Here is a 288,358-nt window from a genome sequence, read left to right as displayed (position 1 = left end):
GAACGTTCACAGTGATGTTTAGGGATTATCATAACTAAATTAAAAATAAATAGGTATTGACAGAATTTGCATTACCGCCTGTTGGATTATATCTGTGCACATTTTGTTCTTAAGTTTGGGGATGGTATAATTTCTATCCATGCTTGTTTGCTTTTATCTATTTACTTTTTCCTTCCCTCGCATTAGCATTTTCTTGGCATCTCTAGTTCAAGATTTTAATTTTTAAAAGCCATTCTGCAACAAGAGATTTATAGCTTTAAAGCTGCCCAAGAATGTTGTCTTGCAGGGTTTTATTTCACTAGTCAAATCCATACTGTTTTTCATGGAATAATTAGACAACAGAAAGAATAGAGTGCATGCAAATGTATAGATTTGCTGATGTGAATAGGCAGGACTTGAATGAGATTGCAGCCATCACAAGAAAGCATATATATCTGGAGCAGAAAGCAGTTTTAGTGCATATGGCATTAAGGATAGAGCCGCAAACTTCAAGTTAAGATGTGCTCACTGTCTGTGGATCTATAACACCCACAAAGGATTTGTATATTATTAAATATCAATTTCTGCAGAACAAAAGCAGATGTTTGATATCATGATGCTGTATTTTGAGCTTCTGGTTTGCTAATGTGAGAAGCAAGGCTATGGATTGGATATGCCTTGTGGAATTCATTTTATTAATCAATTTGCTGAAGAGGCAGAAGGAACGCTTATCAAATTTAGAGATGAACAACAGTGGGTGAGATAGAAATACGTTAGAAGACAAACACAATTCTAAATTATCTTGATAGGAATGAAGGAAATAATAAATGAACTTTAATGGAGACAAATAGAAAGGTTCTCCACATAGGAATAAGAAATTATACACATAGTTATAGATGAGATATATGTATTTGTTGATGAAATTTATACACTGGCTCAGTCTGGTCAGATGAAATGGTTGAGTTATCTGGTCTGATCACAACTTCTGTTCTTGGAATTGTATTTATCATAGTAATAGGTCCCACCAAAGTGGTACCTATTTATCTACTTGCATTTGCATGCTTTTGAACTATTAGGTTGGCAGCAGCTGAGTGAAGAGGGGAGCTCATCCTGTCACATGGAGCTCAGATTTCAAACCTGGGCTGTCAGCTTTCCAGCTGACATGCCCAGCATCTTAACTACTGAGCCATCAGGACATATTTATCATAAAAAATATGAACAAGTAGCTTCAGTCTAATACGGATGATGAAAGACAAACGTAATTTCCTCAACAGAAATACCATTGCCAAATCAATTATTTCTCAACAGTTCCTTCCAGATCTATAATCCTGTCATCTGCCCTATTCAGATTAGATATAGTTTTCAATCAGCATCAGATTTTCTTCATTGAAATTCACTTCAATTTCCCTGTCCACTGGGGGGACAAATATAGATGTGTCTCTATACCAAAGTTTAACAACAACAACAACAACAACAACAACAACAACAACAACAACAATAATAATAATAATAATAATAATAATAATAATAATAATAATAATAATAATAATAATAGTACATTGCTTCCAATATACTTTACACATTGTTGCTCTTTCATCGGTGAAGACTGGAGTTTTGCTTTCATTAGGATACAAAATGTCCACAGGGCATATGTGAATTCCCACCATAGAAATGTCCAATTTTCAGCCTCCACAGTATCTCATGTTTTCACCCAAATCCAAGTGAAGACTTCTTAAAAGATCTTCTTTCATAAGAAACATGAGCACACAAGGATATTTCAGAGCAATTGAATTATATATAATGGGAATAGCAGCACTTTACAACATCCTCCTTCATTTTCAACATTATAGTCGGTTCAGAGACAGAACCAAAAGAAATTAGGGGTTCTTGATATTTTCTGTGTTTAATTGTTTTCTTGCAGGCATTTCATTACCCAAATTAGGTAACATCATCAGTGCTTATAGGTAGCCATTGTGGTGCAGTGGTTAGAATACATTTGTCAGCCCCCCCCATCCATCTTGAATTGGATTTGGGGCTGCCACAAGGGAGGATGGGAAAGAGAGTGAAGTGAGAAGGGAGGATAGCCACAACCATATTCTTTCGCCAGAGCTCAAAGCCGAGTCGCTGGAGTTTGAAGGGGAGTGACTGGACTTGGCGGGAGTTCAGAATGGAGGTGGATTGGAGAGTGTGTCTTGAGGGCCATCAGCAATGGGGTTGCATGTGAGTTTAATAAAGCAGGAGGAAATGTGGTAGTTCAGATTTGGGTTTTCCCAAATGTGCCAATATGACTTCTCTAATAAATTCATACTTGGATAGACTTTGTCTCTGAGTGCTGAATTGGGATGGAGAGTTTGGTTGGAACACTGACAGCTGTATTGCAGACTTCTCATTGCCTTCTATACTTTTGAGGTCAGTAAAATGAGGACCCAGATTGTTGGAGGCAATATGATAACACTGTAAACTGCACAGAGAGTATTGTAAAGTACTATGAGTGATATATAAATCTAAATGCTATGAAGTAAGTAAGTAAGTTAGTTAGTTAGTTTGGGTAATGAAATGTCTAGAAGAAAACAACCAAGCTCAGAGAGCATAAAGGTTCATCCCTGAGCTACAAATAGTCTCCTTTATTGGTACCAAAAGAAATCTCAAGAACCCTAGTCAAGGTTCAAAAGAAAACTCTTGTGAAATCACCAAGTTGATTCCAGTATCATATTTCTAATATATACTTTTTGAATTTTTTTCTAACTTGTCTGTGTTTCTACATTGTTTCCACTAATCCACAAATCTTTAAGCATACCTTTTCTTTTTATATACATTAGACTGATTTAAAAAAAAAACCAGCAGAAGTCTTGAGTTTGGAATTTTATTTCAGAAGTTGGCTAAAAAAAATGTGAAATGAAATGCAGTATATTTGCATTAACATGCAAAGAAAATGAATTTCTTTTCCAGCCATAGTAAAATCACCTGCAACTTTGTTTGGTTCTGCTTCATCACAGATATGGAAGCAAGAGCAGCCAAGTCACAATAGGAAAAAAATACATGAAAGAAATATTTGGAAGGAAAGAGATTTCAAAGTTTGAAGTATTCTCTTGTCCGGCTCACAGCACATATTGGTAGATAATAAATGATAGGGCACTGTCGGCATTTTCTCTGTGCAGTAGGCAAAGATTTTTCATTTCATGCTTCATTCTCAGCCTTCTGCTGTGATTTTAGATCAGGGACCACTGTTTTTGCACACAAGGAAGAGCAAGAATATATATTTATTGCTGCTTAGCAACTTGGTCACAAATTCCCTTTCCAGTTTGCAATATTTCTAACAATTTTTCACTGCAGTGAAAAATAAAAAAAAAACCATTATGAAATTGTAGCAGACACCGTGATAAACACTTGCTTTAATATCATACAGAGTATTATTATATTTAGTTACACAGTCAGTCAGATATTCAGACTGGATTTGGCATTTTTATCCACCTATCAAGTCCTTTCCAAGGACCAGGGTTAGGCAGATGTTGTTGTTTGATGGTGTTAAAGATATTGTCATGGGATGTAAGCTGTTCCAAGTAAAGCTGCCTTTTGCTGTTGACTGATGGTAATTGTGTCAATGCTGATGGTGTTCAAGTGGTGCTGCAGATGTTTTGGGATTGCACCCAAGGCATCTGTTACTATTATTACAACAGAAGAATTTGATGCTTAATTATTGGCATAAAGTGGCCATTTTTCAAATTATATTTCAGATTTTTTTGTTGTTGCTTCACAGATTTGGACATATACATCAACACAACCAAATTGTTTTAAATCCCTGAAAAGCAAGTTTGGTATAAAGAATTGTGAGAGGGATCAATTTCAGGAGAAAAAAAACCCTCACAATATTTGTTCCTCAAATGATTGATTTAAATCCACAAATTTGAACTGGAGTAGTGTTTCTTGTTTTCTGAACTGAACAGGACATATCAGATTGTTCATAAAAGTTAGCTCCCTGTGAGTATACTGGGAATGTGTGAGAGAGATTAAGGAAAAGCAATTAAAAGAACATATATGGACATTATCACTTGAAGAGTTTTACCTGCAATTTCACCCAGTAGCTACTGAAGAGTATGACAAACTGTGATGACCATTTTTTCACAGCTAATGTTGTTCACATACATATTTCATTCAAAGGAAGGAAAAAGGCTTTTTAGTTGTGAAATTACTGGAGGACAGGCATTGTTAAAATAAATGTATGCAGTATTTGACAGAGAAGACTACTAGTTTATAGTAGTAAGTTTATCAGTGGGCAAGAGAAGGAATGGGAAGCTTCTAATTTTAGTTCTGAAACTTGGGCGGAACATGTAACTAATAGTGCTAAAGTGCTGAGGATATCATAAAGAGAGGAGGGTCCTGAAAAGATTTAGCAATCTGAGCTGATGAATCTGGATTTATCCGAAATCAATAAAATATTAAGAGTGCTGTATTTGGAGTAGCAATCTCATTCTTATTGCAAAATAAATAAATGAGGCAAATATGTGTTTGCATCTATAGGCAATATCTTATATACATTTTTAAACAATAAATAGAAGATTGATTTTAGTGAGACAGCTTAATGGCATGAATAATTTTCAAAAATTATATCAAGCAGTATGAAGACTGCATAGGCAAAGTGCAAATTTGGTTATTCTCTAGAAAACATGGACCTAACAAAGCTTTCCTCAACCCTGTTGTTCTATTGCCAAAAAGTTTGATGTCTATATTCCAGCAGGACATATGGTTTTTAGACATGATTTATCCTTAGTGCAACACTGAAGTATGTCTACAAATTCCTTTTAAAGTATTTGGTTTGCTAGTGAATAGAATACATAGGTATGATAATTGTATTCTTTATGACTCCCTTATCCATATTTTTAAATATTTTTATTTTTTAATCTAGTGTAAAAACAACAGATTGATGGCCATCAACAGACAACACCTACACGCCTCTCAAAAGAGACAATCAAAAACCAAAAACAAACAAACAAACCCCTCCTCAGTACCAATCAATCCCCACATGAGCAGAGATCAGCACTAAGATTAACATTTGATCAATAATCAAGAAGTATAGAATATCCCAATCAAAGAACTTCCAATGCAGGCAAGCAAGCTAACGGTAAACAATAGCCTAATCAGGGATGGGATCCGACCGGTATAACTACTGGTTCTGTCGGTTTGCACGACTCGCGCATGCGCGACTCACGCGAGTGCAATTTACAACCTGCTGAGCTGCCCGGACAGCTGAGCAGTGCTGCATGCAAGTGCACAGCAGTTGGAAAAGCCCCTTTTTCCTGCTTTTTCAACCACAGCTGTGTCACACAAAGCAGCTGCGGTTGAAAACATAGGAAATAAAGGTCAGGTAAGAGCCCGGGTGGGCCAAAATAGCAGCAGACATAGAACAGTTCTATGTATGCTCTCTGTCTGCTGCTCTTCAGAACTACCCGTTCTACAAAGGTGGACAGAACTGGTAGAAACCCACCCCTGAGCCTAATCAAAGAACCACCAAGAACACTCCCACCAACACTGACAGGGCAAGTCACTAAAAACAAGAATAAACCCCATTGCCTCTAGCACTGATGATATTACCTAGTTTGGTAATAAAACATCTGCAAGAAAACTACCAAGCTCAAAATCACCAAGGTCCCCAAAGTTCAAGTGATGCCTATTTTAATGTCACTATTAAAGTTTTTTTTTCTTTCAAAAAAATGTTTAACATGCATTTGACATTAATTGATGGCAACATACTAAGCTTGGTTTTCCCAATTACAAAGGTTTTGTTTCATTTCGCTGTCGTACAATGGGAATCCTAATCAAATAAAGTGGGTAATGTTCAGAGTAGATTATTAAAGTTCAGCAGCATCACATTGGCAACAAAAGTACATAATTGTCGGGACCATTGTTTTCTCAGTTGTAATATATGACTGTGAAAACTGGCCCATTAGAAAGGCTGAACAAAGAAAACATATTGATGACTTTGAAGTGCTGGAAAAGAAAATGCCTTGATCTTTAAATTGAACAAATCATTCATCACTAGAGTAATTAAAACCAGATTCCCCTTTAGAAGCCCTAAAAATATCTTTATATACAGTATGTTGGACTAGTAATGCAAAAAGCAAGTGTCGTGGGAGAAGAATTCATCATTATTAGATGTAGTGATGACCACCAGCCTGGATGACTCTGTTCACGTGTGCTAATTGCAGGTATTTAAACTCAGGTTCATCAATGAATAGGTTATTCATTAATATTAATAGAGGAGTAGAGTAGGGTAGGGTAGAGTAGAGTAGGGTTGAGAGGGACTTTGGAGGTCTTGTAGTCCAACCCCTTGTTCAAACAGGAGATCCTATATCATTTGAGATGTGGGTGAAATGACTCTACAGAGCCATTGACTCTATAGAGGGATAGTGAGGAATTTTAGTTTTGAAGATCTAGTTATTAGTTAATGTAAATCAAGCACTCATGTAACCATGAACTGGAATCAATAGAATGTGGCTTTTAAAAATTATGACCACAGCCTATCCCATTTCCAGATGGGCAGAAAGAATATGGATAAACAAATAATGTAAGTATTACATTATAGCCAAGTAATACAATTAAGCCAGGATTAGGAAAGACTTGCTCATGCCATCTTAAATAATCTTGATTGAAACTTGTTAAAATTACTGTATATATTCACAGATAACCTAAGATTTTTAGGTGCCAATGCACTGGAAAAAACTTGGCTTTGGCTTATCCATGGATGGACCAATCCATGACTATGTTGTTAATACTTTTTCAAAGTACCCATATATCTAGTAGATGCTTGTGGAACAAACCATCTGCTGATAAGTCAATTCTTGAATTTTGAACCAAAATATAAAAAATTGGCCAACTTGGATAAGCCAGTTATGAAAATTAAGATATGAAAATTCCTAGAGATGAAATTAGCAGTAGATTCTGAAATGATATTATGATTTTTTTTATCATCATGAATATTTGCCTTCACTGTAAAGATATCTAATTTCAGCATCTTTTACAGATTACAATTTTGACTTGTTAAACTCGAGAGACACTGCAGATTTATTAAAGGCAAAAGGGCAAACTCTAGTTGTGAAAAGCTGAATAGTTGGCTGGAAACAATTACTTCAACCATTCAAAATAAGGGGAGTCACCCAAATGTTGAAAATACAACAAACAAACATCAGTGCAGAATATTCACCTAACCTTAAAAGAAGAAAACATATAAGAAATTGAATCAAATACGGTTGAGAAAAAGTCCAGCAGTTATTGGAACTATATGCAATGTAGCAGGCTTGCAATTAGGGCTTTATAGATCAATTAAAGATGTACCCATTCAGCATGATGATCTTTTGGCAGTCTGATACATCTGATTTGACACACCAAATTAGTTTGATTCATTTAATTGGACTGAATAATTTTGCTTCTATTTCTAATTTAAAAAAATACTGGTTTTGTGGAAATCATAATGATTTCTTTATTTTTTATTGGTTTTTAAAACAAACATAAACAAACAAAACATAAAAACATCAAGCCATCTTCCATATATATACATACAGTGTGCCAGTTGGTTTACAAATTGTTTTGTGCTTCCATTTCGTAGTCTTCAATTACAATTACATTGTATATACTCTCATATTTTCAATCAAATATTAAATACATTAATATAATCATTAACCAATCATTTGACTATACTTTTATTCATTCATGTTTTATGAAATAATCATATTTTACTTAATTTGTTTTATGACAGTTCATATTATCATCCCAAATCTATCCTAAAATCATTTTGTAGATATAATAAGAAAAGAATACATCTTTATATATTCATTATTTTCTAAGAATCTACATATTTCATTACTATATTTTATTGTCTAACCATTGATAGAATAGATCCCAAATTTTATAAAATTGTTTATCCTCTTGTTCTCTAATTTCAAATGTCAATCTACTCATTTCAGCACATTCCAATATTTTCTTAATGATTTCTTCCTGTGATGGTGTTTTCTCATTTTTCCAGTTTTTAGCAAATACAATCCTAGCCGCTGTTAACACATTTACAATCAGGTATTTCAAGTCTTTACTACATATTTCAGGTAAAATTCCCAATAAAAACATCTCTGGTTTCAAATCTACATTCTTTTTTGTCATTTTTTCCAACCACGTGTGGATTTTAGTGCAATATTTTTTAGCATCCGCACATGTCCACCACATATGGTAATATGAGCCAGGTGTCTCATGACATTTCCAACATTTTTCGGATTTATTCTTGAACATTCTTGCTATTCTTGTGGGGGAAAATGCCACCTGTAAAACATCTTATACAAATTTTCTTTATATGCTGTTGACATTGTCATTTTATAATTTTGAGACCACAGTTTTTGCCATTTCTCTAGATCAATCCCATATCCAAAATTCTTCCTCCAAGCAATCATCGTTTCTTTAACTTGTTCTTCTTCTAGTTTAATTTCTAATAGATATCCATACAATTTTTTAATCACCTTTTCATCAGTACCTGTCAAAATCTTATCTAAGTCAGTCAGTTTATCATAGAAACCTTCTGTTTTAGAATCTTTATCATACCTTGAATGTATTTGCGCATATGAAATGAATTTTGAGCCAACTCAATTAATCAATACAGTACATTAAAACTGAACTGGATTTTTCAGCTGGACTTACTAATCAGATACATATGATTTTTCAAACTATTTTCATGGCTTATCAGATATAATTTGCACAAGCTTTTTGGAAACTTCTTAGAGATAAAAACAGAAAACAGAAAACCACACACAGAGACACATGAGTATTTATTTGGAAAATTTATTTTGTTGCCTACTTGCTCATGGTGATGCCAGGTAGCTTACAGGAAAGAAAAACACAATATAAAATAAATAATAAAAATAAAAATAACTCATACTCTTCCCATGGGCTCTATCCCCCTCTTGGACTCCCCAAGCCCATTGGCAGAACCATGTTTTCAGGGCTTTCTGAAAGCATGTCAGAGTGGAGGTCAGTCTAATTTCTGGAGGGTTGATGTTCCAGACAGAGGGAGCCACCACAGAGAAGGCCCTTCTTCTGTGCCCCTTGTGATATATCTCCTTAGGGGACAGGACCTGCAACATTCCCAGCCTCCCCACTCTAGTGGGTCAGGTGGATACGACTGGTAAGAGACAGTCCCACAGGTAACCTGGTCCCAAGCCATGAAGGGCTTTAAAGGTGACAACCAGCATCTTGAATTGCCCCTGGAAGCAAATTAGCAACCAATGCAGCTCCTGCAGAAGAGTGACATGTGCACACACCAAAGTCTGCACAAAACCATTCAGTCTGCTGCATTTTGCACCAACTGGAGCTTCCAGATGCTTTTCCAGGACATATAGAGCACACTGCAATAGTCGAGACTGGAGATGACTAGGGATGAGTGACTGTGAGTGGGGATTGTTGGCCCAGGAAAGGGCATAACTGGTGCACAACCCACAGTTGTGCAAAGGCCTTCCTGGCCATGACTGCGACCTTCAAGCAGGAGTTGCAAGTCCAGGAGAATCCCCAGATTATGCACTGGGGCAGTGTCATCACATCCAAGACCAAAGGTGGAAATTCTCCATGGACCAAAAAACCCCAAACCCAGAGTCACTTGGTCTTGCCAGGGTTCAATTTAAATCCATTGCTCCCCATCCAGCCCCTAACAGCCTCCAGGTATGCAAGAGGGAGGTCACGGAATCACTTAACTCATACACAGCTGAGACATACATCAGCATACTGATATCTCAGTCTATGGTGACGGATGATCTCATTCAATGTCTTCATGTAGATGTTAAATAAGAGCAGAGAGTACCTTGGGACTTCCGGTTTGAGCTTCTTTGGCGACAGACTGAAACCTTGTCTCTCCAAGGCTTCGATCCGTGCTCGCCGCTGGAGCGCCCCGAGCCAGCTGGTTTCGGGGCTAAGCCACCCTGTAGAGGTGGTGAAGAAGGAGGAGACTGCCTGCAGGGTTGAGGAGAGCCGCATCTCTCCTCCCCAGCTGGCCATTACTCCCTTTCCCGAAGGCAGTTGTAGCGGTGGTCAGAAATGGCCACCACAAAGAAGAACTCAACCGGAAAAGAATGTGCAGGAGGAAAATAAGAAGAGAAAGTTTTGGTTGACCGGGTCAAACAGCAAAAGCAACAAATAAGGTACCCTGGAATTTAAACTTAACAACATTGTTCCCAAAGAAGATTTTGAAGCTGCGAAGGAGAGAGAGAAGGGAAAGGATTAGGTTTTTTTCTTCCCTTCCTTTTACTGACAGCTAAGAGACTTAAGCAAGAAACTGAAAAAAAAAATCCACTTTGACATTAATAGGCATCTAAGCTGAAAATAAAAGTCAAAGGGATAAATAAAGATTTCTGGACATTTAAATGTTTTTAAAAGCTGGAAAGGAGAAAAAAAAGAATAGAAGGGCAGGATCTGGAAAAATGGAGGAGACTGCCTGGAATTAAGGAATGGAACTATAATTAAAAGGAACTTACAGTGAAATTTTAACAAGATTCCTCAAAGATACATTTTAATGGAAACTTGGTAACAAAATAATAGAACCCCAGGAAGAGAAAGTGGAAAAAAGAAGCAAGTAGAAACAGCCTTGGATTATTTGGATTACTTGGTGATTTTTGGTTTTTGCATCTAGATAACTAAAATTAATTGGGTGGTTTTTTAAAAGTTTTTAAAATGGTATCACTCTTAGAAAAACTGAAAACGGAACTTTAAAAATGGAAAAAAGACGCACAAGAAGGGAGAAGTTCTTTTGGCTTCGTGTTTCAATTCTTAGAAATGGAGATCTGGAACTATGAGAAGCAACAAGAAACGCTTGCAGAACAAGAAGATTGGGACAAAGAAGAAGCCATCTTTAATGATCAAATAATTTTAAGTGGGGGGAAAAAAGAAAGGGGGGAAAAGAGTGAGAGTGAAAGGTTTAAGATTAGAAAAAACAACCAAAAAGAAGAAGAACAATTTGAAAGTAAGTATAATATTAGAAAGCAACAGAAGAGGGGATTACAGATGAGAGAGTTAGAAGTAGAGAGACGAGGGGGTAAAAAGGGGAGGGAGAAGAAGAGGGGGAAGAAGGCAAGGAAAAGAAATTGTAAAAGACAGAAACAAGAAATGGAGAAACAGGGAAAAGATATAAGGATTATAACCATAAGTTTGTTTAGAGATAATGGGTGAAAATTTAATTGTAAAAGGGATTCTGCAAAGGTACATAAGATAGCTTTGTTATATTACAAATAGAAATAACTTTAGAAAATATGATGATGGATAAAATATTTATTGTAATGCAGTGGGATGTTTGTTAATAAATAAATGAATTAAAATGATTGAGAGAATTAAAAGGGAACATTTTTAATTATTATTAATGATTTATAAAAATATAAGTGAGAAATATGGGGGGAAAAAAGAATTAACTATGGAAAGTTTATAAGTGTTCCCAAGAAAGTATGATATTCAATTGAAAAGAAATGTTAAACATGTTAAGATTTTAATGCATATTAATGATAGAATTGAATTGGAATGGAATGTGTTGTATTTACACACACACACACACACACACACACACATATATATATAATTTTTTCTTTTTAAGAATATAGTGTCTATTTTAAGAATGTACCAAGCAGAATTTGATTGGAAGTTATGTATTATATTGAATGCTATAATCTCAAAGCTGTACATTGAAGCTTAAATAAGAGCTTGAATGGATAAAATTAAAGGATATAAAGGTGTCATACTCTAATTGGTAACTACAGGGAAAAAATTGTTTAATAAGAAAAGATAATGTGAAATTGTAACAGGACAGACAAAAGTATAAATATAATGATTTGAATTGAGATAATCCAAACAAAGTTGAGAAAATTAGAAGAGGGGAAAAACTATACAGAAAATATAAAATGGTAATAAGATATGGAACAGAATATAAAAATGAGCATGAAATTGAGTTTTGTGTCTGTATGAAGAAGTGATAACCTGGGACCATGCTATTTTCAAAAAAGATGTTTTAATTGTATTTTGTTTTTGTGAAAACCCAAATAAAATTTTCAAAAAAAAAAAAAAGAGCAGAGAGTACCGAGCCTTACAAGATCAGGCAAAGCAGTGGATGAGGGCTGGATCTATTAACACTGACTGAGTGTGGCCACAGAGGAAGGAAGTAATAGCACAAAGCTATCCACTCGCAACCCCCAAAGTCGCTCCAAAAGGAGACCATGGTCAATGGTACTGAAAACTGTTGAGAGGTCAGGTAGAGTAAGGATGGATGCATTACCAAATCCCACTCCTGTCAGAGATCATCAAAAAGTACAACCAATGCCATTTCTGTCCCATCTCTCTCTCTCTCTCTCTCTCTCTCTCTCTCTCTCTCTCTCTCTCTCCTCTCCCTCCCTCCCTCCCTCCCTCCCTCCCTCTCTCTCTCTCTCTCTCTCTCTCTCTCTCACACACACACACACACAGAATGGATGGATGAATGAATGAATGAATGAACGAACAAATGGAGTTGTAGATACATGATGAAATAAAATAACTGTGAAAAATAAATTTTCAATATTGTTTGAAATAAAATAAAATAACTAATTAAGCCTTCCAATCAATGAATGTTTTGTGTTTATGTGTGTTTGTATGTGTATGTATATGTTTGTGTGTCTGTATTTAACAATTTGAATTGCATACATGATAGAGTCTCTGACTGCCAAATATTGAATGTGTGCATTATAGTTCACACAGAGGAAGAAGAGACAGTGATGGCTTTTCTAGAAGAGCTCAAAACAAAATGGCCAATAAATATAAGCTGACACTCAACAATAACAATAGATAAAACAACAACGGTGGAGCTGTTTAGGTGAGCACTAAGGAGAAAACAATTATTGCTGATTGTTTTAGGCAATCAGCTATTGCATTGATATTCTATAAATGCAAGGAATCACACTCCTCCCCTCACACACACACATAATACACCAAGGGGGAAAAGAAGAACAGCAGCAACAAAGCATCCTTGGAGATAATGTCTTCAACCTTTCTGCTTGCAAATTGTTTATTGCTGTTCTGATTTCGGTCTCTTACCAAAATAACCTCCTGTACAGAACATTTGGGTTGAATGTTGTTTTTTAAATGTTACTTGCCTCTGAAAGCTAAGACAATTGATTAGAGACTATAAAATCACTAGTTAGAAATATTTGATTGATTATTATTTTAAAAGTAAACACTCAAGAAAGCAAGCTTAGTTTTTTTTAAACTGTATCATGTAATGTAATGTATCATGTAATTGTTTGCCTCGTGTCAGCATAGAGCTGTATGACTGAAAGAAAAATAGATCTTTTGTCAAGCTCAGATCAAACAAACTAGACATGAAGATAATCCTGACATTTTTAATTAAGAGAAAAAAGAAGGGACAATTTCCATTAGGACTATATAGCATGCAGGGGGTGAAATTTAACCCTGATGTAATTGGAAGAAAAATCCACATACTAACAAGGTATCTTTATCAAGAAATAAGCAAGCACTGATTTGTTTCAAATTTGTGTATGTCTTGTGCTGGTTGTTGTGGTCATGTTGTAGTCCAAGAATGACAGAACTTTGGCTGAACTGTGGAAAACAACAATTATGGGCTCTTGATGCACCTTGTCCATCATTGCTCTTTCTCAGAATTTAGCTTGGCTATAGAATAAAATGCTACTTTAATGTCTATAAAAGCGACATAAAAGAAGGTTGTGTTGAAGAAGGAATAGGCACACATATACACAGATTGCCTAATGGTAATTGTTATAAGGCAGTGATCTATGAAAATAATGGTTACACTCAGAAACAGTCTATGAAATGCTTGTGGCCTTCGGAGTTGCCGGTAGAACACCAGAAACAATTCAAATTGGTTATTTCATTTTCCAAGTCATTTAGACCTCCAAAAGGCAGCAAACAAAACCATTTCCTAAACTAAATCAATATTATGACTTGCAGTCCATTTATGTAGAATAAAATCAGTTAAACAATGCATTTCTTAAAAATGAAAAAGAAAATGTTAATGGCCAATGAGATAAAGAGCAGAAGCAAGGAAGGAGAGGAATTAGGCATACGTAGCAAAAAAGAAAGCAAGTATTTGTAACAATCACTTAAAGCAGAAGAATATAGTAATATTCTCTCTTCCATCTCTTGCCAGGTAGACTGGACTTAGAGAGAGAATGATTGGCACAAAGTTATTCTGTGAACTGCTGTGGATTGAGCTTCAGTTCCCGAGTCTTAATCCAACAGTGTTTCCATATTTGAGGAGCTGCCACAAAAATGATAGGGTCAACCTATTTTCCAAAGCATCAGAAAGCAAGACAGAAAACAATGGATGGAAACTAATCAAAGAAAGAAGCAGCCAAAATTTCCTAACAGTGAGAACAGTGAAACAACTTGTCTTCTGAATTGTGGTTGTTCTATCACTGGAGACTTTTAAAAGGAGACTGGACTGCCATTTGTCTGCAATGGTATAGAGTGTCCTGCTTGAGCAGGGGGTTGGACTAGAAGATCTCTAAAGTTCCTTTCAACTCTCTTATTCTGTTACTTTGCTAATACCTACACATGACATGACACTGGCTTTCTTTCAAAATCCAATTGACTTCAGAAAGAGTTGAATCTCTTCAAAGATTCTCAATGTTCTGTTGGTATCTGATATCTTACCTTTCAAGACGAGGGGCAAAAGGGATAGATCTCATTTGTTCAGATTTCATTTCTTTGCCTTTTCTCCCTGCGTCTGCCCCAGTGAAAATGAATACACACTGCATTGAAACAACATAATAACACAAGGTCTTATCAGTCATATGCAGAATTGGTCTCTACTATTTGTTTCACATTTCATATACATTCTATCTCCACTTACTAAAAAAAGAAAAAGGGAAACAAGAAAGCATTTCTTTACTTTTTATGTATCTTTGCCTACATTTTAACAATTTTATACACATGGTTCTTTGTGCAATTGCTTATATCCTTAAAGAAGCCGAAACCAAGTATGTGATGGATTATTGTCCAGATTCTCAGGAGGGAGGCATTCCAGAGAAGTAAGAAACAACTCAATTCAGATAGTTTGGGTGAGAAAGAGGGTGAAAAAAGTTCTTTCCTAATAGTTCTCAGCACATTTTCTTTATGCGAGTGGTACTTTGCTTTACTTTGGCAAGATTCTGTCTGTAGGACAATAAAGAAATCTGCTTGGAAGAATGTTTTCTTGGTTTCTGGAGCCTGACAAAATCCTTTTTTGTGTGTTTAAATGTTATGTTGACATTTAAAAGTTAACTAAAATTGCCCTGATAATTGTGGACAGATAATTAGTATTTATTTATTTATTTATTTATTTGTTTGTTTGTTTGTTTGTTTATTTATTTATTTATTTATTTATTTATTTATTTATTTATTTATTTATTTTGTCAAGCGATTATAAGATAACAGGTATAAGTATAAACATAGTTATGAATACACGAAATGAATACACATAAGAAAGATAAAAAGAAACAATAGGACAGGGAAGGTACATTGTTGTGCTTATGCACGCCCCCTACAGACCTCTTTAGGAAAAAGGTGAGGTCAATAGTAGACAGTCTACGGTTAAAGTTTTTGGGGTTTGGAAAAGAAACCACAGAGTCAGGTAGAGTATTCCAGACATTGACCACTCTGTTGCTGAAGTCATATTTCCTGCAATCAAGTTTGGTGCAGTTAACCTTGAGTTTGTATCTATTGTTTTCTCTTGTATTGTTATGGTTGAAGCTGAAGTATTCATTGACAGGTAAAACATTGCAATGAATAATTTTATGTACTATAATTAGATCAGACCGAAGGCGTCATAGTTCTAGGTTTTCTAGGTCTAGAATTTCAAGTCTGGTGGCATAAGGTATTCTGCAATGAGTAGAGGAGTGGAGAGCTCCTCTTGTGAAATATTTCTGGACTTTCTCCACTGTATTAATATCAGATATGTAATGCGGGTTCCAGACTGATGAGCTGTATTCAAGTATTGGTCTAACAAAAGTTTTGTATGCTCTAAGTTAGTAGTGTGATATTACCTGAGAAAAAGCTACGCAGGATTAGGTTAACAACTCTTTTTGGCTATGTAGTTACAATGGGTTCTCGCACTTAGATAATTAGAGATGAATACTCCAAGATCCTTTGCAGAGTTTGGATCATCAACAAGGACTTGATTATTCAGATTGTATTTTATTTTCTGATTTTTTTTGCCAATATGTAAGACAGAGCATTTATTTGTTGATATTAGAAGTTGCCATTTGTTTGACCATTCTGATACATAGTCGAGGTCTTTTTTGAAGGGTAGCAGTATTTTCTGTGGTGTTGAATAGCTTTACATCATCAGCGAAAAGAACGCAGTTGTTCTTAATATGATCACAGAGGTCCTTTATGTAGAGTTTGAAGAGAGATGGTCCTAGAACACTGCCTTGGGGGACCTCACTGTTGACAGGTACAGAATTTGATAGGACGCTCCCAATTTTGACCATTTGTTGTCTGTTTGACAGTTATAGTTATCCTAAATTGTGGAAAATTATGATGCTATTAAATTGCCAAATTTGGGGAAGCCTAGAGGTGAGACAAGGATCAGTCATGGCTCATATAGTTGTAGGAGATAACCAACCTGAGCCCAAGTTCTGAAAATACCTCTCTGGCTATCTCCAATGGAGGCACTAGTATATTCCAATGTTATGGATTTGAACAAAACAATAAAATATAAAGAATTAATAACAGACGAAGGTGACTTGAAAACACAGATACAATTAAAAACACAGGGAATTGAAATTGGGTGGTGGTCGTACGTTCAAATTCAAGCAAAACACAAAAAAGACAAGGAACAATTTGGATTTTATAATACAGATCAGGAATTAGAGAAAATTTTACAAGGAAGTGAAAAAAAGATGATTACCAAAAAGTACAATTATTTATTGAAATTTAAAATGGAAGAGGAAACAGTTAAGGAGAGCATGATAACATGGGCTAAAAATTGTGGCCACAATATTGAACTAGAAAAATGGGAATGAATTTGGTGAACTAACTATAAATTAATGTTATCAGTCTCATTTATAAAAATGTTTTATTGCTGGCACTCCCACCGGCAAGACTTGCTAGGATGTTCCTTAATATGTCACCCAAATGTTGGAAATGTAACTTTAGCCAGGGAACGTATTTTCACATGTGGTGGACATGTCCTCAAGCCCAAAAGTACTGCTCTAAGATACAGACATGGTTAGAAGAGATGACAAAACTAAAGATTAAATTCAACCCAGAGACCTTTCTACTTGGAATGATAGAACCGACATGGAGCAAAAAACACCATCATCTGATATCACATTTCATTATAGCAGCAAGGATAGTCTTTGCCCAAAACTGGAAATCAACAATGACACCCATGGACCTGGCAATAACTAATAAAATCCACCAATGTGCAGAAATGGTTAGACTAACCATGTTACTAAAAAAATAAGGAAGAGGGGGAGTTTTTTACAACTTGGAATATATGGTACAAATGGTTGTATAAAAAGGAAGTAAAGATGTCTAGTGAAACTGATTAAACAAAACAAAGAAAAATGGAAACAAGGATAAATGTATATATAGCTATGTATGTATGTAAAGTAATATAATTAATCAATTAAATAAATATTGTATTATAATTGTAATAATAACATAAAAAGTAAGGATCTAGGAAACAAGTTATAGATTTACTTATAACAAATGACTTTAATTGACACTAATAGAAATGTACACTGCCATGACATCATTGCAAAAATGTGAGAACATGTTTCTCATTTTTTAAAATATATTCTTTTTTTGTTTTGAAACTTTCAATAAATATATTAAAAAATATTGCCAAATTTGGGGAAGCCTAGAGGTGAGACAAGGATCAGTCATGGCTCATATAGTTGTTGGAGATGACCAACTTGAGCCCAAGGGAGGGATCAAATGCATCATAAGTTACGAGTCACTGCATACTTACAAGAGATCTAAGTCCAACCCTCCTAGAATGTCTCCTTAATTCCAATTCATTTCCTTTGACTGTTAGTTAGCCAGATTCTTGTAGATCACTTCATCTTGCAATAAATCTTTATTCTCATTTGAACTGGCTGAATCTCCTGATTTCCCCGGTGCTTGATATTAGTCCTTTTTACAAAAACAGTCTCTCCATTAATTTCTCTACCTACAAATAGGATGGAGAATTTCAAGAACTGACTTCCCCCAAACCCCCAAATAGTTGATTTTTACAGATGCAGGAAATGTTTTCCAAGAAATCATCTCTACTGTAGCTGGTTCCTGATGATGAAGATTCTCTGAAACACTTTTTGGGGAGGGAGTAGGAATGGGTGGAAATGTATGGGGAACCTCCTAAACTACAATATTTCCAGGAGGTCTTTCTTGTTAATGATATTATGGGGGAGGCACTTAATCTTCCCTGTCTTTTCACTACCTTCAACCATATGGCATGAAATGCAAATAGCAAAGGGGGTATCAATTCCTAATACTTATTCATCCTGTCACCCAGCGGAATTTAACTTTGGATGAATATAGCTGCCTTCCCTTTGCCCCTCCGCTTATATTGAGACATAATGCTTGCATAATGACACACCAATTATTGTAAGTATGTCCCAGTGAGCACAACGTTAGCTTCAAGGGGACATCCTGTTGCCTTTCTTTCAGCTCCCAAACATCCAAGGCTAATTAAAAGCCTGCCTGGCTGATTTATGAGATCAAAGAAGACAGCTTTCCCTACAGCAAGATTGCCAAGCAACAATGGCTCCAGTGTGCAATCCTTAGAATCAGAAACTGCAGCATTTTACAAAATGTTCTGCTAACTGCCTTCCCTTAAATAAGTGTCTTTCAAGAGACATAGACATATGAGCGCAACGCTCAGCTAGGAAGCAGTAGTTATCCAATCTTCGCCGCTCCCAAGAAGTTAAACAGACTGAGATGTCATCTGATTTATTAGAATATAACAGTACAATGGTACAATCTATGGACTAATGATATGCTAATAAAATAGTCAACACAATATATAAGGAGGGAGAAACTATACCCACCCTTGTACTTTATTATTTTACACAGAATGTAGGAAAAAGCTGTCACCAAGAAAATGCTTGTTTTTCTTTGTTTGTTTCGGTAATGTCAGGCATGAAGAATCAGAATTGCACATTAAGTTCCAGTTAAGTTGATTTATGCCTATACTCAAGAACCTAGTCAACCAATGGTCAGCACTAAATTGGTGCTAGATAAGAATTGGCGAAATTCAACAGGGGCTGGACTTAGATCATTTGTGAGAACATAAAGACGCAAAGCAGATTGCCCTCTTGACTTCATCCCCTGGTTCTGCCTGCTCTTCTCATACAGGTAATTTATTATTGCATTCATAATCTGGCTTTCCTCTAGATCAGAGGTCTCCAACCTTGGCAACTTTAAGACTTGTGGACTTCAATTCCCAGAATTCTCCAGCCAGCCTGGAGAATTCTGGGAATTGAAGTCCACAAGTCTTAAAGTTGCCAAGGTTGGAGACCTCTGCTCTAGATGCTTAAGACATGTTGATCTGCCTTTGTTTTATCTTTACAGAAATCTGGGAAAATAGGTTAAGTGGGAAGATAAATCTTCTGAATTATAATGAGTGTAATGTTATGCTTTCATTCTTAAATGCTTGGATGAAAAGTCTATGAAGCATAATGTCAGAAGGAATGTTAATGCAAGATATCATAAAATGCTTCACAAATTATTTCACTCTTTTAACAATGTATTTCAAGGCACTTATACTCATGAACCATTTAATATAGTTATTCAGAGAATTATTGAACTCACTTGGAGAACATTTACCAGTTATTTATTCAATTGATATTCCAACTCCTGACCCAGAAGACCCTGCAAATGGCTTACATAAGTAAAACATAGTTATTTTTTTAAAAAAATGATTATTAAGTAATTCTGCATTTTTCAAGTGTGGGTCACAATCTCCAGGAAGTCAGGACACAATAAAAGAAGGGTCAGCAGAAAGTGCATTCCTCATATTCTTTTCTTTGTAGACGAACCTGTTTGATACAAAAGTATATCAAACTTTGTAGAAGACACAGGAAGGCCCTTTCCCATGTTCTACATAAAATATATCCAAAGTAAAGGTAGAAGTAATTGATGGAAACTTATCAAGGAGCTATCTAACCTAGAACTAAGGAAAAATTTCCTGTCAGTGAGAACAATTAATCAGTGTAATGGCTTGCCTCCAGAAATTGTGAGTGCTTCAATGCTGGATATTTTTTAAGAAGAAATTGGACAATCATTTGTCTGAAATGCTATAGAGTCTCCCGTTGAGCAGGGGTTGAACTAGAAGATCTCCAAGGTCCCTTCCAACTTGTTTTTCTGTTATTTAAGAGAAAGGTTCCTGCTGATTTTAATGTCTGCACATTGTTGCTGAGTGGCCTAAATGTGCACAAGCAAGCAAACAAACAAGCAAGCATGCAAGCAAATAAATAAGCAAGCATGCGACAAGCATATTGGCATTCCACATCTTCTTTTAGTATAACATCAACAGCATTAATTATACACTAATGAGAAATAAATAGGAAGTGAAAGAACTGAAATAAACAACTCTAAGGAATTAAAAGAAAGAAAAACAAGAAAGTCCAATTGCCTCTTGAAAAAAGCACCTTTGGTACAACCATGCCCTAGATAACTGAGAATCTCCATAGACATTTATCTATGCACTTTGGAATGAACACCCTTCGAATGGTGTGGGAGTATGAATGGGTTTCTAGAAAAAAATGTAGACTACAGTAACTATTTGCACTTCAGTTTGAGATGCAGACAAAACAGACTCACCCCCAACAGCCTGTGCCAACAGTGAAGGGACACAGAGCAGAAAAACTTCCTTCAGAAAGCACAGCTCCACAACACAGTCCTCTCAGCAGTTCCAAGAAGGCTCCACACCCATTGTCAGTGACCCTAAGGGCATAGACAACCTCCAACAACCCTCTAAAAGACTGCAAATGACCAGCTGTTTGCAAGGAATACAAATCCTTCCATCCCCCACCATCCAATCAGAGCTTGGATGAGAAGTGAAACATCTTCAAAGAAAAATAAGGAAGTCCAGTTGCCTTCTGAAAAAAGCACCTTTGGGACAACCATGGCCTGGATAACTGAGACTCTTCATAGACAAGGAACTAAAAGCTTCTGCAAACCTCCCTTGTACAGCATGGTATAGAATGCAGCTGTTGTAAAAATGTCAAGAGTGAGGAAAATCTGGTGCACTTATATTTTAGAGCAGTGATCCCCAACCTTTTTGACGCCGCGGCCCGGTACTGGCATCAGCTGGGCGCCGCGACCCGGTACCGGCATCAGCTGGGCACCGCCATCTTTTTTTGATGAAAAAGTGCTTCCGGTGACCTCACGGAAGCACGTTTCATCAAAAAGATGGCGGCGCTACGCTTCGGTGAGCTTTTCTGGGTAGAAATGGCTTTCTACCCAGAAAGCTCACGAGCATACGCCATCATCTTTTGATGAAAACGTGCTTCGTGAGCTTTCTACCCGGAAAAGCTCACTGGAAGCACTTTTTCATGAAAAAGATGGCGGCGCCCAGCAAGCCGCGCCCGGTAGGAGTTGTTCCGCGGACCGGTACCGGTCCGCGGACCGGTGGTTGGGGACCCCTGTTTTAGAGTAACGAAATGAAAGAAAATCCAGATGCAAGAGAGAAAATTAAAGAGCATAATTTTGTGCAGGGATTCTTAAATTAAAGTTCCCCCTCATGAGCCATTATGGGTAGATTCTAGGGGGTCTGTGAATATGGATGGAGAAAGAATTACCATTTTATTTTGCCTGTTTTATATTGAATGCATTTTAATTCATTTTTCTAGGAAGCAGACTGTAGGTTTCACAAGACTCTCAAAGGAGTCTGTGGACAAAAAAGGTGAAGAATTCCTGCTTTAGTGATTCCCTTCTAGCCTCCTTGCCAGCACTTCTAATTAAACAACTGCTTTTTTTAAAAAATAATAATAATCCTTTTTTAAAGCACTGGTCAAAAGCAGGGTTATACATATACCAATCACCCAACTGAACGGTGTGTGTGTGTGTGTGTGTGTGTGTGTGTGCGTGTGTATTGAACACATTGTCACAGACAGACCGAGATGAAATAAGTAATACTTCTAGCAACACCTGCTCTTGAATACTGCATGGCACATTTCTTGCAACAAGGATTATCCTCCTCCCAGTATTTTTAGCTGCTGTGATAATACATCCACTCTACTGCTTGGCAGTGTAATTACAGCAATCAACATCTTGGTTCCAAGCCTCTGAAATAACAAAGCTGAAATGTTCCTCCTTTATGAAATGCTTCAGAGTTGTCTCCTAGAGGAGAGAAGCCAGGAACAGGGATTCAATGTTGGCACAAATCAAGCCTGCATGAGTGTCAGAAAAAGCACTTCGTGTTCGTTGGAGCTATCCCAATTTAAGAAAATAAATTAGGCCATTGAGGCCATCTACATCCAGCTCATTCTATGTCTGCTGCTTCTCTTCTCTATCCACTGTCATTCTTCACATTTAAAGAATGAGCTTCTGCTGCAATGCTATTTGTAGCTCAGGCAGAAGAGACTCCGCTACACTTTAGGTAAGCCTCCACATAGGCTGGTTGCTTAAGTGATCATTTGAAGTTGCAATTGACCTTCCCCTCTCCCCCAAAAGAGGTACTTATAACCCAAATTCAATGTTCTGACAGGCACTACCTCCTCAGTGACATGTTCACATTTTGGGACCTGAGACTGCATTCGGGAGGGTTTGACTAGATGACCTACAAGATCCCTTCCAACTCTGTTAATCTGTTATCTTATTTATGCATCCCATGGTCATATGATTGGGATGTACTATGTTTTTTGCTGGAAACTGTGTTATTTCTGGTTTACAGCAAAAAGTACCTTGGACGATTGCTTAATGCCTATGGCATTCACTTAATAACCATTGAATTCTCTTTATGACCACTGTATTTGCTTAATGCCTGCTACAAAAATGTTGTAAAATCAAGTTGGATATATGGATGCCTTGAGTTATAACTATCATGATATATGATGTAAATTCTGGACTCTATTATGTAAGTTGAGCACTACTTGGGTCAAAACTGAGATGAAAAAAAAACAATGAGAAGAGTTAGTCAAAGACAAGAGATATTCAAGTTAGGCCCTAGAATAGTCATTTCATCAGGCTGTTATTAAAAAGGAAAACAACCTAAAATAAGTTCAACTTCTTGAATGTGTGTGAGAATATGCAGTATCAGTATGTTTTTTTTAAAAAAGAAATTTATTCACATATTATCCTAAAAACAAATGGTGTATCATTTCAAACTAGTAGTAAGAATATCTATGGAGTATCATTCAGATCATGGTTGTCCCATTTTTCCCCCAAAGGCAACTGGTCTTGTTTTTCCTTGAGGACGTTTCATTTCACATCCAAGAAGCTTCTTCAGTTCTGACTGAATAGTGGAAGATGGAAGGATTTATATCCATAATTTATATAATTCGTAATGACAATCAAAAGCCTTTGGAACTGCATGGCATCATCCATATTGCAACTCTTACTTATAACATTGAAACAGCACTATGTAACCTAAAGCTATCTCTATCTATTAGCCCTGATGGATTATGTGCCTACTTCTTGAAAAAGCTTGCCACTGCCTTAGCTGAACCTCTATGCACAATCTATGAGGTATCCTTCAGAACCAACTCCTTGCCCGACCGATTAGTCATTAGCCACAGTCATATCTATCTTTAAAAAGGGAGACCCTAGTCTAGTAGAAAATTACAGGCCAATTTCACTGTGTTGCATCACCTGTAAAGTTATGGAATCAATTATAAACCAATCCATCACCCTCCACTTACAAACAAACAACCTACTTTCTAACGAACAGTTTGGTTTCAGAAAAAAATTGTCCTGTAATCTGCAACTCTTACACTGCAGAAACATTTGGACCACACCTTGACCATGTTAAAGCAATAGATGCAATTTACATAGACTTCTGTAAAGCCTTTGATTCAGTGGTGCACAACAAACTACTGTTGAAACTAAGTTCCTAGAGCATCTCCGGTTCCCTGCACAAGTGGATAGCTGCGTTCCTGTCAAACAGGCAACAAATAGTCAAAATAGGGAGGGCCCTATCTAATCTGGCACTAGTTAACAGCAGTGTCCCCCCAAGGCAGCTGTCAACTCTGTCAGCAAGCTGTTTTAGGACCCACACTCTTTCTGCTTTGATGAGCTATGTGATCATATTAAAAGCAACTATGTCCCCTTCGCTGATGACGTAATTTTTTTTAATACCACTGACAATGCTGCTGCCCTAAAAAGCGACCTTGACTATGTGTCAGAATGGATGCACCATTGGCAACTCCAAATCTCAACTAATAAATGCTCTGTCCTGCAGATTGGCAATAAAAATCAGAACAACAAATACAAGTTGGGTGGAAATGATCTCACTATGTCAAGGACTCAAATGATCTAAGCCTTAGAGCTCACTGTAATGGCATTGCCAAAAAGGCATTAAGAGTTGTTAACCTAATTTTGCGAAACTTCTCTGGTAACATTGGATTGTTAACTAAGGCATACAAAACCTTTGCCAGACCAATTTTTGAATACATCTCATTAGTCTGGAATCCACACTGTATATTGGACATTAACACGATTGAGCAGGTCCAGAGGTATTTCACAAGAAGAGTACTCCACTCCTCTACTCACAATAGAATCCTTTATGCCACCATTATTGAAATTTTGGGCTTGGACAATCTGGAATTGCTCTGCCTGTACTCTGGTCTAAGCATTGTACACAAAATTGTCTGCTACAATGTCAGTGACTGTCTGTCAGCTTCAAGATTCCTTTCCTTTCCTTCAAAGGTGTACTTCACCTTCTGGGTGAAATATTTGGCTTTGTGGGTGTGGGAAATGTGCTGGAGGTTTAGAGAATGAACTGCATAACTTGGGGGAAAACTGTATTGTTTATGCTTACTTGCTTGCTTACTGCGCAATCGCAACTCTTCATCAAAATAGGCCAAAGCCAATGGGCAGATGTCTGCATCACCACCTGAAGATGCCTCACATGACATTATACACAACTTCAATTGGATGGACAGTTTTAGCTATTGTGGGTGGGAACGTTGCCATCACTTTGTATATGTGTTTTTCGTGCGCAATTCCTCAGATTCAGAATTCTTTTGATGCTACCACTTGATTTCTAATAAAATATATCTTTTCTCTATATAATAGAGTTTAAGTGTTTCTTTCTTGGATTTTGAATGGAGCACCACCTGACATTCAACGACTTCTTCAGCTTCAACCACAATACACAGGCAAACAATCAATACAAACTCAAAGTAAACCACTTCAAACTCAATTGAAGAATATACAGCTTCAGCAACAGAGTGGTCAATGCCTGGATTGCTCTACCCAACTCCATTGTTACAGCCTCAAACTCTCACAGCTTCAACCTCAAAACTGTCTACCATGGACTTCACCCCATTCCTAAGAGGTCTGTAAAGGGGGTGTGCATAGGCACACCAGTGTGTCTACCATCCCTGTCTTACTGTCCCCATTTATCTGTATTCACTTCCTTTATTTGTATTTATGGTTATATTTATACCTGCTATCTTGTACATGTTTGACAACAAAGAAATAAAAATAAATAAACTTCCTGTCTTCTTTACAACAGTTACAAACAAGTTAATTATCCCTCCTCATACTTTAAGATTACATTATATAGTTTCCTTCTATCCCATATTCAACCCTTTTTCATCACCAAATCCAGAAACTGCCATTTTGTTTTATTTTTATTTTCAGTTAAAAAAAAAAGTCCATAAAAGTGTTCCAGCCTTTTGCAAAAGTATTTATTATTTCATCCATGATCAAACAGGTCAATTTTTGCAATTTCTGCCATCTTCATAATCCCTTCCTCCATGGTCCGCATTTTAATGTTTCTCCAACATTGGGCACATAATAGCCTTGAGGAATTGGCATTTCAGAGACATTTCATAATACACAAAATATCAAAACAGTATAAGTGATGATGATCAGCCAACAATGTCACTCTTCCTGTAATTTTTAGTTGATATTTGCAAATCCAATTATTTATGCTTCTCACTCCATGGTTCACTCATTATCTGCCCCAGTGGATCAATTATTGTTCTCCCCCACCATCTGTTAAGTCAGTTATCACTTCCCTGGATGGTGTAGCCTGGTTACATCCTTTGACAATAGAAAAGCTACAGCAAAATGGAGAGGCAGAAGGTGAGACTGTTTAGTAGTTAAACCTGAATGCATAAAAATTAAACCTGAATGCATAAAAATACATACTGCTGTTGGTTGATAGAATAAGCATATCTAATTTTTAAGGGTGGGGACTTTGTTATTCGATGTATCATAGCAGGACAGAAATATTTAATGCTATTCCAACATCTTACTACTTTTTTTGTTTATAATTTACAGGTAGTCCTTTTTTTAATTACCATTCAATGTTACAATAGCACTGGGAGAAAAACAGATTTTTGGAATGTTTTTCACATATACAACCTTTACAGCATCCCCATTGATCATGTGATCAAAATTCAGATGCTTGGTAACTGATTCATACTTATGACCATTGCTGTGTCCCAAGATCATGTGGTCACCTTTTGCAATCTTCTAACAAGCAAAGTCAATAGGGAAAGTCTCAGCCAGTCCTTGAGTATTGAAGTCTTGAAATGAATACAAATGCCAGATCCTGTTTTGGGAAATGATGGTTTATACAATATATCAGCAAATACTCTTATCTGGCAAGAAAGGTTCAAAGCCAGGCATTGAGACTGCTTACATCCCTTTTCCTTTTATTATCATTACTCTAGGCACACCCAACCACACCCATTCCTACACGCAGCTATAATCCTGGCCACGCCTAACCTATTATTCCTACTTGCTATTAATCCTTTGAAACGCCTATGTCCCTATCCTATTCCGACCCTTACTAACTGATCCCCACCTTGTGTCACCTTCACCCTCCACCCAAGCCATTCCTAGTTACCACCCACATGTGCCCCAACTGTCCCCGAAGTGATGCGCTGAACTGAGCCACCAAATGATCCAGCCCCGCAGCTGTCAAAGCAAATTACCAGCAGCCTATAGGGGCACATCACACTGCTGACATTGTTACAGCACGACTCTCAATGTTGGCTACTTTCAGTGCTGGGATCCATCGGCCGGCATGTAGGAGAAGGAGACAGTGCCAATGGTAGCTTAGGTGAGCTGGCGGGCCTCCGAGAATGCCGTGTCGTACTCGGAGCCTGACAGAAAGCCAAATTCACTTAACAATCAGGTTATTAACTTATCAACTGCAGCAATTCACTTAACAATCGAGGCAAGAAAGGTTGTAAAACAGGGGGAAAACTCACAACAAATGTCTCATTTAAGAACATAAATTTGGGGCTCAGTTATGGTTGTATGTTGAGGACTACCTGTATTGTGCTGCAAATAAATCAGACCTTCTATTTTTCTGCTTTAAACTCAGGATGCTAATGGATCTTTAAAAAAGCTTTTCTTGGTGGCCTTTTGTGGGTAGTATGATAAACAGTGTAAGGTTAGCTCTACACAAAATGTAGAGGTAATCCTTGACTTAACAACCATTCATTTAGTGATCGTTCAAAGTTACAATGGCAGTTTAAAAAGTGACTTACAACTCATCTTTATACTTATGGCATTTGGAGCATTCCCACAGTCATGTGATCAAAATTTGGGTGCCTGGCAACTGCCATGTATTTATGGTTGCAATATTTCCAGAATCATGTGATTGTCATTTGAAACTTTCCCAGCCAGCTTTCAAGAAGCAAATTCAAGCAGGAAAGCCAGATTTACTTAATAACTACATGATTCACTCAACAACTTCAATGATTCACTTAACAACCATGGTAAAAACAAGTTGCAAAATTGTGTATGATTCATTAAACAACTGCCTTGATTAGCAACAGAAATTCTGGTCTCAGTTGTAGTCATAAATCAAGGATTATTTGTACAGATGTACATGTGTTTTGGTGTTTCAGGAGACTTAATAAATCACTGATAGAACAGCTAAGGTAGCCCAAACCAGTGTAACCAAGGCAAAAGAGTAAAAAGTGATCCATCCCAAATAGGAAATGTTCATTCTAAAATAGAGAATACATTTCTGGCTATGTAGTGAATAATACTGAAAATAGTCATAAAATGGGGGGAATTGAATGAAAAGTCCTTTATATAAGAGAAAGTTGCATTCAAATATTTTAGAAAGAATGATTTATTCTTGCCACTGTTCATTTTTGGTCCCATCCAACTCTTATTTCAATTCCCCAGGCAGTTCTTGGCCTCCCAAGAGACTTTGGGTAACAGATGATTCCTACCTGAAATTGGAAATTATCTGTAGCTCACAAGAACAGGACGAGAAATATTGAAAAGCTGGTGGTCATTAAAACAAAACAAAAATCATTGAGATGAAAAAAATTCAGTTCAATTCATAAATACCCAATACTTGTTTAGTTTAGATTTGTTCAATAACTAAATCTGTGTATGATAGGAAAGTCTCTTTTTAAAAAAATCTAATAAATGACATTATAAAATTGGGTCTTTGTCAACTTTCAAATCTATGAGCTCACACACTTTAAATGTGCTTATTCCTGCAATTTGTTTTTGGCAGCTCAAGAAATCTTGCAACACTTGTTCATACACAAGCGGCCGGTGAAATAACCCTGTTGTCTTATTTTCTCCCTTCGCAATAACAAAAATGGCTTTCCACGTTAGGCATCAAATGGCCTGTAAAAGTGGAGCAGAAAATAAAGCAAACCTAATTCTATGGAGTGGCAAATTCAAGGGGCCGCTTCCTTGAAAAATATGTGCTTCCCTTCTCTTTCAAACTATCACTTAGACTCATCAAAGTTGCTATTTCTCCCCTGAAGTCCCATTTTTTTAAAAAGTCAAAACTATGGGAGTCAAAGAGGAAGCCAGGCATGATGGGTTTCAGCGGGACTTTTTCCCTTTCAATTTATATCTCCTCAGAAATAATGTGGCTTTTTTTTTTCAAAATGCTTGCACAGCCTTTTAAAAATCCCTTCCAGCTGTGAATCATAGAGATTACAGTCCGAGAAGGTCCTCTAAATATAAAGCAATGCAATTCCTTGCTATAGGATTGCTTGCTAGGAAATTTCATGCACAGTTGAACATTTATTTTGTAAAGATACAAGGGCATCTCAAGATTACATTTTTAAAAGGACTTAATATCCTAGCTCTCCTGAGATACAAGATCATAGGTAAAGTATCACAGGATTTTTATTTTTTGATACCAATATTTTCGATGTACAGTTTTATAAAAATTGTCCTGCTTTTGAAGTGCAATATCATTAATGAAGAGGGATAATTTTTAGAGGGACATAAAAATATTTTTCCTTGGAATATCTATTTGATCTGTAATGCTGCATAAAAAGAAAATTGTTCAAAGTGTTTCATATAATTTACATATAAAAATAGTACTGAAGATTTGGGGCCACCATGTTTTTGTTTTTTTGTTTTTGTTTTTTTAATTAAAGTTTTATTTGGGTTTTCACACACACAAAAAAACATAATACAAGTAAAACATCTTTTTTGAAAATAGCATGGTCCCGGGTTATACTTCTTTATACAGACACAAACTCAGTTTCATGCTCATTTTTGTGTTCTATTCCATATCTTATTACTATTTTGCATTTTCTATATAGTTTTCCCCCTCTTTTGATTTTCTCGATTTTAATTTGATTATCTCATCTCAATTCAAATCATTATATTTATACTTTTGTCTGTTCTGTTTCAATTTCATATTATCTTTTCTCATTAAACAAATTTTCTCCTGTAGTTACTAATTGGAGTATGACACCTTTATATCTTTTAATTTTATCCATTCAACTCTTATTGAAACTTCAATATATACCTTAAGGTTGTAACATTCAATATAATACATAATACATAACTTCCAATCGTATTCTGCTTGGTACATTCTTATAATACACACTATATTCTTTAAAAAAGGATTATAAATATATGTAATTAAAACCCTCATTCCATTCCAATTCAGTTCTATCATTAATATTCATTAAAGTCTTAACATCTTTAACATTTCTTTTCAATTAAATACCATACTTCCTTGAAGACACATATAATCTCCATAATTAATTTTTCCCTTATTTCTCTTCACATTTGTTTTATAAATCATTAAATATTCGTTTTATTACATTTATTTATTGACAAACATTCCATTAAATTATGATAACTATTTTATCAAACATTTTAATCAATACTATCTTATGTACCTTTGCAGAATCCCTTTTTCAATTAGATTTTCACCCATTATCTCTAAATAGGCCCTGTTTCTCTATATCTTGTTTCTGTCCTTTATAACTTCTTTTCCTTTCTATCTTCCCTCTTTTCTTCTTCCTCCCCTTTTTACCCCCTTGTCTCTCTACTTCTCATTCTCTCTTCTGCATTTCCCTCTTCTGTTGCTTTCTGATTTTATACTTATTTTTCAATCTATTCTTTTTTTGGGTTGTTTTTCCCAGTCTTAAACTTTCCATTCTCTTTCCCCCCTTTCCTTGTTTTCCCCACCTAAGATTACTTGTTCATTAAAGATGGCTTCTTCTTTGTCCCAATCTTCTTGTTCTACAGGCATTTCTTGTTGTTTCCCATCATCCCAAATCTCCATTTCTAAGAACTGAAATACGAAGCCAAAAGAACCTCTCCCTTCTTGTGCATCTTCTTTGTACTTTTTAAGTTCCATTTTCAGTTCTTTTAAGAGAGGAGCCATTTAAACACTTTTAAACAACTACCTGATTGATTTTAGTCATTCAAATGCAGTAACCAAGAATCCAGAGATCACCAAGTAATCCAAATACTCCCGAGCTATTTCTTCTTATTTCTTTTTTCACTTTCTCTTCCTGGGGTTTTACTATTTTGTTGCCATGTTTCAGTTAAAATGTATCTTTTAGAAGTCTTGTTGAGGTTTTACTGTGAGTTCTTTTTAATTCCAGGCAGTCTCCTCCCTTCCAGATCCTGCCCTTTTATTCTTTTTCTCTCCTTTCCTGTTTTCAAAAGCTTTTAAGTATCCAGAAATCTTTATTATCCCTTTGACTTTTTATTTTCAGCATTAAATGCCTATTAATATCAAAGTGGATTTTTTTCCAATTTCTTGCTTAAGTCTCTTAGCTGTCAGTATAGGAAAAGGAAAACAACCAAATCCTTTCCCTTTTCTCTCTTCTTCGCTGCTTAAAGATCTTCTTTGGGAACATTATTATTTTTTTATTGTTTAAATTCCAGGGTACCTTATTTGTTGCTTTTGCTGTTTGACCCGGTCAACCAAAACTTTCTCTTCTTATCTTCCTCCTGCACATTCTTCTTTGTGGTGGCCATTTCTTCTTTGTGGTGGCCATTTCTTCTTTGTGGTGGCCAGTATTTCTTTGTGGTGGCCATTTCTGACCACCGCTACAACCGCCTTCGGAAAGGGAGTAATGGCCAGCTGAGGAGAGATGTGGCTCTCCTCAACCCTGCTGGGAGTCTCCTCATTCTTCACCACCTCTACGGGGTGGCTTAGCCCCCAAACCAGCTGGCTCGGGGCGCTCCAGCGGTGAGCACAGATTGAAACCGTGCAGAGTTGCGGTTTCGGTCTGTCACTGAAGAAGCTCAAACTGGAAGTCTGGCCATCATGTTTTTGATGGTGTAAAGTGTTCCAAGCTTGATCACTTTAACCCTTCTCCATAATGGGAAATCATAGGTGTAGCACATCAAAGTTGAGTTGTAAGCCCTTAATTTCCATTTCACAGTTCTTTTTCTGGATTATTTAAAGCAATTAATACTATCTAATACATATTTTTTTCCTTTTCAGTTTCCATCATATGATGGAGCTGTTTGGAAAAATTTCATCCCAATAATATTAACCTGACACTTAAAACAGTCTCATAATCCTTAATCATTATGACTGCATAAAGCATCAGTTCAAATCTTCATCTTGACTGAATTTCTGAATTGGAACAAGTTTCCAGATCAAAGCCTTGAATCAAAGTAGATGATTCAATCACTTTGGACTATTCAAGCACTTTTTCACACATGTACCCAAAAATGTACTTGTCAGAGTGATGTATTGATGTTGAAATCAAATAAATTTCCAAATCAGAATATGGATTCAAATTGTATCAGTTTCAATCCTTTACTCCTTATACAAATTTGTATTATACATCCATACTTAAATACTGTGGCCTTTCAGCATCTTGTGGAATAAAATAGGGACATTTTGGCAATCTTTCTGTTGACATATCAAGAGTAATTACTGTATCAACAAATCCCATTCCATATGCTCTATTCTTCTATTTGGCAATAAATAAATACTTATAAGGTATTTGTTTTTGTGACAAGGAAAATTCTCCTTACTCTCACCAAGATATTAGCTACTTGTTAGTGTCTCCCAACAGGCATGCATATCCTACAACACATAGAAAAGTAGTTTTCTGGAAGAAGGAAGTGGGCCTGAGAACTATTAAATAAGGACCTGAGACTAGTAGAGCAGAGATACTGGTTAGAAAAGCAACTCTTCATGAGTGATTAAAAAAGAGAAAAGAAAAAAACCAGAAATTACAAAAACAAACAAACAAACAAACTCATAAATAACATTGCTCATAAAATGTTCCATGAAGAAAAATTAAGTGGCAAGTAATGGAAGATATAGTACTGTTAGAGGCACGACTGGGGGTAGCTGACAGATGCAAATAAACTATAATTGGCAATCCAGCAGAGCAAAAATTTTAAGAAGATCCAGACCAAAAAGAAGATGATTGGAGGAAGAACATATATTGGTTTCCCCAAAGATTTGTAATGGACAGCTCATTAAGAATGAGGAGAGCTGCAAGACCAGAATAAGGAAAAACCAGGAGGCCAGCAATAGAGCTATACTGATGGCACAATGGCTAAAGTGCAGAATTGCCAGCAAACTCTGCCCAGAGCCTGGAGTCAAGGCTGACTCAGCTGTCCATTCTTCCAAGGTTGCTAAAATAAGGACCCATTTGGGAGCGATATGCAAATAATGGTTATATTGTAAACTGCCCAGACACTATATAATAACTCATCAAGTTATTAGAGAAATCCTAGTAACACAATAGTTAAAGTGCATATTGAAGGCAAACTCTGATCACAGCCTGGAGTTTGATCCTGACAGGGCTCTACCCACAGCCTGGAGTCAAGGTTGATTCAGCCTTGCATCCTTCCGAGGTCGGTAAAATGAGAACCCAGATTGTTGGGGGCAATAGACTGACTCTGTAAATTGCCTAAGAGTTCTGTAAAGTGCTATGAGGCAGTATATAAGGTTAAATGCTATTGCTATATTTACATAAACTCAGATAAAAGTTAAGAGTAAGTTGGAGACTGAGGGACAAGAGATGGTCAAGAAATGGACAAATGTGAGACCTAACCTCAAGATGCTAGAAGAAAAAACTAGAAGAAGACAAGGTCAAGGAACATTTTCATTGCACTCAGAGGTAAGTGGGTTAATCTGCTATCTCAAGGCAAGAGATAGAAGAGATATTTAAAAGCAATGGATGTCTAAGAGCTAAGTGGTAAAACTATAAAAGAGTCAAAAAAAGAAGCTACAGAGATAATGATGGGGGAATGAAAACAGGAGGAGTACACTGCAGAAATTAATGTTCAGGCAGAGAAGGATATTGTTAAGTACAGAGCTAAGTTTCAAGGCAAGAAACTGAAGTCAAAAGGAAATAACTTAAAATAAGAAAGAAAGGAACAAACTTTAGAAATCTAGGATAAAATTAAAAGTGTCACAGAGTAATCTCCAAATTTAGCACTCAATATCCTGAATATTTTGTATACATTTGTGCAAAACATATATCATAAAATAAACTATAATAAAAGCCTAGATTTCTGCCTGGTTGTCATTATCTTTTATAAAAAGGAAGTGATGTTCTTTATTAAACAATGAGTAGACAGACAGACAGACAGACAGTGATAAGATAAATATACAATTATACAAGGAGTCAACAATCAAGTAAATCTCCCTTGCAGGGTACCCCAATTTGTTTGATGTATGGGTGTCAACTCATAAATCATTCCTATGCCTGTTCCTAAATTGACATTAGAAGGAGGGGGGAAAGGCCTGATGGAGCAATGCGTCAGGTGAAGGCCAGAAGCACATTCCATGCTTATCTAGTGGAGATTGTAGCCTAGGCTACTGGATCTTCTGCCCATGAAAATCTTTCATTGGAGACTGTGATTGATGACACTCAGCTGTGAATCTGATTTATGACACACCCAGGGGGATGGGGGGAAACAGGGTCATAGGTGATAGTAAATTATATGTCTCAGAGTTCGCTCCATATGGGTTAGTGCCAGACATGTTGCTCCTAATAAATCTTTTGAATTCTTTTGAAGCTTGGCTCAAGGTTCATGATTTAATTAGGGCAATCATTGGAACCCTGACACGGGGTTCTTAGCTCAACTGCCTTAATTAAGAACTGATCACAATATTTGCATTAGAGCCCAGGAAGAAATAAGCTAATCTGTAATTGGATTCCCAGTGGGCTGTCCTGTCCAATGGAGATGATAACTATCTAAGCCTAAATGGGGCATATAATTTGCAATAAAACAAAATATGAGCAATGTTTTCAATGGCTGGGGTACCTCATACACAGGTCCTCACATACTATGGCAAGGATGGAAGCACCTATCTTTGGCCATGAAATCCTACAACTGAAATCCAGGGATAAATTTCAGGCTTTCTCTATGTGTGGTGTATTTACCTTAGAGTTATTTTGGTATAAACCTTATTTATAATTCTTTTATTTCTCTTGCACTATAGACCTTCACCTAGAGAGAAAGGCAGGCAGGCAGGCATGGCAAGAGCAGAAGAACTGAACTTTATGGTAACCCTTCCTTTACAAAGCTCGTATAACCACACCCTCTAGAGATCAGTTCTTCTTGGTCCTATTAGCTGCACAACAATGATTCTGTCATTTCATTCATAATAAACTAAGACCTTTCCATAAATACTCAAAAATCAGGGAACTTTTTTGCATACAAAACCACCTAGAGAGGGCTGTAAAGCACCGTGAAGTGGTATGTAAGTCTAAGTGCTATTGCTATTCAGAGATAAGTACAAATTATCTGCTAAGAAAAAATACAATTTTACACACACACACACACACACACAAACATAAGAACTCTTCAGCAAAGCTTCTCTTCTTGTAATAAAATGAAAAGAAAGACTACAATAAAAATGTAGTATTTTCATTGTCCTTCTCTGTTTGATACACTGTATCCGATTATTGAGATTTCACAAATTTTGATTGACTTCAGATCTAATCAGCCTCATCATCTCTGACATGGGTTAAAGTCACTGTTCTTTCTTCTGGTGTTTTGCTGAATTTGGAGTCTCTCCAAAATGCAATGGGACATCACAAACAAAATATATACAGCAATGTGACCTTACAGCTGAAAATGTAAGGGAGGGAAAATTTGCATTAACAACAGCAACCCACCATGGAAATTAATAATATAGGTAATTATTCCTTTCCCATAATTTCAGCTGGGAAACTGAACATCCTAGACCAAGCCAAGTCCAAAAATTCTGGAGAATTCCCGGAAAACTGGCATTTATACAAATCAGCCATCAACAGGCACATAGAGATAAACAGCATGTACATACCATTCAAAAGAGACAATAAAAAGCCGAAATAAAGAGACCAAAGCAACTCCTCACCAGCAATCAATACCATGATGAGCAGAGATTAGCACCAAGATTAACTAACCCTAGACCAACAATCAAGAAGTTAACAATACCCCTAATCAAGAAACTACCCACTCAGACAAGTAAGCTAAACAGCAGCCTATACAAGAAAGCACCCAAGAATACTCCACCAACACTGACACGGCAAATCACTAGTGTATACAAGGAGAACAAATCTCACTTCCTACTAGCACTTATAATGTGACTTACTTTGGAAATGGAATGTGTGCAAGAAAACAACCAAGCTCATAGAACACCAACAAACCCAGAGCTTGTAAAGAACTTGAAATCCAGTTGTGAAATGCTACCGGTTCGGTCCGGTTTAGCTAAACTGATAGCAAAATATCCTACCTGCTGAACCGGTAGTAAAAAAAAGCTCTGACGATCAGCTGAGAGGAGAAAAAAGAGAAAAGCGGAGGATCGGCCCTCCCAACCACCTCTGCGGTTTTCTGTTCTTTATCCTCTCAGTTGATTGGTGCAGCAGTGCCTCAGCTGGTGTTTGCAAAGCTGCGAGTGCAAAGTGCGCAATCAAACCAGTAGGGAAACCCAGTGGGGTAGAGTCCCACCACTGTTGAAATCTTGTTTTTCGAGAATCCTACAGTCATTAGGGTATGATCTGGCCATGACAAGGGGGACACTAAAAGCCTCCCCAGTTCCATATCACATTACCATTGTTCTAACAGTAAATAGAATTACTGTCCCATGTTGGGCCCTAGTTAACCTGCAAAAGACTCATGGCTGTCATGGTATCCATGAACTCCCTTTTGAAGTCCCATAAGACTATAAATCTGGGGAACTCTATTGCCAATCCATTAAGTCAAGCTCAGGAAGAGCAATTCCTAGTACTCAGCCAGTAGGTCCCTAGAAGCCAACTTAATGACCATGGTTTCATATCCAGCAAGCTGAGGATCAGTGCTCCTGAAAGCCTTAAGAGACCCCCTGGATGACAATCCCAACACTTGGTCTGCTTTTGAGTCTTGATTCCTGCCATAGTCAAAATTCCAGCAAGCACATTTTTTCTTCCAGGAAGGCAAGATACAAATTTCCTAAACAAAGATTAGCAACAAAAGGAAATCAAATTTCCCATTCGATTCCCCCTCCCCCAGAAAGATCAAATAAATTGCTGCAAACTATTCAAGGACCAGTCATAAAATTAATTAAAGGCATCTTCAAATTAAACCAGAAAGCAGGTAGAACAGAAACAAGTGCATTCCAGGGATGAAGGCCACATAGGGCAGGGAAAATAGCTCTTCATTAGAAAGTCCAGTTATTGGAAAAGTTGAATTGGCAAGCCATGTTTAAAAAGATAACCACACACACACAAAAATAATCCTAAATCTGAATTCAATCTTGGAGACTTTCTTTTCTGAACTAATCTGCACAACAAAGACTTTTCTAATTTCCACAGGTCAGTCAAGGGAATGAAGAGTTTACTAAATCCCATTTTACTAGGACCAGTCCCTGGTACAGGCAGGAGCTCCATGTGTGTGTATGCAGAGGGACAGTACCTGCATTACATAAATTATTTATTTACTTTATGAGCTACGGTGGCACAGTGAAGTACTGCAGGCGACTTGGGTTGACTGCCATCTGCCTGCAAATTTGGCAGTTCAAATCTCACCAGGCTCAAGGTTGACTCAGCCTTCCATTGTTCCAAGGTGGGTAAAATAAGGACCCAAATTGTTGGGGGCAGTAGGCTGACTCTGTAAACTGCTTAGAGAGGCCTGTAAAGTCTAAGGGCTTAGAGAGGGATATTAGTCCAAGTGCTATTGCTATTGCTACTTCAAATCTGAGTAGTCAGCAGAAATTGACCCAACTAATTTATTTTTATTGTCCAGAGAATGGTTCATATATAAATTTCTCCAGTTGCCTTTGGAGAATTCCTTGGCTGTTCTCAGAAAACCATATCAGATTTGAGCTATGTGCTATTATACTTGCAACGCTTATCAGGGTAGTAGGATAAAGTCATACTGGCGAGCTCGAGAAACAACATTAGATGTAAGGAAGTTTTCAGATATATTAGATCTGGTAACAATTCAACCATCCTTCTTAAACCACTTTCATTCAGGCACATCTCACACTTTCCCTTCTCTGAAAGGAGATAAAAGAAGTTCTCCTAGATCTTTTAAAATGTTCAGGCTGCTTTTTCCTTAACAAATCAAAGCTGTAATGAAGCTTTTTCTTCCCCAGTTAGATACTTTATCATTATTATTTAAAAAAAAAACATGATAGGCTTTTATTTTTGAAAAGTTTCTCTAGAAAAAAACCTTACAATAATATATCTCAAAAGTGCATTTTCTCATATGTTTTTCATTGCCAGTGCTCAGAAATGTTCTTTTTTCCAACTTCCTTTGAAAAAAAAAAAAGCTCTACCTCCATTCAGAGCACTCTGAAAAAAAAATACATACTTGATCACTCATTAACTGAGTCCATGTATTTTATTGCAGTTCTTCATGGCACTGTGGCTTTAAAGGTTGTTTTAAAGATGTTGTCAATTTTAGCAGCTTTAGAGTCTTACTTTGGGATGATTATAATGAAACATGATCAACACATTTAAATAATAAGCAATCTTATTTTTATTTCTTACCTCTTTTAGAAAGAAGGAAAAACACTTTAGTATAGTTGCCATATCACTACAACACATCTTTGCTGTCCATTAGATTGGTAAATCACAACTTTGCGAATGACAATTGTGTCTGCTTCACACATGTATGTGCACCGCTCATAATCTTATCACAACTTTGGGGATGGAGCTGAAGGTGCAAATTACTTCCATTGACACAACCCTATATCGAGTTGCAGATGATAACAAGAGTTGTGAAAATGTGCACACATAATTCTGTTCTGCAAGGGACATTTGCATATGATAAAAATGGCAACAATTGAAATGGAAGACTTAAGATAACAGGTCTGTTTAAACAACATTTGGTTGTAATGAATGGAGTTTCTAGAGATAAAGAACACATATCTTTGAAGAATCATCTACTTGATCTTTCTGTGTGAACTCTGCATATATATTTCTTTGAGGAAGTTGTAGGAGAAAAAAAGGCAGAGCCTAGAGGTGGATAATCAGACTGGAGTCCTTAAGGTTCCATAGGTGGTCAAAGTCCAACCTCTCTTGAATTCTGTTAACCTTTATCTAGCACCAATTTAAAGTTGTCCACGAGTTGACTAGATCAGTGGCCCCCAACCTTTTTTGTGCCGTGGCCCGGTACCAGCATCACAAAATGATCCGCAGCCCGGTACCGGCATCAGCACACATGACAAGGCAAGGCAAGCCGAGCGACCGGCCAACCAGCCGTCCCCCGCTTCTCCCCACCACCTTCAACTCCTCCTTTGTATCTTTTTTGTGCTTTCTTAATCTCCTCCGCCATCGGGACAGCTCTTCGTTCGAAGCCACCCCCCACCTTCAATGAAACTAAGGTGCGAGGATTCCTTCAGGACCCAAACGCTGCTTTCCAACCGGAAAAGCTCACCCGGAAGCACTTTCTCATCAAAACAAGATGGCAGCGCCCAGCAAACCGGCGGCCCGGTAGAAAATGATCCACGGACCGGTACCGGTCCGGGGCCCGGTGGTTGGGGACCCCTGGACTAGATTGTTGTGTATAGGCCTGAGCAATAAATCAGCTTAACTGGAACTTAACATTTGATTCTTTGCCCTTGATAGTAATCTAGTCAACTCATGGTCAGCACTAAATTGGAACTAGATAAGTTCCAATACAAGAAGAATTGAACTCAAACCACTTGTGGGAACATAACGACTCTGGGCTGATTTTTCTCTTGACTTCACCCCTAAACTTTACCTGTTCTTCTCCTGCAGAAGTCCAATAATTCAGCTTATAAAAATATTGTTATATCCTGAGCAGGAAATAATTCCATTCCCATCTAAACTTCAACAGGAGACCATTTTATTCATTTGATTGTGTAGTAGCATCATGTAATTGAAGAACATGACTCCTCTTTAGCCCCTCTTGGCATTGCACTCCAGGTTATTTCATCCCATTAAGATTTTTTTTTAAATGGAGAGAATGAAAAGTTCCTACACAAAGGATTTACATGAAGAAATATAGAAATCATTCATTGGTTCTTAAAATATATTAACACACACAAAAAAATACCCTCTCTCCTGTTCAAATGTCAAATGAGTTGCAATGTGTTAAATGATGCCATATTGTCACACTATGTGGAGGACACTTACAAATCCCCTGAGATTTTTTCGTTGCTAGAACCATTTATACTTAATATTAATTTTATCTTCAAATTTGGTTGAATGAGGACTTAACCAGCAATTGCTGATGGTTGAAATGCTTACTGTAATTGAATATATGGAGCCTACTCTTCCTATATAAATTTTCTTTTACTATTGCACATTGAGATGAGAGTGAGTAGCAGATGTAACTATCTGGGGGTATCTCTACCCCCCCCACACACACACATTCTTTTTGTTCCCATTACTGTACTTTCACACTCTGTTATACAAGGCATCAATCAAAGTGCTAAATTACTGCTTGGGCCATTAACTATTTTCCACAAGTCATTGTTAATGCACAATATTGACCATCTTTAACTTTAGGAAGATCATTTAATGACAATAGCACTTAATATTTGCCTAATACTCTACATCTCTAATATGCATTATAAATGTTAACTAATGAATTATGAAATCAAGTTGTTCCCCCACTCCATCCCATCCTCACTTGAAGTGTAGTAGTAAAGTAGTAAAGAAATGAGGGCGGAGAAAAGCAATTCTGTCCTTTCATTGCATATGGTGCCCAAAATAAGTAAGCCAAACCAAACTGGGAAAACATTGCAAAATGCTTGGAAAGTGAGGAGGACAAAAGTGAGGAGGACAAAAGAAGACTACAATCCAATGGATTTTTTTTTTTAAATTCTGGAAATATTTTCCAGTGTGCATAGGATTTCAAAACATTGGATTTTGTTTCAGAGGATATTAAAACTATTCAGAGAAAATAATTATAGAATCATAGGTCTGGAAGGGGCTTTAGAGTCTGCTATTCCATTTCTGAGCCATGCCATCCTGAACAAATGGTTGTTCAATCTTTTCTTGAAAACCTCCAGTGATGGAGCACCCATAATTACTTTCCTTCCTTCCTTCCTTCCTTCCTTCCTTCCTTCCTTCCTTCCTTCCTTCCTTCCTTCCTTCCTTCCTTCCTTCCTTCCTCCCTTCCTCCCTTCCTTCCTTCATTTTTTTGCTTTCCCGAAGTAGAATTTAAAGGGTAGAGTGTGATGTTCATGAACCTACTTAACTTTTAGGTTGTGTTATTTCTGAATGTCCTCTCTTTTACTGTATAATCCTTCCTCCAGCTCCTTGGCTTCTCAAACCAAAATAAGACCCCAAAAGAAAGTCTCATGATGAAACTTCTCTAATGGTTTTTTTTTTTTTTTGGCCCTGTCAGCATTGGTGCTAATAGAAAACAGCCTAACCAAAGAACTCCATGACCACTCCCAAGAACTCTGACAGGGCAAGCCCCTAGAATATAAAGAGATTTCCTTTTTAGCACTCATGATGTTACCTAGTTTGGGTTATGAACTGTCTGTAAGAAAACAGCCAAGGTCAGGACCCTTCATATATGGAATGACAGCTCAACAGATTGTTCATTTATATAATTACAGGAAAGAATAGATATTTCAGAAGTAGATTCCCATAGTAGCTAAAGTTAGTTCCCTTCTTCCTCCTCAGATTGACAACAGAAAACAAAGAAGAAAGCTCAGAATAAAATTGATCTGCAAATGAGGGTTTGGTTTTTTTGCAGCTTCTCTACATTTTATTAAATTTTAATAAATTGACTCTTTTTAAAGTAATCAAAGCAAAGAAGACAAGTGTGAAGGTTTAACATGATTATTGTGTGTTGATTAAGCAATGGATGAAATCTACCCTGGATTTCTTTTTTTAAACTCATTGGGGCCACCAAGGCCCTATTAACTGTCTTTTCTGCTTTAATTATCAGATGGTGTTAGAAGTGTCAGTTTTGAAGGAGAAAATATTCATATCAATATGACTTACTTATCTATTGTAGGCTCTATTGAAACCCATCAAATTTAACTGGCCCCTTAAATTAACTGATGCAGGTATTCCTTGATGTAACAACAATAATAGAAATTGTCTAAAGTAATTTACCTAAACTAATGAGGTACATATATTTATCCAACTGCCTTTCGAGAGCCATGCAACTTGTTTTACTGTTCAATTTTATTGACAGAGCACTTAGATACATTCCCAATATTTGCTAAATCTTTGAGGAGAAATTTTGAGTTCCAACTGGACAAAAAATATTCAGGTATTATTGTTAAAAGCATTCTATATTTTGCTATTTTTTAGCTTGATTTTGACCTTAGAACTACAACTGTGCATCGATTAAAATCCTATCTATACAATTAATTAGGACTACACTCCATTAGCATGCATAGCATTCCACTTGAGTACATTATCTAGTACACATCTAACATGAGAAATAAGCAGTGGGGTGCCACAAGGTTCTGCCTTAGGCCCAGCACTCTTCAATATCTTCATAAACGACTCAGATGAGGGAATAGAAGGGGAACTTACCAAATTTGCAGATGACACTAAGCAGGCAGGAATAGCTAACACCTTAGAAAATAGGCTACAGATCCAGAGGGATCTTGACAGACTTGAACACTGGACCCTATTTAACAAAATTAAATTCAATGTAGAGAAAAGTAAAGTCCTACATTTAGGCAAGAAAAACCAAAAGTACCCATATAGACTGGGTGAAACCAGGCTTAATAGCAGTGTCTGTGAGAGGGATCTCAGAGTCTTAGTGGACAACCAGCTAAATAGGAGCCAGCAGTGTGCAGCGGCAGCCAAAAAAGCCAATGCAATCCTAAATTGCATTAACAGAGGGATACAGTTAAGATCAAGTGAGGTACTAATACCACTCTATAAAGCCTTAGTAAGACCACACCTAGAGTACTGCATCCGCTTTTGGTCACCACACTATAACAAAGATGTTGAGACTCTAGAAAAATTGCAGAGAAGAGCTTGCCTTCAGAAGTTGTGAGAGCTTCATCGCTGGAACCTTTCAAGAAGAGACTGGACTGCCATTTGTCAGTAATGGTGTAAGGTCTCCTGCTTGGGTGGGGGGTTGGACTAGATGACCTACAAGGTCCCTTCCAACTCTGATTATCTGTTATTTGTTATCTGAAGTAGCTTCCTTGCTTTCTCTGATTTAGATTTCCAGCTTTTGGTAACTTTTTTGGGCTGCTCACATTTCCTTGCCTGAAACAACTCAATGAGAGGGAGTTCCTTTCTGATTTAATTGAAGTGTGGGAAGTCAAGAAATATGTTGACCACTCAAGAGATTATTGTACAATGAAAGATTAGATGTGCACATAATCCCCTCAACCTGCCTTGTTACTAAACTCGGGAATGTTACTCTCAACTGTAACAATTTGCCCTTTTCTTCTCCTTTGGAAATAAATGAATGCTGCATAAATGTGGAACACAGCATTGTTAGGTGGTTTGAGAATTGGTGGCATTTTTTTCTCTGACATTCATTATCTCTGTCAAGAGAACCCTAAATCCTTCAGAAGCCCTTTTGCTTCAAAGTGTTCTACATTAGAAATGTTTCTTGTGTAAAAAGGATTGCAATTTTTTTCTACCTTAATTTCAGGATGATTGAGAATTAGAATGTCACTGACATTCTGTTATTGCACAAAAGAAATGTAAAAAGACAATTCTATTTCCTTCAATTGAATAAGAAGTGATTTAAAAACGCTGGATAATTTTTCTGCAAGGTAAAATGTCATGTTGACTGTGCTGGTTTTAAGCTTGCCCATAATTTTCTGTTGGATAATTCTCTTTCCCTCCCTCCCTCCCCCCCCCCTCCCTCCCCTCCCTCCCTCCCTGTCTTCTTGTGTGTGTGTGTGTGTGTGTGTGTGTGTGTGTGCAAGCACAGATGCATGTACAAACATACAAACAAGTTCCTTTCTCAACCTTCTCAGCCTTGGGTCCTCTAGCATTGGCCTGGGAGTCTGAGGGCTCTGTGCAGTATCTTAACTGTTCCTAGCACTGCATCTTCTGCACCAAGAGCTATGATATTGTTCCTGAGATCTGTTGGGGGCCCCTCTCCCAGTTTAGAAATCACAGTCCCAAGTGCTCCTACCACCACTGGGATCACTTTTGCCTCTACTTTCTACATTCTCTCCAGTTCCTCCTTCACACTCTGGTACTTTTCCAGTTTCTCATTTTTCTTTTGTTCCTGACGTTATTGTGGCTTGGCACCACTACATTTATCACTATTGCTGTCTTCTGGTCCTTGTCTATTATCACAATGTCTGGTTGATTGGCTAGTATTTGCCTGCCTGTCTAGATCTGGAAGTCCTACAGTATCTCAGCTCTGTTTCCAAACTTCTTTCTCTTTCCTGGTGTGATTCAATCTGTTTGAGAGCTCACCCCTATTTTCAAAACTCATTAGTCAAAGCTTCAACCAAAGGTATTGCTCTGACATCTTAAGTTTGTACTTAACTGCTGTGATTGTGCCAGATAAATGTTTGTGAATCCTCACAGTTTCGAAGATTGCTGTCATCATCTTGATGACATAAATGTAGGACTTTGATTGGTGCCTCTTGGAAACCTGTAGGGTAGATCTGAAGAAATAGGTTAAAATCACTCATTTGGCTTTTTTTGAGAATTGTTTCTTGGGGAAAAAAAAAATTAATGAAGGGAAGGAATTGTGGAACAACTGATGGTTATAGAAATTCTAAAAGCACCCAGTTAGCCATGTAATCAAAGACAATCATCTAATGTACCTCACTTGCTGCTTCTCTTATTTTCCATTCCCATTAACTTTTTTTCCTAGTTATCAAAACCTCCTCTTGGATGTGTCTTATTAAGTCATAGTTGGCAATCACAGAAAATTTTTACAGAGTGCAGTCCTTCTCTGTCAAATGCTATGGATTAAAGTGTGGAAACTCACTACATTTGAGCAATTAAATTAGAAGATGGTTCAATCACATAACCCCACTGCAGGAGATTCATAAAACAGCATGGATCTTTTATTTATTTAATTATGACACTTTAGTCCAGCTGCTTCTCTGGCCTTTTAACGGCTTCTATACGTCTTCTGGCTTTCAGGGAAAGTGGTTGGCTAAAATGGACTGGACTTATGTTGAGACAAAGCATGTTATCTTCAACATGTTACTTTGAGAATTGAGGGTGATGCTTCCAATGCTCAGAACAATGTTCTTTGTACAGGAATATTACATATGCATCTAACTCACAAAGATAGTGTCATATCTAGCTCATATCTTGGACTTGTTCAAAAACAAATATTCTTCAACCTCATTAAATGTTTTCCCTTATTTAAGTCATTGGTTGGCAGCAGAATGTTTAATGTTTTACCAAGGTCTTCAGCCTTCTAGTATTTCTTGTTCATGAACTTAATGGTTCTTATGGTCAGGAAACTTTTCCTTTTTTTTTCTTCTGAGTTTAGGTCTTCCTCTGTAAAGTTTATTCTCTGTAAAGAATAAACACTTCCCTGGGATATTACTCCATTTTAACTATTCTTATTAGGATTCAACCTCTAAGTTCCTCACTATCTTGGGTGTTCCATGGAATAGAGAACAGTACTTATTATCAAGTGCCATGGTGGCACAATGGTTAGAATGCAGTATAGCTGGTTAATTCTGCCAACTGCCAGAAATTTGATTCTGACTGGCTCAGAGTTGACTCAGCCTTTATCCTTTGGAGGTTGGTAAAGTGAGGACCCAGATTGTTGGGGATAATATGCTGACTCTGTAAACTGCTTAGAGAGGGCTGTAAAGCACTGTGAAGTGGCATATAAGTCTAAGTTGCTGTGATCAGCACAGCATTAATTAGTATTTCCCATCATCTTAATAGTGTACTTATTTTGATGCAGGCCAAAACTGCATTACCTCTTTTGGCAGATACAGCATAGTTCTGATTCATTTTAATCTGTCATCTACTAGCATGCCCAATTCTTGTCACTAGTATTAATGCCAAAATTTGTACCTGTGCACAGATTTTTCCTACCTGAGTGCAAAACCTTACATTTCTCACCATTGAACATACTATCAGGGCTCCAGTAGTTACCCCCCTTTAAATCATGAGTCTCTAGCCAGATTTTCAAAACTTATTAGGAGTAAACATGTCAGCGCTGCCTGGGTGTAACCAACTCTGAGATACATCATTCATTGTCACCCTTGACCCTGGTTTTCCCCCACCCCCTGAGTGTAACATAATTCATATTCTCCAATGGGCACATCTATAGCCAAGAGTCATCAATCATACTCTTCAGTTAGAATTTTGCGTGACAGAAACTTTGGTCACCTAGAAACTATCTTTGAAAATATTTATGGAATACAAGTTGCCCACTGCTCCCCCCTCCCTTTCTGTTGGCAACTCTAAAAAGACCTTATACATATTTTATGAGTTGTCACATACTTTTATTGGATAAAGCCAATGTTCAAGTCTATCAATTTTTACATTTTTATAAATTGTATAAGATGAGTGATAGAAGAGATGCTCATCAGATGTGCAGATGACACAAAGCTGGGGATGATTGTTAATACCTCAGAAGATCAGTTTAACCTTTTGAATGTTAAACTGATCTCCTGAGGTATCAACATCATCCCTAGCTTTGTGTCTTCTGCAAATCTGAATAGCATCTCTTCTATTTCTCATCTATACAATTTATAAAAATGATGAACACTGAGATTAGGACAAAACCTTCAGACAGCCTAGTAGATTTATCTCTCCTTGTGGACATCAATCTAATGAATGACCTTGTGTTAGGTACTATTGATCAGCCAACTGCAAATTCACCTGGTAGTGAGACTATTCATCCCACCTTATTCCATTTTATCAATCTTTATATCAAGTACCTTACTGAAATTTAGAGTCACAACATCCTTCATCTATTACTCTAGTCACTTTGTTCTCCACTCCCCCAGCAATAAAATGTATCTGATCTTATCTGATTTTTAATAAACCTGTGTTGATTTCTAGCAGTGTTCATGTATCTTTCTAAACATTTGCAAACCCATTGCTTGAAGTTTTTTAGATTTTTCAAAGGTATTGATGTCCTGCTGACTCACCTGTAGTTTCCTGGACCTACTTTTTTTCAGGATTTTTTAAAAAGACTGAAATAATATTAGCTCTTCTCCAGTCTTCCAGCACTTCTCCTATACTCCAGGACTTCTTAAATGCTACAGTCAATGGTTCTAACATTCAACTTTAGCACTTTCATATGTAATCCAATAACACCATTGAATTAAACTTAGTTTAGAGAACTACATGTTCTTTTGCCACTTCTGTCCCTATTTTGAACTGCATTTCTCATCTGCCCCCAAGCTGAAACTTCTAACTGGTTAGATCACTTTTTCCTTTTAAAAAAGGCAGATGGAAAATACCCTTTATTCTGTAATAGTTTTCTGATGTTTTAAAAAGCAATTTCTTCTGCAAAATATATGAGGAAACCTCTAAAAACTCTGCTCTATGTTAATTAAGGCTTTAAGTTTAATTAAAGGGTCACTTTAACTAAAGGATAAATCACTTAAAGAATCACTGTTTCCTACCCTTTTTAACATGAATCTTTCACTACATCCTGCTCCCATTTTTCTCTCCCCTTCTTATTACTGTAGGTGCTTTAAGGAAGGAATCTGCTTTACTGTACACCAAAGATGCCAAAAATAAAAGTTCTGTATTTGTCATACATGATTGTGTGTAAGTACATGTGTTCATACATATGCAGCGAATTCATAGGGTGTGTTCTGGAATTTCTCATATTTTCATGCCAAATACATTTTTCATCTATGCCTCAATCAACCAAAGATTTTGACTGGTCTCTGTGTGATTTCCTAATCACTGGAGATAATGCTTAGAATTCAACTTCAAGAAAATATTTTGTAATATCAAACAATCTTTCTTTTCTTTCTTCTCTCCCTCTCTTTAAAAAAGAAGGTGAAAGTTCCCTGAATAATGAATGAAATGACTGTTCTAAGCAGCCTATGCTGATAACACATGATAGAATTTACTAAGTTTTAAATGTAGGGTAAGGGAAAGAGAAGACAGACTAAGAACAATTGAATAATATATTTCCTTGCATTTTCTTTTTTCTTTGTATTTCAGATGCAGTTGTATATATCAAGGAGACTTCCTATTCCTCTCTACCTTATCGGCCAAACAATTTATCTGTTTCAGTTTCTGAAGCCCTAGTGTTGATCTAGCTTTCAGTCCCATCTGTGAGGTTTCACCTTTCAAAACCATCTCATCCATCGTATTCATTAAAATTTAGCTGTAAGTCCAAAGTAACAAGATCTTTCTTGATAATGTTTCACTGAATGATGAATGTTCTTGATGGTTGTTATTTTGCAATCCTGGGACTTTCAGAATATCTTGACAGTTTAAGCAACCAGTCAGTTGATTCAATGAAAGGTTTGAGTTCATTCGCCCTATCTTTCCCCCTCTCCCCATCCAATAGAGGCCACTATTTACATAATATTAAGTCTAAATTTATATTTGGAGATAAATTAAAAAGTCTCAGAAATCTCCACACCTCCTAAAAAAAAGGCAACTTTGGGAGAAACTCTTCTTTCTACTCTTACTGGGAGTGCAGAATGTCTTCTTCTAACATTGGGTGAACTTTAAAAAATACCTTTTAAAAGTGGCTTATATGGGACACTGGGACATTACAACATTACTGGAATTGATGAGAAAAAAATAGGGTTCATGGTTTAATAGAAGGGGCAAAGAACGGTGAAGGATGAGGCATAGATGAATCAATCTTCAACTTATTTCTGTCCATTTTTGGGCATAACTGAAACCACATATATCAAATGGTTTTACTGGTTCAGTGTAGTCTTCATACACTACTAGATCACCCTGAAGATTCTGACAATAAAGTAGTATTACAAGAAGCAACTCTGTGTTAGGGTAGCAGTAACCTTTAAAAGCTTCCCGAACATCACTTTGCCTGCCAAAAGCCCATGGAATTAGCATTTACCCACAGGTTAAGAAAAGAATTGGGCTGATTGTAGATTTTAGAGTCAGAGAGCAAAGTAATGATTTACTGTAGAAGCAGCTAAAAGTCTGCTAAGGAAAGGAATGACCTCTGTCCAGCCTTTCCACTTGTGACTGTTTTATAAAACCTCTGAGAGGTAGTTAATAATGATGATTTATATTGCTCTCAGATGTGAGCTTGGATGTACTGCAGAAAGTTAAAACTGATGAATCTTGCCACCAGTTCTCAAAACCTTTGAACATCATGCTGTAGGTGGCCAAACTGTCATGTCACAGATAGGCAAGATCAATTGAGGATTTTTCTCTAGCCTTCTAGTTACAAACTTAGTTTATAAGACAGTCCAGGGTAGTTGGGAGAATAAATAATGAACAGCTGCCAAGAAAAACAAAAATCCAGACTTTCAGATAATATACTATCTACAATGGAAGATTGGAGAAGTCCACTCAAGGTTTTCCTTTCCTTTCAAGAAAGAAGTGACCTGATTTGCTAAAAATAGGATATATGGCAGAACAAATATCAGTTTTGCTAATTCACAGTAAAATGATACATTCCTGCTGGAAAGGCTGCTTGAATCATTCACAACACCATATACAATAATCTTTTCTACTTCTTTAACAGTGCTTCCCTTGCAAAAGTCTAATGGGCAGTGATTGTAAAAAAAGATCACTATCCTTCACATGCTTCTATCAAAGCCCAAGGAAAATATGTACGAAAAAATTATAATACAGCAGAGCACCACCTATGTTGCCTCTATCTATCTATCTATCTATCTATCTATCTATCCATCCATCCATCTATCATCTATCTATCTATCTATCTATCTATCTATCTATCTATCTATCTATCTATCTATCTATCTATCTATCATGTCTATCTACTATCTCTATCTTCATCCATCCATCATCTATCTACCTAATTTATAAAGCTGCCCATTTTTGGACTTATCATAGTCTTATATATGTTCTGAGCTAGTTTATGTGATCAATTACTGAGACAATCTATAGTTTCATCCTTTATTATTCATAATCAATATATGGAATTGTCAGAAATATTTTCAGCTTTGGATGATGGTTTGGGTTTCCAGGACCTGAGTCACCATGATTGTTCTCTCTCTCTCTCTCTCTCTCTCTCTCTCTCTCTCTCTCTCTCTCTCTCTCTCTCTCTCTGTCATGTTCTAACATTCATATTTGATTTTGTTCTGCTTTTATTTTCATATTCAATTGGTCATGGAATAGTTTGCTTTTCCAGGTGTTCATCCAACTTTGAATCACTACATTGCTAGTATTAGAATTAGTATTTGTGAACTATTTGTGGATTTTTCCTTACAAAATTTTATAAGAAGATCCACTTTTATTATTTTTAAAATTCAGATATGTATTGTTCTACTTGCAGTTTAGTTGCAATAATAATTTTCCATTTGTATATTTGGTACGTATAACATGTGAATTCTATCTCTCTGATGAATTGCATACTGTATGTTCCTTCATTTCTTTTTTTTCTTTATATCAATTTTGTCCAATTAGCCTTGAGTTAATCAATTATCCCTGAAGTCCCTAATTAGAAGGATTGCTTCAGTGTTTATTGCTTTTACAATATTTCTATCTTTTAGTTTTACATTTTTGGATTCATTTGATATACAGTAATGTAAACTAGTAGGCCTTTTAAATTGGCCATAAAATATGTTAGAAGCTTCCATTAATTCTAAATATTTATGCACTTCTTCAAATGCCAGGTATCTAATAGCATTTCCATTTGTTAATTGTAGCATATCTTCTCATATATTTTGGCCTCTTTTAATTGCAACTTTAGCATATTTTTCCAAGCCAAATTTCTTTTCTAAGGTGCTGACAATGGATTTTGTTCAGAATTCTTCTGAGTGGAATCATTGTCTGCACAAAGAGAACTTGGGGGACCAAATATCCATAGAACTTGTCTGACTTTATTTTTACTTCTCTGTTCACCCTAAAGTTGGTTTTTGATGAGACTGTTGATATTTCCATGAATCTTCTTAAAATCTTATTCCAAAAACATGCAAGTGCTTTTAAAGCTAGCTCTGAGTGAGGCAAACAGTCTACACTGGCTATAAAGTTTTTTTTTTTTTTTTGATATTTTTATTTTGCTAGTAGCTTTGTTGTGCCATTCGAAGTTTTGCCAGTCCCTTTTGTTCTATTGGAAAAATTGCCTTTTCATTCAATTAAACATTTATTGTAGAGGTTTGCTGTAATTTGATTAGGAGAACCAGTCTGGTGTAGGGGTTAAGGCATCAGACTAGAAACAACTAATTGTAGTACCCCTTCAGCATAAAGTCAGCTGGATAACCTGGGGCCAGTCACACTCTCTCAGCTATAGGAAGCAGAAAATAACAAGCCACTTACAACACCTTGCCAAGAAAATGTTTGAAGACTTGAATAGGCAGTTGCCATTTTCTTATAGTAGTAGGAATATTCTTCTAGATGTCACCTACTCTTCATTTCTTGTATCTAAAAGGTTTCTGACTCTGGAGTGTGGGGTTCATCTCTGTTTCTTAGCTGAGAAAGTTAATATTGCCCAAAAACATTTCCATCGTTATGTGGCCAGCATGACTATACACCAAGGTGCACTGAATCCTGTTACCCTCCCACTCAAGTGGTTCCGATTTATCTACTCACATGTGCATGCTTTTGAATTGCTAGGTGGGCAGGAGCTGGGGCAAAAATGGGTGTTCACCCTGTTGTGCAGCACTCAGGTCTCAAATCCAGGTTGTCAGCTTTACAGCTGACAAGCTCAGCATCTTTAACAATTGAACCATTTCCCTTCCCCACTTCTTGTATCTATAGAAGATCATTTAGCTGTATTGCTAGGTTGAATTGAAAGCTCATCAAGTATTGAGCCAAAAGCTACATAGTTGATATTGTCTTGAGTTCTCCATCTTACAAGATTTCCAAACTAGCATATGAACCATTTCTTCTGTTATCCCCACAGCTATTTGTTTTCCATCAAATTCTTTTTCAGGTTTGTTGATCCATTATGCTTTTTCATTTTGTTCTTTACCATTCTCCCACACAGTTTTCCAAAATTCAATGTTTTATTTTGTTTAGTTCCAAATCAGGTTTGTAGGTACTTCATTTTCTTGGCCAGCTTTCAGACTTCTACTGTCATAATTACTGTCATATTTCTTTTGAAATTTCTGTAGTTATCTTGCCCCCCAGACTGTATTCTTTTATAATGCTAAACTCATTTTTTCTCATTCTTAGTACAACCTTATTTTAGATATTTTAGATTGATTACATCTGTCCATAATTGTTTTTGTCATTGCTGCTGCTGCTTTCTGGTCTTTGGTTTCAGTTTCTTTGTTCCAACATGTAATAAGAGTACAAAAGTTGATTTGTTTCTTTAATAAAGAACTGTTTTAATTACTTTGCTCATCTTATACAAAAGGAAAGCCCAAACTTTCCATTTGCTCTAATGATGCCAGTAGCATTCTTTTTTTTTATTTGCCTTTTAATTTTTTTCAGCCAATTCTATTTACCAAATATTTGACTGAATTGTTTGTATTGTCCAAGTACTCCATCATTCTATTGTTCTTATTATAATATTACATGAATTGGTATTAGTCATGTTTAAAACATCATTTTCTCCACAAATCACGTCATAAAATATTCAGAAAAACCATCATAGTATGTTGTCTCTGGGCAATTTAGCATCAGTTCTCTTTTTAAAGCTATTTTGATGTTCTAGGATGTATATCAACTTGACTTATCACACTCTGAACATGTTCTAAGGTGCGTAGATCAGCAAAAGTTTGATTCAGGAGTTAGCAAGCGCGGAATATTTTGAACAATAGCTGCTGAGCAAAGGACTTTCTACTTTACTACCCTCAGCATATCTAAAATTGTTTAGTATCATGGCTTATAGTACAATATAGACTATGTAGTATGCTAGATGAAATTAATAATTTTTCTTACTTACATGTGAAAATCAAATGTCCTAAATTATGATATTTGTAGTAAAATCATTTTAACAACCAGTTATCCTTTATTTCCAAAACAGTGGAAATTATTTGCTTAGGATACCTATCAGAAAGAGGGTTGGTGTACAATAAGTTGGTAAAATTGAACTGTGTATTAGAATGCCTCTGTATTCCAATTTGGAGAAATCTAAAGAACATACTTAATGGGTTTCATTCATTGAGAATAAATAATAATGAAGAAAGTGTGTGTTTGTTTTTCCCCACAGATCTTCTAAAACTCTTAATGGCTCAATGCCACTAGATGCTGAATACTTGATAACCAAAATCACACATATTTTTCCAGGAACTCCAGGACTTTGGGCAGTCCTTATTGAGCTGGATGGTGAGCAATTCAGTATCGGCTTCTCTAAATTACATCTAATCACACTGTTCACAAGAGGTATTCTTTCTGATCCTCGGATGAGACCTGTGCAGTATGGTTGAACCTTGATCTTATCTTTTATCTTTCTCAGAGCACATAAGCCCCACTACCATGTCAAGGTGATATATATATATATATATATCGATACCTAATATTACTGCCTTTTATTTTCCACACAGCAACAACCCTGTGAGATGGGCATTGGGAGAGAGAGAGAGAGAGGGAGAGGGAGAGGGAGATCATTTTGTCTGAACAGCAGTATAAGTCACCTGTGAATGAGAAGGAATAGAAAGAGAGAAATAAATAAACTATGAATATATACCTCTTATTAACTGTGTGGTGTAACATTGTGATAGCAACAGATGTCTTTGGACATGATCTAAGATGTAGGATATAAGTCATATTCTGACTTCTTTACAAAGTCTGTGTGTATTGCCTCGGGTTCTGTCATGGAAAAAAATAGGAAGGTGAAATAAAGTAAAAATGAAACACAGATTCTCCATAATGTTTCAAAACAGAACAGAACAGGAATAAGAGAGTTAGAAGCCACCTTGGAGGCCTTCCAGTCTAGCCTCCTGTACAAGCAGGACACCCCAGTACCATTCCAGATATTTATTTTATTCATTTTTATTTATTTATTTTATTTGGTTTGTCAATTGCTTACAAGATAATAGGTACAAGTAAACTCATAGTTATGAATACATGGATACGTGTAAGAAAAATAAAAAAGAAACAATAGGACAGGGGCGGTAGACATGTTGGTGCGCTTATGCACGCCCCCTACAGACCTCTTAGGAAAGGGGTGAGGTCAATAGTAGACAGTCTAAGGTTAAAGTTTTTGGGGTTTGGGGAAGAAACCACAGAGTCAGGTAGAGTATTCCAGACATTGACCACTCTGTTGCTGAAGTCGTATTTCCTGCAATCAAGATTGGTGCAATTAACCTTGAGTTTGTATCTATTGTTTGCTCTTGTATTGTTATAGTTGAAGCTGAAGTATTCATTGACAGGTAGGACATTGCAATGTATGATTTTATATACTATACTGAGATCAGACCTAAGGCAGCGTAGTTCTAGGTTTTCTAGGTCTAGAATTTCAAATCTGGTGGCATAAGGTATTCTGCAATGAGTAGAGGAGTGGAGAACTCTTCTTGTGAAATATTTCTGGACTTTCTCAATTCTGTTAATATCAGATACGTAATGTGGGTTCCAAACTGATGATCTGTATTTGAGTATTGGTCTAGCAAATATTTTGTATGCTCTAGTTAGTAGTGTAATATTACCAGAGAAAAAGCTATGTAAGATTAGGTTAACAACACTTAATGCCTTTTTGGCTATGTAGTTACAGTGGGCTCTAGCACTTAGATCATTAGAGATAAGTACTCTGTCAAGAATCTTGGACAGAGTTTGGATCATCAATAAGGTCTTGACTATTCAGCCTGTAGTTTATTTTTTGATTTTTTTGCCAATATTTATTTGTTGAGATTTGAAGTTGCCATTTGTTTGACCATTCTGTTACATAGTTGAGGTCTTTTTGAAGGGTAGCAGTATTGTCTGTGGTATTGAATAGCTTTACAGTGAAGAGAATGCAATTGCTCTTAATATGATCACAGAGGTCATTTATGTAGAGTATGAAGACAGTTGGCCCTAGAACACTGCCTTGGGGGACACCACTATTGACAGGTACAGAATTTGATAGGATGCTGCCAATTCTGACTATTTGTTGTCTGTTTGACAGGAATGCTTTTATCCAGTTATGCAGGTGTCCAGAGATACCATAAGGTTTTAGTTTTAGGAGTAGTTTGTCGTGTACCACTGAATCAAAGGCTTTACAGAAGTCTATGTAGGTTGCGTCTATTGCTTTGCCCTGATTGAGTTGTGTAATCCATATGTTTTTGCAGTGTAAGAGTTGCAGATTGCAGGATAGTTTTTTTCTGAAACCAAATTGTTTATTAGAGAGTAGGTTGTTTGTCTCTAAGTGGGGGATAATGGATTGGTTAATAATTGATTCCATGACTTGACAGGTGATGCAGCATAAAGAGATTGGTCTGTAATTTTCAACTAGGCTGGAGTCTCCCTTTTTGAAGATGGGGATGACTGTGGCTTGTGACCATAGTTTTGGCAAGGAACTGGTCGTGAAAGATTTTTCAAAGATTATGCTTTCAGGTTCTGCTATGGCAGTGGATAGCTTTTTTAAGAAGTAGGCACATATTCCGTCTGATCCAATAGATAGAGATGGTTTTAGATTGCATAGTGCTTTTTCAACATTGTCTTCTGTAAAATCGATATGTATTAGATCATTGTAGTTGTCTGTGGTTCGACTAGGAAATACTAGGCATGATCCATTGCTGTTTACAAATACTGAGCCAAAGAATGTGTTAAAGATGTTGGCTTTAATGGTGTCGTCATTGCAGTCTTTACCATTAGGTCCTTTCAGGGGTGGGATGGACCTTGAGTCTTTTACTTTGTTGTTTACAAAATTGTAGAAAGCGTGGGTGGAATTGGTGCATAGAAGGTTTTCCTCTTGTTTAATGTGATAATTGGTGCATTCAGTCTTTATCTGGTGGCATAAATTTTTGTATCAGCTTTTGAAGTTGGCAACGTGACCAGATTTGTTTTTCCTCCAAAGTGATCTCTTTTTGAATTGAAGCTTCCTTATTGTTATGGGTAATCTGTTTTTTCTGGTTTTTGGAGTTGTTATTGGTACATATAGTTTGAAGACTCTTTTGACTTCAAGTAAAAATATGTTGTAATGGTCTTCAACAGTATTGCATCCAGTGAATAGAGATTGCCAATCAAGGGATGAGAGATCATTGTCTATAAGATCATAGTTGCCTTTTTTGAAGTTATAATTGGGGATCGCGTCATTATGTTGATTTTTGTGTGGACGTATGTTGAGACAAAAGTCAATCATTCTGTGGTCACTGTTGGAAAAGGTTTTTTTAATTTGTATTCTGTAAATTGAATTGAAACTATTGCAGAAGATGAGATCGAGGTAATTGTTAAGTCTAGTATTGTTGGTTACTAGCTGTACCAGTCCCAGGTTTGTTACAGCATTGTAGAAGGTTGCATGTATGGGTTCAGTTTTACATTTGTTTAAGGTACAGTTAATGTGAGGTAGATTGAAGTCACCAAGAAAGATAAAAATGTGTGGGCAGGATGTTGCCCATGTTAGTGGTGAATTTAGCTTGTTTACATGTTTGATGTCATCATCAGGGTCTCTGTAACATAGTAAGAATCAAAATGTGATATTTAAGGATAGATCACAGATGATGGTCTCAGGAAGAGTAACTCTTGGGTAACTTGGATGTTTTTTAGATGTAAGGACTTTTTATAGAAGATAGCAACATCACCTCCTCTACGGATTTCACGATCTAATTGGTAAACATGATAGTCTTACTGTGCTAATGGAGTCAGACAGAGATGCATTGAGCCATGTTTCACAGACAAATATGATGTTGAATTTAGCCATATTTAGTAAGAGGAGAAATTCAGGTATTTTATTCACAAGGCTTCTTGAATTGAGTAGCTTGCATTTAAGGCCAGTTGTAGTTGGAATTGAGGTAGTTAGGGGGGTGCGTGCCTAGTTTTGAATGATGGTGGGTTGGATGAGGTAGGGATGGATGTGGAGTTGTGGGTTGTGTGATTTACTTTTGATGCAATCTGTGAGGTGGTCAATGTACAGATCCTTCTCTCCATTGTCTAGACGTCTTTTGAGTTCATTGCGGAGTTCACGGGAGCGGATTCTTTGCAGTATGGATAAGTCTGGTCTTGAGTGAAGTTTTTTGTGGTTGGGATTGGTTTTTGCAATGGCGTTTATTGTATGAATGAATATACGTTTGCTGGACTCATTTTTGCATACAACTCTACAAAATTTTGGGGCCACCGAGCTATTATTGTATTTGAACTCAGGGCCATCTCTGGTTATTTCAATGATATCTTCAGGAGAGATGTTTGTTGTATTTGAGTTGCTTATGATATTATGAACTTTGGTGATGTCATCTGATTCGTTGGTGTCTTCAAGACCAAATAAGATGGCATTTGGACATTTCTGATCACGTTCCATGATATCTCTGATGAGTAAGGGGATGTCATTTGTGGAATTATTTGATGGGATAGTAATTATTTGTGGTTGCGTTTGTGGTTATTTTTGATTGTAGTTGTGATTGTAGTTGATGTAGTAGTTGTGGTAGTGGTTGTTGGGTTGGGATTTGTTTTTGAGCTGATAGGTAGTGGTGTATTTTTTTTTCAAGAGAAATTAGGCTTCCTTGTATAATTGTTTCAAAATGTGTTGCTAAGTGTTTTTCTATTGAGTGCAGGAGTGATTCTATGCTATCAACTCTGTCAGGCAGGGTACTTGGTTTATTTAGCTTAGGAAAACATGATGGACATAGACAAGGGAATGTATCTGATGCTTTGAGGAGATCAGCTACATCTTTGTTTCAGTTTAAGCAGGCAAGATGGGCTTGATTGTCACATAGGCATTTGATGTTATTTTCGCTTTCATTGATGGTTTTAAGACATCTGAAGCATGTACAGGAGTCTGGGAGGTCGTTGGTAGAGATATTATTTCTTTGTTATTGTTTGGTAATGGAGGATTTGGAGTTTCTGGAGTTTCTGGCTGGCATGGTCAATGACAATAGTACACTAAACAATTACAATAGCTAATTAATGTGATAGGTAGACGGTTACTTAATGAATGTTGGTAATTAATAAATGTTAATTGATAAGTTAGAGAACAAATCAAAAGTAAGGTTACTTATTACTAAAAATCAATCAATCAACTTATTACTAAGAATCAATCAATCAATCAATAGACTAGATAATCAATGATACAGTATTAAATCTCTATCAATTCAATGGATCAGTAAATTAGTGGTCATTTAACAATTAATTATTATACTATTATGTGATAAATCAATTATTATAGACAAAGCATTATCTATAAATATTTGGACTTGAGGTATTGATATAGTGGAGGTAGTGAAGTATTGTTGTGTAAAGTTCCTTTGTTTTTCCTTAAAGCCACGGGGTTGTTGTTGTTGTTTTGTTAGTTTTGTTCTTGTTTTAAAGAGGAAGCATTGCTGTTTGATAGATTTGAATGGAGAAGATTTGAATGACCTCACCAATCATCTACTTTGGAGTTTGGAAAGGATGAGATTTGGGTGGGGGTTTAGTGGAGGTTGTCCAATCAGCTGAGTGGGAATTTAAATTCAGGCTGACTAATCAGCTGGGTGATTTATATGGAGACTATCAATTCTCCGTGAGTCTCCTTTGTTCTCCCCAATTAGCAACCGTTTAGAATTACATTCTCTTGCTTTCCTCTAGTCCCTACTCCCTTTCGGATGTTTTGGATTACCCTCTGTCAGTTTTGTCTCTTTCTCTGCAGTTCAGATACACACTCTACACCAGTCAATCTTCACTCCCAGAATCAGTCTCTCTGTAAGTGTCTGAATCAAACTCCCATCTAAACACAGCTCGTCCCAGCTCTTATCTGTATCCGCTCTCTGCTATACACTCTCCGCTCTCATTTATTCACAGCTCGTGTCGGCTCTTATCACTATCCGCTCTCCGCTATCTGCTCTTTGATCTTTGCATGCCCTATTCATTATCCACCAGTCCCAGTTCTTTCAGGTCTCACCCATTCGGAATGGCATCCTACGGAGTGGAGTCTTAGGCTCTCTGCTCGGGATGATGTCCTGGCTCACTCTCTCTGCTCACTCTCGGAATTGCTGGCAAGTTCTCAGTTCTCAGAACCTTCCAAAATTTTTCAGCAGTCCCAGTTGAGGTAGATCACGGCTCCATTGGCCCCAGACCCCAGACCCTGTCTCCAGTAATGCGGTTAGGCATTTGCCTCAATCACCATCTTAAAAGCCTCGAGTGATGGCAAACCCACAACTTTTGAAGGCAAGCCATTTCACTGGTTAATTTTCTCATGTTAGGAAAATTCTCCTTAGTTCTAAGTTGCTTCTCTCCTTGATTAGATTCCATCAATTGTTTCTTTTTTTTGCTTTCTGGTGCTTTGGAAAATAGATTGAACCCCTCATACTTGTGGCAGCCCTTCAAATACTGGAACATTGCTATCGTTGCTATCATGTCATCCCTCATCCTTCTAGACAACAGGTGAAACTAAAAAAATTAGAAAATCATGCAAAAGTTCATTTATTTCAGTAATGCAACTTAAAAGGTGAACCAAATATATGAGATAGACTCATTACATGTAAAGCAAGATAATTTAAGCCATGATGTGTCATAATTGAGATGATTATGGCTTACAGCTCATGAAAATCACAAATCCACAATCTCAGAAAATTAGAATATTGTGAAAAGGTTCAATATTCTAGGCTCAAAGTGTCCCAGTCTAATCAGCTAATTAAGCCATAACACCTGCAAAGGGTTCCTGAGCCTTTAAATGGTCTCTCAGTCTGGTTCAGTAGGAATCACAATCATGGGAAAGACTGCTGACCTGACAGTTGTGCAGAAAACCATCATTGACACCCTCCATAAGGAGGGAAAGCTTCAAAAGGTAATTACAAAAGAAGTTGGATGTTTCCAAAGTGCTGTATCAAAGCACATTAATAGAAAGTTGTGTGGAAGGGAAAAGTGTGGAAGAAAAAGGTGCACGAGCAGCGAGGATGACCGCAGCCTGGAGAGGATTGTCAGGAAAAGGCCATTCAAAAGTGTTGGGGACTTTCACAAGGAGTGGACTGAAGCTGGAGTCAGTGCATCAAGAGCCACCACACACAGACGGATCCTGGACGTGGGCTTCAAATGTCGTATTCCTCTTGTCAAGCCACTCTTGAACAACGAACAACATCAGAAGCATCTTACCTGGGCTAAAGAAAAACAGAGCTGGTCTGTTGCTCAGTGGTCCAAAGTCCTCTTTTCTGATGAGAGCAACTTTTGCATCTCATTTGGAAACCAAGGACCCAGAGTCTGGAGGAAGAATGGAAAGGCACACACAGCAAGATGCTTGAAGTACAATGTGAAGTTTCCACAGTCTGTGTTGATCTGGGGAGCCATGTCATCTGCTGGTGTTGGTCCACTGTGCTTCATTAAGTCCAGAGTCAATGCAGCCGTCTATCAGGAGATTTTGGAGCACTTCATGCTTCCTTCCACAGACGAGCTTTATGGAGATGCTGACTTCATTTGGCACCTGCCCACACTGCCAAAAGCACCAAAACCTGGTTCAATGACTGTGGGATTACTGTGCATGATTGGCCAGCAAACTCGCCTGACCTGAACCCCATAGAATCTATGGGGCATTGCCAAGAGAAAGATGAGAGACATGAGACCGAACAATGCAGAAGAGCTGAAGACATCTACTGAAGCATCCTGGTCTTCCATAACACCTCAGCAGTGCCACAGGCTGATAGCTTCCATGCCACACCGCACTGAGGCAGTAATTGCTACAAAAGGGGCCCAAACCAAGTACTGAGTACATATGCATGCTTATGCTTTTCAGAGATCTGATATTGTTCTATGTACAATCCTTGTTTTATTGATTGCATGTAATATTCTAATTTTCTGAGATTGTGGATTTGGGGTTTTCATAAGCTGTAAGCCATAATCATCACAATTATGATAAATCACGGCTTGAACTATCTTGCTTTGCATGTAGTGAGTCTATCTCATATATTAGTTTCACCTTTTAAGTTGCATTACTGAAATAAATGAACTTTTGCATGATATTCTAATTTTTCGAGTTTCACCTGTAGACTAGAAGGATATATCTATCTATATCTTCACCAGACTAGATATATCCAGTTCCTGCAATCTGAAATTTGGATTTCTTAAACACATTAGAAATACTCTGCATCTGTTTTCTGTTAACAACTAACACCAAAATGCTATAACATATTACAGTGAGTTTGAGTTACTATAATGCTTCTCCCTTCTATTCTCCCATTTGCCTCTTTTGTCATTTAGGAGTCCCAAACAGATCTTAAAGCATAAAAATGTCTTCCCTAAATCATTAAACTCAAGAGCACTCTTTAACTTTCAGATTCAGAGGTTAAGCTTTTCCTTATGCATTTACTGTACTTCTTATATCCCCTTTTGCATTGAAGAAGGCTTTGAAATTCTGAGTAATTTTTCTATGTCCAGTGAAATCTCTTATCTCCCCAAGAATGTGGAGTCTGTTCATTATCAACTAGCCTTATACAAGTTCTCAGAAGAAAATTCAGCTTCCCAAACTTTCTCAAGATTTCCTTTTTCTGCTCTGGAAGACAAAATATAAAACAGACCAGAGTTAATGAGCAGAAAAATATGCTTCCTCCTTGATTGAGCCACACAGTTACCAACCTTTCAAAATCAAAACGAACAAAATCTGCCACATAGGGACAAGAAGGAAACAAGTATGTATCTGAAACAAAGTCTTTTTTACTTCTTTCATCCCTAAAGGATCCAGCACCGAAAAATCTCCCAAGCCTTTATTTAAATTTCCACTTTTCCATACCTGTCTGTTCATCAAAGAAGTCCCATGTTGAATAGCTACTCCATCACATACCCGCACTCATTCACTGAACACAAGGCATCTGCTCTATGTATCTTTACCAGATTTCCAGAGGGGGGAGAGAAGGAGAAGGAAGGAAAGAGTATACTCTCCTTTTCTGATCATCTCTGTGTCCTGGAAAGGATGATCAAAGACACTGGGAGAAATAGAGAAGTTCAATTATGTATCAACCACTTACGATTGTTAGGCTAAAAGCTTCTCTCCAAGTGATTTTTCTATTCTTCATCATGTTACAGATTGTCATTCGTACTGATCCAAGTAGAAACAAGAACAGCTAAACCTAAAAGATATTTTTTGATGTCTTTAATGCTAATAACCTAAATTATTGAAATATTTTTAATAGAGATAGTGCTTGACTTACAACCATTCACTCCAAATTCATGGAGACCTAATTCTAAGTGGATTTGCACCCCCCATGACATTTTCCCACATATTGTCCCAGGAAATGTAGTATAATCTATAAAAAAAGGATGGCAGAATTGTAGTATAATCTATAAAAAAGGATTGCAGGATTGCTCAGATATGGACATTTCAACATCTCAAACTTTTCAATAGGGAGAAAGAAATAATGAAATATTGTCCTCGTGCACATCAAATTGATTTCCAGTCATCATGTGATACTTGCACAATTTAATTGCAAGTATAGGACAACTTTGGCACAATGGACCAGTTTTTGCAGACATACTGGCCTGTCTTCTTTAGACACAATCTGATTCATAACCACATGTTTTGGAATCAGTTATAAAGCATGTTTAAAAGAGATGGCATACGTTTCATTCAAGGGAGTGCAAGAAAGACAGCTACAAATCCAATTCAAAATGGAAAGACACTTTCCCTTTTTAATTTGACTGCCATTTGTGCATTTCCTCTTCTGAAATCATTCATCTATTGAGAAAAATCATTGGCATGGTATGCCTTTAAAAATTGATTTATCCCCAGTCCTTTTTTCCATGTTCATATATCCACGAAAAGCAAATATTTAATGTTTTCTCCCACCTTCATGTTGTTGAGATCAAGATCAGTGAGCAACCTTTTCATCATGTTCTGGGATGAAATGCAAATATTTGGCTGGTGTACATGGAAAACAGTGCAGTCTCAGTCTGCCAGTTCCTTGTTGAGACAGTTGGATGAAATCACCATCTGACTAGTCATTGGGCCTGTTTAGCTTGGAACATAGCAACTATTTGAGGAAGTGATCAAGATGTAGAAAATTGTGCATGTGAAAGTGGTAATAGCATAGCCCAGATAACACTTCCACTCAATTATTGTAACTGTTGAATTTTCATTTTGCACTGTGGGAGGTATCTTTGATCATGGCATGGCAACACTGTCTTCTATTTTCATGCTAATTAATTAGGGCAATTCTGCACTTTTAAAATAGTTGTTCACTTTTGATCTGATGAAAAAGGAGATGTTTCCAGACTTCCTTTGCAAGCAGAATGCTGGGGAAATTCACAAGAGAAGGCTATCAAGTTCTTTGCATTTATTAAGTTAGAAGGTAATGAAGGTGTATGTGGGAATATTCTCTTTCATTGTTCAATTACCTTTCCAATAGTTTGCAGCCACCCACACTTCCTATTAAATTCCAAGTCTTTTAAAGAGCCCCCTATAGGGCATTTTAAAGTTAAGAAATAAAAACAATGATACTAGTTGAATCCTATGCTCATCTGGCAAGAAAAAATAATTGAAAAGATCTCCAGGAGAAGTTGAAAAGAAATTCTCAAACATCCTAAGAAAAACAGAAGTGTCTTTCATATTCTGATTCATATTTAGCATAGAATGCAGTTAAAATGTGCAGTTTTGGATCCCTTTCCTCTTCTCACTCAATGTATTATTCTAAGACTGAATCTCAGCAACATATGGCTTACGATTTCCACCTGCCCTTAACTACAAGGACAAAGAGACAGCTCTTTTGGTATATTATAAAACCTTCCCTCCAAGACCCAGCAGAGGGGAAGACATTGCAGTGAGTAAGAGTCAAAGCTCTGCTGGTGTTTGGGAGAATAATATTGTACAGGTAATGAGTAAGAGCAACACTTTTTTATGGGCTCACTAAATATATGGTGGGGCTAAGATCATTATCTCCGATGTGTTATTTGAAAGATGGTTTGGCCTGAGCAAACCCCATTGGAATCAATTCACTGAAGAAATGTCCACAATGACATTGAAAATTAGTTGGAGATAGTAACTAATGTGTGCTATTTACACACAGATGTTAATTGGAATAATTCTGGCTTCAGTCTGAAGGGTTGAATTGGTAGCACAATGAAGAATCAAAAATATGATTTATGTAAATATGATATATAAATAATAATTAAAACAGGTTCCCTTGCAAGATTGATTATATAGTTTCTAATGGTTCCAGGTTCTTATATGCACACATTTGGAAGCCATAGAACAGCTGTGTTATTATTTTGTGTTCAGATACTTTTAGTCCACTAAGTATATAATACAATATACCATACTAGTAGTATAATTGTAATATATAATTGCCTCCTTTCCTGAGGTGGGGGGGGGGAGAATCTTAATATGGGAGTTTTACGTCTTCTGACCTTCTCTTTTAGGGACCAAATTTGGGGCTTCCCTGAACTGGTGGCATAAAAAAAAAAAATTGCAAGGCATTTGAAGCCCTAAATTTGTTCATTTCTATTTCTTCGCCTCCTATAATTATGTTTACAAGGCTTTTTTTATAAAGACCATAATGTTTAGTTTTTTTCACAATAAATAAATAAATTGTCTATGCAGTAGGATACAATTGATTTTAGGGCTGTCCTCAAGTAGAAATGATGACTGTATTATCTATGTATGATGGGTCTACTAGCCAGGGTTTCAAGGATGATGTTTTAATTTTATGAGTCTTACCACCATATTATTAGTATACTAGCAGGGTACCCATGCTTCACTACAAAACTATGTGATTGGGCAAGTTTTTGGGGAGGGAAATAAGAGAAAAAATATCCCTCTGCCTACCAGCATTCATCAGTATTCATCTGGCTAGCATCCTGTCAGTGTGTGAGAGAGTTCAGGGCTGTTTGGAAAGTGAAACAGTATTTGCTGTGTGAGCAAGAAGGAGACAACAAGGAGCCTGGGCGTGGCTTAGCTCAACTGTTCTGTACTAAAGCTGCTTGGTGCTGTGAAACTGAAACTGAAACTCCTCTCCTCTGCTTGTGTTTTGCATTTGGAACAGATTTCTTTTTAGGTGGGGAGGATGAAATAGAATTCCTTAGCATCAGAGCGTGTTAATAATAATATATGAAATGCTAATGCTCTGATGGTCATTTTGAAAAATCCTTTTTTAGCACCTAGAAACTAAGAGGAACATAGTGTCAAATTTCAAGTTTGTAGGCTTTACGGTTCTGGAGATTTTGTGATGATGAGGGAGTGGTATTTCGTTTTTATACATAGATAAATTAAATAATAAAATAACTAGAATACAACATTGCTTTATACCTTGTAAGTAGGCACTAAGTCAGAAAGATTTCCTTGGTTCCTTTAAGTATCAACTGGTGAAGATATATTTTCAATATATTCCTGCCTTTATCAATCATATCTATGTTTTGCACCCTAGGAATTAGACTCAAATCTTAGTATATCATCTTAATATGAATTGATCCGTATTATAACATTAGTTTTCAGTTGTACAAATTATAGCTTAGATACAATTAGCAATATTTTATGCACTGGAATTCGAGTAAAATATGATTTGTACTTTTGTTTTGCTTGTCTTTTTTCATTAGGAGCAAAGAGGCCGAATATAATGTGCTTCAAAGTCTCTTAAGTGGGAAAGCTGCTCTCGCACCTTACATCTGTGGCTATGTGGAATATAATTGGGCCCTAAAGGAATCACTTGTTTCCGCTGTTGACACAGGGACTGTGTGTGGATCTTGCCTCTTTTTCTCATATTGCCTTAGGGGAATATTTTTGGACAGAAGCTTTGAAGATTTTTACTTCAATAGGGGAATAATGGGAGAAGAGAGAACCAAGGCTACTTCCGCTTTGTTAAAGGGTCAAGCTAAAATGATTCCAAAATTCAATTCTTAGGAAATTTAAGAAAATATTCAACACTTCAGGGGAGAGGAAGAAGAAGAAAAATCCTGTAGTATTGTTTTGAAGAAGCAAATTGACTAGTTGTCTTTCATTGTTCATCCCAGATCATTATCTAAAACATTTCACTTTTAGAAAGTTTTAAACTGAATGGACTGGTTGACGTTTCTTAGTATGTAGCTGAGCACAAATGGAGTTGTACCAAGTAACTGCTTAAAAATAATGACTGTGGTGACTTTTGCAGCATCAGAAAAGGTGATGAATTATTTGTACATCTTGAGATGAAGGGGGATGAAATTCCCTCCTTTTATTCTTATTCTTATTCTTTGCTTTATTTTTTATTTTTTTCTCTTCATCTTTTTCTTTTCTTGTTTATATTTTTATTAGTTTGCATTTGCTCTTTTTAATGAAGGGGAGGAAGTCGTTTCTTTATAGATCTTTTTTCTTTACTATCTTTTGTTGCTTTTCTTTTTTTCTCTCTACTTTTTCTTTTTATTAGTTCGCATTTTTTTTTCTTGTGATGAAAGGGGGAAGTCATTTTTTATAGATCCTTTTTCTTTGCTATCTTTTTTCTTTTTCTTTTTTCTCTCCATTTTTCTTTTTATTTTATTAGTCTTTATTTTTTATCTTTGCAATTATAAACTGTAATACAAATTATTATCTGAAAAATAAATTCAACTTGCCTTCCCTTGGTCTCACAGTTGCTTGTTTTCCCTTGTCAGGAAAACTGCAACATTGCCTCTTTGAATTAAAAGGGAAAGGCTCTGAATTGGTTTAATATGAATGTACAATACAGAAATGAATTACTATTACCATCTTCTACATTGCCTTTTCAATTGGCTGATATAGTTTATAGTTCTCTGATGTTCTATTAGCCTCCTATTCAAATACTAACCAGATCCAGTAACTGTTGCTTATTTTATTTTTTAGTTTATTGGTTATCCAGGGTCTGAGTGGGGTTCCTTCATGAACTGAAGCTAATTGAATAATCTAATTTTAATTGCAGGATCTCTCCATTTACTATAAAGGTAATAAAGGAGAAGCATCCATCCAAGGTCTGGTTGGAAGCATCAAAAGAATAATAGCTAGAGAGAAAATGGATCTTAGACAACATGAATACAATAATGGGTTATGCTGCTTTATAATATTACATTCTCGGCTGACAAACAGCACATTGGGCCATTTATAAAACCTGTAACATCCTCTTGACTGTCAGTTGTCCTATTTTGCTCTCTTTGTAATTATGAAATACAAATCTATTCATTTCATCCAAGTGTGTGCCCACTAGCAAGGATTTCCTTTTATTTTGTTTTATAGCAGCACTAACAATAATTTTATATGATTTTAGTACTTGGCCGGATGATATATTTTCTTTTATATAAACCTCACAACCTCCAGCTTTATAACATACCATATATTTTATTTGTTGAATTGTTTTTCTATTGCCTTTGCATTTCTGTTTGTCACAGTCTGGCTGCTCATTGATTGTAATAACAAATAATCAAATATATTCAGACAGGTCGATAAATTGACTGAAATATATAATTATAATTCCTATGAAAATTTGGAAAATGTAGAACTGCAAAAAGCAAAGCAATATTAACTAAGGATTACCGCTATGAGGCTGGATTTGTGGTTTCCTTTTTCAAGGATTAACTTCATATCTAGATAGGAGAAAGGGAGAAGTGTGATGGAAGACTAAATTAGTTTTATTGAGGATTACCAGCTAAACAGAATTCCTGAGATTTTGCCCAAAATTGGACTTTGTTTTATGTGCAATACATGTTTGGTGCTCTGTACCTTTAGGGTGGAGAGATCACAATTATTGCCAATCAATTCAGACAACAAGAACATATTTTTGTCCTTTCCCCAAACAACAAAATCTAAATAAACAACAAAATAAGCAGCATGGGCTTAAATACAGACAAATATAGGACAAAAAGGAAAGAGAAAGAAATGGGGAGAGGGAGCTCAGTAATATTATAATGAATATAATTTAAACATTAAGGTTTCACCAATCCCTTTTTTCTTATCACTAATTGCTTAAATCTTTAATTAATTATCATCTTCTTTGAAATGCAACTATTGCCCTTTTTTATTACCATAAATTTTCCTTGCAGTTTTTACAAATAAATGTTTTGGGGAAAAAAAGTATTAGATTCAGATTTTGGTTTTTCCTTTAGGGCTGGAACTGGACAAAAAATCATATTTTGTAACCTACATAATGATATTGATTCTGAAATTTTATTTTTGATAAATAAGCATTATAATAATATGGTTGAAAACAGCCTCAGATATAAGATCTAGCAAGAGCATTAATTAATTAAGCCTATAATGTATGCAGGAAAGCAACCAATGGCAAGCCTTATGCCCACGGGAAGCATAGATTGACATAAAGCCATTTCTGCATGCACAAGGGGGGGTGCATTAAAAGTTCTACTATGCCTTCAGAACTCTCATTTCCTGCAGTTTGCTGAGGCAGTTGCCATTAACCATTTGAAACCCTCCTTGTGCATGCAGAAACAGCTATATGTCAATCCATGCCTCCTTGGGCATAAGGTTTGCCATTGGTTGCTTTCCTGCATAAGTTATAGGCTTAATTAATTAGTGCTCTTGCTAAATGAGCATTATGTTTAACTTTTTGATTGTTTGTGTTATGTACTTGTTTTGCATACTCGTAATACTGCATTCCTATTGGACAGACATTGCCACCTAGCGATTGGTAGATAACAACAGTTCTGATTGGCCGCCTAAGCGGCGGGAGTTTTAAATAAATGCCATTGGTTGCGAGCCGCGAGCAGCCGCTATAAAAAGGGCTGCCGCAGCTCGACTTTAGTTGAAGTTACTAACAGTTAATAAAGAGCTGAATTCAACTCCGGTCTCGAGTCTGCTTTGTTCTGGCAATAGAACACTGGCAACGAGGATGGGATCGAAGGAACAAAGACCATAAGCACATGGCAACGTAAGCCGAAAAATCGATGAGATGGCCGGCAACAACTCGCCACCCGCACCGTTCAACCCAGCTGAAGAAGACTGGGAATCATATATTGACAGGTTCCTGATTTTCCTGGAAAGCAACGAACTACAAGGAATCACTGACCAGAGGAAGAGAGCCGTATTCCCGACACATTGCGGTCCGACCATTTTTAAAATGGCAAAGGCATTGGCGAAACCGAACGATATCAAACAGATGGCATGGCCAGACCTGAACCAACTGCTAAGAAACCATTACACGCCTGTTGTGTCCAACCTCATTCGAAGACACGAATTTTATAAACGGGATCAATGAGAAGGCGAGAGTATTGGGGACTTCGTAGCAGCACTAAGGGACATTGGAGGGGCATGCGAGTTCCTCAACATGGATGAAGCCATGAGGGATCGCATAGTCCTCGGAATGAGAGACGCTACCCTGCAGAGCAAACTGCTTAATCGACCCAACATTACCATAAATGAAGCCATCGCTGAAGCGACCGCAGCTGAGGCAGCAAAAAAAATCTGCGGCGAAAATGAAGCAAATGAATACGGCCAACAGTCCAAGCCAGAGCAGGGAAAAGAAAGCGGAAGGTACCCAGAAACACACTACCGCAACCACCCACCATGAAGACATTGAGTCATCAACCGATTCTGAGGAAGAAGACGAAGAGGTAAACAGACTCCAGTCAGAGCGGAACCAGTGAGAAAGAAGAGGGAGAAAATCTGATTTTCAGTGTGCCGGATGCGGAGGAAATCACCTGCATTCTGAGTGCTGTTTTATGGACGCCATCTGCAGACACTGCGAAAAACGGGGGCACATTGCAAGGGTCTGCCAAAACAAAAAGAGCTATAGTCCAAAAAGACGAGGCAGCACCCCCCCCCCGCCCCCCAGAACTAAGGAGAAGCCAACCGGAAGTCGTTGGAGCCGGGAAAATAGAAGTCAGCGACTCAACGAGAAGGAAGAAACACATCAGACGATTATGATTGGAAACGCTAGAGCAACTGATGCTAAGAAGGTTCGAATAAATGTCAAGATAGAAGGAGAGCCATGCGAAATGGAAGTAGACTCCGGCTCATATCTGTCAATGGTATCATGGAACACAATAAAAAACTTGATACCATACATACGGCGGAAAGAACTCGAAGAGCAAAGCCTGATGTTAAAAGACTACCAAGGGAACAAGATTCCGGTAGTTGGATTGGGACATTTCAAGGTAAAATTCAAGAAACACACTGAAATTCTTCCATTGACCATCATTGACCGAGACCGCCCCAGCCTGCTTGGTTTAGAATGGTTCGCGCCTCTGGGAATCGAAGTGACAGGAATCAACAGCGTCACCGATACAGACTGGGAAAAAGACCTGATGGAGGAGTTCCGAGACATATTCGATGGGACGTTAGGCAAGTACTGTGGGACCCCTATCTCATTTAGCCTAAACCCGAACATAGCCCCCATCAGGCTAAAGGCCAGACGCGGAGTAGAGTTGATTCTAAAATAACTCTGGCTTCCTAGACTGAAGCCTCAAAACTAGAGTTATCAACAGATTAGCAACCTTCACCCATTCCAGTTTCAGATGCTACTGATCCAGGAAGGTTTAGCAACAACTAACTACAAAAACAAATTGAGCAATATATCAGGACTGAACATCACAAAAACTAACTATAGCATAATTTAGTTTATATACCATAGATTACTAAGTGTAATTCTGCCATCCCAAACCATTGTGTGTGTCTGTCTCTGTATCTCTTAGTTATAGTTAGGGTTGCAATGAAATAAGTTGCAAAATTCAGACCATCATTAAATGGCGGCAAAGAATACTTTGCTGCCATTTAGTGGTCACTCATTTTTTCACAACTAAGATTTGGAAAACATTCTCTCTCTCTCTCTCTCTCTCTCTCTCTCTCTCTCTCTCTCTCTCTCTCTCTCTCTCTCTCTCTCTCTCTCTCTCTCTCTCTCTCTTTATATATATATATATATATATATATATATATATATATATATATATATATATATATATATATAATATGTTTTCTGAGGTTCTCATGGGTATTTGTATGTGGATCTTTGGTTATTCGGGTTTTCTCCCGCGTAAGATTGGAAGTATCTAGGCAACGTTTCGATGAAGTCTCATTCATCATCTTCAGGCTTCTGTCTTCGGCTCTGTGCTTCTCAGAGTGATGTGAGCTTGCAGCTGCTTCTTCCTTTTAACTGCTAGTGGGGTGTGACTTGATTGGTTGGGGGCTTGGCTGTGTTCTGATTGGGTGGGGGTGTGTTCTCATTGGTTGGGGGTTTGGCTGTGTTCTGATTGGTTGGGGGGTTGGCCATGTTCTGATTGGCTGGAGGCGTGTTCTGTTCAGGTGAGGGCTTGGTTGTGCTCAGGTTGGTCTTAGTTACTGGGGGATTTGAGCTGGTGAGCTGTGATCTTGCTGTTTGGCTTCGAGTTCGTGGTCGTGCTGCATCTTCATGGTGGGGGTCAGTTCGCTTCATGTATGGCTCAGGGGGGGTTGAAGTGGGTAGTGATGCAGCTGCACCAGGGAGTATACGAAATCCCTTGCACCACCTGCCCCACCACATACATTGGACAAACTAACAGGAGAATAAATGCACGCGTTGAAGAACATAAGAACTCAATCAAAAAAGAAGAACCGACCTCTTCCCTGGTCCAACACCTCAAAGCCACAGGACATGAGATTGACTTTAAAAATACCAGAACTATCGCCAAAACCGAACACTTCAACAACAGAATAATCAGAGAAGCCATAGAGATAGAAAAACGCCCACACAGCATGAATAAAAGAGATGACACCTCCCGCTTACCAGCCATTTGGAAACCCGCCCTCATGAACAGACGAGTACCTAACATGATGAATGACACCAGACCCACACCCACGAGGGCCACACAAGATGCCACCACCACACTTCCACGTAAAAAGCAGACTCACACCCACACAGAAGATGAGACGCGACCACAGACCAGAAGCCGCACTGCAGCTGCATCACTACCCACTTCAACCCCCCCCTCTGAGCCATACATGAAGCGAACTGACCCCCACCATGAAGATGCAGCACGACCACGAACTCGAAGCCAAACAGCAAGATCACAGCTCACCAGCTCAAATCCCCCAGTAACTAAGACCAACCTGAGCACAACCAAGCCCCCACCTGAACAGAACACGCCTCCAGCCAATCAGAACATGGCCAACCCCCAACCAATCAGAACACAGCCAAACCCCCAACCAATGAGAACACACCCCACCCAATCAGAACACAGCCAAGCCCCCAACCAATCAAGTCACACCCCACTAGCAGTTAAAAGGAAGAAGCAGCTGCAAGCTCACATCACTCTGAGAAGCACAGAGCCGAAGACAGAAGCCTGAAGATGATGAATGAGACTTCATCGAAACGTTGCCTAGATACTTCCAATCTTACGCGGAGAAAACCCGAATAACCAAAGATCCATATATATATATATATATATATATATATATATATATATATATATATATATATATATATATATATATATATATTTATTTTCTTAAGTTTCAGTTTCGGGTACTTACATGTATGGTATTCAGCTTTGCTCGGTATTTTCCACGTCATTGTAGTTGTGCTTTTCAAGTTGTAGCAGCGTTCAGCAGAATCTCATCTGCCATCATCAGGCTTCTGTATTGTGTTCTTCTCACAGACGAACACAATACAGAAGCCTGATGATGGCAGATGAGATTCTGCCAAACGCTGCTACAACTTGAAAAGCACAACTACAATGACGTGGAAAATACCCAAAGCTGAATACTAGATAGATAGATAGATAGATAGATAGATAGATAGATAGATAGATAGATAGATAGATAGATAGATACATACCATACATACATACATACATACATACATACATACATACATACATACATACATACATACATACATACATACATACATACATATATATATATATATATATATATATATATATATATATATATATATATAGTCTTTTTAAAAAGTCCTGGTTAGAGATGTACTTTTCTAAAACCAAAGAAAGCCTAAGTATAGCTGGTTGAATTCTGTTTATAAGAAAATAAGAGAATGATATCTAAAAGGTTTTGACTCTTTTATATGTTAAGAAACAGTATACTTAAGGGGAACACGTAATATGCAGCTGAAAATGTTTCTTCAGTATTTATTTTAAGATAAATTGAATATTCACAGCATGCCTAGGATGTTGTCTATCACTGTGCCCATCTTTATTTTTATGCCGTTAAATTAACTTCTCTGACATTATTAACATGTCATGAGTATTCACTTCCAATTATTGCTGTTGTCATTATTTTCACTAATAAACCATTACTTGGGACAAACATTTACTTTGGAAAATTCATTTTGCTCTTTTTTTGTCATTCTGGAAGCAATAAATATAAGAGTTTGGGCAAGAAAAGGAAAAGTTGGACAGGGTGGGAGTGGGGAGGCGATGCACTGTAATAATTGAATGTTCCTTCCAGGCAGTTATATTTTCTATGCACTCGTGTTATCGTGTCTCGAGAATCTAAATGCAAAAATGACTTTCTGTCATTTGCCTTGGGTGTTTGCTGCAGCCCTGCGCATTCCCATAATTACAATTCTTCCCTTCCCTCCCCAACTAGCTACAGCACCAAAACAACTGACCATCTGGTCAACACTTTGGAAATAAAACAGACAAGGTTAGTGAATGTAGGTGCCAAGCCTGCTATCCACAAGATATATCCATGCATAGAACACAAACAAAGAGGCTATCTTAAGTTATTTAAGAAAGCATACTAATATCTGCAGCTGAATAATCAATATCCTAATCATTAGAAAACACATTTTATAATTCAGTGAATAACTTTATTCATCACAGAGGCTGAGTTTGTGTTGTATTGTTTTAACCATAATCAAAGTAGCATAAACAGTGAGGAGTAAGTGGGAATAGGATGTGCAAACAGAGGCCCACCTTTTAACATTTATTGGACAGCTCCTATTACAATGGTCCCACTAATTGTTATCCCAGATCTATTATTCAGATAAAAGGTCTCTTGTCCATGCTAGTCTAGCTTAAATATGCATATATTGAATCTGTGTGGCATTCCAAGTTTTTGGTTGTTGTGAAGGATTACTTTGGGGTTGTGGTGGGATTCAAAATTTTTACTACCGGTTCTGTGAGCATGCCTAGTAGGTGGGCATGGCTAGTAGGTGGGCATGGCTAGTAGGTGGACATGGCTAGGTGGCCATGAGACTGGCAAATCAAATACAAGTGGTCATTGCTTAATGGCCAGTTGCTTAGCAAGTATTCTAATTTACGACTGACCTCCCCAGAACTACTTGACCTGTTTTAGGAATTTTGACAGCATGCACAAACACACACACACACACACACACACTTATGACCAGTTACAACATCGCACACAGTCACGTGACTGAGATTTTCTATGTTTTTTGCCAGTTTCCAACAATTCCTTCTGGTTTCCAGTTAAAAATGCCCATTGGGGAAAATGGACTTGTTTAACAACCACAGTGTTCACTTAATGACCACAAGGTTCACTTAACGACCATGGTGTTTGCCTAACCCAGGGGTCTGCAACCTTAAAAACTCAAAGAGTCATTTTTTAATTTTTTTTAAGAAAGGTATCTCTCTCTCTTTGTCTCTTTCTTTCCCCCCACTCTCTATCTCATTTCTTTCTTTCTCTCTCCATCTTTGTTTTTCATCTCTTTCTCTCTCTCTCCTCTCTCTCTCTTCCTCTCTCTCATCTCCTCTCACTCATCTCTCTCTCATCTCTCTCATCTCTTTCTCTTTCTCCCTCTCTCTCTGTTTCTCATCTCTGTTTCTCTCTCTCATCTCTCTCCAGCTCAGCATGGGGAAAAGTCACACATGTCCCCATATTCCTTTGGCCGCGAGCAGCACCTTTAAATTTAGCATGCTTCACAGATGGGGGAGGCAGCATGCGCTCCTCCTTTTGTGAAGTGTGCTAAGTTAAAAGGTGCTGCACGAGACTGCTCATGGTGAGAGGAATATGGGGAGAGGCGCGACTTTTCTCTGCACCAAAATGGCTGCTGTCTCTCTCTCTCTCTCCTCCATGGTGAGAGCAGTGGCATCAGTGTCTCAGTATGGAGAAAAGTTGGCGGCAGCAGAAGTTCAAGGTGATTAGTCAGCTGGCTGGGTGGGAGGCAGCCACGGGAATACGGGACCGGCTGTAGGGTGAGGCCATAGCTGGCGGTCGACCACCCTTCCCAGACCAGCTTTCCCAAAGGGGAAGCATGGCAGGGGAGAAAGGCAAGCAGCGGGGGGAAAGGCAAGTAGCAGGGGGGGAAGGCAAGCATGGCAGGTCCATGTGCTGCATAGAAGGGAGTAGGGAAGGCAAGCAAGTGGGCCTGGCAACGGGGAAGGCAGCGGGGCCACAGGAACAGCAGGAACAGCAGGGAAGGCAGCGTGGAAGGCAGGGAAGTGCGCAGGGCCTCGGGTACCACAGGGGTGGCATAGCAGGATTTGGGCTTTGCTGCTAGCAGTCACTCACCTAGACAAATCAGGGCAGCTTAGCTGGGCCACGTGGGAGGCAGCTAGACTGGGATTCAGGCCTTGCTGCTTGCAGACTTACCCAGGCTGCCAGGCAGCTCAGGGCAGCTCAGCTGGGCCACGTGGAGAGTGCCGAATGGGATGCAGCTGAAGACAGGCAAGCTGACTGGACCTCAGAGACTGTGTAGTTGAGGCAAGCCAGGGGGCCAGGCAGAGAGCAGCAGCAGCTATGCCAGGTGAGCGGATGAGATGAGGAGTGACTGGGTAAGGTGGGCAAGGCCAGACAGAATTTTTACTACCGGTTCGCTTGAACCATCCCAAACCGGCTGAATCCCACCACTGCTTTGGGATAAGCAATCCAGTTTCCTTCAGATGCTTTAGGCCCAATTTCTTTGCCATTGCTACAATAGCTGATGTCAAGTCATCCGTATTCCATCTGGCTGTCTACTTCCTTAAATCACACCTGGAAGTTGCATCTGCATAATCAACCTACTGTCAAGGCCCCAAATAATAAATCTATGGCAAGCAATACTCCAAGGCAATTGAATTCCTCAAAGAATACTTTTATTGGAAATACCATATCTATAGTACCTCTTCCCCGCTCCATCATCCCATTCTAACTCGCCTCCTGCAAGCCTGCACAATCCTGGTCGCTTCAGAAGCTGCCGTGCGGCACTCTTCTGTGCCGCGTAAAGCAGCTGCACTTCAAATTCAGCGGATAAAGGTGAGTATGGGAGCCCAGGCGTGTGGGTGGGCCCAACAGCAGAGCGATGGGGAGAACCAGTTTGGTCTCTGCTGCTCATCACTGCTACCGGCTCGCCAGAACCGGGCCGAACTAATAGAATACCACCACTGTGGCAGACATTGAAAAACAATGTAAAAAGAAGAGAGAGAATAGCTATAGTGGAAACCTGAAAATCTTAATCCAACTTGCTGTAGCCTCTAAAAAGCCTTTAAAAGTTGTTAAAATATTTATAGGTATATGTGCTTTCTACTTCCAGAATAGTTGAAAATTGGGTGAAAGTTTCATATGTAATTCTTCAAAACGATCTCTCCAGGTCTTGCATTTTCCACATTTTTTCCTCTCTCCTTTAAATTGCTTTTCACATAGCAATCAAGCTTCAGTCGATCTGAGACTTTAGCAGAAAGGAATAGAGTCCCCTTTAAACTATGAATAAGAAAATATGGCTAAAGCTTAAACAGTATCATGATGGAATACTGTGCTGAGCACAGAGGCAAAGAAATCAACAAAATGTATTGTACAAAAACATGTTTGTCTTTCTTTCCATGCTGCGGTCCTTTTGTAGGTTTTTATTCATTTTCTTCCTTCCTCCATCAGAGTGCTTGACACTTACAGACAACAAGGAGATATTTCTTTCCACAGCAGGCTGGGTTTTTTTTCCTTACAAAATAATAATTAAAAAAAAAAACTCATAGCAACAGGATTTCCTAACATAGATTTTCTGCTTTCTGACCACTCACTGGATCAACTACTGTATAAATGTCCATGTTTGGGGTTTTCTTGGTTTAAGGTTTATGAGCTGTGATGGCACAATGGTTAGAATGTAATATTGCAGGATAATTCTGCTGACTGCCAGGAGTTCAATTCTGAGCAGCTCAAGATTGACTCAGATTTCCATCCTTCCAAGGTCAGTAAAACGAGGACCAAGATTTCTGAGGGCAAAATGCTGACTGTGTAAACTGCTTAGAAAGAGCTGGAAAGCACTATGAAGCATTATATAAGTCTAAGTGCTATTGATAGTAAGACTATATGTGTCAGGCACCAGAAAAATCAGGAGATCCAGACAGTTCAAATGAGTATAAAGGTTTATTGCAAGCTTAAGCTCTCTACAAGAATCTGAACAATTAATGGTCCAAGCAAAATGGTGGTAGATGGAATTTAAGGTGGGCTGGAGTTACATCTCTTGTGGGCATGAAGGGGCTCAAGACTGATGACATGTTTGACCCCTCCCTGAAGCTTAACCTGGTCATCTTCTACAATTTGTTGTGAATTATGTGAAGCTATTCTAGATCAAGTCAAGATCCTGGTGGTAACATTATTTGGTTTCAGGGAAAAATGATCTCAATTTCAGTTTTCCCAACTGCTTCAAAAGCCATAAAAATGAGATGAGTAGTGACTGGGAAAGTATGTTCCATAACTATCATGAACAAGGGTTCTATTTCTTCTTATTCAGCTTTGGCCATATGGATTGCAGTGACTTTTCTATATTTTAAGGTGAAATTTGGGGATACCAGGATTGAACCTGGAACTTTCTACGTGTAGTGCATGAGCTCTACAACTGGCCTAGAGTATTGTTTTAATTAATATGTGTCTCTATATTTTTTATACTTATGATTTTTGTCAAGTATCAAAACACTCTGGGATAAGCTTTCTATTGAAAATAAGAATGATTTTGTAAAAGTAAATGTAATAAAATAAATCAGAGCGTTGTAGAATTCCTGTCCATTGTCATCCTGCACTGAAGTTAGGTAAGTTTGCATGAAAGCAGATATACTAGATATACTTTTCTACTAGAAGACATACCTAAAAAAGATAAATTGGATGGGTGGTTGGTTGGATGGATGGATTAATAGATCAGTTGATTCATCTATAGATCATTGGATCTATGAACGGATGGACACATGGATTGATGAACATATAGACAGGCAGATTTTACTATGGAATTTATAAAAATACACATTTGAACAATTAATCAATAGAACAGCTTGCTCTGAGGAGTTGTACATGCTCCAACACTGGTGGTTATTAATAAGAAATTGGACAGCCATTTGTATGGAGTGATACAGGGTCTCCTGCTGGAGCAGGGGTTGGACTAGAAGACCTCTGAGATCCTTTCCAACTCTGTTATTCTGTATTCTGTTTCATTTATACAATTCAAATCAGATTTTCTGCTCAGAAGTAAGTCCACTGGATGCATTGTGACATATTCTCAGGTAAGAAGATTGCAGCCTCCATTAATAGAATGGAATGCCAGTAAAGGTGTGAGTGGTGTCCATTTCTATATCTATAGTGTTTTTCATATGACCCTCTTCTCTCAATATTGGTGGAGAATTCTCAGTTGAACATGTGAAGTGGAAGAATTCACTGGAATTAACCAAAAGTAATCCAATTTAGTGCGTGTCAAATGTTTCAGCTTTCAATTTCCAAACATTAAGGGTCCTCAAAAGTTATGACATGCCTTGGGAATTGTAAAGAATTATTTACAATTGGGAATTGTAAATAATTTAGATGTGCTTGGTAAATAGCAATAGCACTTAGATTTACTGTACATACTGCTTCACAAGGCTTTACAGCCCTCTCTTGCGGGTTACAGAGTCAGCATATTGCCCCTGACAATCTGGGTCCTCAAATTACTGACCTTGGAAGGATGGAAGGCTGAGTCAACCTTGAGTCTGTGTGACTCAAACTGCCGAACTCAACCTGCCGAACTGTCAGCAGAAGTGTCAGCATTCCAGAAAAAAATCAACTCCAGTTAAAAACTCTGAGACTGGCATTTTCTCAGTTTCCTTTTATTAGAGTAGTTCCAGGTTTTCCTCCAATAAGTAAAACATTACAAACCCACCCCCTGCATCCATCATTCCATCACATGCCCCAATCACCATCCATTCCAACTTGAGACATCCCCTCTACTACTCCTCAACCAGGTGCAGGAATAACATGACCTTGACTTTAAAGAAGAATGTTATTATGTCTAACCACATATGCTCCATGAAATCCCCCCTCCCATCTTCCCATGCTCAAGAATGTGGCAGTGTGGAAGTTTCTGATGTTAATGTGGCTTCCAAAGCTGAAAAGAAGTAGCCTGCAGTACTGCATTCTAACCACTCTGCCACCATGATAAATATCAGAACTTTTTAACATTTTGTTTCATTCCATGACTTAACTTATTCATATCTTTTTGCCTGAGCCAAAGGTAGTCTTTTTTTAAATTTCAGGATGAAAGTACATAGTTTAAATGTGGTAAAGAAATCTTTATGTTAATATAAGCAATAATTTTAACTTGCACAATAACTTTAATCAGGGAAAATATCCTATTCAACTGTTCCTTTTCCATTCCATGCAAAGTCAAAGTAATTTCATTGCAGTAAGTCTTGGTATTACATTTTCTATTGTGTCTTTAAAAGTGAATAAAGATTATTGTGGTTTATACATGGGAATGCTCACTGTAATAAATGTTTGGCACCTGCCTTTTGTATGTTTATATTGCTGCTTTTTGTGACCTTCTGAATACAAGTCTTTATCAGAATCGAAGATCAATCATATCCTAAGTAGTAAAAGAAGTGAAATAAAATAAATAAACTACATTCAAATTTACAGAACCAATCATTTTTATATCAGTTGCCATCCAATCTTCCTCAAGCTATACAGTATTTACTTACGGGCCTAGTGATGGAATCTGAAAGAAGCAGTTGGCATAATAATGCAGGGAAACAGCATAACAAAGGTAGCATATAGTCCTAATTCAGACAGCAATAAAATAGCATGCATTTGAATGCTTTGATGTCCCCAGAATCGCATGGATAGGTGCAATCTATCAGTAGAACTTTTATGTCTGTCCTGGACACTAACATAGCTCATGGTGTATGGCCTTAAAGACTTTCTATCTCAGCCTTGGGAAAGTTAATGCGTGTAAACAACTTGCACAAAGCTAAACTAAGATAGTTTAGGATGGAACAAAAGGAAAAAAAGTTTAATTTTTAGCCATAAAATAATATCTATATTAACTGTGAAAAAACTATAAGATATAAAGATAAAGCAGATCTTAGCATGTGTTTCTCCAGTGCCTATATCGCAGAGATATTTGTACTGTCCTATCTCACCATTACTGCACAAATACCCAAGGAGCACAGGACAATTCTGCACCTTCCTGCTGTTTTCCTTTTTCTTTTTGAAAATTTTATTTGGGTTTTCACACACACACAAAAAACACATAATTCAAATAAAACATCTTTTTTTTGAAAATACCATGGTCCCGGGTTACACTTCTTCATACAGACACAAACTCAATTTCATGATCACTTTTATGTTCTATTCCATATCTTATTACTGTTTTACATTTTCTACATAGTTTTTCTCCTCTCTTAATTTTCTCAATTTTATTTTAATTCTCTCATATCAATCATTCAAATCATTATATTTATACTTTTGTCTGTCCTGTTTCAATTTCATATTTTCTTTTCTCATTAAACAAATTTTCTCCTGTAGTTACTAATTGGAGTATGACACCTTTATATCTTTTAATTTTATCCATTCAACTCTTATTTAAGCTTCAATATATACCTTGAGGTTATAACATTCAATATAATACATAACTTCCAATCAAATTCTGCTTGGTACATTCTTAAAATACACACTATATTCTTAAAAAGTGATTATTAATATATGTAATTAAAACACTCATTCCATTCCAATTCAATTCTATCATTAATATTCATTAAAGTCTTAACATCTTTAACATTACTTTTCAATTAAATATCATACTTCCTTGGGAATACTTATAAGCTTTCCGTAATTAATTTTCCCTCCTATTTCTCTTCCCTTATATTTTATAAAACATTAAATAATTAAAATGTTCCCATCCTTTCCTAATTCAATTATCTCGTTCATTTTATTTCATTTATTTATTAACAAACATTTCACTAGATTACAATAACTATTTTATCCATCATTTTATTCATACATTGTTTCATATTTTCTAAAATTATTTCTATTTCTAATATAACAATACTATCTTATGTACCTTTGCAGAATCCCTTTTTCAATTAAATTTTCACCCATTATCTCTAAATAAGCCCTGTTTCTCCATATCTTGTTTCTGTCCTTTATAACTTCTTTTCCTTTCCTTCTTCCCTCTCTTCTTCTCCCTCCCCTTTTTACCCCCTTGTCTCTCTACTTCTAATTCTCTCTTCTGTATTCCTCTCTTCTGTTGCTTTCCAATATTATACTTATTTTTCAAGTTATTATTCCTTTTCTTGGTTGTTTTTTCAAATCTTAAACTTTTCATTCTCTTTCGCCCCTTTCCTTTTTTTTCCCCACATAAAATTACTTGTGCATTAAAGATGGCTTCTTCTTTGTCCCAGTCTTCTTGTTCTGCAGGCATTTCTTCTTGTTTCTCATAGTTCGAGATGTCCATTTCTAAGAATTGAAATACGAAGCAAAAAGAACCTCTCCCTTCTTGTGCATCTTCTTTGTACTTTTAAAGTTCCATTTTCAGTTCATCTAAAAGTAGTGCCATTTTAAAACACTTTTAAACAACCAACTGATTGATTTTAGTCATTCAAATGCAATAGCCAAAAATCCAGAGATCACCAAATAATCCAAATACTCCCAAGCTGTTTCTTCATGCTTCTTTTTTCCACTTTCTCTTCCTGGGGTTTTACTATTTTGTAGCCAAGTTTCTGTTAAAATGTATCTTTTAGAAGTCTTGTTGAGGTTTTACTGTAAATTCCTTTTAATTCCAGGCAGTCTCCTCCCTTTTTTCCAGATCCTGCCCTTTTATTCTTTTTCTCTCCTTTCCTGCTTTTAAAAGGTTTTAAGCATCCAGAAATCTTTATTATCCCTTTGACATTTTATTTTCAGCTTAAATGCCTATTGATGTTAAAGTGGATTTTTTTATCCAATTTCATATTTAGATCTCTTAACTGTCAGTATAGGGAAAAGGAGAGAAGAAAAAAAAAACAAATCCTTTCCCTTTTCTCTCTCCTTCACTGCTTCAAAATCTTCTTTGGGAACGATGTTACTTTTTTTTTTAGTTTAAATTCCAGGGTACCTTAATTGTTGCTTTTGCAGTTTAACCCAGTCAACCAAAACTTTCTCTTCTTATCTTCCTCCTGCACATTCTTTTCCGGTCAAGTTCTTCTTTGAGGTAGCAATTTCTGACCACCGCTGCAACTGCCTTCGGGAAAGGGAGTAATGGAGAAGGAGAGATGAGGCTCTCCTCAACCCTGCTGGCAGTCTCCCCCCTCTTCACCACCTCTACGGGGTGGCTTAGCCCCGAAACCAGCCAGCTTGGAGTGCTCCAGCAGCGAGCACGGATCGAAACCACGCACAATCGCGGTTTTGGTCTGTCCGCGAAGAGGCTCAAACCGGAAGTCCCCCTTCCTGCTGTTTTCAGATATCAAGCCTGCTACAACATGCAATGCTGCCAAGTTCTACTTATCAACACTTAAAAGCATCAGAAGATGTCCTGGATCATAAGCTAGAGTCCTATATATTAATATGGCTAAGAGGTACATATATGGATAGTCCAATGTCTTGAGAACCACATATATGACTAAATATGGCTTGAGAGCCACCTCTATGACTAGTATGATAATGGTCACAAATAAAAAATGTCAGAGCAAGCACACTTATTCTGATGTTACAGGCAATCTCAAATAAAGTGTAACTACTTTTCTTGCAGAGCTGATTTTCTGGTCTCGTCTGGTCTGGTCTCCTAGTGGGCTAAATATAAGTTGAAAACAAAGCTAAGCATTCTTCCTAAGCCACTTTCTTATTAGGTGACAAACTGAAGTCTCTTTTCTCTTTCTGTTCAGTGAAAAGCACAATGGTTGAAAAGAATACTATACTTGGCAGTTTCTTTTTAAAATTTTTGTATTGGTTTATCAAAATATAAAATACAAAGAAAAATGAAAATAATAGGAAAGTCAGGGAGGAAAAAGGGAATAGGATAAAGTCTAGGGGGAAGTGGGGAAGAAAGAAAAGCATTCACATTTCACTTTTATTAGCATAGGAGAATAAGACAATAACATAGAGCCTCAACTTCTTACTTTTACATGATAGCAATAGTAATTAGACTTACACACCACTTCACATACTTTACAGCCCTCTCTAAATGCTTTAGAGAGTCAGCCTATTGCCCCCAACAAGCTGGGCCCTGATTTTACCCACCTCGGAAGGATGAAAGGCTGAGTCAACCTTGAGCCAGTGAGAATCGAACTCCCAAACTGCTAGCAATTGGCAGTTGGCAGAATTAGCCTGCAATATTGCATTCGAACCCAGGGGTGGGATTCAATTTTTTTAACAACTGGTTCTGTGGGCGTGGCTTAATTTATGGGTGTGGTTTGCTGATCATGTGACTGTGTGGGCATGGCTTGCTGGGTGGGCATGGCTTGGTAGTCACGTTACTGGCTGGGCATGGCTTGTTTGTAAATATTCTAAATATTTATGTAAATATTGAATTTTTATTAAAAATGAGCAACTTTTACCCAAAATCAGGCAAAGCAGGCAGGCAGATTGAATTGCTCACAGAATCACAGATTCACTCACAGATCTATCTTTCTGCAATCTGCTGCCTGAGTCTGTCACGTAAAATTTGCTAGCAAGAAAACTCACAAAATTAACTCACAACATACCATGTATGTAAATGTTGAATTTTTTATTAAAAAAGAGAGCATCTTTTACCTAAAATCAGGCAAAGCAGGCAGGCAGGCAGATTGAGTTGCTTGCAGAATCGCAGATTCACTCACAGATCTACCTTTCTGGAATTTGCTGCCTGAGTGCAATGAAAAGTAGAAGCTTCAGTCCTGAGGAAGGTTCAACTCCGCTTTCAGGCCACTTCTCCCCCTACACCCCAAGCCCCTGAATACAACTCCTGACTGGGCCTCAGGGAAGGCTCCTGGGCGAAGGCAAAGCAGTACAACAGCAATTTAGATTAGCTAGAAAGCAAGAAATCCCAGGATTTCCTCTTCCGGTTTTAAGGGCTTCGGCGACAGACAGGAATCCGCAATCATGTGCAGTTTCTGCCTGGGTTCGCCGCTGGAGCACCCCGAGCCGGCTGGTTTTGGGGCTAAGCCACCCTGTAGAGGTGGTGAAGAAGGGGGAGACTGCCAGCAGGGTCGAGGAGAGCCGCATCTCTCCTCCTCAGCTGGCCAAACTCCCTTTCCTGAAGGCGGTAGGAGCGGTGGTCAGAAATGGCCACCTCAAAGAAGTACTCAACCGGAAAAGAATGTGCAGGAGGAAGATAAGAAGTGAAAGTTTTGGCTGACCGGGCCAAGTTGAAAAAGCAATAACTAAGGTACCCTGGAATTTAAATTTTACAAGAAATAACATCGCTCCCAAAGAAGAGTTGGAAGCAGTGAAAGAAAGTGAAAAGAGAAAGGTTTGGCTTTTTTTTCTTCTTCTCTCTCCTTCCTTATATTGACAATTAAGAAAAAGAAATTGGAAAAATCCGCTTTGGCATCAATGGGCAATTAAGCTGAAAATATAACTAAATGCCAAAGGGATAATAAAGATTTCTGGACATTAAAAACTTTCTTCTATAAGCAGGAAGGGAGAGAAAAAGATCTGGAAGAGGGAGGAAACTGCCTGGACTTTAAAAGAATCTAAAGTAAAATTTCAACAAGACTTCTAAAAGATACATTTTAACTGAAATGTTGCAACTAAATAGGAAGAGAAAGTGGGGGGGGAAAGAGCAAAAAGAAACAGTTTGTGTGTATTTGGGTTACTTGGTGACTTTTGGATATTTGGCTATTATATTTGAATGACTAAAATCAATCGGGTGGTTGTTTAAAAAGTTTCTACAATGGCATTACTCTTGGATGAATTGAAAATTGAACTTAAAAAGTACAAAGAAGATGCACAAGAAGGGAAGGGTTCCTTTGGCTTCGTTTTTCAATTTTTAGAGATGGAGATTTGGAACTATGAGAAACAACAAGAAAAGACTGCAAAACAAGAAGACTGGGACAAAGAAGAAGCCATCTTTAATGAACAAGTAACTCTATGTGGGGAAGAAAAAGGAAAGGGGGAGAAGAGGATGGAGAATTTAAGATTTAAAAAAACAACCAAAGAAAAGAAAAATAATTCAAAAAATAAGTATAATACTGGAAAGCAACAGAAAAGGGGAATACAGAAGAGGGAAGTAGAGGTAGAGAGACAAAGGGATAAAAAGGGGAGGGAGAAGAAGAGAGGGAAGAAGGAAAGGAAAAGAAGTTACAAAGGTCCGGAGCAAGATATAAAGAAACAGGACCTATTTAGAGATAATGGGTGAAAATCTAATTGAAAGGGGGATTCTGTAAAGGTACATGGGATTGTGTTGTTATATTTGAAATAGAAATAATTTTAGAAAATTGGAAACAACATATGATTAGAATGAGGGATAGAATGGTTAGTGTAACTTAGTGAAATGTTTGTGAACAAAGTAAAAGAAATAAAATAAATGAGAAAATTGAATTAGGAAGGAATGGGAACACTTTAATTAGTCAATGTTTTATAAAATATAAGTGAAGAGGGGGGGGAATTGATTATGGACAGTTTATAATTGTTCCCATAGAAGTATGATATTTAATTGAAAAGTAACGTGAAAAATCTTAAGACTTTAATGAATATTAATATTAATGATAGAATTGAATTGGAATAGAATGTTGTTTTAATTATATACATTTATATTTTTTTCTTTTTTTTAAGAATACTGTGTGTAGTTTAAGAATGTACCAAACAGAATCCGAATGGAAGCTATGTCTTATATTGAGTGTTATAATTTTAGGGGAAAGATATAAAGGCATCATACTCCAATCAGTAACTACAGGAGAAATTTTGTTTAATGAGAAAAGATAATAGACAATTGAAACAGGACAGACAAAAATACAATGATTTGAATTGAAATGAATTGAATTGAAATGAATTGAAATTAAAATAAAATTGAGAAAATTAAAAGAGGGGAGAAGCTATGCAGAAATTGTAAAATTGTAATAAGATATGGAATAGAATATAAAAATGAGCATGAACCTGAATTTGTGTCTGCATGAAGAAATGTAACCCGGGATTATGCTGCTTTCAAAAAAGATGTTTTAATTGTGTTTCTTTTTGTGAAAACTCAAATAAAATCTACAAAAAAAGAAAGAAAGAAAGAAATCCCAGGATTTCCTGCTTTTTAGCTAATCTAAATTGCACGGCACAGCTGATAGTCAGAACAGCTGATGGTTGGAGGAAAAAAGGAAAAATAGCAACTTACCAAAAATTAGGTGAAGGCACAATGCAGGCAAGTTGGATGGCATGCATGCCAGGTAAGGAGTGACTGGGGGAGGCAGGGCAGGGGCGGGGCCAGCCTGTGGCACAATTTGCCAGTTCTCCAAATTGTGCAGAATCGTAACAACCGGTTCTATAGAACTGGTCCATACCAGTATAATCCCACCCCTGTTTGAATCACTGCACCACAATGGCTCATAATAATATATACTAGTCATTTCTATCACAACAAACTTATCTAATGAGCAAAATGCAAAGTCAAAATTTCATTCCACCTGAAGCACAAAGTCCAGACGCGGTGACATACTTGGGAGTTTCAATGACACCATTTTGCTACTAAACTAACAGTGAGATCAATGGAACAGTTGAACAGCTTGCTTTCAGAACTTGTGAGCGCTCCATCACTGGAGGCTTTTAAGAAGAGATTGGAGAACAATTTGTCTGAAATGGTATGGGGCAGTGATGGCGAACCTATGGCACAGGTGGCACACAGAGCCATTTGTGCGGGTGTGCACCTCTCAGCTGATTTTTGGCCCGCTTGAGGCCGTTTTCGCCCTCCTGGGGGCTCAAGGGAAGCCTCGGGAAGCTGAAAACGGGCCCATTTCAGCACTTCCGGTATTTCCAGAAGGCCCATTTTTCAGCATTCCCGAGGCTGCAGAGGCTTCCCTTGAGCCTTCGGGAGGGCAAAAACAACCTCAAACGAGCCAAAAATCAGCTGGGAGGCGCATGCATGCGCAGTGCAGGTAAGGCAGCGTGGAGGGTTATTTCACATGGATGCACAGGGAGGGAGGGGAGCATTACATTGCAGGTGCCAGCATATGCGTGCACACGCTTTTGGCACACCACAACAAAAAGGTTCGCCATCACTGGTATAGGGTTTCCTGCTTGACCAGGTAGTTGTACTAGAAGACTTCCAAGGTCCATTCCAACTGCTATTCTGTTACATTTTGTTACTCCTATCATTACTTTGGAAGGGCATTTTGCTTGAGAAGATTGGCTTGGCTAATAGGAATACATTTTAATTTAATTTAATTTAGGCCAGTTTGAAACTGTTGTTGACAATCACCAACTATTATTTCAACAAATTGCTTCTTTCCTTTAATATTAATCACCACCATCGCATTTCTCACTCAAAGTTGTAAACAAATATTATGGTATGGAATCCTTTACTTTCCAGTTGGCCAATTACTTCGATGAAGGTAATGGGTAAGATGTTTTGCTTACCTGATTTAATGAATGTAAGTAAGAAAATAAAGAAGGAAATAATATTTATTCATGCTGTTGAACAGTGTAAAGTATCATTAAGTGATGAAATTTATAACAATTCCAGTAATCTAACCTAATTTTGAATTAGAAGCACATAATATAAAATCACAATTTTGCCACAACATTATGATTAAGATCATGGAATCAATAATATAAGACAGTGCTGTATAAAAGTGTATGATATAAATATTAATCTAAGATATTAATATATAAATCCTATAGAATATTAATTTTTAAAAATTATTTTAATTAATACAAAATCACTGAATTACTAAAAAAAATCTATCACTAACATTGTAATTAATATTAATTTTGAAACTATAGGAACTATAATTCAGTGTGGTATAAAATAGGGTGATATTCGACAGCACTATAATTAAATATCTCTTCATCTACAAAAATGACTTTTTAATTTTTGGTTCTCTATGTAGATCTCATTGGACATGTTGTACTCTCTACAATTCAGGAAATAATTTCCTTAAGGGTTAGCAAGACTATATTTTGCTATAGATCTAATGACAGAACAAACATTTCTCTGACTTTGGCTTTGAAGTGTAGCTTTCCTGACAATCCCCCATAAGTCAAAGTTCATGAGAAGATCTAAATTTAGAAGCTATGGTCATTGCTAAATAGTTGAAAAGGAGTGCAGTTGACTAGAAGACTAAGAGTGTATGTGTGATTCAAAGAAAGGTTTTTAAATGAAGCTGAATCAAGACAATGACTTAATCTTTTTCACTTCCATCAATTTATGTTTCTGCAATTGTTATTTCATCTCCTGAAGATCATAGAGAATAAGAATTGGAAAGGGACAGATTAACTATTCCATCCTTCACTTCTTCCCATCCTGCTTCTCTCATCTGAATCCCATATTTCCTTAACATGGTTCTCCTGCTCTGTGGTGACTTGGCTCATTGGAAATATTTTGAGGTCTCCCAGTGATTCCCAGATAAGCTTGTCTGATAAGCTGCATTGTTTTCATGTTTGTTTTTCAAAAAGCTTTACTCTGCCCCCTTCAGGTGCAGCCATTTCTGTTAGTTTCTGAACAGATACTCTAAACCAGAAATCCCTCTAATCAGGTTAAATACCTGCAAGCACAATGAATTTTAAATATAAAATTCTACCCCCACTTTACATCAGTTTTGTGATTCTGCATTCAACAATCCAGCTGATGGTGCAAACATATCCAGTGATTGATTTCTGTCATGTTTCTAATTCAATTCAGAAATCTCTCTCTCTCTCCCTCCCTCTCCCTCCCTCCCTCTTTCTCTCTCCCCACCTCTCTCTCCCTGTCTCTGTGTGTTCATTCCTCCTGGTCCTGTACATTGTTCCCCATATTAATTGCCAGCTAAAAGTGACAAACATTTGATCAACTTCAAAAGTTTTCAATGTATTCCAATTAGCAGATGGCTGTGACATGATAGTGTCGAAGTCAATCACACTCCCAACCACTGTGCTGCTTTTAAAGAACAGATTGGTTTTGTGGACCTGAGAAAATAAGTGGAAAGCTTTCATTAAAAGGAAAGGGGCAGATTCTGGAAGGATAATTAATTGTTTCAATCATTCAATCAATGTTGGTTTTGGGGGGGAATAGCAATGCACACCCCTTTAAATTAGCACAGAAATATAAGGATGTAAGGAAAGTATAATTCCAGATTATTGTTGGCTTTCCATTCCTTGTTAATTAATGTCATATGCCTCTTGAAATGTGAATAAGCAAGAGGAGAACTGTTCTTTTACACATTATGACAAGTTGTTAACTATTTTTTAAATGTGGTGAATGCTACTAGTTGACTGCTGCCAGTATATTAGAGTAGTGTATTAGAGTCACATTTTGATTTAGAATAGTGATGCTCATGCAGTTTGAATTTAATATGCTTATCACACAAATTTGCCATATTTACAATTAAAAGCAGGATGAACTTGAAGACTATAAACTACTTTTGCACCTGTGTAGGCAAGCATGCATCTGGCTAGGCAAGCAGCACCACTAGCCATTTTTAACAAGAGCTTATTAGCTTGTAGCTTTAACTTTTTGGAGAGAAAAACATTCTGATTGTAGCAATAATTGACTCTTGAGTGTTGTGCAAATAGGAATTTAAATTGCAAAAGTGAAAAGAATATCCTGGCTCTAGAGACATCATCTAGAATTGCAAATTCCAAGATTGGAATATAAACCCTGGGTGTTCAAAGTAATTGTATTTAATCTAATGCGGAACATAAAGGACTTCAGTTCTTCAGCTCAGTTCTTAATTCAAGACTGAAAATAATCCCTTCCCATAACCACCTCCACTTTTTTTATGTGAGCATAAATCAAGAACAGAAGAAATTGTTCTGTACCGTCTGTCACTTGAGTCAACTAACAGAATAAGAAGGGACTTTGGAGGTTCTCTACTCCAACCTGCTCCCTGTGTCAACTCTGAAACTGGCCTGACAGGCTATTTTGAGACTTCAGTGCTGACACACCAGAGAAGAGGCCTAGGGAGGGGGGAATAAAGATAGTTGTAGCCAAAACAAAATACTTTCTTGTGGGAACCAAGGACATTTCTGCAGATACTTGGAAGTAGGGGACTGGAGTCACCTAGCAACTGGACAGTATGCTGATTGGACCATGTGATTGATTGTTTTGAGAAAGTGATAAACTTTCACTTTTAATTAGCTGAAAATGATGGGAATATTCAGAGCCGGTTTTCACCAGCCTGTGCCAATATGACATATACAATAAACTTATTCTTTGAGGAAGAGTTTTGTTTGCTTTGGTATGTTACTTGGAAGTTTTGTTTGCTATGAGTATGTTACTTGGAACCCTAACACCTTTTACCATTTGGGACAAATGGCTATCCAGTCTCTTCTTGAAAATCTCTAGTGTTAGAGCACACACAACTTCTGCAGGTAAGCCTTTCCACTGATTAATTGTTCTCACTGTCAGGAAATATCTCCTTAGCTCTAGGTTGGATCTCTCCTTAATAAGCTTCCACCTGTTCCTTGATGTCTTGCCCTCAGGTGCTTTGAAGAGAGTAGGTCGACCCACACCCATGACAGCCCCTCAAATATTGGAAGACTCCTATCATGTCACCCATAGTCTGTCTCTTTGTTAGATAAGACATACCCATCAATAATACGATGCAAAAAAAAAAAAAAGCATTCCCTCCTTCAGCAACACCCATACTCTGAGAGACTTCATAAATTTTTTATCTTCCTCAGAAATGCCAATAAACTCAAATAGCCGCACATATCATTTCATATCATTTCACATAAAAACTGATCCTGAGAAATGTTAACCCACAAAACTAAACAATTATTTTTCAAATACCATAGACAATCAGAAATTTTTTTTCTAACCTATCTTCCCCTTTTCTTGCTTTTCTTTTAGATTTTCTGCTCTAGTATTATCTACCTGCTAACTGTTCCTGGATTTTCTATCATTCGTCAGAAGCCAAAGTCTCTGAGAACAATATTCAATATTCTATTACATATCAACTATGCATCAATTTCTTCATATCTAATTTAAGATATTATACTTGTATATTTCACATTTTTGCTATGTGTTATAGACATATTAATAAATTATCATTATGATGGATAGAGAAACATTGATACTTTGCTAACTGGTAATGATCAATTGATTTCAGTTTTTTTTTTTTTTTGATGCAAAGTACCAAAATGACAAAATGTATTGCACAAAATGAATTTGTTTCTATGATGGATAAAGTATCCATAGTAGGTTGTAGAATGTCTTTTTCAATCATTTTATGAGTTTAATAATAAAAATTGAATCTGGATTCCCCATTTTTTTTTAAATTTCAAGAGATGGGCATCATGCCACAATGATTAAATTAAACTGTTATAGGCATACATACTAGTTGACAGTTATAGGCATACATTCTAGTTGACAGTCAACTCCAGACTTAATGGAAGACCTGAAATTAGCATAATAATATGTCAAAGAGATATTGGCAGGTTGTAGTACATTGCTGATCAATATCACTTTTTTCTGGATTTATTACCCGCTGTGAAAAGATGGCATGACTGAAAACTAAGGAGCACATTCAGATACTACCAACTTGGAGGAATTACGTACATAGTGAGTACTCCAGAAAATGCCCCTAATGAAAGATCTACTTTTTCTTCCTCAACTTACAACAGTTAATTTAGTAACAGTTTCAACTTACAACAGCACTAAAAAAGTAACTTATGACTGTGATTCACACTTATGACCATTGCAGCATCCCCACAGTCACAAGATTAAAATTTGGACACTTTGCAACTGGGTCAAATTTATGATGGTTGTAGTGTCCCAGGGTCATTTGCTACCTTCTGACAAGCAAACTGGATGAGGGTGCCAGATTCACTTAACAACCATGTTACTAATTTAAGAACTGCAGAGATTAACTTAACAACTATGGCAAGAAAAGTCATAATTTAGGGCAAAACTCACTTAAAAACTGTCTCACCTAGCAACATAAATGTGTGGCTCATTTGTGGTTGCAAGCCTATAGGATGCAGGTCTTGACTGAAGGTAGCTAAAGTGAATAATATGATTATCAATTTAAATATCAACCACCAGGTTTTGGAAGGAACTTTCAGTTAAAACTATACACTTTGATATTTTTTCCTTATTATGTCTGAGGTGCTTGTGTTTTTCTGCCATGTTTCCTAGTCTTCCTACTTTCTATTTTTGTTTGTTTGTATGTACGTCTTATTGCCTCCTTCTTTCTCCAATGTTAATGAACTGTGAAAGCTGACATTTCCAATAAGGAAAAATCACATCTGAAACCAAATGTAACGAACTCATTCATTTACAAAATAAGAGCCTCTATAAGAGCAATGAAAAATAATTTTGCAAAGAATGGTGCGGGGGGGGGAATGGAGTAAATTAACTCTGACTGAATTAATATGCTTTAAATACTTTTATTGCCCAGAAAATTAAATAGGAAGTATCCTATTAGATATCTCAAGTAGAGGCTAGTAATATATATGCCGAGAAGAGCAAATGTTGCCAGAGATTTTTTTAGGGGGAATCTGACTGCCAACTGTTCCACTCAGTACACACAGCAAATAAAGTCTCCTGGGCCATTCTTTGTTTCTAAGAGTATAATTTATAGAGCAGATATGGATATGGAAGTAGTGAAGCCAATTCTAACGGTTTCACATGGAAACAGCATAGTTAAATGTTCCCTTCTTCCCCATGGCCCTTCCCATTGTCATTTTACTCATCACCATCCTCTTTTAATGACCCCATAATCCCTTGCGGGGTGGAGTCTGGGCATCTGAATGGAGCTGAGTGTTTACTGGCCGGATGCCCTTACTGTCGCCAATGTGGAATTTTATGCAGCAGATATATTCTCAGTGCACCCAGAGAGAGAAATATCTGCCTCTACCTAGCATCAAACTCACAGCCTCATGATTGTTAGGCAAGAGCTACACCTCTAGGCCACTGCATCACTCCCATTGTCACTTTACTCTGTCCAATCAATTACGTTCAGTTTATTTGGGGAACAGACTTTAGTGAACTTTCCTAGCCAGTGATCTTGCAATGCTGGTATGTCTCACTGTGGAGTTGGTGCTTTTGCATTCTATTACCTCCCTTCCTTGCATCCCAATCCATACCCTCCCCCATTGCTTCTTGTCTGGCTGTGAGCTGGGTATGCAAATCGAGCTATGACACTGACACAGCATGATATTCAAGTATGTATCTAATTTCCCATAGAAAACCTAAGACATTTTATTAAAGAGAAACTGAAGGGATAGCTTCAGTACGAAATGGAAGTAGAATAAGTTCTTGTCACCACCTTCTATAGGCATGGCATTTAACTAATATATTTATCTTCAACTAGATTTATTTATTTATTTAGGCGTGGAATATCATATGCGGACTAGCAATATATATAATCACCTAGATGTCTAGATGTTAATATATGTTAACATCTAGATTAGTAGAACCCAATAAAATATAAATGTTAAAGAGATCTATGTTCAAATACCAATGTCTAGATCATCTAACCATTGAAGGGCAACACTGTTTATATTAAAAAGAATCAGATACTGGACCGGTATAGGCCCTCAGCTTATAGCCAATCACAATGTGATCTATAGTTTGATGTAGGATCCTACAGTCACAGTGAAGGGAGGATGCTATGCCTCATTTAGATGGAGCATCCTGGCAGATGCTGTGTGAGGTGTAAATCCTATTCAGGATTGTCCACTGCTGACATAGTAGTTCAAAGCCTTTCACCTTTTTTGTGGGGTTATTTATATGTCTTCTTATGACTAGATGTTCAGTGAGCCATTTGGCTTTTCATTGGGGTTTGATGTTAAAGTTGTTGGGCAGATGTTGGGCAGGTGCCAGTGGGGGTTTTCTGGACTTGAATCTTGCTGCTGATAATTTTTTGGTATTCTCTCACTAGTGCATCTTGTCTTCATAAAGCTGGCTCAGATCAGGAAGCCAGCAAGTTAGAGTGGTTTTGATACATCTGCTTATATTTCTCATTTGTGTTGTTGAGCCTGTGCAAGTAGAATAAAATAGTTTTGACAAAGGAACCATGTTATCATAGAGTCTGCTTCCTACACTCAATGCTTTAGTCCCTCAAATAGAAAGATAAGCAGTGTGCAAGCCATATGGAACCCATTTGCAATTCACAGAGCAGCAAGACTGTATGTAGCAAAACAATCAATTCTATTTCCTTTAACTATTAATAAATTAGCTGAAATGAGCCAATATCAAAACAGAATGGAAAGGCAGGAAAGCAATTAAGCAGCTTTAAGCAAGAAGAGGTCAAAAGTACAGTGTCATCCTGCTGATGACCTCACAACCATCTTTAAATCTTCAGTCCTCAATGACCAAATGCAAATTTACAATTGTTTTTAAGCTTCAGGAAAAAAAACTCATCCTGGAGATGTTTCCATAGCAGTAATTTAAACTAACATTTTTTATTCTTCCATTTTTTTTTTATTCCCATGTAAGACAAAAGGTCACTTTGCAGAATGAATTTCTGTGATGACAACATATTTCCCTGCCCCAATTTACTATAACAAACCTTAGTCCTGATAATGGGAAATGCAAGATGTTGGTCAGTCTGTCTCTTGTAATGGCAGATGGAAAAACATAATTGTGCTTCAAATGCCTGTAAATGTATATCATATGATGATAATCATAATTTTCTTCTTCGGGACATTAAAAATATATCTTTCCGAGGAGGAAAGCACCAGGATTAAAGGGATGTAGGGCACCATCTCCCTGTTTAAAACTCAAGATAGGATAGACTGAAGAGAGAGGGATCTGACAGCCATCAATAGAATGACAAGTCTGAGCAATGATTAGAATTTTAACCTGAGAAAATCCTTCAACTGTGGAACTGAGAGATTTGGGATTAAATCATTATTGTCAAAGAAGGCCAAGATTAGTAGTCTACAATTAATTAGCACTCTATAAATTACTAAGAATTATCCTCTGAGATCTAAAAGAAGTCTACAGTAGTTAACCTAAACAGTAACCTTAAGGGTACCTGTTTACAACTAGTTTTAATTTACAAAATACAACTTAATTTAATTTTTTTAAATATCCTTCTCTCTTGCTGTAAATCTCTATAAATGTACTTTTTGTACTTTCCCTGTTTTTTCAGGTCACCTTACAACATAAAAATAGAGAAGGATTTTGTTTTGCTGGGGGTGGTGGTGGTGGCAAGAAAAAACAATATATTTGATTTTAGGTATTCGTTTCTTCACTTTTTAGGACCACCACTTGCCAAGTGACTCTAATCAGCTAACAGGGAATTGAAAATGTAACATTCTGGCCAATTGCCTGGGGAAAGAACCAGGTCTTTAGAGCCATCTCTATCTGAATATTCCTGAGAAATTGCTGTGTATTTATTTATTTAAAAGATTTATATGGCTGCTCCATCATAAGCAACCCTGGGTAGTTCACAATGACAAAACCAATACATAAAACAATAATAAATCAGTATAAATAGTGAAACAATAAAACAAATAGCCTGACCATAATTGTCCTCTTGGCAGGTCCCACAGCAAACAGTCCTGGCACATCAGTAAAGCCTTCCAAAAGTCTAGAATGGTGAGAGCCTACCAAATTGCCCCTGGGAAGGTGGTATTCCACAAGGCAGCCATGGAAAAGGCACATTTCTGAGTTCCCAGTAGATTGTGAGATTTCAGGGAGGGGACATGGAGTGTCCCCACTCCAGTGAGTTATTCAAATTAAGTTTTGATTCCTGGGAACAGAGGGAAGGAGTAATCCCACAACTGATTAGGTGCACCACACAGAATCATCCAAAACTGGGGTCACCTACCTTGCATGCCTATTGGGTTGTTGGTGACTAAGAGTAACAGGAATGACTTCTTCTAAACTGAGATTTTGCTTAGCCATAAAAGTTCTTGGTTTGGCCCTGTTTACACCCTGTTTACACCTGTTATACCTGTTGAACCTGTTGAACCTACTCTAATAGCACCTTGGAAAGTTGTCTACATGGATTATTCTGATTTTCTTTCTCACAATTAGCCTTAACTGCATCAGACAAATTCATATTTAAAAAAATTGGCAGTGGGATACCTCACCATCCAATTCTGGGTTTCCGTATTATGGAAGCTCCTATAATCTCCAATTACTCTAGATTCATGTATACATTCTCCAAAACAATTCAGTGGGCTGCAGGCACCCTTCCAAAGTTTGAGAATCTTTTGGGGAAAATAAGTATGCTAAACCCAATACTTATCAATTATTTAATATTGTACTATATCCATTTTATATTTCTACAATGTTATAGGCACCTACACATTAAATGAGGAGTTCTGTAGGATTTCCTCCCAGATAAATGAATACACTATCACAATTAACAATTTTGCATCTCATCATGAATATTGCATTGTGTCTCCCCAAAGAATGAAGAATGTTAAACAAATATGCTTCCTGATGCATTCAATTTCTGTGCACGCAGCTTTATGGATATTACACAATATAATGGCTGCAAAAATATCGGTGCGCTCCCTATATCCCATAGGTCATGGTGCCAACCTAGCGTAGCACAAGTAATTAGTGAATCACTCATTTTAATGAGCATATGATAGTTTCAAATGGCTTTGCTGTATTTATCACAGCCTGTTTATGTTATGGCATATAACTAGATATTTTTAACATTGATAATGAAACCCTCTCTTTCGCCAAACATTTATTTGGCTCAGTTTTAAACACTCATGGTATTTACAGTAATACTCCAGAACAAGCTTAGTCTATTTTAAGTGCTGGACTCAGAGAAACTCCTTCAGTTCTTTTGATTTGGTATGTGACTTTTAATCTTGTATATTTTACTAAAAGCTTTCCACTGGTGTTTATTGTAAAAGTAACAGGGGTGATCATGGATTTTCTTTAGCCTTCTTCTTCAGTCAGAATGACCCAATTCACATTTCCTGATTTAAAACACAAATGAGAAGCTTTATTCTGCTTTCCTGAGTTAACCCACTTTTTGAAATACGGCACTCAGTTAAAGCTGGGCACCACAATAAATTCAACATTATGATAGTGTAACTCTCCCCACCATGAATGACAGTTGTTAGTAGCCATTTATTTCAGACAACCTTATCTCACATAAAACCTGGAAATAAAATAAGATGAAAGATAAAATAAGGTAAATAAAACAAAATGGACTGAAAGATATATTGAACGGAGCCAGCATGGGTGAAACTTTTTCGTTCGGGTAATGTACTCTGAATACTGAAGCTGTTCAGTGAAAAGGACATAAAAGATACAGCCTGAAGGCAAATTATTGAGCAGTTGAACTTGCTACTATTAGGTTGAAAGGGAAAACAATGCATTCCTCTAGGTTTTACTTAATTCCACATTCATAAATCCATTCCTAAAGCCACATAATTCTGCAGATGTTTCCTTGATAGCTAAGAAATAGCCATAAGACTAAGAAATAGTCTTATGGCTATTTATTATGCAAAAGTAAAAGCAACCATAAGAAGTGATCATAACTGATAGGAAGCATCAGAAAATAAGAATGTCCATGGACTGTAAAGGATACAGATAATCAGAGTTGGAAGGGACCTTGTAGGTCATCTAGTCCAACCCCCCACCCAAACGGGAGACCCTACACCATTTCTGACAAATGGCAGTCCAATCTCTTCTTGAAAGTCTCAACTGATGGCACTCCCACAACTTCTAAGGGCAAGCTATTCGATTGGTTGATTGTTCTCATTGTCAGAAAGTTTCTCCTTGTTTCCAGGTTAAATCTCTCCTTGTTCAGTTTCCATCCATTATTCCTTGTCTGGCCTACATGAGCTTTAGGAATGTAAAGATAAACTGGATGAAGGCATGGATGTGTCTTTAAAGGAGGAGAAATGGTAACTCAGCCCTGGAAAATTGTAGGAAAGAAAATCAGAATAATCCTGCATTGATTCTGTTCAGTGTAATTGATTGTTTTATGAACTGGTCTACCCTGAAGATCTGACATCAATTTTAAGTCTATCAGAGTTTCTCTTTGTACCATTATATAAAAAAACAAAATCAAGATGAGGTTTTATTTTATTTTTATTTATTTTATTTATTTATTTTTGTCAATTGCTTACAAGATAATAGGTATAAGTAAAAACATAGTTATGAATACATATAAGAAAAAAATAAAAATAAAAGAAACAATAGGACAGGGATGGTAGGCATGTTGGTGCACTTATGCACGCCCCCTACAGACCTCTTAGGAAAGGGGTGAGGTCAATACTAGACAGTCTAAGGTTAAAGTTTTTTGGGGTTTTTGGGAAGAAACCACAGAGTCAGGTAGAGTATTCCAGACATTGACCACTCTGTTGCTGAAGTCATATTTCCTACAATGAAGTTTGGTGTGATTAACCTTGAGTTTGTATCTATTGTTTGCTCTTGTGTTGTTATGGTTGAAGCTGAAGTATTCATTGACAGGTAGGACGTTGCAATGTATGATTTTATATACTATACTTAGATCGAACCAAAGGCAGCGTAGTTCTAGGTTTTCTAGGTCTAGAATTTCAAGTCTGGCGGCATAAGATATTCTGCAACGAGTAGAGGAGTGGAGAACTCTTCTTGTGAAATATTTCTGGATTTTCTCCACTGTATTAATATCAGATACGTAATGTGGGTTCCAGACTGATGAGCTGTATTTGAGTATTGGTCTAGCAAATGTTTTGTATGCTCTAGTTAGTAGTGTAATATTACCAGAGAAAAAGCTACGTAACATTAGGTTATCAACTCTTAATGCCTTTTTGGCTATGTAGTTACAGTGGGCTCTAGCACTTAGGTCATTAGAGATGAGTACTCCAAGATCCTTTGCAGAGTTTGGATCATCAACAAGGACTTGAGTATTCAGATTGTATTTTATTTTCTGATTTTTTTTGCCAATATGTAGGACAGAGCATTTATTTGTTGAGATTTGAAGTTGCCATTTGTTTGACCATTCTGATACATATCGAGGTCTTTTTGAAGGGTAGCAGTATTGTCTGTGGTGTTGAATAGCTTTACATCATCAGCGAAGAGAACGCAGTTGCTCTTGATATGATATCTACCTATCTATCTACCTATCTATCTTAAAGGCTAACTTTTCTTCTTTTTCCTCACAGACAGTTTTTATGGATCTAGGATTTGAAATACGATTTCATACCTAGGTCTGACGAGTTTGATATGCTCTAAAGGAGATTCTGTCACCCTTTCTGGCTTAGGTCAGAGAATATAGCATAAAGCAGATTCAGAACATGGCAATAACTTAAAGGTTTGTATAAGTTCAGTTTCAGGATCAAGAAAGCCAATTCTGTCATTAGAATTAACATCACATTTTGGAACAGGGCCTGAAGTCTAATTACAGCATGGATACATGTCCTTTAGAAAAAGGCTTCTTTAAAAGTATCCCAACACCAGCTGAAAATTATTGTCAGATTGTCCTAAAGAAAATGAATTATGGGCAATATGAACATAGCTTGTTTGTCAGAACAATATGTTTATCGACATTTATGCAATACTGCTGTTCAAATCAGAATCCAACTAATAAGTTCATCATATCTGACCAATATCAGTTTTCCAATTCCAACTGCATCTTTCAGAATTGTAGTGCTTTGTAATATTATGGATAAATATTTGTCCCTGGATTGAAGAAGCGTAATGCCTGATTCTGTTTCCAAACTATAACTTCACCCTTCCTTTTTTTTTTTTTTTTTTTTTGGGCGGGGGGATCCTACAGCTTTGGGTTCTTTTTCTTCTCAGCCTTTATATCATAATGCATATTGATGAAATGACACCAAAATCATTGCTGATTCATTTGTGAAAACTTGCACATACTGGTAGAACACTGTACAATAAAGATGTGCTAATCTGGGATCCTTGAATATATGTACAAATAAACTGTAGATGTGGTATATTTATTTGTGAAAACAATCAAGAGGTTAATTATCACACTTGGCTTTAAACCATGAATTTCCTGGCTTCTTAGGGAGATTACTGGGTACATTTCATAAGATCACCCTGCTGGTTATTCAAAAGGTCAAAAGACACTTGTATTTTGCTTTGTAATTACAGACAGCATATTGAACAAAATTATTCCAGCATAATTTTAGTACATCTAATTTATTCCCCCTCCCCCCATTGCTATTAGCATGATTATTTCTAGTCTAGTCTGATTATTCATAACTATTAGTGATTACAAATAGCTTTGAAAAGTTTTCTCCCAAGGCCTAATTTATCTGTTCTTCTCTGTAAAGTTAACCAATGTTCCAGAGATGCATTCAACCATCCCAGGAAATTCCTTTAATGCCATTCTGATTGATTCAATTCCTTAACAAACATAGTGCAGGGAGTAAGATGGCTTCATCTATTGACCATGGCCTTCTAAGGCTGATAATGATTTGAGATGAGAATAACTCCATGCAAATTAGATGCAGGAAGAATTAGAAATTGCCTGGTTCTATTTTGGTCTGACAAGGAATATAACAGGAGTGTATTCTATTTATTTTATTTATTTATTTGATTTGTCAATCGTTTACAAAATAATAGGTGTAAGTAGAAACATGAATAAGAATACAGGAAATAGGTATGCATAAATACGGACAATAGGACAGGGATAGGCAGGATTGTGCACTTTTGCACACCTGTTAGAGACCTCTTAGGAACGGGGAGAGGTCAGTAGTGGAGAGTTTGAGGTGAAAGGAGTGGGGGTTAGAGGATGTAACAACAGAGTCAGGTAGTGCATTCCAGCATTGACCGCTCTGTTGCTGAAGTCATACTTTCTGCAATCAGGTTTGGAGAACTCTGGATCCCTTAATGTTCAACTTTTGTAGAATTTACTCTGTGACTAAATCTGAAACCATTTCCTTGTTCTTGACCACTGTCTTTTGTCTTTTATCTTATCTTATCTTATCTTATCTTGTCTATTTTTTTTATTTTATTTTTGATCACTGATGCCATTGCTGTCTCATCAAGTTGGATTTAGCAGATGCCTAGGCACATACAAGCATCCTTTTGCCTTAGGGAAAAATTAAACAGAAACTGAACTTATTCTTAAATTATTTATTTCCAGTGTTTTATCCATGGACATCCATGTCTTTGTTAATCAAAGGAATCAATATTTCATCATGTTTGGAAGCTCAAAAGTTCAAATTAGACCGATCTTCAGGAGACAAAACAATATTTTATTTTATTTTTATTTATTCAATTTATTAGCCCCCACATGGTAAATCTGGGCAGCTTAAAATATTAAAATTTATTAATTTGATTAACATTTAATATTAAAACTTAACTTTTTGAGGTGGAGAGATGAGAGGATTATGTATTTAAATAAATATATAGCTTTACTTGAAAAACTTCATTTTGTTTTAAGAAAGTTTAAAGACTTTTAAGAAGTTACATTTCCTAAATACTCTAGCGGCATAACTCCTCTTCCAACACTGCCCCAAACAATGTATAAACTAGTAACTCTGTAAAGTTCAAATTCACATGCTTTTTATCTGATGTTATCCTTACAATAATCCTGTGAGACAGGTGAAGCTGAGCTCTGTAAGTGAACTTTATAATTGAATAGGGATTTGATCCTTCTCTCTATTCCCGGTCCAGTATTAGCTCTCCATGCATGAACACAGAGAGAGGGGAGAGGGAGGGAGGGGAGGAGGGAGGGAGGGAGGGAGGGAGGAAGGGGAGGAGAGGGAGAGAGACTTTGAGAAAGAACAAATAAAATGTGAAATGTGAAATAGACTCTCTGGTCTAATTCTGAAACAAGATGTAAACTGCAAGAAATTTATTTTCCCAATCTGCCATATATTTTAGGAATTTAGGGTATAATAATTACCTAGGATGATGATGCCATCTGGGGGATGGTAGGGGACAGGAAGGCCTGGAGGAACAATGGGTCAGACATTACTTCACGACATACAACAACAACAACAGCAACAACAACAATTACCTAGGAAAAAGCTCAGAATGAGAGAGAACTGTTTGTTTCTATTCTCAGATGGGATATCAGCATGGAAATATTGGAAATGTTTCATGTACAAATCATCACCATACTATTATCCCTATAGCAGCATTGAGTCAGACAGCATATGAATTATGTTTCACAACAATGTGAACTCACAATTACCAATTCTTTCACTGGCGTTGCTCTTCATACTCATTGAGCTCTTCTGAATGAGAATTCATTTTTAATATATTGGAGGTTAACCCCAAGGGAGGAAAAAGCATTACCCCTATATCTTATGCATTATCCTCATCAATTTTGTAGGATCAATCATTCAGTTTTGATTTTCAGATCTTGATACATTGTGATCTTTTTCAATTCTTTATCTTCTATTCTACTATCTCCCTTACCCAACCTGGTGTATTATGAAACAAGACCTTATCAGTAAAAACTTCCATAATACTGGAAATTCCATAATATTTTAATTTACTCATTTTTGACTACTTTTCAACTTTATTTTCCTACCAATTTTTCATCACTGGCACTTGGTAATTTTTACAGAGATTCCAGTGAATCATTTAGATGACTGGATTATGTCATCATATATAATCAGTTTGTGTGATCTTTGCCATTGGTACTGGAGAATTTGCTGACTTGTTTTGTTATGGTTTTTAGAAAGAGGAGGACGAAGTACAGAGGTGGTATTCAGCTGGTTCGCTCTGGATTGGGCGAACTGGTAGCAAGAATTTGGCATGGGTCGCCGAGCCGGTAGCAACATCTGGCTGGCCACACCCCCACCCAGTCACTTGGTCTTCACTCACTCACTTGCCCCACCCTCATGATACTCACTCATCCCACCCACCCTGCCCGCCCACCTGCCACTCACCCCTCCCAGTTATTCCTCCCCTCCTGCATCCTCATGGCTTGCCATTCTAGCCTTCCCACGTGGTGCCTGCCCCCCAACTGAGCAGCCCTGATCTTCCTGCTCACAGGTAAGCCTGCAAGTCATGTTAGCCCCTCCCCCACCATTCCCAGATTTTTCCAGGCCTTCCCTACCATCCCTGGACTTTTCCAAGCCTTCCCTACCATTCCCCAGCTTGGCTGGCAGCTCCATCCCACATGGCACTTTCCCAGCTTTCCCTACCATGTGGCAGCTGAGGCTCAGCAAGGGCAGGTGGATGTCCCAGCTGGGGTTGCAAATGTGGTGCACAATTTTCAGCAGCCCTTGGCTGTGACATCCACCCACCCTGCCCTCCTGCCACTGCCACCTGCAAGAAAGCAAATGGCCACCAAAGATCTTTGGGAGGACATGCCACCCGCTTTCTTCCTTTTTCCACTGCATGCTGCTGACTGGAGCTTGCTGGATCATTCAGTTCATCCCAGACCAGGTGTGTGTGTGTGTGTGTGTGTGTGTATGTGTGTGTGTGTGTGTGTGAGAGAGAGAGAGAGAGAGAGAGAGAGAGAGAGAGAGAGAAATGAAAGAAAGAAAGAAAAAGAAATAGGAAGAGAATGGTGTGGGTGTGGGTGGGTGTGAGAGAGAGACAAGAAAGAAAGAAAGAAAGAAAGAAAGAAAGAAAGAAAGAAAGAAAGAAAGAAAGAAAGAAAGAAAGAAAGAAAGAAAGAAAGAAAGAAAGAAAGAAAAAAAGAAATAGGAAGGGAGAGAAAAAGAGATAAAACTCTGTACTATTATTTTTAATTGTTCCATTATTTATCATGTGTTAATATTTTACACTGTCCTTACACCTATTTTACTGCCTTTCTTTTGCCCAGGTATTTTTCAGGGTTTGCAATACATGCATTCAATGTCTAGTCCAGAGCATAAATATGTGTCTGTTTATTTTGTACATCAGGTTGCATAAATCCAGCTTAATATGCTTTTCCTGGTATGCGATATTTTGTATACATACAGAGAAACAAGCACTCTTGTGATATTTGACTTTTAGGCTTGCTGTTTAACATCAGCCATAATAATTACTGTTTTGAACAATATGCAGGTTGTATTACATGAATGGCTATTTAATATGTGAAATTATGAAATAAATTTGAGTAGAGGTCCTGGGAAAGTGTCAGAATAACAGAATGACACTTAGAGGGACCTTGGGGGAACCCTATACCATTTCAGAGAAATGGCTGTCCAGTTTTTTCTGAAAACTTCCAGTGATTGAGTGCTTTTCTAGAGAAAAGCAGGTCCACAGGTTAATTGTTCTCACTGTCAAGAAGTTTATCCTTAGTTTTAGGTTGCTTCTCTCTTTGTTCAGTTTCCATCCATTGCTTCTTGTTTACATCCTGCTTATTTGGAAAATACATTGCCCCTCTTTTCTTTGTGGCAGCCCCTTAAAAGCCTGTTGCTTATCACACTCTTGGGCAAAGCTTGTGAGCAATTTCCTCCTTCAGTGGTCCATGAAAGTACATCTATAGTACATAAATAATAAAGTCAAAAAAGCTGAACAACATTTTTACAGATGTATAGATACGTTGTGACAAGGAATGGCTGGAAGGGGAGGGGCCAGGCGAGGCACCCCTTGATGTGAGTGACATTGAGTTGGCCATGGCCACCCAATCACATGACCAAGCCACACCCACACAGTCACATGACCAAGCCACACCCACCAAATAAGCCACACCCACAGAACCAGTAGTAAAAAAAAAAATGAATTCAACCACTGAAGAAGTGGATGTTTATATATTACTTCATAAACAAAATAGAGAGAATTTGAGATTGGAAGAAACAGCCATATTTCTCCAACCATCAGGATCACCTGTATCTACATCCTACAGATATATTTTTTTAAAAGGTTGCCCTGGAATAAGAAGAATAGCAACAACAAAGTTGAAAAATTGAATTAATTAATTTGAAAGTAGGACAGAGCATAAGTTGCAGGTTTATCTAATGAGAAAATGTTATAAATATTTACATTTTCTTTGCCTGAAAATCCCAGAGTTTAGGAATTTTTAAAAATAAAAAAAATCAATTGCTGGAGGAGGAGGAGGACACAATAACAAAGTTGGAAAATTGAATAAAGTAATTTGCATATGGGACAAACCAAAAGTTAGTTACAGGTTTATCTAAAAAGAAGAATTGCTATATATAAATATTTATAGACTTAAAAACCCCGTACTCTGCAACTGCATTCACTGTGTGTGTATATATTATATATTTTTTTCTTGATGGGATCCTTGCATAAGAGCTGTGGTGGTGCAGTGGTTAGAATGCAGTACTGCAGACTACTTCTGCTGGCTGCTGACTGCCTTCAATTTGGCAGTTTGAATTTCACCAGGCTCAAGGTTGAGTTAGGCTTCCATTCTTCTGAGGTTGGTAAAATGAAGACCCAGATTGTTGGGGGCAATATGCTGACTCTGTAATCCACTTAGAGAGGGCTGTAAAGCACTGTGCAGTGGTATATAAGTCTAAGTGCTATTGCTATCATGCTGCTCTCTATAGTGGGAATGGCTATATACACAACACTGTCCTCTCCATGATGGAAGTAGGTTAGATATAGAACATATAGAAGTAGAAGACCATAGTCTTCTGACCTTCTGGAAGAACATCAAGACATTATCCCGCCAATTGACATGGGGGTTTAAAAGTGATATGCAAGCCTGGAGGTAGTTTATTTATTTATTTATTCAATTTCTATAGCAGCCAAACTTAACCAAATGACTCTAGGCAGTTGACAATTCTAAAATTCTAAAGTTATAATAATTTAAAAAATTAAGACAATAAATACATCCATCAAATAAATATGTATAAACAGGATCTGTTAATTAATCAACTAACAGTAAAATTAAGTAATGGGGTCCTTCATATATTCTGAGCCATAGGCTGGGTAAATAGCCACGTTTTTAAATGCCAACAGGTTTGGAGCAATTCTAATCTCTGAGGGGAGAATATTCAATTGTGGTATTCCTTCTTTGTGTATTTTGGGGAGGCCATAGAGCTTAGGGCATCTGGATGATTTTTCTCTGGGGATGAGTCTCTGCTGGATCTCTTCACTGATGGGAGATGCTTTTATTTTGGAATACCACTCAGACCCATAGTCAGCTCCATAGGCTCACCTCTACAGAATCTTGCCAAATTTCTCGCCAAACAATTCCAGCCCTACACAGAATCCATCACCTCACATGTACAAAACTCCTTCCACTTCATAGAAACAATAAAGAAACAAAACCTACAACCCAGTGACCTACTCGTGAGCTTTGATGTCATATCCCTCTTCACCCAAGTACCCATCAAAGAAGCCTTGACAGCCACCCAAAACAAATACAACCCCCCCAAACACATCCTAGATCTGACCAACCACTGCCTAACCAACACATACTTCATCCACAATGGACAAAGATGCAAACAGATAGAAGGAGCACCCAAGGGATCACCCCTCTCACCCGTCATCGCTAACCTATACATGGAACACTTTGAAACCAACGCTCTAGACAAATCCGAACACAAACCCAAACTCTGGCTCAGATATGTAGATGACACTTTCGTAATTTGGCCACATGGGAAAGAAAAACTGGACAACTTCCTCACACATCTTAACAACCTACTCCCCAAAATACAATTCACCGTGGAAACAGAAACCAACAACCAACTTCCCTTCCTGGACGTCCTAATTTACAACAAACCCAATGGCTCCCTAGGACACACCATCTACCAGAAAAAAAAAAACACCAACCACTACCTAAATGCACAATCCCATCACCACCCTGCACAGATCAACTCTGGAGCCAAGACCCTCATCTCCAGAACCAAATGCCCAGCCAACAAAGACCACCTGAGAACAGAATTACACACCCTCACAAACATATTAATTTCCAACGGATTCCAAAGAAACACTATCACCAATCTAATCCCCAACAAACCAAGACACAGAACAAGACAACGGTATCGCACTCCTCCCCTACATCAAAGGCACCACAGACAAAATCAGCAAAATTCTCCACAAACACAATATCAGGACAGCTTTCGGCACTGACCAAAAAATAGCCAACATCCTAAGAAACCCGAAAGACAAGATCCAGCTAGAAAATCAAGGAGTTTATGAAATACCATGCAACAATTGCCCAGCCACATACATTGGACAAACCAACAGGAGAATAAATGCACGCATCGCAGAACACAAAAAAGCAGTCAGAAGAGAAGAAAATACTTCCTCCCTCTTCCAGCACCTTAAAGCCACAGGACATGAAATTAATTTTGAAGGAACCAAATTAATATCCAACACTGAACACTCCAGCAAGAGAATAATCAGGGAAGCCATAGAGATAGAGAAACACCCCCATAACATGAATAGACGGGACGATACCTCCTGCCTACCAGACATCTGGAAGCTAGCCCTCACCAACAAATGAGTCCCAGCCACAAAAACCAACACCAGACCCAAAACAACATGGGACACCACCACCAATCCCCCTCATCAGATCCAGGCCCAAGCCCATCCTATAAACGAAGGACAACCACCATCCAGAACACAGACCACGGCTGCTTTGCCAGCTGTCGCACCCCCTGGCCCCAAAACTAAACAAACTGACACACGCCAAGAACGCAGACCCAGACCCCAAACTCAAAGCCAGACTAAAACCCAGAATGCTACATCACAGCCACCTGCTCAGGACATCACATCAGAAAACTCAGGAAATCTCAGGAAGATCCAGGATATCTCCACAACAAAACTCACAAGGCCATCACACAGCCCATTATACCAACATCAACTCCATCAACCAATCAAGAAGCAGCAGCGCAGCCAATCAGCCCAGCACACCAGCCCCCACCAATAGTATTTATAGAGAGACAGCAGCTCTGATCACACACTGCTTGCACTGGCACGAAGCCGAAAGCACCAGCCTGAGGATGGTGAGTGGGACCTCGCCGAAACGTCACCAAGATACTCTCAATCTTACATGGGAAAAGACCCAAACATACCTAGACCTACCTACCTACCTACCTACCTACCTACCTACCTACCTACCTACCTACCTACCTACCTACATACATACATATATATATACATATATATATATATATATATATATATATATATATATATATATATATATATATATATATATTTTCTTAAGTTTTCGCGGTACTTACATGTATGGTGTTCGGCTTGGTTCGGGTATTTTCCCACGTCATTGTAGTTCTTTTAAAGTTGTAGCAACGTTTCAGCAGAATCTCATCTGCCATCATCAGGCTTCTGTATTGTGTCCGTCTGTGAGTCAGACTTTTACAGTGGTTTCAGATTTGAATTTGGGGCAGCCTATTGCTGTGCCAGAATGGTTTTTCTTCATCCTGATTGGTTGGGAGTCTTGGTCTGTGTTTATTGGTCTCGGAGTTTGCTGTGTTCTGCTTGATTGGTGTCTCTAATATCTTCTGTCTGTTTTTGGCTCTTTTTGTATCTTGATTGGCTGGCAGCATTGTGTTGCTTTAATGGAGGTCTTTAGTGCAGCTTGGCTTCGGGTAAATGGACGGCTATCATTAGTTAGGAAGCTGGGTTTCATCTGGGTGCCTGGTTGGGATGTGTTTGAGCTGGAGGTATCAGGGGGATCTGTTTGTGCCCAGGTGTTTGCCTGGCTTGTGGTGTGGAGATTTTTGTTTGTGAGTGCAGGCTTCCAAATGATTGACAGCCTGGTGGAATCATCTCTTCTATTCATGCTTTCTGGTCTTTTTCAATCTCTATGGCTTCTCTGATGATTCTGTGATTAGGGTTTTCTATAGTGGCCAGGGTTTTGGTGCCATTGAAGTTGATGCTATGACCTGTGGCTTCCATGTGTTGGACTAGTGAGGAAGTGTGTTCCAGCTTTTTGACTGCATTTTTGTGTTCATCCAGGCGGGTGCTTATTCTTCTATTGGTCTGTCCAATGTATGTGGCCGGGCATGATGCACAGGGGACTTCGTATATGCCTTGGTTTTCCAGGTCAATTTTATCTTTGGGGTTGCTAAGGATGGCTGCTATTTTTCTGTCTGTTTTGAAGGCAGTCCTGATGTGATGTCTGTGTAGTACCTTACTAATTTTGTCTGTAGTACCTCTTATGTAGGGCATGTCACTGCCCTACATAAGAGTACTACAGACAAAATGTAAGGTACTACACAGACATCACATCAGGACTGCCTTCAAAACAGACAGAAAAATAGCAGCCATCCTTAGCAACCCCAAAGATAAAATTGACCTGGAAAACCAAGGCATATCGAAGTCCCCTGCATCATGCCCGACCACATACATTAGACAGACCAATAGAAGAATAAGCACCCGCCTGGATGAACACAAAAATGCAGTCAAAAAGCTGGAACACACTTCCTCACTAGTCCAACACATGGAAGCCACAGGTCATAGCATCAACTTCAATGGCACCAAAACCCTGGCCACTATAGAAAACCCTAATCACAGAATCATCAGAGAAGCCATAGAGATTGAAAAAGACCAGAAAGCATGAATAGAAGAGATGATTCCACCAGGCTGTCAATCATTTGGAAGCCTGCACTCACAAACAAAAAAATCTCCACACCACAAGCCAGGCAAACACCTGGGCACAAACAGATCCCCCTGATACCTCCAGCTCAAACACATCCCAACCAGGCACCCAGATGAAACCCAGCTTCCTAACTAATGATAGCCGTCCATTTACCCGAAGCCAAGCTGCACTAAAGACCTCCATTAAAGCAACACAATGCTGCCAGCCAATCAAGATACAAAAGAGCCAAAAACAGACAGAAGATATTAGAGACACCAATCAAGCAGAACACAGCAAACTCCGAGACCAATAAACACAGACCAAGACTCCCAACCAATCAGGATGAAGAAAAACATTCATTCTGGCACAGCAATAGGCTGCCCCAAATTCAAATCTGAAACCACTGTAAAGTCTGACTCACAGACGGACACAACAGAAGCCTGATGATGGCAGATGGATTCTGCTGAAACGTTGCTACACAAAGAACTACAATGACGTGAGGAAAATACCGAACCAAGCCAACACCATACATGTAAGTACCGAAACTTAAGAAAACATATATATATATATATATATATATATATATATATATATATATATATATATATATATATATATATATATATATATATATGGTGTTCGGCTTGGTTGGGTATTTTCCCACGTCATTGTAGTTCTTTTAAAGTTGTAGTAACGTTTCAGCAGAATCTCATCTGCCATCATCAGGCTTCTGTATTGTGTCCGTCTGTGGGTCAGACTTTTACAGTGGTTTCAGATTTAAATTTGGGGCAGCCTATTGCTGTGCCAGAATGGGGGCTCCTTCTATTTGTGATGGGATCACCACTGTCACCTGTCATTGCTAACCTGTTCATGGAAGAATTCGAATCCAGAGCCCTGGCCAATGCCATCCTCAAACCCAAACTATGGTTAAGATACATCGATGACACATTCGTGATTTGGCCCCATGGACAAGAAAACCTAAACAATTTCCTAACACACCTAAACAGCGCACACCCCAAAATCAAGTTCACCATGGAAACAGAAACAAACAAACAACTACCATTCCTAGATGTACTAATCTACAAAAAAAAACAGATGGCACACTAGGACACACCATATACCAGAAGAAAACACACACCAACCGCTACCTCAACGCCCAATCCCACCACCACCCAGCACAGATAAACTCCGTGGCTAAAACACTAATTACCAGAACCAAACGCCTGGCAGACAAGACACACATTAAGGCTGAACTATGCACCCTGACTAAAGTACTGACAGCCATTCCTAGATGTACTAATCTACAAAAAAAACAGATGGCACACTAGGACACACCATATACCAGAAGAAAACACACCAACCGCTACCTCAACGCCCAATCCCACCACCACCCAGCACAGATAAACTCCGTGGCTAAAACACTAATTACCAGAACCAAACGCCTGGCAGACAAGACACACATTAAGGCTGAACTATGCACCCTTTAAAGAACAACTACAATGGCGTGGGAAAATACCGAACAAAGCTGAATGCCATACATGTAAGTACCATGAAAACTTAAGAAAACATATATATATATATATATATATATATATATATATATATATATATATATATATATATATATATATATATATATATTTGTTTTCTTAAGTTTTGTGGTGACTCATGTATGGCATTCAGCTTTGTTCGATATTTCCCGTCATTGTAATTGTTCTTTAAAGATTGTACAACATTTCAGCAGAATCTCATCTGCCATCATCAGGCTTCTGTATAGTGTTCGTCTGTGAGTCAGACTTTTACAGTGGTTTCAGATTTAAATTTGGGGCAGCCTATTGCTGTGCCAGAATGGTTTTTTCTTCATCCTGATTGGTTGGGAGTCTTGGTCTGTGTTTATTGGTCTCGGAGTTTGCTGTGTTCTGCTTGATTGGTGTCTCTAATATCTTCTGTCTGTTTTTTGGCTCTTTTTGTATCTTGATTGGCTGGCAGCATTGTGTTGCTTTATTGGAGGCCTTTAGTGCAGCTTGGCTTCGGGTAAATGGACGGCTATCATTAGTTAGGAAGCTGGGTTTCATCTGGGTGCCTGGTTGGGGTGTGTTTGAGCTGGAGGTATCAGGGGGGATCTGTTTGTGCCCAGGTGTTTGCCTGGCTTGTGGTGTGGAGATTTTTTTGTTTGTGAGTGCAGGCTTCCAAATGATTGACAGCCTGGTGGAATCATCTCTTCTATTCATGCTTTCTGGCACAGCAATAGGCTGCCCCAAATTTAAATCTGAAACCACTGTAAAAGTCTGACTCACAGACGAACACTATACAGAAGCCTGATGATGGCAGATGAGATTCTGCTGAAACGTTGCTACAACTTTAAAAGAACAACTACAATGACGTGGGAAAATACCCGAACAAAGCCGAATGCCATACATACATACATACATACATACATACATACATACATACATACATACATACATACATACATATATATATATATATATATATATATATATATATATATATATATATATATTTCAGTATTAACATAATACTTCTTTTCATACTTGAACTATTGACCTATAAAGATGAAACATTTTTGTTTATGAATAGTAGCAAGAGCACTGTGAATTAATATCACTAATACAATAAATAACTGTCAAATATTATGTGTATCTATGGCATTTATGGTACTGTCACGAAAGTGATGTTGAAAGATATTGACATAATTTCTTCTACAGAAACTTTTGCTAATCTTTTTAATATTTTGTAATTTTTTTTAATATCTTGAATTTCAATAAAGAATTTTTTTTTAATGAAAAAAGAGAGTAAGTTGATAAATAATAGTATGTTGAGTTTATTCTAGGATTTAAATTTTAAATTTCATCATTGTTCAGTGAGAATATTAGGAATACAGGAAGTTTATGCCATCCCAGATAAGTGAATTATCCGTTTATGGAATAATTGATCCTGCAATTGTTCAAAACCAGTTCAGCCAGCTAGTTAGGTTATAGAAGAAATTGCCAATAGTTGCAGATATAGCATCTTCATAAATGGAATGGAAAGAATGTGAGAGAACAAAACTTTGAAGATAGGAGTATTGGAGACATTGTATTTGCCCATCTCTATTCTTGTTGGCTACTGCCTGAGCTTTTTTGCAATCTCTTTTTCTCATGGAAATGTAAGAAACCATAGGATTGCCTGTTCATTTCTTCAAACTGTAAAGCTAAGACCACACATACACACAGACACACACAGTGCTGCCAGAACTATTTACAACTTCCATTTACTTGGTTGTAGATAGTACACATATATCTCTCAGATTAAAAGAACCTTTGGAGTGATCAACAAAGATGGTAATTAGGCAAGCTTTTAGAAATGAGGGATGGGCTGCATTCTCTAATATTTTTTCTGATAAAGGAGATGGAAAAGAAGAAGAAAACCATGTTTGGCAATTGGAGTAATAAAATATAGATAACTCGACTATGCATGGAAATCTGGTGGCTGCTGCACAAATTTTACCGGCTGTGCTCCTTAGCCAGAAGAATAGAATAGAATAGAGTAGAGCAGAGCAGAGCAGAGCAGAACAGAATTCTTTATTGGCTAAGCGTGATTGGACACACAAAGAAGTTGTCTTTGGTGCATATGCTCTCAGTATACATAAGAAAAAATAAAATACATTCATCAAGAATCATAAGATACAACACTTAGTGATAGTCATAGGTTACTAATAAGCAATCAAATCATACTAGGATACAAATAAAACAATATAAATTGTAAAGATACAAGCAACATGGTTATAGTCATAAGTGGAAAGAGGTAGGTACTAGGAAGGATGAGTAGAATAATAGTAATACAGTCTTAGTAAATAATTTGACAGTATTGTGGAAATTAATTGTTTAGCAGAGTGATGGCATTCGGGGGAAAAACTGTCCTTGTGTCTAGTTGTTCTTGTGTGCCGTGCCCTATAGCATCATTTTGAGGGTAGAAGTTGAAACAATTTATGTCCAGGATGTGAAGGGTCTGTAGATATTTTCAACAGCCCTCTTTTTGATTCGTGTAGTATACAGGTCCTCAATGGAAGGCAGGTTGGTAGCAACTATTTTTTCTGCAGTTCTAATTATCTGTTGAAGTCAGTGTCTGTCTTGTTGGTTTGCAGAACCAAACCAGACAGTTATAGAGGTGCAGATGACAGACTCAACAATTCCTTCAGTTCCTGTAGAACTGAATCAGCAGCTCCTTGGGCAGTTTGAGCTTCCTGAGTTGGCGCAGTATCTTCTGACTAAATTAATGTCATACCTAGCACACCTAGTCTGACATGTTTTTATGGACTAATTGTGAAAGGAGTTTTTAAGATGGATCTTCACAGAATTGCTTTAGATCCGTGTTGGCGAACCTATGCCATGCGTGCTGGAAGTTGCATGCAGAGCCATTTCCCCCGGCACACGAGAAGTCTCCCGGAAGAGCCCCACTGCACATGTGCGTGCCCTGCCGCCCGACAGCTGATTGTCGGGTATCTGGTGAGCATGCGCAGGGGGCAGAGGGGGGGTGCGTGGGAGACGCGTGCACATGCACAGAGATATTTATTGATAATTTTAATCTCTTCCGTTTGACTCCATGCACAAATATACATGCTTTTCAGATGCTAGCCTCTATACAGTCTTTCTATTCTTTACTTTAAACATTGGAAACACAGTGCATTGTCAAGTCATTGATATACTGCAGATGGAGAAAAATACCATGTTGATGAAGTGATAGGCTTCATTGAAAGACTTGCATAGCAATAACTGACCTTGAACATTTATAAAAATAGTTTCCAAAAAGTAAAAATCATTTGGATTCATCTATTTGCCAAAGAAGTCATTAACTGGTGCACATTGCATAGAAAATTAAATGCTTTTGGTATTTTCCTTTTCTATTCAGGAGAAAGAAAAAAGTGCATTTAAAATGAATTAAATTACCAGTCACAGAAGTTAGTTACCTTTGAACCCTTAACCTGCTATTCCCATTAGAGTGAACAGCTGTTTATTAATTCTCCCAGTCTTCACACACACACACACACACACACACACACACACACACACTGAATTTGTGGTAATACAAGTAATTTTAGGGAATAAATGTGCTCCACTTCAATTCCACCATGGGTTATATTAAAAATAACTTTAGAGCTATGTTTCTGTGAATATTGTTCTGCCTGATGGCACAGACTCAGCGAAAGATTGCTAAAAAGCTGCATTGCACTGAGGACGACAAACACCCCCCCACCCCACCCCCACACACATATGTGCATGTATTGATATACATATACATATGCATATACATATACATATGTCAGATCCATGTATCTGTCATTTCTTCAGTGGAAGAAGAAAAGGGGGGGGGGAAGCTGATAAAGAAATCCTTTCTTGATGTAACCTGAATATATTTAACCTTATATTGAATTTGTATACCCACACATGATACAATGGAGGGAGAAAAGCCGGCCAGAACCTATCACCTCAGAGAGGCACAGCCAGGAGATGAGAAGATCATAAAAATTCCACAGTGAGATGTATCCAGGGAATCTCTGGAAAAACTTCATTCTAAAAAGGGGATGGGGGGAAATTAGGTATGTCCTGGGAAACTGTGAGAAAGATTGTTCCTACAGAAGGGGTGGGAGGGGAGTTAACATACTGGCTTTTGTTTCACTAAATACACATTGAGATAAACTCCCTTATGTATCCCTGTATGCCTGAGGGACCTCAGACGCTGCTTTGGACTCCTGCTTGAATTGTCTCATCTCAATAAAGGATTCCTTTTGATACATTTGGTTCTCAGAAGTTCATTCTTGCTAATTGAATGGGAAACAGTTCTGTAGCCTGACAACATATATAATTTATTTTATTTAGGAAATTTATATTGCCACCTATTCGCATATGGCGACTCAAGGCGGCTTACAAGAACATAAAAACCTCATATAAAAAACAATAAAACCAATAAAAGAGAGAATCATAGAATAAATTAATAACATATAATAAAATAATAAAAATAACCCTCCACCCCGGGGACATCACATGAGCAATTTAATGGGCTCCAACCCACTCTGTGTTGTCCAGGCCCACTGCATTCTGCATTCCGCAGGCAGAGTCAGGTCTTCAGCACCTTCTGGAAGAGTGGGGGCCATTCTAATCTCTGGCGGAATGATGTTGATACACACACACACACACACACACACACACCATCTACATCCATCCATCCATTCATCCACCTACCTACCTACTTACCTATCAAAAAAAGAAAATTCCCTTCTCACCCTTGTGGATGACATGTCTGTTCCTCAATCTTGAGTCTTCTAACAGAAGGCTGTTTGAGGGTTCTGTGCAGGTTCTTAGCTGTTCCTAACATCAAACTTTTCTGGATGAAGAGCTCTGACATTGTTCCTAGGGTCTGTTGGAGTCATTGTCACAGTTTAGGAGTCACATCCCTGAGTGGTCCTACCACCTTGGGATCACTTTGGCCTTTACTTTCCATATCCTTTCTAGTTCCAACTTCAGGCCCTCCAGTTTCTCATATTCTTTCTTGCTGATGTTGCTGTAACTTGGCACTGTTACAATTATCAACACTGCTCTCTTCTGTTCCTTGTCTGGTTAATAGGCCAATATTTGCCTATCTATCTGGATCTGGTTCTTAACTTTCTTGTTCTCCAAGGGTACCCCTTAAACCATGACTTATTTCCAGCAGATCTAGAAAGAACATCTTATATTTCTCAGCAACTGACTTGCCAATAGCATTCCATTGGGATTCATATTTCTGACATGTAATATAGTTCTCCAAATCCTAAGGTAGTGAATTTCTACTAGAAATCATATTGAATTTCCTACAATATAAAAAAAGACCCCACCTAGTCTCACTTTGCTCTTGGATAACAAGAGAAATCTAAAATGGCTGCTCCTAAGCTTGCACCTTTGGTTTCAGTTAAAGTGAGATTGGGAAATGAGTCACTAGAGATCAGTGATAAGGGGTCATGGATGGAAACTTTAATTCAGCTAAGAAGTCAAAAATCAGAAACTGGCCAGAAAAGAGAACTTGAGTTACTTAGATTTGAAGGGCAGAACTGAAGAAGCCAAAATTGGATAATGGATCAACAATGACATATCAACCACAAACTGGGATCCAAATCATGACTGAAGAACCTGTTATGATGAGTGAAATATAGGAAACAAATAAAAAAAAGTAAACCAATCTCAAAGATTAAATGAAAGAGAAATCTACAGAGTATAGAAACAGTTTTGTCATTTAAGCAAAGCACAGATGAAAGATGAAACTTTGTAATCCTTGTCTAGGGGGATCCAGAACTTGGTCTATGGGCATAGAATCAACCCATGACTTTAAGTTAATTCACTGTCTGGCTAGCTACTGCAACTTTCAGTTCAATAACTCAACACACACTGGGAAAACTGTACACAAGAAAAACAAAATGGATCCCTGAAATGTCTTCTTGTATCAAAGTAAATAATTCACGGAAAGTCAATTTAGAAAGGTTTTTTGAAGTACCCTCAATTTCCACACGTATCTTCTGATTTGATAAATCAATGTATTAGATTAAATGAGAGACCAATAAACCCTGCTTTCCAGTTTTAGATGCTAAATATATTAATTAGAAAGGATAATATTGACAGAGAAGCTGGTTACCATCTAAAAGACGCATCTCTCACAGAGATGTAGATTGGAATATCTGTCAGCTGTATTTGGGAACCTGGATATTTACCTTCAGAAAGTAGGTTTTCCATTAGATTGAATCAACTAAATAGAAGTAGTACCATGTCACTTCTAAGTCCCTGTAATATAGTTATATTCTAAATAAAATGTTATAAAAAGTTCATTGGAATGTTGGCTGATTTGATTCATTATATGCAGGTATGGGGGAAAGGGTTGTGGGTGTTCAGGTTCATCTCCACTCTCTTGTAGAATTTTCAAATTACAACCTGATACACTGTTGAAAATATTAATTAGGAGTCTTCAGCAACCATTAGTAGCTTGGATTACAGTACAAGGAATCATCACAGACAGGGATTGTAAATGTCTATGGAGATTCTCAGTCATCCAGGTCATGGTTGTCCCAAAGGTGTTTCATTTTTTTCATGAGGCAACTGAACTTTCCTTTTTTTTTTCCTTGAAGACGTTTTGCTTCTCATCCAAGAAGCTTCTTCAGTTCTTGGATGAGAAGCAAAAGTCTTCAAAGAAAAACAAAAGAACTGCCAATTGCCTGTTGAAAAAACACCTTTGGGACAGGGATTGTGGATTACGTAGTCACTAGCTATTCCTTTGGCCACCTTCATACTGTGCAAACTTTTTAGAGTAGGATTGCAAGAAGATAGGTAGCATTATCCTAATTTCACAAGACATTTGGAAAAAAACATCTCACCCCAAGTCATTTCAATATTGCCTTAACTAATGTGAAATCTTTGACAGTTATTCCTAGAATGGAGCAATGTGATTTTATAGAACCATAAACACTTCCTCATTATTATTTCTTGCTTATAGTGTGTAATTGGGAAGAGTTTTAGTATGCTGTTTGTACCTTGGAAATGCTAATTATTTCATAAGGCAATAAAATGCTCCATTTTGTAGTCCCTGTTCCAAGCTGTCAGGGAAAAGCATATGTAAAAGCTAATAAGACAACTATGTTTCATCTTAAGTTCAAGCCAAGAAAATAATTATCACCTTCCAATTAGACATGTCCAATATTTTTTTCTTTTCTTTTTTTAAATATGGTTTTCAGAGCTAATGAAACCTCCATTAAAACAATTGTCAAATGGGAGGAATATTAGTTCCTCTCGAATTCTGTGCTATATCCCTCACTGACAAAACTGAATTTCTTCTTTTCAAGATTTCTCTATTCTATCATTGAAGTAAAAGCACAAACAAGGCAGAAAACTCTATTTTTTATGAGCAAGTTATAAAATCAGTTGTAGTGGCATTCAAAACATTTCCTCTGGTACATCGTTATTTTGGTATTTGTCATCTGATGGCATCCAAGGAGGAGTGATAACCTGGATTTGTGAGCCTGCTAGTCTAAGAGTGGAAGAAAAAAAATCAGTGTTAGGGATAACATTGTTTACCCTAACTGGTTTGGGTAAAAATAATAAATATGGTATCATGGTTTGTTAGTTAAAGTGTGTGTAACTTTAACAGGAAGAATGTAATTAAGGGTGTGGTTGTAAAAGCACTATATTAGAAGTGAGGAATTGCAGCTCTCTCTCTGGCTTACTGATCCCTAATTACTGGATGGATTGATGACTGCGTTCTTGCTGAAACGGGAGAGAAGAAGTGTTGATTTTTCTCAACGGAGAGAAAATAAAGATTGGATTGATTTATTGTAAGTGAACTAACATTGGCTATTCAACACGGACTTTGCAAATAGAGTATCCCGACAAGACTTGACTGAAATTGGTATATGACTAATGGACCGTTATTTTGACTATGCTATAATTCTTAAATGGAATAAACTATATTTTTGATAGCACAAGCGTATCTGTATTTTTACTCCGTGTTAACTAAAAACTTATCTCACACATTTACCTGTCTTCCTATCTGACTTCGCTGCACGTTCTGTTTAGTTTGTTTTCCTTAACACCCGTTGGGAATCCAGGCTTAACAATCAGTTCAAATCCTCTCTCAATTAAACGAAACATTAACTGATTAACATTAGAATCAGTCCTGTGCACTTAATCAAGGCAGGCAAAAAAAAAATCTCCTTTTAATGAAACTTTAACTCTTTCGTTTAAGGCAGGGGTTCCCAACCTGGGGTGCTCGCACCCCCTGGGGGTGCGAGACGATATTCCAGGGGGTGTGAGAAAAGTCCAGGTAAATAATAGGATATTGGCTATATGTTGGCATTTTTATTTATTATGCAATGGATTAACTTTGTTTTCATTTTAGAGTTAAGTATCGTTATTTAGTGGCTGTCACATACATAACTGAAAAGATTCAATCCTACCATATATTTAATGCATTCAGTAGTTCCTAAAGTCTAAATTTCAGGGGGTGCGAGGTTCGAGTGAAATTTCTTTAGGGGTGAGGGGCGAAAAAAAGGTTGGGAACCATTGGTTTAAGGAGATATTAGTGAATATTGGTACAGTTTCATATATGCATGCATGTATGTTGTGTATAAAACTAACAGATAGGGGCAATAAGGTTCTCATCAATTTGTACCCATCTTGACTTGATTTGATGTCTATAATAATTTTTTTCAAAAATATAGAAACAAGCATCATATATGGACCAATAATTCTAGTTTGGAGATGTCTACAACAGGGATGCTCAAACTTTTCAGCTCATCAATCTCTTCATGAAGATTCAGATGGTTCATCAACCTCCCCCTCCCCCCAACATTTCTCATATGAAAATAATTCAATAAATGTTATTTTAATAGAGGGGGATCAGTTTTAATCACTTTGGGCAACCTTGAATTATGCATAACTGCCTGCCATTTTGTTTACATAAGATGATAAGCTTTTCAGAAATAAAGAGGATGAGAAGGACCCTCATTTGGGTCCACAATTATGACTGAATCCATAGGGCAATGGTGGCGAACCTATGGCACATGTGCCAGAGGTAGAAAGCAGAGCCCTCTCTGTGGGCACACACACCATCGCCCCAGCTGTGTTTTGAGTCTCTGCCACGCATGTGCGCATGCCTCCCACTGGCCAGCTGGTCTTCGGGCCTCTGCCGCGCATCCACGGGGTGTGCACACATGCATTGGGTGCATCCGTGCATGGGATGCGGGGCACATGCACAGGGCGCACATGCACCTTGCAGTTTGGGCATGCGCACATACATTTTCGGCACTCAGTGCCTAAAAGATTCGCCATCACTGCTGTAGAACCTAATCTAGACTTCTTAGAGTTCAGCCTCTTTTCACAAACACAGCATTTTCTAAATAGGTTGGGACTGAAAAGCCTAAAACCAATTAGAGATTTCGTGACAGACTCTCAACCAATCAGGATGAAGAAAAAACCATTCTGGCACAGCAATAGGCTGCCCCAAATTTAAATCTGAAACCACTGTAAAAGTCTAACTCACAGACGAACACTATACAAAAGCCTGATGATGGCAGATGAGATTCTGCTGAAACGTTGCTACAACTTTAAAAGCACCACTACTATGACGTGGGAAAATACCCGAACAAAGCTGAATGCCATACATGTAAGTACCATGAAAACTTAAGAATATATAGATAGATAGATAGATAGATAGATAGATAGATAGATAGATAGATAGATAGATATAGATATAGATATAGATATAGAGATAGAGATAGAGATAGAGATAGAGATAGAGATAGAGATAGAGATAGAGATAGAGATAGAGATAGAGATAGAGATATTAGATAGATAGATAGATAGATAGATAGATAGATAGATAGATAGATAGATAGATAGATAGATAGATAGATATAGATATAGATATAGATATAGATATAGATATAGATATAGATATAGATATAGATATAGATATAGATATAGATATAGATATAGATATTGATATTGATATTGAAAATATATATGCAGGTCTTGGCATGTTTGGGTCTTTTCCTGTGTAAGATTGAGAGCATCTTGGCAATGTCTCGACGAGGTCCCACTCGCCATCTTCAGGCTGGTGCTTTCAGCTTCGTGCTTCATGCTTTGTGCACAAGCACAAAGTCGAAAGCACCAGCCTGACGATGGCGAGTGGGACCTAATTGAAACGTTGCCAAGATGCTCTCAATCTTACACGGAAAAAGACCCAAACACGCCAAGACCTGCATACCTGTATCCCTGAAAATCCACACACACACACACACACACACACACACACACACACACACACACACACACACATACACATACATATACATATACATATACATATACATATACATATACATATATATATGGATCTTTGGTTATTCGGGTTTTCTCCCACGTAAAATTGGAGCCTCTATAGAGAGACGGCAGCTCCGATCACACACTGCTTCCACTGGCACGAAGCCGAAAACACCAGCCTGAGGATGGTGAGTGGGACCTCGCTGAAATGTCACCAAGATACTCTTAATCTTACACGGGAAAAGACCCGAACACACCTAGACCTACATATAGATAGATAGATAGATAGATAGATAGATAGATAGATAGATAGATAGATAGATAGATAGATAGATAGATAGATAGATAGTATTCAGCTTTGTTCGGGTATTTTCCCACGTCATTATAGTTGTGCTTTTAAAGTTGTAGCAACGTTTTGGCAGAATCTCATCTGCCATCCTCTATACACTATACCAGTGGTTCCCAACCTTTTTTTTGCCCCGCACCCCTAAAGAAATTTCACTCGAACCTCGCATCCCCTGAAATTTAGACTTTAGGAACTACTGAACGCGTTAAATATATGGTAGGATTGAATCTTTTCAGCTATGTATGTGACGGCCACTAAATAACGATACTTAACTCTAAAATGAAAACAAAGTTAATCCATTGCATAATAAATAAAAATGCCAACATATAGCCAATATCCTATTATTTACCTGGACTTTTCTCACACTCCCTGGAATATCGTCTCGCATCCGCAGGGGGTGCCGTACCCTAGGTTGGGAACCCCTGCACTATACAGAAGCCTGATGATGGCAGATGAGATTCTGCCCTAACGTTGCTACAACTTTACAGTGCTGGCTAGTACCATTTCACAATTTTACTACTTTAAAAAAATAATTGTGCTTAGCAGCAACCTGGTCAAGGCATCACAATACAACAGAATAAGGCAAGGGCAACATGACCTTTGTCTGTTAGCCTCAGAAATGAGTATAAACTGTTGATTGTGCAACCTGCCCATATCAAAGCGCTTGTCAGATTTGCTAACAATGCAAACAAAACGACAGTCAAAGATAAATAAACAGGAATCTGATGAACTAACAAGCAGCACTATTACTTCCCCTCACCAATATGTTACCCTCCAGTCAGCTTATTACACTTGCTTGTACACTCTGACATTGACAAAGTAAATGTCCTGCATTTGAAATGTTCACATTTATAACCATTTGCTTGCTTTGGGGTGGAGGGTGGAGGCATTCTGTATAGTAAGCTCCTTTGTCATCTGAGAACAGCATTCAGCCTTTACATATCCTTCAGCATTAAAGTAAAAATAAACAAACAAACAGATATGCAAGTGGAAAGAATGAGTTTTGACAGACAACCCATCTACAAATGTTTACAAGACGATCTTAAAGTGAACTTACAGTGCTAACTTATTTCCTCCTATTGATTTAAAAAATGGTACCTATTTTGTACTAGAAATTACCAGTTAAGGTTGAAAAATTTCATGGTGTGTTCAGAATGGGTCAAAATAGTGATTTTTTTGTAGATTTATTTCCTATTATTTATTTGCATATATATTTAGATCCCACCTTTATTATTTTTTATAAACAACTCAAGGTGATGGACATACCTAATACTCCTTTCCTCTAATTTCACCACAACAACTGTGTGAGGTGAGTTAGGCTGAGAGTATGTGACTGGCTCAAGGTCACCCAGCTGGCTTTCAGGCCTAAGGTGGCACTAGAACTCACATCTCCTGGTTTCTAAACTAGCACATTAACCACTAGACCAAGCTGTGGTGTTTTCCTCCACTTTGCCTTGTATCAGAAATATACACAAATTTCTTTTAGCTATCACTGTTGTTACTAAAGATGACTAGTTTTATTAAAAAAAATTTCTGAGATGAATGTGCAAATCGGAACATGGTTATCTGTTAGTTTTCTTACTTCCTCAAATGTTGCAGCTCATCTCATTTTTCCCGCAACCAAAGGGTTTTAAATATTTATATTTTAGATTAACATGTATACCAAACTGTGGTGCATATTAGTATGGTCTCTTTAAAAAAATCATAGTATTTTTTTCTTCTTTTCTTTTTTTTTATGCATAGAATAGCCCAAAGCATACATTCTGGCAGAGATAAATTACCCGAGGATGGGCTCTAGCATGAATCCAACAGCCTGGAAGACTAAACCTCTGGTTCTGCTTACTGACCAAAATTGGATCTTGCAACAATATCCTGGGACATGTATCTTTTCCTTCATTTTAAGCCTTATTGAAGGAGTACAACAAAATTATGAGAAACCCACTTCTTCCTTTACATACTGATCTTCCTCATCTATCAATTGGCAGGCTTAAATCCAGGAAGCCCTCTCTGGCATTCACTCAACAGCTAACAACTTTGACATCAACACACAGTTGAAAGCCAAATGGGCTGCAAAACACCCAGAAACAGGTCCTACACAATGACCCTATACAAAAGGTGCCAGGTTTTACCTTCCTTGCCAGCATTGGTCAACTCTGAACAGGATCCGTACCCAACATGGTGTCTGCCAGGACTCATTGTTTAAGTGGGGTCTTGTCTTTACCTCTCAGTGAGACTGTGGTGCTCCTCAACAAAATATCCACCACACTGTGTCCAAATGTCCATCAAAAGCTTACACCAGCCCAATGTCTGATTTTTTCAATATAGACCACCCTGTCCTTGAATAGCTGGGTGGACTGGACATTAACATTTGAACCACTATAAGTCCATGTATTTGCCATATACTAAATAAATACATGTGTGTCTGATCCTTTGTTCAGCACATCTTGATAATCAAGTTTCAGTGACTGTCAACATTTATTGCCATTCATGTATCTTCTAAGGAATTTCCCCAAGCTGGGTCTGGTTTTATCATCCATCAGTAGCTTGTACTCTCCTTTTTACTCTCTCTTCTTAGTTGGAAAAAAAATAACCTAAGGCTATAAAATAATTCTTTGCCAGGACACAAAGTAATAGTTGATTGCCATGGGAGCAAGCATTTTAGATAGAAGTTAGTAGGTGATCTTACTCATTAGGCAGTAGAGAAAAAATATAAATTATTTCGTGAACATCTGCAGTAAAGTTCTGTCCAGGCGGTATTTAATATGCATCAAAATTATATTGTATTTGATATATATGTGTATATCAACTCTAAATCTGTCTCAGCGAAAACCTTGCATACTTTTCTGGCAGTATATCATTTCATCAGCCTGGCTTAACTAGAGCTATTCCCCCCATCTCCAATTTTTATGGCATCCATAAAATCTGGGCAAGGGAACACTTTGATTTTCCTAGCAGTAATTTTTATTGCTTTTAAGCCCCCTTTTGAGTACTTGTCAGAGAGATACAACACTTTGTAAGTATATATTTTTCCAGCTTTGTATTACACTTTTATTTCAATTTATTTTGGATAGAATGTGTGATATATATCTAAATTATACCTGTGGTATTTCATAGATACATGTTACTGGTGTAATTATAATATATACCTATTTTATCTAACCTTGCCCTTTAGAGTTACTTTTGGAGCTACTTTTAAATAGGTTTTTCAAGGACAACTTGAACTGTAGCTTAAATGCTACTCACAGAATTGCATGGAAGGGAAGGGTAGGGAAGGGAAGGGATATGTGAATTGTGACCTGTGCTTTTATTTAAATACAGAATGCGGAATAAATAGGAAATCCTACACCATTCTGGGCAAATGGCTATCCATTTTTTTCTTTAAAACCTCCAGTGTTGGAGCACCGGCAACTTCGGGAGTTAAACCATGTCACTGATTAATTGTTCTGTCAGGAAATTTTTCCTTAGTTCCAGTTGCCCCAACTTTACCCCAAATTAAGTGATTACAGAATGGATCTCTCTTTGATAAGTTTCCATCTGTTACTTCTTGGCTTGCCCTCAGATGTTCTGGACAATAGGTTGTCCCCATCTTCCTTTATCCATAATTTCACAAATAGTTGCCATGATAAGGGACCCTAATAGTTGGAGATCTTTGTTGATCAGAACTTCTCTTTGTAGCATTGAATAATAATGTTGTTCATTCCAGTTGCAGTGCTATGACTGTCCATGTGTCATAGAATGGACATGATTCATATGCTATGTGGTTTAGTGTGCTGTTTATTGAGAGCTTGAAAAGAAGAAAGGGTAAATCACTAGTTTTGGGTGCTTACAGCGATAATGCAGGCAAAAGTTCAGTTTAGTTTTGCTAAAAGATTCCATACTGAAGTAATTTTAGCTGCTCAAGTGTGAAGTGAAAATATTTAATTTGGTGGTTATATTCCACACGTGGACAATGATGGTAAAGGTGGACCTCTGTCATCAAATGCAATTCACTTTCTGACAAATAAAGGAAGCCACAATCAGCTGTTCTAAACAGCATTTTTTTTTCATTTGAATATCAATAGTTTTCTGCTTCTACATTCTGGAAAAAAAGCATATTAATAGTGCCTTTTAGAAAGCCCTACAATCTTAAAACAATGGGAACACAAAACTCCTTACCAACTAATTAGATGGGATGAATGACATTGGAAAGGGTGTCAGGTTAAATCAACTTCCCTGATTGTGAGTTGAATTAGCATAGGTTTAATGCCACTGATTATTGTATGCAATTGTGAGATGGGTCGTTTAATGAATTTGGCATAGAAAAAGAGGATTTTCTTCCTCTGAAAGCATTGACTAAACCTTTCTAATCTGCATCGGTTAGCTCTCACATCCATCTAGTGTTTAGATTAATAAAAAGCCAAAGGATGAGGCTGTGATGGTGTTTACTAACTGAAATTCCTCCAGAATGGGGTCTGTGACAATACACTGCTGCCAACTCGCAAGTCACCACAGCCAACTCACCACAGCCAACTCGCCACAGCCATCTCGCCACAGCCAACTCGCCACAGCCAACTCACCACAGCCAACTCGCCACAGCCATCTCGCCACAGCCAACTCGCCACAGCCAACTCGCCACAGCCAACTCGCCACAGCCATCTCGCCACAGCCAACTCGCCACAGCCAACTCGCCACAGCCAACTCGCCACAGCCAACTCGCGACAGCCACCTCGCCACAGCCAACTCACCACAGCCAACTCGCCACAGCCAACTCATCACAGCCAACTCGTCACAGCCAACTCGCCACAGCCAACTCGCCACAGCCAACTCGCCACAGCCATCTCGCCACAGCCAACTCGCCACAGCCAACTCGCCACAGCCAACTCATCACAGCCAACTCATCACAACCAACTCATCACAGCCAACTCACCACAGCCAACTCGCCACAGCCAACTCATTGCAGCCAACTTGTCATGGGAAAACTTTCCACAGCCAAGTCACTGCAGGACAAGAGTTACACTGATACCAATGAAATGGTAAAATAGAATCATTAAAGAAAGGGTGCAAAAGGAGGGACAAAGTGAAATCTGAATAACAAAAAATAAATAATAATATTTTAAATAATTGAATTGAATTGGCCATGATGAGCTGGCTGTAGAGAGTTGGCATGATGAGAAGTTGGCTGTGGCAAGTTGTCCCATTCCATCCAGAATTATGATCTTTAGACATGTGTGACCAGAATCATTTTAAAAAGTATTGGCTGGACTCGAGAGCTAAATTTATATCCCCTTTTACTCAATGCAGGACACAAATGTCTCCCTTTTAACCAAAACAGTTGATTAATCTTCAATTTTAAAAATAATTAAAATAAATAAAAATCTTCCTTAGTTCAAACAGGATGGTGTGACTTCTAAGTTGAAAAGGGTTTGGATGAGCATAATTTAGCCTAAATACCCATTTTGACCACTAAATAATGATTCACTGCTAGTCCTCCAAAATGTAGTCATGAGTTATTTATTTATTTATTTATTTGTTGAACATGTACAAGATAGCAAGTATAGGTATGAACATGAAGGAAGGAAGTAAATATGGATAAATGGGGACAGGGACGGTATGCACACTGGTGTGCTTTACGGACCTCTTAGGAATGGGGTGAGGTCCATGGTAAACAATTTGAGGTTGAAACTGTGAGGATTTGAGGCTGTAACAACAGAGTCGGGTAGAGCATTCCAGGCATTGACCACTCTGTTGCTGAAATCATATTTTCTGCAATTGAGTTTGAAGCAGTTTACCTTGAGTTTGTATCGATTGTTTGCCAGTGTATTATTGTGGTTGAAGCTGAAGAAGTTGTTGATGGGCAAGATGTTGTAGCAGACAATTTTGTGTACTGTGCTTAGATTGGACCACAGGCAGCACAATTCCAGATTGTCCAAGCCCAAAATTTCAAGCCTGATGGCATAAGGGATTCTATGGTGAGTAAAGGAGTGGAGTACTCTTCTTCTGAAATACCTCTGGACTTGCTCAATCATGTTAATGTTTGATATACAGTGTGGGTTCCAGGCAGACAAACTGTATTCAAGAATTGGTCTGGCAAAGGTCTTGTATGCTCTTGTTAGTAATACAATGATACCAGAGAAGCAGCTCGGCAAAATTAGGTTAACAACTGTTAATGCCTTTTTGACAATGCTGTTACAGTGAGCTCTGAGGCTTAGATCATTTGAGTTGAGTACTCCTAGGTCCTTGACAGAGTGAGGGCCATCTGCAAGATCGTTTCCACCCAACTTGTTTTTGGTGTTCTGATTTTTATTGCCAATCTGTAGGACAGAGAATAGAATAGAATAGAATAGAATAGAATAGAATAGAATAGAATAGAATAGAATAGAATAGAATAGAATAGAATAGAATAGAATACTTTATTGGCCAAGTGTGATTGGACACATAAGGAATTTGTCTTGGTGTAAATACTCTCAGTATACATAAAGGAAAAGATACATTCATCAAGAGTCGAGAATCATAAGGTACAAGCATTTATTAGTTGAGATTTAGAGTTGCCAATTGTGTGATCATTCCGACACAAAGTCAAGGGGCAGCAGCATTGTCAGTGGTGTTAAATAATTTTACGTCATCAGTAAAGAGGATGCAGCTGCCTTTAATATGATCACATAGGTCATTGATGTAAAGCAGAAAGAGTGTGGGTCCTAAAACGCTTCCTTGGGGGACACCTTGGGGGTGCCGGATTTGATAGGGCCCTCCCTATTCTGATTATTTGTTGCCTGTTTGACAGGAATGCGGCTATCCACCTGTGCAGGAATCTGGAGATGCTGTAAGAACTTAGTTTCAACAGTAGTTTGTTGTGCACCACTGAATCAAAGGCTTTACAGAAGTCTATGTAAATTGTGTCTATTGCGTTACCCTGGTCAAGATGTGTGGTCCAAATGTTTCTGCAGTGTAAGAGTAGCAGATTAGAGGACAATTTATTTATTTATTTATTTGATTTATTTGATTTGTCAATTGCTTACAACAGCGGTTGCCAACTGGTGGGCCGCAGCCCACTGGTGGGCTGTGAGAAAATTTTGGTGGGCCACAGAGAAATCTCATCCCAAGAGCACCCCCCCAAAGCAATTAATCCAGGCTGCACCACCCATATGGCCCGCGGGAACCCTCCCCCCCACTCACTCCTTACCCAGTAAACTAGCCTGCTAAATTTCTATTTTTCCTTTTTCTGACCATCATCTGTTCTCTGTGCCGGGAGATTTAGATTAGCTAGGAAGCAGGAAATGGTTGGATTTTTTGCTTTCCAGCTGGTCTTTAGATCTTCGGCTCTGCTTTTAAGTACAGCCAAACCTCCCTTAGGATTGAAAGTTTGCTTTCAAGCAAATTCAGCGCAGACTCATGGCAAGCAAATTTGAGAGACTGAGCTAGCCAATGGCAGATAGATAGATCATTGAATGATTCTGTGAGCAACTCAATCTGCCTGCTTTGCCTTATTTTGGGTAAAAGTTCTTTTTTAAATAAAAAATTCAATATTTACATACATGGTGTGCTGTGAGTTAATTTTGCGAGTTTGCTTGCCAGCAAATTTTATGTGACAGACTGAGCTAGCCGATGGCAGATAGATAGATCTCTGAATGAATCTGTGATTCTGTGAGCAACTCAAACTGCCTGCCTACTTTGCCTGATTTTGGGTAAAAGTTGCTCTTTTTTAATAAAAAAAAATTCAATATTTATGTAAATATTCATAATATTTACATACAAGCCATACCCAGCCAGTCACATCACCACCAAGCCACACTCACAAATTAGGCCACACCCACAGAGCCAGTTAGTGTTCCCTGGGATCTAAAATTATGAGTATGGTGATCCCTGAGGTCCAAAAGGTTGGCGACCCCTGGCTTACAAGATAATAGGTATAAGTATAAACATAGTTATGAATGCATGAAATGGATACATATAAGAAAAATAAAAGAAACAATTGGACTGGGATGGTAGGCACATTGGTGCACTTATGCATGCCCCCTACAGACCTGTTAGGAAAGGGGTGAGGTCAATAGTAAACAGTCTAAGGTTAAAGTTTTTGAGGTTTGGGGAAGAAACCACAGAGTCAGGTAGAGTATTCCAGACATTCACCACTCTGTTGCTGAAGTTGTATTTCCTGTAATCAAGTTTGGTGTGGTTAACTGAGTTTGTATGTATTGTGTGCTCTTGTATTGTTATGGTTGAAGCTGAAGTATTTATTGACAGGTAAGTCATTGTAATGTATGATTTTATATACTATATTTAGATTGGACCGAAGGCAGTGTAGTTTTAGGTTTTATAGGTCTAGAATTTCAAGTCTGGTGGCATAAGGTATTCTGCAACGAGTAGAGGAATGGAGAACTCTTCTTGTGAAATATTTCTGGACTTTCTCAACTGTGTTAATATCAGATACGTAATGTGGGTTCCAGACTGATGAGCTGTATTCAAGTATTGGTCTAGCAAATATTTTATATGCTCTAGTTAGTAGTGTGATATTACCAGAGAAAAAGCTACGTAGGATTAGGTCAATGCCTTTTTGGTTATGTAGTTACAGTGGGCTCATAGTTAGAAAGCAGGTTGTTTGTCTCTAAATGGAGGGTGATGGATTGGTTTATAATGGATTCCATGACTTTACAGGTGATGCAACACAGTGAGATTGGGCTGTAATTTTCTACTAGACTAGGATCTCCCTTTTTAAAGATAGGTCTGACCATGGCTAATGACCATAGGTCAGGCAAGGAGCTGGTTCTGAAGGATACCTCAGAGATTGTGCATAGAGTTTCAGCTAGGGCAGTGGCAAGCTTTTTTTAAAAAGTAGGCACATAATCCATCAGGCCAATAGATGCAGATGGCTTTAGGTTATGTAGTGCCGTTTCAATGTAATCTACTGTAAAATGAATATGTAGTAAATCATTACAATTTGTTATGGTACGACTAGGAAAGATTGGGGGGCAGAGCCATTGCTGTCAACAAAGACTGATCTCAAGAACGCATTGAAGAGGTTGGCCTTAACAGTTTCATCTTTACATTCTTCCCCATTAGACCCTTTTAGCAGTGGCATAGTTTTCGAGTCTTTAAGTTTGGTGTTTACAAAATTATAGAAGGCTCGGGTGGACTTCAAGTTTAACAACTCTTCCTCCTGTTTGCAATAGTGATTGATCAATTCTGCCTTTATCTGGTGGCATAAGGCTTTGTAGTAGTTTTTAAAATTAGCTATGTAGCCAGTTTTGTCTTCTTGCCAAAGAGATTTTTTTGGGATTGTAACTTTTTTATAGTTATGGGTAATTTGGAAGGGGGTTGGCTTTAGGGGTTATTTCTGGTACATATAGGGTAATGGCTCTATTGACTTTGAGCAAAAAAGTGTTATAATGGTCTTTGGCTGTTATACAACCTGTGAACAGAAGGTGCCAATCAAGAGATGCGAGGTTGGCAGCTATGAGATCATAGTCGGCTTTTTAAAAATTATAATTTGGAGTCCCATCATTATGACCCTGTTTGCAAGGACACAAATTGAGATAAGAATCAATCATGCTGTGATCACTGTTAGAAAAAGGTTCTTTAACTTCTAGGCCATAATTTGAGTTTAAGCCATTGCAGAAGATGAGATCTAAGCAATTGTTGAGCCTAGTGTTGTTTGTTACCAACTGCTCCAGCCCCAGAGTCATAACAGCATTCTACAGGCTGCATGTATAGGTTCGGTTGTACATTCATTTAGGGTCCAATTAATAAGACGCAAATTGAGGTAATCAAGAATTATAGTTAAACTTTCAATGTTTCAGTGTTTTTCTCTTGCTTGGATAAAAAAAAATGTTATTTATATATACAGGTTAATTTTTCCTCTTAAGAAATGAAGTGGAGCTCCACAAACTATCCATGCAGATATTGTGATGGTATTTAAGCAAAGATGGGGATACCAGGTAAAATTCATGGTTAAACTCTCCTTCTATCAAGTAAATTGACGTTTTCACTCAACAATGGCTCTGTGTGATTGACCAAAAGCAAACACAAAGTCATCACACATTTGAAAGCTTATTTATTACCATTTTGATGTCCCCTTTAATTCTATTTAGCATTATATCAAGATTTAAAACTTGTACTTATTTTTTTTAAAAATGGTCAGAGTTCAGAAATATTTTTGTATGTGACTGCCAGAATGAAGGTATGCATTAATATAACTTATGTCTTTTAATGCATAAGGTTAATACTCTTGAAATGACTCTCCAGGGAAAAATGTAGCCATGGGAATATGCAGCCAGAAGGCGATGCTATTAATAGTGAGGGTAACAAATGATGACTTAATAATGACATGCAAATTAGAGGTGGTCTTAAAAATTATTTTGCTTTATTTACCCTGAAAATGTCCAATATCAAGATCAGCAAGATGTTGAAGTCATTCAAGTGAAACACAACACTTGAATTTGGGTGAGATGTCGATGGAGATTCTCAGTCATCCAGGTCATGGTTGTCTCAAAGGTGTTTTTTTAAAAGGCAATTTTTTTTTTGAAGAACCAATAAAGCTTCTTGGATGATAAGTGAAATATCTTCAAGGAAAAACAAAGCAAGTCCAGTTGCCTTTAAAAAACCAACTGAAACAATTTGGGTGAGAGTATATATACAGTTTCTCCTTTCCATTTCTCTTGTGCCATAATTTGTATTACGATTAAAAGTCCTAGGCAGGTTTTGGAATCAATCCAGGATGGCCTGTGATACTGCATCCTCACTTAAGAAGCTATTAAGATATTTGATGGTTGATAATGGCATCTCTAGTGAAACAACTAGACTTCCCATCTGCTCTCTATTATTATTATGACCATTGCCTTTGAGAAATAATGGTAAGGGATTAGATTACCTAGACTATTTCAGACAGATAAGGATGTACCTAGCAGGTATCAAAAGAAAACTATTGAACACTGCTCATAATCGAAAATGCATTTCCACAGAAGACAAGCACCACAAAATTTCTCAGACTAGTCTGAAGACCTTTAAAATAGGGCTGTTGGGGGGAAGTACCCAATTATTTTAAGTTGACAAGTCTGACCTTTCTCACTTTAAAAATGTCACTTCCTTTGCTCCTAATGTAGGCCATAAATGAAAACTATGTCTTAGAGTTGAGGTGAAAAGAAAGGAAAAAAAAAACATCTTTCTTAATCTATGCATTTTTCTATGTCTTCTCCAAAAACACATGCAGATTCCCAGAGGCAAAAAGGAATGGGAAAATACTGGAAAGATAGGGAAAATATTGTTGCAAATTTTGGGACTATGATAGAATATGACACTAAAACCAAGTATTTATTTAAACAACAAAGGAGAAGGGGCAATGTCTTTATTTCTTATCCATCTCCAACCTTAATAATCTCCAGAAGTTGGAAAACCATATTTTCTGCTAGACATTGCCACATTTGATTTAGTATATAGCTGATCCAAGATTTCTGGTAAGCACAAAGGATTGGGACCATGCATTAAGTTGCAGTTAAGAAGCTGAATTGCTAAAGCCTATAAACAAGGTGTCTAGTTAACTAAGATTCAGTACTAAATTAATACCAGGTAAGGATCAGTGAAGTTCAAGGGGGGGGGGGTTAGACTTAAATTGTTTGTGGGAATATAATGATTCTAAGCTGATGACTCACTTATCTTTGGCCCCAACTCTGTCTGCTCATCTACAATTGCAGATCACATTAGATGCTTTGGTAATTAGATAAGGAACTACATTATTCCTTTGGAGACTAGATTTAGTTTTATAGAGGGATACCAATTGACTGTTCTGATAATCAAAGATGTTTCTGGTGGAATGTAGTATGGATTCCCAGAAGGGAGGGAATGAGTTCAAGAGGAGTAGAAGACAACAAATTTTAGATAGTGTTGTTGGGAGGAAGAGGGTCAAGACAGTTTCTCCTTAGACATTGTCAAATGATATTTTTAAGGATGCAAGTAGCTTGTTTTAGTTTGGCAAGATTTCTGTCCATACACGAGGAACAATAAAGGAAAATTCTTAGAAGATACTTGATTGTTTTTGGAGCCTGACAATGCCTGACATTTAACATCATGCAGATATAGCTATGAAGATAGTTTTTGCCAAGGTTGATTCTCCCGTAATGTTCCTCTTAGGAAAAACAGAAGTGCTAGTTTCAGTAAATGTCATCTCTTCTTGAAGGGTTTAGATTTCTTAGACAGATGTTAAGGGGCATATGCCTTTCCCACTCTCTCCCTATTATCATAAAACAATATGATTTATCTGGCATTGTTCTTTTTCCACTTGTTTGAAAGCAGTATCAGTACATGTAGCAATAAATATTCTTTTCCCTTGTAAAAAAATGTGTCACTGTTTGCAGAGAAAGGTTTACTGCAAAAGACATGGAGGAGCCATGTCTTGAGAGCTCTCGCCTGTTTAAAAAATTGTTTCCTCCCTCCACAAGCTAATTTTTATAGCTATATTTCCCAACATTTCATTTAATTTTAGGCTTATTTTGTTTTTACATTGATTAAATTTGGGTAGAAATGATTCCAGAAATGAGAGTTTTTGCACTTTTGAGTTAACTTTGCAATTCGATTTACAATAATTGCACATAAATGGGACATAGAACCCATAAGTCCTACAAGCAATCAGACAATTAATCAGTGGCCTAGATGATTTTGAACTGCTACAGTGAGGCAGTGGAATAAAATATGAGTTAGAAAATTACCTGCTAAATTTGAACTAATGAAGATGGCCAAGAAAGAAAAAATAATCTTCCTTGAAGTTCTGGAGAAATGTTGGGTTGCAGTACCAAACCAGACAGTTATAGAGGTGCAGATGACAGACTCAATAATTCCTCTGTAGAACTGGATCAGCAGCTCCTTGGGCAGTTTGAGCTTTCTGAGTTGGCACAGAAAGAACATTCTTTGTTGTGCTTTTTTGATGATGTTTTTGATGTTAGGTGTCCATTTTAGGTCATGTGATATAGTAGAACTTAGAAATTTGAAGGTCTCCACTGTTGATACTGTGTTGTCTAGTATTGTAAGAGGTGGTCGTATGGGAGGGTTTCTTCTAAAGTCTACCACCATTTCTACCAATGTAATACCAATGTAGAGATGTTTCGAATTGAAATATGGATTTCCACTGGCCTATTTCTATATTATCTTCAACTGGAAGATCACTTTTTCTGACTGTGTGTCAAGGCAATGAATTAACAGTACAGAAACATCTGTACATATTAATGCTAAAGATAACCTTGGATTAGGTAATTCATCTAGTATATATAAAATACAATAAGGCAAATAGATTTAAGGTTAGGATATTTTTGGTATGTTTTCACCCAATTAAAATATTTTTTTACTGTTTCTTCTCCAAATGTCATTTACTCCAACAATATGAATGTCAGTTGGGAAAAAGTTTTGCATATAATGTCACTACGGGTCCTTAGATATCAAGTTAATGTCTTCTTGTATTAGTAGTAATCTTTACTACTTAATTAGCTTCACAGTTGCTTTTTAAACTCAAACTTTTTTTGTAAAGGTATATTTTTAACTGTTGAAAGGGAACTTTCCAATTAGAGAATATTCTGATAAAACAAAGACAGGCAAAGTATCACTAAATATGACATTGGACATTCTTGACCAGATCTTTCAGGACTATTAAACCAGCAAATGGAATCATGTTCCACTTCCTGTGGCATTTCTCCCAAAAGAAACTACACTAATATATACAATTTTATACTGGGAGGGGCAAAAACAGTGAAATATTTGTGTATGCTTCTACTGACCTTTTGCAGGTAGTATTGGGGACAATAACCACACTGAACAATTGTGGGTAGAAAATGTTATATCTATCAAAAGATCCTAAATTAAGCTGTTAACTCACAATGGCAGTGATCATTAAATAAAATAATAAGAAATCCAGTGTTACTTTAATATTTTCAATTGAAACTTTGGGCTGAAGTGTCTCGTGTTGAGCCAGCAAATGAATATTTTCTGTATAATTGCTAGTTTCAACAAGCACATTCCGTCTGTCTGTCTGTCTGTCTGTCTGTCTGTCTGTCTGTCTGTCTGCCTGCCTGCCTGCCTGCCTGTCTAATCAATCTCTATATCTATCTATCTATCTATCTATCTATCTATCTATCTATCTATCTATCTATCTATCTATCTATCTATCTATCGATCGATCGATCTATCTATCTATCTATCTATCTATCTATCTATCTATCTATCTATCTATCTATCTATCTATCTATATCTAATCTTCTATTATCTCCTGCTTTGAATAAAAACAAGCAAGGAAGAAAGCAATTCCATGAAAACCATTTGAAAGATTTGCCCTTTCCAAATATAAAGATGGACTATATTTAATAATTTTGTCCTTTAAACCACATATTGTTTGTAAATGCCACGATACAGCTGTTTATATATGACAGTAATAACCATAGTCACTCACAAGTGGAGACCTTGTATGTCATTCTGGAGCATGAAATGAATTTTTATCACTGCATTATAAGCCAATCAAAATAGGGCTTCATAATGGGAATGCTGACAGTTTATCATGTTGGGTTTAATTAAATGGGGCATTGACATAATTAAACATTTTGAGTTATTAATGCATCACTGTAGTAAACATTTAACCTCAGAAGAGTGGCAAAACCCTTATTAAAATGGGGCAGATGGGTACTGCTACACTTGATAAAAGTTTTTGCAACTAATTTAATTCAGGGTTGCCCCAAAGTTGCTTTTCAAGGTTCTACTTCAGAATGCAAAATAGGCAAGCCATAAGAACGATGAATTTTGTTCCAAAAATAATAATTCATTGAGCAACTTCAACTTCTGTTTAATTTTCTATAATGTTGGAGTCATTCTTTATATCAGCTATATGTATCTCATGACATTCCCTTTTTTGAGACTCTATTAAGTTTGAATTTGATAGCAACACTACACAAGGTGATTTGTGGGATGGAAGGTATCTTCCCTTTCTGTGCTTAATATCCTGCCTAAATGTGATTCCCCAGGGAAGAAGTAAACATGAAATTGCAGTGAAAGCAAGAGTTGAATTAGGAGAACTGATCAATAAGGCGCCAAACTCTATTGTCCAATTATTTGAAAGTTTTCTTTCTCTGTCTTTTTTTTAAAAAAAAAATCACCCTCAGTCTAGGAGAGAAGCAGGTAGAACTGGTGGGAGCAGAGTTAAGTGCATCATCAGCTTATAATCTTTACAGACATTACATTCCCACACATGGTCCAAGTCCAATCCCTCCTGAATTCCATTGACCCTTATCTATAGACTTCAATAAACCTTATGGTCCTGATTCTTTGTGTCTGACATTCGGGGAGTTTTATAATATTATTTTATAATTTTTCCAGAGCTTTTGGCAGCAAGGATGTTTTTCGTTTCTTCTTTCTCTTCATCTCTCAACTTCCTTGGATGCCTGAATTCATGATCAAATAAGTCTTAAGAAGTTTCTTCCTGTTATTTTATTATCTCATTGAAGAAGAGGAAGCCAGGGAAGTTGCAAAGCAATGGTGGGTATGAATGTGTAATGAAGAAGAGTGTGTTTACATTCATTTCATGCCAAAACTATAAATAAGTTGCACAAGAACCCCACTCTTGACAATTTCGCTGAGATTCCATTATATTAAACGATTTTATTTTTAAATGCAGAATAAATTTTCAGCATAGAAAATAATTGGCCTCTTCACTGTTATACTTGACCAAAATACCAACATTTCTCCAAAGAAGAATCATAAAATTAATTGGCATTGTTGTATTTATTTGAAAGCAGCTGATTCAGTTATTGGATCTACATTGATGATCGCATTTGTGATGGAAGTAATTTGAATTTAATCTCAGAGGCTTTACTACTATTGTCCTATTATTGGATGCATGTATGGGTATACACAAGAGAGTCCTGATTTCATCATCAGTGCTGCAGGGATACAATGGTTGCCAGAGTGCCTTTGAGGGCAAAGTTACTACAGTGGTGATCACTATCTTTAAATTTTTATGATACACAAACTGGATACCTAAGAGAAAACTCTTTCCATCTGATCTTGATCTTCATGCAAAAGAAGATGTGGTGGGCATGCTCAGTGTGACCCTAAGGTGCAGATGGCCCCGATTATCATGGCCTTCTGGAAACCTTTCTGGAAGATATTTGATGTCTGGTTGTAAAGCCTTAGACACCTGAGTATGTGCATGTGTGTGTTTCTGCACGTTTAGATTGTGTTTTTAAAATTGTGTTTTTAAAATGTGTTTTTATTCTTACTGCTATTTTTACATCTTGATGGAATGTTGAAAGGGAAATTTGTAGATTCCTGTCTCTCTGGGGGTTCAGGGAACAGAGACCAAAAGACTGGTTTTCTTGGTTCCAATACCTTCCACTTTGGAACAATTGATCTTGAAAGTAAGCTTGGCTATTTAATTTTTAGAACAATGTTAAAGAACTGTGCTTTCTCAGTATATTTGTGAGAACAACCCTGTGTAGATGTTCAACAGGATGAAGGGTAGTAGAATGAAGCAGTTGTTTTTATCTATTGTTTTATTTATTTAGTTTATGTTTGGAAGCCACCTAGAATTCATAGAGTGTCAAGATGGAAAGCCTTCAAGGCCAAGGCATTTCTTTTAGCCTAAGTCTTTGACTGCTGAAAGGAAATCATTTCTTCCTTGTGCCATGAAAAGTTACCTCTCTGAAAAGATGAAAAGTATCTCTACTTTTGAGAAAGTAAGTTTATAAAACATATGAAGAATGGTTGCAGGAACTGGGCTTGACTAGTCTAGTGAAGAGAAGGACCAGGGGACACATGATTGTAGTCTTCCAATATTTGAGGGGCTACCACAGAGGGGAAGGAGTCAAGCTATTCTCCAAGGCACCCAAAGGCCAGGCAAGGAATAATGGATGGAAATTGATCAAGAAGCCTGGAAATAAAGAGAAACTTTCTGACAGTGAGAACAATCAACCAATGGAACAGCTTGCCTTCAGAAGTTGTGGGAGCTTCATCACTGGAGGTTAAGAAGAGATTGGACTGCCATCTGTCAGAAATGGTGTAGGGTCTCCTGCTTGGGTGGGGAGGGTTGGACTAGATGACCTACAAGGTCCCTTCCAACTCTGTTAATCTGTAATCTATATTAGTAAGAGAGGTCCTAGGTGACCTCAGAAACCATTGCGCAAAACTGTCAAAGCATAAGGAATCCAAATAAAACTTTTTTTTAAAATTTTTGTTTGAAGAAATTCTTGTTTAGTGACCTGAAAGTGCAAATTTAAAAACCTGGGCATCCAGAAATTGAGCAGATTTTTTCAATAGATATGTCACCTCTATATTTTATATACAGTACTTTAATAGTCCCTAACCACAGCAGCGAATGCTTTCCAAATCTTTTCATTATTTTCTTTGAGTAGGATTGCACATTTTGCAAAGAATTATGGAAGGAAAGAATTGACCACATATATTGATTGATTTACATTTGCTATGCTGCAATCAGTTAACAGCATAAGGACTAGATAATTAAATAGTGGTTGGACAGAAAATGACACTATGATTAATAATCCATTAGCTCTTATTCCATCCTGAAATGAAGTCTCGGTACATATAATCAAACTGAATACATCATATTTCTCTATATTCTATCACTTTAAATTCATTTTCATCCCCATGAGTAATAGGGTGCCGAAATCTGGATTGGAAAAAGAAACTCACCTGTTGCATTAGATCAACTGCAAAGCTATGGCAAAGTTTATCTAGTCCACAGTTCTGCACTTACTAGGGTCAAATGGTAAGAACAGAGAGAAAAAATCATGTAAAATTCTTACAAGGTTTATTAATACTTATTATTAAGTATCACACTAATACTTATTAATAAACCTAGTAAGAATTTTATTTTTTTATATTAAATACTTATTAATAAAGTTTTATAATGATTGATTGCAAAACTGAGGAAGGAAGGAAGGAAGGAAGGAAGGAAGGAAGGAAGGAAGGAAGGAAGGAAGGAAGGAAGGAAGGAAATTTCCCTCCCCCTGGAGTTCCTAGTAATGAGAATCCTAAAAGCAACCAAATTCAATTAAGATTCATTTTCCCATAATTAAAACAAAAACTGGAAAATAAAAAAGAAAAGGGATTGAAAAACAGCTGGAAATTGAATACAAAGAGTTGGGGTAATATTTAGAATGAGAATATGCATCAAACAAACATATATTTTAGAACTCTAAATTAGAGAAATTTGCATGGCTGGGTATAAAAGGAAATTGATTTGCATTTATAAACCAGGTTTGTGAGTAATGTATGTTACCAGTTATATAAAGCGGGAGAAAGCATGCAAATTGTCTCAATGTGTTATGGGTACTCTAGGAAAAAAAAGGAAAAGGAAAATAATCCTGCATTTTTCCTATTCATTTGTATTTAATTTGTTGAGATTCATTCCAGTTCTGGAAATTTGCTGAAGCTGATTTGGATTCTCAAATTTCTTTCAATGGCAAAAAAAAAATAAAAGAGGAAAAGGGTGAAACTCTCAAGTGAGAGTGTTCTGGTTTTTATTTATAAGAGAGTTAAGCAATGTGTGAGAATATTTTGTCACCTCCAACAATTAAATAAGCACTATACTGATTTTGATGTAATGACATCAATATAGATTACCATCTCCCTTCATTATCTCCATTCCATTTTTCATGTTGCTTGAATGCTTTTAAAACATTGCAGAGTCATTAATTCTGTACATTCCTCTCAGTACATATAAAGTGGTGCAATATAACAAATTTAGTCCATTTTTGGCTAATTGCCACATTTACCAAAGGCTCCCCCCCCCCAAAAAAAAGGAGAGAAAAACCTTAAAAATTAAAACTCTGTTTTCTTTGGATCACTGGTATTTAAGTACATGCAAAGTAACATTATCCTTAAAATAAATACATCAAAGAATCTTTAAAGGTTTATGTCACGTTATGCCATCTTTCTTATTACAAGCAATACCAATTCCTTTTTTTTAATAAAAAGTTTTTTTTATTTTTATAACAACAAAAACAAACAAATAAAACCTTCTTTCTGTTCAATAGTGTGTCAGTTGGGTACACATTTCTTTGTGCACATAATAACACTATCATACATATTTTACTTATATATGTTTATAATTGTTCTAATCAGTATTTTATATCACATCTATCACATATATTAGCCTTAACATTATATTTATTGATTTTCAATAATATATTTCATTCATTTTCTTACTCTCTCATTCGTTTAACAGTAATGATATACTGTATTATACTGTACTTACATATTTCAATTTCTTACTCTTCTATCCAGCCATTCATAAAATAAATTTTATAATAATCTTTTTCTTCTTGTTCTCTAATTGCCATTGTCAATCTACTTATTTCTGCACATTCCATTATTTTCTTAATTATTTCCTCATCCATCGGAATTTTCTCATTTTTTCAGTTTTGTGCAAATACAATCCTAGCTGCTGTTAGTACGTTGATAATCAAATACGTTAACTCTTTGTTGTAACCCTCAGGCAAAATTCCCAATAAAAATGTCTCTGGTTTTAAGTCTATACGCTGTTTTATCATTTTCTCCAGCCACGTGTGTATTCTAGTCCAATAATTTTTAGCTTCTATACATGTTCACCACATATGGCAGTATGATCTTGGTGACTTCTGACATTTCCAGCACTTTGCAGACTTATCTTTAAACATCTTAGCAATTCTCGTTGGAGGTAAATGCCACCTGTAAAACATCATATACAAATTCTCTTTATAGGCCATTGACATAGTTAATTTATAGTTTCTAGACCATAATATCTGCCATTTATCCAAATCTATTCCATATCCCAAAATTTCCCCCCATGCAATCATTGATTCTTTTACTTGTTCTTCCTCTAATTTCACTCCTAATAAATAACCATATAATTTTTTGATCAACTTCTCTTCAGTGCGTTAGGATTTTATCCAATTCAGTCAATTCCTTATAAATCCCAACCATCTTAATGTCTTTTTCATACCTTGTATGTATTTGCAAATATGAATACCAATTTATATTTATCCCTTGTAACTCTAATTCTTGCTTTGTTTTGAGTTCACCCTTTTCATTTAAAATTTCTTCGTATCTAATAATGTGTTCCTTTTTTAAAAGCTGTGGATATGTAAAGGCTTCTAATGTGGATAATCAGACTAGTATTTTCATATAATTATTGTCTCTTATTTTTCCCCATACTGTTAATAAAGCATCCCTAATGTAGTGTCTCCTAAAATATCCATGTACCTTACTTTCTTTGTACCGTAAAAATGCATGCCACCCCAATTGTAAATCATGCCCTTCTAGTGTTAATAATCTGGCATTTTTTAATACAATCCATTCCTTCATCCACATCAATATTGTTGCCTGATAGTATAGTTCCCAATTGGGTAATCCAAAACCCCCTCTCAACTTGCTTCCTGCAATAGGTTTATCTTAATTCTTGTCTTTTCCCCCTGCCAGATAAATTTCAACATCATTTTATTTAAATCATCAAAGTATTTTTTTTTCAATCTTATTGGAATCGTCTGGATTAAATATAATATTTTTGGCAATATGTTCATTTTCATTGTCGCTATTCTACCTATTAAAGATAGTTGTAAGTTTTTCCATTTTTCCAAGTCTATCGTAATCTGTTGTAATGATCTCTCATAATTATCTTCTTTAAGTGTTCCACATCTAGCTGTCATTTGTATCCCTAATTATTTCACTTTTTTTGAAACTTGAATATTTAATTTGTCCATTCATCTTTTCTTTTGTTTTTTTGTCATATTTTTTGCCAAGATTTTTGTTTTTTCTTTGTTTATTTTCAGTCCTGCTACTTTGCCAAACTCCTCAATTTTTCTAATCAGCTTAGGGTCTGTTTCCAATGGTTCTTCCAGTATAAAGACCAAATCATCTGTAAGCAATACCAATTCCTAATAGATTGCATTTGCCTAGATAGTTGGAAAAATCAAATATTAATTTTCAAAATTGAATATTAGTTTTTAAAATGACATTGCTCTCTGGAAGACTACCTATACCTTTATATTGTCTGTCATCTAACTTTCTTCAGCTGTTTATTTATACTGCTTATTTTTATGTACAATATACTAATGATTGGTTTGTTTCTTTGTGTTAGTGTTGACTCCTGGCAACTTCCTGCCTGGACTATTCCTTGCAATTTTGTTAACAAAATTTTAATAGTTTGTTGCCATTGCCTCCTTCCTGGGGTTCAGAGTGACTGTCCCAAGGCCTAAGAAGGAACTTCCCAGTCTAGTATATAACTCTGAGATTTCCTGATTACTCATTCAAATTCCAGCCAGGTCCTTGCTTAGATTTCCAGGGTCATTTAGTTGCTGCAACCAAATATAGCAAAAAGAAAGAAGTCTCTTTCAGAAGGATAGAAAATGTGCAAAGAAAATTTCAGCATGGCAGTAGTTAAGGTTTGTTGCTAATCTATATAGTTCTACCCACCTTTTTTTTATTCATTAGAAAAATAATATCTCAATGTGCCAATGCCCCAAAATAAAACAGACAGGGACTCCTTTTTTCTTGCTTGGAATACATTGGCTTTAAAAGAGACTTGGGTCAATTAATGGAAGTTATGAATCACTGGCCATCAGCCTTGATGGCAGTGGAATTCCTTTTGAAAGCCATCTTGGAGAAACTATTAGACACCTATGTGATGTTGGTTGGCCATTGTGAGAACACACAAGACATCTAACTGGAAGGCAAAAATCATGAAACTGTATCTCACTTACTTTGGCCATGTCATGTCGGGGAGTTCACTGGAGAAAGCTAGTGTGTTCGGAAGAGTTTACAGTAAAAGGAAATGTGATGGCTACAAACCATCAAAGCTGACACCATCCAGAGCATAGAAAAACTAAAAGAAGTCGTGCATGTTCAGTAGTGAAGAGTTCTGGCCCATAGAATCACCAAGAGTCAAACATGACTGAATGGATAACGTCATCATCATGTGTGAATAGATGTTTGGATGATTGAATTTTCTGCTTTTGAGCTAAAAAGGCTGATTTTCTCTATGTTCTCTATGTTGGGACATGAGATTTAAAAAGAGACTACTTGATTCATCCCATTAATATTTGATGGATGCCAGAATTCATCTAACCACAAGGTTCTACATTAATGTGGTTGGCCATCATGCTGTGGAGAGAAAAGGTCAAGCAGTCAGAAGTAAGTATAAGGATGATTCTAAATATAAGATAATGAAGAAAGCATTCTGAAATTATCATTATGTCAAGATAAGTTGGCCACAATGACCAACTATTTCTCTAATAGCTCTATAGAGGAAAATTATATCCTGGGATAATTCTTAGGCTAAAAGGATGTCATTAAAGACAGAAATAATTCTTTATTTTACAGACTGCATAAAATTATCTTTATTTTTTTTAAAAAAAATGAAAAGACACTATTTCTCTTATTCTATTTCTTTAGTGTTAGCCATTTTATTTATTTTTATTGTTTATTCTTAACTATCAAGATGTGGGGGAATACTTAAGGGATCCTTACCTTGTTTCATAGGCACTTTGTCTTTACATCTTTAGCACTACTATTCCTATATTTCCTAAGACTTTTGAAGCTCCTAGAAGTCCTGATACGATGTCAAAACTGCCACAATTCTATAAGAAGTTCTACTGTATAAATCAAAATAGAAATTCAAGTCAGAGTTGGACCATAAAGAAGGCTGAGTACTGAAGAATTGATGCTTTTGAATTGTGTTGGAGAAGACTCTTGAAAGTCCCTTGGACTGCAAGGAGATCCAATCAGTCAATACCAAAGAAATGTTCTTTTGGACAGATACTGAAGCTCAAATACTTTGGCCACCAAATGAGAAGAGAAGACTTGTTGAACAAGACCCTGATGTTGGGAAAGTGTGAAGGCAAATGGAGAAGAGGACAGCAAAGGATGAGATGGTTAGTGTCATTGAAGCAGGCATGGGTTTGGGCGACAGTGGAGGGCAGGGCTACTTAGCATGCTGTGGTCCATGGAGTTGCAGAGAGATGGGCATGAGCAACTGAGCACCTGAGCAACAACAAGAAGATGAACTGGAGTGTGCATGTAATAATGTTTAAGTTAGATTAAAAAACATTACATCGTGATTTGGTTTGGCATTTAGGGATCTAGTTTACAGAAAGTCCTTGTAACTTATGACCAATCACTTAATAACCATTCAACAATACAACAAATTCAACAAAAGTTACTTAAAACCCATCATCAAAGTTATAGCTGCTACTATAACTTTGTAGCAGCTCTGCAGCCATGTGATTGCATTTCAGGAGTTTGGCAATCAATTCACATTTACAGCTGGTTGCAACATTCTGTGGTCACACAGCAGAGCTGTGGTGTTGCAATGGTTGGAATGCCGTATTGCAGGCTAACTCTGCCCACTGCCAGGAGTGTGATCCTGACCATCTCAAAGATCAGCCTTCCATCCTTCTGAGGTCAGTAAAATGAGGACCCAGATTGTTGGGGTCAACATGCCGACTCTGTAAGCCACCTAGAGAAATTTGTAAAGCACTATGAAGCAGTATATAAGTGCTATTGCTATTGTATTTTGCAACTTGTTTTGCCATTTTCTGGCAAAAATAGCAAGGAAACACTATTGGTCAAGCTGGATTCAGATTACAGACACACGATTCCCTTACTAATCACAGGAACTTGCTTAATGACATCATAAAAACAGTTGTAAAATACTTGACTTGATTTATGACTGCAATGACTTAAAACCAAGATTTCACACTCAGTTGTGGTTGTGAGTTGAGGACTGCCTGTACGAGGCTCAGAGCTGAATAAATAAATCACCAAAATAAAGCGAATGAAATATCTCCAATATGCGAAAACATGAACAAGACCAAGATGTTTTGTAGAAAAATAGGAATGTTGGGCTGAAAAAAATAGACTGAGTAGGGGAATACCTTATAGAGGTATTGTAGTTTCTTCACTCACTTCTAGAGTGCAGCCCTTAACACATTTCACAAAACCTGGTGTGATCAACAAAAAATAAGCACTTCTGCTTTTCTATGAATGGGAAAAAATAAGTGTATGGAATGCATACTGCATATTTTTCCATTAAAATGAACAATAAATGTACTGTATGAAGTGTTTATGTTAAACAGAATTTATATCAGATAAAAAAGAATACAAAACATTCCCTTATGTAGAAATCCATATGTTTCTAAATTTTCTAACACAATACTCAATCAGAAGGAAATGGGTTCATAAAAATGCACATTTGAGAAAAATATTCTTACAATTGTATATTGACATGGAAAACCAAGGGGTATAAAATGAATGCTTTGAGAAAAAAAATATTAAAATATGCACACTGGAAGAAGCTTACAGACACATGAGTGGCTTATATTTGTGCATACATTTTCTACCAATTTGTAAACAAAGGAACCAAGCAAAACAAGCAATTGGCAAAATAAAGATTTTGTGGGAAATGAAAAGGATTCAGCCTTTACCCTTATTTGTTGATTTATAAAATAAATCTTCAATAAATTTTAGGTTTTCTAGGGTAAGGCAGGACCCCACTATACACTTAAATGGAAGAATCCACCTTCCACTGTGATGAGCATTATCCGCATTTGTTGTGTTATGAAAGTTAGCTTCTAAAAATGCCAACACTTAATGACAATGGCACTTTGGAGAACTATCTGTTAATGTGAAAAAGCAAACAGAGGCTATTACTTTTGTATCACCCAGGTACTCCAAAATTCCTACCAAGAACTATAAAAGCAATTTATTTGTTGTTTATGATGCTTAGAAGCTGCAACAAATTGAATGTTGCCATCCTTATTAATTTATCAGTGTTTTATCCACTCTTGCACTCTTCTGCAAACAATTTTATCGCCTTAAATAGCTTCTACTCTTGTTTCTTACACTTCAAATTGTAATCTTTGTCATGATGGTCCTCTTTTCTGTTGAATCTCTTCCCAGATCCATTTCCTCTATAAAGCCTTATTTTATCTCTTGGTTTTTACCTTTTACAAACCATTGGACATTCTATAACTGAGGAATCCACTATACTGGCTTACTTTCTCTCAACATTTTGGTTATCTGTTGTCCTTTTTGCCCCAAAATTGTTTGAGTCAACTCCCAAGGCCAGCTGGATTACCTCTGTGTGCCACTTGCCTTTACACTAATAAAAGAGTATTTGAATCCGAGATATAAATTTTTAAATTCCATCAAAACTTGTGGGTGAAGAGAAGGTTCTGTGAGCTGGCATTTTTGTCTTGAGTTCACCTGGAATTTCTTTATTGTCTCTTTAAAAGTAAAAGTTCAGGATCTGGACTATGCCACTAATTTTCAAGAGGTTGGAGAAATTGTGCCTTTGGACATGCCTATGCATTTGTATGATATTTGAACTTTGAAATGAATATAATTGTTTTAAGCCACCTTGGGAAACCATCTGGCTGGGAGCCATGACAATAAATATATTGGATTCATTAACAGCACATTGGTGGCACCATTATCTTAAGGAGAAATGAAGGTACTTTATACTGTGTTCTCAGCTGCTATTTTTGTTAAGCACTTACCTTAAATTGCAAACCTTAATTCATTGGAATTCTATCCGGAATCTTCATTTTTTAAAAATTATTAGCAAAATATGCTATTGAAAGAAGAGTTCACCTCCAAAAAATCTTGCAAAGCATTGCACTGTAGCAGTAGCAAAATCATCTTTAAACAATAGACTTCTGGTCTGGTCTGGTAATAAAGGGGGTGGGGGAGAATCCAGATCATTTCTTTTTAAACAGATTTGGATGTAATTTTATTCCCTGGTCTTAATAATTACCTCCAAATCACTGTTGAAAATGTTATAACTGCTATTATTCATTTTCCTGGGAACAAAGCGTGACTTTGAAATGCTGTTTTCAACAGTTGCAAAACGACTGACAAAATCCCAACCGTTGAATTTCAGAATAATAAAAAGCCTTTCGTACAATCCTGCAAATATATTAGGGTCTCCTGCAAATACATTAGGGACTCAATTCTGTTTGAAGGTCCGTATTGTGGTTCACCAGCAGCAGGTGCAGATGGCTTAGGTCTCCGACAGCGAGGACTTGGACAAGGGGCCTGTGTGTGATGCAGGGATGGGGCAGGACTATCTGAAAGTGTGGTGCTGCCTTTGGAGGTTGTGAAGTTTGGCAACCATGATGAAGAGGACCCAGGGGAGCCTGTGCTCAATGCGTGTGCATGCAGGGCTGCTCAAAGGAAAGAGCAGCTGAAGCAGCACGGGTGACTCGGGAGTAAGGCTGGAAGGTGATGGCCCCTCCCATAAGGGATAAAAGCCAGCCTTCAGGGTTGGCTTCTTTGCTTCTTTCTATTCAGAGTCCTCGTTAAAGCCCTGCTTATTCCAATTTGTTTTTTGAAACTTCTGGCTTTGGATATTTATCTACAATTGGTCTTTTGTTCTTGGCAGCCTTACGCAACCTTGAAAAGGCTTGCTCTTATCTGGGACAATTAGTTTTGAATGACTCTTGGCTGTGAATGCACAGAATTCACAGCACCGCATTAAAAAGGTTTGCTTTTATACATACTTTGTGTTTGTTTGATTTGAACAAGGCTTGGGTCAGAACAGTCCACGAGATGCCTCTAGTTATGGTGCAGTCATTTTCCCACTGAAGCATCACACCCTCCCCAAAAGGGCCATTAGAGTCTGGATTCCTCTACCTTCTTTTTATGGGTACCCAGGCTTTTCCCCATTACACAGTCATTCACTGGTATCTTAATGTCCATCATTCTGAATGTCAGTCTGCTCTGATTTCTTGCCAGACACCTTTCCAATCACCCTCAAGACATCTCCATTGTCCACTGGGGTCTGGTACCCCTCTGGTCACTGGTTTGTCCACTCGTCTGGGTCAACTCGCCTCCACAGTCTGCTGGTATATCTGGCAGCCCCTCTGGTCACTGGCTTACCCAATTGTCTGGCTCAGCTCACCTCTGCCATCTCTTTTCCCTTTTCAGGATTTGAGCCCACTCTCTCCTCAAACAAAAACCCCTTCTCTTCTTTCCCTGCCTCTTCTTCCCTCAGTGAAAGCTCCAGGGCTATTCTAACTAAAAATTCTAGCTCCTCAATTTCTGACCTTGTCTAAGATAAATGTCCCCCCGCCCCGGGCTGTCTTAACACAGGGGCCTGATAGGCACTTTCCCGCAGGCCCCATGAACATAGGGGGCCCATACTAATTTGTGTATATGTTAATCCTTCAACGCACCTTGTATCATATAAATACAGCAATGTATTTATTACATTTTACTGCATTTTTTATTTTATTTATTTTTTTTTATTTAATTTATATTGCTGCCTATTCCCCCATGGCGACTTGACTTATTAATACTAACATGCAAATATATGTTTAATTTTATCAATCATTTACATTTTTATTCCTGTGGGTAGTTGTTGCAGGAGTCTCGGTACATTGCTTTGCCTGGGGCCCATAATGCTGTTATGGGGCCCAGTCCCCCCACTTTTCAGGATTCCACCCCACTCCCTCCTCAAAAATCTTCCCACCAAAAACTTGACAGAACCCCTCTTCTTTCCTTTCCCCACCTCTTCCTCCCTCAGCTAAAGAAAGTTCCAAGGCTGTAGGCCTCCCCCTGCTACACTACTTTCATTGAAGGAAACGGAAGAGACCTCAACACCTATTTGGGGCGGTGATATACTGCATACAGGTAGTCCTTGACTTACAACCACAATTGAGCCCCAAATTTATGTTGCTAAGTAAAATGTTTGTTAAGTGAGTTTTGCCCCATTTTATATTTTTTCTTGACACTGTTGTTAAGCGCATCAATGGGGACACAAAAGGGGATCACATGATCCCAGGACACTGCAACTGTCATAAATATGAGCCAGTTGTCAAACATCCAAATGTAAATCATGTGACCATGAGGATGCTGCAATTGTTACGAGTGAAAAATGTTCATAAGTCACTTTTTTCTGGTGCTGTTGTAACTTTAAATGGTCACTAAATCAACTACCTGTAAAGGTTTGTCAGTTTGTCTGTGATACATTTGTATGAAAATTTCCAAGAGACCAAGAGAACATCAGAAGACACCAAGAGAAGATCAGAAAAGTGAAGAAATGGACTGCACTCCCCACCAAGAAAAATGTAAGCAATGTAATTTTCAGGAAGTGTAATTACATTTCTAACTGAAAGGTGTGCTTCCTTACAACATTTGACCTTTCTAATAGGCTAAGCAGGATATGTAATGGATGCTTTAATGGCCTTAGAAGAATGAGCAAAGCTGACCTTTAAATAGGGATCACATTTAGTGATTGCACTAGGAATGCATTTGACACTGGAAAATTTAACATGGTGATCTAGGCTATTTCCCTGCCCCTCTAATTTTCATCTTATTAAAAATTTGTGTTAGCAAGTTGGGCTCACAAAGATGCACATGCTAATTGCATGTGAGCAGGCACAAAGAGCAATTTATGACACAACTTCCTCCATCTTCCAAAGTTTTCTTCATCTTATTTTAAAATAAAGATAAAGAATTTCTAAAAGAGATCATATTTGTCAGTTGCAACAAAATAATTAAGGTAATTGTAATAGTGTAACATCCCAGACTTAACAATTATTGATAACAGAGACAAAATTCTGGATAGTGGACATGACACTACCTGGGGACAGCAGAACAGAAGTGGAAGAACTGGAGAAGATAACAAAATCACTAAGACCTGCCAATAGAAATTGAACAACTCTGGTGAAAGCAAGCAAAGATAGTACCAATAGTAATAGGTGCCTTGGGTTTAATCCCACAGCACCCGTAACACCATTTGAAGACCATTGGCATTGACAAATTCACCATCAGTCAATTGCAAAAGGCAGCTTTACTTAGAACAGCCTCCATCCTGTGACAATATCATTAACACCATCAAACATAAAATCTGTTTATCCCAGGTCCTTGGGAATAGATGGATAAAAATGCCAAATCCAGTCTGAAAATCTGGCTGATTGCATGACAAACAATAATTACATAATAGTTAATGATAGGCTTCAAGTTTAAAGTTCCTTCATCTCCCATTTCCCACTTGGCATTTATTTTTAAAACCCTCATTGAAATGAGAATCAACAACTCAAAATGACAGAAAAACCTACAGAGAAATGCAGACATAGATAGTTTATTTCTTACTCTGTTTTCCATATCCTGTATGTGTATGTTTCATAAAGCTCATCATAGATATTACAATAGTAGGATGCAAAATGGGATCTGTCACTTCAGAGGAAATTCTGCTTGGGGGCCATTGGTGCCACTGGAGAGGTTGGCATCAATAATATGATGGTTCAGTTACAGGTTAACTTCCTTAGTCCTTAAATGAAATAAAATATTGAATAGAGAGGTCATGCTCTATGAGATTTTATTTTATATTATTTTTTCCAAGCTGAAATGGAATTATCCAGGAGAATTAGAGTGGCCAAACAGCCCTCTGTGAAAATCAATTTAGCCCAGAATCAAAGACAGACATAAGAATGCCAGTAGAAACAAGGATTGATTCCAAATATACAAACAGCTTAAGTGCATTCCAAGGTTAAAACAAAAACCTTATCTATTTTTTATTTTTACAGAGATGACTCTGGGAGCAGATTACTAATAACTCTAAGCTATTTAACCAAATTACTTAATTCTTAAAATGTTCATACTCAGCTACATATCTTCACTGCCTGCAAAATCAGATCTGAAAACCCTTTGGGCCCAGTCAAACATATTTCATTTGTTTTCCTCAATTCATAAAAGATTGCATTTATTCCTATTCCTAACTATTTCACACTTTGATTTATTCAATACTGTATAATTTAGTTTCCAACATAAAATATGGCTGGCAAGCCTTTAGATGAAGATCAAAGTCCAGTGGTTAGTGATTCATGACAAGTTTCTTCAATATGGAAAATAATGCACCATTTTAACTAAGTTATCATAATAGGAGTTCAAATAAAAACATTGTCAAAATTTGTATGTGTTCTTCAAACTCGATTCTCTACTTCCTTAATTGCTATGGTAGCAGTTAATGTCAGTGTTTGTCATTTTCTGGATCTTTAATAAACAAACCTAAAAAGAGATTTTTTATAAGAATCAATGAGCAGCATACATTAAGTATAACTATATATCATGTTTAATGTAAGTAGTGAATTAACTATTATCTGCATTAGTGTAATCCACTGAAAGACCAACCAAATCAACAGATTAAAAATGCAGAATGCTTTAAATTACACACAAGTATGTTCTCACACATCAAACCCAAATGAAAACTAGCTAAAAGATAAGATTGCCATTGTTTCAAATTATCCTGGTAAGCATGTTATATGAACAGGATTTAGAGGATGCCCATTGAGATAAACTTATTTAAATAGCATGAATTTCACCATGCTGCTCAGAGTATGGATATAATCCAAAGTCTGCATTTTTAGATAAATTTTGGATGTAAACTCAATTTGCAGAAGTAGATTACTTCAAAATAGGGAGGCAAATCCATCATTTCATGATGAGTCAACTAAGCTATTGAATAAAACCGATGTTGCAGTTTTACTTTGAGCCACACCGAGAATGTCATTACAAATGGTTTATGCTGAAATGCCAAACTTCAATTATGTTGTGTATCGTGTGGTTGTTGTTGCTATTAAAGTTAATGCAGATTTTACTAACTTGGGTACATTTTTGCTGACCATGTAACTCACTCTTGTGATTTTACATCAATTTGTCACACAGAAATATATTCAATTGCATGAAATTTGTTTTTATCTCTTTGGGAATACCTTGTCAAGGTACAAAATTCCACAAGTATGTTTTCATTCTGTCAGTATAGTTTATTTTATTTGCTTACAAAATTACATCATCACAAAGGAATTCAGAAGGGCCAGAAAAGCCAAGCATAACTAGATGAAAAATAAACACACAGTATTAAAATACTGGTCTGGGACTGTGGCAAAACAGGCTATTGGTGCTGTACCACATAAAATACCAGCATCTCATCATTAACTTTGTATTATACTTGGATAAGATACTTGTTTGCAAAAGTGGGATTTAATTTCCAAGTCACTTTACAAATTACTTTTATTGTTCCTCACTATTAAACTTTAATATATAATTTTTAAAAGATAAAGGTTTCCCATCCTCAGTCATGTCTGGCTCATCACCAGTTTCTAGCTGAGGGAACCATCATTGTCCACAGACATTTCTGTGGTCATGTGGTCAGCAGGACTATACATCAAGATGCATGGAATGGTGTTACTTTCCCAACAGAGTGGTACCTATTCCTCTACTTGCATTTGCATGTTTTCAAACCACTAAGTTGGCATACATAACTTTAATTATATGGCATTGTTTAAAGCAACTGGTAAACTTTACCTTCTGAAGTCATAGCCCGATAATGAGGTTGTACCTATTAAGGGAGGACAAGGCAGTCATGGCAACAGATAACAGATAATCAGAGTTGGAAGGGACCTTGTAGGTCATCTAGTCCAACCCCCCGCCCAAGCAGGAGACCCTACACCATTTCTGATGGTTTGTTTCCACAAGGCATTTTGTTGATGGAGTCAACATAATTCACTTTGTTGAAGAGTGGAGGTAATGCAAACTGGGTGGAATGGTTATGGGAATGGCCTTGGGAGACAGGGAGAAGAGCTACTGAAGGGACAACCATCATAGTATCTCAAGGACCACAGTCACGAAGCAAGACATCATGTGACTGCAGTTGGTGATTTTACTGATCCTGCTTGATCCTGCTTTTTGGAAGTCAGCTGTGAAGCATGCAAATGGCCATTGCATGAGTGCAAGATGCTGTCATGTCGTGTGAGACCAGTTGTAAAGTTACCTTTTCAGAATGTTCAGTCTTAACTTTGAATGATCACTAAAGAGGGCAACTGTGAAGCAAGGACTATCTGTGCTTTCTATCGAAGCATTTGTACTGTCTTATGGGTAATTTCAAAGGCTGACCCCCCACACCATTTTGTCTGTCCAAATAATTGGCCTCCTTCGAGGGAATCCTTTCTCCCCTTGGTTCCTGTGAGTAACAGTAGCAAGTTGGTTCCTACTGTGATGCTTATAGAATGTGAATGTCTGTCTCTGCCTGCTGTCAGGCTCTTCAGTTAAGTTGCCCAACAAAAGCCAGAGGCAAAATGATATATTACTTTATTTGTCCTTGACCTAAAAGTCAAGCAATGAGTGCCACAAAGACAGCTTTTTGTGAGATTTTTGAACAACCACCAGTCAGAATGCCCACAACAAAGAGCTCAATCATCCAGAGCCACAGTAGGGCATTCCCTTATGTTCGCAACATTGTTTTGTCCTTGCCTTCAATGAATCTTATAACCCTGGTAAAATGGTGCCAACAAAATATATGAGAATCTTGTTCTCATTCTGCCACTCTGTAATCTTTCAGCCTGACTAGTATTTAAATCAGTTTGTAAGTATTTTGGCTTGAATAAATTCTATTCTTGAACAATGCGATACCCATGATCTTCTTTCTCTTTTTAAAGTCCTTCTGAAGTGAAGCAGTCTTGTGATAAGTACTGAAGAAGTGGATAGAGGTTGATTAAATTAGTGACTGCAAGTACAGTAAAGAATGATTGGAGGGGGAAAATAAAGGCATGCAAATGAAAAATCAGAAATAGAGAATGAAGGAAAATATCCCTCATCTTCATATTAATGGAATGAATCTTTTGCCCAAATTTAATTTAGCAGAGTTCTCCTGTTCCTCATGCTTCAAAAAAAAAAAAAAAAAAAAAAATCCCAAGCCAAGCAAAAGAAGGTGTTAGGGTTTGGGAATTAACCCCAGCAGAGTATTGCAGCAGTAGTCAAGCCAGGCAACCAAAGGAGAGCGGAAGGGCCCCAGAGTATACACACACTGAACACAAACACTGTTTGTAGTTTAAATAGTTTTTAATCCAGTTAGAGTTTAAGCATTGTCATTCAGTCCATTAATTCATTCACAGTATTTCCATCCAGTAAGACTCACTAGTATAGTCCAAGTTAAGAGTTCTTGCAATATCTTTTATCAGCCGATAAAGATATCTTCTCCTCCTCCGGTTTCACTCTCCAGAGAAACAAACGCTGGATATTCAGCAAACAGTAGCAAACAATAACAGTTCAGTCACAGGCACTCACAGTCAGTAATCACAGTTAGTAACAGCAACACACAGTAAGTCGCAGCAGCACACAGTTACAGCCAGAGACAGTAAGCTTTCCAGCTTCTAATGCTTCCTTATATTGTAACTCTTACCGCACCCTTAATCGGGCTAATTGCCTGCTGCATTGTGCTTAAAGTGATAAGCACTTAAACCATGATATCTAAGTTTTATATATTTATTCACCCAAACCATATTTGGTATCAATGTTATACCTAACATACTCCCTTTGGGTGAAATAAATATATAATACCTTTACAATCTTATTCCATATTTTTCACAACTCTCCTGGTGCTTACTGGCACCTTGGGCTTTAGTAAAATTATCAGCTAAATTGTCCTCCCGACATACAGTACTTAGCTGAATCATCTTACTTCTTATTTATATTCAAACCGAGATACTTTATCTCTCCTAATTGCTTGATCTTATTCTCTTTCCTAATGATGCTATTATTTTATTTGCTTCATCATTAGTTTCAGTTATCAATGCAATGTCATCTGTGAATAGTAATAATAATGATACTTTCCCATTTGTCTCCCTCTTAAACAGACATGGATCGGCTAAACCAGCTTTAAATCCTATATTGTCTAGTTCCTTTACAATATACTGGTTCCATTCATAGCCTGATTGTTTTAGACCATAGAGACTTTTCTTTAACAACCAACAATCATTATTATCCTTATTTTCACTTTTAATACCAACAGGTTTTTTCATATAAATAATATGTTTTAATGGGGCGTGCAAGTAAGCAGTTTCCTACATCTAAATGGTTAACTATATAGTTTTTACTAGCTGCCCACACTAAAGCTGCCCACTCAAGGTTGTTGCCTTAAGACTAGGTGCAAACACCTCATCGTAGTCATTAGCATTCTGCCTAAAACCTTGGGCTACTAACCTTGCCTTATGGATTAAATTACCATCCTTATCTGTTTTTACCTTTAAATATCCATTTGCAGCCAATGGATTTCTTTCCTACAGGTAATTTGGCATTTTCATACACCTTCATATCTCTTAATGAATTCAGTTCCTTATTCATTGCTGCATACCATTTTTCTTTTTCCTTAGTAGGATACTTTTTAATTTCTTCAACAGAATTAGAACTTGATTAATCTGACACACTGTGTTAGCCTGGTACCTATCAGGCGGTCTAGATACACGTGTAGTTCTTCTGGGAATTACAGGGCTTACAGGAGGACTTTGTTGAACTACTACCTGTTCATCTTCCTCATCCTGTTCAGCTATTGAATCTGTTTCTTCCTTTATGGGCACTATTTCATCCTGTATTTGTCTCTTTACTTTATTTTTAAAGTTACAGGGATAACTAATGGGATTTCTATAGGATTCAATAATTACATCTTTATTGGTATCCTGTTCTAATTTCTCCCATCCTTCATGTTCTAGAAATTGGGCACTAGCACTACATAACACTTTAGATGTGCCTTTCTCCCAAAATCTATATGCCCTATGGTTTGCCTGATAACCAACGAAGAAAAATCTTTAGCTCTATGTTGCCCTTTTTTCTGATTTGTGCAGGAATATGCACCCATGCTGAGTGCACCAATGTGCAGGTAACTTAGATCAGGTTTCCTGCCATGCCACCTGGTGAATGGTATTTCACCTGTTGTTGTATTAACAACGTTGTTCAATATGTTATTAGCACACATTGTAGCCTCCCCTCACAAAGAATCAGGTAACCCAGAATCATTTAACATTGTTCTAACCATTGCCTGTAGTGTTTGGCCTCTTCTTTCAATAAAAGCATTATGTTCTGGCCTGTATGGAGCAGACTTCTTATGCTCTATTCCAGCTACCTTAAGTCTGTTCTGGAATTTGTTATTAATAAATTCGTACCATTATCTGTCACCAGGGTTATCAGTTGTCGCTTAGACTTTCTTTCAGCAAACCTAAGCCAATTGAAAAAATGTTGATATGTTTCAGTTTTGCTTTTCATTAAATAGCAAAACCTATATCTAGAATAATGATCCATAATGCTCAGTATATATCTAGCACCCCCATACTGGGTTTCTTTGACCTATGATGTCTGCAAATACTACTTCTAAAGGTTCTTTTGTTTTGAAACCATTTAGCCTATTTGCAGGCAATACCTTGCTCTTATCTTCACAGCAAACATTACAACGCAAATATTTATCACAAGGTTTTAACCTTATTCCTTCAGATAACTCAACTGTAATGCTTTAGCATTTTAAAATTTACATGCCCCAAACGCCTATGCAATAAATGGATACATTCTTCATGAGGCTTTATATTATTAAATACAGTTTGAGCCTCCCTTTCTTACTATTATCTAATACATATAATGTTCCATTTAAAGCTGCAGTTACCCTTTTGTTATCTTTTTCAATTATGCAATTATTATCTTTAAAAGTAATTACATAACCTAATTTATCTAATACCCTTACTGAAAGCAAATTAAACTTTTAGTTGCGGTACATACAACATTTTTATATCCTGGTTTATGTAATGGACAACGTGCAAAACCTTGACCTTTCGCTTTCAGGTTCCAGCCATTGGCAAGAGATATATGTTGAGAACTTGTAGACATTTTTATAAATTTTGTCTTATCTCTTGTGATGCAGTGATGCTCCACTGTCAACCACCCATAAATTATTCTTCACATCAGAGTTGCTTAACGTGGCTAGTTCAAATGCTTTCTTTGGCTTTCTTACATTCTGGCTTTTTATCTTTTGCAGAACTCGTAATGTCCTTCTGCCTCCACAATTAAAACACTTTTAATTGTGTATGCCGTGAAGATAAATTCTCTTCTTCCAGGTGCTTTACTTTGCTTTGCTGGTTTCTTTCAAGCTTTGAAGATAATTTCTCTTCTTCTATCTTCTCTCAGCTCGCCACGCCACGCCTTCTTCTGGCTTCTTCTAGTAGCCTGCCTGTAATCTCGTTAATGAGAGGCTTTCTTTGGCAATACCTCTAACGAAGTCACATAGTCATCATAGCTTTGATCTAATGAAGATAATATTATGTAGACTTGTTGCAGTTCATTAAATATAAGCTTTTTTCTTGCAATTCTTGAAAAATGTTCTTCATACAGTTTAAATGAACTAACATATCTCCATTCCTCTGAAGATGCGTCAAAAGCTTCCGTAAGATTTATATGTGCCCTACACTGTCCCTGAATATAAATCTTCCTGAGGTTCTCCCAGCAGTTTGCAGCATTTTCTTCTCCACGAATATGGATGTCTGCTGATCACAGAGAGTCAGTCCTATGATGCATAAAGCCTGCTCATTTTTCAGTTTAAAGTCTTGTAACTTTTCGTTATCATCATCATTAGCAGGATCCCAGCTACTCACATCTGGTGGGTTTGCTATAATGTCCCACAATCCTTCTCTCATGTAGAAGTAAACTACATTTCATTGACCATGAAACATAGTTAGTTCCATCCAGCCTGGATATCATGGACAGTTGTGACAAATTTACTTGTGCCATTACTCTTCAGATATTTTGACTATTTTAAACTAATTAAAACAGTTTGTTTTTACAGTAATGTGCAACTCACACCAACTCTCTCTGCTATATCCTGGTTAGTTAGACTATGCTGCTGGGCCCATAACCAATGTTAGGTTTGGGAATTAACCCCTAGCAGAGTATTGCAGCAGTAGTCAAGCCAGGCAACCAAAGGAGAGCGGAAGGGCCCCAGAGTATACACACACTGAACACAAACACTGTTTGTAGTTTAAATAGTTTTTAATCCAGTTAGAGTTTAAGCATTGTCATTCAGTCCATTAATTCATTCACAGTATTTCCATCCAGTAAGACTCACTAGTATAGTCCAAGTTAAGAGTCTTGCAATATCTTTATCAGCCGATAAAGATATCTTCTCCTCCTCCGGTTTCACTCTCCAGAGAAACAAACGCTGGATATTCAGCAAACAGTAGCAAACAATAACAGTTCAGTCACAGGCACTCACACAGTCAGTAATCACAGTTAGTAACAGCAACACACAGTAAGTCGCAGCAGCACACAGTTACAGCCAGAGACAGTAAGCTTCCAGCTTCTAATGCTTCCTTATATTGTAACTTCTTACCGCACCCTTAATCGGCTAATTGCCTGCTGCATTGTGCTTAAAGTGATAAGCACTTAAACCATGATATCTAAGTTTTATATATTTATTCACCCAAACCATATTTGGTATCAATGTTATACCTAACAGAAGGTCTTTTCTTCCAGAAAATATTAGCACTGCAACAGCACTGTGAACAATTTTCACATCTTATGATATGCTATTTTTAGAACTACAGAAACATAACAAAAGAAGGAGAAGGAAAAGGTGAATCTGCCCTAGACATCTTCAACCCCTTTTCTCATTTACTAAGAATATACCTCTTTCCAACACTCACCTGGCCAATCTGAATCAAGTGAATAAAATAAGAAGTTTGAAACTGGAAAAAAGGAAGGGAAGGGAAGGAAATGAAAAATAAGTTAGAAGAAGATTCTACCTAAGAAGAGATGCATAAATAGGAATAGTAAAGCAGATACTAAGAGCAACAAAGCCTTCTGCCAATGAGAGTTCATTCCTGTTCTAAGAAATAATTAAAACTCATAGTTTCTAACTTTGGGCTAAATCTTATCATAGAACTGTAGAGTTAGGAAGACTCAGAAGGATCATCCACCCCAATTCTTTGCACTATCCAGAAAAAAAATAATACAAACTATCCTCCAAAAATAGTTGTTCTGAACTTCTTAAAAAGTTCCAGTGGAATAATCTCTCAGAAAGTTTTTCTTTATATTTAAACAAAATCTAAGTGGCTGCAACTTAGATGCAACCATTGCTATTGGTCCCAGTTCCTCTAGTGAAATTAAAACAACCATATGGTTTTATTATCTCACAAAGACCTTTATTCATCTAGCCAGCTCAAAGTGGATGAGTTTTGCTTTTTGTACAGGGCAGTGTGACTGTGTTGGTCACAGATTAGATCTAAAGGGGATTTGATTTGATCTTTAGATTGACCTGGATGCCTTGTAAAATGATTCAGATATTTCTAGTCATACCTGCAAACATTGCTTTTCCTAAACCAGTCTGGAAATCCAAAGGGAATAATCCAGATTCAGCAATTCTATTCAAATAATCTAATGGAATGTTATTGGCATTCTAAATATATTTGATTCATTGAATTAGGTCTACAATATAAATAATATTTATAGGATTTGTCTGGATATTATTCCCTGTATAATGCCAGTTCATCTAAAAGGGGAAAGGATATAACTTGAAAGCAAAACATCTATCTTAAAAACTAGACATCATTTTAAAATATTGTCAATAATTCATGAATGAATAAAATAACATTGCAATAGTAGTTATTACATCCTGGATTGGCTATAAAAAGAAAATGAGAAAGTTCATTTCACTGTGAATTAGCGAGCTTCTGAAGTTAAAGAAGAGTAGGAAAACGAGAAGATGGACGTCTTCCCTGTGTTTTGCCTATTGAGACTTTTAAAAGTAATTCTTAGCCTTGTCAATTTCTCTTCACTCCCCTTTTAAATCTTCATAATTCTTCATGAATATTTCCACATTTGACATTTATAGCATCACCCTGAAACTACTATGCCAATACGTAGCCCATCTTCATTAATGATATACTGGACAAAGCTGGCACAATCAACCTATAAATTATGAGCATAGAAAGGCTCAATGAATTAAATAGTAATGAAGGATTTGGCACTACCCAAGTTTAGAGCTTAAAGGAGGATGATAATCAGGGTGGATAACACCAATTAGTTAATGTCTCAAAACTTCCCTTTCAAATTGCATTATTTAGCTAGTGTTAGCAAAGATTGACTATTCAATGATATAAGGGCTGAGACTGCTACTGGAGGAACCAGGCTAAAGAGAACCATTATGTCAGCTGCTTCCCAAGGCCAGCCAGATACTGACCAATAATATTAATTAATTCAGAAAAGTGAGAGGGGAAAAAGAATTCAATCCTGGAAGTGGGGCATAAGAGGATGGGAATACTGAATCCTGGTATGAAACCCAACTCATAATGTTCTAAGACATCTACACTGAGAAATGCAAACTTGCAAAAGCAAAGTGACATTGTGGGAAAAGTCAGCTTTCAGATGAATGGAACAGTTTAAAGCAAAGGGAATTTGACTTTGCAACATCTAGCACATAGAAGTCTATTGTGTGTTTTTATAAAAAAACATTCCCCTTGCTACTTCTGAATTTCAAGATGGAAATGTTTCTTTTAACTAAGACCATTGTTCTCTCAAACAGAAGGGCAGGAAGTAATCTGACAACTATTATGTTGGATTAATACACAGTATGTGTTGTGTATTTTTTAAGTCTCAATATAGTTTTAGTTGCTTTTTGTTTTAATTTAATTCTCTGTTATTGTTTATTCACCACTCAGAGTTTATTGAATAAATGCATTCAAGTATTAAATTGAATTGATAATTACATTGATTAAAACTTTAAGTGTGTTTAGTTAGCTCAAAAGGAATGGGTACACCTACTGTAAGATATATTGGTAACAGCCATGAAAGAGTTTTAGAGCTGAAACAGCATTTTGTTATTGTAACATATGAGAACATTGTTCAACAATGTGGTAAAAAGTTTCAAGGACCAACCTCATTCTTTTAAAGAAAAAAATGTGGGTGGAACAGCCACATGGATTAGTTGGTTGAGAAAATAGTCTCTAACATCAAACAGAAGCAATGAAAAGCTACTGAAGTGGAAAATGATATATTTCCTAGTTAAGAGATTGATGTCAACAATCTGGTCATTAAACAAAGCCTATCCAAATCCTAAACAACAGGGTGGGTAGCATAGAAGTGGTATAACACTTGATTTGTAGCACTGTCAACTCTTGCACACAAATTCATACCCTGAATTACAAAATTACAAAATGTTAGATCAGTTCCTGAAATTGGAGCTGTCCAACATGCCGAAGCAGTACTTAGTTCCACAAAGCAAGATTCATCTAAAAACATATTTGTTCTTCCCCAGCATGCCATATTTTTCATTATTTAGCCTGGGCAAACTGATTATGTTTGCAGTCTAAAATATTGACTCAACACAGATGTGTATCACCCACTGTGCAATTTCAAAAGTCTGGTTTTTCAAAATAATGAGATGTTGTGAGAAATTCCATGTTGTGAAATTTCTTTTCAGAAATAATTGACTGTCACTTTAAATGTTGGACTTCTGTAAACAGTAAAGAAAAATTCATGGACACATAAAATCATGTGCACACATAATAATGTGTTCCTTTGAGATCAATGACTTTAAAATACTGTTGACCCGCTACCTGCTCCAGCTGACAAGAAAAACTGACTATACTTTCAAGGCATGCAACTGTCAATTATATATTTGCTACACAATTAAACTATACATGGGAATCTTATTTATAGAATCTATTCAGCAAAAACTAGTATACCAAAATGCAATCTGGAAATAGAACATTGTTACTGTATATAACATTGTGCTTGATTGTGTTATCCATTTGTGGTATGGAAGGCTATGAAAAGCTCTACAGGACAATAAAAAAACCAAACAAAGCATTTCTACCCAATGTCACTCACTACAAGCAGCAGTTGGCAAAAGATACAATCAGTCTGCTAATCAGACTTTAGATAATGCCATTTGTACTATCTACAAGCAGCTGAACAAACACAGAATAAAATTAAATACTTATTTCCCTTTCAGGTTATATATAGAAGTCCATATTGAGTAAATTGTGTATCCAACGGGGATTCATTATGGTTATGAGAAGTGTACAATACAAAGTCTTCCATGGAAGCAGTCAATCTATATCGGCAGTTAGATCACATTTGGCCTGATGATATCATGTTGATTCACATGTATAAAGTCCCCTTGTGCTACCTACAATAATTCCCAGAATAATTTAATTAATTTTGAAAGCAATTCCCTCAATGGCTCCTGGCTGTTCTTACAATGGCTCTTCCTCCTGGGCTAATATAGGGAAGGTGGTGATTTTGCTGAGATGTTTCTTTGTTCCATTCACAATCAAAATCTGCCCTAAAAGTTATTTAGCCCTAGAAAACTTTTTTCCATTTGCCTGTCTAATTCTGAAATTGTTTTAAAATTTCTTTAGAATATTTCTACAAATCTCCCTGCAGTTTAATTTTGCTAATTAATAGAGAGTTTTCCCTCCCAAGGAATTGTTCTTTGTCACTCTGCTCACAGACAACACACACCTGTTCATATTAAAAAAATAAATAAAGGAGCAATTTAACTATGCATGGGTGGGACTATCAAAATCCTGGATAATCAAGGTATCAATCAATGCATGCCATTGGAATTAGAGTTCAGTCATGAAAGACCAAAAGATTGCACATAGCAATAACAATAGTACATAATGCTTTACAGCCTTCTCTACGCAGTTTGGAGTTTCAGATGGATGGAAGGCTGAATCAACCTTGAGCCAGTCATGTACTGAATTCCTGGCAGTGAGCAGAGTCAGCCTGCAATACTGAATTCTAACCATTGCGCCACCACAGCACATACAATGTATGATTCAAGTCAAAAATAATTTGTCCACTCAAATAAGTACACATCTAGATCCAGTTCCTGTTCAGAGCTTATTCTTAAGTAAAATATGTATGTGCAGTAATATATGCACAACACATGCATATACAAAATGCATTATTTTAAGGAAATCTGTTTCTCTATGCATAGAAAGCAACATAGCATCCCACAGTAAAAACTCTATCCAACTAATGAACATTTACACAATGGAAAAGGGGAGCACTATAAGAGCACTATTTGTGCAACAATCAAACGAATGCACATGCAATTATGCAAATTCTTATAAACCAGATAACATGTACAATTTCCCTATAATCAAAGTAGATTTTTAATTGCTGCAAAAGGAGAGCATTGTATACCTGGATGAAGGTATAATTTGGAATTCCTTCGATTTAAAGTTAAGTAGATAATTAAACACCTGGGCACAATTGGCCTTTTAGAAATCTCTATCAAATTTTTGGACTAAAAAACATATCACTGGGTGATTCCTTTAAATTTCTCCAGTCAAATACAAAGTCTCTTCAATGTCCAACAATTTCCTAAGAGCAACCATCTTCCATACCTGTGATATTAGCACCAGAATTTTTAAAAAGTTGAGTGAAAGGACTACCTCCCTTTGCAATTTTACAGGATCACAGGGAAATTTTGATTGTGAAATAAAAGAGAACATATTCACATATATCCTTGGGCATCTTAAAACTACATTAAGATATTATGTCCTTGAGAATGTTTCCTTTTAAACATATTCTACTTTATTAAATTGAATTAGAAATGGCCAATAATGGATGGATGCAATGTTATAATATTAATAGATAAACATTAGTAGATAAACGTTACCCAAATTTATAACCTAGGCAGAAAAATCTGAACAACAAAAAATAACACAATTTTATATATCATTATTCAAGAATAGTCATACTTTTGGATTAGCTTTAGGTCTTGTTCACTTGAATTGCAAAGCAAAACAAATGCTATGCTATGCAGGGAAAGACTCATTCTTGCTCAACATTACATTTAAAAATATAGCATGTGGCTTATGAATTCTTTCCTGAAGACATTTTTACCCTATTGAAAATTGATTGATATTTTTTATGTAACTGAAGGCCATAAACAATTAAAGTTTATAAGAGGAGGTAATAAAAAAGCTACTTTTCCTCTTCTGTATTTGCATTTATGATGGTGAATCAATGAAAATTGCTTTCATTTTGGAATGTTTTTTCAGCAGTTTGCTCAAATTGATTGACAACATCTGCTATGATCAATCTATCTTCCATCTAGCATACCATCATATTGTTTATTACAGGCAGTCATTTCAAATGAAGTAAATCTTCAGGAAAATACTTTGCAAAGGTACTGTTGCAAAAGCTACATTTCTACTTCTCTAGGGCAATATTTGAAATACCTCAAAATTTAATTAATTTGCATGCAAGTACCACAGTCTTGTTTCTTTCTGGGAAAGGAAATTCATTTTAGATGAGATTTGAAGTTCATCTTATCATCCACACCTAAATATGACTATTATTTCAGATTTATGTAAAACATATTTTGCAACCAAGGCTCATCATGGATGACAAACACCAAACCCCAAATTGCAAAAGCCTTAAGCCCAAATTGACTTAGACTTATATACCACTTCACAATGTTTTACAGCTCTCTCTAAGCAGTTTACAGAGTCAGCATCTTGCCACCAACAATCTGGGTCTTCATTTTACCCACCTTGGAAGGATGGAAGGCTGAGTCAACCTTGAGCTGTTCAGAATCAAACTCCTGGAGTGAGCAGTCAGTTAGCTTGTAGTACTATAATCTAACCACTCAACCACCATGGCTCTTCACAGTTTATTTGGGTTCCAATTGACCTGGTGGTGAGACTTACATATTGCTTTAAACACACCACATAGTAACTAGGAGGGTGATAGACATGCTCTGTTAACCAGGATTTTCAACTTTTTGGGGGGAGTGAATGCAAGCTGTATCTTACATAGAGGTCTATATACCTATGTGCAATTGAGGAAGGGAAGGAGGGAGGGAGTTCACCCTGAAGTTCCCAGATTGGGATATTTGGGAGACTGGTTAGGTGTTTTCACAGATTCCAATCATGATGACTGCATAATTTTAAAATATGGTTAAAGAATTGCATCATTATTCCTTTTGCAAATGATTGAACAATAACATCAGACAAAGTAGTTAAGCCCAATTTCATTCATTGTATGTCCCAAGTTTTCAAATCGTGTAACATAAAATATATTTTATTTCCAAATATAGTTATCATCCTGCTCTGGATAAGATGGAATAGAAGAGACTGATTCAGTGGTACAGTGAACAGCCAACAGATAAACTCCTGACAGTCTCCACTGTCAGGATCTTAAAAGATAGCTCTGTACTAATTAGCTCAGATATGGTTTGTTTTATTTTCATTTAGTGCATTGCCTGTAACCAGTCATTATGGTTTATTTTCTGTGCTGTTATGTCAAGCCAGCCAACTGTGAGTTATTCAATAAACTATGATTAAATAAACCATATGAGACACAGGTGATTCTTTTTAACACTTAAAAATAGTGCAAACAGGTTATCAGTTGGAAAGCATTTTATTCTCTCCAAGGCTAACATACCCCAATACAAAGCAACTAATAACCTCTGGTACCTGATCTGGGAACTTAAAGACAATTTCTCCATTTTCTATCCCAGAGATCAACTAAAAGTGAAATTATAGGGGTGGGAATAGAGTACAAATGTCTCCAGGCTGCTATTATGTTCGACTCCCAGGTTGTTTACAGCTGCTGTAAAAAACATTTGCTGTCAGGCAACATTAATCAACAGGAATATGTGGCAGAATAACAATGAGGAGGAAGAGGAGGAGGGACTAACCAATTTACCCACATTTTCATAGCAAATTTTAGAATGCCAGCCAAAAGGACAATGGTGACTATTTTGGGATGTCCAAATGATGTCCGAAGCATAGTAATTGCTAATGATGTCCAAAGCATAGCAATTGCTCTAGTGATCCATTCTGAATTGGGCAAGGATTGGATTAGGTATCTCCAAGATTCCTTCCATTTGTGACTAATAATCTCACACAAACACACCCAAACAATTTTGGACATAATTTTTTAAATAGACTGAAACATAGATCTATGATAGGTGGCATGATCAAGACAAATAGAGGCATCACATTCCTCTTGATTTGTAGAATAGAATAGAATTCTTTTTATTGGCCAAGTGTGATTGGGCACAAAAGGAATTTGTCTTGGTGCAAATACCCTCAGTACACATAAAAGAAAAGATACATTTGTCAAGAATCATCAGGTACAACACTTAATAATAGTCAATAAGGGTACAATAAGCAATCAAATCATACTAGGAAACAGTCAATATAAATCATAAGGATACAAGCGACAAAGTTACAGTCATACAGTCACAAGTGGGAGGCGATGGATGATAAGGAGTGATGAGAAGATTAATAGTGCAGGCTTTGTAAATAATTGGACAGTGTTGAGGGAATTATTTGTTTAGCAGAGTGACGACTTTCAGGAAAAAAAACTATCTTTGTGTCTGGTTGTTCTGTTGTGCAGTGCTCTATCTATAACGTTGTTTTGAGGGAAGGAGTTGAAACAGTTTATGTCCAGCATGTGAGGGGTCTGTTGTACAGTGAATCTTCAGCTGCCCATGCCACTGTGTATCTCTATTTAGATAACAGATCAGAGTTGGAAGGAACTTTGCAGGTCATCTAGTCCAAACCCCCGCCCAAGCAGGAGACCCAACACCATTTCTGACAAATGGCAGTTCAATCTCTTCTTGAAAGTCTCAAGTGATGGTGCTCCCACAACTTCTAAGGGCAAAGTGTTCCATTGGTTGATTGTTTTACTGTCAGAAAGTTTCTCCTTACTTCCAGGTTAAATCTCTCCTTGTTCAGTTTCCATCCTTTATTCCTAATCTGGCCTACAGGTGCTTTAGAAAATAGCTTGATCCCCTCCTCTCTGTGGCAGCCCCTCAAATATTGGAAAACTGCTATCATGTCTTCCCTGGTTCTTCTCTTCACTAGACTAGCCATGCCCAGTTCCTATAACCATTCTTCATATGTTTTAGTCTCCAGTCCCCTAACCATCCTGGTTGCTGTTCTCTGCACTTTTTCTAGAGTGTCAACATCTTTTTTATAATGTGGTGACCAAAACTGGATGCAGTACTCTAGGTGTGGTCTTACTAAGGCTTTACAGAGTGGTATTAGTACCTCACTTGATCTTGATTGTATCCCTCTGTTAACACAATTTAGGATTGCATTGGCTTTTTTTGGCTGCTGCTGCACACTTCTGGCTCCTATTTAGCTGGTTGTCCACTAAGCCTCCAAGATCCCTCTCTCAGTTACTGCTATTGAGCCTGGTTTCACCCAGTCTATATCTTTACTTTAGACTGGGTGAAACTAGGCTCAAAAGCAGTAACTGATAGTATTCCACTTGATAGTCTTGATTCTGTACAGTCTCCATCTTTATTTAATCCAAAAGGCATCAGAAAATTCACCTTAGTGCATGATGAAAGAAAAAATAATGACACTTAGTGAAAATTGAATGTTACTTCTGATTGACATTTGAATTCAGGAAGTCTAAAAGTATGTAAGGTAATTCAAATAATACTGATTTCTTCCCGAGTTGAGGTTTGATGTGACTGTTTTATTCTACTGCACCAGAGGGAGTCAGAATTCAATGCCTTTTTCTTTTCTTTTCTCCCTTTTCTACACTTCTCCTTTCCCTCACTTATTTCTCCTACTGTCTGTTTTTGTATTTTATATTTTATATTTTATATTTTATATTTTATATTTTATATTTTTTTTTATGAGGTTCTATATATATATATATATATATATATATATATATATTTCTGGGTATTTGTATGTGGATCTTTGGTTATTCGGTTTTCTCCCGCGTAAGATTGGAAGTATCTAGGCAACGTTTCGATGAAGTCTCATTCATCATCTTCAGGCTTGTGTTTTCGGCTCTGTGCTTCTCAGAGTAATGTGAGCTTGCAGCTGCTTCTTCCTTTTAACTGCTAGTGGGGGTGTGACTTGATTGGGTGGGGGCTTGGCTGTGTTCTGATTGGGTGGGGGTGTGTTCTCATTGGTTGGGGTTTGGCTGTGTTCTGATTGGTTGGGGGGTTGGCCATATTCTGATTGGCTGGAGGTGTGTTCTGTTCAGGTGGGGGCTTGGTTGTGCTCAGGTTGGTCTTAGTTACTGGGGGATTTGAGCTGGTGAGCTGTGATCTTGCTGTTTGGCTTTGAGTTCGTGGTCATGCTGCATCTTCATGGTGGGGGTCAGTTCGCTTCATGTATGGCTCAGAGGGGTTTGAAGTGGGTAGTGATGCAGCTGCAGTGCAGCTTCTGGTCTGTGGTCGTGTCTCATCTTCTGTGTGCGTGTGAGTCTGCTTTTTACGTGGAAGTGTGGTGGTGGCATCTTGTGTGGCCCTCGTGGGTGTGGGTCTGGTGTCATTCATCATGTTAGGTACTCGTCTGTTCATGAGGGCGGGTTTCCAAATGGCTGGTAAGCGGGAGGTGTCATCTCTTTTATTCATGCTGTGTGGGCGTTTTTCTATCTCTATGGCTTCTCTGATTATTCTGTTGTTGAAGTGTTCGGTTTTGGCGATAGTTCTGGTATTTTTAAAGTCAATCTCATGTCCTGTGGCTTTGAGGTGTTGGACCAGGGAAGAGGTCGGTTCTTCTTTTTGATTGAGTTCTTATGTTCTCAAAGGAGGGCTTTGCCGTTCTCTTGTTCTCTGTCTTGGAGAAACCCCAACCAAAACCCCAACCAAAATCCAAGACAGAGAACAAGAGAACGGCAAAGCCCTCCTCCCATATATAAAAGCACTACAGACAAAATCAGCAAGATCCTCCAAAAACACAACATTAAAACAGCATTCTGCACAAACAGAAAAATATCCACCATCCTAAGAAACCCTAAAGACAAAATCGAGTTAGAAAACCAAGGAGTATACGAAATCCCTTGCACCGCCTGCCCCACCACATACATTGGACAAACTAACAGAAGAATAAGTGCACGCGTTGAAGAACATAAGAACTCAATCAAAAAGAAGAACCGACCTCTAATCGAGGCTAATCGAAAAGAGATCAAAACACAAACGACCCAGGAGATTACAACGCAAGACCCAGGATACCACAACAAAAGAACTCACAAGCCCATCACACAACCCATTACCCAAGCCGTTAAAACACAAGAGGCTAACGACCCAGGAGATGACAGCACAAGATCCAGGATATCTCTACAACAAAAGGCCATTACACAGCCCATTATACCAACATCAACTCCATCAACCAATCAAGAGGCTGCAGCACAGCCAACCAGCCCAGCACACCATCCCCCACCACTTGTATATAGAGAGATGGCAGCTCCGGTCACACTGCTTGCACTGGCACTAAGCCGAAAGCACCAGCCTGAAGATGGCGAGTGGGACCTCGCCGAAACGTTGCCTAGATACTTTGAATCTTACGCGGAGAAAACCCGAATAACCAAAGATCCACATACAAATACCCATGAACCTCAGAAAACATATATATATATATATATATATATATATATATATATATATATATATATATATATATATATATATATATATATATATATATATATATATATATATATATATATATATCATTCTGCACAAATGGCAGTCCAGTCTCTTCTTCCAAAACCTTCCAATCTTATCAGAGCTGAAGGTTCTAAGTAGGAAGTGTCTCTTCATTTCTACACTAGCCAAAAATTCCCTGTTTGCTTTCTACTGGGACAATTTCAAATCTGAGGGACAATTAACTGAGATAAGTTCATTGAAGATAAAATCTGAGCAGGAAAGTTTTCTCAGAACAAAGCTGTTTATAAGATCGGCGGTGCATTTTTTAGTGGGAGGAAGGAGCGGGTAAACGGCTTGAAGATTTACTGTGGACCCGAGTCAGAAACAACTTAAAAAGCAAAGACTCCAGAGCAGAATGGGTGAGTGTGGAGATTAAGCGGCAGTGGTTTAATTTATGTTTTTACCCTCTAACTCTAGAAGTTAAATGGAAGCTTGAGAAAAGAGTGATGAAAGGAGAAAAAAGGGGGGATTTGGACCCATAGCCTCTCAAAATAACCAAAACCCAAAACATACATTAAAGTCCAGTAATGCCTTCAACTTAATTTCACTGTTTTATTAGGCACAGTTTAAAGTCACAAAAGTAAATAATGAGGCAAAAGGAAACCAAAACAAACCACATTGACGAGAGTTCCAAAGCAAGCCAAGATAATTAATCATACATTCCAGGAAGATAACGGGGAGAGTCCATGGGAAGAACGCCAACAAAGATAAACCTCTTTCAAAGGAAACATTAAACTTTGACTCCAGCAATTCTGACTAGGCAGTTACAAACTTATATACATAGCTCCCAGATGCAAGCCACAAGGAGGATCATGGTAATCTCCTCCTGAGTAGACCTCACTTTTCCCTGATCCTCTCCTCCCTGCATGACCTAGGATGATTAGGGGATGGGCCTGGATCCTCTTCTGATTGCTCAGCCGGCCTCTGCCCTTCCCCAACCTCCTCCACCACCTCTGGAGCCACACTCCCACTCCCTGTTGCCTGTTCCTCCTCTTCCTCAGAGTCAGTCTCCACCAGGAGCATGACAGGACTAGACGAGAAGAAGAGGTGTGAAGAAGGTTTTTATTCAAGAAAACTGCCTTTTGAAACTGAGATTGATTGTGAATTCCGATGATGGAACAACTGGAATGATGTCTACAGTTTCCATTTAAATCAAATCACCAAAAATAATTCTAAACAGCCACCAATTGAGGAGAACAAAGGAGACTCACGGAGAATTGATAGTCTCCATATAAATCACCCAGCTCCATTTATACAACCCAGCTGATTAGTCAGCCTGAATTTAAATTCCCACTCAGCTGATTGGACAACCTCCACTAAACCCCACCCAAATCTCATCCTTTCCAAACTCCAAAATAGATGATTGGTGAGCTCATTCAAATCTTCTCCATTCAAATCTATCAAACAGGAGAGATTGGACTGCCATTTGTCAGAAAAGGTGTAGGGTCTCCTGCTTGGGCAGGAGGTTGAACTAGATGATCTACAAGGTCCCTTCCAACTCTGATTATCTGTTATGTTATCTGTTAGCAACGCTTCCTCTTTAAAACAAAAACGAAACAAAACAAAAACCAAAAAACATGGCTTTAAGGAAAAACAAAGGAACTTCACACCACAAACCTCCAATACTATACTACCTCCACTATTTCAGTATCTCAAGACCAAATATTTATAGATAATGCTTTGTCTATAATAATTGATTTATCATATAATAGTATAATAATTAATTGTTAAATGACAACTAATTTACTGATTCATTGAATTGATAGAGATTTAATACTGTATCATTGATTATCTAGTCTATTGATTGATTGATTGATTGATTCTTAGTAATAAGTTGATTGATTGATTTTTAGTAATAAGTAACCTTACTTTTGATTTGTTCTCCAACTTATCAGTTAACATTTAATTACCAACATTCATTAACTGTCTACCTATCACATTAATTAGCTATTGTAATTGTTTAGTGTACTATTGTCATTGACCATGCCAGCCAGAAACTCCAGAAACTCCAAATCCTCCACTATCAAACAACAACAAAAAAATAATATCTCTACCAATGACCTCCCAGACTCCTGTACATGCTCCAGATGTCTTAAAACCACCAATGAAAGTGAAAATAACATCAAATGCTGCCTGACAGAGTTGATAGCATAGAATCACATGCACTCAATAGAAAAACGCTTAGCAACACGTTTTGAAACAATTATACAAGAAAGTCTAATTTCTCTTGAAAAAAAAATACACCACTACCTATTAGCTCAAAATCAAATCCCAACCCAACAACCACTACCACAACTACTACCTCAACTACAATCACAACTACAACCAAAAATAACCACCAAACCACAACCACAAATAATTACTATCCCATCAAATAATTCCACAAATGATATCTCCTTACTCATCAGAGACACCATTGAATGTGATCAGAAATGTCCAAATGCCATCTTATTTGGTCTTGAAGACACCAACAAATCAGATGACATCACCAAAGTTCGTAATATCATAAGCAACTCAAATACAACAAACATGTCTCCTGAAGATATCATTGAAGTAACCAGAGATGGCCCTGAGTACAAATACAATGATGGCTCTGTGGCCACAAAACTTTGTAGGGTTGTTTGCAAAAATGAGTCCAGCGAACACATATTCATTCATACAATAAATGCACACCATTGCAAAAACCAATCCCAACCACAAAAAACTTCACTCAAGACCAGAGTTATCCATACTGCAAAGAATCTGCTCCCGTGAACTCCGCAAGGAACTCAAAAGACGTCTAGACAATGGAGAGAAGGACCTGTACATTGACAGATTGTATCAAAAGTAAGTCACACAACCCACAACTCCACATCCAACCCTACCTCATCCAACCCACCATCACACAAAACTAGACACACATGCCCCTAACTACCTCAATTCCAACTACAACTGGCCTTAAATGCAAGCTACTCAATGCAAGAAGCCTTATGAATAAAATACCTGAATTTCTCCTCTTACTAAATATGGCTAAATTCAACATCATATTTGTCTGTGAAACATGGCTCAATGCATCTCTCCCTGACTCCATTACCACAGTAAGAGACTATCATGTTTACCGATCAGATCGTGAATTCCGTAGAGGAGGTGGTGTTGCTATCTTCTATAAAAAGTCCTTACATCTAAAAAACATCCAAGTTACCCAAGAGCTTGCTCTTCCTGAGACCATCATCTGTGAACTGTCCTTAAATATCACATTTCAATTCTTACTATGTTACAGAGCCCCTGATTATGACATCGAACATGTAAACAAGCTAAATTTACTACTAACATGGGCTACTTCCTGCCCACACACTTTTATCTTTCTTGGTGACTTCAATCTACCTCACATTAACTGGACCCTAAACGAATGTAAAACTGAACCCATACATGCAACCTTCTACAATGCTGTAACAAACCTGGGACTGGAACAACTAGTAACCAACAATACTAGACTTAAAAACTGTCTCGATCTCATCTTCTGCAATAGTTTGAATTCAATTTATGGAATACAAATTAAAGAACCCTTTTCCAACAGTGACCACAGCATGATTGACTTTTGTCTCAACATAAGTCCACACAAAAATCAACACAATGATGTAATCCCCAATTATAACTTCAAAAAAAGCAACTATGATCTTATAAACAACGATCTCTCATCCCTTGATTGGCAATTTCTATTCACTGGATGCAATACTGTTGAAGACCATGACAACATATTTTTACTTGAAGTCAAAAGAGTCATCAAACTATATGTACCAATAACAACTCCAAAAACCAGAAAAAACAGATTACCCATAACAATAAGGAAGCTTCAATCCAAAAAGAGATCACTTTGGCGGAAAAACAAATCTGGTCACGTTGCCAACTTCAAAAGCCAATACAAAAATTTATGCCACCAGATAAAGACTGAATGCACCAAATATCACATTAAACAAGAGGAAAATCTTCTACGCACCAATTCCATCCACACTTTCTACAATTTTGTAAACAACAAACTAAAAGACTCAAGGTCCATCCCACCCCTGAAAGGACCTAATGGTAAAGACTGAAATGACAACACTATTAAAGCCAACCTCTTTAACACATTCTTTGACTCAGTATTGGTAAACAGCAATGGATCATGCCCAGTATTTCGTAGTCGAACCACAGACAACTTCAACGATCTAATACATATCGATTTTACAGTAGACAATGTTGAAAAAGCACTACGCAATCCAAAACCATCTCTATTTATTGGACCAGATGGAATATGTGCCTATTTCTTAAAAAAAGCTATCCACTGCCATAGCTGAACCTCTAAGCATAATCTTTGAAAAATCTTTCAGGACCAGCTCCTTGCCAAAACTATGGTCACAAGCCACAGTCATCCCCATCTTCAAAAAGGGAGACCCCAGCCTAGTTGAAAATTACAGACCAATCTCTTTATGCTGCATCACCTGTAAAGTCATGGAATCAATTATTAACCAATCCATTATCCTCCACTTAAGAGACAAACAACCTACTCTCTAATAAACAATTTGGCTTCAGAAAAAAAACTATCCTGTAATCTGCAACTCTTACACTGCAAAAACATGGACTACACAACTCGATCAGGACAAAGCAATAGACGCAATCTACATAGACTTCCGTAAAGCCTTTGATTCAGTGGTACACGACAAACTACTTCTAAAACTAAAATCTTATGGTATCTCTGGACACCTGCATAACTGGATAGAAGCATTCCTGTCAAACAGACAACAAATGGTCAAAATTGGGAGCGTCCTATCAAATTCTGTACCTGTCAACAGTTGTGGTGTCCCCCAAGGCAGTGTTCTAGGACCAACTCTCTTCATACTCTACATAAACGACCTCTGTGATCATATTAAGAGCAACTGCATTCCCTTCGCTGATGATGTAAAGCTATTCAACACCACAGACAATACTGCTACCCTTCAAAAAGACCTCGACTATGTATCAGAATGGTCAACAAATGGCAACTTCAAATCTCAACAAATAAATGCTCTGTTTTACATATTGGCAAAAAAAATCAGAAAATAAAATACAGGCTGAATAGTCAAGACCTTGTTGATGATCCAAACTCTGTCAAGGATCTTGGAGTACTCATCTCTAATGATCTAAGTGCTAGAGCCCACTGTAACTACACAGCCAAAAAGGCATTAAGAGTTGTTAACCTAATCTTACGTAGCTTTTTCTCTGGTAATATTACACTAATAACTAGAGCATACAAAACATTTGCTAGACCAATACTCGAGTACAGCTCATCAGTCTGGAACCCACATTACGTATCTGATATTAATACAGTGGAGAACGTCCAGAAATATTTCACAAGAAGAGTTCTCCACTCCTCTACTTGCTGCAGAATACCTTATGCCACCAGACTTGAAATTCTAGACCTAGAAAACCTAGAACTATGCTGCCTTCGGTCCAATCTAAGTATAGTATATAAAATCATACATTGCAATATCCTACCTGTCAATGAATACTTCAGCTTCAACCATAACAATACAAGAGCAAACAATAGATACAAACTCAAGGTTAAATGCACCAAACTTGATGGCAGGAAATACGACTTCAGCAACAGAGTGGTCAATGTCTGGAATACTCTACCTGACTCTGTGGTTTCTTCCCCAAATCCCAAAAACTTTGACCTTAGACTTTCTACTATTGACCTCACCCCTTTCTTAAGAGGTCTGTTGGGGGCGTGCATAAGCGCACCAACGTGCCTACTGTCCCTGTCCTATTGTTTCTTTTATTTTTATTTTTCTTATATGTATCCATGTATTCATAACTGTTTTTACTTATACCTATTATCTTGCGAGCAATTAACAAAACAAATAAATAAAATAAAATAAAATAAAAAACTATGAAACAAGTTGCAAGACAATGAGACACAGGATACTGCATACCAATCAAAACAGACAGTCAAAAAATCAAAAAGGAAACAAATTTCAAAACACCTCCTGACCAGCAATCAACATCCAGATAAGCAAAGACTGACACCAGGATTAATACTGGACTAACAATCAAGAAGTAAACTACCCTAATCTAGGAACAACCAACTCAGATAAACAACCTAATCAAAGAACTACCAAGAGCACTCCTAACAACACTGACAGAGCAAGCCAATACTACACAAAAAGAAAGCAAACCCAACTCCTTTCTAGCACTGAAGATATTGTCGATTTAGGTAATGAAACATCTGCAAGAAAACAGCCAAGGTTAGAGAGCACCAAGGATCCCATAAGACACAGTCTGTCTGTGGAACAGTGACAAAGTTATGAAAAATGAGCAATTAGTTTAAACTACCATGAGTTTAAAAGGGAAATTCACTCTCATGATGACAGAGGACAATTAATCCCATAATAAGCTTTTGGTTTGCTTTCAATAAAGGCCCTTATTTGGTGATATCTCTATTTCTTTCCCACCTGTATTATTTTTTTTACAAATAAACATATCCAACACACCTTCCTTCTTTTACTGTCTTCACAACAACTCGGAGGTGGATTGGGCTGATGTGTGAGTGACCCAAGGTCACCCCCCTGGCTAAGATGGGACTTGAACTCTTGGATTCCTGCTTTCTAGCTTGGTGCCTTAACCACTAGACCAAACTGGCTCTTTATTTTGAGCGTTTGAGAGATTTAAACCTAGTAGTCTAGCTAAGGCACCTACAGTTACAGAGCGTAAGCCAAGTCTTGATCTGGGAGCTTGATTGAAAGTAGAAGCTGAAAATTGTGAAATGCTTCCAAGTTGAGGTGTAGCACAGGTGTAATTTGGTGAAATTTCACCTAATTACAGAGAAAGCCCCTTTTCAAGTCAATCAGCGTTACTTCCTAAAATACAATGAACAGGCAAATGAATATAGCTTCAGATATTTCAACATCAGGATTCTATTTCACCAAAGTTTTATGGATGTAAAAAACAAACAAACAGAAATGCCATCTAGCAGGACTTTATCTAGATAGATTTATAGAGAAGCAAGAAATCCTTACTTTTTCCCCCCCAGCCAACTGCTTCCTCTTCCCAAAGTGCAATTACTGAAGAACAGCTGAAATCATGACAATTTCTCTGCAAGGACTATGTTCTGTTGCCTTTCTCTGTTTTAAAGCCAATGCTCCTTTAAAGGGAACAAGCACTATATACACGAAGAAGTATACTGATTTTATTGATTCCTTTGAAGGAGCCTGGATGGCGTTTGCTTGATCCTTTCATTCATATTTTATGGATAATGAAAAAGAGGTTAATCCTGTTATGTTGATCCGATGATGTTTAAAAACTCCTAGGGGCCCACAAGAAAGGTCTAAATAAATGGTGAGGCTTAACTGTACGATGGCTAAATTTGGGGAGGCTTTGTAAATCCACGCTTTTGAAAATCCCATTTTGTGCTTTACAAATGTTTCATTTAATTACATACAATATTTGACACCAGGCATTCTCCTTACACTGAAACTTAGTCAATCAAGGGAAGTGTGCCAAAAAACATTCTCACCCTTATGTTCCTAAAGACATTTATTTCAAAATCGGCCACACTTTCAAAAGAGTTGTTTTTTTTAATCCAAAGCTTTTAAATATGATCAAAATCTACAGCTTCTCTTTGGGATATGAGCTTTTAATTCTATGAAGACAGGTTTTTCAAATATATAAATGAGAATTCTGTGAAATTTAAGGTACAGTTTCACGACAGAAGATGCGTTTTTATGCAGACATACAAAAGAAAATATCATATTGAACTCAATGGGGCTCATTTCTCAGAAAGTTGTTGTAAAACTAAGTCTTGTATTGTTTGCAGTGAATGCCTCAAAAGAATTTAAACCTTCATTGGCAAATTGGGTGGCTTCTTTGTTTTGGGTGAAGCAAACCAAAGGTCCTAGCGATGAATATTTTTATCTATAATAAACATTGAATACATTTTTTATAAAAAGTATCCATGTTAATGCCATAATGTGGCAATTGTTGGACTGGTCAGCTCTCAAGATCTTTCACTGTATTACATGGTATGCAAAACTGTGTTAGTTTCCAATTTCAGGTTATAAGTTAGTCTGCTGACAAGAGAAGGTCATTCAAAGCATATTTCAGTTCTAAAATATTCCTTTTGAACCCTGTTCATTTCCTGGTTCAGTTCACAGTCCCAAACATCCATTTCTGCATACAAAGTCTTATGTCCTGCCATGATGCTATTGATCTTGAGGAAATCTTCTGCAGCAGGATTGATTAATTTCCAGATCAGCTTCTGCTCTGAAGGAAAAGGTATAAAAGAAATTCTGAAGAAATTCCCTCTAGCATTGAAAAATGATAGCATCTCATGGGTGTCATCAATATCCAACAGTAAAGACATAGAAAAGGTGGCATTTATGCATTTTCAAGGACCTGAGAAGGATGAAGGTGATAGCTGTCTGGAAAAACCCTGAACTGGACCAGGCTAAGTTAGCTCAGTGAAAGTTCTGGCATAGCTGGTGTCCCTATTTGATGTGCATTATTGGTTTTGGTTGTGAAACACGCTTCCTACTAGTGCTAATACTACTTTAATTATTCTTCACCAAGAGTTGGCTTTGAGCTGATGTGGCTGTACAAATCTGATCAAATAAACAAATAAAACTTAATTGAGTCACCTAATTGTTGTTAATACCAGTATTATGGCCACTATTTTTGAAACAATATAGAGAATCTACTCAGATAAATAGACCCTCAAGAAAATACTCCTGTACATTTCTGAATGGCATCAAAAGAAGCATTTGTGCAGCTTTTTTAAAGCCTGCAATACCATATTGAAAAAGGGCAATTTTGGCAAATGTTCCTCACTATAGTTCTTTAACTAACTAGCTAACTGCCTAGATTCTTAAAGTATTCATTTTAAGGGAGATGTTTACAGGTCATTATGGAAATGTGAGATTGTGGCAATCATCCTACCCCATGAATAATTTATTTTTATGACAACTTGAGCTGGAAGATCCAACGTTATGGAACACCACCTTGGATAGGGGAAAGAAAGTTTCAATACAGGATCGGAAATTCATTGCAAAATAAAGGGAAATTAAAACTGTGAAAAATGTAAGTAGAGTGTTCGCACTCCACAATGAGTTCACTTTAAAAGAGTTTATCAATTTTAATTTCTTTGATTTCTTAGTGTAGTTTCATGTTGGGCAGAAACAGCATCCTGCATTATTTCCTACTATTTGATCTAATAAAAGGTCATTGATTTTAATAGCTATTTTAAAGGAATAAACAAATCAGTGTGGTGTGGTTTCATTCGCTTCATTAAAAGGCCAAGGAGATCCTTGGATATTCATTTTTTTCATTGTACAATAATCTAAACCAGGACTATCAAAATCCTGGCCCACAGGCTGGATGTGTCACGTGCTGGCCATGCCCGGTTTAGCAAAGGGTGGGGGGAGCACAATACATCATATGATGCTGCCATGATGACGTGAGTTTGACACCCCTGATCTAAATCAAGTGGTCTGAAGCTTCCCTCGCTTCCTTTAAATCACAAAGAAAAACACTCTAAGAGAACGTCTCCTATGTTTTTGTCAGATTAGTAAACATGACCAATTGGGGAATCTGGACAAGTGACTGAAAATTAAATAAGTCAGGAAAATCAGCCAATGAGAGGTCCTTGGTGCTGTTGGAAGGAAAATCCACCTGGTTCAGTTCCAAGCCAGGAGAAAGGCACTGGAAACAACATAGAGGCCGATTGGAAAGATGGTTTATTGAACAGAAGCACAAAGACAGTTCTGGGTCAGCTGAACAAATGGTTGAAGGAGTGGATGGGTCTTTATAGGTTTCTGTGACTTGGAAGTTTGAACTGTTCTGGTGCAATGAAGGGGCTTGTGTTCTGAAAGGATATTGGGCAATTCCTATTGTGGCTAATGTCTTTCGTCCTGTGTTGGATCTTGGATGAGGGGCTGCTTTCTAATCCTACCATTCTGCCTTTGTTAGCTGTGCTGCAAGGAGTTTCAAAATATCCTGTCTTGAATGGATTTCTGCCTGCAGTATTTGCTTCACTTATGAACAGAGCTATCTTGATACTTGTCTTCCTCTTTCAATAAGCTCATTATCTCTTAAGTGCTGGCATCTGCTGTGGGCTATTAAGAAAGACTTGGGGGCTGTTTTCTGTCTTTAAGAACATGTTTTTCCATTTCTCCTTTAGGGAAATACAATATTTTCTGCCTTTTTAATATTCCTCAAAATATTACATTCGTCTGCCTTCCCACAGTGCTGTCTGAATTTGGCTGTTTTCTTGCAGATGTTTCACCCAGTGACTAACATTGATACAGTTTGGGTAATGAAACATCTGCAAGAAAACAACCAAGCTCAGAGAGCACCAAGAACCCCTCATTTCTATTGAGCTACAAATATTCTCCTTTATTGAAACCATCCAATGGCAGCATTTCTCAGCCTGTGGACTTTAAGACAGGCTTCAAGAAGGCTGGCTAAGGAATTTTGGGAGTTGAAGTCCACAGGTCTTAAAGTGACCAAAGTTGAGAAACTCTGATCTATGGCAATAAATGTTTCTTAGTTCCAAAACACACTCAAAATATTTATATGACACACTTGACATGAATGGCTATTGAATTCATAGGTTCATTCTTGGTGTGTATATGTGTTTGTAAATCCTGCATGAAGGATTTCTATCAAAAACAGAGGTGGTATTCAGCAGGTTCTGACCAGTTCTGGAGAACCAGTAGCGGAAATTTTGAGTATTTCGGAGAACCAGCAAATACCACTTCTGACTGGCCCCACCCCCATCTATTCTCTGCCTCCCGAGTCCCAGCTGATCAGCTGGGTCTTCTTTAGTTGCCCTGCATAGGAGAACGGAGCTGGAAAGCAGGTTAATGGGGTGGGGAGGAAATGGGGAGTTTGCATTTCCCCTGCCATACCCACCAAGCCACACCACAATCACCAAACCATGTCCACAACTGGTAGTAAAAAAAAAAAAATGAATCACACCACTGACCAAAAACCAAATGTTCTTTGGCTGGTCCTCTGAAGCCCAAACTTTTGGAGCCAAAGTTGAAAGAATGAAAGAGCGTGTATGTGTGTCTGAGAGTGGATATGTTTGTTGAATCATACATATATATTTCCTAAACATGATGGTAATAGTGGAAAAAGAATAATGGTCATCATAAGGTTTGTGAAAACATTAAACTGAAACCCACTTGGGTGATTTGATTTAAGGAAAAGGTGTTTTTTTAAGAAGTTGATGTATTTCAAAGATGACATTTCTGTTCAGGAAATCTCCCTTTTAAAACACCTTCATAAATCATTCTTGTTTTAGAGGCTGTTTAATTTATTTGGAAGACATTAGCATAAAATTAATCCAAATAACTTTAAAAGGGGGACACACTCTTACAGATGTAGACTAATGCTTAATGCTCATCTCGGGTACTTATGTTAAGCTCACAAAGGCTAAATATCTTGGAATCTAGTCATAAAATCTAACAGGAAGGGAATTGCCATCCCTCTCTGCATATAGTAGGGATGTCCAACCTTGGCAACTTTTAAGGCATGTGGACTTCAACTCCTTGAATTTCTCAACCAGACATGCTGCCTGGGGAATTCTGGAAGTTGAAGTCCACACGTCTTAAAGTTGCCAAGTTTGGACACCTCTGCTATATAGGACCATCCTCTTAGGGTCCAAAGCCAGTGATGATTCCTCCACATCATAATAAATGCTGTGTTTCTATCCAATACTTGCATCTGAAATTTCAGGCAAAGTTTATCTTCATAATATCAATGTTCTTCCAGCTAGTAGTACTATGTACGCAGCATAACATTTGTGCAAAATGAAACTCTATAAAACAGTTCCTTTGTACACTCCAGCATTATGTCATCTGGGAGGTACAGCTGATAGTATCCATTCTCACCTTTTAGTCATAAGTATTTTTGAGATGGCTAATAATAGTGTTAAAGAACTCCATCATATGGTGTTATTTTAACAGCTAAAAGCAGTGAGAGTATCCACTTTGGCAGCACACCTGAAACTCAATTCACAGAGAAAATTGGGTTTTTAAAGTGCTTCTTAAAAGGTCTTCAAAAAAGAGGCTGTATGGATGGAATAAATAAATTAAAAAATAAATAAAAAGGAGTCTACACAAATCCTTTTGCATGTCAATTAAGTGTCAACATGTGCAAAGTAGTACAGATCGATGCCTAAAGAGCATCTAACAAACATCAATGGGGTGGTTGAATGTTCATTCAGTGCAACAACCATTTGATTATAGCATTCTTCCTGCTCTTCTGCAGGAAAAAAAAAATCTTGGACAACCTATTAACATGAAAGGAAAAGAGAAAAAAAAAAGATAATGAGAGGAAAGGAGATATTGCTCTGGAGAATGCTTGCACATTCACAAAATGGCCACTTCCATCATAAAACACTCAATTACCAGAACACAAATCCATGTGATTGCTTTCTTCATGAACAACCTCTTAGTATTAACTATTGGGCTCCAGTCACTTACCATTTTTATTTCCTGAGATTGCATCTGGAATAGAGGTAGTGCTGGAAATTAGCTCTCCCTCCTTTTTTTTGCATTGCATTGCAGCATGCTAACTTGCCATTCAATGATTTAAGTTTTAATAACAAGAATCTTAGACACCCCCTCAGAAAAGTCTAATGGGCAAGAAGGAACCTGTGAACACATTGTTGTCTATAGGAATCCTGGTATTTTATTTCTGGTTCATTGCCTTCACTTTTTCTTCCCTAAGCAACACACACACACACACACACACACACACACACAGAGAGAGAGAGAATGAGAGAGAGAGAGAGAGAGAGAGAGAGCGAGCTGTATTTATTCTCAGGCCCCTTTTTTGCCTATTTTGTTTGGAGAGACACAAATCCTGTCTCCCCAATCTCATAATTCTTCCTGATGCCTCATTCCATATGGCCTCCCTCTAGAGTCGCAACTAATTGAAATAATATGTACCACCTGTAGATGCTGCTTTATATCTCTGAGTTTCTCTGCTCTGATTTAAGTGATTCAGGCAGAGAGAGGAGAATGGGTATTGCAAGCATTTTTCTAAAGAGGCACAGTTGGTTTTGTTCTGTGTATGTAGGTGTGTATCAGTTATACAGATAGCCCTCTACTTACAACCTCAACTGAGCCCAAAATTTCTTGCCACAGTCGTTAAGTGAATCACTGAAGCTCAATGGTGGTCTGTAAAATAAATAAGATGGAAAATTCATACACCTGCCTTGGCCACCTTTTGAGTAAAGACTGCAAAATTCCTCCCGGTTCATCCATAAGAAAATATCTTCTTTGGAAGAAAACTCAAAAGCAAATTCTGTCATCAAATCGAATGCAAAAAAATAAATAAATTGGGGGGGGACACTTTTTCTTCATCGCGTTTCTTCAAATCTTAAGCTTTCAAAGTATTAGAGATGATTTTCAGTCTTTGACAATTCTAACCTTTTATCAATGATTCGCATTACATTTGAAGGGGAAATGGGATGTTCTCTGTTTCCTTTAAAAAGAGAGAGGAAGAGATGTCAAATGTTCGTTTGTGGTGGCTTTTATATTAGTTATGAAGGAGTTGAAAGATGTATAAAAGAGTCCAATCTTTCACTGATCATTTGTGACTCTAGGTCTGGACAGCCTATCTGACTATTCATATTTCTTATTTCAGATTCAATTTCCAAGAAAGACATATTAAAATATATTTTTTCCAGTAGGACAATTTAGGTCAATAAAAGTTCATATGAAGGCATATGAAAAAAGAAAGTGACAAACACCTCGCATAATACAATAAGGTCCAAGATACCACTTAATAAATATTTAAAGACATTCTAAAACACTTTGACAATGAGATAAAAAGGGCAAAACTTTCATGGGTTTAAGAGACAGGTTTTCGCACATAAGCACCTCTTATATTTTGAGCACCCTGTCTTTCGTCTGCTGGTAAACCAGTCTCTTTTTAAAGTGGTGAGTAGCTCAGGTCTGAAACCCAACCATAGGATGATGGAGTGAGCTCCCATTCTTGCCCAGCTCCTTATCCTAGCAGTTCAAAAGCAGGCTAATGCAAGTAGATAAATAGGAACCACCAGTGGGAAGATAACAGCATCCCATGCACATTTGGCATATAGCCATGCTGGCACATGACCAGTCTTTGGACAATGCTGAGTCCCCAGGCCGAGAAGTGGAAATGAGCACTGCCCCCTAGAGCCATACACAACTGACAGGGGAAACTTTTACTTTTACTTTCATCCATTCAAGAAATACCATTCTATTATGTTAATGATCTGCCTCTTTGTAATCAGAATTTTCATGAACTTTTGATTGCTCAGCTGCAGAAACACTTTTGACATTTTATCCTTTGAAATATCCAGTGCCATTACCCAATCTCAGGTTATGTGGGACAAACTAACAAATTGATTTCAATATTTCAATATTATTGAAATAAAGGTATTTTTAAAGTTCCAGAAATAGAAGAAGTAAGGTCATACAAAGTGTATTTAAACATACAGACAAATGGCTTGGATGACTATGAATCTGGAAATAAATAAATCCACTGATTGTTTGAATAATGGGAACACTGAACTAGATTTACTTGGGTGGGTTCCTGATACTTTCACTTCAATCTAAAAGAGTTACACATAATGCAATTATCATTCCTAGTTTTGGTTTCTTTGTTTATCATTGCACCAATTAAAGAAATATAGGAAGGAAGGAAGGAAGGAAGGAAGGAAGGAAGGAAGGAAGGAAGGAAGGGAAGGAGGGAAGGGAGGAAGGGAGGGAGGGAGGGAGGGGGAAGGGAAGGAAGGAAAGAAAGAAAAGAAGGAAGGAAGGAAGGAAGGAAGGAAGGAAGGAAGGAAGGAAGGAAGGAAGGAAGGAAGGAAGGAAGGAAGGAAGGAAGGAAGGAAAACACATACAGATTTATAACAATATGTAATGTTACCAACACAGTTTGTATACATTTCTTTTCACATTTGTATGCAACTTTGCCAAATATATTCAGTTCTGAAGTTCTTTTTTTACCTCAAGTTGGGATCTAGAGGGGTCCATGAATTATGTGCCCATCCACACTATTGATGGATTTTATTTTGATAAATTGTGCCACTTTGCTTGAAGAAAAAAATACCAATGATGGATTTCTTTTATGCTCCTTCTCTAGCTACTTCATATTCATTTACTGGGCCCATTTAATCTCTTATCAGGCTTCATGACTGGATGTCCAGGTTAAACAGATTATATAGTGCAGTAAGATTAGGCTATGAAGGTTAGAAATATTTCTGTCACTTAATTTATCAGTGGTTTCACATCCCATAAAAATTGATTGATTGGTTTTCATTTTATTTACTCTGTTGATATATCCTGCACATTACCTATGACACTTTTTCTGATTTGTGCTGATCTGACTTGTTCTGTCCTATATTTAGGCCAAGTGCTAACATCTGAAACCCTGGAATAGCTGCCAGAGGTTCAGTACTACCTGGTAATACTATCAGCTCTCGGTGTCTCTCAATCTCTATCTTAACTTTCTTGACTGCTCTTGGAATGACATTAGCTTGAATAGAGGAATGCACTATGTACAATCATGACCAAGAAGACTAATGCAAGCTCTAGCCATGCTTGGATTTCTGCTAATGGCACCATTCAGCAAGCTTCCGAGGGGACACCTGGATAAAAAGAGGAACCACTCTAAGACACTTTCGTTGTTTCAGACCCAGAATTACAGCATCTTTTCCTACCTGAACAGGAGAAAAACCTGAATATAAGAATCCAAACGTATTTGACATGCAAATCCATGGAACCAAAAGACTTTGGGCTCTTTACAATACTGTACCATGTGCTTGCTTTTCATTTCTGGCACTCTCATTGTTTTACCAATGAAGTTGCAAATGGGTCTTAGCAGGTATAGGGCAATAACTAGCAATCCTATTAAACTACTTCACGTGGAATAAATCATAGAGGGTAGGAGATGTACGACAAACAAAAACTAGCAATCATGGAGAAAAGCCCAATTGGCATATAAGAAGCCATTCTTTGATGTTGGCACCACAAGGTCATGTAATATTCATTTTCCCTGATCCTTCTTGGCTCCTGCCCTTCCTTCCACCAACTGGGCAGGGGCAGACCTGATTTTAGCAAATGCTTTTGATGACAGCTGCTATTGTTTGAGAACACAAGCATATGTTGCTACATTATGCCAAATCTCAGCATCCATCCACAGAATTCTGACATTTCTCCAAGGTCTCAGGCTGAATACAAGAGTAGCTTTTTAGTCTTGCATACTTTCAGCCACGTAGTCTAGGAAATGAGCCCGAGGCTGCATGCAAAGCATGTGCTATACTAGAAATGGCCATATAAAATTGTGATGAGGAACAGACTCTTCAAGCAAATTAGATTGTTTAACCAAAAGGTTAATGTAGTTTCACTGTAACTCATCTCATCCAACTAAACATTACTGATTTCTAACACTGCTTTAAAAAACAAATACTTATCATTCCATCAAGAGATTTGAAGTTGGGGACAAGACACAATCCATGTCTCAATGATGAATTGTCACCTACCAATTGGATGAACAATCCCATGCTGCTTAACAAGCAGACATGAAGTAAGCAAATCACACAATCAATACAAGTCTCCATAAATTATGCTTGGGGAAATACATAATCAAAATGCAAGTAAGAAAGAAAAGGAATTTTAAAAAGGAATAAGGACCATACAGTTCCCCCCCCCCCCCAAATCTCTAGGGGACATATATATACATATCCTTTACTTCACTCAATGACAGTCTAGTCTAGTGTTACTAATCATTAACTTTTTCACCTATGTGTCAAATTGAATGATTACTAATAGAATTGGTGGGGATCCAAATACACGAGTTGATTTTCATTCATTTCCAATAATTGCACAAGGATAAAAACAAATGAGACCCTAAACTGCATAGATGAAGCTATCAGAAAACAAAGACCACATTTATAACACAGTAGGGTAAAACTCCATACAAAATTCTCAGCAAGCTTAAATTTAAAAATGTATTTAAAAAGAAACACCCATAGTAACCTTTACCAGATTTTTTTGATTTCTTAGGTGACTTATCCATATCCTATCTTGATGAAGGATGAAACATTCTTCTTGCATGAAGCATGAAGATGGTTCTTTGGAAACCATCATTCTTCTTGCATGAAGCATGAAGATGGTTCTTTGGAAACTATCTGTCCTTCAGAATATCACACTAATGCATGAGTTAATTGCACAAAATACCATGGACTAGTTCAAAGTGTCTACTAATGGATTTGTAGACAGAAGCTCTAATCTGTAGCAAATCTTTGCTGAAAGTTGCATTAGAAGGGGAAAAAGGAACAAAAAATTCAGTCCCAACTAGGAGAAAATCATATAATCCTTATGACCCAATATGATTATAGTTTGTGCACTTGGACTTTTGTGTGTTATCACAAATATGTAAACTGGAATTAAACTGGAATACTTTAAAACCTTGCTGAGCCAAAATGGCACCTTCTTTGTTTTGGCACTAAGAAGGAGCATTCTTAGGAAGTTAAGAAGGTCATTCTGATGAAGAGTGACTTTCCAATCTCCCTTGATATCAGTCACAGGATAAAACATAAAATTTCCTGGTACTGGGTTAATTGCATTCCAAACTGCTGATTGGAACTATTTTTTAATTTATTTCATGTTTCCAAAGATTCCAGAATGAAGTCAGGACACATTGTCCTATTTTGGCCTGTATAGCTTAGCAGCATCTTCATGAAGACACAACAGAGTAAAGGCAGTGTTTATGTTCTTTTGGGGGGGATGGTGGAGGTACTTTTTCAGGAAAACACGAAGGACACTAAGTTCCTCAGATCTTGATCTATTTTTTTAAAAAGGGATTAGATGATAGGGGCAAGGAACCAGAACAACACTTAGAGTTGATCGGAGAAGTATGTTTATTACTACTCGCCTATTTACAAGAATTTACTGAACTACAGAACAAACAGAAAAGCTGTTCAGGATCTGCTCTCCATCAATTCCTCCCCTTCAAAGATTCCAGGCTAGCCAGCTCTGGACTCCTCCTCCCACTTCAACTGCAGATTCCACCACAATGGGTGGGGGAGAGTTCCATAAAATCTCCCCTCCCATCTCGCACATTCACCTTACTTTTCAATAAAGAAAGGAAGAACAACAAAAAATAATGTTATGAATTGATTAAATGTGTATAAAGGCTGATGACAGGATTCATCAAAAACAAGAGCCAAGTTGATCTAATTTTTTGTCATGTAATACACATGCCTTCTTAAAGTTGGAACATTTATTATTATGCTTTACAAAACAAATGGGTGAATTCTAATGAAAATTAATAAGGCACATTTAAATTATTTTTCAAACACACAAGAATCTAAATATTTTCCAAATGTCTCTCAGGATTCCATCTAACAGCCGTAGATTTGTTATGAAATGGCCTGATTCAGAAGTTAAAGAGTGAAGTGACTTGCCTTTAGAATTTAATGTATTATATCAACAGAGATATTATTTCTAAATAGCCATCTACTGAAAAGCCTTCCCACCCCCCACCCCCCAAAAAAGATGAAATGAGAATAAAAATGCTCATTCCCAGGACTGCTATTATCAGCATGAAATGCTATGAATCACCTGGCAGAAGTAATTAAAACCAAAAAGCAGTTTCATATTGCAAATAAATCTAAAATAAGAGTGTACCTTTCTCCTTCTTTCAAACAAAAATGATAAATCTGAAATGGACACTATTTTCCTTTCAACAGTGCAGTGTACTTTAAGAGCTATCAAGTGTTGGACAGCTGCCAGGGAAGAATGAAAACACAGAAATGAATGGTGCGCGTGTGTGAATATTGGGCGATCCCTCTCCAACACTTTCAATTAATTAGGATTGCATTGTGGCAAATAGGGAAATCACAGTATCCCTAGAGAAGGAATGGTACAATTGCCAAGCAAACATATTTCTGGTTGTGCTGATACAGGTTTGCTAGCAAAGAAATGTTTGTGTTTTGGAAACACACAAAAAAGGGAGAAGTACAAGTGATTAGTTGACTGCAGATTTAGATCCAAACATATGGAGTTATATGGCTTTGTCCCCCACAAAGCCCCCTTATCATATACAGGTGAAACTCAAAAAATTAGAATATCATGTAAAAGTTCATTTATTTCAGTAATGCAACATAAAAGGTGAACCTAATATATGAGATAGACTCATTACATGTAAAGCAAGATAGTTCAAGCCATGATGTGTCATAATTGAGATGATTATGGCTTTACAGATCATGAAAACCCCAAATCCACAATCTCAGAAAATTAGAATATTGTGAAACGGTTCAATATTCTAGGTTCAAAGTGTCCCACTCTAATCAGCTAATTAAGCCATAACACCTGCACAGGGTTTCTGACCCTTTAAATGGGCTCTCAGTCTGGTTCAGTAGGAATCACAATCATGGGAAAGACTGCTGACCTGACAGTTGTGCAGAAAACCATTGTTGACACCCTCCATAAGGAGGGAAAGCCTCAAAAGGTAATTGTAAAAGAAGTTGGATGTTCCCAAAGTGCTGTATCAAAGCACATTAATAGAAAGTTATGTGGAAGGGGAAACTGTGGAAGAAAAAGGTGCACAAACAGCAGGGATGACCGCAGCCTGGAGAGGATTGTCAGGAAAAGGCCATTCAAAAGTGTTGGGGACTTTCACAAGGAGTGGACTAAGGCTGGAGTCAGTGCATCAAGAGCCACCACACACAGACGGATCCTGGACATGGGCTTCAAATGTCATATTCCCCTTGTCAAGCCGCTCCTGAACAACAAACAATGTCAGAAGCGTCTTACCTGGGCTAAAGAAAAACACAAGTGGTCTGTTGCTCAGTAGTCCAAAGTCCTCTTTTCTGATGAGAGCAACTTTTGCATCTCATTTGGAAACCAAGGACCCAGAGTCTGGAGGAAGAATGGAGAGACACATACTGCAAGAGGCTTGAAGTCCAGTGTGAAGTTTCCACAGTCTGTTTTGATTTGGGGAGCCATGTCATCTGCTGGTGTTGGTCCACTGTGCTTCATTAAGTTCAGGGTCAATGAAGCCAAAACCAGGAGATTTTGGAGCACTTCATGCTTCCTTCCACAGATGAGCTTTATGGGGATGCTGACTTCATTTTCCAGCAGGCCTTGGCACCTGCCCACACTGCCAAAAGCACCAAAACCTGGTTCAATGACCGTAGGATTACTGTGCGTGATTGGCCAGCAAACTCACCTGACCTGAACCCCATAGAGAATCTATGGGGCATTGCCAAGAGAAAGATGAGAGACATGAGACCGAACAATGCAGAAGAGCTGAAGGCCGCTATTGAAGCATCCTGGTCTTTCATAAAACCTCAGCAGTGCCACAGGCTGATAGCTTCCATGCCACACCGCATTGAGGCAGTAATTGCTGCAAAAGGGGACCAAACCAAGTACTGAGTACATATGCATGCGTATACTTTTCAGAGGTCTGATATTATTCTATGTACAATCCTTGTTTTATTGATTGCATGTAATATTCTAATTTTCTGTGATTGTGGATTTGGGATTTTCATGAGCTGTAACCCATAATCATCTCAATTATGACAAATCATGGCTTGAACTATCTTGCTTTGCATGTAATGAGTCTATCTCATATATTAGTTTCACCTTTTAAGTGCATTACTGAAATAAATGAACTTTTGCATGATATTCTAATTTTTCAAGTTTCACCTGTAGTGTTCAGATTGATATACTTAGAAAGAAGATGAATGTTTATGATTATGATGTATTATGCTGCAAAATTTCATTGTTATAGTCCAAAGGTAACAGTTAACAGATAATCAGAGTTGGAAGGGATCTTGTAGGTCATCTAGTCCAACCCCCTGGTCAAGCAGAAGACCCTACACCATTTCTGACAGATGGGAGTCCAATCTCTTCTTGAAAGTCTCAAGTGATGATGCTCCCATATCTTCCTAGAGCTGTTCTGTCAGAAAGTTTCTCCTTATTTCCAGGTTAAATATCTCCTTGTTCAGTTTCCATCTATTATTCCTTGTGTGGCCTTCAGGTGCTTTAGAAAAGAGCTTGAGCCCTTCATCTCTGTGGTATCCCCTCAAATATTGGAAGACTGCTATCATGTCTTCCCTGGTCCTTCTCTTCACTAGACTAGCCATGCCCAGTTCCTATAACCGTTCTTCATATGTTTTAGTCTCCAGTCCCCTAACCATCCTGGTTGCTCTTCTCTGTACTTTTTCTAGAGTTTCAACATCTTTTTTATAATGTGGTGACTAAAACTGGATGCAGTACTCTAGGTGTGGTCTTACTAAGGCTTTACAGAGTGGTATTGGTACTTCACTTGATCTCGATTGTATCCCTCTGTTAATGCAAGATAGGATTGCATTCACTTTTGTTCACTAAGACTCCAAGATTCCTCTCACAGTCACTGTTATTGAGCCTGGTTTCACCCAGTCTATATGTGTACTTTTGGTTTTTCTTGTCTAAGTGTAGGACTTTACTTTTCTCTACATTGAATTTCATTTTGTTAGATACAGCCCAGTGTTCTGGTCTGTCAAGATCCATCTGGATCTTGTGCCTATCTTTCTTTTTCCCTTCTTTCATGGGAAGGTGATGCCAGGATACTTAAAAACTCACATACCCCTCTTTTCCCTTTGAGAGAAAATCTTTGCTTGTGTTTAAAGATGACCTGTCATAGAAGTAGTGCAAGATCGGAAGATGTGGAGAGAGCTGGCCCATAGAATCTCCAAGAGTCATCTCCATAAAGACAAGGCATTCCAAATCCCAGAAACATCAGATGAACTTCCTTCTTATTGCCTCCATGAAAGCTAAATGGATTGGTAGTTGAAATGTCCTTCAACACTGCTGGGTTTCCACCATCTCTGAATGAAGATTGCTCACAGAGATAGGTAGTCCAGGAAGTCTACCTGCAGGTGGTCTGATCTTCAGCTTCCAGCAGCTCCCAGCAGCATGGATAACATCAAGTAAGTGTAGGCATAGTAATATGCTGCAGGAGCAGAGATGGTAAACCATATGGCACAAGTTTTCTCTGTACATTATTTCATCTAATGGTAAGGCTAACTCTAAATGCACACATGGAGATTTTCTTATAAACATCTGCTTGCACCAGCAAGGAGGAACATCTTGCCAGGCTACAAGTGCCTTCCTGTTAGTTCTTTCAGTGACTACTTTATATTTCCCCCTGTAATTCTCCCCTGCAAAAGGTGAATGGCCTGCAGAGCTATGAAACATAGTTCTCCTATTTCTGAGCAGGAAAAAAAAACTTTTCCTAGATTTTTTGAATAAATATATTTTTCAATGGCCTCCTGGGGGACTTTATGCAATGTGCGTCAGTTGGATCCTCTTTCTAAAAGGCATATTGTGCTGGTAATGACCACTGCTTTGCATTCTCAAGAATGTCCTAGATGTGACATCATTCTGAATCACTTTAGGTTGAGAGCAATATCACCACAAAAAATTTGTGAATTAGGATGAAATGAATCTCCATAGGAGATCTCCACAAACCACTGGAACTGACTCAGACGTCCACCCATTTTTCTTTTTCTTCTCTTGCTTCTCTGTTTAAAAAGAACAGCAGAAAATCATATTTTAGCATACTTGTATCTTCTGCAATTCATGTTCTCCACAGAAGGATCACTCCAGTTATGTGTGAGTCTACCTGAGCTTGATCATTTATGGGAACATTCCACTCATTGTAAACTAATGTATGTCAAAAGAAAGATGTCCCTATCAATAGATCAGTTCCCTCCAAAACCTTCACAGATGTATGAGCCAGATAGAACCCATTTATCCAGGAGCAGGTTTTTTACAGATGTTTGTCATTTGGATTTTATCCCCATCTCTCATGCATTCGCATTTTCAAAGCAAGGATTTTTTTATCACCATGAGAAGAAGGAACATCTAGCTGATTATGTTTGTTAATGCAACGATAAACACTGCCAGAATAAGTTAGAAATAAATTGTTATGAAAATATAAGTCCTACTGGATCTGATCAAAGGGCCATCTAATCTAGACACCTTCTTCTAGGCCATTCAAATAGATGTCCACAAGTAGGATATGACACAACTACTTTCAGCACAAGATCTTCATGTACTGCACCTGATGTGGCATTTTTGTCATTAGGAGAAAAGCCATTGATAGTTCTGCCTCTGTCTTGTGTGCACCATTCTCTTAGCATAAGATGGTAGAATTTCAGAGAACTTCCTCTTAAAATGTCAGTTCATTTTGAATAATGTGTCTTTTGTTAAAACACCTGAAATGAACCCCATTTGTCTTGGATTTCTATAACATTTTTAGTCTGTTTAATCATGAAAATCTTCTTCCCATTCGTCTTCCGGTTTGTCGGCTTCGCTAGCGGCAGGGATTCGCAATACTGCGCAATCCCTGCAGCGCTAGCCGTTTTGGTGCCTCCGATCCGGACGGGTTTGGAGGCTAAGGCTGCCCTGCAGGGGCGGCTGAAGATAGGGGGGATCCAGAGAGGGGTTTGGGGGTGTTGCAGACCCCCTCCCCAGCCAGCAAAACCCCCTTTTCTCAAGACGGTGCAGCGATGGTCTGTAATGGCCGCCACAAAGAAGGCGGCAGCTGGGTAAGAATGTGCAGGAGGAAGAGGAGAAAGTTTTTGAAGTGAAAGTTTTTCTTGGCTGACCCAGGACTTTAAGACACATTTAACATCCTGAAAACTATGGCTTTTTGAATGATACTTTCCAGAAGAGAATTATAAGCGGCAATTTTGAGGTGCTGAAAAGGAAAGTTTACTCTCCTCCCCTATGGAATCAACAAATGGATATTGAGAAACCTGTCTTTTTATAGAAGGTAAAAACTTGCTTTTTGTGATAAGTGGGAAGGGAGAGGACATATATATATATATATATATATATATTATATATATATATATATATATATATATATATATTTTCTGAGGTTCTCGGGATATTTGTATGTGATTTTGTTCTGGAGATGAGTGTCTCATTCATCATCTTGATGATGAATGAGACTTCATCTGTGCTGGGATCATATGGTGTATATATATATATATAGATATATATATATATATATATATATATATATATATATATATAGATATATATATATAAAGATCTTGTTGGAGGAGATGCCATTTGAAGACTGAAATTTATTGCAATAAGGCTTTAAAATACAGATTGGGTTTTCTTTTTAAAATTGATATTACCAAGAGAAAGTGAGAACTTTGTTTTGGCTTGGACTGATTGTTCTACTCTTGAAACATCTTGGTGTTTAAGAAGAAAGAGAAAAAAGAAAGAAAGATTTATAATGGCTTTATCTGAAAGACACCAGCATAATAATCCTACCAGCAGACAAGGGCAACGCGACAGTGGTTATGAACACATCTGACTACCAAACCAAGTTAACCAACCTACTCCAAGACCCCACATACAAACCCTAAAGACAGACCCCACCACCTACCTAGAAAAAACCACCAGATCCAAAATAAAAAGCCTCCCCCATCAGTGAAGAAATCCAGCAAAGAATCATACCCAGAGAGAAATCATCCAGATGCCCTAAGCTTTATGGTCTCCCAAGATACACAAAGAAGGAACCCCACTTAATGATTGATTTTAAAACATAATAAAATATTAAAGGGAATGTTTAGAATATTGAGTTTAATTAAAGAGTCTAATTGACTATGGTGTTGATGCTATTATAAACGTATTATTGTAGCATTTGTTTTTGGAAAAGATAATTGGAATGTTATAAGATTCAATATTTAGATTTATTATTTAACTATGTATTTAATCATTTTGGATTTATTATTTTTCTTTTAAAAGTTAGTAGATAGAATGTACCAAGCAGAATCAGATTGGGTATTAGGTGTTATCTTAAATGTTAATTTAGGGGATGATAGAAAGGCATCATACTCTGATTAGTGATTTCAGGAGAAATTCTTTTTCCTTTTTACTATAGGGAATGAGACAAATGGATAATAAAGAATGGACAAAAGATACAAATATAATGACTTAAATTAAAATGAATTAAATAAGATAGAATCAAGAAGAGTGAAATGTGTGGAGAAGCTAATTTAGAAGATATAGAATGGTAAATAAAATAGGTAATGGCATGTAAGATGAGCATGAACTTAACTGAAGTCCATATAGAGAGAGGTATCTGGGGCCAAGTTACTTTCCTAAAAGATGTCTTATATTTTTGTGTTTTGTGTGTTTATGTATGTGGGAGAATTAATAAAACCTTGCAGGAATGTAGGATGAGAATAATGGTAATCAAGTCAGAGAGAAATAGATGATAATTATAAATTGGATAAATATAGAGAAAAATAATAATAATAATGAAATTGAATAAGAGTAAAGAGAAATAAGGAGAAATTTGATAAGAGATATTTGTATGTTCATATGGAAATGGTCTAAAATAGAATTATGTTGTATTAAATAATGTTTTATTTGACTTGTAAAATTTATAATGGAAAAAGGTTTATGTATTTAATGGTTAATGATGGTTTGTTTGTCTTTAAAATTAATAAAATTTGTTTTTTTAAAAAAAGAAAATCTTCTACCCATTTGAAATGTGAAATAAATTTTTCTAGATGTTTTTATTTGAGCTGATGCTTAAAATTTTAATACACCAGAAACAAAATAGTTCTCAACATCAAATTCATTTAACCTAAAAGCAGACAGTGGAAGTTTTAAGGGAACCAACAATGCAAATGCATGAACAATTGAGGAAGACATTTGTATAAAGGTTTTTCATGGCTTTTCAAGAAGTCGATCAATTTCATATTGAATGAGACCAAAGAAAATCTGCAGGCACCCTGGTATACATTTATGTCTGAATTCTCACTTTTTGCAACTTTTTCTTCTTCAATATAAGCTATTTTGTTTCATTTTCTTTCAACACATATATTTCTTTATGCATTTCTTGAACTGTGTATGAATTAAATTTAAAAAGCTCGATATATTCTGATCCAAGCATAGATTCAAAATACAGATCAAAACATGTTTTTGCAGAAATGTGCAATGAATAGCTTTCTCCTACATGCTTAGATTGGCCTCAGCCTATTTAAGTAAAAATGTTTGATCTTGCAAGTACCATATTTGTATTAATCTGGGATCAAAATGACAAAATACATTCATAGAATGGTGGCAATTCTGTTTTATAACTTCAGCAACTTGGATTCTTTGTAAATATACTTTGAGAAGACCTTGTAAAATAAATTTCTTTTATAATTAGAGAATAGATGATTGAATTTATCCCCATATTTCTATCACTATTAAACTTTTTCTCTGTGTACCCTGCCCTACTTCACCAAACGTTGAAGTAAGAGATATTTTAAATATTCATTCCAGAATTATAGCATGCATTTTTGCTAAAAGTTTTTGTTTCATTGAGTTTATCTTTGCATTTCCCATTCTGTGCATTATCAAAAAATGTAATAGTAGTAAAGAATTGCTCCAAAACATACAAGTATATATGTTGATATCATAAAGATGTTTTCATTCAATGTTTATAGATACAAATTTCAAAAATAAAGCAGCTGACCTGTTGACCCATAATTAAGGACACAATATTATAATGTTAGCAATCTGATCTTTTAGCTATCTTTTATCTCTTGGAAGTGTCAATGTTATTATTGAAACAGGTTAATTTTTCCCTGATTGCATTTTTGCTGGTTTATGCCTGAAATAAATACCGTAGCTGTTTGATTGATTGATACTGTTTTGATTCTGCTGTTTCAGAATTCTAGTGACTGGATCTTAGGTTTTAATTTTAGTACCTGAAGCAGACTAACTTGTATGCATGTATGTGTAAGTGTGTGTGTGTGTGTGTGTGTGTGTGTGTGTGTGTATGTATGTATGTATGTATGTATGTATCAGTGGTGGGATTCAATTTTTTTTTTATTACCGGTTCTGTGGGCATGGCTTGGTGGAATAATACTGCTTTGATTCTGCTGTTTCAGAATTCTAATGACTGGAATTCTAATGACTCGATCTTAGGTTTTAATTTTAGTACCTGAAGCAGACTAACTTGTATATCCTGACATCATTATAAAGCCCTTGTTTCTTCCCTAAAAACCATCACAAACAGAGGCATCTCGTTTATTCATCACATGAGTGTTTAGGGACTCAACCATCATGACCTGGAAACCATTATTCAGACCTGGAAACCAAGTCAATTGAAAAAAGTTCCTTCTTACTTGCCTAGAACATGACATTCCCCCCACACATATATACACATACATACATACATACATACATACATACATACATACATACATATCAGAGATGGAATTCAGGTTCTGACCAGTTCTGGAGAACTGATAGCAGAAATTTTGAGTAGTCCGGAGAACTGGCAAATACCACCTCTGACTTGAGATTTTATTTTTTTTAAATAAAAGTTTTTTATTTCAATCTACACATACACAACAATACATTCACTGTGTGGCATCAATATATCATACATTTTAGTATAAGCAAGCTTAATAATCTCTTAATATCCACATTCAAAGTCCTTCCTTGCTTATTTTCAACATTTCAATACTCTCTCCTAATGCCAACCACCATATCAGTTAGACATACCTAATAATTTCATTATTCAATTTCCTCCTCAATTTTTTTTAAATAAAAAAATCTCATTTGGCAAGCAGTATGGTTCCAGGTTTCAATACAATACAAACATGACCATATTTAACTATTCATTTTGTTTGTTCAATTTCATATCACATTAACCTTATTAGTATTAAGTATTAAACTTATCCAATTCCAATTCATATTATAGCTTATTTTATTCATTAAAATATTCTCATCTTATTTTACAATGTTATTTGAAATTCTCATCTCATTTCTATATTCATTTCCCAAATTACCTTTATCTGTCACATTTGAAATTTTATCAATCCTTATTTTAATTCAAAATTGTCCCGTCTGATTGTTGATTTGAGCCAGCCACATTCAATCTACCTTGATACCATCTCCCTAATTACTATATAACACACACACACATACACACATATATATATACTTTATTTTGTCAGATTCTGCATTACATTTTCTCAATCACCTTATCAATCAGATGACAATACAAAAATAATTTTGTAATAATTACAAAAATACTAGTCTAATCAATTAATTATAGCAACTGATATTAACCCTTCCATAATAGTTCTCATTTCATCATCTTCCCCCCTTTTCTTATACATCGTTAATCATCAACATATTTTTATTATAAATTCCCAATTCCATATTTATTCCATTAAATTCCATGTCTAGTATAGCAATAATTCTTTAATAACAGGAAAGAGGGGGGGAAAAGAAAAGAACTAAAAGAAAAAAATCACATCAGTTACATACTTATCTATTTTCTATACTTAATCAATTATTTCACACCTTATTACCTTGCAAAATCTCTTTCCTATCCTCTTTTTAAAATTTCACCTATTGTCTCTCGCTCTTTTAACAATATAGTTCCTTTTTGTCCTCGTTTGCTTCCTGTTTCTCTTTATTTTCTGATCCTTTCTTTTAATTCCCCTTTCCCCCATTCTTATTCCTCTCCATTTGTCATTCCAATTATTAACTTTTTCTCCCTCCCTCTTTTGATTTTTCTTTTGAACTTCCCTTATCAGCTTCCCCCTCTCCTTTTTTTCCATTTTCTAAACCATTTTCCCTTTTATTATCACATTAGGCCACACATTTTTAATTTTAATTCCTTTCCCCCCTGCTTAAGTAATTGTTGATCCCTTTGTTCTTCAAAGCTGGCTTCTTCTTTGTTAAACTCCTCCTCCTCCGGTTTGCATTCTTCTTCTACACGCTGGGTCGCCGTTTCTAATTCCTGTAATGCGTAATTACACATTTCAAATCTAGTTTTCATCATTTCCCTTATGTCTTGCAAAGTCCGCTCTCATTTCAACAAATAATTCCTCCACTGTATCTTCTCTTTTTTTCTTTTCCTCTTCCCTAATTGATGTATTCAGTCCTAAAGTCCAGTATATTATTTCAGCCAGTATCTTTAAAGTTTATTTTCAACAATCAATGTCCTTAAATCTTTGTTCCAAATTTTCAAGTGGCCCTTTCCAAACTGTTTCCCACACTCACCGGATGGTTCTATGCCAATATTTTCAAATATCTTCCCCTTTGTAGCATTCTAATGTCACCTTCCAGGGTTTTTGTTTTTTTATAATGGAGTTTCTTTTACTTTCTTTTAAGTTCCCAAGTCCAATTTCTTAGAAAGACCAAACACTTTTTAAAACAAAAGATCACTGAAGTTTTCCTGTACCATCAGGTGGTGCTCTTGAGCCTTTTTCACCATCCACTCCTTCCTTAACTTTAACTTTCTTTGTTGAACATAGTACTTTTATTAAATTCGCTAATTTCAGTCATTAGCTATTATTATTTTTCCATTTCCACACACTCAATTTCAGCATTTAGTTAATGCCCTTTGAGTGCCCATAATCCAATAGTTATCCAGTTTAATTTCTAAACCTTTGTTGTGTTCAAATATTTTCCTTTAAATTTTCTCCTCCAAAATAATCCAGTACAGTAATTCAAGCCAATCTTATAAAATCCAATTTCCTTCTCTCTCTCTTTGGTCGCAGCTTCCACACACTTTCCTCCAATACAGTCCTTTATTTTTAATACTGGGGTCCCTCAAAATCCATGTATTTTGCCTGGTTCGCACTCCACTTGCTACTTCTCCTCTCCAGCACAAACTTAGTTTCCCAGGCTGTTCTTCGTCTTCGTGGTGGCCATTTTGGATCACCGCTACCGCTTGCCTTTGGAAGGGGTTTTTCCTGTCAGGGAGGGGAGTTGCAGCTCCCCTCAACCCTCCAGGCAATTCCCCCTTTCTTCACCAACCCTCCAGGATGGTTTTGGTCCTGATTGGGACCCTCCAGCAAGTTAGCTCGGAGCAAAACCGCACACAATTGCGGATTCTAGTCCGATTCCGACGACAAGCAAACTGGAAGTCCCTGACTGGAGATTTTACATCCTTCCCCTGCCATGCCCACCAAGCCATGCCCACAGAACCAGTAGTAAAAAAAATTGAATCCCACTATATACATACATACAAACACACACACACACACACACACACACACTCTTACACATACATATACATGCATACATATCCCCCTTTGTTTCCTTACTTCTACAGACTTATTTCTTCATTCCAATTTTCACAAAGGAGCAGATATTGTTTAATACTGCTTCAGCCCAGATTGCTGGGAGAGAAAGTAGTTTAAAAGTATTATTTAATTGACTAATTCATTGGCTTCCTGGCACTTCTTGCAGTACTGAGCTTGCCTTTTAAAATCCAGCGCTGAAGCCAAAGAGTGCTGGATTTCAAAATAAAAGCCAAGGAGCTCAGTGCTACAGGAGAAGTTCCAGGAAGCATTGTTGGAGCTGAACCGGGCTTTAAAGCATAAAATAGCCTGGAGCAAGTAGCCCTTGGGGGAGGGTTAGTATCTTTAAAGCTGTGTCCTTGTGATGAAGGGGCAGTTTATATTACATTTTATAGATTAATCCACCAGTAGAAAATAGGTAACATCCATTTGAGGTCAATCCATGCATTTAATGAGGAGGAGGAGGAGGCAATATTAAATCAGAGCCTTGGTACAAGGGGCAATCCAGTAGAAATGCCTTGATGGTTCTGTCCAAGCAGAGACAGGAGTGTGGTAAGTATGGAATCTTACTAAATCAATTCATACAGCAATACAATGCTCAGTATCTTTAAAATTGGTAATTCTTTCATGTTACTGACTGGGGAGTAATCAAATGATCAGGTCTCATGCTGCCTGGGGAATTCTGGGAATTGAAGTCCACATGTCTTAAAGTTGCTAAGCTTGAAAAACATCAGAAGTACAACTTCTTGTTGAGCCTGGGTTATTTTCCTGCATTTTGGGAATAAGGAAATTATCCTATGTGCCTGGTGCAGCGATGCAGCTGAAATTTAGTTAGATGCTAATTGGAAGGTTAAAGCAGCAGATACAGATAGTCTTTGACTTACAACTATTTGTTTAGCCTCCATTTAAAGTCACAACAGCACTGAAAAAAAGTGACTTATATTTTCCCCCCCCCCAAGAGACGGACAGAGAGAGAGAGAGACAGAGGGAAGGAGGGAAAGAGAGAGAGACTGAGAGAGACACAGAGAGAGGGGGAGGGAAAGAGAGAGTTAAGAGACAGAGAGAAAGAGGGGGGTGAAAAGAGAGACAAGACACACACACACAGAAAGGGGGGGGAGAGAGACAAGAGACACAGAGAGAGAGGGAGGGAAAGAGAGAGACAAGAGATACATACAGATAGAGAGAAAGAAAGAGAGGAAGGAGGGAAAGAGAGAGAGAAGACACACAGAGAGAAGACACACACAGAGAGAGACAGTGAGGGAGGGAAAGAGAAAGAGAGACAAGAGACAGAGAGATGAGAGAGAGAGAAAGAAAAAAGGGAGAAAGAAAAAGATGAGAAAGGGAGAAAGAAAGAGAGATAGAGATACCTGTTTAAAAGAAAATAGAAAAATGGCTCTTTGAGTGTTTAAGCTTGCAGACCCCGGGTTAGGCAAACACCATGGTCATTAAGTGAACCTTGTGGTCATTAAGCAAACACTGTGGTTGTTAAACAAGTCCATTTTCCCCAATGGGCATTTTTAACCGGAAACCAAAGGAATTGTTGGAAACTGGCAAAAAATATAGAAAACCTCAGTCACAAGACTGTGTGGGATGTAACTGGTCATAAGCGCGTGTGTGTGCATTGCTGTCAAAACACCAAAAACAGATCAGGTAGCTTTAGGGAGGTCAGTCGTAAATTAGAACATTCACTAAGCAAATGACCATTAAGTGAGGACCACTTATATTTAGTTTGCTACTCACATGGCCACCTAGCCATGACCAACAAGCCATGCCCAGCCAGTCATATGACCACCTAACTACACCCAGCCAGTCACATGAACACAAAACCATGCCCAGTCAGCAAGCCATACCTACCCAATCAGATGACCACCAAACAAAATTGTTTTTGTTTAACCCATATTCTCTGTCTCCTGCCTACTTTAATGATATAATATTAATTTTCTTTTATTTCTGGCACCCTTGGAGTCTGTTTTGCAGAATGGTTGACAGAACTACTATACAGACAGGTAAACAGCCAACTCCTTTTTCATTCCTCTGTGCCAGGTAAATCAAATGCTGCCCTGCCAGACAACCTGCATTGCAATTGTAGTGAAAAGGAGAAATGGGGAAAGAGAGGGCAAGAAAAAAAAAACCTACTACCGAAGCCAGGTCTTTAGAAGGAGAGGAAAACAAGCACGAGCCTTTTGCCAGGATATGGTCTGGCAACAGGTTGGAATATTTAAAAAGGAAAGCCTAAGATAAAATGGTTGTGGGGAAATGGGATCTAGAGGGTAAATAATGATGATTATGGGTGAAGTTGTTTGGGTTTTGTTTTTCTTTCTATTCTTCCCCCACTTATGCTGTGTACTACTTTATTCCTTTCAAGGTACATTCCCCATTGTATGCCTGCTTAGTCTCATGTAATCCCTTTGTTCTGTCTCGCCTTTCCTCTTTCCCAAAAGATGAAAGAGTACAAACTCACACAAACACAGGCAGGCAAGCTGGCTCGGACATCACAGAGTTAATTCTTTGGAACTGATAATATTCTTGGCATTCCAACACGTCCTGCCTGCCAAGTCCAAACTGATAGTAAATAAAATTTTACTCACAGAAAATCACAAGGCAGTCCACAAAGAAAATCTGAAGTAAGGTTAAACTTTGTCCCATACAAAGTTTCAGGAGAAAACACACCCACTTTTATCCCCTGTGGGGTGTGGCTCAATGACTCAGCTCACTCTCTGACGCTCCCACGCCTCCTACATTGTTGCTCATGTTTTTCCCTATGATGCTGCTTAGGATCGAGCCAATACTCTTCCTCTTTACTCCCTGTCAGGGGCTGCTCCCATATCCCTTTTCCTCCTGATTAATCTCAGGCTGTTCCTCTCGGTTGTCTGATGGAACCTGAGGCATTATCAGGGAGGAAGGTCCTGAGGAGGAAGGCATTCCCAGTTCCTCCTCCTCATCTTCCGGGTCCTCTTCCTCTGACAGCATAGGCTCGGGAATCAAGGCCACAACACCCTTCCTCTCCAATCTCTCCATTTACAATGGGGGGAGGGAGAAAACCAACAGGTCAGTCATAAGACAACATGAACTGACTGTAATGAGGATTACATGCTGTGAAGGTCTAATAGCAGTAGCACTTAGCTTTACATATCACTTCATAGTGGTCTACAGACCTTTCTAAGAGGTTAACAGAGTCAGTTATTGCCCCCAACAATCTGGGCCCTCATTTTACTGACCTTGGAAGGATGGAAGGCTGAGTCATCCTTGAGCTGGTCAGGATTGAACTCTGGAAGTCAGCAGAATTAGTCTGCAATACTTCATTTTAACCACTGCACCACCATAAATGCAGACATTGGTCATTACATTATTTTTTTAGCACTGTCATAACTTTTAACAGCCACTAAATGGGACAATAGATAAGTAAGGACTATCTGTACTTTACTTCCACTGATTAGTGAATTATGGGATTTTAGGAACGAAAAATTCTGCAAGTCTAGTCACCTTTCTACAAACAATGATTGACTCCTGGCCAGGAGTGGGATTCAAAAATCCCAGCAACTGGTTATCTGCCCGATTGCTTGTTGGTCATGGCCTTCTGGAACTTCCTGTTTCCGGCTTCCGGTAGGCCTCCAGAGCTCAGAGGAGGCCGTTTTTGCCCTCCCAAGGGTCCAGAGGCCTCACCCCCCCCAGGCCTCTGGGAGGGCAAAAACAGTCTCCCAGGCTCTGGAGCCCCTCCAGAAGCCAGAAATAGAACCATTTCTGGATTTCCAGAAGGCCCATTTTCCCCCTCTCAGAGCCTCTGCATGGACCCTGAACTTACCTGGATTGAAAATGGGCCATGTGGAGATTCCTGGGAGGGGGGGTGGGGTGGGGCAGGGGGGGTAGGGCCAGCCGGTCAGTTGAAATACTGGTTTGGTGAATCAGATGTAACTTTAACATCCAGTTCACTCGAACTGGTCCAAACTGGTAGAATCCCACCTCTGCTCCTGGCTATGATCTATACCAGCGGTTGCCAACCAGTGGGCCATGGCCCACTGATGGGCCGCGAGAAAATTTTGGTGGGCTGCAGAAAAATGTCATCCCTCAGAGCACCCTCTAAAGCAATTAATCCAGGCTGCGCAGAAACACGAGGCTGTGCCTCCCACATGGCGTGTGGGAACCCTGCCCACCTACTCACTCCTTACCCGGTAAACTTGCCTGCTAAGTTGCTATTTTTCCTTTTTTTTTTTTTCCTGACCATCAGCTGTTCTGCTGTGTTGGGAGATTTAGATTAGCTAGGAAGCAGGAAATGGTTGGATTTCTTGCTTTCTACCTAGTCTTTAGATCTTCGGCTCTGTTTTTAAGCACAGCTGAACCTCCCTTAGGACTGAAGGTTCTATTATTCAGTGCAGACTCATGACAAGCAAATTTTATGTGACAGACTGACTTAGCCGATGGCAGATAGATAGATCACTGTGAGCAACTCAATCTGCCTGCCTGTTTTGCCTGCTTTTGTGTAAAGGTTGCTCTTTTTTAAAATAAAAAATTCAATATTTACATACATGGTGTGTTGTGAGTTAATTTTGTGAGTTTGCTTGCCAGCAAATTTTATGTGACAGACTGAGCTAACCGATGGCAGATAGATAGATCTCTGAATGAATGTGAGCAACTCAATCTGCCTGCCTGCTTTGCCTGATTTTGGGTAAAAGTTGCTCCTTTTTTAATAAAAAAATCAATATTGATATAAATATTTATAATATTTACATATAAGCCATGCCCAGCCAGTCACATGACCACCAAGCCATACCCACAAATTAGGACACATCCACAGAACTGGTTAGTGGTCCCTGGGATTTAAAATTATGAGTTTGGTGGTCCAAAAGGTTGGCAACCCGATCTATACCATGGGTGTCAAACTCACATCATCACAGCAGTATCATGTGACATATCATGACTTTTATCCCCTTCGCTAAATTAGGCATGTGTGTGGCCAGTGCATGACCCATCTGGTCCATGGGCCGGGAGTTTGACACCCCTGATCTATACAGTATCTAACTATTGAAATAAGCAAGAAATTCATATGAAGAAATACAATCAACTATTTCAATAAAAATCAGTAATAAGGATTTCGAAAAGTCCTTTCAAAAGGGTGTTTTAAGCTCATCACACTCAGGAGAAAGCCGCATTACTGTTTTGGAGTACACATTCACATTGCATATGTTTCAACATATGGATAGTTTTAAGAGTTTTTTTCTTACTGAAACAGGTTTTTGGCTGGAATGACATGACTGCTGAGCAATTCTCCCACTAGGCCAGATTAATTTTAGGCAGGTGGCTGCTGAAGGACTTTTTGAAAAGTTCTCGATCCTTTTTTCAAGAAGGATAAAACTTGCAAGTTGAAAGAAATAGACAGTACTAACTTACAAGTTTGAAAGTAGACAATATTAGCCTATAAAATTGTGTCTGAGCAAAGCAATTAAAGTTGATTATCAGCAGAATAAAAACAAAGTGAACAAGGTTGTTTCCTTCATAAATGCAGTTCTTGTGCTCTTTTTGTTGGTTCATGATATTGAAATATCTTCAATAACATCAGGTCTACTCTTAGGGAAAAAATAAACTATATGTTGACAAAGCAATTTCTATATACTTTATGTCATGGTTCTGTGTATGGATATGAATCAACTCAGCTAGAATGTCATAGGGGAAACAGTACAATTAAGCCAAGGTCAGCTTCTCAAAGTTTCTGAATAACTATGTTCAACAGCTATGCTTGAAGTCTCTGGTCCTTGCATATCACACTAAGGCATAACATAGCTTGCTTTTGGCTTAGAAAAAATATATAGTTAACCTAATTCCTAGTTACAAGTAACGTAACTATTTGTTATTTACTAAAATAGCAAATTTACTAAAAATCTCTGCATTTAGTCATGGTTGTCAGTGTTGTTTTTGGGGGGATAGCAATGGGTTGAAATGATATAAGGAAGCTTCTAGGAGGTCAGAGTGGCCCAAAGTCATATCACAATTTGTGATATTTGTGGAAAAGTTAAAACTTGAAAAAGAGTTGATTGTCTCCTAGTTCCATTTCCAATTTTAATTTTTTAATATTGTTTTTAAAGGACACTGAAAATGAAAATAGGTTTTCCATCAAATTACTACAGTACACATCTCAGGTGAGGATGAGGTACCAAGTCAAATCTCGCAACAACTTTGTGTAACACTGCATATTGTGTGCCCTAACAATATCATCTTGTTATAGATACTGTACTTTGTAAACCATGATTCATGGCTTTTCATATCTTAAGAAACCAGACAACTCACAGAAGTTCAATGCAGAAGGTGCATTAAAACAATGAGCAGTCTCTCAAAGCTACTTCGATACTTTGATGTTTAGAGGCTATGGGAACAGTTTTAGAAATTCTGCAAATCCCTCAGATGTTTTGCCTGAGGAAGAATCACCAGTTTAATTATGAGGGTTGCCTGAGGCTAAATCCTTTCCCAAACCTAAGGTTATGCAGACCACACCTGAAAAATATTGTTCTTACAAAAAATCCTCTTGGAAACTCCTTAAGTATTTCACCCAAGGGACAAACTCACCAAGCTTTCTCTTTGTGTATCTTTAGGCAAAAAAAGAGAGAAAGCAATGATAGCTACAGCCAACACAACAATTCTAATGTTTGATTTCATTCCATTTCATTCATCCTGTCTTATAATGAAAGTTAAATCTTTCCAACACTGAGGATCCTTGGCATGCAACAGCTTTAAAAGGGGCTTGGGAAAATAATTAGTATTTCAGGGCTAAAGCTTATCAAATTCCTTACTAGCCTTTGAAAATGTATCCAAATATGAGATTGAATGAGCAAAAAGAGAGTTGTAGCTTCTCAATTTCTTGGTTGGATGAACATTTCTCCTTTCCGAGAAAAATTGATTTGGCTTTCTACAATCTTCTCATTTTTTAAATTCTGCATCCCTCTACTTATAAAAAAAATAATCAGAGCAAATCTTGCATGTAGTTTGGTGTGCAAGAATCTTCATCTGTAAATTTGTATGTATAAACATCTACACAGTAAGGCAGTTCAGTGCAGTGGTTAAGACATCAAGCTAGAAACTGAGAGACTGAGTTCTAGTCAGGCACTGGACTGGATAAGCCAGTTAACTGTGACTCAGCCCTAGGAAGAAGAAGACAAGGGCAATCCACTTCTGAAACCTTGCCAAGAAAATGAGAAAGACTTTTCCAGACAACCACTAGGAGTCAAGATTGAATTGAGGACAATGAATATTACAAAAACCCCTCATTCACTTTGCTGCACATATTTTATACATATTTTCAACCAGGTGAACATTTCTAAGGAATGTTATGTCTGTAAAAACACAGTGCCTCAATATTAAGAAAAGTAGCAAATTCATTTCAGGTTATAGGTTGGTTTAGAAACTACAACTTAAGTTGTCTTATATTAATACATAAATCAAATAAATTTATTCCCCATTCCTACAAGCATGACCTTTTTTTTGTGATAGCAAGGATCTTTATATGCAAAATATGACATGTAATGGGAATATAGAAAAAAGATGTACATTTACCTGCAAGGAACTTATATCTATAAAAGTGTAAAAGCATTCATGTGTCATCACAAAATCTCCAGAACCATAAAGGCTACAAAAATCTGGCACATATGTTCCTCTTGGCTTCTAGGTACTCACTAAGAAAGGATTTTTCAAAATGACCATCAGAGCATTAGTATTTTCTCTATTACTATTAACATGCTCTGATGCTAAGGAGTTCTACTCCCCCTCCCCACCTGAAAAGAAATCTCTTCCAAATGCAAAACACAAGCAGAGGAGAGGAGTTTCAGTTTCAGTTTAAGTTTCACAGCAGCAAACAGCTTTACTACAGAACAGTTGAGCTAAGCCATGCCCAGGCTCCTTGCTGTCTCCTGGTTGCTCACACAGCAAATACTGTTTGAGTTTCCACAAAGCCCTGAAGTCTCTCACACATTGACAGGACACAATAGCCAGATGAATACCGATGGATGCTGATAGGCAGAGGCACAATTTTCCTCCCCTTATTTTCCTCTCCAAAAACTTTCCCAAAACATAGTTTTGTAGCGAAGCATGGGTACCCTGCTAGTTTCCAATATATCTCCAACTGTTTATTGGTAACCAATGCAACCTATCCACAACACTGTTGTTTTGGCAATGTTAAGGCTCACATCCAAAAATAAAACTGAAGTCGTGCAAATTCAATTTTTTATCAGAGTGTTCATCCATCACTTTTTTAGACTTTCACTAATAATTAGATTTTCACTTACTGCTACTTTTCTTAAGAAGAACTTTACAAGTTTACCAAGAATTTCACAACTGGTATAGCAATAGTTACATAAAATTTGACCTATTCAAAGTGTACTTTGCAATCGATTCTCCTTGTAATATAAGAGGAAAGGATGCAAAGAGAGGAAGGAAGGATAGATAGATACCAGGCTCACATGGGTTAATTGGGGGAAGAGAGAAACCAAATAGTACTAGGTACCATAATTAGATAGCCTTATTTTTCCCAATTTTCTCTGGATAAACCAATGGGGAGAATCAATGACAGGAACTTATTTTTGTCATATTCTCTTTGCTATCTGAAATGGCTGCTTTAGTTCATGCAGAGAAGGAAGAAGACAAACAGCAGTGGGTCTTGTCTAAGCCAATGCAGCATCTGCTGTTTCAACTTCTTATTTTCAACTCCATGATTTTAGAAGATCAGAGTAGCTATCCCTGTCTCACCTTTCTACAGTTTTAGTATGTTTTAATATACCTGTAATGACTCTTCTGGATTAGTGGGTGGCATTCAAGTCTGTCCAATGCATACAAGTAGTCTGCATTTTTGTTTGCAACCTGTCCAGAACAGATGCAAGTTTTGTTTTATTTTTGTTTTAATTTTCTCTTAAAATCAATTGCCTGAGAAGTTTTTGATTATGCTGATCTTTTGTTATATTCATTTTTAGACCACAGATTTTTGAAATGCAAATTTCAGAAAGCTCTTTAGAAAAAAACAAACTCAGCTCCCATTCATTATAAACTTTTTAGAAACATCATGGTTTTATCCCTGCTGCTGTGAAGTCATTTTGGATTGATTCTTGCAAATCTTTCAATAGAATTCTGGTGGGATTTTTTTTTTTTGTCAGCCTTAACCAACATGCTTTGTGTTGTGAATCAATAAAAAAGTAACTAAGCCCAAATGCAAAGCGGGTTTTGAAAGCCTGCACACCTGATTGGTCCTTAAACAACGAACAAGGATTGGTCCATAACAAGTCCCTGATTGGCCAATATTAGGACACTTTTATTGGATATTAGTTGAACTTGTTGCACATATTATTGGTTAATAGGGTAGCAGCCAACCCTATAAAAGGGTTACTGCTGCCCATAGCCTTGCTCTCTGTTCTGTTCTATCTACTGTTATTAAAGAGTTGAAGTCACTGGTCAGATGTCTGGTCTCCATTATTCTCCAAACTTAACACTTTGGCCTATCAGGTACAAGGATTTAAACTACCTCTCCTGTTTTGTAAGCATATCAGGGCTTGGTAATAACTATGCTCTTCAAGTAGTAGTTCATTTTTTTTATTTTAACTTTTTCCTAATCCAGAAAAATGTTCTGAAGCCCAGGAGACATAAAACTAATCAGCCAGATCAAATGTGAAACATGCAAGGTTTTGTTACACTGAGAATTGAAAATGTGGTGTGACTTGCATTTTGTCTCCATGTTACTTTCACCTTCAACTTTCCAAAAAAACTGCTTAGCCTTCTTTAGACTTAATGAACACAAAGCAATTACTAAACAACATAATAGCAAGGGAAGAAGAGAATTTGAAATCATATTCTTTTTTAAAAAGAAAAAAACTAATCTTGCCATAAGAGCAAGATATTCAGTTATTAAAATGACAGTTTGGGACTGTTCTCTCTCCCAACCGTGTTGTGCATTTTTCATGGCAATAACAAGGTCAACTTCAGTCAATCAGAACAGCTGGAAGGGATCTTGGAGGTCCTCTAGTCCAACCCCCTGCTCAAGTAGGAGACCCTGTACCATTCCAGTCAAGTGGCTATCCAGTTTTTTCTTAAAAGCCTTCAGTGGAGCAGCCACAACTTCTGGACGCAACTTCTGTTCCACTGATTAATTGTCCTCACTGTTACAAAGTTTCTCCTTAATTCCAAGTTGCTTCTTTCATTGATTAGTGTCCATCCATTGTTTCTTGTCTTGCTTTCTGGTGCTTTGGAAAATAGTCTCAACATTTTTTTTTCTAATGTGATGACCAAAACTGGATGCAGTATTCCAGGTGTGGTCTTTCTGTTTCCCAGTGAATCCACTGTGCTCCTTCATTAATTGCTTCTAAATAATTACTGCAGAACTTTTATTTAGAATTATACTCAAAAACAGGATGTTTTTGACTATAATTTAATTTATACTGATTTTTTTTTAAAAAAGTTCTAAAGTAACATACAGATAGTCGTCAATTTACAACCATAACTGAGTCCCAAATTTCCGTTGTTAAGCAAGGCAGTTGTTAAGTGAGTTTGCCCCATTTTAGGACCTTTCCTACCACAGTTGTTAAGCCATCACTGCAGTTGTTAAATTAGTAACATGTTTGTTAAGTAAATCTGGCTTCTCCATTGACTTTGCCTGTCAGAAGGTCTCAAAAAGGTGACCATATGATCCTGGGACATTGCAACCACCATAAATCCATGACAGTTGCCAAGTGCCTGAATGTTGATACCTTGACCATAAGGAGGCTGCAACATTTGTTAGTGTGAAAAACAGTCATAGGTCACTTTTTCAGTGCCGTTGTAACTGAACAGTCACTAAATCCATGGTTGTAAGTCAAGGTCTACCTGTAATTTTTTACATTCTTTTTTCTAACTTTCTAGAGAATACTTTTTCTCTGCTATAAATCTTTTTGAAGAAGCACAAATGATGTGTGTGTATGTGTGAGTGAGTGAGTGTGTGTGTATGTGTACGTGTATGTGTGTGTGTGTGTGTGTAAGAGAAAGATGCACACACATATGGCATGCATAAGATTCTTTTTCACAAATGCTGTTTATAATTGTCCCATTAAACAGAAATGCACATTCAATCCACTTTCCATTTGTATTCCTTAAACAAACAAGAAAAAAAAAATCAAGGAATCGCCTGAGAATTGCTTAAAAAACAAAACAAAATAAGGGATCCATCTATGTCTAGAATTAAAATGCAAAGTGGCAATTCCCCACCCTCCATCCCATTAATTGCTTTCCAAAAAGAATGAAACTACTCCTGTAGAAGACAGTAACCTCCTTGCTACAACTGAAATAAAACCTCTTGTGAGTAACCAGAATGGATAGGTAAAAAGCTTTCCTGTATTAAGGAAAGCTGAAACTAAATTAACCACCAGCTTCCACAAAGTTGCCTGTCATTATACATTATTTTTGTGTCATATTTAATTACATAACAAAATGGCTTATTAAGAACAAAAGTCTCAGAAAAAGGAATTAAGGATTACTTAATTTAGTGTATGAGACAGAATGGTCATTTCCTTTCCTTTTTGTAATTCTGACTCCACACTGGGCAAATTATAAGCTTAGCTGTCTTTACCTGCAGTGGTGCAGACATATAGACAGGAACTTATCAGGTTATCATTGGAGATTGAAGCTGCAGGATATGGACAGAAAAGGCAAGATGGTAGCCCCAACATTGTGAATGAAATTCCATCTGATGTTTGTGTTACCCTTTGTCTTTAGGTAACGATATGCAGTCCAGAGGTGGTATTCAGCAGGTTCTGACCAGCTCTGGAGAACCAGTAGCAGAAATTTTGAGTAGTTCGGAGAACCGGCAAATACTTCCTGTGACTGCCCCCACCCCCATCTATTCTCTGCCTCCCGAGTCCCAGCTGATCAACTGGGTTTTCTTTTGTTGCCCTGCACAGGAGAATGGAGCTGGAAAGCAGGTTAGTGGGGTGGGGAGGGAATGGAGATTTTGCAGTATCCTTCCCCTGCCATGCCTACTAAACCATGCCCACAGAACCGGTAGTAAAAAAAATTGAATCCCACCACTGATGCAGTCCATAACCATATACAGCCCTTCAGTTCTAACACAGCCAAGAATCACCCACTGGAGAAAAAAAAAAACCAGCAATGTGGAAAAACCTGATTTCCATTTGTAAGAGACTTAATCAATTTATTTTATTGTTTGGAAAATTACCTATCAACTCTTCAAGTATCATCCCCTCAGCTGCCAAAAGTTGTTCACTCTAGCTTAATTCTATCTAGGTCAGGGGTGCCAAACTTGTGGCCCACAGACCAGATGCATGACGTGCTGGGCACGACCACCCCCACTTTAGTGAAGGGGGAAAATGATCTAGCCCAGGGGTGTCAAACTCACATCATCATGGCAGCAGGACTTTTCCCCCCTTTGCTAAACTGGTTGGGAGCGGGGCCAGCAACGCATCTGGTTTGACACCCCTGATCTAGCCTGTTGATGGGGATGAGTAACATGCAGACCAAAACTTTGATTTGTTTTAAATCTCTAGTCGTGTCATAGTTTGGTTTTTGAACCCCAAAAGCAGCATTTCCCATTTGTTGTACATCTGCATCACCACATCTGGCATAAGTGGCAGAATTTAGGCCAGCAAAAAATCAAATAAAAAAAATCAAATCAAAATTTAAAATATCAAAAAACGCTAAGACTTAAGAAAGAGCACAGACAAAAGCAACAAAGGAGATAAGGGGCGAATCATATGATGAATTGTCTAGCCTAATAAAGAGAAGGGTTAGGAGTGATATGATAACTGTCTTCCAGTACTTGAGAGGCTGTCACAGACAAGAGGGAATTGATTTGTTTTCCAAAGCACTAGAGGGCAAGACAAGAAGTAATGTGGGGAAACTTGTTAAGAAGACATTCAACCTAGAAGGAGAAATTAATCTAGTGCTCCATCACTGGAGGTTTTTAAGAAGAGATTGGGCAGCTATTTGACGGAGATGTTATAAGGTCTCCTGCTTTGAGCAGTGGGTTAGACTAGAAGATCTCCAAGGTCTCTTCCAGCCCTATGACTCTATGAGATCCATTATCTCATTTGAGTTACTGAGCACTTGATTATAACTTGGAAGTCAAATCTACTTTTCCCCAGATGCTTTGGTCTATTATGGCAGGGGTCCCCAACCACCCCCAACTTGCTGGGCGCCGCCATCTTTTTTTGATGAAAAAGTGCTTCCGGTGAGCTTTTCCGGGTAGAAAGCTCACCGGAAGCACGTTTTCATCAAAAGATGGCGCTCAGCGCTCGTGAGCTTTTCCGGGTAGAAAGCCATTTCTACCCGGAAAAGCTCACGACAAGCGCCGCCATCTTTTTGATGAAAAGTGCTTCCGGTGAGTTCACCGGAAGCACTTTTTCATCAAAAAGATGGCGGCGCCCAGCTGATGCCGGTACCAGGCCGCGGCGCCCAGCTGATGCCGTACCGGGCCGTGGCGTAAAAAAGGTTGGGGATCACTGTATTATGGGCCATATTTCATGTTTACAAAATACTACTAAAATGTTCCTGAATGAGCTTTCATTCTACAATTATAGATATTGTAGAAGGAGAACGGTGTTCATCCACAATTAAAAGGAGTCTGGTAGCATGTTTAAATCCTTGCATCTAATGTACTGAGCTACAGATCACAGGAGTTCATATCTTTTAACAAAAATTGTTAACTGTGAAAAGTACAATTTATTTACCGTATATGCCGGCGTATAAGGCGACCCGGCGTATAAGACGACCCCCCAACATTTCCACTCAAAATATAGTTTGTTATATACTCGCCCCCTCTTCCGCACGCCTTCCACTTTTGCACTTTTTTTTTTTTTGAGGCACTTTTGTGCACCGTGGAAACGAATCCCGTGAAGCCGAAAGGAGCAGCCAGCCTTCTCCCAGCTCCCAAGGAAACGAGGCTCGCACCGCCCGAGCTCCGCTGAGGTATCCGGCTGGGGCTGTCAGGAGTTGTTACCGCTGGCGCAGCTCCGCGCGGCTCCAGTCCCGCGTTGCCTCAGGAAGGGAAAGGCAAAAAGGAAGAGCTGCGGCGGCGCTTTGCAATGGCAGCAGCGGCTCCTGGTTTTGCCTTTCCCTTCCCGAGGCAATGCGGGACTGGAGCTGCGCGGAGCCGCGCCAGCGGTAACAACTCCTGACAGCCCCAGCTGGATACCTCAGCGGAGCTCGGGCGGTGCGAGCCTCGTTTCCTTGGGAGCTGGGAGAAGGCTGGCTGCTCCTTTCGGCTTCACAGGATTCGTTTCCACGGTGCGCAAAAGTGCCTCAGCCGCAGGCAGCCGCAGTGCTTCCCAATTACTATTTGCCGGCGTATAAGATGACCCGGCGTATAAGACGACCCCCCCAATTGGAGGCATGTTTTTCAGGGCAAAAAAGTTGTCTTATACGCCGGCAAATACGGTATCATTTCAGAAAAGGCATAATACTGATCCAGGCACTGTGGGGAAAAATACAGCAACAGTTTCTTCAACAAAGTGACAGGTAAATGTCTATGGAGATTCTCAGTGTCCTTTGGGTCCTGGTTGTCCCAAAGATGCTTTTTCAAGAGGCAACTGGACTTTCTGGTTTTTCTTTGGAGATGTTTTGCTTCTCATCCAAGAATCTCCTTCTGCTCCGAAAGTCCAGTTGCCTCTTGAAAAAGCACCTTTGGGACAAGGTGACAGGTAGGAAAGGTTTAGATGGGGTTCCTCTCACTGACTCCCCATGTTCTAACTCCCTGTTCAGAACCTCTAATGACCTGGAGGTTATCCCATCTCAAAGGAAGAAAAGCCACAGAATGTCATTTACCAACTGTTTGAGACTTCCTTGGCACATTTCCAACAAAGTCTGACCTGGTATGACCATCAACTTTACACTTAAGTTGCAGGAAATGGCAATTTAAAGATTCTTTTCTCCCCCCACACATTCCTGTCAGTTGTGTTGTAAATCGTAACTAAATCTGAAAAGGAAAGACAGAGACAGACAAGAGATTAATAAATAGTAGATGGGTCTAATGCCAGGATCAACAAACAAGAAAATAAGGCAGGTGTTCTTATTCACAAAGATACCTTAGTCCAGCTGTATGTCTCTGAAATTCAGCAGCATTTTCGGCTTAATCTTTCTCTCCAAAACTCAATTCAGCATGCAATCAATCTTGTTTGAACCAGATGTCTAAGGCTCATGTTCCTTTCCATTTAGTGGCAGAATTCTTTCTTCACCACAATTGAGATTCAGAAAAGTGTATGAAGTACTTTGTTGAAATTTTCTTTTGCACTCTGTCTTCAGTGACACTAATTTTATCACAAGATAGTACTCCTTTGGGACAAAAAAAAAAAAAAACCCTTCAGTGTTGCGGGCAAATCAATGGAATTGTACCAGAAAAAAAAATCACAGTAATAATTATTAATACTCTCTATATAGTACTAAAACTGTCATTGTCATGACCTTTAACTGGTGGAACGATACATCGTAGGGCAATAATTTTTGAAACAAGGCACCTTAAATGGGCTAACATGACTGGGAACACCACTCAATGGCTAAATGCAATTATGAGCTCAAAAAACAATGTTACGTCTTTCTTTGAGGGAGGCTTTGAAAGCATCCTTTTTGAGAAGGCGAGGATCTCTTCAACTCTCTTCATACTCTACATAAATGACCTCTGTGATCATATTAAGAGCAACTGTGTTCTCTTCGCTGATGATGTAAAGCTATTCAACACCACAGACAATACTGCTACCCTTCAAAAAGATCTTGACTATGTATCAGGATGGTCAAACAAATGGCAACTTCAAATCTCAACAAATAAATGCTCTGTCTTACATATTAGAAAAAAAAACACCAGAAAATAAAATACAAGCTGAATAGTCAAGACCTTGTTGATGACCCAAACTCTGTCAAGGGCATTGGAGTACTCATCTCTAATGATCTAAGTGCTAGAGCCCACTGTAACTACATATCCAAAAAGGCATTAAGAGTTGTTAACCTAATCCTACGTAGTTTTTTCTCTGGTAATATCACACTAATAACAAGAGCATACAAAACTTTTGCTAGACCAATACTGGAATACAGCTCATCAGTCTGGAACCCACATTATGTATCTGATATTAACACAGTTGAGAAGTCCAGAAATATTTCACAAGAAGAGTTCTCCACTCCTCTACTCGTTGCAGAATACCTTATGCCACCAGACTTGAAACTCTAGACCTAGAAAACCTAGAACTATGCCACCTTTGGTTCGACCTAAGTATAGCATATAAAATCATACATTGCAATGTCCTACCTGTCAATGAATACTTCAGCTTCAACCATAACAATACAAGAGCACACAATAGATACAAACTCAAGGTTAACCACACCAAACTTGATTGCAGGAAATACGACTTCAGCAACAGAGTGGTCAATGTCTGGAATGCTCTACCTGACTCTGTGGTTTCTTTCCCAAACCCCAAAATTTTAACCTTAGACTCTCTACTATTGACCTCACCCCTTTCCTAAGAGGTCTGCATAAGCACACCAACATGCCTACCGTCCCTGTCCTATTGTTTCTTTTATTTTTTTATATGTATCCATTTCATGTATTCATAATTACGTTTATACTTATACCTATTATCTTGTAAGCGATTGACAAATAAATAAATTAATTAATTAATTAATAAATCTTTTGCTGCTCATTTGCTGTGTGTTTTTGCATCTGAAAAATGATACAGGGACAAAACCCCTTTGAATATTGTGTTGGCTTTTTTTTCCACATTATCCTTTTTTTTTTTAAAGAAAAAACTGAATTTTTGACTGACTGGAATAGTGTACTGTTCCAAAATGTCAGCTCAAATGTTGCTCAAATGGGCTGAATATTAGCAGAGGGATTAATTACTTTTGGTAACTTATTTGCTAATGGTGTTTCTTTTGCAAGAATTGGCTAGAAACCCCAAATTTAGCCTATAAATGATCTCTTCTCTTCTCCTCTCCTCCCTCCCTTCCCGCTGTCTCTTTCTTCCCTCTCTTTCTTTTGCTATCTCTTTCTCCCTCATTTCTTTGTCTTTCTCTTTCATTCCTTGGGATATTTATTTTTCTCCTTTCTGGTAGACAGTAGACAAAGCCAAAACAACATTTTCCTCTGGGGAAAAGCAGACATATTTTCTTCCATCAAAAAGTAAAGGAAGCAAGACTTTTCTTTTAAATGTGTCACATCATCGTCTACTGAGCACTGCATCCCCTATTTATCTCTCCTTATGGATTTCAGAGAAGAAGGATACTGTCACAGGAAGGTTTTAAGTGCTGCCTTGGCAGTTTTAATTGAACAGTACAGCTCTTGTAGCATTGTCAAGCTGTTTACTTTCCCTCTTGAGTAGTTAAATCACATTCTCATTGATTAAGATATATGAAGGGTGATGGCCACCGAGCAATTATGTTGCAAAATATGTCCCTCTTGGCTTCTAGGTGCTCACTAAGAAATGATTTTTCCAAATGACCGTCAGAGCATTTAGGTATTTCCTATATTATTATTATTAACACACTTTGATGCTAAGGTGTTCTACTCCCCCTCCCCACCTGAAAAGAAATCTGCTCCAAATGCAAAACACAAGCAGAAGAGTTTCAGTTTTAGTTTCACAGCACCAAGCAGCTTTCGTACAGAACAGTTGAGCTAAGCCACACCCAGGCTCCTTGCTGTCTCCTTCTTGTTCACACAGCAAATACTGCTTCACTTTCCAAACAGCCCTCAACTCTCTCACACACTGACAGGATGCTAGCCTGATGAATACCGATGGATGCTGGTAGGCAGAGGCAGAATTTTTTCCCCTTATTTTCCTGCCCAAAAACTAAGCCCAACCACATAGTTTCATAGTGAAGCACAGATATCAAGCTAGTTGTTTGATATGCTGGTTCTTGAGATCCTGGCTTGATACTCATTACATTGGGCAAAAAAAAATAAAAATCTAACCAATTGTATTAAAAGGCAGCAGATTTTATGAGCTGCAGTTCACTTCATCAGATGCATAAATTGAATAGGCTGAAGTAGAATCTTTTTAATTTAATAAACGTTTAATGAAAGTTGTTTTATTAAGGATCACAAGTTGAATTTTAAGTAAAGATTAGAATTATAATTATTAAAATTCTTTATTAGTGATTAGACACACAAGGAATTTGTCTCCGGTGCATTAGTTCTCAGTGTACATACAACAATGGTGATAGATCGTTATCCTAATCATTGTAAAAATGGTGAGTAAATATATGTAAACTGGGTCTGCTTCTTACCATGTAAACTCATATGCTGTTTGTTTCATCAAATTTTCAGAAAATTGTTATTATTTTACAAACCCTACGTATCAGCATTTATTATTGCATGGATTTCTATATGTATTTTCTGCAACTTATCTCTTTTTTCTATGACCCAATGCAAATATAGATATTATTTCCAATATGAATAAGACTGTACAGAGCAATCTGAATTTTTGATTTGAAAATCAAGTTTCATGGAAATGCAATTGAATCAACCTTCTTAAGGAGCAACTATTTGCCTAATGAATTTGATACATGCAATCAAATTGGGTGATGGCAAATTAATTTAAAGGTGTGATGCAAATGTGTCAGTGCTCAAAACTGAATATTATGATTCAATTAATTGAGACAAATTGATGGGTGATGGCATTTGTTTCATCCCAAAGAACTTCTAGGCTGAGTACAATAGTCAATTCCAAGAAAAAACAGTATATAAGATTTAAGAGCAGCTAGATTGAATAGTCTTTGCTTTGATGAAACGAACTTTGTTGCCTCTATTGCCCAAATTATTTCATTTTTCTCCAAGGATAATATCTATCCCGTTTTGGATTAAAATTGGACAAAAAACAATAGAAATGTTTGAAATGATAATTTCACATATCTTTTTAGAAAATGTTGGCAGAAGAAATGGCATCTTTCCTACAAGTTCAATGCATACCTATTTCAAGAAGGTCTCAATAGCAATAGTACTTAGACTTATGTACCACTTCACAGTACTTTTACAGCTGTCTCTAAGTGGTTTGCAGAGTCAGCCTTTTGCCGCCAATGATCTGGGTCCTCATTTTACCAACCTCAGAAGGATGGAAGGCTGAGTCAACCTTGAGCCTGGTGGGATTTGAACTGCCAAATTGCAGGCAGCTGGCAGTCAGCAGAAGTAGCCTGCAGTACTGCACTCTAACCACTGCACCACCACAGCTGATTAAGTAAAATGTACATAGATTATGTTAAAAAAGAACTCATGTAGACAATAGTCACATGTATAGGAAGTTATCGCATGCTGAGACTATAATTTCATTGAGCCTGAATGGCAAAGGTGACTCTTTTGAGCTCAAACTCTTAGTTCATTCTATGGATATATTAGTTTAATTCAATATCCACAGCACTCAACTTCAGCCGACTCTGGACAACTCTCAATATATTACCATCAAAATCTAAAGCAAGATGGGGTCTAGTTACTACATACATTTTTCTGAATGGAGAACCGTGACCTCTACGGTTTTTGAATTAAGTGTGTGTACAGTAGCACAAGAAAGATATACAGTATTTATATGTGCATGTGTGCATATAACATTGAAGTGATTTTTAATTTTCTCCTGTACTGCCATAAGAATGCATTTCTTTTAGATTAAGCAATTGGGTTTCTGTAAGTGGATAGGTGTGAGAGAATTACAAGATAGCAAATAATATAATGATATAATTTAATGAAACTTGTCTTGGTTAGCAGAGCCAATTGTTTTTCACAGTTTGCCTGGATTTTAATAAATATCATGTAACTATTTCATGGGTTTGCTTGGCATTTTGTTAATAAAAATAATGTTTAAAAATGAAATGTCAGCTTAATTTTAGAAAATTCAGGCCAGCCATGAGGGTATAAATTTAAATCTTTCTCTTAGCCCTTAACCTCTTTCTTGCTTTGCTGATAATACAATTGGCTGTTTTGAATTCTTAAATTATGTAAAAAAATCTTATATGCCACACCATTTAGTATTTTTCTTAGGGCACTATTGTAGCTGTCTCAGTAGCCAATCTGCTATGCAAGCCTGACATCAGAAAGTGAAGAACAAACAACTAAAGATGGGCTTAAGTGAAACACCTCTCAAGCAAACATTAGAAGAATCCCAAAATAAGTTTTTGGGAGAACTGGAGGCTTCCTCAACTGACCAACATCTACTTCATTTGACATGCATAATACATGAAGGGACCTCATTCAAGCCCCAGAGCCATCTCTCCAGTGCCATTGAAAGTGAAAAAGCTGTCAAGCTAGGCTGCATATTTGCCCCTACAGCAACTTCATATAGGCCATCACCACAACACAAACTATAAATCCGTAAAATACACTGGGAGACAAATAGACCATCTATATGAAGACAATACAGCCAGTGGTGGGATTCAATTTTTTTTACTACTGGTTCTGTGGGTGTGGCTTGGTGGGTGTGGCAGGGAAAGGATACTGTAAAATCTCCAGTCAGAGGTGGGATTTACCGGTTCTCTGAACTACTCAAAATTTCCACTACTGGTTCTCCAGAACTGGTCAGAATCTGCTGAATACCACCCCTGAATACAACAGTATTTTCAAAAACATATATTGGCCTTAAGAGCACTGGGAGAAGTAGCATAGTACTTCAAGAGACACCACCTAGAACTTGATTGTCAGTCCACCTACAAACAAGCAGTGGCAATTAAAATCTCATTCTTTGGCTTCTCATTAGTTCTTCTACTCAGCATTGGATATAATGAGGCCAAAGCACTCGTTAAACAGTGTGCAGCAGACACAAAGCACAATTGGATCTAGCTAGGACCCCAAACTTTATTGTCAGTGAATCCATCAGTTACCCTGCCTTCCCTATGGTGTACTTGTCAGAGTAGTAGAATCAGGAACACACACTGAATTCCTGTTAAGAAGATTTATTGATCAGGCCTACTCATAAGAATCTAGTCAACTAATGGCCGACACTAAATTGGCACCAGATAGGAGTCAATGGAATTCAAGATGGGTTGAAATTAGAACATTTATGGGAATGACACCATTCTAGGCTGATTACTTGCTTGACTCTACCCCCAGGCTCTGCCTGCTCTTCTCATAGGCCTAATTAAACTTGGAGTACCTAAACAAGGGAGGACATTAAATTTGACACAATGTCATTCCTTCCCCTAAGCTGCCCTCAAAGGCCTATGCAAGAAGATTCCTCATCTGGAGAGACAATGCATCTGTGACTCTGAAGACACAGCAACGAGATAATATGTGCTTCTCCCGCTCATGTATTACAGGGACATTCATATTAGCCTTATCTCACCATTACTACACAAATATCTATGGAGCAATTGGACAATTCTAAACCTTCCTGCTGCTTTCAGCTACCAATCTTCCTGCAACAGGCAGTGTTGCCAGGTCCTGTGCAGCAGTGCTTAAAATTTGCTGGATGATGACCTGTTCCATAAACCAGACTTAATGAGCATCTAGTTTGCCACACTAGAGCGCTCTGTAATTCAGCAGATATAGTTTTCCACATATGGTTTTGCACACCTGTATGAATCTAATGTTTTACCTCTCCATTTAGATTCTTTCAGACTCTTGAGTTTTATACTGTATATATTGTATATATTCTTTCTGTTTCAATACATATATTTTTATATCTTCTAACTTTTTGCATTTTTTAAGACTCTGATATATCTTCTATGCTTTTTAACTGATTGTGCTTCACTCTTTTTATGCTGGTCTACAAGCGTAATAAAGATATGATTTGGAAGGTACTGTTGACACTTATTTTTCTCTTCACTTATGTACAGGTAGCCCTTGACTTATGACTTAAACTGAGACACAAAAAGACATTTGTTAAATGAAGTTTGATCTATTTTACATCCTTTCTTGCCACAATTATCACTGCAGTTGTTAAATTAGTAACACAGTTGCTAAGTGAATCTGGTTTTCTCATTGACTTTGCTTGTCAGAAGGTCATAAAAAAGGATCAGGTGACTTCAGGATAATTCAACCGTCATAAACATGAGTCAGTTGCCAAATGTCTGAATTTTGATCACGTGACCTTGGGGATGCTGCAATGGTTGTTAGTGTGAAAAATGGGCATAAGTCAGTACCATTGTAACTTCTAATGGTCATTAAATTAACTGTTGTAAGTCAAAAACTATCTCTATATTCCGTCTAGGGCTGGTGTTCACTTCATGCTCTTAAGAGCTTCGAAGAAAATGTCCCTTCACTTTGGAGACTTATCCTGGCTCAGTGGAAAAACTTTTCAAACATTGGCAAAGCAATCAGTTTAATGTCTTCCAGGGCTCAGATTATGACATGAAAGCAAGTAAATCTGCTATATTGATTGCTGTTATAATAACATGACAAGTCTGCTTTTATTGCAGCTTTCAAGGAGTGATAAAAATGCCCTTTTCACTGCTGTGCCTTTTCTTTCCTGTCAGTATGCATCTCCATCCCATCTTCATCCAAAATCCTATTTCTGTGTAGTTCCTATCACTGTCAAAAAAGTTACTTGAGTGAGTTTAATCAAACACTCTTCGCTTCTGCTGAAACTTATCAGACAATACAGAACAGTCAATAACTTGGCCTGAAGTTGGAAGGCAGTTTCTTCAAAATTGACAATATAAACAAGGATATTTTCTTTCAATAAACCAATGTTGGTATATCACATCTGTGCCATGCTTCTTGGTAGAACGAAGACCTAAAAATGGTTGATTCAACAATTGTCCTATGCTAGTATCTAGGCTGAGGGCTAAAGAGGAGATTTGGATGAGTGAGACTTCTGGGCCTAGCAGAATCTTTGTTTCAAATAATATGGCCACAACAGCTTCCACATTTCAACTTACTGTTTCCCCAAGCAACCCTGTTATTAAAAATTGGTGATACCTGGGTAATGAAATCACTGTGTAAGGTCTTGCCTCTCCAATCTTCCCAAGAAAGCAGGACTCTCGAAACTGCAATTGTTTCAAAAGGAGCTTTTATTGAAAGGCTTGTGATAACAAGAAATCTAGGCAAGAACTGAAGCTTCTCACTTAAAACCAGCTATTTAAATCAATGCTAACCAAACCCCTCCCACACTACATCATTGCAGGGAAACAGAAATCTCATATACAGATTATTCCATTCCTCCCTACCCTTCTTCCCACCAAAATGCCATCCTTGTAGAAATATCTGGGATTCACACTGATTTATAATTCATTATGATTTTTAATTAGTTATGTAGTTCTCTGTGCCTTGGCTTAACTTGGCTCACTCTAGGTTGCTCCTCATACATTACACTGTTCCTTGTATGGTTTGCTTGTTTATAGACCTGTGCTTTTTATAATGTGTGTGTGTGTGTGTGTGTGTGTGTATGTATTGCACTTTTTTTTGCCTGTTGGTTGAGATCAGTGTTTACAACTCTACAGGTTCATATTTGTAGCCCCTGGTTAGAATGCCCTTCTAACCAGGGGCTAACCCTTCTAACCAGGAGGAGGCTAACCCTTCTAACCCTTCTTAGCGGACCTCGCCAGAGCGCGAGACAAACGCTGAAGAAAAAGAAGAAGAAGAAGAAGAAGGTTAGAATGCCCTTGTTGGAACTAAGACTGGTTTGTTTTGGTTCTACACCTTATATTTCTCTCTTTCCCCCCCTCCCCCTGCTGTTTTTTAGATGCTGATACTGCTAACCACAGTAGAGGACTGGTATTGAATGGGGGCGTGCATAAGCACACCAAAGTGCCTACCGTCCCTGTTCTATTGTTTCTTTTTATTTTTCTTGTATGTATCCATTTCATGTATTCATGTATTCATAACTATGTTTATACTTATACCTGTTATCTTATAATTGCTTGACAAAATAAATAAATAAATAATGAATAATAAAGTCATCATTTTCACCAAACTGTTCAGAAATAGTGTACCCAATCTAGTCCTCATAAATCCTTACTGGGAGGTTGGCCAATAGTCCTATTATGATTAAGGGGCTTCAGCATGATGGCTCAGGAGTTTTGTCAGTATATTCTCCCTGAAGCTTGCTGACATCAACTGAATTTTGGACTCACCCTACATAATCCCAAAAGGATTGGATTAAAGGCTGAAGAATTGGGAAGGTTTGAATTGATTGAAGTTCTGAATTTGTAGTGACTGTCTTCTTTCTTTTCTTGTTTTCTGAATAATTATGGAAAGTTGTAATCAGGAAAATGTTTTAAAAGATTATTATTGAACAGAGAGAGGGAGAGAGGGAGGGAGGGTGGGAGAGAGGGAGGGTTAGGGAGGGAGGGTTAGGGAGGGAGGGAGAGGGAGGGAGGGAGAGAGAGAGAGAGAGAGGGATAAAACACACTTCATGTGAAAAATGGGTTTTTTTGCCAAAGTCATCAGGTCTGACCAACTGGTAAGAGTAGTTGCATAAATCAATATTTCCCAACCTTGGTAACTTTAAAATTATGGACATCAACTTCTAGAATTCTCCAGCCACCATGTATAAGCATAAACACTGGCATAACTACTGGACTATTTATATAACGTCAAGGTTAGGGGAGATGCATCAGAGTGAGAATACTTATTTCCAAGAAAATAGTTTTCTGTAGCAAGTTTTATTAAGTAGTCTTCCTTCTACTTCTATGCAGCAGCTGGTTAACTCTTCATATACATTATAGAATGTCACTTGTACAATATAAATGAAAAGAAAAAAAAGACTGGAAAAATGATAAACCATTCCCCCCTTTTTTCTTCTTCTTTTCAGTTAAAAGTATAAACCGGAGATGAGTGGTTTGTGCTATTAAATTTTAAACCCTGATATGATGAAAGAGGGATTTACAAAATATATATGTACTAAAATGAAGGTTTAATCAAATTATTGAAATTAAATTATTTCAGTTTACACTTTCCCATAGCTTTTCAAAGTGCAGACCTTGGGATGATACTGGAAGCAATCAAGGTTATTTTTTAGGGTGTGTCAAATTTTTCAACTTTCCATTTCCTAGCATTAGGAATGCTTAACAGTTGTGACATGCCTTGTGTATTGTAAAGACATTTTGGTTACTTTAATATAATTTAGATATGCTTGCTAAGTAACTACATAAATATGATAACTTTTTAAACATTTTGTTTGTTCCACAGCCTACCATTAAATGGAAAACTGTTCAACATGATGGTCTAACCAAACTATGTCATACTGTATAACTAACATATCTGTTAAGGACATTGTGCATAACACATATAATTTCACACCACTTTAGAATTAGACATCTATTATATTGTTAAGTTTCCTAATTAAGAAATACTGTGTAGAAATAATGACCTAAGAATAAAACCTACCCTCAGTATTTATTAAAAACACTGATATCCATTTCTATCAAATAATAAAAACTGTAAATCCAGTGACAGGAAAATAATTTTAAGTAAGTCATAGACAAACACTTTCCTACCACAATAGAAAAACAAGAAAACAGACAGGAAAAAAAAGTATGGGTTTTTGTGTTGCTTGGGTTAAAAACTTCATCTACATATTTTCATCAAAATGCTCATTGATATTTTTATATTCCCATAGAAGCATTGGCAATATTTTATATTCCCATTGCAGCATTGGCAATATTTTTGTTTGTTGGATAGCTGACAAAGCTTTAAAGAGAATTCCACTTTAAGTGGCATCTTCTCATGTGCCAACCAATTAGTATTCTACAACCAAATTGATCCATGTATCACCAATGCTGCATACTAATTGTGTGGTTGCATGTACTTGTTTCATTTTCTCCATCTCATTTTCTCTTTCCTTTCTAGTGGGATCAGCCACTTATATATTCTTAGACATTATGCTGACGACCCTGAGCAACACTTGTCACTTTTGATAAACTGTCAGATTATTTTTGGAAAGTCTACATATGCTCTTTCCGGAGGTACAATGTTGCACTGGGATAATCAATTAAATTGCTTTCTTACTGATGCCAAAATTTTAGCTGTGCTGATTTTTTTTAAATTAAATATGGCATTGAGTTGTACTTTGAAGTCTAAGAATTAGCCAAACTAGGAGTGAAATATGAATAGATTCTATCATTATTGTGCATAATGCTGAGTAATACTAGCCATGTCTGGATAGATTCCAGTCAACACAGGATTGAAATGAATTGATTGGATATTATTTCTTTTAGAAACTGATTAAACACTTGATTATTTTCTATAATATCTTGAGTCATTGAGGCTTTAACATCTAGACAATATCTATCATTACAGCTATGCTTTGTATGTTTACTTTTGTTTTGAAAAGTAATAGTCACATCACTGAATTCTATCACTGTTTATGGTCTGGTTTTCCATATATGATTAGCTTTCCTCCACTATCATCCTACAGTTGTGCCCCTACCTAGAGTTAATCTCCAAAGAAATTAATGTCATATTTTAGGAGTCAAAATTTGGAAACCCTCTATAGGAAGTGCCTACTGTTCCTGCGTCCTATTTGCATTTAAAACACTTACCTGTCCAATGTGACTGATGTATCCATATGAATCTAAATAAAAAACAGTCTTATTAAAATATATGCAGAATAGATGAGAAAAAAACAGTCTTATTAAAATATATGCAGAATAGATGAGAAAAAAAACTCCACTTAAACCAAACTGATGACAGGCAAATATATTTACTGGGAACTCTATTGATAACCATGGGAAAATAGTGAAGAATCTTTAGGCTCATAACTAACAGGCAAGAAAAAGTCACATCTAGTTGTGATGTGGAGAATGGAGCAATTGATTCTGTTTGTTTGTTTGTTTGTTTGTTTGTTTACTTATTAGATTTATGTGCCACTCATCTTGAGGTGACTTTGGGTGACTTACAAACATTAAAACCAGTAACTTTTTAAAGAAGAAAACAATAACATTAACAATGATATAATTTATCATTAGGAAATAGGGGGAGAATGGAACAAAAAGAACATGGGGAGATATGGGTCTTCTCTTAGTCTGCAGCATGATACCCTCCCAATCGGGCCGCAGGCCTAGTGGCAGAGTCTGAGGAGGGTAGGTGCAGATCTCACCTTAGGGGTACAATTCACCAAAGGACAGGAACCACAGCTGAAAAGGCTCTTCTCCTGGGCCCTGTCAGCTGAAACTCTTTGAATGACAGGGTCCACAATGTGCCATTTTGCCAGCATGGGTAAGGTGGGCCAATTCCTCAAATAGCCTGGATTCATGCCAAGCAGGGTTTTAAAGGTGATGACCAACACCTTGAATTTATCTGGAAGCAAACGGTCAGCCAATGTAGCTTGCAGATCAGAACAGTGGTGTAACATGGGCCAACCTAGAGGCTGCAAGAATTGCTTCATTCTGCACCACTTGTAGCTTCTAAATACTGCTCAAAACATTAACTGGAGGAAAGAGAATACCTGCACAGGTAGAAGCTTTCCATCCATTGAATCCATTGAATCAGAATAGAGCTGGAAGAGACCTTGGAGGTCTTCTACTCTAGCCCTCTGCTCAAGCAGGAAATCCTACCTATATCATTTCAGATAAGTGACTGTCCAGTCTCTTCTTAAAATGTACTCTGGTTTCTCTTCAGATCGTATAAATCTTTCGCCTCTTCTTAAAAACCTCCAGTGATGAAGTACCCACAACTTCTGAAGGCAACTTCTGTTCCACTGGTTAATTATCCTCACTGTTAGGAAGTTTCTCCTTAATTCCAGGTTGCTTCTCTCCTTGATTAGTTTCCAACTATTGAATAAGAACAGAGCTGGAAGGGACCTTGGAGATCTTCTAGTCCAGCCCCCTGACAATTTCAGACAAATGACTGTTCAGTCTCGTCTTCATCTTCAGATCTTAATCCTCCACATGTACAGGTTCTATCTCTGCCAAAGTTCATATTGCATCTACTGGCAATAATAATTATTATTAATAGATATCCGCTTACCACCATCTTGCTTTTTCCCTCTAATAAATCTTTCAGAGAATAGCTTTTCACCACTTATTATAACCCTTTAACATTATAATGTTAAAATAGGTTAATGTTGCACTAACTCACTCCAGCCATTGATGATGTCTATAATCACATGCAAAATAATACTCTCCATTAAAATCTATAGCCAATAAATCAATGTAAAGATATGGATGGATATTATTAAAACATACATTTAAAAAAAGCTGAAGGAATAGAATTTCCTCAGAAGTCTCTGAAGTTTGTAGCTAATGAGGATGGAGAAATGTATCATTTTACTGCTGTTTCAATTTTCCCATGGCGAAGTATTGAATCTGAGTAGCTTTTACAATCAAATTGAAGGAGATTTGTTTAAAAAAAAGGCAAAACATTTTTTTTGTCATAATAGTAATTTGATGGTTGGCTGCTAGGAAGGTTGGTTCCAATATTTTAAGGGCACTGTGCCCTTACTATTTCTCAGCTCTCGTGTCTTTACTGGCATTGTAGAGGTATTCAAGCATGATACACCTCTTTTTGCATTAAGGTTTTGTTTTATTTTTAATAGCGAATTTCTCCCCATTGATGGAATAAACGCTGTGATGAAATAAAAGGGTGACTGTGATTTCAGGTAAGAAATTAAATAAGGAATAGATCTGTCTGATTCAAAGAGAAAGGCAGACTCTGCTCTGAGAATGAATGGTTAGCAAAATTTAATAACTGAAAGCAAACACTGTCTGCATCCCTCTAGGGATTAAAATGTATCTTTGAATCGAAGGAGCTCAGTGCAAGGAGATGAATACACACTCAATTTTCTAAAAGGTCACTTTCTGAAAAACAAATGGTTGTGTGTGAGTACGTGTGTGCACATGCGTGTCTGACAGTCTGCTTGAAAGAAATAGGTAACTTTGGAAATATACTTTACAGAAATGTTGTTAGAACCAAAGGGCCTAATCCGCCATGAGCCTTCTTTGCATGCAGAATGAGATGGTGGATTTATCTGCCTTCTCTTATTCACCACGAAGGGATGTGATTCTTTAAGCTTGCTTCAGACCAAAACAGGTTTAGTGAAGGACAATGGAGTTGATCAATGGACTAGAAATTAAATCCTAGAGGAAGAGATGAAGGAGTAGGTGGGTCTCAGGATGTTTGGCCTGGAAAGAGAAGACTGAAATGAATATGATTTTCAAACACCCACTGGGCATTTTCCACCTGCGTATTATGTTTATTTTTTTCAGACTGGTTTTCTACTGATTAAGAATGCATGGCATAGAATACAGGTAGCCTTTGATTTACAATCCCAGTTGAACCCAAAATTTCTGTTGCTTGCTAAGTGAGACATTTGCTATGGGAGTTTGGCCCCATTTTATGTTAAATTAGTAACATGGATGTTAAGTGAATCTGGCTTCTCCACTGCTCGTCAGAAGGTCTCGAAAGTGATCCCATGATCCCAGGTTGCCAGTTGCAACCATCATAAATATATTCTATTGTGAATTTTGATCACATGACCAGGGGAATGCTGCAGCGACTTTCAGTGTGAAAATCATCAATTACTTTTTTTCAGTGTTGTTGTAACTTCGAATGATCACTAAATGAACTGTTGTAAGTTAAGGACTACGTGTAATGATTTAAAAAAGGCAATGAATTGTTTTCTGTATTTAGGGGAGTTAAAAAAATGCTTGTTTTAATTAAGTAATTAGTCTTCTTTGAAAATAAGATCCTTTATTTAATCTTTGATCGAATTTGCATCAAAATGAAACTTGCCACAACTTTAAAATGAAAAAAAAACAAACAAACTATTTCAAACTGTGTGTCTCTTTGTGTGTTTGGGAGGGAGGTATTTTAACACAGAAACTTGTTTTTTTTTCCTTTTCTGCTGAATACGGGCAACATTTATGTATACATTATTCCATTCATAATTTTCACCATGCCTAAAACAAATCACTTTGCATATTAACAATAACTAGAAATATACAATCAATTCTTAATCTGCAATATTAATGGGTAGTAGCAGTCATATTTTGTTTAATCACTATAATAGATTTAGGCTTTCTTTCTTCATTGCATAATCATTCTTTTTGTTTTTTGCAAACATTGTATTTTAAATATACTTTTCTGCCCAAGCAGAACTGTAGAAATAGGGATTTTCAGAATAAGCATTCGACATAGTTCGGTTCAGTACAACTGTCAGTCCATCTTGATATATTTATTAATGCCAGGTTATTACATAGCAAATTTCCTCACACCATTGTGCAAGCTGTCACTGTCAAGCCACACTGTTAGTTATCACTCCACTTCAATAATTTGCTTCTTTACTACTGCACATTATGCTTGACTGTCCCTGTTTATTCTCTGCGAAATGTTTTATATGCACATCATAAAAAGGCACCTTTCAAACCCATTAACAGAAAATCTCAAGTAGGAATTGCATTCAAGCTTTTTTATTGGTTCGAATATTACAACTTAGCTGATCATAAAAAGCTTACTGAGATCTCATTAACAATTGGATAGAAGACTATCAAGAAACTTCAGGTTTGCTAGCCATACTGGGCAGTTGGAAAAACAGTTCAGAAAAAGCAAAAAGGCAATATTGCCAAGAATACAGAATTACATATCCAGTGGTTTTAACAGCCTGATGAGGGTCATTTGTATGTATATGTGTGTGACACTCTCACATGCTCAAAAAAAGCAGGGTTAGATCATAACTGCCATAAGTGCCATCTTGCCTGTTTTGAGCTCTCTTCAGATGGAATATTTACCTCTAAGGAAACTTTATTTTTATTTTTTAATGATGAACTCTGTGGGTACTCTGTGATACAGAAGAAATTGCTGTGCTCTTGATTTTGACCTTTTTTTTTTGTATAAACTTCAGATTGACTCAGGGAAGGCAGTTTCTTGCACCACAAAGTGATGAAATAAATATAACATGCAACACAATTTCCATCTCAGCTGGGACTATGCGTATACAAATGGACAATTGTCCATTTCTCTATGGACATAACATGTTTAATGAAAAGGAAGTGGATGTTTTCATGAGGGCTCTGCTTCATGAGAAAAATCCACTTCCATTTTAGATTTTAGAACAAAATGGTCAGGTTTCCAAGTAATGCATCCACTGAAAGAAGAACTCCGAGGCAGGTAGATTCCTCAAAGAACACGTTTATTGGACACACCATATCGGTACAGCTAGTGAAAACCAACTCTAAAAGTTCCTGCAGTTTTCCCCCTAATTAAAAGAGCAAATATTCCCCCTTTCCCATATGTCACTGGTCACATTGTCCAATTAAGGTAGCTGGGAAGCTACTTGGTTACTCCTCTGCCATCTGCTGGAATGACCTTGGTTCCCATAGGAAAAAAAATTGTTTTGATGGGTAGCTGGTCTATCTTCTTCCTCCCTCCTTCCCCGCTTTCAAAGCTCATGGCAACTATGAGGCAGGAGAAAAATGGCTTCAGCCAGATCAGCTTCAGAGTTGACAAAAGCATGTTACAAAAAGCAAAATTTTATTCTCACAATGTGCACTTGGTAGTACTTGACTGCTTTAAAACTCGCTGCATTTGGTACTTGACACATTTTGAAGTGAAAATGTTTTCCCAGTACTTTGTACCCAGTGTATTTGTTTAGCACTCAATGCGCTGCAATAGGAGTTAGGGGATGGATGTGGAGAATGGACAGGAAGTCGGCCAGGCTGGGAAAGGCCATGATGGCACAGAGAAAGGGACAGATAGAAAGTTATTCCCAGCAGAAAGAAAGGGACACATAGCAAATCACGTGCTTTGTTTGGGACTCATCCTTTTTAGCATTTGTTGCACTTCCTGGAACAAGTTAATGACATGTATAGGTAGTCCTTCACTTGCAACCATAATTAAACCCAAAATTTATGTTGCTGAGTGATACATTTGTTAACTGTATTTTGCCCATTTTACGACCTTTCTTGCAAAGTTTGTGAAGTGAATCCCTGCAGTTGTTAAGTTTGTAACCTGGTTGTAAAGTGAATCTATCTACCCCATCGACTTTGCTTGTCAGAAGTTGCAAAAAGGGATCCCATGACCCCAGGATACTGCAAACATCATAAATATGAGTCAGCTGAATTTTGATCATGTGACCATGGTTGTTAACGTGAAAATTGATCATAAGTCACTTTTTTCAGTGCCACTGTAACTTCAAATGGTCATTAAGTGAACTGTTATAAGTCGAGGACGACCTGTACCATTGTATTAGAAAAGTATGGATCCAAAACATAGCAGCCATTTTCAGAGCATGGTCCCCATTTACAGTTTTTATTTTATGCATATATTGGAATTCCCCAAGAAATAAATCTGATCTCAATTTCCATTTATTGACTATTTATCTACCTCCTTTTAGCTTCCTAAGGCACTGTGGTAAGAGATGGGAGATTAAATTAAAGAAGCAATCCCATTGATTCCTGCTGTACAGTATACCAAGACAGTTAAAATGGGAGTAGCATTTTGCAAGGGAGAAATTTTTTAAAGCAGAAATAATACTTCCTAATTTGCTTTCTGCACCCTTCACCCTTAGCTTCATTAGCATGTGTGCATTGTCACAGTGATACACAGTCATTCTGCCATAAAAGCAGATCTGTACCCATGCTGAGATAAAATACAATGCTTTGTAAGTAGGCTTTGCCTTTCAAATCGAATCAAATCTTTATTACAATCACAAAATTATTCCAAACACAGATATTGCAATATATAGATGTGATAGATTTCAGTTAGTGAGAGCTAATTTACTAGGAGGAACATTTAAAAAATGAATAATAAAATAAAATTAAAATTAGTTGGCAAAATCAGCTGTTGTCATTTCTTCAGTGACAACAATAAGATGGCAAGTCTCTTTGTTATTTCTTGATTAGCATCTGATAGTAGCAATTTGGTGTCAAAATGATCTATTTTGCCTGGGAATTGCTGGAAGATGAGTGCTCGATGGTATTTTGATATTTTTATTATAGCAGTCACAATAAAAATATCACAGACTCAACTGATTCTCTTTCTTTGGAATCATATAGCATAAACATACAAGTATTTTTAAATTCTTTTCATTGCATTTACAATAGGAAGAGAAAAAGAAGAAAAACAAAAGAAACAAGACACAAAAATAGGTATAGTACATAATAATAAAAATGCATATTGAATGCTTTAAAAATGGGTGAAAAAATACAACAGAAAAGAAACAAAAATGGAATATAAGTCAGGAGTCTCCAACCTTTTGACTTGCCTGGGCCTCATTGAGTGAAGAGGAATTGTTTTGGACTACATATAAATTATATAAATAGCTGATGTATATAAAAATCAAACTTCCTTTATTTGGGGAGTTTTATAAACTGTCCATGGCTGTCCAAGGCCACAAGTTGGATAGACCTGATATAAGGATGTTATTGCAATAAAAAGTTACAATTCTACATATCTTCTTGTCTGTCATAAATATTATACATTCCTAATTTCTGATTCATTTCTAATACACTTATATAGCTATCACCTTTTTAACCTATTGTAATATGTGTAAATGAATCCCCTATTTCATTATATGTATCCATATAAAGTTTATGTTTATGTGCAATCTGCTTGTAAGTAGCAAGTTAAATCAAATCTTCAATCTATTGAAGATGAATTGAGGGAGTATGACTGATTTATTGCAACACATTCCTGATATACATTCCCATCAATTAGGGAGAATTGTTTTCCTCTTTCCCTCTTCCCAAACAAAGTGTTAAAAAAGATGACTTTCAAGCAATTTGGTTATTTGTTGTGAAAATTAACTAAGCTATGTGCATTCACTGATACGATAATCAAAAGAAAGAAAACAAAATATATATATTCTAAATTGTGGAAAGCTTTCAGCCCAGAGCATAACATCCAAAACAATCCTCAGAAATTTGCTGAGTTTACCTATTCTATAATTGTTAGAATTCCCAGGCTAGATATAAGAATTTCCAATATGAAAATACAAGCTTAACCCAAGATCTAAATTGAAGCAGAAAGTACCATTATCATCTCTGGTTGAGATCTCAAAACAAATTTCTCCTCGCTTTTCTGCATGGATGTGCACTTGATTTCTATGTTAATATTACCAATTTTTACATCAAAATATAACCGTGCTATCTTTAACAGCTTTATTTCAGTAAACACCAGGCAAATCATTCTGGTAACAATGTCAAGAAAAATGCATGGCGCAGTCATCAGGAATCAGACTCAATTTAGGGACCTTTTTATCTGCTGCTTTTTAAATTTAACTTTCATACAATGCCTCTAATGTAAGTGCCATACAGAGAAAAAATCTTTTTCATCCATTTGATAAATGGGGATATGTTTCTGATGCTTTCATGAAAATTTCATGGAACAAACAGAGACGAATACTTGCACTTTAATTAAGAAGCTAAGAGATTTGTGAATGTGTATTTATGTATCTTTGTATACTTTCTCTCTCTCTCTCCCTCCCTCCCTCCCTCCCTCCTTCCTTCCTTCCCTCTCTCTCTCTCTCTGTCTCTCTCTTTGCCATGCTGCAATTAAATGTCAAGAGATACTTCTCTCCTGCCATTTTTTCAGGAAAAAATGAGTATCAGGGTGATTCCAGAGTGATGGAACAACACATAATAGAAAATCTCAATGGAAGAAATCAGACAGTAACTGGGTACAGTATTCCTTTTAATAGTTCCTGGCTTCAGTTTCCTAATACTATGCCTTGGCTGATGTTAAGCATAGTAAAACAAATAGATTAATTTCTGACAAGTATAACAACCTTTATATTATAAAATAAAGTTTTACCAATATTATGTTCACATGAGTAATATAATTTAGTTACTTTACCTATATATCAGCAAAGCTATTCTTAGCTTTGCAAATTTAGCTTTTAAAAGAGATGAAGCTTGCATATTTCCCCTAAAAAATTTCCACCAACTTTATCTTGTATGTTTTTTTACACTCTGAGAGCACATTAATTGCCATTTTTATTGTTCTTTGGAATAATTTCTTTGTCATCCCAAATCTATTGTAGCTTATTTAGCATAAAGAAAATTATTTCACCTGAATGTTAAAACTAAGTAGAGAATGATAATAATGTTGAGGTATTATTCTTTTACAATTCATATCTGAGCCCAATTATTATTTTATTATCTGCATACAGGAAATATATTGTCTTACCAGTACTGGTTTGAAAGAAAAAAGAGAATTCTGATTAGATTTTAGGAATTAGGCTGAGATAAAGCAATAAACAAATTCTTACCTACAGGAGGAAGAGGGGGAGGGGGGAAGAGAAGAAGAAGAAACATCTTTGTATAGGTGGGTACATTGGTGTCTTTATGGCAGGGGCAGAAAAGTACAATATACAGTGTATTGAGCTTCAAAGTTTGACTTTGTTAAACACGGTATCAAACCTGGGCATTTTGACTCATCAAGATATAGTGTATTTTCTCACTATGTCAATGAACTATATCAGTGAATTAATATTGTTGATATTGTAGGATATGTTTTGAGTTAAATTAAACTGGAGACTAGAGCACTGTCATTTAAGTACAATTGGTTTATGCAGGAGGCAAAGTCAAGCCTAAATAAGAGTCCCTCTTTATAGAATTATGAAAATTAGAATAAGCTATAATTAGGTATAGCAGCAAGGTGTTTGATTGGATATAATAATATGTATTTAGTAAAGTCGGCGAGATAATTGGGGCATAAATATGAAGTAGCAAGTAATGGTTTACAAAGACAATGAAGGTTCTGAAAGAGTAGAGGCAATACTTAATGAATAAAATTTCTTTCTAAGGTATTATTTCCTTATATAATTTTCACTTTTCCCAGCCTGTCAGCATTCCATGTCTTCTAGACAATTGTATATCTAGATAGATATTTATATCAGAGATACTTTGCTTTAGCTGGGAAAGTCTACTATATGTGGGGAGGGGTAAATTTACCTGCCAAGGTTGATGCCATATTTTATCTGGTCCTTATTTTGCATGTATCATGGCTACCGTGTTGACTTTTAGAAGCCTGTGTCCTTCTCTCCACATTTGGTGGAATTGGCAATCAATCCTTGCCAAGGCCTGTGGACCCAGAACTCAGAAGATGTGCAGTTTTGTTGTAAGTATAAAAAAAGGTAACAGCTATCCTTTCAAGCCATGGTTAGCTTCAATCCTGAAATCAGAAGATTTGTACAATATGACAGTTGGTCATCTGGCATTAGCATGTGAGCAATTGTTTGATATTTTCCTCTTCACCAACCTGATACTAACAGTTGTGTGGCTCAACTTCTTAGAAGTTATTTAGACCATACTGGGGGGGGGGGGAAATTAAGGGCCAGTACAGGTCTAGTTTAAAATTGAGAAATGTTGTTTTTTATAATATGAATTAGGGATATAAATATGTAAAGGAAGGGAGGGAGGAAAGAAAGAGAAAGAAGGGATATGTTTTATTATCTCATAAAATATCTGGGAATGAGAGGAACCTCTGGACACAGAAAAATTAATTATTTTTATTATACATTAAAAATCTGCAACCCAGATTTGCAACTGCATCTATATCTGCATCCATCCGCAACTATACCTCTGCAATTAAAGGGATTCCATACTTCAGAACTGATATTATATGTATGAGCAGTTTTACTTTTGAAGCAGGATTAGGGAAACAAATACATATTTGCTTAAAGATGCTTAGACAAAAGCTACTTGACCTTCCCTTTACATTTTTAATTCCCGGTGTAACTAATCTGGAAAGCAGATCTGAAATTTAGGGGAAGGAAGGAGGCAAAAATAGAAGAACCTACAGAACAGATGGATTTTAGAAATGAATTAAGTGGCAGATGGTGCTTAGAAGCTTTTATTGGTATATTATGAACTGCATTATATATATATATATATATATATATATATATATATATATATATATATATATATATATATATATATATGTGTGTGTGTGTGTGTGTGTGTGTGTGTGTGTGTGTGTGTATGTATATGTATGATAGACAATGGCTAGAATGCACACACACACACACCTGACATGTAACTTATATTATAGGCTTAATAAGTGTATAATCATAAGATCCAAAATAGATAACTGTTGAATTATTAGACTCAGGACAATTTTAGAGAAGCAAAGTAGGCACTATATCAAATCACCAAGAGGAAAAGCTAAGGGAAAATACTGTATTGGTATATCTGGTCAAACAAATGACTGTCACCTTGTACATGAAAACTGTGCCCTGAGAAACTAAATGCACATGTATAGAGTAGGTGGTATAGGTGGTACCTAGTTCAATAATAGTAACTGTGAGAGGGATCTTGGGGTCCTAGTGGACAATCATTTAAATATGAGCCAGCAGTGTGCTGTAGCTGCCAAAAAAAGGCAACACAGTTCTAGACCACATAAACAGAGGGTCTTTATAATGCCTTGGTATGGCCACACTTGGAATACTGCATCCAGTTTTGGTCACCACAATGTAAGAAAGATGTTGAAACTCTAGAAAGAGTGCAGAGAAGAGCAACAAGTATGATTAAGGGACTGGAGGCTAAAACATATAAAGAACGCTTGCTGGAACTGGGTATGTCTAGTTTGATGAAAAGAAGGACCAGGGGTGACATGAGAGCAGCATTCCAATATCTCATGGGCTGCCACAAAGAAGAGGGAGTCCAGCTATTCTTCAAGGTACCAGAGGGCAGGACCAAAAACAATGGGTGGAAACTGATCAAGGAGAGAAGCAACCTAAAACTAACATTGGATGTTTTTAAGAAGAGATTGGACAACCATTTGTCTGAAGTAGTGTAGGGTTTCCTGCCTGAGAAGGGTGTTGGACCAGAAGACCTACAAGGTCCCTTCCAACTCTGTTATTTTGTTCTGTTGTTCTGAAAAGACAACTCCACCTGGTAGTTATAAAACAGAGTAGAGTTCTCTTTGTATGAATTTACTTTAACTTCATCCTCCCACTTTGTCTTCCATCCCATATTGGTTTAAACCACACATTGGTTTGATTCTTCTTCGGAAACAGGAAAAGTATAGAGAACTTAGCAAAATAACTGAAGTCAATATTTTTTTGCTTTCTTGAGATGAAAAGAAAGCAGGTGTTTTTAGATCCATCCTACTAGCTTCTCCTGCAGAAATTTATGGCATTTATGCTGCCTAGTCACATAAACATAATGTCAGTGTTCCACTCCAAGACAGGCATCTTCTAAAAAGTTCCTTTTATTTTTATTTTTAATCCTGAATCTGAAAGTTCCTGGTTTCCTTGCAATAAGTAAAAAGTACAAATCCATCCCCTGCACCCATCATCACATCACATGCCCCAATCACCATCCATCCCAACTTAAAACTTCCCCTCACTTATGCGCAAAATAACATGACCTTGAATTAAAAAAAAGAACGTTGTTATGTCTAACTACATACACTCCAAGAAATTTCCCCCTCCCACTTTCCCAGGCTCAAAATGCGGCACCATAGGAGCACTCATGTCTCAATATGGCTTCCAAAGCTGACACAGAAAGAGAGATCAAACAACTACATATAAGTGAATATGGACGTCATTCTTCATCAACCTTTCTAAGCTTTATTTGTGTGTGTGTTATGAATTATATTTTGAAAATGGAAGTGCTTTCATTTTACCTGCAACTATACAAAACAACAACAACAAAGCAATCTCCACATTAAAAGCATCATACTCTTAAAAGATAATAACTGCAATAAAATTTGATCCTAACAATGACATGCTAACTCTAAATCTTTTGATTTCCATCTTTATTCTAAAATGTGCTGCAAGGGACAACATAGGTATCCCTATACAAAATGAAATTCAAAGATGAAAATAACAAAATGTGTTTAATGTGCTACCAAAAATGTTATTTCAGTGTCATTTGGTATAATCTCTTAAAAAGAAACTGATCGTTATATGTTTGGATGCATAATTTATGGAATTTGTTATAATTTCCAATTTCTGTAAAATGTACGTATGTAGAAAAAAATGTGAATATTTGAAACCAAATGTGTATACCTGAAAACATTACCAAAAAAATGCACATGAAGGAATGATACTGCAGGTAGAAAGAAGGTATAAATACATGTATTGGGGAAATGAAGTGACATGTAAGAAAACCTGGTAATTTTCTTAGTCAACATACATTCACCTATCCTTTGTATTATCCTGACAAGGTTTAAACTAATCTGGACCTCCCCAATTTTAAGACATAATTGCATATTTTTCCTCTTTCTTTCCAAATATGAAAGGAGCACATTCGGAAAATTCCACCCAGTTCATCTAGATATTTCCATTTTGACACTATCCACCATGAAAATTAGTTATGAACTGCCTCTAGCAGAATAACAGAGTTGGAAGGAACTTTGGAAGTCTTCTAGTCGAAGCCGCTGCTCAAGCAGAAAACCCTGTAATATTTCAGACAAATGGTTGTCCAATTCTTCTTAAAAACCTCCAGTGTTGAGCACCCACAACTTTTGGAGGCAAATCATTCCACTGATTAATTGTTCTGTCAGGAAAATTCTCCTTAGCTCTAGGTTGCTTTTTTCCTTGATTAGTTTCCATCCATTGCTTCTTGTCCTGCCTTCAGGTACTTTGCAGAATAGGTTGACTCTCTTTTTTTATGGCAACCCATTAGATATTGAAATACTGCTATTATGTCATCCTAGTCCTTCTTATTAAACTGGACATACCCTATTCCTGTCCCCTTATCATCTTTATTGGTTTTCTCTGAACTCTTTCTAGAGTCTCAACATCTTTTTTACATTATGACAGCCAAAACTGGACACAGTATTTCAAGGCATTATGGAGTGGTACAACTCCATAATTCCTGATCTTAATCTATCCCTCTATTAATGCAGCCTAGGCAAATTGGCTCGGACTTCAAAGAGGTAATTCTTTGGAACTGATAATATCCTTGGCCTTCCAACACCCTCTGCCAGCCAAGTCCGAACTGATAACAAATAAAAATCTACTCACAGAAAATTACAAGGTAGTCCACAAAAATCATTCACAAAGAAAATCTGAAGTAAGATTAAACTTTGTCCTGTACAAAGTTCCAGCCGAAAACACACCCACTTTTATCCCCTGTGGGGTGTGGCTCAATGACTCAGCTCACTCTCTGACCCTCCCATGTCTCCTACGTTGTTGCTCACGTTTCTCCCTATGACGCTGCTTGGGATCAAGCCAACACTCTTCCTCTTTACTCCCTGTCAGGGGCTGCTCCGATATGCCTTCCTCCTGATTAATCTCAGGCTGTTCCTCTTGGTTGTCTGATGAAACCTGAGGCATTATCAGGAAGGAAGGCATTGCCAGAGAGGAAGGTCCTGGGGAGAAAGGCATTCCCAGTTCCTCCTCCTCATCTTCCAGGTCTTCTTCCTCTGACAGCATAGGCTCGGGAATCGGGGCCACAACATACATACATACATACATACATACATACATACATACATACATACATACATACATCAAATCTGACCTGTTGGGAAGTTGATGGTCATAATAAAATTGTTCTGTTAAAAATTGGGTGATAGGTCAGTAAATTGAAAATGCTTCAGGAAAAAGTACAGAACCACTTTGGTCTAATGCTTAAGGCATCAGGCTAGAAAGCCAAAGACTATGAATTCTAGTCCTGCTTTAGACATTAAAACTGAGTGGGTGACTTTGGGCCAATCTCCAGAAGACAATGAGTTGTAGTCCTGCCTTAGTTATGAAAGCCAGCTGGGTGGCCTTGTGCCTGTCATCCTTTCACATGCTTCTTTTTGTGGGGAAAATAGGAGGAGGAAGGATTATTAGGTATGTTTGCCACCTTGAGTTATTTATAAAAATAATAATGGCAGGATAAAGTCATCAGAGCAGGCAATTGTGAACAGTGTGAAGGAGGTATGTTAGATGGAATTTAAAATATATATTCATCTGTGTTCTCTTCACTAAACTTTAAACACTGAGCTGTTGGGAAAATACTGTATTTCAAGTGCAGTATTCAAAAATGAACAAAACTAAGCTTGTATGGTCATCTTGCTATCATCATGTTTTAGACCCTAAGCATTGGCTATGCTGTCAAAGACATATGGTCTTTGAGAGCACCAAGTCCCTGGCCAGGCTTAGATTTGATGAATAGATCATCCAACATTCTCAAAAATCATTGGACCCAATCCCAGCTACTTTGACACTCCAAACCATCTTTTCCTTCAATTTGGTAGTTTGATTTGAGTTTGGAAAGCCACCCAATGTCTTCAATATTCTACTAAGTTTTATAGCAACACTCAGTAGCATCTCTGATTAATAGAGTTATGGTTATGGAGTTGTAGGAGCTTTGCATCAGAGGGAAAATTCAGATTACAAATATTGTCCACGTTACCTCTTTTTTGTTTGAAATGCACATCAGTTGACTGATGACCTGATGTTACAGATATGAATTGTATGAATTTTATGGATTGTTATAACAAACAAGTCAAGCTTCTGGGAGTTTGTGCATAGAATATGTTCTATCTATATCAACATTTTTTTGCAGTTATTTGCAATTAGAATTACAGAAGGTCACACTTCTCTTAACTCTTAACAACTCTTGATTCTTAATGTCTATAGAGATTCTTAGTCATCCTGGTCTTGGTTGTCCCAAATGTGTATTTTCAAAAGACAACTGGACTTACTTTGTGTTTTCCTCAAGACATTTCACTTCTCATTCAAGAAACTTCTTCAGTTCTGACTGAATGGTGAGGAACTGAAGGATTTATACTCATTGGAGTCATTTGGTCATTAGCATTCTCTCAGAGAGTCATTGAGAGCCCCTAGAGCTTTATCTGTACCCTCAGGGTCACCTGAATCAGGGTCACCTGAATCAAAGTGCAAATGGCTGTGGAACATTCTTGGAACTGCTGAAAGGACTGTGGAGATTGGTGGAGTCGTATCCCTCTTCCCCTACTGAGAGAGGGCTGTTCAGTTTTAACATAGATGGCCACTTTGACTCTTAACTCTTGTGCCTTATCCCTTACCTTATCAATTCTTATCTCTTATAACATCTTACGTCTTCTCTTATTTCTCATCTTTTATGTCATCTTATCCAATTTCAACTTGGTGTTTTGCCCTAGAATGTCCAACGTAAAACATCAATTTTGTCAAAGCCTGTCTATGAAAGTGAATTAAGAGAATTCTCCTCAGATGGGATTCTTTTGGAAGATGGAACATTTTGACATAGAATGATGCGAGATGCTTCTCAGTGTTTTATGTCTACACTCTAAGTTATGAATATGAGCAAAATAGATGGTTTATTATGAAATATATGTCTACAAACCTATTCTGCCAAGATTAACCTTTCTCTTCTCCTTTCTCCAAGAAATCAAAATACTGTTGGTGCTATTCATAATCTCCTGGCCTCCCTTAGTCATGTAACAGGACAGCAGAAGAAACAGGGTTGCTAGGGAACAACTTTGGAAGAGTAGCTCCAACTCCTGAAGGCACAAAGAGCAGCAATAGTTTATCATGTTATTTAATAAGATTTTTTTTTACTACAACCAAGTACCAGTTTAACAAAATCTGCTATAGAATTCAAAGAGCTTCCTATTTAATGTTTCCATGAAAAAGGCACTAGGAAACTGCAAGGGATGTTAGCAATCTTGTCACCTTCTCAGATAGTTCCTCAAAACATTTAGAAGATAGTTATCACTAATAAAAGTGAAATGGGCAGAATGTTCTTTAAACATTGATGTTTTTCATTGCTACCCCTTGACATTTGATAAGGTCTAATTATCATCTTTGTCCCAAAGATATCACATTCCAAGAAATTTGAGTACAAACGTTCATTAAATGTGGATTACAATACAATCATTCAATGAATAAATAAGCAGACATGGTTTCATGTTTAGCAATGACAATATATTTCAAAATCTATATAAAAACAGTCATTTTTTATGATATATATATATATATATATATATATATATATATATACACACACACACACATACATACATACATACATACATACATACATACAGGATTCATGCTTGGATAAGGATGTAAAAGCAACCAATTCTGAATTACTTTACCATGAAAAAACTTAATGAAAATTAGTAATAAAAGTAGTTGACAAATATCTGTTTTCTTATACAATAGTGTATACTTTGGGGGAAATTGTTTTAAAAAGAAACTGTATAACATCATAAAAATTCTGTTAGAGAAAAATACCCCAAACTTAAGGAAATTTCTAAGCCATGATGTCTATGGCAGTACAGCTATTCTCATGAGGGAGTTAATGGGTCAAGTGGAAATCACTGTTAAATATTATTTTCAGATACCATCCACTTTTCAGGGAGGGGAGGAATGGAAATGATTATGTCACACAGTGCTAAAAAAAAATGAAGACTGTCATTTCCAGACTATTCCTTAAAACACAGGCCAGTGCCTTGAACAGACATATTCTCTTTCTCTGTCCCCCCTCCGTGTGTGTGTGTGTGTGTGTGTGTGTGTGTGTGTGTGTGTGTGTAAAACAGTAAAACACTGCTAAAAATCTGCAGAGGCCTAGTTAGCTGACAAAGATCAGAGAAGTGAGGAATTTACCTTATGTCTCAAATGTTGGGTGTTGTATTGTGTTTTCACTTTCCTGGAAGAAGATGGATAAACATGGGCCAATGGAAAAGAATCTTGCATGTGTACTCTGACAACTGCTAATCTGCTTGCCTGTCCAAACTGAACTAAGCATTATTCTTCATATAGATGTTCTAAAATAATTTATTATCTTTGCCTTGCTTGCCACAGTTGTTAAGTGAATAATTGCAACTTTTCAGTTAGTAACATGTTTGTTAAGTGAAGCTAACTTCCCCATTGATTTTGCTTGTCAGAGGACCACAAAAGGTAACCATATGATCCTGGGACACTGCAACCATCGTAAATCCATGACAGTTGCCAAGCATCCAAAATTTGTTCACATGATCATGGAGATGCTGGGTTTGTAAGTGGGAAAAATAGTCATGTCACTTTTTTCAGTGCCATTGTAACTTTGAGTGGTCAATAAATGAACTATAGTAAGTTGTGGACTACAGGTAGGTAGGGAGAGGGAGAGAGAGAGAGAGATGAGAGAGGGAAGGAGGGAGGGAGGGAGGAAAAGGACAAGATAATGAAGAGAAAGAGAAAAAGAGAACAAGAGAGAACTTTTCAAGTTTCAGGCTAAACTGAAGAAGTAGATATTAGCCCTGCTTTTTCCCAGTCAATGCTTGCCATTATTTTTTCCTGTACTTTGCATAACATAGCTTAGCTCAAATGAACAGTGTGATAGATTTGGGTGGATGGATGTAATTTAAAGCACACATATTTCTCAGATTAGTTGGTTAATGAATAATCGGTTCTACAACTGTAATAAAGTCATTGTTCGTTAATGTACAATACCATTCCACTTGCTTTATGTTCCTTTTATTCCATAATGGAGGAACCATTTTTTTAAAAGTACCAAAATAGTAATTGGACTCTTGAGCATAGAGATGATTCTTCCTAGAGGCATTTATATAACTTTGCGGGGGGAGAGGGAGAGAGGGAGCGAGAAGGAGAAAACCATTTCCCTGGTACTAAAGATAGAGTAATTGCTAAAGTTGTATGTGCAGCAATAGATTATTGCTCTAGAAACCTGAAATTGCTACCCCAGAGGTCATGCATGACCCATCAAATAAGGACATCAAATATATAATTAATCAGATGTGTTGTATGAGGCTTCAGCCTTAATTTTGTAACCATTCTAAATTAGGCATCTTATTTTATTTATAACTGAAAGATCTTGATCAGGAAAATAAATGCATTCTCTTTGTCTCTCTCTGTCTCTCTCTCTGTCTCTGTCTCTCTCTCTCTCTCTCACTCACTCTCACACACACACACTCTATATGTGTGTTAATGAGGTTAATGATGCCTAAAGCCATTCAAAAATAAAAACTCAAAAGAGATAACATTTCCATTTTAGAAGTAGTTTTTTTCAGAAATACTAAGGATAATCCATCTTTTTTTTTTTTTAAAGTCAGTGGTAAGATGTCCAGAGGTATTACTGAACCTGGATTAAGTCCAATGTTTTCTGTCTTTTGCTTCCAGTCAAGACCAATAATATATATTGCCAGGCTGTCTTTACACACACACACACACACACACATTATATGCAATGATATAGCCAACCTACCTATAGAAAAAGACAAGTTTGCTCTCTACTGAAATATATATATATTTCAGTAGAGAGCAAACTTGTCTTTTTCTATAGGTAAGTTGGTTATATCATTGCATATAATCAAGGAGAAGGAAGAGGAAAAATATGCAGCTCTTTAGATAATACAGAACGTTGCTTCCTTAGTTATCAACAGGTCAAAATGGTTATTGTACTGCTGTATCAAAAGTATAAATATCAATTTCACAAAGCCACTTCCTACATTTCTTTCAGTGAGTTCAGAAAAAAACCTAGGTTAATCACACTTGGGCTGTAAAAAATCAGAGGACCACAAGATGGCAAAAAGAGATACGGAAAACTAAATTTGCTGCCTTTGCATGGTTGTTCAAACTTCCTGCAACCCAAATATGATGTGCCTTGATACAGCAAACGTCTCTTCATTGGAGAACAAGTATACATAACAGTTGATGCTTAAATATGAACTAGAGCAACAAAGGAACAACTCACTTTTATCTGTTGCTAAACTTACTACTTAATATGAAGATTGATTAACCTAGCTCACTACATTGGGCTGTTGTAAGAATGAAATGAGTGGTGAAAAGCTATATATGCCTTGTTAAATTCTTTATGGGAACAGAAAGATAAAATTGAATTCCATAATATCAAAGGGATGAAATAGAATTTTCAAACAAAACAAACTGTTCAGATGGGAATTAACCATGAAAGAGTATTAAACACAAAAATCATCTAGCATGAATTGCAATCAATCATTTAATCAATGCATTGCATATAACTAATCTAATGCAAGAGATCTAGGAATAGTTTAATTAAAATGCATTTTAGAAATTGCAGAAGGTTTAATAACTATTTTCAACAGTAATAGAATATATAACTTAAAGTGTAGCACAAAAACAACAGTCTGTTCCTCTGCAGGTGTACTGAATGTGCATAGATATACCCACAAGGGGAGGGAGGGAGGGAGAGAGAGACTTTAACATAGATAAATCTTCAGCAGTCACTACAAGAAGTCTTGTTTTTCTGATTGCTCAAAATGTGGAAATTTGAAAATTACAGCTCAAGGGATTAGTGAAACATCTCTTTTAGCATGCTGAGAAACCTATTCATACATTTTCCAAACAAACGTCTTTTCACAGTCACTTAATTCCATTTGTCCCCAAATAATACTGATTGATTTTCCCCCCCCATCAAAGCACAAAATTATCCCACAATCATCTTAACCTGCCAGCCAGGCTTACATTTGACTTGTTTGTATTTCAAGAGAGTGAAGGAAAAGAGATGGTATTTGCAGTTTTAAAAAAAAGGGGGGGGACACTTTCAGACAATCAAAAGAGACAGTTTCATGGTCATCAGGTTGGCTATATTTTTTAAATCTCAATAGTGGGTACACCATGAGTCTCCTGATAGTAACAGTGAAGAAAGAGTGATGTTCTGAGAGATGGGAGAATCCTTTGAGACAAAAGAATACTCAAAGAGATGATGATAATGGTGATGATGATGATGATTAGGACAAGCATAATAACATAATAACAGAGTTGGAAAGGAGGTCTTCTAGTCCAAAGTTCTCAACCTTTCTGGCTTTGCAGAGTAGCCAGACAGGGGAAGGGAATGGTTCCATGCATGTGAGCAGCTCCATTTGGACCCATCATTTCTGAAGGCAAGCTGTTCCACTAATTAATTGTTCTCATTGTCAGGAAATTTCTCCTTATTTCTAGGTTGGTTCTCTACTTGATTAATTTCCATTCATTGCTTCTTGGTCCACCTTCAGATGCTTTGGAGAATTGGTTGAGACCATCTTCTTTGTGGAAGCCCCTTAGCTATTGGAACACTGGGAGAAAGACAGTCAACTGGTCAGATCCTATATCATGTTGGTGACAATCAGCATTTTGAATTGCACCCAGAAACTTTATAGTAACAGGTACAACTCACAAAACAGGTGTTATAAGGTATTCAGCAGGTTCTGACCAGTTCTGGAGAACTGGTAGTGGAATTTTGAGTAGTTCCAGCAAATACTACCTCTGACTGGAGATTTTACAGTATCCTTCCCCTGCCACGCCCACCAAGCCATGCCCACAGAACCGGTAGTAAAAAATTTGAATCCCATCACTGATGGGCACACCAAGGTAAGTCTTCAAGTGTAGCCCCATGGAGAGAAGCAATAGAAGAGAAGAGATTTCAAAATGAGTCACTTGATGAGAGAGAGTAAGAACTGAAGAGAGCTTCTTGGATGAGAAGCAAAATATCTTCAAGGAAAAACAAAGTCCAGTTGCTTTTTGAAAAAGAACCTTTGGCACAACCATAACCTGGATGACCAAGAATCTCCATAGACATTTAGCTATCAAGGAGATTATTTTCCATGGGATGGAATATGTGTTACTCTTTATCCTAGCTGGCTGGGAGATGAAAGGTATCCCCATTAAAACATGGGAGGAAATAGTGTTCTGCTCAACTGTGCTTCTCGGTTCTCCTCAATTCTCCTACTGGACAGAATGATTGTTTGTTTGTATGCCAGGAAAATGGCACACAGCAGGACACTAAACAGACCCTATTTCCTAAATGTGTAGTTTGCCACAACTGGCACTTTAGTTGTTCAGTGTCTGTTCTGGAGGATAAGAATTGCATGGACAATTACCCACCAGTTTTTGAATAGCAAAGAATATCCTCTAGCAACTACAGAAATTACTGGACCAGCAATCCTGGAGCCTGGTATTTGTTTTGTGTTCCTACACATTCTGCCTCAGCAGTTGTAGCTTTCATTATGAATGCCTTTATTTTCCATTCCCTTTTGAAAAAAAATGTATTCTTGATGTGATCCCACAGCTATGAAGAGTTTCTCCTATTGTCCTTATTCACTGAAAAGACAAGTATTGCACTAATTTAATTGCTCCATTGATTGGTTTGTAATGCTTTTTTCCAGCTCAGATGTAACTATCATCTTACATATTCAACAAGTACCAAACTAAACTATTTACACATATAATAATTGTTCTTTTAACAAGCTCAGCAATGTGGAACCTTGAAATTTTACACTACCAACTTTCAGTAGGAGGTTACTAAGATTTGCATGATATTTAATGAGGACACAATAATTGCTTGAAAAATTGTTCAAAACTGTTGATTTAAATGGACTTGCACAAGATGTCCCTGAGACAAGATAGGAGAAAATTGTGCAAAGGCACCTAGATCCAAGAAAAGTTGCCAATTCCTGATTTATTCTATATTGTACTCCCTGATCTACCCTCCCCCAAAAATAAAAAAATGGATATATTTTCTGAGTGATTATGTCTCTCCGGGGCTTTCTCAGTCCACACTATATAGTTCTTTGTGATTGAAGATGCTAACAATTGCATCATTGCAATGTAAACTTATGTTCTTCTCCTAAGCTATGGTTGATCTTCATTATTGGATTACAGTTCCAGGATGTAAATAGTAAAATATCTATACTACCCAGGGTCACTTTCTGTGAGATGGGTGCCATATGAATTTGATTGATAAATTATATTTCATATTTTATAATATATAATTGTGTTGTGTGATGTGCTTGTGTGTGTGCATGGATGTCTTTGAGTAATTCTTGACTTCTTGTGATTGCCTGAACAAGTCCATGCAGTGTTCGTGTCAATATTTGCAGAAATGGTTTACCCTTGGCTTTTTTTCCCTAAGGGTCATAGACAGAGAGCAATCCAAAGTCAACTGGTCATCTGGCTTTTTGACTAAGGCAGAACTATAATTTACAATCTCATATTTACTAGCCTGGTGCCAAGCCAGAATCACCATATCAAGCTACACTGAAGTCTACTATTACTCAGCATAGAAATGCCAGAGAATCCAGAATAAAAATCTTCAATTTTCTTCTATTTTTCATACCTTAATTAAGCTCCATGCTGTTGTGTTGCTAAGGCTGAACCACAGAGCAGAGAAGCTGTTAGCTATTACAATACAGAGATCACTTGGATAGAAATGTCATAGGCTTTATTATTTCTCATTATCTGCAGGATTTGCATTTTCTCTTCCATCTCTGCCCTCTTTCCTAGGAAGAACCAAAAAAAGAGAGTTCTCTATCTTTTTAATCTTAAGGAAAGACGTTGGGTACACAGCAGGGACAATCTGCCAATGTGGTTATCATCTCATATGCTGTCCAATTCTTCCTATTTTATTTTCCCCACAATATTTAATTCTTTCCACATACTATCTTCCCTAGAATAATTCTAGCCTAGGGTTTTGCATTAGTTATTACTTGTGACCCACATTCTGAACTTAGATCAAAACTGTTTTGTTGGTGGGACTTAATAGGGTCAACTCAATGGGTGGGGGTCATTGATGAATGCATATGATACAGATGCAGTTATTTGTAGCCTACAGTTTCCACTGTTTAAGAAGGTTTTATTCAATAATTTGTTAAAAGGGAAACGTAATACAAGAGCTTACTGGAACAGGATAATCCCCTATCCCCCATATCATAACAACTGGCCATGATTATGATGTCATAGAAAGAATTATGGCTGCAGGTGGAAATAATCACTACCAATGAAAGGACATTGGAGACTTCATTTTTACATCTGCAATGATGACAGTGTGAAAAGGGAACAGAAGCAATAGGAATAATGGCTCTCTTAGGTCTTTTAACACATTAGGTGATATGTGGCATTTGTAGTGAAAAGACTATTATTCCATCTTATCTTTCCTATACTTTTCTGGGGTTGGCAGAGAGTCTATTTTATGTAACTAGGTATAGTCTCATCAGCATTGCAAAGAGTGGGGAATGAACAGCTTTACCTTCTCAGGCTTCTTCTAGCTACTTGCTTCATCCAACCTTCCATATATAAAAGAGTAAGGCTGCAGCTGTGGAGGTGGTCATTAGTGTTAAGTATCTGGGGTGCAGATTAACAATCTGATTTGGCCTCTTCATGCTTTATCTTTAGTGTAAACCAACATTAGCATTTCCTGCATCAGAAGAGGAAAACACATCTTTCTCCTTCTGTCCTGGCCACTTTTTACAGATTGAGAGTGTTTTAACAAACTGCATCACTGTTTCGTTTGGTGGCAGCAGCACCTCAGATAGAAGATCCATACAGAAAGTGGTGAGGACAGCTGAGAAGATTATAGGAAGCTGGCTTCCCTTTATTCGGGATGCTGCTTATATGCTTAGAGCTCAAAGCATTATTAGAGACCCCACACACCCATTTCACAATCTGTTTCTGTTGCTCCCCTCTGGCAGGAGGTTTCAAAGTACCTATAGCAGGACTACTAGATTCTATAACAGTTTTGTTTCCTTATGCCACCCATGTTGCAATATCACAGGTTCTTTTTCTTTGCCATGTATACATTTGATGTATGTGACGCTTCTCTGTATCACAGATGTATGTGTATGTGGGTATATGCATAATGGTTATTTTTTGAGAGCTGAATGCAATGAAATTTCATTTTAATGCTGATTAGCGTAGATTTAAAGTGATAATTAAGATTCTATTGTATTCAACAATTTTGCAGAATTGTCACTGCAAAAGAGGACCTTGTTTTTAAGGTGGTTTAGAATTTCTTTTGATGGTAGATGTGGGCTTAACAATAGATGTTGTCATTGTGTTGAATTGACTTCTTTCTTGTCCATTCCTCCCTCCCCTCCACATTTCTGGGATCCAATTGGTCTAGTGGTTTAGTTGCTGGACTATCAGCTTGGAAACCTCTATGGTAGTCCTGCCTTAGGCCTGAAGGCCAGTTAGATGACTTTAAGGCATTTATTCTTCCAGATCCTGAAGTGTGGGAAGAAATGGAGATTCTTAGTCATCCAGGTCATGGTTGTTCTAAAGGTGCTTTTTCAAGAGGCAACTGGACTTTCTTGTTTTTCTTTGAAAATGTTTCGCTTCTCATCCAAGAAAGTTAGAGAAGTGAAACATCTTCAAAGAAAAACAAGAAAGTCCAGTTGCCCTTCAGAAAGGCACCTGTGGGAAGAAAATGAGTCATTTGCATATCTCTCTCTGCCAATTTGAAACAAAGGTGAATATTAACTTCTACCCCATAATTCACACCAACATACACACCACTGTTCTCCTTCAGGAAAGAAAAAATGATTTTCCATTGAATTGAATTGGAATATAATAGAAATGCCAAGGAAAAAGTAATCTTGAAAAAAGTGCTAACATAGGTTTATAGAGAATCTGCATCGTACTTATGGAACAAAATGTGAAGGTCTTTCTAGGGACCAACATGATTGCAGGTCTGCTGGTGAAGAAAAAAGATGCACAATTATATTGGACAGAAATGCAGTCTCATAAAATGAACATTTCAAAGCAATACTGTAACATGTCTCACACAAGATTCATTTTAAACATTGGCAAATGTCAAAAGAAAGAAGACAAGGGAGAGGAGAAAAACTTAGCCAAATTGTGGATCTGGCAATTATGCATAAGTTGCAGGTTTGCTGCAAAATTATGATGGCCCTGAGCCTAGCAAATTACTATCTGTTCTATCACTAGTAAATGTTGAGGATGTATGCTGATAAAGAGCTGCCTATGGAAAAGTCTTTGAACAACCTGTTTTAATGGAAAGTTTCTTCCACGCTCTATTGTCAACCAGGGCAAGATGCTTGATGGGAAATTGAAGATTTTCAGAAGAAAATAAAAAGAAAACATACTGAATTTCAATAATAATAATAATAATAATAATAATAATAATAATAATAATAATAATAATAATAATAATAATAATAATAATAATAATAATAATAATAAGTGTGATTGAGCATCACTAAGACATTGTACTGTTTCATTAGGGTCTGTGCAGACATCTGACTTACCACCAATGTGATATTCTGAATCACCAGATAGCTTTTTATTTATTTTATTGTTAATGATGTGGAATTATCTAACATTGTTCCAGATGATTGTGTAACTAGGAAAAAGGAGTTAACAAAACAAAGGAAGGGCCTGGAACAGATGCTGAATTTTGCTACAAAACTGGCAATTTCCACTAATGTCTTCAGGAGGGGAGCAGGAATCGTTGGCCATCTGCCTCCCTCCTTGGGTCACGCCAAGCCTGCTTTGTAGTAGAGTCAGTATAAATTGCTTGCAGGCATTATCCTAAAAGACCAGAAATAAGGAGTTAAAGATGGTTGTGTGCATATGGCCTCAGAGATCAAAATCAGAATAGTCTTCTAAAACTTAGAAATTGTAAATTTCTTGGTCTCTGAGTGCCACACATATTAGATTCATGACTTTTGAACTATTAGATACTGATACGTTTTCCTTTATTATTATTATTATTAATGCCAGTTTCTCATGGCAGGTGTTGAAAGTTTGAAAATGCATCCAAAAATGCTAGAAAGGATTTCTATTAATTTTTTAATTTCTATTTCCAAATTGGAAAAGTTGTTAAATGTACAATGTCTAAAATAATTGGACTATCCTTTTTTGATTGTAGCCATTCCTGATGAATGTTAATAAGGAAGTGAAGTGAAGGGAAATATCACACTGGAGATGGTTGATTGGCTAATAGCAGTTCCTACCCCCCTCCATAAATTCTGCTCCCTTCTTCCACATCTTTAGTTATAACTTGTATTTTATTGCAATTTTAATGTCATTTTATAGAAATAGCAATAGCACTTATATACCACTTCATATTGCTCTTCAGCACTCTCTAAGAGTCAGCCTATTGCCCCCAACAATCTAGGTCCTTATTTTACAAACTTTGGAAGGATGGAAATCTGAATCAACTTTGAGCCGGTCAGAATCAAACTGCTGGCAGCTGGCAGAATCAGCTTGTAATACTGCATTCTAACCGTTGCACCACCACAGTTCTTTATGCATTTATATATATGTATATGGTTTCATTTTAATGTTGTAAACTGCTCAGAATCACCATGTGGCAAGATGGGAGGAAAAATAATAATAAATAAATAAAAATAAAAATAAATAAAAATAAGTGCACTTGCATGTGGAGGCAGCTCACAGCTACTTTAAAGCAGTCATATGACTATTGCCAAGGATTAAAACCCTCAAAAGTATTTGGTTTCAAGTAGCCTGCTTTGGAGTTGACCTCTTTTAAGTGCTTTGTGCAGCCTTATTAATTACTAGTATAATTTCCTCATAAGGATTTGTAAGGCTGAAGACGTAACATATGTGATAAATGCAACTTGCTCCAACTGCTGTCAAAACAACAACACACATATTTCTAATTTTCAAAGTTTCTCCATCATCATTCTGCTGGGAGGAAAGAGAGCATAAATTTTGATGATTTAACATTCCTGGCTCTTATGAATGTAATAAAAAACTGAAGAGAGGAAATGCTTATTCCAATTTATTGTTGCTTTATATGTACTGCAGGTGTAACTTGTACTTGGTTGTATGGATGAGCAAGAATATATTCAAAAATTCACAGTATTTTAAATCTATATTTTCATCCTGCTGAGATTGATGGTGAGATTGATTGAGGTCATTCAAGTTATTTCATTCCAGTTGCTAAGTCTAGTCATAATCCATCCTCAGAAGAAGAAAATCCAAAGGCTTCACAAAATAGCCTTTTACTTCACTACCTAGATGGAAACTCTGGGTTGTAGATCATATTCTCTTAACTGTGGAGAGAGGTCCAAGAAGAAATAGCTAGAGAATAGGTAAAAAGACTTCACTTGAAAATTGACTGAAATAAGTGGGGTTGGTATTAAATCATATTTCATTTTACATAGCAATCAGTTTGAACATGCAAAGACCTCTCATCTACAGTTCTGGATACAATGAAAATTAGCATCATGACTTTGGGAAAGAAAAATATGGAAGTGCCTTTAAGCAAGTTAAAATTTAATTGTCATATATTTGTATTGTCCTGTCAAACAAGGGATAAATACTATCTAGTTCAGAAGTTTCCAACCTTGGCAGCTTTAAGACTTGTGGACTTCAACTCCCAGAATTTCTCAGCCAGCATGGGAATTGAAGTCCACAAGTCTTAAAGCTGCCAAGGTTGGACACCTTTGATCTAGCTCAGGGGTGTCAAACTGGCAGCCCGCAGGCTGGGTGCATCATGTGCAGGCCATACCCACCCCAGCTCCATAAAGGCAAAAAACATCATGATACATCATGTGACATCATGTGACGTGATCAAGTTTAACACCCGTGACCTAGTTGAAGAGATGTTTTCAGTCATTGCAACGAAACTGAACCAACAACTGCAATGGTCAATGACTACTGGAAGCTCTCATCAGCCTTAGTTCAACATGATAATCTTATGTGTCTCCCCACTCCAATGTATCTCCCAATAGAGAAGGCACCTGTTTTATGTGTTAATGGAGAATCCTAGCCCTGTGCTATATCCAAAGTCCCAGTGGAATTGGGAGCAAGAAGAGGAAAAAGTCCCAAATTGCCCTATAACATTATCCTAGGAAAAGCTTTGGATGGATGGATGGATGGATTAAAGCAGGGGTGTCAAACTTGCAGCATCATGGCGGCATCACATGACATATCAGGATTTTCCCCCCTTCACTAAATGGGCAGGGGTGGGGTCAGCACATGACACACCCGACCTGCGGGCTGTGAGTTTGACAACCCTGGATTAAAGGATGACAGCAGTAGCAGGCCCAAGTTGATGCAGAGTATAAGTAAAGGCAGACAAAGCTTCTGCTGGATGTCCCAGGCAAAGACTGAGATATTCCCTGCAGCTGGAAAGCCAACAGGGAGGAAAGAGAGCTGTCTGTTGAGGGAAGAGCAAACATCAATGTTATTAGCTGCAGCTGCTAAGTTGGTTTATCTCCTTACTTAGACATTATAATCTGACTTAATAACCTGAATGATTGAAGCTTCAAAAGAGCCTGGGTTTGTTTTAAACAATGTCTCTCAGGCTTAATCCAACTTTCCTCTCCAGTGTTTCCAGCATTTATTTATTTTAGTTCCAGAGCTCTCCACATCTCTGTCATCACCACAACACTTTTTTTTTCAGGGACACTATACCACCCAACACATACACATGAAACAAATGTCAGATGGACTCACAAATACCTGTCATTCTTCTTAAAAAAGCTCTTGTAGAGGCTCTTAAATCACAATAGACAAGAGCACACTTTTTCATCTACCTCACATGTCATTTGTTCAATATTGGAGCTATTTTTTCTCTTGAATCTTGAGGCAGTTTGGCATAGAACTTATTTACACTAAAGAGGTTAAAATGTTAGTCAAAGCATGCTGTCAGTAATTCCTATATGAGTCTTCAGTTTTCATCTTAACTTGTAGAATGAATTCATCTAAGAGAGCTGGAAAAACTGAAGAAGGCAATAACCAAAGGTCTTGTACTTTTCATGTGAGAAAGACTAGAATGCTTGAGATACTTCGGCTTGAGAATAAGGGATACAATAGGGATAGGATCAAGGTGCACAAATCATACCTAGCTTGGAAAAGACAAATGCAAAATGACATTGATTGAAAGGAGGTTTAAAACAGTCAAAATGAAATACTTCTTGACTGGGCACATAATTAACCTGTGGAATTCATTACACCAAGACATGGTAACAGATTCCTGGAGGACAGGTCGATCAAAGACTAGTCATCTTGAGAATTAATGTTGCCTCTGGGTTGTGGCCAGCATGCTTCTAAAAACAATTACAGGGGAATAATGGCAAGAAATACCTATGTCTCCATCTTCTGCTAATGAACTCCCCAGAGATACCTGATTGGATACTGTGAGGGGGTGGGAAGCTGGATTAAATTGATCTTATGATGGGATGCTATTCAGCCACTTATTGCAACATTGATATAATAGGTTGTTGAATTATGATCTGGACATATTGGAAAACAATCCAACACCCACTTTACCAAAGGCTGAAGACTTTTCCATGTCTCTTTCCATATTCTTATATTAATTTGTACAAATAGGCCATATGATAACTGTTTCCCAGTGCTAAAATTTAGGGATCTCTGCCTTGGGACAATAGACGTTAAAGCATACTCATCTCTGAGTACAAGGCAAATACTTATTTAATCAAAGGTTTTCCTTGAGTCAACATGTTGAAAAGCAACACCAAACAAATTTGCTATGAAATGGAAACAGTACATCGATTGACTCATTCTTTGATCTGTTCAAATTTTGTCTCCCAAATTACACAACAAATATATGAAAGTGACAAGAAAGCATCTAAAACAGTCGCATTTCCCCCACCAGAATTTAAATTCTATTTATGCTGAAATATTGCTTGTAATTTATAATTGGGTTACTCCAAAAGAATGGCATTATTTTCTCATTCCCAACAAATAGATGCCAGTCCTTATCTCAACATATATATTTCTTCATCTGAATTTTAAATTTAGCCCAAAATTGTAGTAAAAATGAGGCCATCAGTACAGCCAGATGTGTATGACTAATTATCCATGGATAACAGTAACTGAAGTTGCTTTAGTTTCTTGAGGTTTACATGGCCAAGGGATATATTAGAATTCAAATTAAGTCAGCCAGGGAAATTAGCAGTCCCTTGGGTGAGAAATGAGTCTTTATTAACCTCTCTAATTCATGGATAAATTTTATATAAATAGTTGAAGGCCTGTTATCCCAATGGGTAGAATTTAGAGCTTGATAGAGAAATAATGCTTGGATTCCTATTGTGCAATTTGAGAATATAGCTGGCTTGCTACTGGTGTTTTAGGAAAAGAAACTCTGTAGTCAGGCAAACACAATCACTGTACTTTATTCAATATATATGACTCAATACTAACCATGTGATTAGTGATAATAAAGCAGAGCGGGGCAACCAAAGCCCCCCAAGACAGGACAAGAAGCAATGGATGGAAACTAATCAAGGTGAGAACCAACCTAGAACTAAGGAGAAACTTTTTGACAGTTAGAATAATTAATCAGTAGAACAACTTGCCTCCAGAAGTTGTGAATGCTCCATCACTGGAGGCATTTAAGGAGAGATTGGACAACCATTTGTCTGAAATGGTATAGTAAAAAGACCTAAAAGGTCCCTTCTCATTTTGTTGTTATTCTGTTGTGTATTTATTTAGAGAATGAATATGGTCACCCATCTTAATATAAACCCTGGAACCCTAACAACAATCAATCAGAGTAACATAATAAACCCTCTGTAAATGAAACCAAATAGACAAAACCCAGATTTTTTAAAAAAATAAAATTATGTTATCATTTATCATTCTAGAATGAAGGCTTCTTCACCGAAAGCTATGGACCATAATCTATCATAGTAGTCCAGTGCAAGCTGTTAAATAGATGCTTTTCAGTTCCCAGTGCATTGCTGAGAGTGATTGGTTCAAAGTCAACCAGCTGCTTTTAATATTTAAGGCAAGAATGTGCAGTCATTCATATTCTGGTCAACTCTCCGTTGGATTATAAAGCCCTTTACATGGGGATACCCATGAAGAGTATTTGGAAGTTACAACTGATACAGGACACAGCAGCAAGAATTGTTCTAGACTGCTGTACTGCAAGTTGCATTGGTTGCTAGTTTTCTCTTAGGTTCTCTTCATTACCTTTAAAACTCTTAATGGCATGAGTCCAGGGTATGTGAGGAACTGTCTCACCCCAAATAGGATTAGCCTGTCCCACTCACTCCAGTACAAGAGGCCCATTTTGAATCCTATCTGCCAAAGAATTTTATCTAGTGGGTTCTGCTGTGACCCCTGTCCTATTCTTCCACTGGAGGTATGGTCCATCCCCACATTGCTGGCCTTCCAGAAGAGTTGTGCCAGCTGGCCTGGGCCCCTATAAGGATGCATTACACTGAGGATATCTGAGTAGAGAGAAGATCCCCACCTCCATCTTACCTATCCTCTTGGTTTTTAGTTTTTTATTTAATCTTCTTAATATTAATCATTTTGTATTATCTATTTTTACCATATTGTAAGCTGCCCAGAATCACTAACAGTGAGATGGATGCCATATAAGTTTAACGAATAAGTGAAATTGAATTTCTGTTCAAGATAGTTATTTACATTGAAAGATAAAGTTAGGTCCCCTATTAGGTCCCTTTTAGTAACTGATCAAAAATAATATGACTTGGGACTTCCGGTTTGCAAGGCTTCGGCAGCGGCAGGGATTCACGATTCCGCATGATCCCTGCTGCGCTCGCTGCCGAGGTTCCTCCGATCCGTTTGGATTTGGAGGATATAGCTGCCCCGTAGAGGCAGCTGAAGATAGGGGGATCCGGACAGGGGTTTGGGGGTGTCGCAGACCCCCTCCCCAGCCAGCAAAACCCCCTTTTCCCAAGGCGGTGGAGCGGCGGTCAGTAATGGCCGCCACAAAGAAGCCTGCAGCTGGACAAGATCGTGAAGGAGGAAGAAGGTGAAAGTTTTTTTTTTCTGGCTGAACTGGGACAAAGAGGAGCCTTTAAAACCTGAAAATTTGCCTTTTCTATTGCTACATTGTTTCCCAGAAAGACTGTGCAAGCAGCGAGAAAGTTGTGAAAGGGAAAGTTATTTCTTCTCACTCTCCTTCCCTACGGAATAGCAGACAGAAATCTGGAAAACCTGCTTGGCAAAGAAGGTAAACAAACCTAAAAATTAAGCCAATGGGATAAAAGATTTTGGAACATTGGAACTAAAAACTAAAAGTTTATTGCTATAAGTGGGAAGGAAGAGGTAAAAAAATTATTTTAAGACTCTATTGAAGAAGACTGCTTGAAGTTTTTAAGACTAGAAATTAGTGACAATAAGGCTTCTACAAAATCATTTTGAAACTGTCTAATTGAATCTCACCCCAGGAGGAGGGGAAAGAAGAAGAAGAAGAAGAAGAAGAAGAAGAAGAAGAAGAAGAAGAAGAAGAAGAAGAAGAAGAAGAAGAAGAAGAAGAAGAAGAAGAAGAAGAAGAAGAAGAAGAAGAAGAAGAAGAAGAAGAAGAAGAAGAAGAAGAAGAAGAAGAAGAAGAAGAAGAAGAAGAAGAAAGTGTTAACAGAACGGTTTGTTCTGATTTGGATTGTTTTGTGACTTTCTGACTTTGGGATTTTTGGGGGACTATTCCTTGAAGGACTAAAAACATTTGGGTTGCTCCTTTAAAAATAAAATAATAATAATAATAAAAAATGGCATTACCTGTGCAAGAATTACAAATGGAATTTCAAAAGCTACAACAAGAAAAACAAGAAGGTAAGGGTTCTCTTGGATCTATCTATCGTTTTTTGGAAATGGCGATTTTTACATACCAAGAAGTACAAGAACAAGAGGACCAGGATGAAGAAGGAGAAGCCATCTTTAATGGACAAAAAACCATAGCTCAAAAGAACAAGGGGGGGAAGAAAAGGGAGAATTTAGAACTTAAAAAAGCAACCAAGAAAGGGAAAAATAAGATGAAAAATCGATACAATGCCAGAAAGCAACAGAAAAGAGGAACACAACAGAGAGGGAAGATTCAAAAAGTGGAATTTGAGAGATGGGGGGGGCAAAAAGATCAAAAAGATCAGAATTGATAAGAAAGGAAGGGAAAAAGGAAAGAGAAGCCATAAAGGTTTAAAACAAGATGGGAAAAAAAAGGCTTTTTTCAGAGACAAAGGGTAAAACCTAAATTAAAAAATATATGATTCTGCAAAAATATATAAGATTGTATTGTAGATATTAGTATTTGAAATTGAGTTAGAAAATTGAAATATTATATGAGTTAATAATGTATTAAAGGGAATATATAAAATGTTTAAGAGTAAATAATAGAGTTTAATTTTCTGTGGAATGTTGTTCTGACCATACTATAAACTCAAGCCCTTTTTTATTTTTGTTTTATTATTATACTTTGTGTTAAGCAGAATCAGTATGGAAAGTATGTATTATTTCAAGTATCAAATCTAAGGGAAAGATAAAAGTTGTCATGCTTCAACCAGTGATTACAGGAGAAATATTGTATTGGAAAGAAAAGATAAAAAGATAATTGAAGAAAACAGACAAAAGATATAAGTATAATTATTTAAAATGAGATGAAATAAATATAATAGAATTATGAGAGTGAATAGAGGAGAGAAAATATATAGAAAATACAGAATGTTAATTAAGATATGAGGTAGTATATTGAGTGAGTATGAATTTGATTTATGTCTGTATAAAAAGAGGCAACCCAGGGTAAGCCGCTTTCCCAAAAGAAGTTTTAGGTATTTATGTTTTGTGTTTTGTATGTCCATGTTTGAATTAATAAAATCTTAGAAGAATGTAAGAAGAATGTTGGAAGAGAATAATGAAATTGTACATAAGACAGATGGATATAAAGAATGTATACAATCTAAAGTAAAAGAAATATAATTTTAATAATAGAAGGAAAGGGAGAAACAAAGAGAAGGTGGGATAAGATATGAAGCTGAACAGTTAAGGTAAATATATATATTAAATTGTGCTTGTATGGAAATATGATAATTTGAAATTATTCTGTCTTTAAATAAGATTTTTGATTGATCTCTTCAGAAAAGATCTCTTATGTTATTACATTCTATGCTTTGTTTGTTTGTGTATTGTCTTGTGAAAATCAATAAAATTTGTTTAAAAAATAATAATAATAATAATAATAATAATATGACTTGATTTAGACTGGATTAATTTGCCATACTATTCTTTACAAGCTTCACTTTGAATCCAATTCACAATGTATAATTGTGTTACCAATTTATTAATATCCACTAATATCCACGCATTGAACTTAGGATGGTCTAGCCTGATAGAAGATAGATTGCCTGCCTGCCTGCCTGCCTATCTATCTACCTATCTACCTATCTACCTATAACAAATAACAAATTTAAAATAGCATAAAATTATACACATAAAATCTATTGAAGAAGTGTAGTCTAAAAACCAACCATATTATTTATAAAACCTCTCTACTTTATTTGTTGCTATATACAGTTGGGTGTACATGTGAATAAATAAGAAAAACTGAAATGGAAGAAGCAGATGACTTTGTGGCATGCACTATTAATGTGGGCTGAAATATACATATTTTTCTTGCTAACAGTTTTTATTCATAAGGCACTTAAAGATTTGTACAGCTTCCGAGCAAAGTCTTGCCACTGTACTGGAATATTAGGAGCTGTACCCTTCAGCAATGCATAAAGGTAAAATTTTGTCAACTGCTCTTTAAACCTTTTAATAAGTAGACTTGTCTGGCTTGCTCATAGAAGAATATGAAATACTCATATTTCTCTCTTTCCACACAGACTCTTTCTAGATATATTTGCCCTCCATTATTGCAGGGGGGGGGGAATATTAGCACTGAAAATATTAGTCAAGTAATGAAACATCTGCAAGCAAATAACCAAGCTCAGAAAGTACCAAGGACTCCACAGTTCAACCCTGAACTACATATATACTCTTCTATTGAAAACATTAGCTTTGGATAGTTACAGCTCCTTAAATCCTCATTTACTTTCTCTACGGTTGCCAACCATGTGTCACATATGGACTTATGACAGGTTACATAGCAGAAAATGCAAAAGTGCAAGCAAGATTTTTGAGGGTCAGCAGCTTCCAATGGAAATGTTGTCTTGCTGTCATTTAGACACAAAGAGAGTTGTTTGTGCTGGAGAATAGCAACATGAAAACTCACTCTTTCTCTTTCTTTCATTCTCCCTCTGTTTTCCTTAACTGCTCAGTGAGAGGTTCTTAAGGAAATCATAGTTTTGAATTGGAAATGCACAAACCAAATTCTCATTTCTATTTTATGCTGAACTGGAAAGGGATGAAAATGAGATGAATTACCAAAGGCAAAGGATAGGTGAAAAGGAGCTACTTTATAATGCATGCTCATGCATCATGCAAAGCCAAGGTTTAAGGATGGCTTGTAGCATAGGTTACAATTTTCTGGAGTCACATATCCGATTAAACTATAAATCACAGTTTATAAATTAAAATGGGTCAGAACAAATTAGTATGGTTTAGTCTGCTTTGTAACCCTGGTTCACTTAGCTCAATGCTCCCCGAGTGGGCTAATACATCCTCCATACCTCAGATAAGAGGCTCCCCAACTTATTTAAGGGTGCCAAAATTTTGTCATCATTAGCTGGTACTTAACCAGAATTGAGTCATCCAAGTTCTTACACATCCTTATTTTATGGTAAGTCTACAAAGAGGTTTCCAAACCCTTTCCCTGGGCAACAGATATTGTAGCAACACATTTTTTGTTTCAAATAATATGTGCATTTGCATTTTGAGAAAAAAAATGGGTATATGAATCTGCTCATTGGGTGAAATTAAAAAGAAGTTGTTCATGGTTTTTAGTTTGAATTTTCCTTCCTGATTCTTAACCAGTTTCATTCACCAGCACATTTCCTTTAACGGGAACTAGTCTAATCTTGTTTGGAGATGGCCCCCTGAATCAGATGCTATTGAATTTGTAGTGATTAAAAATGCTATAGGCTGATTGGATCTGATTAATTCTGGGTCCTATCCCATAAAAAGAGAAAGGTTCTTTGCACGTACATTTGCACTAGGAATCTATCTGTTTTTCTCTATAAACTATCAATCTTAGAAATAACATTATGAAATCAAGATATATGTAAGCGCTGCATTCCTTCCTTTTATGACACTGAGAATGCGACTATGAATACGTTTCTTGGGATATTAGTACACATGTTTAATAGAATTAAATAAATTCTTCTGAAAAGATTCAAGTAAGACTGGTCTTTTCATGGCCCATATTTCAAATTCTAGACTAATTCCCAGGCTTATGCCACACAACAATAAAAGCACAATGGATGTAAACATAACATCTACAGAAAGAGCAGGGTAACAACATTAAACATATTAAAATTAGTGGAAAAAATGAGTGGTTTTAAAATAAATGTATTAATTATAGATACTTGAGCATCTCTAATATAAAATTAATGGCATAACAAAGATACACGTCAATTATTTTTTTAAAAAAAATGTTAAATTGTGAAAAAAAAAGAAAACTTATGTATTCCTGTGTATGCATTCACACTGTCTATCCTGAGTCAATAAATATACAGTAACCATAAATAAATGCTTTCTTGGTTTTGTTTGTAGACTTTAATCACACAACATAAACTAAAAGTAGGCTGCTATTGTAGTCAGGCAAATTAAACCATTTTTGGGGGAATCAAAGTACTAATCAGCATCTACCCAAACAAGCCAAAATTTTCCAGCTGTGATACTGACCTCATATAGTCTTAACTGGTCTCATATTCAGTTAATGTCAGTTTAGAATATAAGTCAGCTGCTTATTGTTATTTTGGTCTTCCTGCAGAATTGTAATTGCAATTATAGAAAATTAAAACATTGCCAGCCAGCTGTTTTAATATGAGTCACAATCATCATGCAATTCTGTGTTGTTTCATGAGGTTTTTTTGCTAACCTGAATTCATGTACTCACCTAGGTTTCTATGTCTAGTTTTATCACCCTTAAATGATAGACTAATTTAATTCAAAGTGCTGATATGAACTAATAAAGCCATAAGTCACTTGAATCTGCAGCAGGTTACCTGGATGCAATCTTGAAAATTCAGCATTCTAATTTTTAAAGTGCTAGAAAGGAGAAATCCATGACTGAAGAATTGACATATGAACTATTAGGGTAATACAATATTTCAGACATAATTGATAAAAAGTGCTTTGGGATGCGCAGGAGGGCAAGTGTAGCACTTGTCTATAATACATTAAAGCAAATGTATCATTTTCTGGGATTACCTGTTTTAAATGGTTACACTTATGTCACTGTGGACGAAACACCTTTTTATCATCAAATCTGAAGCACCACACAATACAGTGACCCAAATATGATTTTAATAACATGTAAACACAAAGGAAATGAAACCACATTTCCTTCAGCTCTGTTGTCCACTAATAGTGTGAATTCTTCAGCATGCCATTTAAAGTCAAGATGGTTTTCCTAATCCAGATAAAAGCTGTACCACTAAACTAGGTTTACAATTAGTCTATACAGTCTCCATACATCTAAAGAAACATTTCTCCTCTGATCATTCTCAACCCCACTGATTTTTCACTCTGTTTTTTCACACTATAAAATAAGTTTCCATAACACCCAACCTTGTTTTTCAGGCTACAGCCTGGTACAGCAAGAGGCCAAGTTCATGCGTTGCCTAGGCAACAAGGCCAGGTTTGTCCTTTTTCTGTTGCCACCTGTGAAGCAAGACCATAATACAAGAGAAAGAGGCAGGTTGAGTAACTTAGGAGTCTGTATATTGTGGCGTCAAACTTGCATCATCATGGCAGCGTCATGTGATATATTGAGACTTTTCCCCCTTTGCTAAACTGGGCAGAGGTGGGGCCATCACATAACGCATCCAGTCTGTGGGCTGCGAGTTGATACCTTACTGTATATGATGGTCTTTTGTGGAGAGAGGTGCCTCATTGAACAAGATTTTTTTTTTATTTCCTTCCCTACATGATATGATCCTTAAATAATCCTGTACATTTAAGTCCCAATTCTTATTTTCCTGAGACTTCTGGCCCCAGGATCCTACACTTGAAGAATCACCAACTAGATAATTAAGAACACATTATCTCAATTTTCATTAATTAATTAATTATTATTTTTTATTTTTTTATTTGGTTAAGCGGTTATTAGATAACAGGTATAAGCATAAACATGGTTATGAATAAATGAAATGGATACGAATAAGAAAAAAAGAAACAATAGGACAGGGACGGTAGGCACGTTGGTGCGCTTATGCACACACCCTAAGCAAAAGTCTAAATTTAAATCCTACAAGGAGTTCCAAAAAGATCTGTTTCAACTCATTTTGTGGTTCAAGAAAGCCATTTCTACTTCCTTTGCCCTGGTAGAGTGGATGGTCTCAATCATCAAAATGACCTTGTCATCTTCCATGACTGGCAGTCTGATTTGTCATATCTCATGCAGACAATTAAAGAACATTGCTTCCTGGATTATATGGATCTATGCTGGGCAGGCATATTAAAGTTTCAGTTGTTTTTGTTTGAAACCTCAGTAAAACAATCTTGATCTAGTATTATAATTAATACATTCTAGTGTGATCTAAGAAAAGTTGCCCTGTGCCACAAAAAAGGCCATGGGCCATAGAGAATAGGTACCCAATCCTGCATTTGATCAAAGCACCATTCTGTCATTGAACGGTAAGGACAGATCTAAGAGTTATACTGCTTCTGAGAGTTACATGGAAAATTGCCAGTGCTAGTAATAATATAGGGTTTTTAGTAGACTTGCACACTAAAATAAATGTTTGCATATACTTCAACTCATAGAAAAAATAAATCAAAGAATGTCCATATTTATGAATTTCTAAGAATGAAAATATTAAGAGGCTTATATTGTTCTGCAGTGTAAAAAGGGACAATCTAGGCATGGCTCTTTTTTTGCAGTTGGGTCAGAGAACTTGCAAAGTGTTTCCCTAATGGCAGGATCTCTGTGGGAATGCCATGGTTATTCAAGTAGTTTGGGCTTTGCAAAGCTTAGGTCATTAATGCATGGACGTCAGGATAAATTATTTCAACTGGATTTTAAATAAAATGTAAAATCCTCTTTAGGCTGAAGCTTAATGCAGATATGTCAAGATCTTACCTTGAGGTTTTCAGAGGTAATTTTGCTCGTTTTAATTAATTCGTACTGGAGTTGAAGCCTTGGCAAGTCTTTGATCTTATAAATGTAATTTTTGTGAAGTTTATCTCAAATGCCAATCATGGTGCCTTTCAGTGAATATGAAACAACAACAACAAGAAGAAATGTAGCATTCACTGTGCTACAATATACATCACCATCAATCCGGATATCAAACTGTATCAAGCAGCTTTTGATGTGACGTTTAAACAAATAGGCTGAGTTCATAAAAGCTGAACTGAGGAAATGGCACTGCCATCTAGCCAAGAAATAATATGGCTTATTTGTTTTAGCCTAAGATATAATGTTAACATAATAACAGTAGCATGTAGACATATATACTGACCCATGGTGCTTTACAGCACTCTCTGAGTGATTTACAATCTCAGCATTATTTGCATATTTCCCCCAACAGTCTGGGTCCTCATTTTACCAACTTCAGAAGGATGGAAGGTTGAGTCAACCATGATTGTACTCAGTCAGCATCGCGCTCCAGGCTGTTGGCTGAGTTTGCCTGCAGTATTGCATTCTAACCACTGTGTCACCAGGGTTCAGTGTATAACTAATATTATGTGTATTGTTAACCAAGGTTGACATAAATTAATTGGGCCAGTCCTTAGGGCCAACTTCTCTACAATTCACTTGTACTACTTAGGACAACTTTCTGCATTTGTGGTTCAGCTATTTGGCTCTACTTTAGCTAATTTGGGTAACAAATTAAATTAGCCTGACATGAGAGCCTCTGAAATGTATTTGAATATTATGATAGCCTCTATCTTTCTCTTCCTTCCCCATTCACATGTGGACATCCTATCTCATGCCATCTCCATGTAAGTAGTCTTCCACTTATAGTCATTCATTTAGTAACCATTTGAAATTACAATGGCACCAAAAAATGTGACTTATGAATAGTTTTTACTCATACAACTATTGCAGCATCCCCATGGTCACATGATCAAAATTTGGGCGCTTGGCAACTGGCACATGTTTGAGACAGTTACACTGACCTGGGAGTCATGTAATTACCCTTTGCAACCTACCTAGCTGGCATCTGGCAAGGAAAATCAATGGGAAAAACCAGATTCACTCAAGGACCACATGATTCATTCAACAATTGCAGTGATTTGCTTAACAACTGTGGCAAAAAAAAAGTCATAAAATGGGGGCAAAACTCACCTGACAACTTGAAAATTGGAATTCTAAGTCCCTGCCCATCAAGTAGATAGTTAAACAACAACAATTTTGAGCTCAATTGTGGTCATAAGCAACATAAATTTTGGGCTCAATTGTGGTCAGAAGTCAAGGACTACCTATATCTATTTGGTGGGTACAAATTGGTATACTAGGGCTGGACATTTTCCTCCAGTATTCCTTCCATTTCAATAAAGAGAATTTGTGGAAGTCTTGCTTATTAAATTACGATTGGGCTATGGGATATATAGGAATGAACTGTCTTTTACTGTACCATCATCTTTCACACAGTGTGAAGTCTCCCACAGGGAAAACATTTTGCTTTTTAGCAGAGGTGCCAATGTCACTGCCAAAACAGATGCTGATAAATTATTGGAGATGTCCCCCTTTCCCTGGAGAAATCATATCTCTGTCTCTACATCTCCATCTATCATTTGTGACACTGTGTAGAATCATGCAAAGATTTCCATTGCCTGAAAAGATTTTGTTGTATAGACACAGGGAGGGGGAAAAAAACCTGTTATATCTATGCTTCAGAAGGTCAGCCTTTTGGTGCTTAGGTACTGTACCGATCCATCTTAAGCTACAGAATTAGGAGATAACTCAGTTTAAAGGGAATAATTGACCCAGCAAAATGTTAAATTCATCTGGCCTGAGAGTAAGAGAGAAACCTTATACTTGAATTCTTTCTTTCCCTAGAAGCTAGCTTGTTCTTCAACTAACCATTTCGTGGATATCATGTTTCCCTTAGGGCTGGTACATTTGCAGATGTTCTGTCCACCTGACTGTTGCTGTTTCAATTATTATTCTCCTCTTTCCCAGCAAGCACAAATAAAATGGCTGGTGCTGATATCCTCAGAGAAATCAGTGAGAGTAAGGACATTGTGAAAAGGTTTCCCCGCTGCGGTTTGTAATAGGGCTGCATTACAATGTTAGAGGCCTGTTTAGTGAATCTTGTTCTGATTTTCAAATCGACATGGTTAAGGCTATGGTTCTTTAATGCCAACCTTCTCCTTTTCTGTTCTGAAACATAAATGAGCATGCATTAAAGCAATAGCACAGCGTTGCAGATCTTCTCTTGCTCATTCTCAGTCTGTCTGATTGCTTCTCTTTTTAATAAGATTAGGAAGTAAAAGTAAAGACAGGCAAGTTTTTAAGCTTGATGGATTGTTCCAAGAATGAAACAAATGGAAAGGCTTTAAATGTATTAACAATTGCCAGGTCTGAATTATTTTTATAGAGCTCAATTAACTAACTTGGAAATGTTCTTCCGTGTAAATGATTACATGAAATATAATTGTAGCATAAATGAGGAGTGCAAAATTCCTCCATTCTATTGCTAACATTCTGTCAATTTTGTTTTATTATTTTATTATTTTATTTTGTTTTTTGTATCTCTTGGTGACAGCCTGGACAAATCCCTACAATTTTCGTGCAAAGATTTCAGCGTGAGCCTCAGCATGGCGCTAGTGGTTAGACAGCAGTACTACAAGCTACTTCTATAGCCAGCTGCCTACAATTTGGCAGTTCAAATCCCACCAGTCTCAAGGTTGAATCTGCCTTCCATCCTTCCGAGGTGGGTAAAATGAGGACTCAGATTGTTGGGGCCAATAAGTTGACTCTGTAAACCGCTTAGAGAGGACTGTAAAGCACTATAAAGTGGTATAGTTGCTATTGCTATTGCTATAGTATGCCATTACCTCCTTCCTTGGGTGGAGAGACAGTGACTGGCTCAATGTCACTGGGACTAGTGCTCACAATCTTCCATTTCCGGACTGATTCTTTAACCACTCATCAAACTGGATCTATTCCCCCCTCTCTTTCTCTCTCTTATTTCCATCATTCTCTTTTCTCATCTATACAAAAATTTGCTCTGCAATTGTTCAAAAGTTTTATTTCCTTTTAAAAGTCAAGTCTACTTTTGTATGGTTCAGGATGCTTCAGAACAGCTTGTAGTCGGTGTTAATGTTTGTATTCTATCTTTTTGAGCCCCACTTTGGTCAGAAAGCTTGATTGAGGTGAGGGAGGCATTCCCTGCTGATCCCTTAGGATTTAATTAAAGTGTGACAATTTATAAAGTCTGCAGAATACAGGAAAATATTTATATATTGAAATACAGGTCATTCACACATATGCTTTTGCCATCTTAAACTGAGGAATAATATAGACTAGACTAGACTAGACTAGACTAGACTAGACTAGACTAGACTAGACTAGACCAGAATGGAATGGAATGGAATGGGTTTATTTGGCCAAGTATAGGCACATAAGGAATTTGTCTCTGGTGCAGAAGCTCTCAGTGTACTTTCAAAACAACAGAATAATTATACTCATAATAATAACAAAATAAGGAAAAGATGACAAGGAATAATAATACAGCCATACCACATGGGTAAATAGACTTAGATATAAGACTGAACTGTGAGAATTAGGTGCTCAGCAGAGTGATGGCATGTGTGGGGGGACTGTCCTGTGTAAGTACGAGACCATCATACTACACGCTCAAGAATGCCATGCATAATATTTGCTTCTCTTTGCAAAGAAATGTTGAAATCAGCTTGTCTTTTGCTGAACTTAATGTGAGCTTATCCCCGCCCCCCCCCCCCCCCCCCCCCCCCCCCCCCCCCCCCCCCCCCCCCCCCCCCCCCCCCCCCCCCCCGGCCCCCCCGGGGCCCCGGGGGCCCGCGGCCCCGGCGGGGGCCCCCCCCCGGCCGGGGCCCGGGGGGGCGGGGGCCCCGGGGGCCCCCCCCCCCGGGGGGGGGGGGGGGGGGGGCCCCCCCCCCGGGGGGGGGGGGCCGGGGGGGGGGGGGGGGGGGGCCCGGCCCCCCCCCCCCCCCCCCCCCCCCCCCCCGCCCCCGCCGCCCCCGCGGCCCCCCCCCCCCCGGGGGGGGCGGGGGGGGGCGGGGGGGGGGCCGGGGGGGCCCCCCGGGCGCCCCCCCCCCGAGAGAAACAATGCCGAATGATTTTTCTGCCCCATCCTAATTATGACTATTTCCTACAAGTCATAGTCTACTATTGCCTTATTTATGTTACCATTAGAAAGTGCAAAGATCCATCACTTTTCTGTTTCCTGTATTTCAACCTAGAGTAAAATCTCTGTTGGTCCACAGCCTCCCTTTTTCCCTACCTCCAGTGGATTCTAAATGGAAGACTTTTTCCATTGGGCTTTTTTAGTAGCAATGGTTCTGAACTTTCTGACATCAACCAATGGAACTTCTGCCTTCAGAAGTTGTGGGAGCTTCATCACTGGAAGCTTTCAAGAAGAGACTGGATTGCCATCTGTCAGGTATGGTGTAGGGTCTGACTGGGCGGGATTGGACAAGATGGCCTACAGAGTCCCTTCCAATTCTGTTAATCTATATCTGTGTCTAAAGTTTCTCCACCCATAGATCAAAGATTTAATCTATAGATCTTTTATTTTTAATCACCCAACTTTTGTTTAGCCATAATATAAGCAAATTTCCATAGGCCTGTTTGCAATCCAGAGGAAAAAGAATGAGAGGTCTTCTAGTCTAACCCCTGCTCAATCAAGAAACCCTATAACATTTCAGACAAATGGTTGTCCAATCTCTTCTTAAAAATCTCGTGTTGGAACACCCACAAATTCTGGAGGCAAATAATCCCACTGATTATTTATTATTTTTGTTAATTAATTGTAAATTGTTAATTAATTTCACTATCAGAGAAATTCTTCTTAGTTCTAGGTTGGTTCTTTCTTTGTTTCAGATCCCTGTATCTGTCATTTCTTCAGTGGAAGAAGAAAGTGGGGAAGCTGATAAAGAAATCCTTTCTTGATGTAACCTGAATATATTTAATCTTATATCAAATTTGTATAACCCACACATGATACGATGGAGGGAGAAAAGCCAGATGGCCAGAACTATCACCTCTGAGAGGCACAACCAGGAGATGAGAAGATCATAAAAATTCCACGGTGAGATTGTACTTTGGGAACCTCTTGAATAGTTTGTTCTAAAAAGGGGGTGGGGGGGGAAATTAGGTATGCCCTGGGAAACTGTGAAAATATCGTTCCTTACAAGAGGGTGGGGAGGAATTAACATACTGGCTTTTGTTTCACTAAATACACATCGAGATAAGGGAGGGGTTCTAAACTCCCTTAAGTATCCCTGTATGCCTGAGGGACCTCAGACGCTGCTTTGAACTCCTACAGGAATTGTCTCATCTCAATAAAGAATTCCTTTGTGATACGTTTGGATACGTTTTCAGAAGTTCATTCTAGTTGAGTGAATGGGAAAAGTTCTGTAGCCTGACATAAAGCAGCGTCTGCAATAGAGGTCAGCCTGGAGAGGAAATTTAAAAACAAAAAAACCTTTCACTCTACCGATGGGACCCTGCAAGAAAGGAAAATGTCTGAGGACAGCAAGGACCAAGGGGACGCTGAATACTGGAGAGAAACGTCGACAGGTACCCACCCAGATACTGACTTGGTGCACCCCATCAAAGACAGAGAGGCTGCCTACGAAACCTCCACCAAGCCCTGGTGGTTTATAGGTGTAGGAAAAAGAGACAGCTGGGACAGAAGAACCAGAGGAGTAACCTTCACCCGGGGCAATCGTAAACCTGGGTGGAAATTGGAGCTGGAGGCCCTATCGAATCAGGAAGAATGGGACGAGGAGCTACCGGCTGATGACCAAATGAGACGGTACATAAAACGCCTTATGAGGGAAGCCCTGGAGAACCTTGAGGTGAGCGATGCACCAGGGTGACATCGCAGGAGAGCAAGGGAACCAGAAAATGAGAGAACCTGAGCCACCACCCCTGATACAGTGGAAATTGAGTGGGGAGAGGGACAAGGACCAGGAGCCATACCAGGTACCCGACCCCTAAATGCCCTGGATCAGGGGATTAACCCTGGCCAACCAAGAGACATCCAACTGCAGAGGAAGATCCCACCCTTGGGGGTAAAATTTGATGGAGACCCCCAGAAACTGGGATTTTTCCTGGTGCAAGTGCTCACCTACATGCAAGAATATGGGTGGGATTTCCCAACCCAGGGATCCCGAGTACAAATCGTCACCCTGGCCCTTGAAGGGGCAGCAGCCAGATGGATGGTGACACTCCACAACGTCAATGCCCCAGAATTAAGGAACCTCGATCGCTTCATGACAGCCTTATGCCACCGCTTCGAGGACCCCCCTCGCCAATAGAAAAGCCCGTGACTGCATTAGAGTTGTAAAACAAGGCCATCGCCCAGTAGCAGAATACACCAAGGAATTTCATGACCTGGCCGGCCAGGTGGACTGGCCAGAGGATATCCTAGTCTGTTGGTTCAAAGATGGACTAAATGATGACCTATACGCTGCCTGCCTGGCCCGTGGGGCTCCGAACCTGTTGCACGAATGGTACATGATGGCAGAGGAGGCAGAGATAGACATGACTCGAAACCGGTACCGCAGTGGCAAGTCTTGGAAAAGATCCCCACTCCTGGGGAAACGGGAAGTCTTCAAACCCCAATCCACCATGACTCAAAGAACGTCTGGTTGCTTTAAGTGTGGAAAGGAGGAACACTGCACAGCAGAATGCTGTTTGAAGACCCCTGCCAGAAAGCTAGACCACCCAGCAGGGGGGAAACCCAGAACATCCAGCCCTTGAGGAAAGGAGATTGGCCTGAGAGGCCAAATAGATGTGGAGCTCCGATCCCCCACCAACCCAGAGGAAGAACCCCCAATGCTCCGAGGGGACCTGAGCCAGTCCGAAAGCAATCCGGAAGATGACCCGCTGGTAAGCAATCCAGCTGAACCAATCACCCTACCCCTGAGACTGTTTATCCCCAGCTGAGGGAAGGGGAAGGAAGTTGCAGCGTTGCTGGATTTGGGATGCACCTGATGCCTAATAAATCCCTCCCTTGCAGAGAAATTGGGGATCCAACTGAAAGAAATGGAAAACCCCATCACTTTCTACCAATTAGATGGAACTATAGCGATGGGGGGGGGGGAGCCAGCCAGGTTTACCACAGAACCATTAAAAATAAGACTAGGGAACCATAGGGAAATGCTCACATTCATTGTAGCCCCAGGAATGGAAGAGCCACTAGTCCTAGGTCTCACATGGCTGCAGAAATGGAATCCCAAAATAAATGGGAGGAAAGGAACCGTACAATTCCAGAGAGACGTAATATTTGCAAAAAGCTCAGAGGAAAGGATAAAGAAAGGGACAGAGAACAGAGAATCAACCATGACCGGACAGTTGGCTGAACCCATTAACATCCCAAATGAGTACCAGAATCTGGCACAAGCATTTAGTGAGGAAGCTTGTGATGAACTCCCACCCCATCGTGCCACAGACTGCGCCATTGAAATCCTGCCAGGGGCTAAATTCCCAAAACCACAAATGTACTGCATGTCCCCCAGAGAACTGAAAGAACTCAGAGCATTTATTGATAAAAATTTAAAAAGGGCTTTCATTGAATCTGCCCGTCCTAAAATAGCTGCCCCAGTGTTATTCCAGGAAAAGAAAGATGGCTCAGCACGCTTGTGTGTTAATTACAAAAAATTGAACGCAATTTGCATAGAGAATATGTATCCACTCCCCCTCATGAAGGACATGTTAGCCCACCTCTCGAAAAGAAATTTCTTTTCAAAGTTAGACCTATGAGAGGCATATTATATCATCAGAATAAAGGAAGGGGATGAGTGGAAGAAAGCTTTTAACACACCATTGGGATGCTACCAATTTAAAGTGCTCCCCTTTGGACTGCAAGGAGCGCCTGCCGTGTTTATGCAATTGATCAATGAAACCCTTCATGAATTTTTATATAAAGGGGTTCTAGTGTATCTTGATGATATTTTAATCTACATGGAAATGATGGAAGAACACGTCAAGCTACTCCGTGCAGTCCTCACAAAACTCTTAGATGCTAAAACTATATGCAAAACTCTCTAAATGCAAATTCCACCAAGAAAAAATTGACTACTTGGGGTATAGAATATCCCATGAGGGAATAGAGATGGACCCACAGAAAGCAAAAGCTGTACTGGACTGGGACCCACCGCACACCCACAAACAACTGCAAAGCTTCCTGGGGTTTACAAACTTTTATCGCCAGTTCATTCCAGCTTTTGCAAACATTGCCCTCCCTATCACGAACTTACTAAAAACGAAAGGGGGGGAGAAACCCAAACCAAGGCAACCCCTTATCTGGACAATGGAATGCCAAGCGGCATTCGAGAAACTCAAACGTCTATTCTCAGAAGAACCAGTCCTTAAGCATCCAGATCCTGAACAACCTTTTGTCATCCAAGCAGACGCTAGTGGTGTTGCAGTTGGAGCAGTCCTCCTCTAAAAGAATGGAAGTGGATAATTACAACCATGTGCTTATATACCCAAGAAACTGACGGAAACTGAGCAAAGATGGGCCACATGGGAGAAAGAGGCATATGCTGTGCGGTGGGCAATGCTCACATGGAGACATTTCCTAGAAGGAAACCAAATCCCCTTTGAAGTATGGACTGATCACAAAAATCTGGAAGCCCTGAAAAATCCACGGAAACTCTCCAAAAAACAAGCAAGGTGGGCTCAATACTTTAAATGTTTTAATTTCACTCTCAAATATTTTCCTGGGAGAAAGAACTTCTTAGCAGATGCACTGTCCAGAAAACCCCAATACAACAGTAAAAAGATTGAGGTTATAAAACCGATGATCCAACCAACCCAACTAGCAGCCAAAGTAATCATCCGGGCACAAGAGAATAAAATAATCATCCCTGACTGAAGACACAATGACGTCAATATTTAAGGAGGCACTACTTAAGGACGACTGGCTCCAGGCTAACAAAAACACTTGTTTACTCAAAGATGGACTGGCTTGGGTAGAGAACAAACTTTATGTCCCTGCAAGCCAGAGAATGGACATCATGAAACGCTGCCACGACTCCAAAATAGCAGGACACTTTGGGTTTGTAAAAACTCTGGACCTCATCAAAAGACAATTTTGGTGGCCGTCCCTCAAAAAGGACATTGAAAGTTATGTTGCGAGCTGCCCCACCTGTGCTGCTGCAAAGAGAAGACAAGGAAAATATCCTGGACTTTTACAAACAGTAGCAGAGCCTTCTGCTCCCTGGAAAGAGATCTCTATGGACTTTATAGTGGAGCTTCCCAAAAGTGCTGGAAATACTGTCATTTGGGTTGTAACTGATCTTTTTTCCAAACAGGTTCACTTTATCCCATGCCAAAAGATCCCAACTGCCAACGCATTGGCAAAGATGTTTCTAATACACATTTATCGTCTTCATGGAGCTCCCCAACGGATTATCTCAGATAAGGGTGTTCAGTTGACATCCAAATTTTGGCGGGCGTTTTTAAACCTATTAGGCTCCACCCAGGGGTTGTCGTCAGGAAATCACCCCCAGACTGACGGATCGATAGAGAGAGTGAACAGCGTATTAGAACAATATTTAAGATGTTTTATTAATTACCAACAGGATAATTAGACTGACCTTCCGTTTGCAGAGGTAGCATACAATAACTCAGTCCATAGTAGCATGGGGTTCACCCCATTCCATAGTAGCATGGGGTTCACCCCATTCCATGGGCCAAGAATTCAACCCCATGCTGGAACTACCCACTAAAGATCCTGAAATCCCCTCCCTTAAGGAGTGGATGGATAACTTACAAGCCATGTGGCCAGTGGTAAGATTATCTTTACAGGAAGCTAGAGCAGTTTACAAAACTCATGCAGACAAAAAATGTTGCAAACCTAAACCTTTCAAGATTGGGGACCATGTATAGTTGTCCACAAAATTCTTAAAATCATTACAACCCTCTAAGAAATTAGGACCAAAATTCATTGGCCCTTTCCCCATCTTCAGAATTATTAACCGCGTGACGGTAGAGCTTCAATTTCCAAAAACACTTAGGCAGAATCATCCAATATTTCACTGTAGCTTGATCAAACCAGAGATCACTTCAAACCTCAGACCCCCCCTTCCCACACCTCCAACCCCCATCATGGTACATGGGGAACAACATTTTGAAATTAAAGACATCCTTGATTCATGCACTCACCATGGATCCACACAATATTTAGTAGCTTGGAAACACCTTCCTTCTTCAGAAAATGAATGGGTAGCCAAACAACACGTAAAAGCACCCACATTACTACGTAAGTTCCACAAAAAATACCCTGATAAACCATCCTGAATTGCAAATGTAATGCATGATTTTTGTTTTTTTCCAGGTAGACCTATCTGTTTTTTAAAGAGGGCAGGATGTCAGATCCGTGTATCTGTCATTTCTTCAGTGGAAGAAGAAAAGCGGGGGGGAGGCTGATAAAGAAATCCTTTCTTGATGTAACCTGAATATATTTAATCTTATATCAAATTTGTATAACCCACACATGATACGATGGAGGGAGAAAAGCCAGATGGCCAGAACTATCACCTCTGAGAGGCACAACCAGGAGATGAGAAGGTCATAAAAATTCCACGGTGAGATTGTACTTTGGGAACCTCTTGAATAGTTTGTTCTAAAAAGGGGGTGGGGGGGGAAATTAGGTATGCCCTGGGAAACTGTGAAAAGATCGTTCCTTACAAGAGGGGTGGGGAGGAATTAACATACTGGCTTTTGTTTCACTAAATACACATCGAGATAAGGGGAGGGGTTCTAAACTCCCTTAAGTATCCCTGTATGCCTGAGGGACCTCAGACGCTGCTTTGAACTCCTACAGGAATTGTCTCATCTCAATAAAGAATTCCTTTGTGATACGTTTGGATACGTTTTCAGAAGTTCATTCTAGTTGAGTGAATGGGAAAAGTTCTGTAGCCTGACACTTTGATTAGTTTCCAGCCATTGCTTCTTGTCCTGCATTCAGGTACTTTAGAAAATAGCTTGACCCCCTCCTCCTCTCTGTGACAGTCCTTCAAATATTGGAACACTGCTATCATGTCTCCCCTGGTCCTTCTCTTCACTAGATTAGCCATGCCCAGTTCCTGCAACCGTTCTTCATTTGTTTTAGCCTCCAGTCCCCTAGCCATCTTTGTTGTTCTTCTGTACACCCTTTCTAGTATCTCAACATCTTTTTATATCACGGAGACCAAAATATTCCAAGTGTGATCTTATCAAGAATTATAAAGTGCTACTAACACTTCATATGTTCTTGATTCTATCCCTCCGTTAATGTAGCCTAGGACTTTGTTGGCTTTTTAGGCAGCTGCAGCATTGGGTGCAGCTCTAATTCAGTGGAATCCTTTTTTGATTCAACAGAAGCTTCTACATAAAGAAAGAAAGAGTGATTTACACCCCATCCCAACTAATTTACTCCCTATTACTATGAGCATTGAGCTCTACTTACACTCACGGATTACACCGCTCTCTGGAATACTGTGGAAAATACTATATGGACGGAATTGCAGGAGGAGAATGGCAAAAATGTAGCTTTCCTTCTTCTATTCTTCCACTGGATAAGGGACCCTCATAGGAATGAAAGATGGACATTAGATATAATACAGAATGCTTAATTGGACAAATATTTTCTCTGATCAACAGCCTTCAGAGTGTTTAGTTTATAGCAAACATCAAAGTGAGAGTAAGATAAATATTTTACACCCAAAATGCAGCATAGAAATGACCAATGAACTTGTCTGTGATATATAGTCGATGTTAACCAGCACCGGAGATGGCATGGGCAGAGATGGCAAGGCAATTACTTTTAGTGCTCTTTTGTAAATGCACTTGGCATTCAGAAACATCCTCTTTATACACATTTATAAGTATGTGAGTTAGAGAAAGCAGCATTAGCTTTGTGTGCTGCACAGCCCATGAAAATCTCATAAATTCATTCATCACCATTTTCCATCCAAGCCATATGTTGTACATCTATCTAGGCAATATCTTTTCACTGCTTTTGCGATGTTCAGAAATATACTAAAATACTCATAAACTACTGTATATGCCGGCGTATAAGACGACCCGGCGTATAAGACCCCCCAACATTTCCACTCAAAATATAGTTTGTTATATACTCGCCCCTCTTCCGCACGCCTTCCACTTTTGCACTTTTTTTTTTTTGAGGCACTTTTGTCTACCGTGGAAGCGAATCCCGTGAAGCCGAAGGAGCAGCCAGCCTTCTCCCAGCTCCCAAGGAAACGAGGCTCGCACCGCCCGGGCTCCGCTGAGGTATCCGGCTGGGGCTGTCAGGAGTTGTTACCGCTGGCGCGGCTCGCGCGGCTCCAGTCCGCGTTGCCTCGGGAAGGGAAAGGCAAAAAGGAAGAGCCGCGCGGCGCTTTGCAATGGCAGCAGCGGCTCCTGGTTTTGCCTTTCCCTTCCCGAGGCAGCGCGGACTGGAGCCGCGCGGACGCGCCAGCGGTAACAACTCCTGACAGCCCCAGCCGGATACCTCAGCGGAGCTCGGCGGTGCGAGCCTCGTTTCCTTGGGAGCTGGGAGAAGGCTGGCTGCTCCTTTCAGCTTCACGGGATTCATTCCACGATGCAAAGTGCCTCAGCCGCGGGCAGCCACAGTGCTTCCCAATTACTATTTGCCGGCGTATAAGACGACCCAGCATATAAGACGACCCCCCCAATTGGAGGCATCTTTTTCAGGGCAAAAAAGTCATCTTATACGCCGGCAAATACGGTACTTTGGGTAGGTTTCCATAACATAGATTTTATACCAAGCAATATCAAATACACAAAGAGGCAAGGGAAATCTGAGGTGGATTGAAATATTTTTTTGTGAAAAGAAAAGGAAACTATGAATATAGATGTGACTTAAGAGAATAAAGCTACAGAAGACAGATGAAGAGAAAAAGAATGTGGACAGAGATCTGGGTATCATACAGGTGAAACTCGAAAAATTAGAACATCGTGCAAAAGTTCATTTATTTCAGTAATGCAACTTAAAAGGTGAAACTAATATACGAGATAGACTCATTACATGCAAAGCAAGATAGTTCAAGCCATGATTTGTCATAAGTGTGATGATTATGGCTTACAGCTCATGAAAACCCCAAATCCACAATCTCAGAAAATTAGAATATTACATGCAATCAATAAAACAAGGATTGTGGACTTCCAGTTTGAGCTCCTTTGGAGACGGACCAAAATCCACAATCATGCATGGTTTTGATCCATCAGAGCACCCTGAGCTGGCTGGTTTTGCGGCTAAGCACCCCGTAGAGGTGATGAAGAGGGGGGAGACTGCCAGCAGGGTCGAGGAGAGCCACATCTCTCCTCCCCAGCTGGCCATTACTCCCTTTCCCGAAGGCGGTAGCAGCAGTGGTCAGAAATGGCCACCTCAAAGAAGAACTCAACCAGAAAAGAAAGTTCAGGAGGAAGATAAGAAGAGAAAGTTTTGGTTGACCAGGTTAAATAGAAAAAGCAACAACATTTAATTTAAATTTGGAATTTAAATTATAAAATAACATTGTTCCCAAAGAAGATCTTGAAGCGGCAAAGGAGAGAGGAAAGGGAAAGGATTTGGTTTTTTTCCCTTCCTTCCTTATATTGTCAGCTAAGAGACTTAAGTAAGAAATTGATAAAAATCCACTTTGACATTAATAGGCATTTAAGCTGAAAATAAAATGCCAAAGGGATAATAAAGATTTTTAGATATTTAAAAACTTTTAAAAGCAGGAAAGGAGAGAAAAGAATAAAAGGGCAGGATCTGGAAAAATGGAGAAGACTGCCTGGAACAAAAAGGAATTTACAGTGAGATTTTAACAAAATTCCTAAAAGATACATTCCAATAGAACCCCAGGAAGGGAAAGTGAAAAAAAAAGAGCAAAAAAGAAACTGCTTGCGTGTATTTGAATTATTTGGTGATTTTTGGATTTTTGGCTATTGCATTTAAATGACTAAAATCAATCGGGTAGCTGTTTAAAAGTGTTTAAAATGGCATCACTTCTAGAAGAATTGAAAACGGAACTCAAAAAACAGAAAGAAGATGCACAAGAAGGGAGAGGCTCTTTTGGCTTCATATTTAATTCCTAGAAATGGAGATCTGGAACTATGAGAAACAACAAGAAACGCTTGTAGAACAAGAAGATCTGGACAAAGAAGAAGCCATCTTTAATGATCAAGTAATTTTATGTGGAGGAAAAAAAGGAAAGGGGGGAAAGAGAGTGAAAAGTTTAAGATTTGAAAAAACAACCAAAAAAAGGAACAGTTTGAAAAATAATTACAATATTAGAAAGCAACAGAAGATGGGATTACAGAAGAGAGAATTAGAAGTAGAGAGCCAAGGGGGCAAAAAGGGGAGGGAGAAGAAGAGTGGGAAGAAGGAAAGGAAAAGAAGTTATAAAAGACAGAAACAAGATATAGAGAAACAGGGAAAAGGTATAAGGATTGAAAGTATATACCTGTTCAGAGATAATGGGTGAAAATTTAACTGAAAAGGGGATTCTGCAAAGGTGCATAAGATAGTATTGTTATATCAGAAATAGAAATAATTTTAGAAAATATGATGACTAAAATGATGGATAAAATAAAAGGATATAGTGGGTATTTTAAGAATGTGAATGAGAGAATGAAATTAGGAAAGGATGGAAACATTTTAATTATTATTAATGATTTATAAAAATATAAGTGAAGAAATATGGAAAAAAAGAATTAATTATGGAAAGTTTATGTGTTCACAATGAAGTATGATATTCAATTGAAAAGAAAAAGATGTTAAGACTTTAATGAATATTTACGATCGAATTGGAATGGAATGAGTGTTTTATTTACATATATATATATATATGTAATTTTTTTAAGGATATAGTGGGTATTTTAAGAATGTACCAAGCAGAATTCAATTGAAAGTTATGTATTATATTGAATGTATAATCTTAAAGGGATAAATTGAAGTTTAAATAAGAATTGAATGGACAAAATCAAAAGATATAAAGGTATCTTACTCCAATTAGTAACTACAGGGGAAAATCTGTTTAATGAGAAAAGATAATGAGAAATTGAAACAGGACAGACAAAAGTACAAATACAATGATTTCAATTGAGATATGAGATAATTAAAAATAAAGTTGAGAAAATCAAAGGAGGCGAAAAATTATGTAGAAAATGTTAATACAGTAATAAGACATGGAATAGATCACAAAGATGAACATGAAATTGAGTTTGTGTCTGTATGAAGAAGTGATAACCCGTGATCATGCTATTCTCAAAAAAAGATGTTTTATTTGTATTATGTTTGCATAAAAAATAAAATAAAATTTAAAAAATTATTAAAAAAAACAAAACAAGGATTGCACATAGAACAATATCAGACCTCTGAAAAGTATATGCATGCATATGTACTCAGTACTTGGTTTGGGCCCCTTTTGCAGCAATTACTGCCTCAATGCGGCATGGCATGGAAGCTATCAGCCTGTGGCACTGCTGAGGTGTTATGGAAGACCAGGATGCTTCAATGCCTTTAGCTCTTCTGCATTGTTCGGTCTCGTGTCTCTCATCTTTCTCTTGGCAATGCCCCATAGATTCTCTATGGGGTTCAGGTTAGGCGAGTTTGCTAGCCAATCAAGCACAGTAATCCCATGGTCATTGAACCAGGTTTTGGTGCTTTTGGCAATGTGGGCAGGTGCCAAGTCCTGCTGGAAAATGAAGTCAGCATCCCCATAAAGCTCATCTGCGGAAGGAAGCATGAAGTGATCCAAAATCTCCTGGTAGACGGCTGCGTTGACCCTGGACTTAATGAAGCACAGTGGACCAACACCAGCAGATGACATGGCTCCCCAAATCAACACAGACTGTGGAAACTTCACAATGGACTTCAAGCCTCTTGCAGTGTGTGCCTCTCCATTCTTCCTCCAGACTCTGGGTCCTTGGTTTCCAAATGAGATGCAAAAGTTGCTCTCATCAGAAAAGAGGACTTTGGACCACTGAACAACAGACCAGTTCTGTTTTTCTTTAGCCCAGGTAAGATGTTCCTGACGGTGTTTGTTGTTCAGGAGCGGCTTGACAAGAGGAATACGACATTTGAAGCCCATGTCCAGGATCCATCTGTGTGTGGTGGCTCCAGCCTCGGTCCACTCCTTGTGAAAGTCCCCAACACTTTTGAATGGCCTTTTCCTGACAATCCTCTCCAGGCTGCGGTCATCCCTGCTGCTTTTGCACCTTTTCCTTCCACACTTTTCCCTTTCTATTAATGTGCTTTGATACAGCACTTTGGGAACATCCAACTTCTTTTGCAATTACCTTTTGAGGCTTTCCCTCCTTATGGAGGGTGTCAATGATGGTTTTCTGCACAACTGTCAGGTCAGTAGTCTTTCCCGTGATTGTGATTCCTACTGAACCAGACTGAGAGACCATTTAAAGGCTCAGGAACCATTTGCAGGTGTTATGGCTTAGTTAGCTGATTAGACACTTTGAGCCTAGAATATTGAACCTTTTCACAATATTCTAATTTTCTGAGATTGTGGATTTGGGGTTTTCATGAGGTGTAAGCCATAATCATCTCAATTATGATACATCACGGCTTGAACTATCTTGCTTTGCATGTAATGAGTCTACCTCATATATTAGGTTCATCTTTTTTATATATAAAAGTTTTATTTAAGTTTTCACAAAACATATAAATACAAATAAAATATCTTTTTTTGAGAACAGCGTGACCCCGGGTTATCACTTCTCCATACAGACATAAACTCAATACATATTTATCTTATACATTCTAATCCATATCTTATAACTATTTTTGCAATTTTTTCAATAGCTTTTCCCTTTCTTTACTTCCTGTAGCTTTATTTTAAATTATCTCATTCCTTTCTTAATTCAATTACATCTTTTTCTAATTTTTAAATATTTCTAATAAATGGTTTTATACTTTCGTCTGTCCTGTTTACAATTTCATATTATCTTTTCTCATAAAACAAATTTTCCCATGTAATTACTAGACTGGAGTGTAACACCTTTGTATCTTTTTTCAAATTTTGTTTAAAAATTGAAGTTACACCTTTACAGTTATAACATTCATTTTTTAACCTCTATTTTATAACACATACCTATTTTCAATCGAATTCTGCTTGGTACATTCCCTTAAAAATACACACTAAACTCTTAAAAGAAAAAAGGATATATGTATATATATCTGTGTATATATGTATAACAATAGTAAATGGAATAATTATTCTATTCAAGTACAGCTCTGCCATTAATATTAATAACAATCTTTTACATTTCTATTTCTTTTAACAAACATTACCTAGTAATATCAGTTGTCTTTCACTTTAATCATCTCTATTTCATATTTTACTTATTACTGTCTTTAAATAAAAAACCAAACAATAGTTATTAACTATTAACTATATAGTTAGTCAATAAAGTTATTATTCTTTTTCAAGTTCATCTTGTCAACTAATAAAAAATCTTCCATGTTTCTTTTCAGTTTTTTTAAACGTTCTTTTTAAATCTTTGAGAGCCTTATTCTCTTTACAAACAAATATTCCACTACACATCAATAGAATTTTTTTTCTATCACTTTAATCATCTAACATATTATATAACAATGCTATTCCATGCACCCTTGCAGAATCCTCTCCTTAAGTTAAATTTTAACCATTGTCTCTGTGTCTTTTAGATAGGTTTATACCTTTAATTCTTGTATGCTTTTCCTGTACCTTTATATCTTGTTTCTGTCCTTTGTAGCTTCTTTTCCTTTCCATCCTCCCTCTCTTCTTCTCCCTACAATTTTTATTCCCTTTTCTATCTGATTCTCCCTTCTGTGATCTTCCCTCTGCTTCTTCCTGATATTATGATTGCTTTTCAAATTACTCTTTTTTTTTTGGTTGTTGCTTCAATGCTTAAGTTTTTAACTCCCTTTTCCCCCTTTCCCTTTTTTACCCCGCTTAAAGTTGCTTGGTCATTAAAGATGGATTCTTCTTTATCCCGCCCTTCTTGTTATGCCAGCGTTTCTTCTTGTTTTTCATAGTTCAAAATCTCAATTTCTAAAAATTGAAATATGAAGCCAAAAGATCCTCTTCCGTCTTGTGCTTCTTCTTTTTGTTCTTTAAGTCTCATTTTTAACTCTTCAAGGACTGATGCCATTTAAAAAAAATTTAAACAACCCCCAATTGATTTTATTTTGTTTCATTAGGATCCACCATCCAAAATTCCAGGAATCATCTAATAATCCAAAACTGTTTCTTACATCTTTTCTCACTTTCTCTTTCCAGGGGCTTTGTTATCTTGTAACAAAGTTTCAGCTACAATGTATCTTTTGCAAGCCTTGTTAAAATTCCACTATCAATTTTTTTAAAGTTCCAGGTGGTCTCCTCCATTTTCCAGATTCCACCCTCTTGTTTCCTTTTTCCCTCCTCCGCTTTCTTTCTTTTTTTAAGAAAAATTTTAAATTATCCAAGAATCTTTATCCCTTTGACACTTTATTTTAAGCTAGAAATAGCCTATTAATGTCAAAGTGGATTAGTATCAATTTCTTATTCAAATCTCTTCTTCTTAATGTTCCAAGTCAATTAAAACTGTCAATATGAGAGGAAAAAAAGCCAATTCTGTTTCCTTTCCCTTTCTCTTTCACCGCTTAAGATCTTTTTTAGGAATAATATTAGTCTTTAAAATTCAGGTTCCAGGTACCTTAAATAGATGTTCTCCATTCAACCCAGTCAGTCAAACTTTCTCCTTTAAACTTCCTGCTGCACAATCTTGTCTGGTCGGGTTCTTCTTTGAGGTGGCCATTTCTGACCACCGCTGCAACCGCCTTTGGGAAAGGGAGTAATGGTCAGCCGAGGAGGAGAGTTCTCTTCAACCCCACTGACAGCTCCCCTTTCTTTACCACCTCTACGGGGTGGCTTCAGCCTCGAATCCAGGCAGCTTGGGGCACTCCAGTGGCAAGCATGGATGAAAACCATGCACGATCGTGGATTTTGGTCCGTCGCTGAAGAAGCCCAAACCGGAAGTCTAGATTCATCTTTTAAGTTGCATTACTGAAATAAATGAACTTTTTCATGATATCCTAATTTTTTGAGTTTCACCTGTATATATCTTCCACATCTTGAGTTCCTACAGAATTTTGCAAAATAGTAATGACCCATTATGGGTTTTTATTGGGAAAAATCAAGCCAAAATTTATTAAGGAATTAATAATTCAAGTCTATATCAACATTGTTAGGAGTTCAGATGATGGAAGAAATGTATAATTTGGCATTAGCAGGCTTTGTTCTGGTCTGGCTTGTTGAAGAGCTGCAAAATTTGAACAATTTATTTGTTTGATTGTATCTCCTTCTTCTTTTTTTTTCTCCATATGATATTTAAGATGACCAACAATACAAGAAGATACACACACAAATACAGAGAATCCTGACTCCTTTCCAAAAAGTGTGCATGGCTGCTAAGATGCAAATCCATCACACCATGTGAGCAAAACAGAAGAAGGCAGGTCCTTAAGAACTGCTTAGTTGGCAAAAGGCCTGGATTTTGACAAGACAAAGAATCATCAGTGCCTTGGAGCGTACCATGCAAATCTGGCTAAGTCTATTAACATTAAAAGAAGTGTATAGAGAATTGAAGTCTTGGGATACCTGGCAAAGCAGTTTCAGAGCTTCTGGGAACAATGAATGAATGAAATGATAGCTGCCAGATGACTGAAGACCAAAAGAGAGTTTATGGATTTTTGTGTGTGAAATGTGTACTATTGTGAATCCTCCCTGATGCATGCATATAGTATATATTGTTGGGTATTCTTAGCCCTTGTTTACTTGCTGATGGTTTAATTCTAAATGAAGTCTGTGTAGATCATATATGCATAAATCTGTATATATCATACATGGATAGATCTGTATATATCAGACATGCATAAATCTGACTCAGAAACATAGATAGATAGATTAGATAGATGATAGATAGATAGATAGATAGATAGATAGATAGATAGATAGATAGATAGATAGATAGATAACAGAGAGACACAGAGAGAGACACACACAGAGAGAGAGGCAAAGTGAGTGACTGACTGACTCATGTCCTAGACTATTCTATGCAGATTTGTTGACAAGATTTGAGAAGTAGTTTGACAAGACCTACCTCCTAGGGTTGAAAGATAGAGACTGGTCCATGGACAACCAGATAATAGGTAGGCAGGTAGGGCAGACAGAGACAAAGAGAGGGAGAGAGAGGGAGACAGAGAGAGACAGAGAGAGAGAGACAGAGAGAGAGAGAGAGAGACAGAGACAGAGAGACAGAGACAGAGAGACAAACTGACTGACTGATTGACTGACTGACTGACTGGCTAACTCTTGTCCTAGACTACTCTCTGCAGATTTGTTGACAAGATTTCAGAAGTGGTTTGACAAGACCTACTTTCTAGGATTGAGAGAGAGGGACTGGCCCATGGACAACCAGATGTCTTTCTGCACAATACCGGAAAATGTTCTGATTTCCAACCTGGTGTCTTAATCACTAAACTGGTTTGTGTATACATGTGGATATATACATGTATGCAGTTCTCCAAAAGCTATGCTTTATTTCCACAAAATGCAGGGAGGAGGAAGGGGAGAGAGAGAGAGAGAGAGAGAGAGAGAGAGAGAGAGAGAGAGAGAGAGAGAGAGAGAGAGAGAGAGAGCTGATATAGGTACAGATATACAGATACACATGCATGCATAGATACTTAAAAATAAATACATTTTGACACTGCCAAAGTATGTTTTGAGATGGATTTAATGAATCAAGTCCATTCCCATTCATACAGATTCTACTTTGGTGATCATTCTTTTATTTATATAAGCAAACTATGACAAGTTTTTTCTCCCCTTCAATTCCTGGTCCCACTTAAGGAGCTAAGGCTAATAATTTACTGATGTCAGGAAAGAGAACCTATTTATCCTCTACATGCAAGCAAGCTGCTGTCTCATTGTGGCTTGTTCCTCATTCATTAAGACTACTTATAGAAATTAGAAGACACAACCTGAATGGCTTAAATCATGTTTAAGGCCAGTAACAGAAGCATTAATAGACAAAGATGACCCAGCCTATGCTTTGCAATTTCTTTATGGATTAAAAACCATAACAAAAGAATGGCCTGGAAAGTCAGCATTCTGGAATAAGGCAAGGGGAAGTTTGCTGTTTCTCTTTCTGTAACCAAGAAAGAGTAATCATGAGTCCAGCTTCATTTGAAAGATACTTTTCCTTGCCCTCAATATAAATTCATCAGCCTAAACCAGAGGTCTTGAAATTGGGCAACTTTAAGACTTGTGGACTTAAACTCCCAGAATTCTCCAGCCAGATGCTGGAGTTGAAGTCCACAAGTCTTAAAGTTGGCAGGTTTGGGGACCCCTGGCCTAAACAATCCAGCTCAAGTTGTTTGCATATATAAGATTCCTGGATATCATTATGGATCATTTCTTCTTATTAACAGTTGATTCTGATAACAGTTCTGACGGTAACCATTTATAGGAAACAATGAGTTACGCCTCACTACAACTGTGGAGTAAAACTTTTCACCATTCCTATAAGTATTGTGAAATATAGAGATGGCAAGCTGGGGACAAGAAATGTAGGACCAGACTTCCAGTTGCTTGTCATCGGTGTCAGAGTGAAATCCATGATCATGTGTGGTTTTGCTTCAAGCTTGTTGGAGGGTCCTGATTGCAACTGGAACCACCTTGGAGGGGTGGTGAAGAAAGGGGGAATCACTTGGAGGGTTGAGGGAAATCACAACTCCCCTCCCTAACAAGAAAAACCCCTTCCAAAAGCAAGTTACAACAGTGGTCTAAAATGGCCACTACAAAGAGAAGGAGCAGTCCAGGAAACTAAGACTATGCTGGAGCAGAGAAGCAGCAAGTGGAGTGTAAGGTACCCTGGTATTAAGAATAAAATGACTATTTGGAGGAAAGTGTGCAGGGGCAGCGACAAGAGAGAGTGATTAGGAAATTTGTACTCATAAAACTGGCTTGAGCTATTGGAACAAATTAATTTGGAGGAGAAAATTCAGAGGGAAATATTAGATCACAAAAGGCTTGGAAATTAAATTGGATAATTATTGGACTTTTGGCACTAAATACGCATAAATAAATGCTGGAATTGAATGTGTTGAAAAGAAATAATAGCTAATAATTGAAATTAGTGAATTTAATAAAATTTTATGATTAAAAAAGAAAGTAAAGTAAAAGAAAGAATGGATTATGGAAAAAACTCAAGAGTGCCATCTGATGGTACAGGAAAAATTTCAGTGACTCTTTGAAAAGTGCTTGGTCTGTCTAATAAATTGGATTTTGGAATTTAAAAGAAAATAAGAGAAACACCATCACAACAAAATAAAAACCGTGAAAAGTAATACCAAAATACTATATGGGAAAAGATCATCTTAGAACCACCTGGTGACTTCAGGAAACAGCTGAAAAAGGACCTACCAAAAGGCCTAGAAATAAAGACTTATAGATATTGATTGTTGAAAATAAATATAAAAGACGCTGGTTGATTTGTGGATTTAACATATATATTAAGGAAGAGGGGAACAACAACAAAAGAAACAAAGGAGCAGACACAATGGGGGAATTATTTGCTGAAATAATATTGGATCTACAAGACTTGAAGGAAATGATGAAAGTGAGACTGGAAATGTGCAGCAATATATTACAGAAATTAGAAATGGTGACTCAGCTTGTAGAAGAACAAAGAAAACCAGAGAGGGAGGAGTCAAACAGAGAAGAAACCAGCTTTGAAGTTCAAGTGGAGCAACAATCATTTAAGCAGGGGGAAAACGGAATTAAAATTAAGTGGTTTGATATAAAAATAAAAGGGAATGGTTCAGAGAACAAAAAAAAAGGAAAGGGAAAAAGCAGAAAAGGGAAGTACAAAAGAAAGATTGAGAGAGGTAAGGAGATAAAATAAATAACTGGAATGAGAAATGGAGGGAAATAAAAATGAGGAAAAAGGGAATCAAGAGAAAAGACCAGAAAATAAAGAGAAACAGGAAGCAAACAA

General features: G+C 37.5%; 1 long non-coding RNA gene across 1 annotated transcript; it reads right to left on the bottom strand.

Annotated features, from left to right (window-relative positions):
• Positions 1–60,147: 60,147 nt before the first annotated feature.
• LOC148130025 (uncharacterized) lies at positions 60,148–206,946 on the bottom strand. The gene is made up of 3 exons (XR_015750351.1): positions 206,608–206,946; positions 189,818–192,283; positions 60,148–60,250 (listed from the first exon to the last, which is right to left on the bottom strand). It is a non-coding gene; the product is annotated as an uncharacterized LOC148130025 (long non-coding RNA).
• Between the last annotated feature and the right edge of the window lie 81,412 nt (positions 206,947–288,358).

This window comes from Notechis scutatus, chromosome 7 (assembly GCF_049901735.1).
Source record: "Notechis scutatus isolate UNSWTSFEM ecotype Mainland chromosome 7, rNotScu1.2, whole genome shotgun sequence".
In the NCBI taxonomy this organism is placed as follows: domain Eukaryota; kingdom Metazoa; phylum Chordata; class Lepidosauria; order Squamata; family Elapidae; genus Notechis; species Notechis scutatus.
The sequence above is the reverse complement of the archived record's forward strand: the minus strand, read 5'-3'. Positions and strand labels throughout refer to the sequence as shown.